Source organism: Pogoniulus pusillus, chromosome 20 (assembly GCF_015220805.1).
Source record: "Pogoniulus pusillus isolate bPogPus1 chromosome 20, bPogPus1.pri, whole genome shotgun sequence".
Lineage (NCBI taxonomy): Eukaryota > Metazoa > Chordata > Aves > Piciformes > Lybiidae > Pogoniulus > Pogoniulus pusillus.
In genome coordinates, this window is record NC_087283.1 from 14,377,614 (window position 1) to 14,665,971 (window position 288,358).

The 288,358-nt window shown below is 37.0% G+C and overlaps 4 protein-coding genes and 3 long non-coding RNA genes across 16 annotated transcripts; 3 read left to right on the plus strand and 4 right to left on the minus strand.

Moving 5' to 3' along the window:
- Nucleotides 1-216: 216 nt before the first annotated feature.
- On the minus strand, nucleotides 217-74,801 carry ITFG1 (integrin alpha FG-GAP repeat containing 1). Of its 2 annotated transcripts, XM_064160328.1 has the most exons (18): nucleotides 74,563-74,800; nucleotides 70,914-70,986; nucleotides 69,463-69,608; nucleotides 67,759-67,816; nucleotides 67,123-67,197; nucleotides 63,749-63,843; nucleotides 51,812-51,882; nucleotides 50,993-51,077; nucleotides 41,145-41,239; nucleotides 33,758-33,930; nucleotides 27,244-27,394; nucleotides 26,671-26,779; nucleotides 23,255-23,298; nucleotides 21,996-22,074; nucleotides 11,503-11,627; nucleotides 10,600-10,682; nucleotides 9,042-9,159; nucleotides 217-5,750 (listed from the first exon to the last, which is right to left on the minus strand). In XM_064160328.1, exons 1-18 carry the CDS (start codon nucleotides 74,774-74,776, stop codon nucleotides 5,691-5,693), a joined length of 1,854 nt encoding a protein of 617 aa, XP_064016398.1. In that variant the 5' UTR covers nucleotides 74,777-74,800; the 3' UTR covers nucleotides 217-5,690. The 2 variants fall into 2 exon arrangements, with proteins under 2 accessions (XP_064016398.1, XP_064016399.1); XM_064160329.1 differs by lacking the exons at nucleotides 21,996-22,074; nucleotides 23,255-23,298 and having other exon boundaries at nucleotides 74,563-74,801.
- Nucleotides 74,802-74,869: 68 nt separating this feature from the next.
- On the plus strand, nucleotides 74,870-139,948 carry PHKB (phosphorylase kinase regulatory subunit beta). 6 transcript variants are annotated; one of them, XM_064160323.1, is made up of 33 exons: nucleotides 75,001-75,088; nucleotides 77,792-77,886; nucleotides 82,412-82,429; nucleotides 83,994-84,083; nucleotides 86,146-86,284; nucleotides 86,759-86,858; nucleotides 88,265-88,372; nucleotides 90,714-90,794; nucleotides 93,179-93,294; nucleotides 99,518-99,581; nucleotides 103,707-103,802; nucleotides 105,266-105,463; nucleotides 106,172-106,229; nucleotides 108,358-108,435; nucleotides 109,871-110,029; nucleotides 113,720-113,814; nucleotides 120,203-120,258; nucleotides 120,433-120,526; nucleotides 120,852-120,935; nucleotides 121,314-121,418; nucleotides 122,250-122,332; nucleotides 122,413-122,503; nucleotides 124,109-124,170; nucleotides 124,258-124,420; nucleotides 125,195-125,276; nucleotides 127,007-127,064; nucleotides 128,758-128,848; nucleotides 129,991-130,193; nucleotides 133,320-133,454; nucleotides 135,128-135,257; nucleotides 135,625-135,732; nucleotides 137,001-137,141; nucleotides 139,011-139,948. In XM_064160323.1, the coding sequence occupies exons 2-33, from the start codon at nucleotides 77,832-77,834 to the stop codon at nucleotides 139,146-139,148; spliced, it is 3,279 nt and encodes a 1,092-aa protein (XP_064016393.1). In that variant the 5' UTR covers nucleotides 75,001-75,088; nucleotides 77,792-77,831; the 3' UTR covers nucleotides 139,149-139,948. The 6 variants fall into 6 exon arrangements, with proteins under 6 accessions (XP_064016390.1, XP_064016389.1, XP_064016393.1 ...); XM_064160322.1 differs by lacking the exon at nucleotides 75,001-75,088 and having other exon boundaries at nucleotides 76,887-77,886; XM_064160320.1 differs by lacking the exons at nucleotides 77,792-77,886; nucleotides 82,412-82,429; nucleotides 128,758-128,848 and adding an exon at nucleotides 127,855-127,945 and having other exon boundaries at nucleotides 74,870-75,088.
- LOC135184497 (uncharacterized) lies at nucleotides 100,397-106,331 on the minus strand. Its single transcript, XR_010306057.1, has 3 exons — nucleotides 106,148-106,331; nucleotides 101,631-101,715; nucleotides 100,397-100,537 (listed from the first exon to the last, which is right to left on the minus strand). It is a non-coding gene; the product is annotated as an uncharacterized LOC135184497 (long non-coding RNA).
- Nucleotides 123,407-134,312, minus strand: LOC135184498 (uncharacterized). The gene is made up of 2 exons (XR_010306058.1): nucleotides 134,220-134,312; nucleotides 123,407-124,157 (listed from the first exon to the last, which is right to left on the minus strand). It is a non-coding gene; the product is annotated as an uncharacterized LOC135184498 (long non-coding RNA).
- Nucleotides 139,949-170,485: 30,537 nt separating the features above from the next.
- Nucleotides 170,486-218,721, plus strand: LOC135184496 (uncharacterized). The gene is made up of 4 exons (XR_010306056.1): nucleotides 170,486-170,641; nucleotides 170,921-171,112; nucleotides 217,392-217,436; nucleotides 218,592-218,721. It is a non-coding gene; the product is annotated as an uncharacterized LOC135184496 (long non-coding RNA).
- Nucleotides 218,722-218,743: 22 nt separating this feature from the next.
- On the plus strand, nucleotides 218,744-262,433 carry LONP2 (lon peptidase 2, peroxisomal). Of its 2 annotated transcripts, none has more exons than XM_064160326.1 (15): nucleotides 218,744-219,402; nucleotides 220,336-220,570; nucleotides 221,288-221,419; nucleotides 222,685-222,807; nucleotides 223,500-223,660; nucleotides 224,026-224,120; nucleotides 224,855-225,113; nucleotides 232,987-233,128; nucleotides 238,839-238,989; nucleotides 239,479-239,605; nucleotides 240,659-240,792; nucleotides 248,856-248,998; nucleotides 257,441-257,648; nucleotides 258,961-259,151; nucleotides 260,846-262,433. In XM_064160326.1, exons 1-15 carry the CDS (start codon nucleotides 219,170-219,172, stop codon nucleotides 261,065-261,067), a joined length of 2,556 nt encoding a protein of 851 aa, XP_064016396.1. In that variant the 5' UTR covers nucleotides 218,744-219,169; the 3' UTR covers nucleotides 261,068-262,433. The 2 variants fall into 2 exon arrangements, with proteins under 2 accessions (XP_064016396.1, XP_064016397.1); XM_064160327.1 differs by having other exon boundaries at nucleotides 219,309-219,663.
- Nucleotides 262,434-263,647: 1,214 nt separating this feature from the next.
- SIAH1 (siah E3 ubiquitin protein ligase 1) lies at nucleotides 263,648-284,011 on the minus strand. 3 transcript variants are annotated; one of them, XM_064160332.1, is made up of 2 exons: nucleotides 283,765-284,011; nucleotides 263,648-267,145 (listed from the first exon to the last, which is right to left on the minus strand). In XM_064160332.1, exon 2 carries the CDS (start codon nucleotides 267,141-267,143, stop codon nucleotides 266,295-266,297), a length of 849 nt encoding a protein of 282 aa, XP_064016402.1. In that variant the 5' UTR covers nucleotides 267,144-267,145; nucleotides 283,765-284,011; the 3' UTR covers nucleotides 263,648-266,294. The 3 variants fall into 3 exon arrangements, with proteins under 3 accessions (XP_064016402.1, XP_064016403.1, XP_064016401.1); XM_064160333.1 differs by lacking the exon at nucleotides 283,765-284,011 and adding an exon at nucleotides 282,769-282,791; XM_064160331.1 differs by lacking the exon at nucleotides 283,765-284,011 and adding an exon at nucleotides 270,211-270,496.
- Between the last annotated feature and the right edge of the window lie 4,347 nt (nucleotides 284,012-288,358).

Below are 288,358 nucleotides of genomic sequence, written 5' to 3' on the forward strand. Positions count from 1 at the left end.
GCGCGCCTTTAGCCAGCGCATCCTGCCGCCGGGGACACGCGTCCTGGACACCTTCGATCTGACGGCGGAGACTTGTAACGGTTGCAGGCGGTGCTGTTCCGGACAGCTGGGGACACGGTTCGAAAGTCTGCCGAACCGACGGGCTACGTGTAAAACTATAGCAACGCATGTAAACCCGTTAGAGATTGTTTTCAAATCACACTTAAACAGCACGGGTTAAAGTATCTCAGAGTATTTAATGTAGGACGTCTTTTCCCTAGAATTGCAGACAAAGCTCAGGATCCCGAAGTACTGAAACAATGTTTAGCCCTGTGCGCGGAGCGCGGTGCAAAGCTTTGCGCAGCGCGTAGGACGGTCCCGGCCCTCCCGTGCTATCCACCGCAAGGACTGAGGGCAGGGCGCAGTTTCCCGTGCCCGACAGCAGGGTGCAGTTCACATTCTCCACCTAACTTGGGTCTTCTTGTCACGGGCGTGCAAAATGATGCGAGTCTGAACCGCCAGGTACACGCTGTCCGAGCTCACGCACTTTCTGGAAGCAGTTTGGAGCCCACTCGACGTGTTCCGTCTGCTTAGGGAGTGGAGCCGCTCACTAGTTTCGAACGTGATTGTGAGAGGTGAAGCTCTGATTACCTTGTTGTTTGATGTTACGGGTTTGAATGTTACATTCTTTCTACAGTGTTCAAAGGTCAGCCTATCCTGTTAGAAAAGGTCATTGTCTTGCTTCAGATGATCAGTTAAATATTTCAGGCTCTTCAAGTGAATACCACTGTCAGTTACGGCGAATTGAGCGGAGAGGGACCGAGAAGCAGCTGGAGGAAGGCGGAGCGCATCCTCGCGGGGCCGCGGGCGGTGGCACCACTCCCGCCCGGCCCTCCTGCTCACTGCGCAGCCATGGGGAGTTGGAGGACCTGGCGAGACCTTACAGAAAAGGCCCTGCGTTTTTCTGGGTATTAAAGATCCATTACAGTGTTCTAAGAAGATTGATTAAGTATTAAGCTTGATGTTCTGGCAAAATCCCAAGTTACGTAATTATATTATTCCGCTTACTCGAATTGTCCTTTCAATTTCAAATGGAGAGGATACAGTACTCCTCAAAGGGTAGTTTTCCCATGAATTGTTAAATAACAGCTGCATCTCTGCAGTAGATAAAGCAATTTCTGTGTTCACCTCTTAACCATTTATAGTGGTGTGATGAAATGTTAAATTCAATAGTGTAAACTCCTATACAAAGATAAGTCCTCATTAGGTGAATCTATTTTGCATGTTCTTCTTTACTAACAAAATTGCTTATTGTAGTAACTCAAGAAAATATCCATCAGACTAATACTTTCTGCTGTATCTGGGTATCATCCACATTTTTTAATCCTCTCTGCAAGTATATAAGCATAAAGTAAAAATCTGACTGTGCTGTGGTGCAGACCACCGGGAGTCATGGGGTTGCCTTTTTAATGCGCAGTGTATCTAATGGCAAAAAAATGTGTTCAGATATTTTTATTACTTGCGATGATGTAAGAAATGAGAGAAATAGCCACATTCTCAAATCTCAAGCTAAATTTGCATTCAAGAAAACTATTTGTGGTCAATTGCCTCACACTGAAGAAATAGGAGAAATGGTAGCATCTTGTGGTCTGTACGAGTTGTTAGGAATTGCAAGGACCTCATCTGCTACAGTCCATTTAACTGAAAAGTTGAACTTCTAGTTTGTCCATTAGAAGGTTGAACAGAGCTATTACACACTTGGGGAACTGCAATAGCTTTTCCATCTCGTTCTTTTCTCAGGGCTTTGTCAAGCTTTTGGTGTGGGTGATGCCAGTAGTAGCATCAGCTCATAGATTTTGGGCACATTCTGCCATCATTTACTGCCGCTTTGGGATAATTTTCTCAGATGGACATCTCTGTTGCTTTGTCTTGCTAGAGTTCTTGTTATAGGTGATGCTTTGAAATCAAGCCTGAAGAAACTTTCATTTCCCATTTTCTGAACTTACAGAGTGTTAGTTTCCAGATAAGAAAATTCTATCCCAGCAGGTTAAGCCAGCAGTAAGCCCAAGTTAATTAAACTAGAGTTTGGGAGTTGAGAAAGGCTGAAGGCAGTTTTTGGATAGCCATTTGTGTGTGGTTCTGCTGCTCTATTGAGTCATCATAATTACTTTTGAATGGGAATAGTTCATGGAAGGCAACAGGACTAGTCAGATTATTTTAGATAAATATCTGCATGAGCAGTTAGAGAGTAAGTCAGTTACAAAAGGTGTTCTGCTGCAATAAAAGCCTTAAATTTCCATTAATAGAACTAGTTTTACTTCCTTCCAACAGTTCATCAAAACTACCTTTGGTTTGCTGTTCTGCTAGCCATTTTAATATTAGTACAACCTAAAGTCTTTGCTGCTCCTGAGTAGCAGAATGTACATTGCAAATAGTCTTGGACCAGCAGGTTTTTTACTATGTTTGAGGCTATTTGGGTATTATTTTTAGACGAAGTTGCAAAAATATAAGTACCAAGAATGAACGATTCTGGAAGGAAGTTAGCAGTAAAATTTTAACTGCTGAAGTACCCAAATTTGTCATCAGGAATTAGGTGCATTCCATAGAATTTACAGTCTCTTAATTAGAAAAATGATAGGATGTGCAAGTGCCTCATAGTGTAGTCATACATAAATATGAATTAGGCGACTTCATTATTCACTTTATTTATTCACCATGAGAGTGGTGAGATCCTGGAATGGGTTGCCCAGGGATGCAGTTGAGGCCCTGTCCGTGGAGATGTTTAAGGCCAGGCTGGATGGGGCTCTGGCCAGCCTGATCTAGGGTAGGGTGTCCCTGCCCCTGGCAGGGCAGTTGGAACTAGATGATCCTTGTGGTCCCTTCCAACCCCGACTGATTCTATGGTTATTTACTACCAAGTTAAGAATACTACTATTTTTTTTAATAGTTATGAAGAATACTGATAGTCCTCCAAAAGCTTACTGCACACTTGCTTGCTAGGTGATATAATTAAATCTGAGTCTTGGCACATACATTCCTGATTTAAGTTGGGAAATGCAGGAATTTCAAAGTAAGGTTAACATATGCTCCACTATTTTTATGGATTTTATTATAGAGAGGATCACATTTTTTTTTGTCAAAGACAGGAATTAATTATAAAATCAGTGCTGTGTGGCTGATTATTTCCAAAGTTACAGCTGAGGCCAATATTACCAGTGCCACAATAAAAAGATCCTGTTGCCAAAATGGAGAAAAACCCAATAGGATGGATAATAGGGCTACTGAAACAGCATAGCAGTATTTCAGATTTAACATCTCTGTTGCTCTTGATTTCTTAACATACTTTTTCATCATTTAATGATCCCTTAAAAAGTCATACTTATTTGCAGGTTTGAGCAGTTTTATTTTCTGGTTTTAAGAAATTGTTTTGGTTAATAATTTTGGATTGACTTCTCTTGTCCTGTTTAGGTGTCATTTATTTGAAAGTAGCTATAAAGGCCCTGGATTGACTTGGTGCTTTTACAGTGATTACTTTTCAATTAACTGTAGCAAATGGTCTTAATACAGCTCTCTGTTAAGAAAAATGGCCTCATCATAGGAGGAATATCATATTATACAGAATATGCCTGTTAATCTGCAGCAGAAAAACTGGTTCTTTTGCTGGTGGATTATAGTGCATTAATGATAAATCTGGTAGGAAGATTCAGTCTTAAAGCTCATGGAAAATGAGAACAAAGAAAGATGGCATTTCAACAGCCATCTGTTAGTTGGCATGTCAACAGTATTTTTATATAGGTGAGATTTCACACTGAAGAAGCTTCCAATAGCATTTCTCACCAGGCCTATGTTCTGGTGCATGCATTCTGAAAATGAATGTAATTAGAACTAGTTCTCACTTCTCAATTACTGTGATGATCACCTGGAACTACACTTTCCAATGTATGGGGCTTTCCTAAACTGACTGGTAGAAGGGCAATAGCCTTACCCAAACACTGTCGATGCTTATAGAATAGAAAACCAAGTATGACATGAAAGCCTTTGACAAGACATTTAACAATATTTAATGCCTTAACTGAAAACAGTATGCATATACTGTTGTGAGCCAAGCTAGGAGTAGTTAGTATCTGTGGTAAACTTTATTATAAGAAAGCTATTAAAGCTCCAATAATGTACTGTATATAATCTGATGCAATGATGCACTACTAAGCATGCAAAATACCTTGAAGCAAAAGATACTGAGTTCATTGTTTCACTAACTTGACAACAGCTTAAATGTCAGCATGAGGTTATTTAATTCCTAATCGTTTTTCCAAAAACCACAAGGAGCCTAATCTATGGTTGTTGTATTGTGATAGAGGGCTACAAACAACTTTGATGCCATAGTGGCATTATGTGTTTAGCCTTGTTCTCCAACCAACTGAAAAGACAGGAAAAAATACTGAATTGTGCTTCCTCTTAATGATGAAATCCTTTCTTACTTTTGCTGTCAGGAATAAATTCTGTCAAAAGGTTTTAGAAAGGTGTGTCTGCCTGTAAGACCAGCACTGATAAAGTGCTCTAGTGTATCAAATAGTATCGATGAGGAATGCAAACAGAGAGATTTATATGCACAATTAATCATGTAAACGCCTATCACTAAGGAATAACAATCAAATAAAAGTGTAATTATTTTTAGACATTCTTCCAGGAACCAAAATACACTGAGCAACTGCAACTTTATTGGCACTTCAAATGTATAAAGTTGAGATTCTTGGCTTCTGTGATTCTTACAGCCCTGTGAAATCTGGGCAGAGTAGTGTATATAGATACTGTATACACTGCTTACTCTCAGTGTCGTATAGTATCTTGAATTGAATCTTTGTATATATCCCTCCCCTTAGTAATCAATTTGACATTTTCCTTCCACTCCTAAATGTTTAACTGCTTAAAATACAAAACCAAACACTCCCCCTATACCTTTCTTATTTAAAGTTATTTTCATAGTGACTGTAGGCCTTTCTAAAATAAATACAGTTAAATTATAAAAGCAGTTTATGTAACGCTGATGCATTTTTAAGATTTTAATTTTTTAATGTGTTGTCTTCTCACTAGAACTAGCACACATAAATACTGCATCTATCCCATGATAAGCTACTGAACTAGCACTAACATTGCAGGTTTCTTTTCTAGAAGTCTCCAACTCCTGAATTCTTTAACTATTGCACATATGGATTTAGACAATTCAAAATACCCTTAAGCACCGTTAGTACAATCAAAATAATTCATCATCAAGTAATCCAAGAAATTACTCAAGCTTAATTTTCAGAAATGCAGGTTATTTTGCAGGAATGTGTAAATGACACCTCCAATTCGAGTGGTACAAAGTATTTTGCTAGCTGAAATGCTAAATTTTATTTACACAGCTTTCTAGCAAATATTACTGAAGAACTGGTAGCACGTAAACAGTACAAGTGGTTTGATCCCTTTACTATGAAAAATAAATTTACAGTTCTGTTAAATAAAGACCAAATGCTATTATATACAGTCTGGTAACTGAAAGGCCCTGTGAGACATTCAGGTCTAATTTTAATACTTTCCAAATAAATACCAAATAATGCAACATTTATAGACAGCACACCAGCAGGACTTCCACGGTAATCATTTTACAAATCAAAATTTAGTATTTCAATTAAGCAAATGAGTAGCAGCTCCTTCATAAATATTAAGGCTTGTCACATAGCATCAAAATGGAACCGATGAGCCTCCTGTCGCTTCTCTCTGTCATCTGCTTTCTGAAAAATAATAATAAAGAACCGTTTTATGGGATCTCAAGCAATACTGTTACAGAAAGGAGTTGTCAAATGTCAGAAAATGGTTGATTTTTTTTTACAAATTCCTCATCTGACAAAAGGAAAAAGCTTAATAAAAGCCTCAATAATTAGCTTTTAGATTATGTCAGTTTGAAACAGGAATAATCTATTCAAAATTGGTTTCTGCTATTAATGCTCAGCTGTTTTGGTATTTATGACCTGATTTTTAAAGGACTGTTTAAAAAAAAATAAATAAAAGAATGTTTCCTAGTCTGCATTTCTTTAATTCCTGTGATAATACAAGATTAAACTATTGTCTACATGACACCTAAAATGAGATTCTTTTGAAAAAAATCTGTTAAATATAAATTTGGAGAAAAGTCTAAGTTCACCAAAAATTAACAGCACCAAGCAGATTAAAAATGGTCTGTGTTTTTTGTTCATATGACAAAAAGTGTCAGGTAGGATGCATTTCCCTGCTTACTTTTGCAGAGTGGTTTGGATAGTGCTGGATCAAAGAAGAATATTTAAATTGTACCTATAGTCCATGTATTATCTGAAAACATGTCCTCTCCCACAAGCCTCCTCTTGTGCTCTAAAGCAGTAAAAGCATGAAAGCACTTAAAGGATTTTTGAACACACAGGGAACTTTTCTAGGAAACAGTGTTTTTATCGTGACAACAGCATGCATAAACCCTAGCATAAGAGAATGCAGCAAACCAAACCAAAATGCTTTTAGCTTGTTTAGATGCAACCTTTTTTTTCATAAACAAAGAAAAGGCATCACAGTATGGTGTTGTGTGAGCAGTCAGATTTGTATCTCAGTTGATAAATATACATGATGATTTTGGTAAAAAATGATGCATGTGTTCTGCCATTAAAGTTTGTCATTTGCTTTGACTTGAGGTCAAAAATTTGCTCATCACACAATATTTATGTATGATAGCAGCTCCATTGGATTAAGTATGGATCTCCATTTTGTGACAGCAGCAGAGCGGTTAGTGAAGTTTAAGATGTATCAGCCTAGCTTTTTGGCAGGGACTTTGTCAATGTTAGTAGTACTTTGAATGTCAAAACTGAGGTGGGAAGAAGGGCGTGCCATACTCTTTCCTACATTGAAATATTTGTCACATTCCACAAAATTTTGTACTCTCACTTAGAAAGCAATTTTCACTCTATTTCTTCTATGCTTCCTGAAAAAATTACTACTTCAAATGTGATAGTAACCGATACCCTGATGAATCCATCAAAACTTCTCTAGCAGCATTATCATCAGTATGTGGTGTTCACATGATTAGCCTCAAGATCACAGAGCAAGTTATAAAGAACCAGAATACAGGAATATCAAGGTCCTCAGCTAATGCAGCAGACTGTATCTGTTGTAAGATGGATAATGGTGTAAATTTCTTAATTTCTCTTTCATTTGATATATAAAAATTGCAAACTAGTACCTGAGATTTAAAGTTTGGGGTTTGTGTTTTTTTTTTTTTCTTTTTAATGACAGACCAACATACTATCCCTAAATCCTATAGTTATTTAATCAATATTTGGCTGGCAGTTGAGTGTATAAGAACTACTACAGACAAAGGGCTGCTCTTACTACGTATCTGCAGAGGTCAAAATACATGGTTTATTTTGACTGCTGAATAAAGCTCTGCAGCTTCATGGCAGATATATCCTCTGGGGAAAAAGAAGAAATTGCAACTGCCAGTACATTTCCTCTTCTTTTCTTTACTATAGGTACTCTAGAGATCTGTAAGGGAAAACAGCATTTAGGCAGAACAGTATTTTTTATGAGAGGATTACTGACAGAGGCAGTAAACCAAGAACAAGCTTAAGAACAAGGAACCTTGGAGTCAAACTCCCAGTCATGTCAATACAGTCTTGGTCAAGATTCTTACATATTCTGGACCTCAAACATTGCTTTGAAAAACTGAGAAGGTAAAAATCAATAGGAAGGCATTGAAAAATTATAGGAATTAATGAATATAGAGTAGTCTGAAAGTACACTTGGTTTAAATATTTGTGGCTATTTTGAGCAAGATGCAATGGATGCAAATGAGTCTAACACAACCAAGGCACCACTTCATTCACATGTGGTACTAGGGTTTAAAATGGCTGAGAAGGCATTTGATTCTGGGCTGAGTGCTTCTTTATGTTGCAATACATTATTATATGGTGAATTATTTTAAATGTTGACATAAAACCTCCACTTCTCTGGATGTAATTATACATAGTCCTTCCTCAACTTGAAGTCCAAGCTTTTTCTGCCCCTCTTGTTGCTTAAGGTGCATTGGAGATGGAGTTAAACCCAGCCAGCACATAGTCGTAACCTACAGTTGACAATGCTTTCCTCATACAGCAGGACATGCTAAGGACAATTACCAAAAATTTGTATTTCTTTGTTTTGGGTGTTTTATTTCCAGCTTTGCTGTTATTTGAAGACTGTATTTAATATTTTTAAGAGTGAAGACTGACAGACTAATAACATTTAGGTTTGCACATGCTTCATATTTATCTGAATGTGTAACAAGGTCATTTTATTCCCACAAGCACAAAAAAAACCAGTTTTCCCATGTCAAAATGTGCAGTAATTTTATTTGACAGCTAAGATTATGGTTTGGGTATGTAGCAGCATTTATTGGCAATCCTGCCTGTTGGGTATGATTGTGAACTAAGCATAGGTAAGAAAAATGGGAACACATTTCTTCTGTGACATGAAAGGCCTCCTTCAAAATGGGTCTTGAAATCAATGGATTTCTATACATTGCATCTGTAATTCAGACACGTGGTGCAAAGCAGCCAGTACGTACAGGACTGACTCCTTATACAGTCCTGAATGCTAATGTCAGTGCAATTAGCAGTCAGACACAGAAAAACAAGAGACATTTCCCTTATTTACAGATTACCAGCAGAACTCAAGACCATTATGTTCCATTTTCCAAAACTGTACTCCTTAAAACTCTTAGGAAAAAAACTCTGTCTCATTTAGTTGGGAATAATAGTGTAATGGTAAAAGCTTAACAAGTTAAATGAAGAGCAATATGGAGAAGTATCTTACAGCTTAAATAAAAACAGTGCCACTTTCTTAAGCATGCAGTAAATACTGAATTAGTAACAAAACACCTTTTATGTCAGAAATTCTACTGTAGTATGATTTTGAGTATACTACTCAGAAAAAAAACCCCAGATGCCAGTGTACAAGACTGTAAAACACTAGGAAATATTAAATAGTATAGAGAACACAGAAGAGAATTAGTTAATTAATCTTACCTTTTCTTGCCAGTGTAATATGCCAATAATTGCCAGGATGAAAACACAGACGCCAATTAAGGCTATAGCTGTTAACAGCACAATGTTACTTGGAGTCAGATACAGCTTGGCACTCCAACTATATAAAGGAAATTCAAGGAAACATTAATACCCTTCATTAGGAACAGAAAAGAGTTTTACCTTATAAAGATGAAAAGAACCTCTTGGTGTAAGACAGGCAACAACCTAGTCTACAGACCAGGCTATACTTAGAGACTGAAGCTCAATGGCATTGACTTAGAATTTTATGGCTTAATATAATTATTTCCAGGTAATGCCATGTCTAAATTCAGTTTGTTTAACTTTCCAGCAACACTGTGGATATCCTCAGGGACTGTCTTTTGTCTCATTAGGAGATTTGTCTTCTGCCTCTTCCCAGGACAAAGAAAATGGTCTAAGATGACCTTCCATAAAACTGTCTGGGGAGATGGAGAAGCAGAGTGAAATAAGACACTCAGATGGTTTCCTCCACATCAGAAGATTCTCTTGGACTAGCTCATGGGGGCCAGTTGCTTAGGCATCTTTCAGTCTGAAGCTTCCCTAGGGATGACTGCAGCTGTAGGCAACTTAGCCAGTTAATTATATCAGGAGAGTGCTGGAGAGCAACAAAATGAAGCACTTTAAGGGCTTCTGGAAGACATAGCTTGAATGTTGTGAGGTCCTGAGGCTCAGTTAACACCCTTTTTGTACTACAGGCTTCTTATCATGGGAAAGCTGTCAGCAGGAGACCCTGTGTTAAGGCAGCACTGAGGCTTCTCAGGAAAAAAACTACTGAAAAAAAATTAAGAAGTGTTTATTTTGAAATCAAATTTCTTCTGGAGATCTATCTTCTGCTGTTCTACAATGCCTATAAACTTACTTTATAGGAAAACAATAATAGACAACAGAACAATTTTTGCATAACACACACCTTTAAATACCTCAAGACTATGACTATGTTTTCTTCTTCTGGCAAATGTTATTCCTGTGGTCGTTAATTAGCAATTCAAGCGGCACATCACTTCTCAACTGTTATTTGTCCTATAGTAAAATTAACTGCTGAAGCTGGTGTCAGAATCATTTCTGCACAATAAATGGAACTGACCTCACTAGTAGATCAAGCGGCAAAAAGCAGCTGGAGTACATGACTAATGTTTTCTCTAACAGCAAAGAGAAACATGCTCACTTTCTGGCATAAACATTTTAATTGCAAGGTGAATTCCATGTTCAAGCTCTTGTGTAATTCACTTTTATTTATAAGAAAACATTTGTACCTGTGGCAACTTTTATATACAACTGGACAGAAATTACAACCCTGGTGAAACAAAACCACTTGCTTTTGATGGTAGGCACTGATTTTCTGTGTAAGTAGTCTGCCTAGTCACAGAGGCAACTGTATCTACAGAACTATGCCTCCCACTATTGTTCTGTTTCCTTTCTGTACACGTGATTATTTTCAAACCTGCACATATGATAATGTGTAATTTCAAGTGTGTATTGATGCAATTTTGTCGAGTGCAAATCAAAATGCTGGCATTACCTTCGAGGAACATTATGAGGATAGGGGATGACTATAAGCTGGGAGTTTGGTATGATAGCTGTCCATTCTTGTTTTCTTACGGACTAAAAGAAAAAACAAAGGCTGTCAGTTCCTAACAAATTATAATATTTAACAACAAATAAAGTTTCTGTTGAAACATAAAAAAAAGGGAAGAAACTCCCCAATCTTTAAAAAAAAAAGTGATTATTCCCTCACGTTTGTATAAGTCTTTTATTCTGAACACTCCAAATTGCTTTTAAAACATCCCAAACAAAGTAAAAAGCAAAATAACTACTGCTGACATGAAACACAGTATCTGCTTAAGAAGTACAAAGCAATGACATAATAGGGAAAGAAGAAAAGAAGCAATTCTACAAAGGAGGCAGGGCAAAGTAATTAGCCAAATCAGAATTTGGCTGCTAGGCTCATTTCAATACTTCATTTTCTAAAGTAGTACCATTGGATCTTTGAAGACTCAAAATGGTCTAGATCCTAATTTTAAGTTTTCATTTGAAGATCAGATAATCATGTTAACCACCACCTCCCACACAGGTCACCCCAACAAACCCTAAGAAATTCTTGCAGCTGAAACCATAGCAATTGGACTGTTATGTCTAATGTTCATTTATTGTATAAACAAGCTCTATATTCCTGTGCTAGGTTTTAAAAACAACTTAGTAATCTTCTGGTCTTAGTGTTAGCTTCATGGCTTATACACACCCCAAAATCTGTAACACGCAAGGTTCTTTTTGACAAACTTTACTGTATTAAATCTTATCTCTTTGACATTGCCACTTCACAGCAGTACTTGAATCCAGCAATACCAGCAGTATTTGAATCCATGCTTTACTAGGAAAAGTAATACTATAAATATTAGCTTGACAATCTTAAATCTCAACTAACCTTTTCTCCTAAAGGACGAGGAATGCCAACATACAAGTGGTCAAGGAAATTAGCACTACGTCCCAAGCCTAGCACGTTGTATGGCAACTGGAGAGCAAAATGTGCTGACTGGCTAAGCTGCCCAGCTGAAATAAAATTAGAAAAGAAGCCCACGTAGGTATTTTGGAAAAAAAACAACAACAAACCAAACAATCTCAAACACACCAATTGTCTATACAAATATGCATCTCTAAGTCAGTAATACAAACGTTTACAAAATTGTAACCAATTACATCATTCTTACAAAATTTTAACCAATCACATCATTCTTAAAGGCACAATCTTTCATCTCCCAATTACTTGTGGGCACTTGAAGAATAGCTTAAATACTTTAGTATTCTAGGTAATAAGATGCTTTTTAGTACTATTTGTGTGTTAAACTGAATCTCTACTACTTGTTATAAATTGAGAAGAATTCAGCTATTTTGATACAAGTAGTGCCAAGTCTTCCATCCCACTGATTAACAAGCTCAGATGCAACATGTGAAGGTTCACTTAAATTCTTGTTAGTACTAATCAGTTACTGGTTTTCTTTGTGCCACAAAATCAGTCCAGTAAATTTTCATGAACAAATATAAAATATTTATTTAATGAAAACAGTTTTACAATTATGGCAACTAAGACCCATGTACTTATGAATAATTAAAAGGAGACTGTAAGGAAAAAATTACATTATTTGTTTCCTGAAGAGGCAGCAGTGACAGAGACAAGTGTTGCAGCTATCAACATTTGTTAGGTTCACTAACATCCCATTTCCCAAGTATCTGATTATGCAATTTAAATTAAAGTGTAATCTTTCCATTTCCACCAAACTGATCCAGATCCTATGAAGAATCTCAGTTCACTCTCTAGAAAACCTCTTAGTAAACAATCTGGTTGTACCTCCTAAGCACCACAGTGAATTCAGCCCTTCATCAAATAATAAAAAAGAGTTAATGAGATACATGACAACCACGAGTATGTTCATGTGATCAACAGAAATATTATTTTCACAAAGGCATGATGTAGTAATTCTTTAATCATCAGATATTTCTCTGCTTTTGACACCTGGCAGATTATGCCTGAAATTGGAAATTGTAAGTTAAATGGCAAAACGTAACAATGCAAATTACAGAACACGAATTCACATTTTGTAATGATTTTACAGCCAATTTCTACCTCTCCACACCTTTTTTCCAAGGCTTGATTTATTTTGCTTCAGACAAGTGCCTGTTGGCCCTACCAATTGCACTGTCTTGCACAGTTGCAATGAAGAGAGGAGGGGAAATCCTAAACAACTACCACCTCAACTTCTCTGACAAAGCCAAACATCCTTTCAAGAAAGAAAGAGAAACAAACTCACATCCTTAGTTACTGAAGATAGCCCACAAAGTGTATTTGCCACCACACAGCAGCATTTATCAAGACATGACAGTACTTTCGGAAGCAGCTCTTGTATCCTCTTCTGGGGGAAGAAGTACTTTTGTATATTAGATGATGATAATTTTGAATCCCTCTTCAATACAATTATTACTTAACGATTCTGTTTTTCTGAACCTCCCTACCTTTCATCAGCTCTTTAAGAAGCTTGCCCTACACTGTCAAGCATATTTTGAAACAGGCCTGTTAATCATATTACTGCACTTTTGGAGTTCTAATAATATTTTTTAAAGGCAAGATATATGTCAACTAAATAAACTTAGAACAGGTCTGAAAACTCAGCTTGATGTGGTTATGTTTTTATTAAGATAAAAGATTATTAGTAAAATAACCAGTAATGTTTTAAAGATTAGGCATATTTTACACTGACTTCTTCCCCACAGAAACATGTAATAAGCAAGCAGACGTGCAAGCATTTAAAAAATATTTGTACTTTCAGTCCTGTCTTGTGAAAGCAAGATGTACTGTGTACATTGACAGGTGAATTCCTAGACTACAGAATCTGTAGAAGGTGGCAGTATCTGAGCAGCTTTTCTTTTTAAGAAAGGGGACTTTTTTTTCCAGTAAGCAGAGATAAGAGTACAGGACTTCAGTTTTAAGCCTGTTCCTGCTTTGTCACTGAATTCATGAATTACACGATCCTGACTAAATTCTCAAATCTCTAGGTCTCAATTTTTAAACCTAAAATTTGAGTAATCCTCAAATTAGCATGATATATCTGAAAGCACTGGTTACCAATATAAAAGTACAAAAGAATAAAGATAGTTTTAATAAATTTGACAGTTCTAAAACCAACAAGCTATGTATTATTTGATCATGCTCTAAGATAATAATATTCTTTAAAATGTTGTTTTGCTAATTCTGAAGGACTTTTCCCAAAAGAACAAGGTACTGTTGTAACATTTAACACTGACAAGTTCTTAGTGTCTCCTGTGTGAAATATTTAGGGCTGCAACTGAGATTTTTTTTTTTTGCTTTCATCATACAAATGAAATGAATGTCAACTAAGTTAAAGGAAATAAAAGGTCATACACTGAATGCAGTCAGCCTTAAAGAGGTCAGAGAGTCAGATCTTGGAGCTAGAATTCTTAAAAGCACTGAAAAAAATCTCATGGCTACTAACACTGGTTCCTATGCCTACTAAGATAAGCATAATGAAATCTTATGCTTCAGGATGCAAATATGTTTTTTTGCAAAGGTCAAAGAAGTGTTTTCTTCTACACAACAGGCAGAAAATGTGCACGTACCTTTTTTGATTTGCCTTTAAAACTGGAAGGTATTAGCGTAGCAGGATGATAGCATATGGAAGGTTCTAGTTTACTTTAAAAGATGATTACAGATATGAGATCTTTGAGACTATTTCTTTCTTTAGTCTCCCTCTATCTATCACAAATTCTGTAAAATTTTGATGGTTGCTCAAATGTTCCATTTTGAATTACAAACAAGTAATTAAAACTGACAGATGTTCATCTGTTAAACAAAAACCCTGAACAAAGATTAGAAGTAAAAAGAGAAATCATAGAGAGTACTGTCAATGATTTACTGTCATATTTGAAGTTCTCAGTCACCGGTAAATAAATTACTTATGAGAAGTCTTTCAAATATTTAATTTCAATAGCAACTCCAGCTTTTTGTCTGGTTGTGTAACTACTGTAAACAGTTTTTTGCTTGTTCCAAGAAGATTAAAAAAAAAAAATTCCCTCTTCAAGGAGCAAAGTAGTATTTATTTCTTGCCCTGATTGTTCTTTAAACTTTCAGAAGTCTTCACAAACAAGATAAAGAGAAAAAAAGGTGGCTGTTGCTTCACAGTTATGTTTCATCAGTAGATCTACTACTATAAATGAGAAATAAAAATCTTTCTCCTGTCCATGTTGTACATTATTACTTTTTATATACTGCTCTTAAGACTGTTTAACAATATGTCTTTTGCTTTATGTTTCTTGTTTCAAAAGGTTATGTGGAAGCGCCCAGGTACCATGGGTTATGGTACTGGTGTTCATACTTTTGTTTGAAATCACAAGTCACTAAATTTATTGCTTCAGAAACCTTGGGCAGAGGGAAAACTAATGTTTGAGACATGGCTTTCAATGTTTTCAGTCTGTCAGAAACCAAATTTTAAAAATATAGCTAACAAAGTTGGGGAGCCAAACCTTATGAAATGTTACAGAGTCTGATATTCAGAAATCATTCCGAGCATCTCTGAATCAATCTTATTTTTGAAGTCTGGCATATAAAATTTGACACAATGCATATAATTAACCTTTTGGAAGTCTTGTTTGAAAACCAGAATGGTCTATCACCGATGACACATACAGTACTTGTTCTTTCATATCTGAATTAAGGCATTTCCCTTCTGTTTCCATTATGCTGATGTAAACTGGGCGAAAGCTTCAGAGTAGTCTACCCTCCCCTAAGTTAAACTGTATTGTCCTTCACAGCTTTTTTGAGGCAGTGTAAGTACATAAAGGAAGCAAATTTAACTCTATGAAGAAGAGAAGGTGATTGCATTCAGATGTAGAAGCAGCACTTTCTATTGTTTCCTTAAGCAGAGCCGATAACAAGTGATAATGGATTTATAAACAGTCTAGCTGCACCTACAAAAATAGATTCACAATACTGATATTTTTCAATCAGTTTAAATAAGCTTATTTTGTGGAATAATAGAGCAGAACACAGACAATCACTAAATGGAGCTGAAAGACTGAGGGAAACTCAGATTTCATACCTGTGGTCTCCTGAAGCACTACTCTTTTATTTTAAAAATTCTTTTCTTGGCAAAATATCATTAGCACTTCATTAGAGCCATTCAGATTAATTCAAAATACAGTAATAATATTTAGGCTTTCAAAACTCCCGCAGATTCAACATATTAGAAGACTGAATGGCTAAATGTGTTTTAAAAACTAAAAATGTTACATTATTTCATCCAGTTACTCTAATTTGCAAAATGATGCATTTATCAGAACCTTTAACAGATTTGCTGAAATAGTAACTGAAGATATTGGTGAAGTACCAATTGATTTGTCAAAAATCTCCCAAATCTAACTTGAGTTAGAAAATACAACATGGAGTTACTCTGGTTTAAACATAAATTCTTTGATTACAAAACAGGCAGTGTTCCTGGTAGCAACCCAGTTTATTGTGTAGTATAGAGTTGTAGCCTGTAACCTCTTAAACCTGCATCTGAATTCTTCTGTCCCATCACCTACCCCAAAACTAAGGTCCAAGCACAAATTACTGTTTTGTTTTTTTTTTCATAGGTACACGTGCATTCTAGAAAAATGGGAAATTATCCAAACAAACAAACGCCCAACAGGCAGAATCTGGATGAATTACTGCATAGCTGTGAACAACATGCATGCAACAGCTGGAATAAGACAAAAGCAGGTCAGGAGTTAGGTAACATGTCAGGGTGAATGTCTGTCACTTAAGCTGCACAGTTGAAGCACCATGCTGATAATTACTTTACAATCACTATCAGTATTCTATGTTCCACACCAAAATGCTTCCCCATCTTTTGAAGCTGGCAGCTCCTTACTTTATTTGAAAATATGCCAGAACCACTTACTGCAAAAGAAAGGGAAAATATAACTGATAGTAATGAAATGCCTGCGTAATATGCATAAGAATTTACAAAGTAGCTTTCGGAAAATAACAAAACCCAAAAAAAATCCTAACATGAAATCTTTTCAGTTGGAGAATTTTATTTTCTTGGATGTAGTTGAAAAATTTTACTTCACTTTCCTTAGTAGCCTTTGGAGTTTTAAGTCACTGGTTGGAAAAAAATGTAGTGGAGGAAAAACTCTTTTTCTACTTAAAATTATGTAGTGGTAACTTCAGTTTTCTAAGAGCTGAGGACATCCTCCTCTTCTGACTTAGCTATTTGCCTCTTTTCATTAGTCCACACAATGGGAGACTCCAGATGAACACAGTACACAACTTCACCTCTCAACCTTTTCTGCAATAATTTCTCTACGAGTTCCAGAAATAACTAGAGAAAGTGGATGGAAAGTGCACACTTGCATCTTCAATATCTATTACTTACAGTGCTGCCAAAACTTATGATACTTCTGAAAGCCCCAACTCCAAATCTGATGTATTTATATGAGAATGTGTTTTTTTATTAGGAGTGACTTTAAACTCTTAAAAAAAAAATCAATCAACAAAATTACCGTATTGCCAATAATCCAACCCTCTGCACAGAGGAAAGTTGACTAAGTTGTATTGCCTATGTATTTGAAGTTTGAGACTATTGCATGCAACACTGCAAGTTCATATACGTTTTCTAAACAAAAAGATAGAAAAACATACTGTCAGGGTATTCCCACCTACAGCACCTAGAAAATCCCTCTTAACAGAATCCAGTTACTCGATTATGAAAATATTCCAGCTTGTTCCATGAACACACTCTTCTTTCTGTGGAGTGGAACTCTGTGTAATGAATCCTGCAATGTCAAATGGCTATGGAAACTGAACTTAATCCAATTCAGTTAAACAGCATGAGAAAATGCCACAGCAGAGAAGAGTAAGCAGATTTAAAAAAAAAAAAAAACCAAACATAAAACACCAAAAGACCAGAAGGGCATAACTCAACAGCATGTGAAAGGTCATTTTGCCTTTATTTTAAAACAAAAAAAGCAAAATCAGCAAAATGAAGAGGCCTGAAAAGAGAACTGTGAAGGCTCTCAGTCTGTACAGCTTCAGTTACACAGCTGCTTAAACAAATTGTGACTTGATCCATATGAGCAATTCAACTAATCTAGTAGTGTGATAATGTAAGGCTTATGTATGCATATTGGTCTTGAAGTAAACATTAAACATTTGTTGTTTTGTTGTTCCTGTCCCACAGAAATAATATTCTTGCTAGACATAAACTGCAACTATGACCTTATTTGTTTCAAATTGTAACAGTGTCTTTTTACATTAACACTGTAGCTCAAGTAGAAATATGGATGATGTCCCATTTTAAGCCGAAGCAAAAATATAAGACAATAATTTTCATCAACCTGAAGCTCCAACCAGGTTGGGCCTGGGATGCACATTAACAAGGGTTAATCTGTAGTACTCTAATTGGTGTCAGCCATTAAGACAGATTCTATTCAAATCCTAAGCAATTTAGTAGAGCTACTATTTCACAATGAACAATGGTTGTTTTTTAGGGTGCTGAAGGTTATAAAAAAACAAATCAAACCCAAACCTCAACAAAAAAAACCCAACAAAGCCCAACAGCTTGCATTTGGACAGCTTTACTAATTAATCTTATGTATCCTCCTCTCACTCCAAGCACAGATTTGATTTACTCTGTGTTCAACTTTGGCTACTGTACCCTAGTTGTTATACTCTAGTTTATGCTATGCATTGCTGCTTACAGGATTCAGCTGAAAAACATTGTGTCAGAATAATATTATCAATTGCTTCAAAGCAAGTAAGAGCCTGGAAAGGCAGATGCAAAGTTGAAAATCCAGGCTGGCACTCATACTTAACTGTGAGCTCTCCTTAAAAATCACAACTCCAGAAGTGAAGAAGACAGATTGCAAGAAACTTATCAGAAAGCATCACTTAAATCTGAGTTAGCATGCTTTTTCCACATTTACATCTGGACCTGATCTCATCTCAAGCATTAAATTCCTTTAATATTTGAAGATGCTGTAGCAACTGAGTTTCCTCTCAGAGAGAAAAGGTCTATGGAGATATTAACTGCAGTTTTAAGACCCAGTACTTCTCAATTCTAATGCTCATTTTTGGAAATTGCTATTCCTTGCAGCTAATTTAACAGTATTTCTTGTTGTAAGATTACAAGTGAATTGAGCAATGTGAAAGTATAAGCACAGAGTATGCACTAATTATTATTCTGTTATCTTTTAACAACATACCACAATGTTAATAGGAGAGAGAATAATTCTAACAATGTTTTTTAAAAACCCCTCGTAATTATGCAAATTTCCTGCAGTTAAGGCTTGGCAGATCAAAGAACCTTAAAATGAATTAGATAAGGACAGCTGTATGTGCCTTTTTATTTTACTCTTCACATGAATATTGCATACATGAAAGATACCTAATTCAGGACTAAAGGCCTGCAGAATGAGGAAAATCAGAACACTGGACATTTATATGATTTCCTTCAGCCCAGGGCTGGAAGAGTAACTTAAGGTGACTGGATAGTTTGGTTTCAGTGGTCCAGCCAATAGCTGGACAAAAGGTATTAGCCACCCTGGGGGAAAAAAACCAAAACCAACAAACCACGAAAACATCAAACCACCACAGAAAGAAAAGGAGTGGTGAGCACTGTTTTTGTTGTTATTCATATTGCTTCTTGGGAAAGAGATTAATTATTTAAAAAATATGATTAAAAACTAATCAGATTTATCTCATTATTGCTTTCACATAATTAAAAGCTTCAGATATGTATTGTTCCATGATGCTACATAAAGAATGCAAATAATTTGATGAAAATTTGTTTTAAAATAGTATATAGGTGCCCTATTTTTAAAAGCTTCATGTGGAAAATATGTTTTGTGGGTGTATATGAGGCCCAAAACCGCCTTCTGAGTTTGGTATTGCCCACCAATACACATTTATATAAGTGCTGCTTGAAGCATTTCTTGGTAGAACAGAATACAGGTCTGCTGCAACAGATTGTTTTTCAAGTTAATAACCTGTAGGCAAATAATCCTAGTCAGAATGTAGACTGAATTTGACAAGTAGAAATTCTTTAAAAGTTTAGCTACAAACTTAATAGTTTCAGAAAATCTGACTTTGAGAAGTTCTTGCAGAAATTATGCAAATCTATTAACATATTACAAGTTGAGAAACCGATCAAAGACAATATTACAGAATTCCCTGAAGCAATACTACTAGGGTCATAAGTGTGCTTGGAATTCATTATTGTTACTTCATAATGCCAAAACAGAAAAGGAAATTTGTCATGATTGGACTCTGTTGGGTTTTTATGACTGTAAATATGGTGACAGGCAAGATAAATGGTACTACAGGGATATTAAATTGTAGTTGATAGCTGTTTCTTAAATGATGTAAAAATTGCATTTGTAGAAGCGCTGCCCTTTGTGAAAAAAGACAAACCCATAAACAACCAAACTCACCAGACCTTTATGACAACATTTATGAAAAATATATTTGGTTTTGTTCTTGGAAGAGAAAACCAGAAAACAAAAATAAAACAATATATTAAGTAACTTAAAATTTGTCCCTAGCTTTGTTCCCCACAGATATAAGGAATTTGTAAGTTGTGTGCATTCTTTCACAAGACAGAGCACTGTAGTTGAAAGAACATCTTTATTTTGACGCTGGGTTATTTCATAAGCTTGCTTAAGCAGCAAGTGCCAAAGGGTCAAATATACACAAAACAAACACTTTGAGGAAATAGAATTTTGATGGAGAGTTTAGAATAGGTTCATATTGCTGTGAATTAACCTTTTAATAGATATTCTGCACTTAAGAACCCAAAAATCCACTATTTTGTCATACTCTGTTCAAAACAATGTCAATTTATATATAAAAAGTTTAAAACCCAGTATGTGATGTATCATTTAAATATGCAAATCTTCAGTCCTTAGCAGTTGCTATTTATGATGTCCCAAACATATTTTTTAAAGACTCTAATAATACAGCTTCTGCCACTGTTAGCCATGGTTTAAGTGCACTGTATGAGTTTACTTAAAACCTCACGTCTGAGATTGTGTTAATTACAAAGTAAGAGTTAAAAACTTGTCTATCTGAACAATGAGCAGTCTATCTACTTGGATAGTCTGTTTAACAAAGTGTAGTGTAACTAAAAATCTTTGAGCACATCATGGGGTTTTAAGTATTTCTAACTAAATATATAAGCTATTTTAAAATTTATCTCACAAAGAAAACCTTCAGAGTGATGTGGCTGCATGTACAACTGAAAGGAGGATTAGTTTGTTAAAATGAAAATAGAAAAAATACTCCACATTTTCATGTTAGCCTTAACTATTAGTTTGATTAAAATGTAGGCTAATGCTTTCAAACCCATGTCTAAGTATGCATGAATACAAGTGCTACGGCATGTCAGGATATGTTTTTGCAGCCATCTTGTTCATATTTCATGGTATCTTCTTTGTCTTTATTTTTTCTAGGGTGCAATTACAAGTCCTGAGCTCAACACTCAAGGTGAGAGTATTATCATTGATATCAGACATTATCATGTTAGCATCTTCCCCCCTCACTTACTGCTATTACTTAAATCAGTGTTACACAGAACACAGTTTTCCCAGTGAAGCATGAGAAACGTTTTTTAAAGAATCGGAGTTTCATTTGAAATAAGACCCGAGTGACAGATGCAGATGATAGCCACAACTGTGTAGGAACTGGAGTGGTGAAACTTGCAAACATGCATACTCTGGCCATGGTTTGGCTCATGAGTTTGAGACTTTTTGCATAAGCAAGAAGTGAGGCCATTACAGTCGTTAGAACAACTGCTCTAAGTTAGACTGACAGACCACCTAGTACAGTCCCCTGTGTCTTCCTAGAGCTGCTGGTACATACCTAGGAAGAAAGCAAAACCCCCAGGACATTTTAACACTAGGGACTGCTTGGACCATGACCTAACATACATACTGCATTTACTGAATATTCTGATGATCCTTTTCATGGGGCTACAAGACTCTATTTAGGTATTCAGAGCCATTGTTGTTTCTTAATATCTAATTGCCAAGGAACTGATAGAAAAAATAAATCACTAGAAGCTTAGGCAGTTTCAGAAACTGATGATATTGTACCCAAACAGATTTTTCAGATTAGGCAAGATACAGCCAACTGTTCAAACCTGATTTGCATGAGACAGAAGAAAGGAAAAAAGACTGCAGTTGCAATGTTTGTAATAAATATGCAATCTGCAAAGAAAGAAGTTAGGTTTTTTGGTGCTGTAAACTGAGCACACTATTCAAAAAACAGTCCCATTTCACTCTGTAAACTTCTTTACAACTCTTCAGATTGCCAAGAAGTATACACAGACAGACCATGTCATGGGTATTCTTATTATGAAGTTATCTTACCTGATCCATTTTTCAGGTATCCATTTGCATCTACAGTATTGTACATGATGTAAGGACCAGGCTGATTTACACCGAAAGGCTACAGGGGACAAATAAAAAAAAAAAAACCAAAACCAAACCCAAAGCAACCAAACAACAAAAAACAAGATAAAATTTTAGAGACAGACAGAGCTATAGTAATAAAAAAATTAACCAAAGAAATTATTTTCAGATTAATTATTTGCTTTTGTTAGGGATAATTTCAAAGTCTTCCACCTGTTTTAGTCATAGTATTACTTGGAAATTATTTCTAACTGAGGCTGACCAGTTGGCTAAATGATTGGTTTCTCAAGAATAAAGCAGTCCTCTGGAAAAGTTGAATGTTTCTTTGCAATAAAAAAAAAAAATCTACAAATTCAAAAGAACAACCACCTGTTCTGAAAAAGCAGAAGTCATTTGATATTGTCTGACAAAATGGGTTTTGTGAATTGAAAAATACTACACAAATTCAAAATGTTTTATTTAATTAATTAAAGTGGTTGAATATTTGTTGAGTATCAATATCTACTTTAAGCAAATTCTCTTGAGGCAGAAAATGTACTTTAACGTGTAAGTGTACTTATGGGGAAAATGTATACAATAGTAAATAAATCAATAATCAAAGGGAGTCATGAATTACTCCAACAAATGCACCCAAGAAGGGGTGGGGAACAATTATCTGCTAGGGTGGGGAGGGGAGAGGAGGGTGGACAGCTGTAAGAACAGATTTTCAAGAAATGTTTTCCTTTTTTTTTTAATGCTCAGTTCAAGCTGATACAGGTAAAGCAAATCCAGTAAAGATCTTTCAAACGAGTTGCAGAAAGAACACTGAAAGAAGAAATGACACATTTTCACACCATGCCTCAAAAAATAGTAAGTTCTAAGCCATATGAGATAATGGTGAATGATGGGATCAAACACTGCAAAATGATGATGGATTAGAATGATGAGTAAGGAGACTACAAAGATCTGTTAGTGAAGATCTATTAAAAAAATGAGTAAATAAGGTGAATTTTTGGATGATGATAATAAGTAACAAAGCTCACTGCACAGACAGTTGATTTAATCTCTAAGCAGGCAGCTGGTGAAAGGTTAAGGTCTCAAATTCACAGAACTTGGCCAGTCATGATCTTATGCATTCTTCCAGTCAATAACTGTGTTAGTATGTGGAGAGGTTTTGCATAGTTAGACTTCATCTTACTTGAGGCTAAATAGTAATGCAAATGCATAGTTCCACTTACTGTTATCTTCCTAGGACAGTCATTAGAACAGAGGCCACTGAGAACTGCAAAAACAAGAAGTGAGCTTGTAGAGTTTGTCTTCTATGTGGCCTAGTGAATTAAAAACTCCTCATGTGTTTGAATCATACTTCTTTGCTAAAATTAATAAGCTAGACACTGTTTTATCATACCTTACTGCTTAACCAGCTTCAAATGGACAGAGTTGCCAGTAAAAGCAATACCAAATGAAAACATTTTTTAAATAGCAATATTTTATTAGTTATTCTTTACTGCTAACTATTTAAGACACTGACAGAGATTCAGCTTTGCTGCTAAAACGTAAGTAAAGACTTTTCCTTCTATACAAGGAATAGTTTTACAACTTGATTTAGAGCAATTCCAAAAGCTGTAACAAACAAAAATCCCATTAGCTATTTATTATGTATAATGCTACCTTAGATATAAAGACTGTCACAATTCTTCCATTACATGCTTAAACCCAGTTTCAAAATAATTTAAATTACAGAAATATCTGTTAAACACTTATTCGTAATAAACTAAATGATGGACAATGACAGCCATTTATCTGATGACCTGGAACATCCTGTGACATTCAGTATTAGAACATCAGTACTAAAGTGCCTTCAATGCAAGCAACAAAACACACACACAAACCCAAGCTTTCATTCTTATGCAAAATTTGTACTTCAAATGACAAGAGTTTGGTTGAGCAGCAGCCCAAAAAAGGCTGTGAGCAGGGAAGAGGGCACAGACCAGGCCATATTGAAGCCAAGTACTACGGTATCCGAGAAACAAGTGTGGAAGATAGCAAAAATTAAGATTTGGATCAGATTTGAGGGCAGGTCATTGTACCAGGAGGTTTTGAAAACATTTTCTATGTACTTTAAGGCTGTGAAGAGTTTGGGGTACAATGTGTTTGGCCACAGTATCATTGTGTAATACTCTGACTGGAGTCAGAAATGGGACTGTTCTAGTGAAGAAACATTTCCGATATTTTGTGTGCAAATACTAACAACTGTCATGAATCACAAGCAAAGAATGATAACCTGAGATTTAACAGTGTTGAAACTTCCAAATACAGAGAAAAACCCAACCCCTAGTATTTTTCTGCAGGCAAAAAAAAATACCTGGATAGGTAAGATGAAGGTGTAACAAAGCAGAATTTGTTTATCTACCAATACAATGTTTTAAGCTGGAAGGTTATTTTATAAGTAGGTGTGTATATACAAGTGGAAATAACTCTTCCCATTTTGATGCAAAAGTAGCTCACTGCAATTTGCTGTTCAGTTTCACTGCTAGAACAAATAATCTGACCAAGCACGTTTATATCAGCTGAAACAAGCAAAACCGTTCTCATTGTCCATATGCCAAATAAACTCAGTGCAGTTACTGACACACTGACTAGAACAAAGCATGTTTTGTTAGAAATACTTAGCCCTGTATGACAGTTAAAATATTTTTAGACTACTCATTAATTCCCCTTTCCTGGAGTTCCTATGCAAAAATACACCCTAAAAAAATGCTAAAAAAAGCTTTGCCCCAATTTTAAAGATAGATTTAAAGAGTGAATAAAAAACCATGCTGCAAATGACTCTTTTTCCCATGAAAGTATCACACAATTGTAATTCTAATACAGCTTTGTGAAGTGTAAGATTTTCTGCACACTTGTGTGAATTACATTATCCATATATATTATTATTTAAAAGAAAGCTTCCATCAATATGACAAATCATTATAGGATATCATGATAAGAATAAAGCTCAGGCTAAGGATGAATTAACAAATGTACCAGCCCCCAGCAGTAGGTATGGTATGCAAAATGTGTGCTTTAGAAGGATTAGATGCATTTAAATAACATGAAGGCAAATACAGTTTTTGAAGGTGAACCTCTAGTTGTTCCTGTTTAGCTTAGTCCTCATAAGCTCATATACAGTCTCGTTTTTCCTCTCATTCTCAAAAATTCAAGGCACAAGCAATGAGCTCAAAGGTCACCTCTGCAGCTGAAGAACAAGCAGGGCATGCAGTCTGAGAACCTAGTAACTCTTGATTACAAATATAATAATGTAACTCTAGGCTTTTAAATCAAATATCTTAATTTCCATGTCCTTGCCATGTGGTGATCCACAGTAAGATGTGGTTTGAGCCATGTGGTGCTTTTAGGTTAAGGACACCAAACTGACTCACACAGGCAAACAAAGTGGCCCTCAGGACAGATCACATAGGGTAAGCAAAACATACATCATACCAGTCATCACTGAAACAAAAAGAGCCCATTCTGCACTAGATTCTGTATCATTTCCAGATGACATAGAAAAGCGCTCCAGTAAAAGAGACTGGATATGACAGAAGTATAGCAAGAAAGACCAAAGTCCCTGCTGAAAAGAAAATCCTGCAATCACTCAAGGCATAGATGAAAATAACTACACTTGCCTTGATTTCTCAAAATAGGCAGGATAAAATGCAGTGATTGTTGACAAAGAAAGCTTGTTCCTTCAAGTCAATATCGCTGCAATTTGTTCTGGTTCCTTTCTGCCTCACTATGGTACGCCTATTTCTATGTGCAAGCAGAATGATATTTTCCCTCAAATTAGTTATTTAAGAGCTAATCTTCCTCCAGATCTTCAATAACATTGCAGATTTAGAAAAAAATAAAATCTGAACTGAAGGATAGATGTGTAGATCTAATGCCATTTTGATATTGACATTAAGTTATGTGAGCAGGTAAGTGAAGGTATTGTACAAAGTATTGACAGAAGTGGCCTCTCAAGTTCAGCTAGTCCAACTCTTCCCTCAAAAACAATTACATATACTACATCATTTCTTCATCTAGTTGTCAGGATCTCTAATGTCGGTAAGTCTGTGACTTCAGAAGCCAGCTAAAAATGAGTTCAAAACCCAGTATCTGTCTTTAGAATTTTACTGGATGCAAAAAGAAAAGTCCGGGATAATAGGAAAGATTTACCCTTCCTCTAGTGAATGACTGAAATAAGACATGCTTTCTTGTAAAAAAAAAAATCATAGAATCAGTCAAGGTTGGAAGGGACCACAAGTATCACCTAGTTGCAACCCCCCTGCCATGGGCAGGGACACCCAACCCTTGATCAGCCTGGCCTTAAACACTTACAAGGACGGGGCCTCAACCACCTCCCTGGGCAAGCCATTCCAGGCTCTCACCACTCTCATGCTGAACAACTTCCTCCTCATGTCCAGCCTTTTAAATGAAACAAACTCAACTTATCCAAGTTCAAACTCCGCAACAAGAGATGTCTGCAATGCCAAGTATCTTCCATGTTCTTTTGTCTTTTCTAGACTTATCACACATAGAGTATGACCATAATTTTATCATATAGAGGGGCTCAAATAGTCATATTCTCCTCAATGTCCTATTTTGAATTGATTAAACAGTGGTAACTTACCAATAACTTTAACAAAATAAGCATCTGCTTCAAAGTTATTTTTTAAAGTATGTATGGCAAAGTCCTTGTTGGTGGAACCTTTGCTTAGCACAATGATATCCAAGATTCCCTACAGGGAGAAAAAAAAATGTTAGAATACTTATTTACTCTAAACTTAGCAACTGAATTCCCTTAGAGGTACAAATGAAAAAAAAAACAAAACCCTTTGTGCACTGAATTTTCACCTTTGCTACTAATTTCAGTATCTTCTATTAATTGATGGTCATTTAGGACGGAGTGCTCCACTCACAGTTAACAGGACAACACATGTGATAAATGGTTCCTTTCTTGCCACTGAAGAGGGCAGGTGGTATAGAGCATACAGAGGGTCAGCAAACTCACAGGCAGTGATAGGCTGCTGCTGACTGCTCACCTTCCAGGGAGCATCTCAAGAACAAACTTCCCAAGCTAAAGGCACTGCCTGCCGTGTACTGTAAAGCCAGCATTGTTACACTGCAGTCTGCTAAGGGCACACCAGCAAATAAAGCAACAGAGAGAGAGAAGCTCTTTCCTACAACAAAGAGTTGAACTTACGTCTTCATAGATGTCAAAGAAGGTTGCTACCACTGCATCCTTGATTTGATTTAGATCTGAGAGCTCCCAAAACACTTTAAACATGCGCCGTACACTCTTGCAGCTTAGGTTATTGCACGGGACGTTTTCTAGTAAAAATGCTTGCTGATTGCTGTAAAACATAGACATAAATACATATACATAAAAAGCCATATACATATGTGTTTGTGTATATAAATAAACCCCAACTTATTTGCCATAAATAGTCTAAATAATAGACATTACAACATGACTGCACTTTAATAACTGAAGTCTGATGAAGTTAAATATAGTAAAAACAAAGCCATTGGATTCTTTAACTCCATAAGCATTTATGTTAACTTTACAGACTGAATTATGATCGTTCTGTCATGCCTGATTTAAACCAAAGACTACACTCAATAAATTAGTCCAAAACAGCAGGAATTATTTCATTAACTGTCCACTCATAAGATGGAGTATGTTCTCACTTAATTCTGAAACAAGTGCACTTATCTGCCATTTTCCTTAATCCCTCCACAGTCCTTCAGTTTAAGCATTAAAGCGTCAGTGCTTTTTCATTATTTTATGACAATTTCTTCCTACTCTAGCTCCATTAATAAAATTTTCTTACACATTGCATGACATTTTAAACAAATTGAAAGATTAAACCAAATCTCTATTGCTGTATTGCTTCAAAGCAATGCAAAAACCACAAAATACAACCCACTAGAACAGTGAAAATAGGACAAGACAGACCAAATTTGGCATTTGCCAACACATAACAAATACGGGCAGGAAGAATGGCTGTGATAGTGAAACAGAGCAAGAGGTCTAGTATAGCAAAATTTGCCTTCTAAAGAATTTATCTAACACATGTCCACTGGTCAGTGGGAGACAGACAGTTCATATGTGCATGTTGATGACTAATGGCATTTTACAGTGTCTCTGATACTGTAACATTACCACTCTCACTGGAACTGAGAGACTTTACCAACTAAGAGTCTGATTCTTTGGCAGGTATGTATCCTGGGAGCCTGCTAGAATCCATCACTGCCTTGGCAATAGAAATAGATGAAGTTTCCTACTCTATTTCTGGGGAAGAGCCAGGAGATAGAGCAGACAATGTTCTGTAAAGCTAGCTAAGCATGTCAGAGCCTAGGGCAATAATCAAAAACCCATTTCTTGACTGCAACCTTGAACAACACTGCTACTTCAGAGGGTGATGCTTCCCTGTATCTTAACAGCATCCAGTGCCTCCAGATGCAGTCACACCCAAGCATTTTTTCTCAGAAGTGTTTTTGAGTTTCTTTGTTTCTATGGGGTATTTCAGACAATTTGCCACTCATAAGAATCATATCCCACAATATCCAAAGATTTGCTCCACCCATTTCAGAACTAAAATGAGATATTAAACACTTTCCTCAAAATCTTCTGCCATATGCCTGCATTTGACTGCAGACTAATATGAATAACCCACTTTTTACTATTTCACAGTTAGAAGCATGTTCAATTTGTGTCTAGCCAATCCAGGTTATCCGCAATGCTTAAGATATTGTATTATCTGTATCTGAGAACCTATAATCATGATCTGAAATTGTTAAGTGCTGATATTCATTTCATGTAATACATTAAGTACCACATCAGATTAAACTTCAAGGTAAGGTGACATAACCTGAGCCAAGGCAATGATTACAGTTTCTCTTTTGCGTCATCCTGGTAAAGACAATGTCTTTCAATTCACATTTTAAATGGCCAGAAATGATTAGATGATAATTATTTAAAAGATGGAAGATTCTGAAGCTTGCATTACAGTCTATGTACAGAGTATTGGTCAAGTCAAATTACAAGCCTAGCAAATAATCAGACAGATGTTACAACAGGAACCTTTTTTTATATCCTTTCCTGGGATAAGAAAGATCATAGAATCACAGAATAGTCTGGGTTAGAAGGACTTCCAAAGGTCTTCTAGTCCAACTCTTGAGTATAATTTCAAGTAGCATCTGTTGTAGTAGAGCTGCAGATCCGATTCTTAACTTTCCTCATGTTTCTGGCCAAAATGAAAAATGATGTATCCTGCCATTACTATCTGAACAGCATAAGCCAACTAAAACAGACTTGTAAAATATTAGTAGTTTCTGCTGAAAATACTCATTTCTGATGTCTTTACTCATGTGTAAACAGTTGCTCCTGTTTTGATTGACATTGAGTGGATATTATTTTCCCTCATACATCTTCAGCCCTTGATCTCTTAAGAAAAGACCGTAAAACCCCACAAAGCCCAACATACTTGCTGCCTTCCTCACATCCATGTAAAGATACAGCCTCAGTGCTTTAAACTTTCATCTACTTCTGCAGCAACAGGGACAGCAGTAGCGCCTTACTGTTTGCAAAGGGAGGAGGAATCAGCTGTTTGCTGCTTCCTTGGCTGTTCAGCTCTTTCCTGGCAGAGCTCCTGAGGTCTATCAAGTTCATTCACAGTTATACAGGGAACATCTAAATGAGTAATATCTTATTCCAGACATTCAGAATAATTGAATTTGCCTTTGGTTTTTGAGATTAGCTCAATGACACAGTGCTCATCAATCCTACATTTAAAAGAAGTATTCTATCCAATCTTATGCCTGACAAGTGACTAATAATAATGACTTGGTCAAACAAGAATCCTTTTTCAAGTATATGCATATCAGGAAAAATGCATAGCCATGAAATTAAACCCAAGGCTCAATACCTGTAAGACTTTTTAAAAGTGTATTACAGAAGTTTTTCATTCAATTATTTGTTAATACCTAGTTGTTTGTTATCTCCAAGTTTCAGTCTTTACTGTTATTTACCACCAATATCAGGGACAGATACTGTAGTCTCAATTTTACCAGCAAAAAACATTCCCTTTAGATAAAAGCATAGCTAAAAAAATCCTTAGATTACATTTGCAATGCAAGATACCAATTAATAGTGTTTAATTTGGAAACAAGCAGTTAAACAAAATTTGTTTCCTGTAATTAGGTGGAGAAAGATGGGTCTTTATAGACTCACATGCAATACTTACACTTGCAGTATTATCAGAATCAGTTTAAAACCAGCATGTGAGAATGAATACATTTAAACAAGAAGTAGAGATGAACCAATTAATAATTACTGATAAAATCTCCTTACCTATCATTATTCTGTATACATACACAATTTCTAATACAGTCATAACTAGAGGGAAGAAAAATTATCTATCTAGCCTGAAGAAAAATCTATGGACTTGAATTCTAATGTACAAGCTCTGACTCGAATCAGCAGTTACAAGAATTCATAATGGACAGATAAATATGTAAAAAGAGACCGAGTTTAGCATCTTTCAGTACTGGAATTTATTTTCTGTGTTCAAACCATCACACTTGCAAACACAAGTGGGATTACTTTTTTTGGGCAGTTGCTGTTAAGGACTGTCTTCATACTGTCAGCACATTACACACTGTTATTTGAAATCAAAAGGATATGGTGGGAAATGAAGCAGTGAAATCTTACAGCAGTTCTAAGAATATTTGAAACTACTATCCATTTTCTTGACTTACCTAGAAGGACAATAACCTAATGTTATTCCTTACTATCATCTCTATTTCAGTGTTTCATAGGTAGTTTTAAGCATTTGACGCTAAAGCACTTAATTGATTTTAATCACATTCTTCCATTATTATGTATCTTTTCAAATGGATAAAATGGTTTCTGTTTCCTTTATTTTCTTTAAGTTACAGACAGCATCTACAAAACAGCTTTCCTAGACTATAGGACAGATGAAGGTCAAGAGTTTACAAAAATGCTTTTATCATTTAATCACAGTAATCAATTATTGAAATTAGATCTGTAGATGTAGGATGAAAGGCTTCAGAGAAACAAACAGCTTGATCCAGAAGTGTTTAAAATCAATTAAGTAAGGTTTTAATTTTAACTTGCTCTAATTTAAGAAAAGCTTTTCATTCCCACACTGTTTTAATTCTCTCCACTCTGTGACCCAGTTACACGTTTTAAAAGAAATGATTTGCTGAAGTGCCTCAGAACCAATGAATCAATACTACTCTGCTAAGGACATTTCATAGTCGGTGCAAAAAATGCAACTTCTGTTCCCATCCCAAAGTACAAGCAGTCTTTTTCCATGACTTTTCTACAAATCCTGGAAATACACAGTTACACACAATGAATTTCTTGATTTTTAGTTTATGCTTTTTTTTTCCTTTTTGGTCTAGTCTTGCCCATCTCCCTGAACTTCCCTTTTAATAACTTGCCAAATCATCTGCTAGTACCTTCAGTCCTTATGTCACACTGTGTCACTTGAATTTGAAGTCCAGTTTCAGAATAATTTTAAAGATGCACTCAACTGAATAAACCATTTCAGAAGCAATGAAAATAAAGAGATAAAAATGTATCACAGGAATTAGTTGCAATATGTATCTGCCAGAGCTTTTACATGAGTAACTATTTACAGTTTTCATTTATTACTCTGCCATAATTGTACACCGGCCAGAGAACAAAGACTCCTAAGAAACTTAGGAGATAAAATAACTTCACATAAACTTCTGAACCCGATAAATCTTCAGGAAGTCCTTCTGAAGCATACTAGCTATCAGGACGCACACTAAAAGATTGCTTATATCACAGGTCAAATGATAAGAGTTGTGGGGCTTACGTAAAAGCAAAGGCAAGAACAACTTTATGGTTTAGATGTCATAGCATTTCCACTGAAAAGGAAAGATTTTGGTTCTAGGCTGTTTGCAGTCTTAATTCAACGACTGCTGAACAGAAGAGGCCAACAACCAACAAAATGTTCAGGGTCCCAGTGCTTTAATTTCGCTTGTGCAAGTTCAGGGAAGTAACTGCATTGCCTCCTTTTCCTCTGCCATCTCTGAATATAAACAGCTGCTGTGCTAGTTGTTTTAAAGCTCAGAGGTACAGAGACAGAGCTCAGATGCTTATTGCCTTGTCTCTGAATCACATCACGTAGGCTGAATACAAGCGCATTAACTCTTCAGACTAGGTCATTTCTAGGTATGTGTCAGTATCCAAAGAGTTGTAACACAAAAATGTCAGTAAGTGACTCATGTTTAGACAACCAGTAGAAGAACTGACTTTTGACTTCAGCATCTAAATTCTGCCTGTATATGGTTTTAAGCACCCAAGTGAGCTCCTCGGTTCTTTTTCTCACTGAGTACTAATTCAAATTATGAACCTGCAGCTGAAGTCATATAAAATACCATCCAGAAGAAGATAACAAATACAGAGAAGATAATAAGTAAGAAATGTCTTTCGTTTTGTAATGCACTAATGCAAGCATTTGTCACAGATCCAGTAAGGAGGATGCTGTGACTTCGTAAGATATTGATTAAAATACTTTTTACAAGTGGTGATATGAAGAAGAAAAAAGGAATAGCACAGATGATCTTACATCTCTTCAGATACTGGAAAACCCAGTCAGGCAGACCTCTAATTGGGCCACAGCATGCTGCACATATACTGTCTGCAGTGATGTTCACTGGTATTATGGTCTCTAGAGCTTTTAATTTTTTTTTCTTAGTAGTAACCAACTCTAGTCAATCATTTCTACTGTCAAACAAAATGATCTTCTCATGAAAATGTGCAGCTTCACTTCAAGGTAAAGACAAGGGCATGCCAGTGGTATCACCACCAGGTGCCAAGTGGGAGTTGCCTACAGGCTTCTCCGTTACAATTAGCTGGCTAAGTTTATCCTGCAGCCAAGAGGTATGTGCAGAACAGCACAGGTATGCTCCTACTCAGGTCAACTATTATGCAGATCACTAACTTCTCAATGTACAAGAGTGTCCCTGTAAGCATCACCACATGCCCTCTCTGACATAAAACCAGATGGCAGCAAAACAAACTATTGAGAAAGCAAGTAAAGATGGAAAAAAAATGCCACTCAACCCAAGGAGAAATACTACACTTGCAAATTTAATGGGAAACTTTAGAAGCTTCTAGTTTTTGAGGGTGAAGGAGTGGATGTTGATTTATTTCAGTTACATTTGGACAATATCAATCGCTGGTAAGGTGTATCTAACAATCTTGCTCCTCCAAAGGGGCAAAACACAACTGCATTTTTTGAGCAGTCACCAGTTCACTCTATGTGACAGTATGGAACAAGTTCATCAACTCTCATCAGGGTGGTGTTACTACCAACACTGAAAGTTGAAGCTTGGAATTTACAGAAAATTATTTGGGAAAGGAAGGGAAGAGATCATCAGCTCCTGCAACCTTGGAGAAACTTAGTACTTCATGCTCCACTCCTCAGTGCAATTCCCTACCAAGAGTCCCATGTGGAGTCTATACAATTCTGAACAGAGCATGCAAATGCATCCTATTTTAAAAGGAACATACTTATTAAGAGAGATTAAAAGTCTTGCCCACTTAATAAAATGAATAAGAGATGCATTAAGATGCATTAAAAATAGTAATTTTTATGACTGATAATTGGACATGCATTTGATAGTCATTATTTTTAGGTTTGCATATACTTCACCTTCCAGATGTGTTCTTTAGTATAGCCAGAGCATCTGGGTAGCCATCCATATTGTAATCTCCAATATGAAGCGTAATTGGAAATGAAACCTCTCTTGAAGATTGGTCATTTTCATATGGTACGAAGCCCCAGAGTGTGTCTTTATTTCTGAAGTCTTGTAAGACTGGAATCCACTGCAGATAAAACAAAAAAGAACAGCTAGGTAAGGAAAGCCATTTTATTTATTTCAACAACATAACTGTATTTAAACCAGATGACATTTCTTCACTGCGCCCAGGTTCTTAACCATTTATAAATTTCCCAAGAGAATATAAGGACTACTTAATTTTGTCATCAAAAAAAGTTTGAAATTATTATTCCTACATTAAATTACTTCACAACAAAACTTCCCCAACAAAAGGTTGTAAGAATGAAGGACCTGTGTCCAGTGCATGGAGATAGTAAAGAAATTTACTAAAATTCAGGCTTGCCTGGAATCTGTGGGTAAACCCAAACCATCAGGGCCTTGAGATCCTGAGTCTCTTTGTTTTAATCAGGATGGGACCTAGGAAAACAAGACTGGGCAACCAGAGCCTTATAACAATCAGCAGACAAAGTCCCACATATGGCAGTAAAGCCTTGCAATAGTGCAGGCTGGAGACTGACCAGCAACATAGCAGCTATCCTTGAAAAACTCTGTGGGTGCTGGTGAACAGTAAGCTAAAGCTGAGTGTGGCACCTGTGAGAGCCAAACAGCATTTCTGCACCAGAACTGCTACCTTACTCCTGCTGATTGAGGAGAGTGACTTTTTTCTATTTATTCAGCACTTGCTAGTTTGCATCTGGATTCTGTGTCCAGTTTTGTGCCCCACAGTTCAAGAAAGACTTGACAATACTGAGTGTATTTAGAGGAGGTTCATCAAGATGGCCAGGTATTCAATATTTACTCAAAAGACAGGCTAAGAGCCTAGGCCTTCATCAGCCTAGAGAATAGAAGTTTTAGGGGGAACTAAGTAGCAGACTCCCAATTCCTGCAAGGACATATCTGAGAAGATGAAGCAAGCTCTTTATTGAGATACATGGCAGAACTACAAGACAGTGGTCACAACTGACAAAAGGGAGGTTCCAACTAGAGATAAACAAACAAATTAGACTAGGAAAGAGGCCCTGAGAATTTGCAGAATCTTTGCAAAGTTTTCAAAGGTTGACCGGACAAAGCTCTAAACAATGCAGTTTGAATTCAGTATCATCCCTGCTTGAAGCAGGAGGCTGCAACTCCTAAGGTTCATTTCAGCTTGAATGATTCTATTACTCATGGATATTTAGAAGTTCAAGAGCTTCAATTCCCCTCCTTTCTCCCCAGCAGCACCAGATACTGAACTGTTTGATAAGATATTAAGATTAGAGTATCAAATGGAAAGTACAAAAGAAATGCAAAGTATAATTTCTCCAGGAAAAGAAATAGAACATATCTGCACTTACTTTCCATAAAGTGCTGCAGAGGTGCTAAATAGGAATTTATCTTAATTAAAATCAAAGTAATTTCAGAAACTGGTATGAAGCTGAAGTACCAGGGTTAATGCCAGTACTACAGAAAAATCCAGTGCCATTTTTAAAGCCAGAAGAAATTCTGTATGTCAACTATCTGACAATACCTTCAAAAGGACAGAAGGGTACCATATTTAAAGACCACTGTCATCAACATAAAAAGCACTTAGCAGCATCTTAAAGGTCTCTCATCTAAGCCTTAATTTAGCTGTTTCAGGAACCAGAATGAGAACCCTGACAGCATCATTTCCTCCTGTGGAGAGACTCCTTTACTAACACAGTTCAGCAGTCAACAACTCTCCTGCAGCAACTGCTCGTGACACATGGGCTGGTCCTTTGAGATGACATACAACCACGTGCATATTTAGAGAAGCCCCTGAAATTACTTATCAAGTGCACTAAGGTCAATCTTGGATATCACAGATGGCCTAGAAGCCTGGAACAGTTCTGCCAGATATTGCACATACTGTATGCCTGCTTGTGTAAGTGCTGACATTTGAACTGAGCCACAACACTCTTGATGAAAACTCAAAAGTTGATCCTCACATCCCCCCAGCCCCACCCTCCCATATGCATGTCTGTTCAGTTACTGATAGCTGCTGAAGTTTTAGAAAAAAAGAGAGACTCAACCTGAGGGAAATTTTTGAAGGGTTAGATTTCTTCCCACTTATTTCTCATGCAAAAGACAGATGAAACAATAATACTGCAAAATAATGAATTTCCAAAAATACTGATTGAAATCAGCACCATGAAATATAATATAGTTCTTGCTTTACATGCTTCACGCTTTACATCATTCACGCAGTCACTGCAATGAAATCCAATTATATCCATCATATACTTTCTAAATGTTCCCATGTATGGCAACACTATTTTAAAGCAGCAAAATTTAAAAAATCATTTTTAGGCTCAAATGCCAATTTGTACTCTGTTTTAACTCTACTCAAAGTGATTGAGTGATTCATATAAAGGAATTTTACTATCATAAGGTCTGCAACTAAATGCAGAGATATAAAGCAATAGGTGAACAAAAGAAAAGCTTCCCCTATTGCTAACAACCAGCCATTATCACTGTGCACAGCAAGGCAAAGTAGATGGATGCACAGTGGGATGATTCATCTGTCCCACTGAACCACTTGTGAGACCAAGGCAACAGCCATTGTAGAACACTTCAAAATCAGTCTTGTTCAACATGTAACCAGGGCACACTCTAGCACCATACATAACTTACTCTGACAGTTTACAATCAGAGTAATCCATGCTTTTGGTGAAATTCATTCTGTGCATTTCTATTATAAAGAGCAGCACTGTGCAACGAAGCACAAGATTGATTGTTCATGTGCCTAAGGACATATATCTCAGTACAGAGAGAAAAATGAAAATATATATGTCAATAATATGAATCTCCTACTACTGCTGTACAATTACTTCAAGCTTCATGCTTGCTGTTAGTAGTTTAATAGGAAATAGATAATTCTTTTGTTTCCACTCTAAGTGGGTATAATGAGGACACACAAAGCTATTTTTTGTGTTTTTCTGATCATACGATTTCTGTTACCTAGCTCAGATGAAAAAGATGGATTGAAAAACAGAATGAGGATATCTAAAAAAAGAAAGTGAACACACAAAATTCAGAGAAATCAAAGGTGTACTTCTTCCCTTTCTGTTAAATTCCATTGCATAGCACCACTAATATCATTAATTAAAACATTTCAATATATATCTCTACTCCTTCAGTTTGAATGATTTTGTGGGCTAAAATAAGAAAACCATCTTTATTTAAATGTTTGAAATATTCCTTTTAAACTCTTCACATAAATTGTTTTTCAACAAGCAGAAAAAAGAACGCTTTTTCATTTAGAAAAAGATCTTGGGCACCTGAGAAAAAAATAAAGCTACTTGCATTCTCTCCACATAACTCACAAAAAAAGCTGATTTCTTTCAGAGTCCACATTCTGAAAGGCACTTCTCTCATTCTATAACCTGCTAACAGGTCTTTAAGATCTAAGTGTGGGCTTAACGCATCTCGATTTTTAAAGTATGGCCAAAAACCCACTGAAATAATACTGTTTGCCTCAGAAAACAAATGAAAAAATACACTTGTACACAGTATTCAGTATAAGAAAATCAGTTATGTCTGAGAATATCCTACTATCTACAGTTTCTATAATAAACAGTGCCTGTGCTTCAAAATATTTTTCAGGCAGAACTCAGTCTAATTTTCAGAATCCAGATGAGAGATCTAAACCAGTGAGCAGATTAGTCTGTAGCTGTTGCAAGTGAACTTAAAGAAGTATGGAGGTATCCTTACACCTGCCACAACCTGAAACTGCGTATGAGATTCTACTTCAGTTCTGACAGCAATTCCTCTGTTGCTATGGAAACATTCACATTCGTTAACAATTTCAGTAGGTCTGCATCTCCTTAAGTCATTCATACGTATTTTGTTGGCTTTTACTTTTGCTCCATCATCCAAAAGAATAAAATCTATGTGAGATACTTCTAACCTTTATAAAGATTAAATACACTAAAAACCATGGTGAAGGATCATCCTTGAACTAATTCTCCTAGATCTGCCTGTCTTTCCAGTTCATATTCAGCTGTGCCAAAGACATAAAGAGAAAGATACTTTAGACTGACAGACACTAAACAAGATCTTACAAGAACAACTCCAAAGCCTGACATGCCATTGCATGCCTCTCCACAGCAGTTTTAGAACCACAGACTTCACAGATGTTTCTTGCTAGCTGTGATGTATTTCATTCCAATGCATCTTATGCTACTATGGACTGCACTCAGTCTTTTTGATTTGCTTTCATCAAATCTCACAACAAGGAAGAAGGACAGAACCAGGTCCAGTTGCCACAGACTTTAAATTAACTTTTTTTAAGACGGTAAATTTTTTGCTATAGTCTTAAATAAAACAAAATCAAAACCCTACAGCAAAAATTTAAGAGAGATAATGGACATATAGCATCTCATTTGTTTTCAACAATAAGACTTGCAATCTCTCAGTTTCCCATAGATCCCCTTAAATTATCTTCTCATCCAGAAAGGACACCATTCCCTTTTTGAAATATGCTCTGCAGCACGAGGGCTCATTATTCTTTCTCTCAAACTGTAAATCAATTAAATAAAAGGAATTATTCCCAGTCTGTTGCCATAATATTCATATTTAGCATGTCTCTTGAAGATTTACTCAATCAAAGCTCAGAAGCTGCATCATCTGATCTTACAATGACCAAGTTCAGTGAAGTTAAAACATTTCACTTCCAAACATGTGAGATAACATGTTTGAATAATTTTCTACCTCAAGGAAACATGCAACGCATGGGAAAGACTGCAGGCACGTGAATGAAAACACTACTGTTCACTGTTTCAGAATGAAAAAGATAAAATACTTGAGAAGGAAAAAACTCTGTCACCTCTAGATGAGTCTAACAGTGCAATGTAAGAATATTCTCGATGTCATTCTTTAAAAGGTTAAGCCAGAACAAGTCACGTTATTGCACACCATTTGATACTGTCATTTCTAATTAAAAAGTCATTCTAAAAATACGCAGGGACATATGCTTTAAAGTTTCTAGGTAACTCAATTTTTAGTATCTTTTCCCTAATAGTGTAAAAATCTGTTGGATTCCTCACTTTCAGAAATAAAGTGCTAATATTTCACTGCTGATTTTTAACCTAAGTATCAATACCTTGCAAATTATTTAAACATTGAAACCATCCAGTGAAATAGCTAAATAAAGTATAAAACCCCAAACATACTGATGGGTATCAAAAGTGGCATGTTAGAAATCTTATGTATCTGTAATTAAATGGTTGACCTCAAAAAAATTCAATGAAGGGAACAGAATGAATGTTCATGTGCAGTATTACTTCAGAGCAGGTTGGACTGGATAATCTTGGAGATTGCTTCCAACCTGGTTGATTCTATGATAATAAAAGACTTTACTTCAGAAAAAATGAGTATTATGCAAACTGATCCACACCTCCTTCTGTCATCATTGCATCACTTCCTTCCAGAAACATACCATGAACAACAGATAAAAGAACTTTTCTTCAGCACACCACCCAGTCCTCCACTACTCTAAAGCAACAGCTCAGTAACTCTCAATAGTACGTACTACTTAAGTATGGTTGATTTTCCACGATAAAGTTACTTGCATTGAGAATAAATTTACTTGAGCAGAAAAACTTAAATGTCTTTTACCTCTTATATCACCAAGAGTAAGGAACTAAATTTAGAACTAAATAGCAATTATCTTTATACATGAAAGCACCCCAGCTACTCAACAGTGAAATGTAAGCAGCCCATTACAGCAATATAACCACTGTAACATGCTTATTGTGCTCTCCCTTTTGACCAGGGAGCAATGCAAGTACCATGAATTGAGCATCCGCTTGCATTACATAAAGGCCGTGACCTGCAAATCAAACTCTGTTTCACTGTTTCCAGCAACACCATAATCCATTGTCTCTTTTCCGCATCCACAGGGGATTAACGTAGCAAGCCACAAAGGCAGCATGCACAGGAAAACGTGCATTTCTGAGAACACAGATGCCACGACTGGAAGCGTGAAAGAGATACATAACCAAATTTAGAGAGTCTTACTCTTTCTAGCACAGATGGTATATTCCGTCCTAGTTATGTTTCCTTAACTGACTGGTAACTGCACACTTTCCTTTCCAGTACAGAGTTATTTTCTCACTAGTAGGAAAGTATGTTATAGCCTGTGTACTAAAAATTCTCATTCTTTGAGAATATATGCACTAAAAACTTGGGCTGCAGACGGTACCAAGAAGCACCTCATCAAAATATGTGCTGTTCCTTCAGCAAACAGTAGGTTCACCTATAAATTCTGAAACACAGACCAGAGAGGGTACCACTTACAGAAAAAAACTGTTGGTTTTAATTTGCCAGTAAAAGAATAATCAATAATTCATAACTTCATCAGAAACACATATAGCCTACATTATAAATTTCTGTGAGCACACTAAAGTGGGTTTTGCTGTCAACTATAACCAAGTAGTATTTTATAGGTCACCCTGGCTTTCAGGTTCACATTGCTAAATATTAATTTAGTAAAAACATTTATGAAGGCATCAAACATTAATTTATTGTTAAGATGTAACTTTTTTAAAAGCAGGGCACTGTTAGCACTTAAAACAATTGATCACACACTTCAAAATGACTCTACAGTGATCTATTACATGAATTATGACCATGTCTCTTAAAACAGATAGTGTCATGAACAAATGAAGCTGAAAGAGTTAATCCCCCCCAATTCTGAAGACACATAGCCTAAACAAGTCCTCGTACAACATTCTAAAATTCATTTGATTACAATCAAGCACTCAATAGAAATAAGATTTAAGAGGTGTGAGATAGTTTGAATTGGTGCATGTGCATGTGTATGCACACATATTTAACTGTACAAGAACACCCTAATTTACCCTGAGGAAGCTTATTTCAATTGATTAGATGTGTTCCCAATTGTCAACACAAACCTTGTTTTTTGTCTTGTGCTAGAGCAGTTAGGTGCTTAGAATACAGTGTTTTGCAATAAAAAACCAGAAGTGATGCATTGGAAACATACATAATTGTCTTGAGCAGAATTATCCATTAGAGAGAATCCTAGCTATGCAACCTCTTTCACCAAACAGCTATCTTTTTTAGACAAGGAATTGTACTGGGTTTGGCTGAGCTGCAGTTAATTCTCCCCAAATCATCTTTTTAGTGCTGTGTTTTGCAGTGCTGCATCTGGGTGTTGGTAACACACCAGTGTTTTGGCTACTGCTGAACCAGGCTCCAAGGCTGTGTTTTTCCAACGATCCCCATGCAAACTCACAATACCTGATCCATTCCTCGCTTAGTTAAGTAGATGGCACTTTTTTGACACGTTGTGTCTTCACAGACAGGTAATAAATGTTCACTTTGTCCATCTCCATCTGTGTCAAGGAGAAGTAAAAGACTGTCAGCTCTTTATTTGCAAAAAACAGAATCCCTGTTTGCGAGAAATAGTCAACTCTTTCACATTTGAAAAAAAAAAAACAAAGTACATGAGATAAACTTGATCTATTCTAAATTCTGAATAATATAATCTAGGTCTTTTATTTGAAGATACTCTGTGTTGATGTATTTTCATCTTGAGCCATAATACAGAGAAAATGTTACACTTTACTTCAGAATATAATATGATATGTTTAGAAGGAAAAGTACTTATATAGTTCACTTAATCCCTGTGTTTAGTTGGGAAGGAAATTACCTTTTCTACAAATCCATCATCACAAAGCCACCATCTAAACATTTAATGTTCCAAACTCCTAATACGCATGAGTGCACAATGTAATACAGTGATCTATTACATAAGACAGAAAACAACACTGGGAAGCTGACAAATACAATGGCTTATAAATTGCTGAGAAACACCGCTTGTGACCAGTTGCCAGCTGGATTTAACTCCACTGACCACCACTCGGTGGGCCTGTTCATCCAGCCAGTGCTCTGTCTGGCAGAGCGTGTGCTCATCTAAGCCATGAGCCCCCAGTTTGTCCATGAGAATTCTGTAGGGGACAGTGTCAAAAGCTTTTTGAATGTCTAGGTACCCAAGATCCACAGCCTTTCCCTCATCCAACAGTCGGGTCATCTTGTCATAGGAGATCTGGTTCACGAGGCAGAACATGCCTTTTGTAAACCCCTGCTGACTGGGCCGGATCACTCAGCTGTCCTCTACATAGTGTGTAATGGTGTTTGGGATATTCAAGGTGAGGCTTGACAGGGCTCTGGGAAACTTGATCTACTTAAGAATGCCACTGCTTACTGCAGAGGGGGCTGGACTAGATGGACCTTTGGAGGGCCCTTCCAACTCAAGACCATTCTATGATTCTATGTTACTTACCAGATTTTTACTTACATAAGAAAATAGATTTTTCTGGACTGAGAATAGGAGAAAAGGTTTTATTAACAAATTATTAACTATGGAAATATTGAAGGGTTTGCTATAACAGAACTGAGTTGCAGGGATGTATTTTCTGAATCTAAAATTTAAATTAAGCCCTAATCTTTTAATCACATTTCTACAGAAGTTTCATTATGAAGTAATTTTAGAAGACTTTCAATAATACATGAGGCCAAAGAACCTTCAAATACTAACTCTTTCCTAACTCTTTGTTATAAAGGGACAAAGACAAAGATATTCTCATTTTAAATTATGCTTACAGAGCAGAGAAGAATATAAAAAGTTTGGTTCTACTTCAATTGTGAACATTCATCTTGTTACACTGATCACTCAGTTTGACAGACCTAGTAATTAATGTTCACTAGTACTGCACCATATTGATAAAAACAACCTACCTAGCTTTGAGGAATAATGAAACTATAAGAAGGCAGTAAGAAAGATGGAACTTTCACATAAGCCACCACTTTACATATGCAAATGTTCAAGAAAAAGTACAAGTTCACTGAATGAAACAAAATTTGATCCATTTTATATGGCTCTATAATATGACAATTTTACTTTGGAGTGGTATAAGCTGTGGGCTTCAATTGAATTACTGCTGACAAACACAATGACCAAGATGAATAGAACTATAGAAAGCTGGAACAATTAAAGCATCTAACCTTCCAACTGATTGGTAACATGTACAGTATATATGATAATGGGCACTTATTTTATAGCTTTATTCCACTCACTGTCATAACTTAGTATATTTCACCTAAAAGAAAGGATTGGGTAAATATTCAGACTATAGAGCAGGCAATGTAAATGTTGAACTGAAAAGCCATCTAATGGGCGCCAACTATGAGAAAATAGCTAGAAATAGGACATCAATGAAAGAAAAGAACATGTAGTGGAGTAGTTTAACAACTGTATTACAGTTAAACACTATTACAGAAAACTAGCAAACAATTGAAGGAAAACCCAACAGTCTTCATCTCTGTCATAATATCGTTTCTTATTTCTGATGGACATGTTGCAATGTACAGATCTATCTTTTACTGTCAAGGTTATTTGATCAAAAGCAATTTTCTGAAGAAAAAACAGAGACTGTCAAAAAAGGTAACAGACTTTATAAATAAACAGCAGCAGTTACTGGTTTTGACAAAAAGAAGAGTAAGAACAAACCCCACCTGACTACTGACTAAAACTGTAGCATAATTTATTGAAGTTAAAATCTTGCATCAACCTTTGTTTAAAAAGCCCAGGACCTAAAAAACCTTCCCCTAAGAGCCTCGGTCTACCTCGGAAATCCATTTCTAGAGATTCTTAGTCTTCACCTAGCTTCTAGGATCTATTAATCTATCTTTCTATTACTGTGCAGATTTTGAACAATCTTAGCCCAAAATTCAGGAAGCCTCAAGGTTATCCTTGCAATTTCAATGTAATTTGTAGCACTAGATATAGCTGAACATACCCCAGGTTCCAAATGTCCTTTGGTAGCACCACTCAACTCACAGCATGTTTGCCTTACAAGTAAAAAACTTAGCTAGCATGTTCTCAACACGATTCTAGCTTGACTGTGAAACTAAAGCACTACACAGTTAATAAAGATCAAGCTCTAAAGGCAATGGAAAAGGCTAAGAAAAGAACAGTCCCACATAGTCATCAGCTGAAAATCTGTACTTATGTCAAAATACATAAAGACAAAATTAGCAGTCTTACACCATCTAGGACTCACGAGAGAATCATTACTTAGAACTGCTTGTTCATTGTATCTCAAAGAAAAGCCATGAATACAAAACCTATACAGCAAGATCAAGCTGTAATTCTGAAAAGCAAAACAGCTTTGGTGAGCATATGATTAAAATATTTTCACCTTGAACAGCTGCGTAGTTCTGCTGCAGAGTAAATGTACTTCTGCTCATTTATAAAGCTGATTTCATTCTTGTTTTTCAATTGATTGTAACTTACTACAGTGCTGTTAAAATAAATTGTTCTCTGGAAAATATAAAGAAGCTAACTATGCAGGCTAAGATCATGAGAACAGTCTAGCTTTCATAAACTGGAATCTGATGCTGCAGAAAAGCAAGACACCTCATACACCACTAACTTCTAATGCCTTGCGAACCTACTGTTCTCTTTTCTGAATTTATAGTCTAAAATTCCTGTAGTCCCTGTGTTACTACAGACCTTCTGTCAGTGCAGTCTTCTCAGAACCCTTCAAAAGGGTGATGAAAAAAAAATGCCCTCAACAATGTAGCCAAGTCAGTTTTCCTTGCTGTTAATTTGAAGTCCAAATAATATAAGGCACATCTTGTTTAATACGCTACATGCTAATGAAGATTTATATGCTTTTTATTTCGCCATACACATAGCTTGCTCACATCTCTCCCTCAGGGCTGTGCAAAGTACTCATTCTCCTTTCTCATGAGCCTTTCATTTGAAATTCTGAAAAGCAGTAAGAAAAGGAGGAAAGCTCTGTTGTGATAGTGCTCAGAATACTACCCTTCTCAGGCAGGCAAGGAAGACTACAATCAGTACAACAGAGCTGATGTTCAAACAAAAGAAAGGTTTGTTTCAAAGCCAATCATCTTAAATTTATCTTCTCAAGTAATAAAATTAATAGAAGTCTTTTGTCACTTTCTGACCTGAGGTGTTCAATGACTGGGACATGACAAAGATAATGAAAATAAATTACTAAAGGAAATTACTTGTTATTAAAAGAATCAGTGTCAGCTGATTTTAGAAAATGTGAATTACAACTTCAAAAAACAGACTGAAAGTGCCTTAAAAGATGATTCAGCGTTCTGTGGACATTAAAGAACAACTTATGATGCTATCCTTTGTGCCAAATCAGCTTTGACTTTTAAGTCTCTCCATAGCCTTGCAAAAAATCCATATTCAAATCTCTACTGCAACCAAGACATTTAAAGACACCATGGCAGCAAACCAGACATAGACTTCTAGGCTGCATCTGATACAATGGTGTGATCTTCTGTCCTAAATGCAGAGACTATTGGATGTACTAACTGGAATCCAAGCAGGAAATAAAATGTTAAACAAGAAATAGCACTGAAATTTACATTCATGCTGAAAAACACTAGTTTCCACTACCTCACTGTTAAGGCAGAAACTACTGCACAGCTTGGAACTATCTAGTGTTGCACATTTAGAAAGCTCATACAACATTAAACTGTCTCATGCTAAGAAATGAAAGGGGTAACACCAATTAAAGAAAGCTACATGTGTGACTAATATAACAAGAACTCTCAACCCAAAATTTAACCATGAACAGTGTCAGAGAAAAATTCAGCCCTGAGGAGATTAAGTTATTCAACAAAGAGTGTGTAAATGGCACACACACTCTAATTTTCTTATTGGAAAGAAACCAATCTAATGCAAAATGTACAAGCCTCTTTGAGAAAAATTAATATGGAGCAACATCAAATTTTCCCTCAGGAGATACTAGCATTTGTCAGCAACATAAAGGACCTGTCAGAATATGGGAAGATAGATTTTCCCCATGGAAGATGACACTGGTTTGGAACTGTTTTGTCCATTTAAAGCGAATGTAGAAACAAAAAATCTCACTGTATCCCAGTCATAATAAAGACCTATAGAGAAAAAAATAGCCGGATTAATGTTTGTATTTGGAAGGGAGTCAAGAATACATCTACAGTTATCATCATCAGCAAGATAACTGAAGGCTGTTGTAAACAAAAGTCTTTCCCAAAAATGCATTTTGCACAGTGCAGTGAATAGCTGTAAAACCCCCAAAGGTTAGACATCCTGTTATCCTGTTTAAACACAATGTCTGGCAATAATGACATAGAATGTCCTACAAGAAAAATGCGAACTTCTACCATATCCCATACAAGTAGTTAACATGCATTAAAAAGTTCAATTACTTGGTAGAAAGAAGAACAAAGAAGATTGGTTTAGGATTATTAGTTAGAATTATGGGTTTTAAATATCAGAAAATTGCGATTTCAGGTCCCTAAAAGACGTGGATGTAGAAATTTAGCAGTCCAAATCCACGCTTTATCAAAAGTAAGTTCGCATAGTAGGAGTAAACACCAACACCTAAAGACTAAGTAGCAGCTAAGAGAATAAATGGTGAGTAAAAAGAGAAAGAACAGATCTAGAGCTGGCTAAATGCTATCTTGAGAAAGTAAGTAGTGTTGTAATTATTGTAAGCATACTAATGAGGACATGATCAATTTAGATTTTGAAAAGCTATTTTTTGTTCTTGACATGCATGCTGCAACAAATTTCTTAGTCTAAACTAAGCAAAATCATGAATTGATTAGTCAAATTTTTGCATTTTCAGATCAGATATCACAAAGGACAATTTATCTATCTCCTTTACCCAACTGAACCAATAGAATGAACTAGCTGAATAGTAGCTATATCATTAATTTCTCATAGAAAATGAATTAATGGACTGTATAAACTGCACAATATTGTACGCTAATTACTTTTGGGTCACTACTCAAAAAACATATTTCATTACTCTTCAAAGCAACAAGGAAATAGTAGGTTTGTGTGTCAAACATACAGTTCACATTCATCTTGTTACTTGAAAAAAATAATTCCACTAAAATCCTTACAATTCTTTAACACAGAATTTCCCCCTATTTGAAGTGACATTTATTAAAACTCTGTATAATTACAATTATTTATCAATATTCCAGCCAGTATCTATTATTTTCTCTAAAGACACTACAAACATATCTTAAAAAAAGGCTCTGCTAGCACACAGATAACAACAACGGAGGATTAATCATTTTTGCTATAGCAACCACTGCACTGCAATTACCATAGTGACATGAGAAGAATAGAAAAAGTAATAATGAAGAGCTTTTACTTATTTGGCTGACACATTGTCCAAACAAGTGCAGAATTCTCTAGTGCCCAGCTCTGCTCACCTTATCAATTGAAATGCCATTTGTAATAAATATGTCACAAAGCATTTCTGATTTATTTTTAAAAAGGGCAGTACATATTTGTCAATTATTCCCCATCCTTTGTTCAGGTTAATGTACAAATCATTGCTCTCATGTAACAGGGTGGAGTGAAGTTTTAGAGGATTTTAGAGGTTCCAATTGGTATATAAAGTCATATGTTACCACAAATGTACTGACATATCAAGTCAGTCATCAGCAAGTTTGCAAATGACACTAAGCTGGGGGCAGATGTGGCTGGGTTGGAGGGCAGAAGGGCTCTGCAGCGGGACCTTGACTGCCTGGACAGATGGGCAGAGTCCAGTGGGATAGCATTCAATAGCTCCAAGTGCAGGGTGCTGCACTTTGGCCACAACAACCCCATGCAGAGATACAGGCTGGGGTCGGAGTGGCTGGAGAGCAGCCAGACAGAGAGGGATCTGGGGGTGCTGATTGATACCTGCCTGAACATGAGCCAGCAGTGTGCCCAGGTGGCCAAGAGAGCCAGTGGCATCCTGGCCTGCATCAGGAATGGTGTGGTCAGCAGGAGCAGGGAGGTCATTCTGCCCCTGTACTCTGCACTGGTTAGACCACACCTTGAGTACTGTGTTCAGTTCTGGGCCCCTGAGTTTAGGAGGGACGTTGAGCTGCTTGAGCGTGTCCAGAGAAGGGCGACAAGGCTGGTGAGAGGCCTCGAGCACAAGCCCTACGAGGAGAGGCTGAGGGAGCTGGGATTGTTTAGCCTGGAGGAGGCTCAGGGGTGACCTTATTGCTGTCTACAACTACCTGAGGGGTGGTTGTGGCCAGGGGGAGGTTGCTCTCTTCTCTCAGGTGGCCAGCACCAGAACGAGAGGACACAGCCTCAAGCTACGTCAAAGGAAATTTAGGCTTGAGGTGAGGAGAAAGTTCTTCACTGAGAGAGTCATTGGACACTGGAATGGGCTGCCCAGGGAGGTGGTGGAGTTGCCGTCCCTGGGGCTGTTCAAGGCAAGATTGGACGTGGCACTTGGTGCTATGGTCTAGCTTTGAGAATTGTGGTAAAGGGTTGGACTTGATGATCTGTGAGGTCTCTTCCAACCTTGTTGATACTGTGATACTGATATATTCCCCGCTGCTTTTGCACATTTACCGTTAAAACATGCACAGAAACATAGCAAGCCTTACAGATACAGATTTATGTATATAAATATGCATTTATATATCTTTTTCAGGGAAAAAACCCCCACACTTTATTATATTTGAGTACTTCGGGAACACTTGGTGCCAAGATTGCACCAACATCTGTGACACCTTCCCCTGAGTCATCTAATTGCTGTGTTTTTCCAAGTCCAGTTAGCTAAATAAATTTCTACTTGATAGCTGTTCTTTAGCATCCTTAGTTTAAGAGACAATCCTTACCCAAAATTAGCTTGCCTTTGGATATTTTCCAGGATCTTATTCAAAGCTCCTTTTTTTTTCAAATGACAGGTAAAATGATTCATGACTGGAAATGGTACTTCAAATAAAATTTAGGAAAGCAGGAACTAATGTTAGGCCATCACCTTTTGAAACAATGGGTGTTTTTTTTAAGTAGTTGTGATCAAGAAATCACCATATTGGACTGCAGAAGTGCAACAGTGCACAAAATAGGAAGGCAGTCTCACAAGTGACATACTCCCAAAGCTGAAGTCTGGACCTGACATCATTTCAGAGTCTAATATACAGGAGGTTAAATGAATGAAAACAGAGAATAATGGAGTCCTTTGAGGTTTAGAGTGCATGAGAAGGCTGGGAGATTAGCTGTGAGGTACACAAAATGTCAAAAAAAGCTCAAGAACATAGAGGCAGGCAATAAAGAAGTAACCATGTAACAGGCTTGTGACTACCTTGAATGTGTTTTCACTCGCAGGAGCTCTGCTGCAGTGCCAACAGTGAAGATGCTTGCAGCATGCATAGAGCAGAGCGGGAGTGCTACGGGATGTTCTGCTTACACATGGGCAGACGCTACTTACGTAGCCATAACTGCAATCTTCCAAGGCATCTCATGTCACATTTTCATTGTGCTATTTTGATTTGTTTTGCAATGAAACCTCTTTCAGGTTCACTTACAGAGAGTCAAATTACTATTTCGAACTGCAAACCATACCATTTTCTCCCATTATATTCCTCCTTACTGGAATGACTGCTTCACTATTGCCTCACTCTAGCATTTTGTCTAGGAACTTGATAATTAGCAGAGCACAGTATCAAACAACCAGTGATGCAACTCCAAAACAGCAGCTCCCTGCAGCTAAACTATGCTGGCCATTGTCTTTCATAACCTTGCCTGTACCACATGCGTCCACATGTTCAAAATTTTAACTGCAGTATTTGAATAGTTCCAACTTCTCTTTGCAAAGACATCCCAGAGTTTATTAAAGTTGCATAAATTACAATTAATTTCTAGAATGATGATGTATCATTTGGGTTCATTAGCTACCTAACAGAGATAAAATTATCCTACATGAAGATTGCTTTCCACATTGCTGTCATTAAAAAAAGGTAAATAAACAAAATCAGATTTCTGCTTCGTAGCTATTAAGACATATTATTCTGAACAACAGCTTGGAAAATGGTTACAAAAACCTCAATACATTTTTTTAACTGCAAACCTCATAGCATTCTACTCTTTTCTTCAGATACTATATACATGTGTTTACAGTTGCAGATGAACACTAAAAGATTTTATGAAATATTTTTACAAAGGTTTTAGAAAATCTGTTTAAACATTTGACAGAAGATCCTAGAGCATTGTTTAGCTTTTACCTTATTTCATTTACCATCTGTAGTTGCTGGCTAAGGATCTAAGGGTAATTAACTACCCAGCAGAGATGCCTTCTACTTATATGCGAGCTAACAGCTTTATTAGCAGTCTTAAGAATACTTTTAAGTGGCAGCATAGAGAATTGGACTCTAACACAGAATTTGACCCAAATGAAAAAAACAACAACTTTCTTTTAAAATTATTTTAAACCAAAATGATGCAACAAGGCTATCATTTGACAACACTTACAAATACACAACTAAGCCTCACAATTAAGAAACCTAATGTACTCTGTTTACAGAACATGTATTTAACAAGTTATTTACATTCCATACTGTCAGCAGAAACTGGCCTGCAGCATTTTCCCTTGGGTTGAGAAATGTTTTTGTACGCAGAAAAAGCCCTATTTTTCAGACTACAACACCAATATTTCCTGTTCTTCAGAACAGGACATACGCATTGAAAAGCTACAGTTAACCAGAAAAGTACATTCTAACAGAAGAATACAGGTCTTCAGTAATCCTTGCAAATTTTCCTTCTGTACAAAAGTCTTTTGGAATTTTCAGTTACAACCAGTAAGTTCTTACCCCATTTCATCATTCTTTATTCAATTCATTAACTCATTTACATTTTCACTATCTTGGTTTGTAAAGGTGAGGAATTTATCACAAGTTATCTCTTATAGTATCTTCTGAACATGATTAGGGACAAAAACAAAATTATGACAAACAAAATACATCTGAAAAAAGTCATTCTGGTATCATACCACACCTAAAAGAAATACTCCTTAAGTGTGGCACTCACAAGTAGATACGGGTGTTGAAGAATACACTGGGATAGCCAAAGGTGAATTTAGTTGAATTAATAATTATTCCCAGATATTTGAAGATTTACAATACCTTAAAGAAAAAAAGTAAAGAACACTCTCCCCACACTTTTCCAGTTAAACATCTTTATTCGTTCTTTGATTTAGAATAACTAACCAAAATATGAAAATAAAGGAACACACAGGGTAGTTTAAAGAAATAAAACTCACCGAAATCTGCAAACACAGATTGTCCAACAACTTCCACACCACTGGGCTTTTTCTTACTCTCTAAATCTTTGGTGAAGTTCCCATCCTATCAAACAGGACAAGGATGATGGAAAAACTGAATTGCAGACCAAGAGATAAAATCTGACTTTTAAACCAAGGAAAATACATGTCAATAAAAAAATTAAGTAGCTAACAAAGAGACATGTCAGCTATGGGGAAAAAAAATGCACTCTGAAAATTGTAACTGAGCTTTTCATTTCTAATCCATCCTGGAATCTTATGGAAATCCACTAACAGAGATATTAAGACAACTGTCTGTACATTTTGCTGTCCTGTCAGGAAGAGACTGAGTTCCTTCAGTAACACAATCCAAATCATAACTGATTATGAATGTGCACTTATACATATTGAGGTGTTATTTTATAGATATTTATAATACATAAAACTACAGCACAGCTACACACCTCTCAAAACCAGCTTGATTTCCCTTCTAATTAGGAAATAACAATTTGCCATTATATCTTGTTTTAATGGTCTATCATTAGAACCTAGACCTGCAGAAAATGGTATTCCAGTATTTCACCAGAAAGACAAAAGAGAAAAGCCAGATCCTTGTTGATAGGAGAACTAGATCACAACTGGAACAAAACCATTTGAAACATTTCCTCTTTCATAGCCAAAAGCCCACTTTTCTAGTTGCTGCAGTCAGGTCAATCTTTAACCTTTAACCATAATTTATTATGACATCTCTTTCACTCATTCATGAAACAAGGAGTATCAGATTTTTAACAGAACAGTTATTTTGATTTTGTCTCTTACTATATTTATCCATGTCTCAAACTGAATGTTTTGTGTCTTTGATGAATCTGGTGATGTAGTAAGGAACAAATCTGCAAGAAAAAATGTACAGAGAAATTAATTATTTAATAATTTAACAAAAACAAATATATGATGACTCAGTAAAGATACATAACCTGTTAAAAATATGTATTACTTATATTTTATTATGTTCTATTCCAGTGATGCTTATATATATATATACACTTCTGTATTAAGCAAGAAATTAGCCCCTCCACTTATATTCACCCCTCATACTCTTTAGTATAAATGCAACTTCCACACTGAAGTGCAATTGTATAGTTTATTTAATATAAATTGTTAGCCTCACATGAGCTACTAAGTACTGATTGTTATATACAAAGAAAAAAGTTTCTTTATAGTGAAGATAAAACCAGATCTTAAGGCTAGAAAAAGTATAACATAGTTATATCCTAGTAAGTAAAAATTAACTAGAGCAGAAATAGAAAAGTACCAACCATCCCATTATTTTGAATACATTGAATTAAGCAACACTGTTGCCCGAAGGAGAGAAAGAGATGGAGAAGTACTTCAGGCTTCCTTTACACTAAAATTCTCTTAAACAGCAAAACAGTGCATAAGCATGCTTCAGGGGATTTACCTGACAATGTCTACCTAGGATCACATTCACTGTCATTTAGGAAAGCAACCAAATTAGGAGCATGAGAAGCAAATGCTTTATATGAAGAGCTTAAAAAAAGAGGGAAGGGAGTTTAAGCTAAAATCCAACCAATTATGAAGTCCAGTATTCAGAATTCCAGATCTTACAAAAACTACTCTCGTAGATTTAAGCACTTGTTTACTTTTTCATTGTCTTCCTTCTCCCACATAATCTAAAATGTACTTTATTTGAGTTAGAATACAATGGCTACTTTGCAGGCAGGAAAAAAAACAAAGTGGTTAATAAAAAAAAGGAATATTAATGCTTTACCCTGAGGGTTTACTGAATAAGCAGGACTGATGTACAGGGAATTGCAAATGGCACTGTAAGGGGTATTGTCATTCAAGGGAAAAAAAACCAACCCAAACAAAAAATAAACCATAAACCAACCCATATCATAAAAGCACAATCCCTATATACACATACAGAAAACCCAATAGCTTTGCTTACAGATTTCTCTTCTTGCACCTCCCCCAAACTGAAAGTTGTACCATTTAATTTTATTCCCCTGAAAACTTGAAATGGCAATTTCCTCTAGAGTGTACATGTGAAAATCACGATAGCATGCCTCATTGCAATGAATTATATTGATACTTAAGTATTTCTTGAAGACAAGAGACAGAAGTAATGACAACAATCCGAGGATATTATAGATGCAACTCAGAAAATAGACATACAGTTTCAAATTTTAACTTGGCATGTAGAGGGAAGTTTGTGCAATATTGTTCCTATCAATCAGAACAACATTAAAAAGTCTTACATATTCACAGGGAAAAAGAGAAATGTGGAATAATGGACAACTTAGCTCACTTCTCTACAGGCAAAAATGCCACTGACTCTTTGAAAAGTTTCTGAAGTTCAAATAAGGATTTTAAGTAGGGTTGTAGTGTATCTATGCTGTAATTTGTACTGCAGTTTGCAACTAGTTATGGGCTATGCTGCAAGCAGATTATGCCACAACAGGCTCTTTAAGTGCAGAGCACACAGCAAGCATTTGATTAGCAAATATACCAAGTTGCCTAACTTGAAGCATTTTTTTGGCACTGTAACTGTTTTCCCACTGCATCTCTGACTCACTTTCATGCACTGCAGAGCTGACCTGTTGCCTTTAATTGCCAAGTCAATCCTCCTTCTGCCCAGTTCTCTATGCAAGGAGCATTAAGTCAGCATTCCCATAGGTATTTCTGTTACAGATGTTTCGTGACTCTGTCTCAGAATTGGACACAGAGCTGCCAATGTACAATATAATTCATCCAGCATTGTGCTAGAAATTCAGCTCTTAACAGTTGATTCTTACTAGGTTAAATAAATGCATTGAGCTTTTATGGTACATTTATGCTTTTAGAGTGGAACAAAACAAATACAAAAGGCAGATAGGAGTTATAACCAAGTCCTTCAATACAAGTAATTTATTTAAGGTTAAAGCAAAGTTCATTAAAAATAAAACCAGCAAAAATAAAACTACTACTTCTTGGCTAATCTGACATGTGATGGAGTTCCATCTATTATTCTTAATTTTAAAACCTAAGTAATGTAGCATGCTATGACAATTTCTCAGCTGACAAAAGAAAATCTTTCCTTCAGTAGGAAAATGCAGTACCACCTATAGTATCCTTGCAAATGAACTTTTTGAATAAAGATAAATTAATGACCTTAACATCTTATTGGGAATTCACATAAGCACCATTACAAACTGAACTACTTTTCTAAGTAGCAATGTGTCTTGTTTTCATTTGAGCTTTACAGAGTAATTTTGTCAGTTATTAGCTCTTCAGAGAACATAATAGCCATGCTTAACTCAAAAAACACACTCTGTTGTTCATCCCAGAATTACAAGATGCCACACAAAGTCAGGCACTCAACATGTCTGGGCAAAAAGGAGAGCAAAGTAAACCGCAAAATACACCAATTTAATTTTGAGAGTGCCATTCTGAATCCACTGAAATATTAGTGAAGTACCTGTAGAGGAACTACATAGGGTTACTCTGTGTTACCCATGTACACATTTTGTAAAAGCATGCAAAAGAATGAGAAATTTGAAATGGGTTTTTCTTATGCACTGATAAATCCATTGTTTCACATTTTAGTCTGAAGCACATTAAATTAGTTGTTTTCCCCTCTTCGATTAATCTGATTTGACAGTAAGTGTACAGAAACATTCAGGAATGGAACTGCACAGGGAATTGAAATATTGGAAGGCAAGAAACAACAGGCATATAAAATCCCAGATGTTAGGACCAGAATCAAAAGTAGCTTTAAAATAAACATTAAAAAAAAAGATGAGAGAACCATGATGGCTGAGATGTAACACAACTTAATAATGATTTTATGAATACATTTAGCTATCTGCAGTGTAGGAGGAATAAATCAGGATATTAAATGCAAATCAAACTACAAAGAGCTAATAGAAAGATGATAATTTAAAACATCTAAAATGTTTACTATGTTAAAAATGTGGAGGTGCTTACAGATTTTGTCTTTGTTCAGATGCTATAGAGATAGCTCAATATGAATATTTGTTCCTCATTTTGAGAGTAAGAAAATAGAGCCATGTTTTCAGAGTAGGCAACCTACCAGACATGTCTTTGATATAAGAGATGAGTGCTGAATATGTCTCTTTACAGTAGCCATATTAAATTCAGCCACATGCCTGTTTTGCACCGAATGCCCTCCCATGACCAAGACAGCTTGAAAGTTACAAATTGTTTTTGTCCTTTCTTCCTTATGTACTCCTCTGCCTCTTTCTTTTCCTAACTTGAGGTTTACAACGTTATATACAAGGAGTGGAACCAACACATGAAGGCAGCTCCAAGGCTGTTGTAATATTGCTGGTAAAATAGAAAGGTAGGCAAAGATGGCAGATTATCTTCCAGAAATAGAATCAGAGGAGTTAGTGCTCCACTGCTCCTAGGTTAATACCACAGGCTGTGATCTCCCATGGGCCAACTTAATACAGGTAGAGCAATACCACCTCCAATTCTGGAGCACACAGAATAAATTCAGTTGGTATGTTACTGCCAATTATCCTCTCTTCAATACTTAAACCTTCTTAGAAACTGCATGTTTCAAATGTTCATGCATGTTTTTGCACTGAAGCCAAACTGAATGCTTCATATTTTCAAGTAATTTTTCATTTTGTTCAAGAATGTCAGATTTCAAAGCAAGCAAAAGATTTCTTTGCAGCAGCATAAAACTACAATGTCATTTAAAAGCTCCAAATGTAGATATTCTTCCAGTGTTTTCTCATCATTTTCTCCATTTAAATTCCCTACCATCAGCCTAGATTTCTTCCCCACCTACTAACTTCTACTCCCTCTTACTCTGTGTCATCTCTAGCTTTTTCTACCTGCCCTCAGTTAAGCATCCCAACACTGGATCCAGAGCCATAATGGCAGGGAAAGCTTCAATCATCCCTGTCTGTGGTATCTTCACTACTGATGGCTGTTTTAGAAAGGCAGTAGTAATAGCAATCAAGCAAAACAACAACAGAACCCTCATTAGTATTTCTAAAACCTGCTTCCAAGTGGCTAAATTTGGGTGGATCTTTCAATTAAAATAGTGAAAGCAAAGAGACCTTGCTATCTTTCATGTTTCAAAAGCAAGTGCTAAGTCACAAACTAAAAATCTGCCTTAAGTTGTCAAATACCAAACCAGCTCCACCACAACTTCAGCCTGTGAGAAAGTGGTTAAGCAAGTGTAACTGAAGACTAGAAAAAGTTGAATGTGGAAGTAGGTAGAGAGCTTAGAAGACTTCAGTCCAGCGAGCAAACTGCAGGCAATCTTATTAAACAAAGCTGGTAGTGTTATGAACCTTACTTTTTCTTACTAGGACTACTAGGAAATTGCAATAAAACCTGACTTTATGAAATCTGTTCCAAGATCACTTCTGATTATCCTTGTTATTTTCCTTCACTTTGAGTGTTATAAAAGACAGTACTATTTATAGATGAAGCATGCATTTCACTAGTGGCTGATCTGACCTTTCTGTTTAATGTCAGGGGGCTTTATTTTAGAAGTAAATCCCTCGGCATCAGTGGCCATCTTTAAAAGCCACTAGGACACGAGCAACATTAAGTTACAGCTTGATTTCACATTTACTTCAAATATTTAAGTTAATCAAGATTATTAAAAAAAAAGCCTCTATTTTCAAACATTGTCAAAATGCACAAGGTATCACTCAATGGTAACATAGATTTGCACACTACAAACCAGCCTAAAATATCTATCGTTTATGTAAGCAGGTGTCTGGGCACATTCTTTAACAGGAAGTTACCTCTGAATATGAACATGCCTGCTTCTCTGTATTGGTTCACGTAAATAATCTGCTGAATTTAAAACCTCTGCTTTGCAGTGTGTTGACAGAATTGGTAAGGGTCTAACTGTATTAAAATTACTAAATGTCATGAAGTAAAACAAAACAAAACAAAAAACAACCCCAAAAAAACTTTCCCCTATTGACATCACAACATTTTCTTCTATTTATGTTACAAGTTGATCCATCAGTAGAGAAAACTATTTTAAAACAAAATTTACCAAGTCATTTACAATTGTTTTAGTTTTGCTCATACAACTCTACTTGTACAATACTTGCAGTATGCACTAATCTAATTTTATACCATGAAGTTGGATACAACTTCTTTAATACATGGAAGTGTAAAACCAAACCTAATGGGTTTTGTGCTTACATTTCTAAGTTTTCCATTTTGGTACAGAAATCCTTTATCATTCATCATTCAGGTTTGTCAGGTTGGCATTAGTACTACATTAGAGGAAACAGAAGACATCTACAGCCTAACTATAGCAATTTAGCTTTTACAATATAGCTATGACAGGTACCAACACTAATGAGTTTGCAATTAACTTCTCACGAGTTTTGGTGCTAGTTACATGAAACAGTAAGTTAAGCAACTACTCCTTCCAGGAACTTCCTTCTCTGAAACACTGAAGCAATGCAATATGACTTCACATGTGCCAAAGAAGCTACTTTGTGTCTGATTTTTTTTAGGATGTGCTATAATGAAAGAGGCAATTATAGTAATAACAACAGACCCATTTTCAAATGCACCTATCAAAATTTAATAAGTGTTCATTGGAACTATTTAGTAAAGCAAAAGAAAACCAGCTATAAACAACATAATTAAGCACTAATATCCTTTTATTATTAAAAATTACTACAGAAAAAAAATCCATCTGTGTTAATTTAAAAGCATCACTTAAATGCAAAACATTTAAATTAGATTTACACTGAATAGGAATGCTTCTGAATATGCAGAACAAGTGGGGCTATTCCTGTTTTTTAACCACTTCAAAAATAAGTTTTCTGACAGAAAATGTTGTTTTCAGAATAAAAGCAAAAACATTGTTCAAGCAATGGAAGATAATTATTCAGTGTTAAGAGTGCTTTCAGAAGTCATTTTCAGATTCATGCTTTCTGAACAACACACTGTGGCAGAAACAATTTACTACTTGCCCATATTAAGTTATTGATTCTCATTAAAATATATTAGTATTCCCAGGTGTATATAATTGTATTAGTATACAATTACATAACTTCCTAACTGTAATTTCAGAATTAAAACTGGTGAGTAGATAGCACAGGTCAGAGGTACTTCTCTCAAAAGATTAGCATCATCCTATGTTAAAATAGCTATTTCTTTTCCCTAAAGATCTCTACTCATTCCTTAACTCTCTGTAAGTTACGCTATGAGTAAGAACAGTGGCAGTGGCCAATCTCAGCACCAGAAGATGCAGCTAATTTGAGCATCTCTAGATTCATTTCATGAGCAGGAACTTATTGTGGCATTGAACGCTGTGCATGAACAAATGGAGGAATAGCAGCAACACGAGGTCATGCCACATGGAAAAATTTTAATCAGAGATAAGATACCAGCAAATACTAAAAATAACAAAAGCTAGACAAAACCTGAGCTAGACATAGACTGAGGTCCTCCAAAAACATATCCTTGTGTATCTTATATGAAACATTTTTTGCCTCCATTATTTGTTGTCAACTCTCAGGTGGGCTCTGTTATTAGAGCTTAGAACAGTTCAGAGGAACGAAACAGTGATATAGCACTACTGAATATTTATATTTGGGGAAAAAACATAAGAGACAGGGCAAAAGCAGAAAACAAGCAGTTTGACTTCAAATACACACATCTCCACTCCTGTAAGTTTTTATATGCCACTCAAGTTCAGTTTTTGAAGGCCAGATAATTTGTTTGCAAACATAATGTGCTTGATTATTTTAATAGAGAATAAATGCAGGTCTATTGCATAAAATAAAGTTTGATGATAATATTATATGCAGAGAGGCTACCAGCTTTCATCAGGAGTAAAATCACAAAAAATATAATCAGAGAGTTTGACAACAAGCACTGCAGTGTCTTCAGAGGCCAGATTTAAATGATTACAACAGCATTACCTGTGATTTTAGTGACTGGTTTAAAGTAAGAAGTGGGAATGAAAAATAAAACAAACACATTGTAAATGTTCTGGTACATTACATTTCTACATTTCCAAAGCAAAACAGCATAAGAAAATTAACCATCAGAAATTAGTCAAGAGAGTAGTAATTAGCTTATAGCAAGCTGTTTCTGACTAGTAATTTTCCCACTTCCCAAATAAAATTTATGTTTTTTCCTTCATATTATATAAGATGTTTCAGAAATATCTGCAATTATACAAACCATGTGCTAGTGTTCAACACAAGACAGGTTGTAAAAGCAGCATTTCCAAACTTGGAAATCACATAACCAAATAAGGCACCGAGTATTTGATACATTAGCTATTTTTCATAGCATTCAAGAGTACATTGACAGATGTACAGTATGAAATTACAGGATGATTCAGAGTCCAAAGCAGTTTGTCTCATACATCTGAACATTTCACAAGTATTTGCAGGACCATGGTCTGATTTGTTGGTAGAAGACTTTTAACTGTATTGTTTATTAATAAACCTTTATTTTTCCCCAGTAAGTACTACAATTTTTACTTAGAATTTTGATTTAGCATTAGTTCTAGACAAACATCTGACACTTTAGGACGTTTAAAATTGGAACAATCAAGTTAACTAATTAGGAAAAAAAAAAGGAGGTTTCAAAATAATTGCTATCCTAAAAATGTCAACTTTATCTAAAGTACTCCTGATACACCTATGAGAACTTATGTTGATACAGTCTAAAAAGAAAAATCACCATGATCCATGCTAAATTTAAACTGCAGCTTGGTCCAAAGTATCTACCTGAAAATGATGACTGCAGTGCAAATCACTGTGACAGCATAAACAAAATACATTTGCCTATTGTCTATCTTTAAACTGATGACCTGTATTGATACTTGTCTCTACATAATTTCTGGGTACTCTTTTCAAGTCCTTTTCATCTCTTGACCAACACATCTGAAACGCATTTCTGAGAAAGACCGAGTTTCTTTTCACTTTGAATGGAGTAGATGAGTGCAAAGAGAAGCTATTTTTTACCTTCTTCACTATAAATCAAGAGTTAAATCCTTACAAATAGTTAAGTCACATAATGCAAACTTTTCTGTTTGAGGATATTACATTTTTAACACAGGCCTCTTACTTGAGAAGCCTGCTGTAGAAATGCTGCCCTGGACTGTCATGCTCCAGGCTGTCTATACAAGCCAATTATTAATAGTTTCAAGATTATTTTTTTAAGCTACCTGCTAAAAAGAATGAGTGAAAAGTGCAACTATGTATTACTAGATGCCCAGTTACCCTCTCCTATCTTTTAGTCTATCTCAATGCACATAAGAACTACACTACTGAAAACAGATAGGTTGACCAGACCATTTCTAGACATCCCTCCCAATCCTGGCTGTTCTGTCAACTTCATACTCCCTCCTGGAGCAAGACATGCCTAATACATAGGCAGAAAACATTTAAAACGTGTTTACCCCTAAAACTCATTTAGACCTTTTGGTAAAAGTTTTCTACTGCAGATTTCTTCATGGATTATGTAAGATTCCTAGCCTAACTCAAAATTTCTTATTGAATTAAACATTCTAAGAAACAAAGATTTTTATATGAGGATGTTTTATCTAAAACCAGCAGCAGCAGCACTATTTGAAACAGCCTAGTTTGTTTCTCACCAAGAAAGATTAGTATTATCTTTGTCTTGGTTAGAGGAGTTTTGGATTATAAAATCCATACGCAGTTAGCCTTTCATGAAACATTGTTAGAGATTAAAAACATCTTTAGAAACATGTTCTTATATAATGAAATCATATAACAATTCAACTTGATTTTACCCAGAGCAGGAGAAGCATGCCAATTAAAAGCTCTGTTTTGAGAGTTTAGTATCAGCAGGTTGAAAAAGAGTTAGGCAATAAACCAGCAAAAAGATTTTGCACAGAGAGGATTTCTTCCTTTTTCATGTCAAGCACACTTTAAGTCTGCTAAGCTGTTTATAATGATAAAAGTTGCCATAAATAGCCCAGCTAAAAACCAGAGAATTGGCTGCATCCGTTACAGAATACAGAGAGCCTCAAAACATTGCAGAATACAAAGGAAAAAACATTATTGCCTCTCCCCTCAAAAAACAAACTACCCACAAACGTCTCCCACACCCCCTCAAACAAACAAAACCAACCAAACAAAAAGGACAACGTGTAAAGATTGCATACTCTGGGGGTTGGGTTTTATTTTTAAACAAAAAGCAGCACAACCATTTTAAGAAACAACTTTACCTTCGTATTCATGAGTAATAGCATTGCCCATAAGTAAATACTTTGAATTTTTCAGTGAAAAAGTACCACATCAACATCATATATCATGATTAAGTTTTTGGGACAATACAATTTCAGCATGCAAGACTATGTCCCTGCTCTCCTAATCCATATGACTCTAATGAGCACAAGGACCTATTCCTAACAAGGCTCTGCTCCAACTCAAGAATTGTAGTACAAGTGAAACTGAATTCTAAGAGCCCTGTCCTCTTCACTATCTCTACCTGTACCAACCAGTATGTAACAGACTCCACTGACTCCATTGAGAAATAACAGTAGGGACTCCATTCCTCTCATCACTGGCGTATTGAGGCTGTGCTACCCCAGATAAAGCTAACAAGGACCAGAACTAAACTGAAGAAGCATTTAGCTGTCTTCTGCAAAGCCTATCTATCAGTACTGTATAGACAGTTGCATGCAGGTTGGGTTTTTTTTTGTTTGCTTCTTTTTTTAACATTTACATCAGCTGCTGCTGCTGCTTTTATGACTACTTCTATGAGTCACTTGACCAATTCTGTGCAGACTAACACAAATGAAAGGAGACATAGTGAGAACACAATGAGACTCAAAGTGCAATTTCATGCTTGGTTAAAGGCAGGATAGAAAACTGCTGCTATTAAAAGAGGAGTCAACCTTCTCTCTGTGCTTACATTGACTCTGACAATCCTGAAGTTGCATGGTGAGTTGGATCAGCTCAGTAACTCAAGTGAAAATGAATTGTGTTCCCCACTAGCCTGTTTTGTGAGGAGTTACTAGAGCTGATGTGAGGGAATTGCCATAAATCTGCAGACAGGACCAGGCAATTGGTGACTTTTCATTCTGGCAGCAGGCAGTCTTGGAGTAATATGCCAGTCATGAAACAATATGTTATCAGTGCATCTGATATGTCTTAGCAACATATGTCTTGTTGACAGTTGGTCCAATTTTCATAGAGACAGAAAAAAAAGCAAAATGGTGCACTGATCCCATCTTAGAGGCTAAAAACTTTTAAATGTTCTCTGGTAATATTTTCTCCAGGTTTCTTCTCAGAAGGAACTACTTTCCTTTACATTTTCCTGAGATTGCTGTAACATAACACATATTTCAGCCAAAGATGAAGCAGCCTTGGTGTAACAGGCAAATTCAAGTCAGGATTCTTCTATGGGGAGTGTTTCATTGAAGCTTCTGTTCACTTCTTGATATATGAATACAGATAAAATCTGTAACAGCTCCCAGCACTTCCCACATAAAGATCCTGGCTCTCTGGACGATATTTAGGCTGTTAGCTGTCATAAAAGCCTTTGTGTACTCTGGCAAAAGTTGGCCAGTCTGTGATTGATGTATGTAAGGAACTTAAGATTTCGAGCTTTTGCCTACTTGTGATCCTGGATTTCAATATATTATCTTAAAATGCTGCCTGGAATGCTCCTTATGCTTCCCATGCCACTGAAACAAAATTTCAAAGGATTTGTAGAACTAAGTGTGCTGCAATTAGTTATTACATGACACTGATTATGGTAAGCAACTGTATATTTAATTTTCCATCTGGAATTTTCACTTGACAGCTTTATGCAGTGATGTGCCAGAACTGAATATTAAAGGATGACTATGTGCTAAGGCAATTAACTTAATCCCCAACATCTATAAGCATTTTAATTAAATTTATGGACTCTTTCCGCTCTCATTCCCATGGTAGAAAACAAGAAAGAAAATAAGGTCTTTTTCCAAAACTGCTATATGTATATGAATTGATGAACATTGCACATCTAGCAGAAAATCAAGCAATTTAGAATTCATTTAGTGTGTGAAGTATGTAAACATGCTCGGAGGTATGACCAGGAAAGTGATAAATAGATTCATCATAGTAATCAAAAGCTAACTTGCACTGCATATTTCACCTAAAACCCACCCAAACAAAACAAAGCCAACACCAAAGAATGTAGTTTATCTACTATAGGAAAAGTTGTCTCCAATAATAATTTGTGAGCACTGAATTACAAATAGGTTATAGGATTATTCATAATGTCTCATATGCTCTCTCAATCAGTGATAAAATTAACTACAACAAAATAGAATCAAGTCATACTGAAATCTTCAAGAAATAAATTTTAAGTCCATCTTTGAAAACATTCTTCTGAATGAACCAGGAAACTATTTTCAGAGTCAAGATGAAGAAAATGCAGCCCTGCTTCAGATTAATTTGCAATTTGAATACTAGAGTACACATAGCGTTGTGAAGAACAGAAAGCAACACTTGATTGGTTACTAGAGTATTAATTTTGGTAGCTATTTTCAAAAACTTCAGAACTTTCAAATAGTAGATACTAAAAAATTTTGAAATAAAAAAATCATTAGTAGCAAAATCATTATTACTGAATAATAACATTCCAAAACCAACTTTTTACATCAATATAATTTTCTAGAACATTAGAAGGAAACTGCAATGCATGAGGTTGTATACTTAAGTGCTAAATATGTTTAGGAATGTATTTCACACTTTTATGACTTACCAGCAGTGAAGTCATTATTTAAATCTATGAATGCATGAGAATGTGGTATATACATTTTACTCTGAGTATCCAATGCAGCATGCCATGATAAGTTCCTACAGACAAGAATAAAAAGCAGTACATTTCGTCAGTGCTTAGGAATTGTTAATCATTATCTACCTCCTAAAAAAGTTAAACTTTCAATAAAACTGAACAGAAGGCATGTACTTCTAATGCTAAGCTAAAATTACTACTTAGCTTGCAATATACTACGTAACTAAAGCAATTGCTTGAAAGGTTCTGTGAAGGATAATTTACTGCACGGAGACTAAAGTTAGATTTTATTAACTTCCTTAAGCAACAGAAAGGTATCATTGCCCACAAAGTGAAAATTAATGCCTAGACTTCAACTGTAAATCTTGAGATGCTGATCACTGTCTGTGCTGGTTTCCTCACACAGTTTTATTGTCAGTACTTCTGAAATCTACTTTAGGACTAATAAAGATGAGCAAAACAGGACATAATCACATGCTGTTAAAGCAGCTCATGCCTGCTGCATGCAAATGGACTTATTTTCAGTCACTTCAAAAAAGACAGAAATCAACACAAGAATTAAACTCTCATGATACACTACAGTCTTAATTATGTCATTTTCAAGCAGGAAATATTAATATAAATGTCCTGCTGCTTTCCGTTCTAAAACTGACTGAACTTCCACCCAACAGGCAGTCTGAATATTACAAATCCTTCAAAACTCATAGCTGCTCACTGAATCAGACATGTTACTTTCAGAACCCTTAGTAAATACACTCAGAAAAATCTCAATATGCATTATAGAACAGCAGCTCAGTGATATTACTACTGTCTAGAATGACTTTGTTTATTCCAGTAACATTAAATAAACAGTATAAGAAAGCTGATGATTACTTCAGAGAGATCATAACTAAGCCTTAGAAATGTTTAAAAGAATCACTTTAGGGAAAAAAATGTAAGGATTTGCTATAGCTTTTACTGTGCATTCACTTTTGAAGATAGCCAAGTTATACAACTGTAGTGTATATTTTGTTTTCCATGTACAAGCCATTACTTATGCTGTTATGTATAGCACTTAGTATTACTTTGAGGTCTAATGAGAAAGTTTATATCCTAATGCTACTGAAAGCATTTTTTTTTTTCAAGAAAATGGAACAAATCTCTCCTGTTTTCCCATAATTTCAAAATTATCTTCATAGTTTTTCAATATATAATCACTTCAAGTTGTTCAGAAAGACTTCCGTCAACTTGAAATCTGTTCCATAAGCAATCAATTTAAATAAATGTAACGGTGATAAAATTCGAGTTGAAATTAATGACCAAAACCACATTGCCAAGAAGAGTATAGTTTCCACGTACACACTTAAATGTTATTTACGCTAGATAATTTCTGAATGATCTCTGAAGAAAATAAAACAGGAATAACAGGTGTAGACTTGGTAAACTCACGGATGGGGTATGTGAGGAAAAGCCTTACTTAAACATTTCTTAAGGGCCATGGAGATAGCTGCACAATAGAAAGCTGATGTATTGTTGCCATAGAGACAAAGTAATCATCTCATTGATTTCGCCAGCGGTAACAGATCTCTTTTGAAACAATGGAAACAAAGAAAGCCACATAGAAATGCAAATACTTCCTAACACACTCTTTCTGTTAAAACAGATTTTAATTGTATGCAAACCTAAAACAGCTCCAATGTCAACACCAAGACTTCTCCTGGAACACACAGAGCTGCAGATGCTACTAAATAATACTCAAGACAGTCTTGTCAAGTTCTACTTAAAAGCTGTGAAATGTCTCTTAAGAAAACGGAAGCCCAGTTCCTAATTTTTCTAATTATTGAATGTAAATGATTCATTATCAGTCAAAAGAAAAAGTGTGAAGAAAATGTCAAAAGAGTGGTTTTCAGATCATCACAAAGCTAAGAATAATGTATTTATTTTGACGTTTATAATCCAGCTTCCATGCCCAAAATAACTTGTTATCTTTTGTGCACTTTATATCAGAAAGAGCTCTAATTTGAGTACCCTTAAATATGAGGATTTTTCTTTTTCAAGGAATGCCCAAACTCACAATACTCTCAATGAAGTTCTTCCTCACATAAGCCAAAGCCTGAATTACCAAACTAATTCAGTTTGGCAAAAAATGCCAGGAAAGATACACAGACCCTTAATTTTAGCTGTTTTTTTTTTTTCAAAAGGTCATTCTGCTCAATAATGAACCTTTCACTAACTCAAGAGTCATACAGTTTGTGTCCCTGAACAAACAAGCCTAATAGCTTTCAAAAGCTCTAGCTTTATTTTTCTTTATCAGATCACAAACTTCAAATTCAGTATCAGGAAAGCTCAACAGAACATGAAACATCCTTCTCTAGGGTCTGGTACACTTTCTAACAAATAATTTTATTTTCAAAAGATAGAATTAGAATTCTTTGGCATCTTACCCAATATAAGACTCGTTGATACTTTTACATTTCATGGTCCTTACTAATCATTTAAATATAACATGACAATAATAATTTTTATTCTAGTATTTCCTAGATAGTCTCATTCTAGACACTCCAAGGCCAGCAGACAATTTAATAATGAAGGTCAGTCCCCTTTGCTGCAATCTAAAAACAGCCTTAGCCACTCCTTCACACTAAAGATACAGAGGAGATCATTTGCATTCATACTTACATTGCTACCTAAAGATACATTTATCTTGTGGCTGTTCATGAATCTCTTCCCACAATGAGTGTACAAAGTACTTTTCTTAACATGTACCCTAATACCTCTACTCTTTACAATTTTCCTGCACTTTTCCATATTGTCTAGTCTTTCCATAACCATTCATTTCCTAGATGGATGCCAGATGATTTTTTTTACCCCAAACTCTTGCACATTTCCCTTTTGCTATCCCATCTAAGATCCAGTACTTCTCATAGCATCAACCTGTCACTTCATCTATTACACTAAATGCAACTTAAATTCTACAAACGCTACTTAAAAGACTTGGTTTGTATTTTTGTAGAGCATCAAATACTATAGTGACAGGACAAAATAATAAATATCAAAGCATAGCAAACAAAGGAGAGTACAACTGTTCTATTTTTCATGTAAAATAACAATTTTTTTTTCTGTTCTCTCACAGAATGCCTATTTGCCCAGTAAAACAATTATTTCCCCTACAAAATAACACTTAAAAGTCAGATGAAAATCATCATAGAATATTTGAAGATACATATGGAAAAGAGAGAAGATCCATTTGTTTTCACAGTCCCAGTTAAAAATGAGTCTTATGTTTTTCTAATAACAACAAAAGCAGATACACAATGGATAAGTTACTGAGATTCATGCTAATAAACAAACCCTTAGCTTACCCGCCTATCAGTATCTGTGGCTTACTTGAATCACTTGTGACACCAAAGACATCAGGAATTAAGTCTCCATTAAAGCTGGAAATGAAAAAGCCCTTTCATTACCACTTTAGTCATTACAGGAGTTGAAATCAAGCGTTCTTAAATATTTTGCTAGCATTTTCACACTAAGCAATGAAGATTTTTCATCTTTGTTGTTGTCTCCTCAATTTTGTCTCTTGTCTGAGCTGCTGGTAGTAGTACACTGATTTCAGTGTTTTACCTATTTTATTGTGCATTTAATTTTCCAAGTATATCCCTCCCCCTTTGTTTTGTTCAGCATTTCACAGAGAGAAGAGGTATTTTCTCCATCTGATAAGCCAAAATACACCAAAAAAATGAACGTCTCTTTTTTTGCACAAAACAGTACTGATACAAAAGAAATTAAAAGCTTATTTAGTTTCTGTTGTCAGGATGACAAAAGATTTGTAAAGATAAGCAATGTGTTTTATCTCCTTTAGATAGACCAGTCGACATTATAGAAACCAACCTGCTCTTAAAAGATAAAGAGTATGTGTTTCTAATTTTAGTGTACAAGTGTTTAAGCTGCTCTTAGCCACCCCTATAAATGTTGTTTTCTAAAAATTAGGTCATACTTACTCCATTACTAGAGGCTCATCATGAAAAGTCTTATTTAACATCATTTTATGGTTAATATCTGAAAATAGAAAATAATAATTTGATTCAGTTACCAATGTGATGGTATTTACAGTTTTTTACTTACACATAATTATTCTTCTATTAATTTGCAGCCATCAACTTTATGATTAAAAAAATAAAAACCAGCCATTACTGAACATAAACAACTAAATGGCTTCCTGAATTTATGCTGAAGCTGCTTCTCTCTCCACTACTCTTTAACTAATTAGTGTAAATAGATCATAAAGAAGTCTATTTCTGTGTATCACTGCCATCAGACAGACACAAGAAATCTGAAATATCGTGTTGAAAACAGTCTAAATAGTAACACTGTACATGTACATAAGACCTATGCTTAATGTTTTGTCACCAGAAAAAAATATTCTTCATCACGCCACATCATCTCCTTTTCTCCATACTGCTTCTCTTCTTTCCAGTTTCCACATTTTATATGGCAGTACCCTCCCACTGACGTGTTTGTCACATTGCCATTACTCAAGCAGGCAACACATACCTCCCTGGCAGCCTCACTACATACCAACCATTGCCTGAATATTTAACCTCCAACTCCTTTTTCTAAGCCCCATAGCTCATTTGTGTCTCTCCCAATTTTATTTAGAAGCAAGACAGTATGAATTAATCCAAATCCTTCATATTCTTCCTACTACCACATACACTTTCTATTCTTTTACTACTTGATCCAGTATGCTTTCCCAGGTGGCTTGTTTTACCATGCATCATCTGTAACTACTTCATAGCACAGTTGTTTAGAACAGTGATTATTCTTCAGTGTTTTTTGTTGATTTAAAAGTATTTTCTTTTGCCTTACTGTTCTTCAAAAACAGAGTGTGATTTGCCATTGGAATGGGCTGCCCAGGGAGGTGGTGGCGTTCCAAAAAAGACTGGATGAGGCACTTAGTGCCATGGTCTAGTTGATTGGACAGGGCTGGGTGATAGATTGTAATGGATGATCTTGGAGGTTTCTTACAACCTGGTTGATTCTATGATTCTCAAACCTCTTTACTAGCAAAGTCAAGAGAAAATGGAAGACACTTCAGGAACTCACACAATCCCTCACACTCTACAGAATCAGCTGTACCTAGAACACGGATACAACTCTTAAAAAGCCCAATACTAAAGCTTTTGAAAACTTCCAGTGAAACAGACACTAGAAATCTCTCTCCCAAAACTTGTTTGTGTGCCGTTGTTTTGCAAAACTTGGTTTAGCAGGAATAAGAATAGTAATTACTGTTGATAAGTCTACATAAGATATTTTGAAAGTTTATGCACTAAACCTTATACCACCTTCTCAATGTGTTTTAAATTCAAGGTATCTTTTGAGATAACATTTGTGAAGCTGGCATAATAGGGAAGCCATAAGAAATAGCCTTCAGTTAGAAGAATACAGATAAACTGTAATATGTTTTGGTTTTGTCTCTTGCATGACATAAAATAAGACTTATACCTTTGTTTGCTTTCACTGATTATTGAATACAGTTTAAACAACATGATAATATATGAATATGAAACTGAATAACTGCTGATCCCTATTGTACTTGTAAAAACAATCACTATACTGTAAAAGGAGTTAGGATTTTCTGACAATACTTCAATTTTTTTTTGAAGTCTAACAAGCCTATTTAACAAGCAGTCTTAGCCACTCACCTAATGTTTGATTGTGCCCCCAGAAAATAAACACTGAAAGTTCATCTCTGCCATAATTTTGTGCCTGGGTAGTCAGAAGCACATCCATTTGTGAATCGCCATCATAATCCCCAGGAACTACACTGGTTATGGTAACACTGAGAGATCTAGAAATAAAAACAAGCAAAAAAATTACATGCAAATAACTGTATAAATATGTGCATGAAAATCAAAAGTACTTGTATATTCAAAGGCTTGCCTTTTAATCTCAATTATTGTTGTTTGGCCAGATGCAATGTTCAACCTGTTTTTTCATTAAGTATTTATATACTACAAAAGTAACTTTAAGCTTCTTTAAAGAAGCAAAATATTTTACTCTAACCTTCAGCTAAGAGGCATTCTTCACCCATATAATTTTTACTAATGCTGTCTAGACGCCCTTAAATCTCTTCACTTGTTGCAGAATCAGGTCTCAAAACTGTGTTTCAGAAAGCAGGACCTTTTGCTTGCATTTCCAGAGAAAGACAACAAAGCAACACAACCACTTTAAGCAGCAGGAATCATGCAGATTAGCTGGATCTTTTTAAAAACAATTTCTTTTCCTCCTATCTTCTGCCACACCTTTCCACTCCTCCCTACATTTGTTTGTTCTTCTTTATTTGAGCGGTTGTTTGTTTTTTACTTGGTTACCTACCCAAAGACTCTTATTTATACACACAAACACAGATCATTCTGTTAAGAATTAAATGCAGCTAACTTCTAAAGCACTAAAAAAATAAGCTTTAACAGCAATTTAACTTTTGACAGACAAAATACTACCAATAAGCATTATTCATAAGCAGTAATATATCCTGTACTGTCACAGTTAAAACTAGACTTATATATATACACAAGCACACATATTTGTTTTACATTTATTAAAAATAGATTCTTTTTTAAAACCACATTTGAACTTTAGAAAAGATTATATCCCTACACAAAATACAGCAACAGTGGGTGGATTCCATTAGTAACTACAATAACTAAAATAATTTCCCTGAAAACAGGCCTTTCAACAGGGACCAACACTACCTGCTAGAAAGACCTAACCAATGACATGGTATGATAGTTTAAGTAGGAAACAAAGTCCTGAAAGTACAAGTCAACTACAAAAACTTAACAAGAGATCAGTATTTTTAATACTAATTAGAGGACAAAACCCCAAAGCATAGAAATTCCATATGGGGAAGTCACACCTATTAGGTAACAGCATGAGCAGCAAAACCCATCTCCACAAATTCTGCTGTCTGACCCACAATATGAGATAAATCAGGAAAGTGGTTGAAGAACTGGAGCTCTAAGGGCCAGCTGAACAACAAAATCAAACAGCTAACAGCACAGGCCATTCCAGTCATGTTCTCACTCACAGCAGAGACACACATCCAAGAAAAATATCCCCTTCCATTGTCTCACCATTCAGTATCAATACTTACTTCATTGGTAACCTAACCCGGGGCTTAAAGTAGGGTTCCTTTTGGTCAGCCAAAAAGATAACCAACTCATTTCCTGTGAAAGTAAACAAGAGGAGAATTTGAAGTGGTTTATATACAAAACTAACATTTAAAAAGGTATGCCACAAATAATTATTCCTCACAGCAACTTTAAAAGACTTTCCATACAACTGCTTCCTCTTCATTCAAAAGGGAACAAAAAGGTGCACTTCTTCAATATTACCTATAAATCTAATTGCATCTCTCAAAAATGATTCTTGATATAATCTTCCTTGCTGCTTAGTGCTACACAGTTTTCCTCTGCTGTCACTTAAAATAAAACTTCCTGTGATAAGTTAAGAAACAGTACATGAGGACAAGTAGTAGGCATCGGTTCCACACATAATTATCACTCACAAGGTAACTAAAATTAATTCTTTTAATACTGCCTCTGACATAGCAGGATCCAAAACTTATCCTTGCTTTAGCTGACAAAATTACTTTAAAGTGAAACTCACTGAAGTGACATGGTTCCCTACAGCATTTCCTCATTCAGAGGCAACCATACAAGCCACTACAATTAAATTATTTCAGAGAGAATTAAATAAAAGCTCATATCTCATGTTACACAAATAATTGAAAGTCAAGAAAGCAAAAAGAAATAACCTGAATTATGAAATGGATTTTCAGTTAGAAAACCCCAATACACACACTTCTGCAAGTAAAGAATTCATAGCTCATCATGATACTTGTTTTCTAAATTCTCCAAGAAACTTGCCTATGGCATCTGAAACTGCAAGAACTAGGTTACCTAATAAAACATAATTGTACAGTTTCAAAGTAGAGCTTGTGGGAACCAAATGTTGTTAGGTAACCAGGATGTGAGACCAAGATGCAGACTCCATATGAGTCTGACTGGCTGGTGCAGCCCCAAGACAATGCCATGTGGGGAAATAATAATTACAGAACTATCAGAGTTGAGAGCACCATTCTGTGACAAAGTTTATAAATGTGAAACAGCAGAATACAAACTTCCTGGCCATCAAAAAAAAAAAAAAAAAAAAAAAGTAACTGCCATAAAGGTATTTGCCAGGGACAATATGGTAACAAAAGAGTAAATGAAAACAAACCCTTTCAAAAGGGAAAGAGGCAATTACTGCAGTCCCATCTGGCAAGCTAATAAAGCCTGAGATGCCCTATACTTTCACAGATGATTGAAAAAGTTGGCACACAGCAAGGTGAAGAAGTCTGCTGGCTGGTTAAGTCTTTGGTAATGAAGTTGTAGGTCGATTGCTAAAACTCATAATTTGCATTTCTCGTTACAGACTTTAACCTGCCTTTTCATCATCTAAGTGGTGAAGTAACAATGAAGCAGCAAATATGTTTTTGCACATAACAGGTTCCAAGTAAATTGCATCGCTCAGAAATAAGATTTTATGATCACTGTAAATAGATTTATGACCATTTTAGCTCAGTGCTCATAAACAATCAACAAAACAAACTACTGGAAATTATTAGATTAACAGAAAACAAAGTCACCATGCCACTACATCAATCCATACCACATATCCTTGATGCTGTTTGCCGTTTTTGTCATGTAATTTCACAAAGAATATAGAAGAAATGAAAAAAAAGTACACAGGAGAGTCTCAAAAAGTTTCCAAACAAACAATTACATTGATAGAGGTCTTCAGTCGGAACATGAAGACCACACTGAAGTTTTCAAATTGAAATGCAGAACGTGAATAGGAGATTGATCACTCACTGTCCTGTGCTACTAGAATGGAGGCACCAAACTAGCAGAAGGTGATAGGTTGAACAAACAGACAGCACGAGCTTCCCCACTTACCCATGTTTTGTGCATATATCACAAAATGGGTAAATGTATGCAAAACTCCATTTCAGATATTTTCAGTTTGCAAAACTGTAAAAAAAAAAAGTTGGCTAGTGGTAACTTTGACTTGTTCTTGCAACAAGATACTTCTGGATCTAGATTATCTCTCATTTTCACCTAGATTACCCTCTCATACAAAGCTCCAAATACAAACTAATTTTTATTTCACACATCTGAGCATATTGAAGATTACTTTTATTCAACTGAAGTAACTCAAGATCACTATAGCAATAGTAATCCAAGCTGTCGTCCCCATCTCGTTAATAAGAATCAGGATTGTTAGGACTCTGCTTATCAGATCACTGTTCCTCAAAGTCCAGTATTATCTCCAACATTCACTTCTTCAACACTGTTTAAAATTAGCTATCATTTATTCTACCACTTTGAATTCTACTGTTTAGAATTGGTTATCAAGTTTTGTTTTGATGGTATTCTGTAAATGCTTTGAGCTACCTTCTGTCAAGACTTAAATGATGAAAAATAATGTTTTCAAGTACTTCAGGATAATTAGAAAGTATCAAGTAGGAAAGCTACAGCAAGAACTGCTGTACAGAAGCTAAGAAGAAACCATGAATCTTGTTTCTAAAACTTTACATTATTTGTATTTTTGTATGCATTTATCTAAAAGATAAGGAAGTAAAAAATAAATGTCTTTTATATTCATTTTATATTTAATCTTTCAGTGCATATTTTCAGTAGATGAGCTCAGTGGAGCTTTCCTAGAAGTCATGAATATAAATACCTCAACTATATGGGAAATTCACTCATGCTTTACTGAAGCTACTGTTAGAAACATTTCTGAGACTGAAAGAGTAAAAATGCTAAGTTTGAGAATAAATTTATTACACGTAGTAAAATGATCTAAGATAAGCATCTGCAAATAACTCTGATAATAAACTCTGGAGTCCTCCCATATATGAAGCCAAAAGATAAACTCATGGCCAACGAGAGACAGCTGAGTGGAACAATTACATCTAGCCTTCCACTTTAACAGTGTTCAAAGTAGGATACTGTGCAATGTAGCCTCTTCACAAAATACTGTGAAAGAAGAAGCAAAAAACCCATTTGTGGCCACTCAATCTATAGGACAGAGTCTTTAGTTTACTGCACAATCATAAATCTAACTTTGAGGAAAAGCATTACTACTTGATGCGTACAAAGCTCTATTTCACTGCAAGCTGCAAGTTCCTTTTTTTTTTTTTGTATAACATCTCAGGAGCAAAGCAAACGCCAGTTTCACTCCTGACAAGAATTGTGCTGCTGGTGGTGCAGGCCCGCAGCGTTAGAAGCCAGCGAAACCCACGCTACCAACATTCACGGGGTCCCGGGTATCTCGAGTAGAAGCCCTCGTAAGGATCACCGAATCCCACTCGCTGCTCCTCGCAGGAAGCTCCCACCAGGAAACGCTTTCCCTAACCACCAAGACGTGCGGAAAAAGCAGGTGTCAACCAACCAACCAACGCACCAACATCTCTCCAAGAGCACGCTCCAAAAAGGGCGGCCGAGCAGAACGGCACCTCGGAGCCCGGCAGGTGTCACACTGGGGCGCGCCGCGGCCATTAGTAGTTGTCCTGCTACCTCCCAAACCTTGACAGAGAACCAACACCGCTACTCAGCGACAGACACTCTCAGTATCGGCACGGAGAATCCCCAGAGTGCTTCTCGAGGGCCCCTGCAACAGCGCCAAACCGGCTGCGTTTCTGTCCTCCGCCAGACCGACACCGGTAATACCGGCAGCCCCGCTCCCGGCGCACTCACCGCCTCGAAGCACAAACAGGTCCGTCTGCTTGTCTGAATTGAAGTCGCCAAAGGCCGCTAGGGTCCCGTAGGCTTCTGCCCCGAACAGCTGGGCTGTGACGTTTTGCAGAGCCCCACCGCGCCCGGCCAAGGCCAACAGCAAGCACAGCCCAAGCCAGCGGCTACAACCCCCCATCCTACCGCAGCGCTCCGCCGCGGCCGCCCCTGGCCGCATCACTTACGGCAGCGGAGGGGTGTGTCCGTCACAACAGCCTGCTCGCTTCCGGGACTGACCCTGCGGCTTTGCGACAGTGGCGTGACGTCCTGCTCGAGTCTCTTTACGGCTGGCGTTGGTAACTAGACGGATATTGCTGTCCGGCCCGTTCGCTGCGGAGCTGCTGAGGTGAGGGTAGCAGTTTTGGCCAGAGCCAACGGGAGCGGCGGGTCTTCGTCGGGATGGCAGCGACAGCAGCGGCTCCTACGGCAGGCCATATGGCTGATGTGAGCTGGAGAATGCTGGAGCTGCGGGCTCGCTCTAAACGTTCAGGTCTGACCTCTTGGCTTGCCCGAGAGGGGCTTCCTCTCCTCGCTAGCGCCCTTCCCTGTGTTCTCTAACTATCCCTTTCCCGCTGTCTTTTCCTTCCCTTTGCTCTGCCACTCTCTCAGTTCTTGTCCGGCGTCGTCCCAGTGGTTGTTTTCGTTCCTCTGCCCCGTAACTCGAGTGTCACTCGCCGCCGGCCTCGCCGCCGGCCTCGCCGCGGCCCGACCCGGCCGCTCCCGCCAAGCACCTGTCGCCGCCGCGCGCAGGGGGCACGCGAGCGCTCCTCACGGCCCCGCCGCAGAGTGGGGAGTGCAGCCCAGACCCCTTCTTGGTGGTTCTGTGGCCTCTTCTTGTGGCTGTGAAGGGTAGTCTGGTGGGTTTTTACCGGTGCAGCACCCTCCTGCGGGGCGCGCTGACACGGGCGTCATTGCTGAGAAAGTTTCAGGTGATTTGCCAGTTTTATTCACCCGCAGGGTTTTGAAGGTAGTAACGGGGGTAGTGTTGTTGCAGTTTTTCAACCTTGTGGGCTAGCTGAAATATTTAAGGCACTTAGGGAAAAAGGCCAGCGCTTGCCAGATTTTTTTCGGATGCAGACTGTTTTTTTAAAACGCGAGAATTTCTTGTTCTGAACTTAGATTGTGTGGCAGTTACATTGCTCTAGGCAACCTGATCTGGTTGAGGATGCCCCTACTTACCGGAGAAGGGGTCAGATTAGATGATTTTTGGAGGTCCTTTCCCCTCAGACCATTCTATGATTCTGATCTAAATCAAACGTCGATGACTTGGCTTTAATTCCCAAAGGTCAAACCTCCAATTTTAATTATTTTAGTTAAAAACTAAAAAAAAAAAAGTTTTTGTGGGCCTTGAACTGTTAATATTCTAATGGAATAGAACTGTGGTGTTTTATGTGTCATATGTGCTTGAAAAAATCATTCTTCCCTTATTTGCACATGTTACTGTTTTTCCTGTGGTAATGACTGAGTGTTCTGAGAACACTAAATCAGGCTTTATCAGGGCTGTCATAAAAGGAATTGATTAAAAACTGGCTTTAAAAAAAATCTACTAATGTGTAGTATTGCTTTGGGAAACACCATGATTTAGATTGTCCAAAAAATGAGTTGTTACTTTGTGACCAATTCTGATTATATAATACGTTATCCCAAAATTGGTTTACAAATGTGGCCTTAGAGCTCTACAAGAGGAACCCAGAACCTACATGTTTGGACTATGTGAATCCTGGGTTCCAAGGCAGCACTTAGGGGATCCCATGCAGATTCGGGCCCTGTGACTTCATAAGACATTTGGATGATTTTGAATGCCTGAGGGTTTTTTAAGTGCTGTTGCCGCCTTCTGCTTTTTTGCCAAATGTGTAAGAAAGTGTTTTCTGTGACAGTGACAGGTCATTATTATACTTAATTTCTTTCTTTTCCTATTCATAGAGATTTTGTCATTTATACAGTAACTGATGAAATTTTATTTACTCAAGAAACAAAGATGACTTTAGTTAAAATGCTTTTCTGATAACAGGGTTGACGTGAAAATGAACTTTTTATCTATAAACTTGCAGGTAGTATTCTTACCTAAAAATTAAAATCATGTTCTTGTTTCTCAAATTTACTTCTACAACTTTTAAAGTACTTTGAAATTTATATAGCTTTGGAGCTTTTGTACTTCCTTTCTGGCACTGTTAGAAAGAGGCATGATTGGTCAGTGGAAGTGGATGAAGCTGTTCTGAATTGGCTGAGGTCTATGCTCAAGAGTCTCAGTTTACAACGACTACGCTTTGTTTTGGTGTTTTTTTTAGTATGGTGTTGCTTGGAATAAGATATAGTAAGCATGGAGTATAGACTTGTGCATGAAATGCCCCAGTGGTTCATATTTTGTAGCTGATGGCAAAGTATCCTTTGAGACCCTATGCTGGAGGAAGTAATCTGTATCTTCATGTGTATTAAATTATGAATTACATTTTTGCCAGTAAGCCCAAATTTTATTGAGGATTTTTCTTTCCCTTCCTTGAACAATAAAATACTGTTTTCATCTGCTGCTACCATGGTAATTACTTGTTATACAGCAGATTATAAAAATATTCAGCATTTGGTTGGATCACAGACTTTGACATTTTGGTTACTTTAAAAAACAAACTTCTTTACAGATCAGAAAAAAAAACTTGTCATCGTTGTTACATACAGTATTTTCTTCTTTTACTTTCTAAACTGGAAGATGCTCTATTTCAAGTAGTTGAAATGTTCAGTACAATCAGCAATAAATATCACTGTGTAAATATCAGCAGTAAATATCCTTGTGTAAATTCCACATGGGATAAAAGTAGTGCTGTGCAGATTCTAGTTCCCCATGTTTGCTATTACTTAACACTTTTATTTGCACTGGTTAAATCAGTATTTTTATTTAATCTTGGAATGTATCAAATGGACTTTTATTCAGCCCCTTTCAATGCTAGTAGCAAACTTCCTACTGAATACAGAATGCTTTGTATAGGCTGTCTTATTTTATTTGGGTAAGTTTTATGGAAGTAAAAGCAGATTAAAACCATTTTTTAGGATAGAAAAGGGAAACATAAAATACAGTGAAACTTTGCTACCCTTTGTGCTGCGCAGTCTGTCTTGTTAATAATTCCACTAATATTGCTTTTACTTAATTTAATGCTGATTGCCTTTAACATTTACTAAACAGTTTTGAAAATTACTGTAGCTTAGCCTGAGACGTTTGTGATTAGCTGCACCAATTTGAAATGGCCAGTTTGGATGATGACAGATCCTCCTCTGCTCATGCTTTTTTAGAATTTGGTAAGTGTGCAGTTCTGTGTTTTCTTTCTGTTTGTGAATATTTAACAAGAAAAAAATGTTTTGTGTTTCGTGCTAGCACTTCTTTAGCACTGTACAGTAGAACTTAAAAATGCAAGCTCTTTCAGTGAAGATTTACAAAAATTGAATCCAGTTAGATTTAAATCTGCTGTTGAGATCTTCCTGTTTTGTGTTCTTGTAAGTCTTTCAACATAATATCTGAACTGGAATTTACCTTTTAAGATGAGCCATACGGAAGGTACACTAAGAATGGTGTTTAGAATTAACCCAACATGACTGTAGTTTTACTTCTAATCTGCAAACCAGAAAGTCTGATGTTGTTCCAAAGCTTGACTTCTGGATATTAAGAGGAAGCAAAACAAAAACCCTCTGGCACAGCTTCTCTTTAGGTATAACAAAAGCTGTTAAGAAGTTACCAAGACTGCTGCTGAATTAGCTCAATATATTTTCAAAAGGGTTTGACTAGAACAGGTATGTTCATACCTGAAGCTAGCTGATGTGTTCAGTCTGTGTTGAAACAGAGCATCAGTACAAGTGATAGTGAGAATAATCACATAAACGGATTTCACATGTCTCTTGCCACAGCTCAGTCTGCCTTGTCTATGGCATTTTTGCATTGCCTCACCTAGTGTCAAAGGACATGTCAAGTGTTGACAGAGGAAAAAGTAATGGTTTTTACTACTAATCGTTATATTGTTACTTGATGTCTCTATTGTTATGATGCAAAACAAACACTTTTTAGTTTTAAGTCTACGGGATCTCAGAAGTGGCAGTGACTTCCTTGAATATCCTAGGTGATTTCCTGCCTTGCTTGCACAAGTGGCAGAATCTTTCATTTTGGCATATTTTGGTCATGTGAAGCTCCTGTGTACTGGCATAACAATCACTGTTTTACTTCTTTTGTTTGGTAGCTTCTGTTAGTTACTGTATATGCTGAAATCAGCAGTTTCTTTTAAGTATAATGTACTGTAGAGAGAAATCACTTCAGATGTGTGATGGTTTGGGTGTTACCCGCCTCCCCCCACACACTTCGGAAATCACCCAAACTAGACTCAGCAGCTCTGGAAATTAAATGAAGCTTTATATTTACAGCTTAGCATGATATACAAACAGATACTTATAATATATACAGTTATATATAGAAATATACAAGTTGAAAGGTAATACAGAAACACAACACCCCTTCCAGAAACCTGAGTCCCCAGGAGGGCTTTCAACCGCCTTCCCACCCCTCTCCCTTATCCCAGATCTTGCCTTATGCCCAAGGAAGATTGGAGGGTCGGCCAGGGGGGTTAGGAAGCAGGTGGATTAATCAGAGAGATGGCAGGTTAGGTTAGAGAGAAAAATATGCAAGCAACTCCCTTATCTATGTTTGTGTTCTTGTTCTTACACATCTCAGCAAGCCTATGAGTAAAGTAGGCATCACCATTGTTTTCTTCTCACAGCCTGTAATCTAGTTCTTCTCACCAAAACGTTCTAGCTAGCTTCAAACTAGCACAAGATGATTATAAAATAAAGGACAAAATGAGCAGGTACACTGTTTTCCTTTTTTCCTTTAAATTCTCTTTGAATTGTTTGCACAGTCTAATGTGTTTTGGTTTTTTTTTTCCTAGATAAATGATAGTTGAAAAGTTTTGGAACTTTAGAGCTATTTAAATAAAAGAATTGCAAAATTTTACTCATTCGTGTTATTATCATCACTCAACCTAGGCAACACATCGTACCTTATGTTTAGTTCTAATGTTTACTAAGATAAAGTAATACCTTAATACCTTTTTCTTCTTCCAGCCCCTCCCCTGGGTTTTCATTACCATATTTTATTAAATTGTATAAGTTTGGAAGAGATCCTAGGAGATCATCTATTTCAAGTCCATTCTTAAATCAAGTTCAGCTATGTGATCATGGTTTCCTACCCTATGTAGTGTTTGAAAATCCTCATGAGCAGCAGTACAGTTTGTACACATTAGGTTTGTAGCACCAGAGTTCAGATATTTACAGAAGTGAATTTTCCTTTTAGTGGATATGCTTCTGAAAGCTGTTTCCTAGTATTAGCTTGCTCAGCTAGATGGGTTTGGATTTAAAAGCAGATGTATTTCATGGCAGACAACTATTAAAACAAGCTATTTTGTATCCAACAGTGTTTATTCTCAGTGCTGTCTGAGCTCAGGAGGAATTGTGGGAGAAAGAGAAAGGAAATGTGATGTTGGGAGGATATGATTGCTTTATGTAATACAATAAACCTTGCTGTGTGAAGAGATTAAATCCTCTTTGGTCCCAGTGACTTCTGTATTGTGAAGATTTTACTGCCCATTCTGATATTGGGTAATGAAACTCACTGTGACCTGAAATCCAGAATTGAGTGTTGAATTACATTCAGAACTACTGTTGCATCAGAGGACTGTGGACAGTTGTTATTTCCATCAGATATAGAAACAAATCTGTTACTTTCAGCTTGTTTGTTTTTTTGTTGTTTTGTTTGTTTGTTTGTTTTTTATCCTGTCTGTGCTTAGTTATGCAAGTGAACATTTTGTTTTGTTCCTCAGGTATGGGAAATGTTGGAAATAAAATTCTTGTCATGTTGCTTCTATTAGTTTCTGATAAAATCTCAAGAAGTTTTATGTTTGCTTGTTTTTTCAAAGCACAGAATATTTTAAAAATTGCATAATTGATCCTTAAGGAATTATGGAAATCTTCATCCATAGAGTGAGTCCAGAATTCCATTCTCATGTGCACTTCAATATCTGTAGTTGCTACCATACTCAAAGATGTGTGGGTGTTCAAAGCTTCAGTATGTATCTATATGGGAGCATACTTTTCATATGTTTACTGTAGTTTTTTGATCTAAATATCTAGATAGTTTATAGCTTTTCCCTGAAGACCAATTATTTTTATTCCAGCTAGACTTGAGATTAAGATTGAAGTGGATGATGAAGTACTTGAACATCAGAATGGCATAATGTTCTCAGTCTCTAGAGGTTGTGTATACATAAGTATTTACACTGCTAATAGCTTACCTCTGAGAACTTACCTTAATTTCCTGCAGTTTTGTATTCCACTTTGAAAAGATAATGAAATTGTAGATTTTTTTTTCCCTGAAATACTTGTACATTTGAGTTTCATTGCTGGGTAGCATTTTCATATGTTCCATGTCTTAGGTAAGTCAGCAATAGTTTGATTTTACTTCAGTTCTATAGTAGTAGTTGATGCTTCAGTTATCAGTTATTGGGCTGATGAAGATTATTTCACTCTTCTTCAATATTTTGAAAGGAACTTATTGTCCTTCTTAGTAATTCCCCAGCTTGAAGAATGGTAAAATCATATTACTCTGGAACCTGCAATTGGTAGGAAATGAAAGGGGATTAATTTTAATTCAAAATATGGATAGAGTGTATCTGGAGATAAATAGGAATTAATTTGACTTGAAGTAAAATTTGACTGTTTTCTTATTAGACATCAAATATATTAGTGCAGGAAGCAACACCTTGATTTCCTCTGTGTGTGAGTTTTTTGTAATTTGAAATAATTACTGACTTGTGGCAGTCTGCTTCTGAGGTAAGAAAATGATGGGCATATTACTATGCACTCTATGTAAATTTTGTATAGGGTTGTGACAACTGTATACAGCTGAAGAGATACTAAATCAACAAAGTATTATTATTTAAAAAAATATTTGTAACATATCTACTTGTTTGCATGGTTACAATGAAATGGGATATTTATGAAAAATAGAACCTGAAGTTAATATCCTCATTCTGTTTCTTTTGAATATTAGCATGTAAACTGATAACTTAAGAGTGCTATTTGCATATATCATTCTTTAGTGTTTCAGTGTTGCAGTCTTGCTGCTGTCATTTATTTTTCAGTTTGAAGACCTGTTTTGACTAAAAATAGGGTGTTTTTGTGGCAGGTTTTTTTCTTACTGAATTCAGCTATTAAGTAGATTCTGGAAAAGACTATAGGTGGGCTTGATATAGTGAGCCTAAAAATAGCTTATACTGGATTATGGTCTCGCTACAAAACCATAGAGAAGGAGAAGTTAGCTTCATGTTTGTCCTCTCTGTTTATTGGTTTTGATTACATTCTGATGCTAGTGAAACATGATTTACCACAGGATTTGTCCAGCAGAATGCTGTAGACACCCAAGTGAAACAGAAACCATATATAGATACTAAGAAGAAATTAATGGAAAACATTGGGTTTTATTGTTTCTTTAAACCAATTCTCCTACTTGGTGTACTTTTAAGGAATACTTTCATGCCATAAAAGTTTACTTTTCATCCGTTTCCTTGACCTTTTAATTAGTTTCACCTTTTTGTCAACAGTCTATTTCTGCTAGTAAAGTATCAAACATCTAAAACGGTTTCAGTAGATGGTGGTGCTTGGACATTGTCATTGCTCTTTATTCTGTTGAGTCATCTTTCTGCAAAAAGTTGAAATCTGAATGCTCTGCCACAGCTGAATATGCCTTTTTGTTCCTAACTTTATTTTGTTTTACTGTTGGCCACAGAGGGTCACAGATTGTCTGGTAAGTATGTGAAGTAGAACAGTTTGTTTTAGAAACCTTTGACTTTTCTGTTTGCCTGTAAAAGAAGTAGAAAACTAAAACTGCTTTGAAAATTTGATTTAAATTGGTTCAGAATGTTAATTTTTAAACAGAGGGTACAAAAGCTATAATGTAGTACAAATTTTATTTTCAATTACAGAACAACTTCATTTCTTTTAGCTTAATTTTTTTCTAGGCAGATCAAATAAATTAGATTCTTTGCTACCCTCTCAGTCCCTTTCCCCACATGCACTTGTTGTTTATAACTTAACCTCTTCCAGTAAGTCAAGGAAAGCTTGTAGGGGAAGCTGAGATGTGTTGGTAGAAGTCACAGCATAGTCTATGCACAGGAAATCCACAGGAATCTGTTCAAGAGGGGGTGGATTTTTTTAACACTGCAAATGCAAAGCCAAAGTATGGGGGGTGAAATTTGAGTTCTTCAGGGGCAAGAAACATTTCCCTTATCCTCACTGAAGGACTTGATTACCAAAGCTTCTGTCACTGCTAGACACATGTTGATTTTGTTTAGATGAGAGTCCTTTGTGTGGACAATCTCTTGTCTACTGTCCAGATATGTGCTGGGAGCAGCTTGAATAGGAGCACTCTGCTGCATGCTGCCAGAGGAGCTTGGCTGACAGGGCTTCCCTGGCAGCTCATTTCTCGGAGCTTTTCAGAAGGGCAGCATGCAGTCCGGAAAGGGGAAATTCTCATTCTTCCTGTTAGCAAATGGCTCTGTGGGAGATCTTGCCATCCAAAAGACTGAATAAAGCCAAAGTGATTTATGGAAGGAGAGCAGTATGTTACTGTTAAATTAGAAGCAGGAAATGGTTCATCCCACTAATTTTCAAAAAATCATGTCTTTCTGATAACTTATTTCAGTTAGTAGGAAAATGGAATTTTTTAAGGTGAAAGTAGGGAAGCAGTTGATATGTAGGACACTGGGAAGGAAAGATGTGGGTTTCATAATACGTTTCTCTGGAATGTAGGTAATTTGGGTCCTGTGTCTGTTGTGTAAGTTATTTAAGCTTGGGTCTTATGTGAGAACAAGCCAACCTTTTTCTTCAAAATATGCAATCAGCCAGACTTACTGTGGTGTGTGAAAATGTGGTTCTGAAAGATAAAACAATCATGTTGTATAGATTTAGGATTTTAGAAGGCAAATAGGGAAGTAATAGTTATGCTTGGACTACTTCTGTTCCTTTTCTGTTTTTTTACAGACAGAATTCCTGAAAATGTGTAGAATACTTTTAAGAAAATGTTCCTAGAAAATTCTTAACATTTTAGTAGGCTGTCTTAAATAATTATATGTTTAGGTAGCATTTGCTGTAGCTGAATAACTATAAGGCATTAGACATCCAGATGAAGGTCTTGTTTGTGTGGTCAGCTACTGTATAAAAAATATGTAGAAAAAATATTCTTGGACATCATAGAAATTGCAACTTTTAATAACTTGAGATTCGATAAATTGTGCTTTTATGTAACATTAAAAAAATTGCAGCAACTTTTGAAACTTAATTCTCATCTTTTTTTTTTTTTCTTTTTTCAGGTTCCATTTATGAGCCACTTAAAAGTATTAACCTTCTAAAACCAGAAGGGCAAAGTCTATGGGATAAATTAGATCATTATTACAGAATTGGTAAGTTAAATGAAAGATAGTGTAACTTACAAAAACTATTTGCAGTTATGGTTGTGACAGTAATTAGCTTTGGTTTGAAGTAATACCATAGTCTTTAATAAGGATTTTTATTTTTGAGAGGTAAAGGGTTCTGTAATTCAATTCATCGTAAGATTCCTGAGTTAATATAATGCATGCATTTACATATTTTATACATTGCATGAAAAATTGTTAGCTGTAACCAGTGTTCCAAAATTATCTTCTGTAGTTGTTAAATGGTAGAAAAGATTGTTGACTTGCAAAGTGAAGGTCCTGGATGGGGTGAGATAAAAGTGATCTCATGACAGGTTTTAGTGTTTGAACTAACTTAGATATAAATTAGAATTGATATTTACATGTTAAATGTCATTGCTTCAGTATTTCTAATTGGGGATGTTTTTGTAAATTTCTGCTGGGAGTTTAAAGGCACAGTGAGTGAGGTGCTGAATTACACTTCTTGTTAAAGGTTAAAATACACATTGGAAATGCACTCTACCCATAAGACTAAGCTTAGACTTATTTTGGATAAAATTTGGAATTATTAGCCAGATACAGCTGAGAAAATATTTAAATGGAAAAAAAAAAGGCTTTCTTGTAGTACTTATAACCATTTTACAGATGAACAATGAGAAGTGAATTGTTTCTAATTAGTGGTGTTGTAATGTATATTTGTGTCAATGCTGGTCTTTTTCAATGAGATCATTTTAAGACAAAACCATCTATGTTAAAGAAGCAGTGATTTACCTTGAGTGGTTTGGGGCATTGTGTTATAATGAAGTCCTGCAATTCCAAGCAATTTTTTTTTTTGCAATGGCTGTGCAATTGCCTGTTTAAAATTTTAGTCAGGGAAGGATATGGAGCAGTGCACAATTTTTCTATCACTCTAAAAATGTGGGATGAGACTTCCTTTATTCAGATGGCTTTTTGAAGTGAAATCTGTGAGTTGTGCCTGGTCTATCCACAGACACGTTACTTTCTGTAAATGCTTTGCTTTCATATTTCTCACTGAAGAGATGATGAGTAAATTTACTTGTAATGCATGGTAGCAGCAAGTCTGTCTTGGTGCTTGCTGTTTATCTCTTGGGCACTTATTTTGCAAGCAGTCTGCTGCCTCAGTGAAAAGTCACAGTTGACATACTACATTTTGGAATAAGCTGCATTGGCTTTTTCAGCTCACATTTTATCAAAGTTCGTATAAAGTATTAGGTCACTGAAGAATGTAATACAAAAAGGCCATAAAACTCAGTAATTTTCACTTAAGATACTTGATTTCTAATACACAGACAAGAAAGAGGCTTCTTTAAATTGATGCTTGATAACACTACAGAAAAAATTGCTTTCTTGTCTTATAAAAGACAAGTTATTGTTAGAAGGGTCATGTTCAAGGATATTAAGCCCAGTTTCAATCCAATAGCATGCTAGTTATTTTACAGTTTTATGAAAGCAATTCATGAAAAGACAAATATTGAAGTACAGACAGAATGAAAATAATATATAATATCTTTTTCTAATTCATGCCTTGTTCTGTTTGTGTGTAAGAAATACTGAGTTAAATAGTTACAGTTACCCTTTCTCCTTAGTTGTTCCTTTTTAGTTTTAAAAATACTGATACAATCATCTGGCCTAAGTTAAAAGTTTTATGAATGTACAGTTCTGGAGAGTTTATTTAAATTACTGGAGGGGTCAGTTGGCATACTGCAGCCCTCTTTACCACCCCCTCCCCCTCCCCACCCTATTTTTGTTTTCACAAAAGGGGAATTACTGACTTGCATTCTAGGGATTGTGTATGGAGTGAGCTGTACTAGAACACAGCTGTATAGTTTTGGATACTGTTGGTTTTTTTGGTTGTTTTGTTTTGTGTGGGTTTTTTTTTAAAGATCTAATTTGACTGAAAATCCAATGTAAAAAAAACCTGTCTTTTACCTTACTGTGCTTTCCTTTCTGTTTTGTGTGGTTCACATCTGGATTTATTCCTGAAAATCTGTGTAGAAACTGGGAGAAGCATAAGTGTTGTTAATATTTTTTACTTTCTCACTTTTTCCAGTGAAATCAACACTGCTGCTTCATCAAAGCCCAACCACAGGTCTATTTCCTACAAAGACCTATGGAGACAACCAGAAGGCAAAAGTGCACGATAACCTTTACTGTGCTGCATGTGCCTGGGCGTTAGCCCTTGCTTACAGGTGAATAACTTCAAAGGTCACATCTCTGGTGTGTTAAGTGCTTTGTGTTACACAGTTACCCAGGCATGTTTTGAAGACAAAGCTTCATCAGAAATAGTTCTGTAAACTCATAGAGATGGTATGTGTTTCCAAATGTCAATAAAACATACAACACAAACATATAAATGTGTTTGTGTGGTGTAGTATGACTTAGTATGTAGGATAAACTATTGTAGAGTTACCTCCTGTAATATTTTATTCACAATTGCATCTCCTTTAGGAGAAATAACTGTGGAAATTGTTTTTTCTGAGATTTGCTATTGCTTGTTTCCAACCTTATTATCCCAGCCATGCAGAAGAATGCATTATCTTCATATGAACGTGGACATGACTATACAACAATCTTAAATACTTCATATTTCAAAGCACAAATGTGTGCTTCCTCCCCCCACAGTGCTTTTCCAATTTGTTTGATGAATTATCTCTCTTTCCCAGGCGTATTGATGATGACAAAGGAAGGACTCATGAACTAGAGCATTCTGCTATAAAGTGTATGAGAGGAATTCTCTACTGCTACATGCGTCAGGCTGATAAGGTAAACACTATAGCATGGACTCAAGCGCTCAATTCTAAGGGTTTAATTAAACTGTGAAAACTAACTTCTAAATATAGATAAATTTCAAAAGGGTAATGGAGTATTATTGCATGGCCCAGCTAAGAACAGCTGCTTCATTATTGTCAGGTTGCAGCATTGTTTTAGGGTATAAAAGATGAGCATTTTGGGAAGTGAACTACAGGGCATACTTGAAACTTCTTGGGGTTCTGTCTGAAATTACTGGTCTAATGTCTAAATAGGATAAATAATAACTGGGTGGAGGGGGAGTTACATTTTTTAGTGCTAAAATGGAAGGATGTAGAATTTCTTAAAACTGGAGAATTTTCTTTGCGTTATAAGCTTGGTTATTGGATTTTCAGTTGTTCACCTTACCTAGATGATTGGTTTGATTATTTTGCTTGGTTTCTTAAGCAGCCACTTTCCAGTATTCTTTGGCCTAATATATATTCAGAAGGGCAGTAACCTAAAGTGAATAAGGGGACAGAACAAATTTCTTATGTTGTGTTATAGTTCAGCCTTCAATGCTTTTGTGATTATGACTTGAATATTCAGGGCTTCTCTTTATAAAAATTTAGGTGTGGTAGAATAATTTTTCTTAGTTGTTAGCAACAATTCTACAGATAGTTCAATACCTGTATCCATGTGATTATTTTAAGTTTCATGTCACTGACTTGTATTATTAAAAATAATTTTTGTATTACTGTGTAGCTTTTATCACTTCTAAGTACTGAAACTGAAATGTGAACTCCACAGGCATGTGATATCAGTAATAAGATGTAAATTAGGTATATTGCCAATTGTATTTCTGCTGACATATTTTTTTGCTCAGTTTTCTTAGCCTATGTCATATTTTTAAATAATCTTGACCTAAATTGTCATGGCATCACAGCTGAAGTGACTTGAAACACTGGTGGATAGCTACAGGCTCTTTAGTACAGGCAAGAAAGGTGAGGAGAGCTGCCCCATATGTGAAAGAGTAGCTGGAATTTATGAGGAAAGGGTGATGAGCCAGCTGCAAGTTTGAGTCAGGATTCTGTGTACATTTCAGATCTGTCGATTCGAGGTAGGTATGATACGCTTCAACATGCTTGCTGCTAAGATTTAAGCTGTAGTAAAAGAAGGTGATCATTGTCCAGAAAATGAAAGTGACTATGCATCTGCAGCTATCTGTTAGAGAGGTTTCTTCGCTATTAAACCTAAAGAGATGACAGAGATGGATTGACTATTTATGTTGTTTAAGTGTATCTTTATGTATGAAACAGGTTCTGGTAAGTTTCAGGTGGTCTTATCAAGATACTTCAAAAATATCTGAGTTGCGTGGTTATGTTATGTAGTGAAATTATAATTGACTTGGATTTTGTATTTTGCCTTTAATTCACCTTAAGGTTCAGCAGTTTAAACAAGACCCCAAACCATCTGCATGCCTTCATTCTGTATTTGGTGCACACACTGGAGATGAGGTCCTTTCACATAAGGAATACGGTCACCTTCAGGTAAAGTACACACATGTGTAAATGAAAGTTGAGATGATTTTGAATAATTTTATTGTAGTCTCTATTCTTTCACCATGCATCTATCTCAGTTTGTTCAGATTTGTGCTAAATGTGTTGTACTTGATAAAGCTGAGATTCCTTCTGCATCTTTTAGTGGACAAGATACTGTTTTGAAATGTAACTCAGTGGTGTGTTTTGGTCAGAAGGTACTGAAATAACTGGCTTTCATGGATGTAGATAGTTTGGTTTCTATAAGGAGTTGCTTCTTTCTGAGACTGTTCTGTTTTTTGTGAGACAAAACCCTAGGCCTGCCAGGGCTGTAGGTCCTGACCAGTTTTGAGTCAGCTGTTGGCTATAGGTGTATCCCAGATGATAAATGTTACACCAGGTATATAGGGGGAAATTTACTGAGGACAGAGGGCTCCTGCTCCTGCTGACGCTGCTCCTATTCCTTCTCCTGCTTCCAAGGATTGCTTTCCTGTTTAGCGTGACTGCTGTACCTTCACTGGGCTGAGTACAACTTTATCTACTTTATATTGGCGTTGGTATGAGTTTTGTTGTTTCATTAAATCCATTTTCATTTCACCCCATGGGTCTTCTTTACCCAATTTTTTTTCTCTCTGTTGGGGAGGGGGTCATTGGGTGATAGGGCAGCTGCTATGGTTCAGCCCAAGCATGGGCTAAACGTAGCCAGAGACTAACAGATGGCTGTCAGTAAATAATCCTGGCAAAAAAATTACTGAAATAGTCAGTCAAGTGAAGGAATTGGTGCACTCTTACATTGAATATGATCTTATTGTTTTAATGTTCTCAGTTGATTTTTCTTCAAGTCTGAACAATCTTCATTCATAGTATAGTTTTAATGTAAAGCTTTGTCTAGTTACAAAATGTGCCTCACTGTTTTGTGCAGTGGTTTTTAGTCAGATTCATTGCATAATCAATCAGTTTATTGTCTTTTATTTTTCGATGTTGACTTACACTTTTTTCCCCTCTGTCTCTTTATCTTCAGCCCCCCTTTTTTTTCCGCCTTTGTCTTTGCCTTCATTTTTTGCATTTTGTGACACTGCAGCTTTGCATATTTTTTTTAAATTCAGAAATGACTAGTGAAGTTATTCAGAACTGTCAGTAGGCTGATAATTCTTTAATTTCCTGGTGACAGCATCACTTAAATAGTTTGTAGAGTGAATGTGTTGGATTCAGGAAATCTGTGTTCTGTGGAGTTATCCTAAGTTAGCATTTTGGACTTTGGTGTGAAGCTTCCTGAATATGCACAACTTCTGTCTGCAGGAGATACTAATTTTGATAGCGCGAAATCTCTACTTTTGTGGCAACTTTGCCCTTCCCATAAAGATAAACGCATAATCCTTTCTGTCATCAACAAATCTCAGAACCCAGAGTTTTCAGCTCTAAATGGACAACAGAAAGCACAACAACTGAGATGTCCATTTGGAAAGAATGGAATATGTTATGTAGCTGGTCTGCTGTTACTGCTGTACTTGGTGTTTTTCAGATTGTATTAAGAAACGAGTCCATGGTCTTTCAACGTTGGAATTTTTAGAATTTGGACCTGATTCTTTATCTGATAAGCTTCACATAGGAATCTAGCTTTTTTTTCTATGAGATAGTTTCTCAAAATTTTATATACTGAGATGATGGGTTTATACCACATTTTTGTGATAAACTTACTTTCTCTGTTGCAACTGTATGAATTCTTAATTCTACTAGAATTCTGTGTAACAAAAGCTGTTTTCTTTGATTCGTTATAAATTGATATGATGCTTATCTGTACAGCTGCTGAAGGTAATTACTGTTAATAATAAATGCTACGTACAGCTACAAAAGAAAAGAATTTTTCACAAATGTAGTTGTATCTGAATATTGCAATTGTATTTCTGTCAGTTGACAATGCTAAAATGCCCATCAAGGATAAAGTTCATTGCATTTTAGATGTGCTGGTTACTCTTCAATGTGATACTTGCCTTCTAGGTGCTCTACTTGCTAATAAGTAGTGGTATGTCACACATGAAGTGACATGTGACTCAAGTGATTGTCTGTGGGTCAAAGCAGTACATCTAAGCAAAAATAGTAAAATATAATAGTTTCAAGTAATAGTAAAAATGATGATACTGCAGCACAAGTTTTAGAGAGCAATGCTTCTGTGTGTTTCTCTTCCTATTAATTGTTTCCACATCGTTATATCTAGGATATTGATAGATTAAAATAATGCTTTTGGAGAACCAAAACTGTAGTGGGACCATCTTTGTTAGTAGTATCACATTTATCTAGTTTGTTTATAACTAACTTTATTAATTGCAATCCATAATTTCCTTTCTGTCTTCAGATAAATGCTGTGTCATTATTCCTCCTGTATTTGGTTGAGATGATCTCTTCAGGCCTGCAGATTATCTACAACACCGATGAGGTAAATTGATTTCCAATCTTACAACATATAATTTATTAAGTTGTTTTTTTTTTTTTTCTTGCTTTGATTTAATCACCAACTGTAAAATAATTGTTCTGGAAATGCACTTCAGGTATTCCCCACTTGTAATGGAAGTCAGAAAAGATAAAAGGAACAAATGGATAGTATAATAAAATAATAGCTAATGAAGTATTTTATATACAAAGACTTAATGTAACTTGTTATTGAAACTTAAATATTTCCCTGCTACATCTGAAAGGTACAAAGTCAAGAATTCAAAGGTCTGTTGGGACAGTTAAATTCTAGTTATATTGTCAATTTTTGCCTTATTGTTAGTCAGCGCATTCTGTTCAGTAGAATTTCAACCTTGATTTTCTGGAAAGCAGAAAGGCATACGAACCTATGGGTATTAAGAAATCTAGCTATTTCTTTAATTGAAAATAAACCAGCTTTATATCACGGTAAGAGATGTTTGTATTCTTGTTAGCTGCTTTGTAAGACAATAATAGCCACTGTGGCCTTGACTTGAGAAGTAGTGGTGTCAGGACTGCGTATTGTGCCAATCTAAAGTGATGCTGCATTGTGAGGCAAGAACGCCGATACCTTTTTTTTCCCTCCACTTTTCTTATTGTGTATTTGTCCATTTACTATATGCTACTGTGTTAAAAAGCTTTGATGCACTTAGAGTTGTACCATTTTTAAAAGGGAATTTTTTTCCAGTAGTAGTATATTTGCATTCTATTTCTAAAATGATTTTTTAAGAGAATGGGAAAAACAAGTCATGCAAATTATCTTCTTTCTCTCTTAGATCATATTATAGGTCTATATTATTTTCTCTAAATTGCCTTTATATCTGAGGAGACAAATTTATATAATTATGTATATATTTAGCCTGATTTAATTTCTATTATCTTGCAGATGTTTGCATTTTATCACAGAATCTGCAGAAAAAGTGCATGTGTTTAGACTTCAGTGGAGTTTCTCAAGTGTCAGAATCTAGTTTTCATAGTAGGTATGCCCTATGAGTCTGTGGGCTGTGGAGATTATAGGTCAGTGGCAAGATAACCTTAGTATAGAAGTCTTTCTGTAGCTTCCACAGCTGCATGTATTCTCAGATCTTATTAATGTCACATAACTGTGGTGTTTCCAAGTTTTCCTGTGTGCATAGTGACATTGGTAGCACTGTGGATTTGACAGTCCTGTACCTAAACATCAAGTTGGGTATTTCCTTCCAATGAGATCATTGCATAGTGTATTTAGTCTATTTCCTTTTGTAGAGAGTTTCAAACCAGTGCTAGCATAGTGGCAGATGGCTGATATTTGGCAAGCTGTCTGCATGAATATGTTTGTACACAGAACTCTTGGCTTGGAAGGCAGTCATTGTATGTTGGGCTGCTTGATGTCAGGCATGGCAGCTGACAGTGAGTTGCCCTGTAATTGCATCTCTTTGCAGTTGGAGAATAATTAAATTGCATCTTTGCATCCATAACAAAGATAACAGTATATGATTGTGCAAGCGTGTGAATTTGAGAACTGTTATCTACATATAAACCTGTCATCCATGCTGTGTGTGAACTCTTCATTACACCTTGCTCTATACATGCGTGACTTCTGGAAAAATAACACACACAGTCCACAACTTCTCTAAGTGCTTCAGCATAGCCTTGGTTATAGCATTTAGCTGTCTGTGATATGAATGATTGCTCTCTGAAGATTTTGGTCTGCAACCAAATCATTAGTGGTACTAAGTTATTGGTAAGGTTGTATATTTCTTTGTGGTGGTCTTTGCTTCTTCGCGTAGATGATGCATCTAAATGACAGCTGAATACAGCTTAAATACCCTAAGATACTACAAAATACCTTAATATTCAGTTGAAATGTGTTGATCCAGAAAGATATTTTAATGTTAATAAATTGATTTGGAATTTTGGTTGTATTTCTTAAGGAGCATGTTTTGGATCTGCGTATGTATGTCTTAGCTAAAGCTAATATAATAAAACATTGGCATATCAGTTTCCTTAAAAATAATGAAGAAATAGCACCCAAGATGTGTGTCCTAATCTCACAAGATTTAAAAAATCAAACCGCCATCTTTATAACTTTTCAAATATGTGTCTTTGGCTATGAAATATTTATCCTTGTTTCTGCATCAGTTGTCATCACCAGATATGAGACAGCTCTTAATATTTTGTCATGAAAAACTGGCTTTAAAGGAAATGTCTGGACTAGGGACTGTCATTCTCTGAGGATGTGTGTGAGGAAGGATGGAAAGAACAATTGTGATGCCTAAGGAAAAACAACTTTGTCTTTTTGAAAAAGAAAGAATATATGTTTTCATTTTCCTTCAGTCACATTTTTTTCTTTCTTTTCTTTGTTTCTTGTAGGTGTCCTTCATTCAAAATCTGGTGTTTTGTGTGGAAAGAGCGTATCGTGTACCAGATTTTGGTATCTGGGAAAGAGGAAGTAAATACAACAATGGCACTACAGAGCTGCATTCAAGGTAGGTGAGAAAATGTAGCTCTCAGTTAAAGCATGTAAATGTGATAGGAATGAAAATATTTCGTGAGGTGAGTTAAAAATAATAATGCATTAAAATACTGTTTGAACTGAATTACAATTCTCTAAAGACTGAGGGGTGTATTTTGGGAAATGTGAAGCATAATTTCATCATCATATGCATGCTGAAATAACCACATAGATGCTTAGCTATTTTAGTATTCAAATTCCAATAATTATCTGCAGCTGCATGCATATAATTCTGCAAATTCTGTTCAGAACTGTTCAGGCTCTTGAGGTATGTGCAAGAGATTGTATTACCAAAATGTTTAAGAATATCCTGATTTAACTGAATCGTGGGTCTAGATTTTTCTCCTCCCCTCTGTGTTTGGAGGAAGAAGGGGGAAACTGTAGAGTGTGAAGCCCAGTGCACAAGTTCTTTTGCAGGTTCCTCTGATCACACAAGTAACTGGCATTCTCACCCTTGCCTGTAACACTGGGACATTTTAACGCTAAGGAGGGCCAATTCACTTCAGTGGAATTGATCTATCCTAGATCACATCTGTTATCTCAAATCTTGCTTTTGCTGGTGTTACTATTGTGTGTTTCACTTTGTGACTTCTGAGTTTTTATTAATTGTGAAGTAGCTGTATTTTGGATATTTTAGGATGTGAAAAAATAACATAGGTCATCCAACTTGCCGTAGGTTTGCAAATAATAGTTTTTTTCCTGACTTTAAGGTTGCCAGTATGAGAACAGAGGACTGCCAAGTTATATAATCTGCTTAATTGCTTTCTTCCTCCTGTATCTGTAAAATTGTTGAATGCTGCACTACATGAGCCTTCACTTAGAAGGCTCCACATCTCACCTTCTACAAATTTGCAGCAGAAACACTTAAATTCTTGTACTTTCTGTTATTTGTGGCATTATGGTTATTCAGTATGTGAATTCCCTCCAGGGAAAACTGAACATCTTGCCTTAATCTAGACAGACATTTATCGGTTGTTTTTATTAAGGATGAAGTTTTAAGAGATGAACTGAGCCAGTCAAGAGATCATTGGCACAAAAGAAAGTATAGAGCATAGTTCAAATTTTAGTAATTTTTGGTCTTTAGAAACAGGCATTGCCCCCCCTGTGTAGGACAAAGGAGGTTAATCTGTCTCTGTACTCTGCACTGGTCAGGCCACACTGAGTACCGTGTCCAGTTCTAGGCTCCTCAGTTCAAGAGAGATGTTGAGGTACTGGAACATGTCCAGAGAAGGGCAACAAAGCTGGTGAGAGGCTATGAGTAGAGGCCAAGGGAGCTGGGGTTGTTTAGCCTGGAGAAGAGGAGGCTCAGGGGTGACCTTATTGCTGCCTACAACTACCTGAAGGGAGGTTGTAGCCAGGTGGGGGTTGGTCTTTTCTCCCAGGCAACCAGCAATAGAATAAGGGGACACAGTGTCAAGTTGTACTGTGGGAGGTATAGGCTGGCTGTTAGGAGGAAGCTCTTCACAGAGAGAGTGACTTGCCATTGGAATGGGCTGCCCAGGGAGATGGTGGAGTCTCCATCCCTGGAGGTGTTCAAGAAAGGACTGGATGGGGCAGTTAGTGCTATGGTCTGGTTGATTGGATAGAGCTAGACTGGATGATCTTGGTTGGATATGTTGGAATGGATGGATAGCTTGGGTTGGATGATCTTGGAGGTCTCTTCCGACATGGTTGATTCTACATTATTGATGAACCTTGAGTAAACTAAAATGCTGTCTATAGTTTGTTATGCCCCTATGGTAGTGTATCTACCTAAGAGAGCTCTAACAACAATTGTTAAAAAAAAATACAAACTCAAAAAAACACAAAGAAATTATTGTAATTAACTGGGGTTAGTCAGGAGTGGTGTATGTCTGTCTGAAGTGACCAGTTTGGAGACCATAATCACTTCAGTTTCAGTCTTGTGTACTGTACTCCTGACCCTTACAACTCAGACTGTAAATCTACACACTGTGTGTTTGCTTTCAGAATTTACAGAAGGTATTATGTAATATGAAGCCCATGAATAAAAACTACAGATTATGGCCTGTGTTAGAAGATGCAGATATTTTATATCTTTACACAGTCTTGGTATTCTGTTTTAGTACAATTCAAACCACTTCTAATAGATGATAAATAATGAAATGCTCTGTGGACCAGGTCTTCTTTGATGTATGCAAAGTGATGCCTTTTACTACTTCAAAGGCAAGATTTGTAACAGCTTTTATTATAGAGTGATCCCCTTCCCATACGTATGAACTTCTGAAAAATTAAATTGTCCTGTAACCATTTGATCAAGCTGTTCTCCAGGCATCTTCTGGGTACCTCTGCAAAATGTTTTTGACATCTCCCACATGTACTGTGAGAATAATGAAGTTGCTGAAGTGCAGTATCTTCATATTCTGAATCTAAGGATGTAGAGCCTCAATCTGGCTCTCCTCTATAGTGTAAGGTATTGCACTGCTATAGTCGCATCCTTCCTTGTTGTTTTGTTTTATATAGATAGAAATTATTATTGTTCTTGTTCTGGGATTGTTTTTTGGTTTGTTGGTTGATAATGGATTGGTTTGTGGGTTGTGATTTTAGCATCTTGTGTTGTGCTCAAGTTGAACTGCACAGTTCTTGTAACAGAGAAAGAAAACTGAATAGAAAGAAGGTTTAAGGATATATATGCTTTATGATGTGTTTTGATTAGCAGTTACTAAGACTATGAAAATTTTAGTGTTTGCCATCAAGTATTTCATTGAGAGGGTAAATCAAACAAAAGTTACTGGGAGTGATGAATGATGCTTAAGTTAATGTACTGATGTTTTTTATCATACTGGAAGTATCATTTTGCTGAATTAGTCTGTTTTCCTGCCCACAAAGTGGGTCAAGGTCAAGTGTATTAGGATTGCAAGACTGCACTTGATAATCTGTACAAATTACAATAATTGGCTGCTATAGTGAAGTCTCCAGTTGGAACCTGAGGATGTTTAGGAATCTTCACTTGAAGCACAGAGAAGCACCAGAGCAGGACACTCAAAAGGCATTATGGAATCTCCATCTTAGCAAACTTTTAAGACTTATCTACATGCGATGATGACTTAGTTGAATTGATCTTGGTTTTTGTACGTGGCTTCAAGTGAGAGTTGGTTTTGCACTAGATGACTGTCATATGAACCTTTCAACCAATTACTTTATGATCCTGTCAGAATTTCAGAGGAATATTGAAAGTGAATTTGGAGTAGTCTTTGTTTTAGGACACTCTCCAAATAAGAATATTTTTCTCTAGGAATAGAGACCATCAGGTTAACACAGCATATTCATTGTGATTTGTCGAGTGGAGAAAGGAACATATTTATTGAAATACAGTTTGCCTTTAATTTATACTGTTAAAACAGTCTGGTTTTATTGTTTTGTTGCTTTTAAATTGCAGAGTATGAAGCATCTATAGAAAGGTATGAGCATAATGTTTATTACAAAGCCTATTTCTAATTTGACCAATGGGAAGGCATTAATCCATGGGAGTGAAATAAGTGTCTAAAGTGTAATCATAGTTCTGAAGTGTGTTTTGTTGTGTGATGTACTCAGTCTTTTGAAAATGTACAAGATAGTGCAGCTGTTTCTTGGGCTTTCAACTTTCTCCTGTCAGTTACCTACGAAACTCACGTGTATGGTGAAGGGAATGCTAGATAGACCTTTGTAATGTGAAGGAATACTACGTGATGGGGGAAAGAAAATGGTATTCTAATGCTCAAACACTTGTATTTAAATTTTCAGATAATGCTTGTGAGTATCTAAAGTCTCCAGGGGCTTTAAATACTAAAGGTCATAAAAATACTGACAGGAAGTATTAGTCTTATTGTAGAATAATGACTATGTAAAATAGAAATTATTTTGAAAGAAGGAATCCATATTTGTATTCAGTATTTTTTTCAAGTACTACCATCCTATTTAATAGGTAGAGTACTTGTACATTATTTGAAGGCCAGCAGTTGTTGCTGTTGAGCAAGTATTACTTCTCTACTGTTTTTGTTTGTTTTTTTTTCCCCACTATGAAAATAACCTGACTGTTTGTGCTAGTTCTGGCTTTGGAAGGGAAAAGAAGAATGGTATTTAATATTCTGAGAACATAGATTGCAGTGAATTTAATTTTCTGTGTCTTCAGCTTGATAATACTTAACTCCCGTGAAAAGTTGAGTCATCATGCCAATTTGTTTGATCAGTTTCTAGGTGATAATTAAAATAGAGCATTTGTTAGACCAATTACATTTTTTTGTTCAGGTAATTGAAACAAGGCCAGAAAAATAATTATACTCACAACATTTCCGAGTTCAGTTTTTCTTCATCACATTCTCCAGTACCAAAAGCTTTCATCTACAGAAGATACAGTACTGAAGAATTTCACCACTGTTTGATGGCAGCTGCTCAGAGCAGAACTTACTTAACCTAATCAGCTTTCTCTTGCTTCACCAATTAGCATTAAATCCCATGAGTACTACTGCTGGCAGTGTTTCAGAGAAAATACGAGGTTTATAAACCTGTCAGCAATAGTTAAAAAGCATAAAAGTCTGAAAGTAGTGCCTGAAGTGTTTCTGTTAGACCCAACCTAGTTAAAATAGTACTTGAAAGAAACAAATTCTATAACTCTGAACTGAGTTTTTCCATTATTTTCTGTGTAATCATAATCAGATCCCATCTTTACAATATGGATTAATTGGTAAATATTTGAAAATTGATATTATACCGTAATAAATAATGCAAATCAGTTTGTTTACAGTAAGGTTAAATGTTTGCTCTGATCCCAGAATGCTGCATGGAGTACTGAAGAATAAATCACAGTCTCTGCCTGCAGTTCTCTGTCAGTTTGGTTGCTACAATTTTTTGGAGCTGTGCAATGCAGTTGTTTGCCAATACTATCACAACACCTCTTACACTGAAAATGGGTATTATTGGTCATTATTTGCTAAATAATTTTGCTAACTCAGTGTTGCTTCATTAATTTTTAAAACAAAATGTCTTAGGTTTCCTTGTTCAGAAAGTACGTATTCCCAACTTAAATCTTTATTAACAAAATTAATACTTTACTATTTTACTGCAACTGGAGTGTGGCCTTCAAGACACTTGAGGATACTTCCATTTTTCTCAGTCATGGCTATCTATGTGCTCCCGTGGTTCTCATGTTATTTGGCACATGGATGCTCTGGCAAACTTTTTTGTTTGTTTTTGGGTTGTTCCCTGTTTGACTGTACTGCATAATTTTAAACCCAAATGAAAGATGTCAAGAAAAAGGAAAGGCTGAATGGATAATTAGTTTAGACAGGAAAAGATACAGACTTTTAACTCCTTTTTTTATTTTTTATTATTTTGAATTATTTTGCTGATGAATAAATTGTTCAATTAATTGTTTTTTTAACTGCAGTTGAATGGACACATGAAGTTGGCCTATCTATAATCATACATTTTTAAAAACAGTATTTGGATTTCTGCTTTTAGTCATAAATCCAATTTCACAAAACATCAAAAATGCCTGTGTGCATTGAGAAGAAATGTTGCTATGCTGCCTTTTGTTGTGTGTTTTGGGCTTTTATATTAATAATCACAAGGGAAAGTATAAGACAGAAAAGGCTTTGTAAAAGTCTCGTGCGTATTTTTATTTGTAGTGTATAATTTTCATAATTGGTAATCAATTAAATTACTGAATTGTGAGCGATGTTAGTGATTTATGTCTTCAAACATAACTTGTTTTCTTTGTGATGGAGTTAGTGCAATGAAAGATGGTTAACTATATGGTTGACATCATTGTTTTATTGAAAGCTAGCAAGAAGTCTTCTAAAATTTATTGCTTTAGAGTTGGGTTAAAAAATTTGTGCTGTGCTAATATGCTGTTAGCAAGACCTTGAAATGCAGAACGCCAGATGTATAGTTGCAGGGTGAGAGCAGAAGTGCTCCTTCCAGATGGTCTCTGACATTTTGAAGACAAATTGCTATAAAGTATTAAAAAAAACAACAACCAAAACCCAAAAAACAAACCAACAACCAACATCCAACCCCAGAGCAACCTGCCACAGAACACCCAAATTTGGTGCATCATCATTTTATTAATATAATGATCAAGCAGAAAACTCAAATCAAGGTAAAATCATAATTCTGAATACTGCAAATGTGTTAAATTTTAATCTGAGCTTGAATTATTTACCTCTGTTATTGTTGGTTTTGTTTTGTTTTCTCCTTAGCTCTGTGGGACTGGCAAAAGCAGCTTTAGAAGCAATTAATGGTTTCAATCTCTTCGGAAATCAGGTAATAAAAATGTTTGGTTTTCTCTTTCTTTCCTTGCATTGTTTTCTTGGAATATTTCATTTTTTTGACTTGTAATCTTGCTCACGTGACCAAGTGTGTGGATTTAATACAAATTAAACATTAATTGATGTTACATATATAAGTTACCATTTGTTTTAAGTAGCTAACATGGAAGTTCAATCTATTAAACAATCTTACCTACTGATGAAAAGTTACTATTGCTAGATTCTTCTTTGTCTTGCAGCATAAACTAGGAGGTCCTCCTAAAGAAAGATTTCTGACTCTGTAGGCTTTGGTATCTTTTCAGTTTTGGGGGATATCTAATCATGATGGTGTTTTTGCTGTGGGTTTGGTTTTGCAGGTTGTTTTTTTTATTTGGTTGGTTTTGTGTTTTTTAAAATCTTTGTATTTGTAGTAGTACAACACAATTGTTCTGTTCAGAACGCACTCATCTGGTAACAGTGATGGCTGATGGCTTACAAGTGTACTAAGAAAGTGTTCTCTGTGCTTGCATAAATTAAACCTTTCCCTCAAAAGTTAGCTTTGCTAGGTAAACCTACATTTTAGAAGCTGATATTCGGTGTTAAGAACAAGGAGCTAGTAAGGGTCTGAAGTAATAAACAGATTCCACATCCATTGTTAGTATTTATTAAAAAATCATTTATCTGTCATCTTATCTTTGCCAGCAGTCTCAAGCACCAGTGTATGTGGCTGCTGGGTTTTTTTTCAGATGATTTTTTTTGCTAAATACTGAAATGGATGAATAAATTGCTGAAGCAAAACCAGTTAAAATGCTTAGAGAGTTTATTTCCAAGATATTTAGCATAAACAGAAACCATTATGACCTTCAGTCTGCAGCAGAGTTTGCCTTTCTGCTTAGCTCCAGCTGTGTTCCAATAGCTTTGAGAAATCCTGCTGAGCCTCTCAAGAGAAAGTTCTTCGCACCTGCGTGTAACCTGCATAAATCATTGTGCAGAGGACAGACTGCTCAGCTTTTCCATGCAGATTTTGTCACTCACACTGGATGCTGGAAGATGCTAATAAATACAACTATGTAGTATCATAGCTGTGTTCGCATGTGCATGCGTATTACATATCTTGGGAGTATATCTTGATAGGGCTGTTCCCTTGTGCAGTCATGAATGAACCCAGAGAATACAAGATAAAGGTCGCTTACGCTTGACACTCACATTACACTGTTTGCTGCCTCCCTCCCTTCCAGAAATTCCAGAAAACAGTAAAAAATAATCTATCTTACAATACTGCTATTTGTTCTGTAACAAAGCACTGCTTAACTCATGTTCAAATATTTTTAATGCATCCTTTGTTACTCTTTCTAGGTGCCAGATAGAGAACAATTATTAACTGAAAAATTATTGGCTTCTTGTTTAATCTGAAGTTTGCTTGCTTTAATGGAAAAAAGAGTTTATTCATGGGTTTTGAATTCTCTTCATTTTGAGCTGACATCATATCAGAAGTATTTCATAGAAAGGGGAGTTACAAGCATAAAAATACAGTCAAACTGTAATCCTCGTGTTCCCTCAGTAAAAAATTTATTTATCCATTGAGAACTTCTAAGAGATAAAATACTGAGACTAAGTAGTTTATTTAATTTGCATTATATATTTCGTACCTTCATTCCCAATCTATTCTGCATCTCTGAAACAATAGTTACAAATCTACGTGAAGGAGTTAATATGTATGATATTGGCATAAGAATTCTACTATAATCCTTTACGGTGTATTTTTCATAGCTAGGTCCTGATTTCATTATATTGTCCTTAGTTGCTGTGGTGGTTTGGCTGTAACCCACCCACCCCCACTTTAGAAATTGCCCCAGCTAACTCAGAAGGGCTCTGGGAATATAAATGAAAGCTACTTATTTAGAGCAGCACAATATACAAGCAGCTATTTACAATATATACAGTTATATACAAAAATACACAAAGGAAAAGTAATACAGAAGCACAACTCCCCTCCCAGAAACCTGAGTCCCCAGGAGGGGTTCTCAACCACCCCAGCACCTCCCCCTGCCCCTCTCAACTTTACCCCAATCCTGAGAAAGAATAGAGGTGCAGCCAAGAGGTTAAGGACCAAGGTTAGTGGCAGCGAGGTTAATGAGCTGTTGCTCAGTCTGAAGCCAAAAGCAAAGAGACAACAAAATGGAGAATGTTATCTAATGTTTACTTCTTGTTCCCATACTTCTCAGGGGGACTGTGAGAGAAGAGACACAACCATGTTTTCCTTTCATAGCCAATTATCTACTTTGTCTCACCAAAACATTCTAGCCTGCTTCAAACTAGCACAGTTGCTCTTAAGTTAGTATGGCAGAACCTTCAAAACAGGCCTAATTTTCCATGTAGGATGCAGTGTGAGCTGGCTGTGTTTCAGTTTATGTTTTTACTTGTTTACTTGAGAAGTGCTGTAGCTTATTTCATCTTTTAGTAGCCTTTGTGTAGTTAATCCAAACCTGGTTTCAGAGTATCACAAGACTGTAAGTGCTTTAGAAGTTTTGTTATTGATGCAAGACTTTCATTTTAACTACAGTGAGTTTCCTACACACACAAAAAAGCTACATAAGAGGCTCTGTGTGAGTTAGTTAATGAAGTACATGGTGTATGTATGTGTGTGCTGAAATGGAAGTGCTAGTGACAAGGTTAGCACTGTTTTGAAGTTTGACCTAGTTATAGTACAATCAGTGATTTATATGTAAGCTACATGCCCTATATTAGTCTGTAGGAAAAAATGTTAATTAAGCCTTTGTATGGTGTCCTTACTACAGAACTTTACAGTCTTTAAGGAAGTGAAAAGTAGCTCATTTGTAAAACAAGTTGATTATGGTTTTATGAGATGCAAATTAGTCTGCTTTTAAATCTCCAAAGTATTATTTACTGAAGCAGAGATTTGGGAACTGCATGTTAACACATGTAGAGAGACTGGGTTCAGAGTTAGTAGATTAATTTAGTGACTTGTGAATAATTAATCTGAATTAAGAAGAAAGTTTAATAAGAAATCATCAGATCAGATGCAATTATTTGTGTACATTGTCCTGTCAGCACTATTCAGTAGATCTTAGTGGAATGATAAAAAGAACTGAAGTTTGGGTTTGGTGTTGTTTGTTTTTTTTATGAGAACAGTGGAAAACATGGTTTGTGTAGCTTAGCAAAGCAAAATCTGTATGATAGCTGTGTATTATTTGTGGCTAAAGGAAGGAAAAACCTATTTAGAAGGCCAAATGTACGTGTTGGTTCTGGCACAAAAAGAAATGTGCGTTCGGTAGTAAAGTAGAATCTTAATTGTAAATTCAAGTTTTTTATATTTAGAAAGGATAGGTGCTGGAACAGTTTACCTACAAGAATAGTATACTTGAAGAGACTGCTTCTTAGGAGAAGTCTGGTGATTTTATGAAAAAATACCATGTGGTATTTATGACAGTAATGGAGTTCAGAGTTAAATACATCTTCCAATGTGATAGTTACATTGATTTTCGTTATCAGTTATGACATATATGAAAATATCCATTCATCAGCAAACTGCTTTGAGTTTCAAAGATGTTGTCTACTGGTAATAATTTTTAAAACTGTTGATTCTGTTTAAGCAGTATTTCAGGGAGCATTAAAAAGCTGTAAATTTCACAATTTTACTGAGGAAGGGATTTTGCTAAGGAGTAGACATTGATAATATAGAGCTTCAGTGGATGAAAAGTAGACCATTTCTATTTGCTGTGGAAGTCTATTTCTAAAGCAGTACCTCAGGTGGATATGCAATAAATTGTATTCTGACTCATGATGAAATTTTCTGGAACATCTTGCAGTCACAGGGAGAGACATCTGCTTTTCTTGTGTTTGTCCTTAATAAAGTAATTTTTAAAGAACTAATGTAATGTTCAAATGAATCATATAATAATCTGTAGTCGATAAACCTGTTGAGTTTTGGCTATGTTTAAATAATTTTGAATATTCAAAATATTTTCAACTTGATGATGTGTTTTATTTTCTGATTGAAATTGCCAGCTACCCAGAGTATTACAACATAACTTAAATAAAATACAGAAGTGGTTAGGTTAGCATATGCTGCTGAAACTTTCTTCCTTTACGCTTAGATAAATTCATGTTCTGTTTACAGGGCTGCTCATGGTCTGTTATATTTGTGGATTTTGATGCCCACAACCGGAACAGGCAGACTCTCTGCTCTTTGCTGCCCCGAGAGTCAAGGTCTCATGTAAGTAATTAAATGAAATTCATCTCAGTGGTATGGAGAAAATGAATGGATATCAGTGTAATTCATAACTCTGTAATGGCTGTTATTTTCTGCATCATAAATGGGAATTTGCTAGTAAGATGTTAAATTTTTGTCTTTATTTTATGGATTTTTGGATTAAAATGGGTAGCCAGTTGGGTGTTCTCTCAAATTTTTAAACTGAAGTGTAAAATAATAATGATTTGCAGTAACTTCAACTGGATTTGCAACCTTGATGTTGGTTTTGTTTTAGCCTAGTTGTCTCTAAATATTCAGTGCCTGCATTCTTGAAACATTTTGTTTGAACTTCAGTTCATTCTTTTGTCTAAAGAAGCCTTTAATGAATGGCTGAATATGGAGGATTTTTTTGTTATTTTAATATTCTGTTTCTACTGTTTCCTCAGTGAGCAAATCTAAGTGACATAAGTATAGATTAATTAAGAAAGTAGATATGTTTCAGTACTAGCATCAAAGATAAATTTGAGGTTTGGAAATTAGTGATTTTAAATGATGGATAATAAAGTTTTACTGCTTTTTTTGTTCATTCTAAATACAACACTGTTCATGAAACAGATTATTCATCTTCAATATTAATAGTTTACTTGTGTAGAAGAATCACAGCACCATCATCATACTGGATAATTAAACAGCACTATGAGCTTCTTTTTTGGTAGTCTAGTGGTCTTATATAACAATTTTGCTGTTTATTTGCTTGAAATAGTCTAACAAGCCGCTTTTGTAAGTTGTACTACAGAAGCAATCTTTGCCTTTTTAATTTTGATGGGTTTATGTCAGGGATCATGTCAATCACACTGGCAAAAATAGGGTATTTTAAATGGTTGAATATCTTAGATTTACCAGCAGAAAGGAATTGTAAAAGACCTAAGAACTGTAACTTTAAACTACTGTTTTGTGTTTGTTTGTGTAAGCTTACGTGTAATGGTGAGGCACAAGTTAATACTTTATTCTTGTGGTTTTAATTCATGATGAACATATCTTTTTTTTTTCCTTTCCCATGAAATTACCTCCTTGTCACCTTAATTGTAAATCATTGTTTGCTACAACACCTGAACAGTGTTTCTATTGAAGTTTTTCAGGAATTATGATCTAATCATAGTTGCTTCTCAGCATAGCACCTGTATGAAACCTAGCAAGTTCTAGAATGTATTCTCCTGTCCCTGTATAACTATAAAGTAGGTCAGATTCTGAGTCAAATGAGTTCTCTTAAATCATATATCTTAACATTTGGTTTTTAGTTTATCCTTATATTTTTAGAAGTCATATTTCATACACTGTTTTACTATTTTAGTACTACGATTTTGATACAGATAATGTTCCAGATGTATATTTCAATTAGGGGGTTAACAGCCTTTCTTTGTGTGTCAAACAATTGTCAGAAATCTAATTACATTCATAATGTGCTATTTCTCCCTGTTCTTGTACAGAATACTGACGCAGCACTTTTGCCCTGTCTAAGTTACCCTGCGTTTGCTTTGGATGATGAGGTTTTGTTCAGTCAAACACTAGATAAAATTGTTAGAAAATTGAAAGGAAAATATGGGTTTAAAAGATTTCTAAGAGATGGCTACAGAACTGCACTGGAGGACAAAACACGACGTTATTATAAACCTGCAGAAATTAAGGTAAAGAAATGTCTGCCTTATATAAGGGTAAATTTTGATTGTCTAAAATGTTTAGGCAGTACTTACAACAAAACAAACAAAGCAACCCCATACACAGGAAAAAAAACCCAAACACCACCGAATCAAAACAAAAACAGGACATAGGCACCACACCTTACACCTGCCCCACATTTGTTTTTTGACTTGCACAATGATTCCAGATTGCTTCAAATGAATGAAATGCATTTTGTAATTCAGGATAGGCAGTTCAGAGAGGTTGCGAAGTCAGCAAGTTACTCTTTGATTCATTTTGTAATGAATGTACTTCCATTTATATTTAGGGTACAGTTGATTTCACATAACAAATAAGGAAGTTATTTATCATTTTATTTAATTTCACAGCTGACTACAGTCTGAGCATATAGAAAACAATTTTGCTTTTGACTACAGAATTGATGAGTAAAGGTTATCTAAATGAAAATGTACTTCTTTTCCACAGTAATTTCTCTGTGGAAAATTTAAACATAGATTGCATATGAACCCCACAGGTCATGTAAAGGCACGGATAAAAGTGCCCATAGAATTAAGGAGCTATAACCTAAATGAAACATGAATGTGCTAAAATGTTTTTTGCATTTCTGTTGCTTCAAAAATTATTCAATAGGATATTCAAATACATTTGCTTAAACCAAAGTAATGACTTACCTGATTGGTTTTCCTTCTTTTCAGCTTTTTGATGGCATTGAGTGTGAATTCCCTCTGTTTTTTATTTACATGATAATTGATGGTAAGTACAGCATTACATTCCTGTTCTTCAGAGGCATTAGGAAGATGAACCTTTAGAGGAAAGACACAAGATTATTTTCCTAAACCATAATGCAGTGAGACTAAATATCTCATTGAGAATTCTGCCTTATGGGTTAAAACCTCAAGCATCCAGCCCTCTGTATTTCAGTTTTCTTACCATGACCTGTTTTTTAGAATATTACTTGATAGTGGCTTTTTAAAAGCTTAAATCCATGACATTTAGACCTGCATTGCCCTTTAAGCCTTAAAAACTTTCACAGTATATTGGGACTTTTTAACAGCACATGACTGAAAAGCAACTGTAACAGAGAACACTTTAGCAAACTGAGTGTTGTGCTAGTTGGATATTTTGTAGAAATTGAAAAAGAATTTAGCAGAGAAGAAAGCTAATAAGAATCAAAACAACCAATCCCCAAAGAAACAAAAAATCCTGCACCAAAAAAAGAAAAAAACAAACAACAAAAACCCACGAACCCCCCAAAAGCCCAACATCGAACACCACAGCAAAAAAACCCAACACAAAACCACTACCAAAAAGCCTAAGCATGGAAAAAAAAAGCCCAAACTACAACCCCAACTAAAAACCCACAAATACCACTACCTAGACTTAGTCTTTAGAATAGGAGGCACCCCAAAAAGGTGCTTGGTGTGATTTTGGGATGAAAGACAAAACTTGCATAGAACAAAAGTCCGAGTAGGAAAACTAGTAAGGGTTACAGCCAGCAAAAAGATGTGAAAATGGATGAAAATCTGACCATCTGAGGGTTTTGCCTTTTAGCGTATGAAGTAGTTGTATAATAAAGATGGCGAGGGGCACATAAGATCTGCTCTCTGCCTGGACTCCTCTGTGACCACCCACAGATTAGAATAGTTTGTTTGAAGCTGTAATAAGGTTTCACAATTGATTTTTCTAAAGCAATGCTTGACATTTTTCAGAGTGATGCCCAAAACTGAGGAAAAAGGCAGTGACATTTAATGCGGCCCCCTTGCAGTTTTGGGAAGAAAAGAAAGATAATCATCTGTAACTGAAGTTAGAATAAAGAAAGCATTTTACTCTTGTGTTACAAAGAAAAAGCTAAAAGTACTGCCACTGTTTTTTTCCCTTGTACCACAATTTTGTCAAAAAGAACAATTCTTTCAGTATATTTTGTGAATGTATCTATAAATCCACAAGCTTCCTTGAATACAAAATTTAAAGTAGATACAGAGTGACTTGAATTGCTGAAAGACAATGAACTAGGAGGAGTAGTTGGCAGTTGAATGTCTGCACAATGGAAACTTTGGGCGGGGAGGGAGAAAATCATGGTGCTACATTGTGAATCGTGGTTCAACTGAAAGCCTACATGTCCATCTGACACACTTAACAGTTTACAAGGCGAGAGTTTTCAGCAAAATGTACTAAGCTACCGAATATCTAGGAGACTCCTGATAGCTGGATTTTCTTACTTAAATAGCAGTGGGATACTGCTCAATTGAAGTGTAGTTCACAATCCCCCGGTTTTGTTCACATCAAGAAGATAATTTAATTTTTAAATAGATTAACTGATCATATCTAACCATATATTGATTTTCATATATGAGAGAAACTAACTAACTTATCTGCTTTTCTGTATTGCCAGTGACAGCTTTTTAAGGGTTTTTAAGATACGAAGAGTTCAAGCATTCCTGTCCAATGCATGCCACTGAGCTAGTTAGGCATATTATAGGAAAATTAAGAACACTGTGTTATTCCTCATAGATGATGATTGTCATTACCCAACTATTATCCTCACTAGATAATTCCTAGTATTAAGACAAGTGTTTTATTAGATAAATGCTTGTTTTATCCTCTACAGCATCTGTCAATAAGACTACAGTACAAATAGTTAGAATAGTATATTGCTGTTATGTCACGACTGCTCAAGTCTTTTGAAACAGATTTGTCTATAGCAGTAAGCAAGGATCTACAGTTTATTCTTTTGCAGTTCATTCTTCTACTTTTTAACAGCTATTTAATATATAGGCACTACCCCACTAGGGTGACAGGGGTTTTGTCATCTTTTATGAATATTAAGCTCACAAAAAAAAAAATTCTTCCGTTAAATCAATTATTTTTTGGTTACTTTTAGGAGTTTTTAGAGGAAATCCTGCACAAGTAAAGGAATATCAGGATCTTTTGGATCCTTTGCTTCAACATACATCTGAAGGTATTGTCTGATAATAATTCTTCTGAAAACACTGTAGCTCTTCATTGTTCTAAAATTATTAAAATAGTGTAATACCTAATAGGAATGTCAGCATCAGAGGAAAAGATAAGTAATAATATCACTGCTTCCTGGTGACAAAATAGGAATATTAACATAATCTCTTTCATGTAGATACATTGCATTATGAAGAGTGCTAATAAAAGTGATGTTACCTGGAGAAATGCTGCTGATACAAATGTACAGTGTACACTGTACTCAGTCATTCCTCCACTTAGGCCTCATTATTTTCAAAATTCACTTTGTGTTTGCTGGAATATCTGAACTCCCTGCAGACAGATTATTTCAGTGTTCCACCTGGATACAGTTGAGAATTACTTGCATCATTTATAGTCACTTAACTTCACAAGATTTTAAAAAGAATTTGATATATGCGCATGAAACTGTTTCTAGCAGTGAAAGTGGCAATATGTTAATTGTATTATAAACATTCTCCTACCTAAATTGTGAGTTCCAGGCTTCTAGTGGAACTGCAGACAAGACTATTGATGTCTTACAGGCACATCCATGCAAAATTCAGTTTTTAAAAAACTAAATTTGAGTGAGAGGAGGAAATAAAAAGCCCTGCGGACAGAACAAGCTTCAATATGCTGACAATCCAGTTTTAAAACTCAGCATCTTCAGTCAACAGTTCTTGACTTCTGTGGTACAGTTACACAACTAGATGAAGAATATTTTAGTATGACTTATTCTTTCAATGTAGAATGCTTGCTGAAATGAACTAGTTTCTGTAAGAAATACAAACTTTTCCATACCAAATTTTCATTACCTAGGAAATTTTCCTTGCTGATACTTGACATCATTCCAGATACAAGTTATGCTGTCTTCTAGTGATGATGTGATGCCATTTTATTTCAAAATTGAAATGCTGGGCTTGAACTTGGTTTAGTGTGCCTGCAAAAGATTATGATTTTCATTAACTGTTTGACTACTTTTGGCCAAGAATTTTGTTTTTAAAAAATGGTCTGATAGTGATCTGCTGTTAAATGTGAGGAAAAAACACCTGTAAGTATTTCACTATGATGCAGCTGCTGTTTGTTTTGGTTATGGTTTGGTATCTGCTAGATTTTTTTGTTTAGGTGAAAATTTTAATTAGTTAGTTATGCACAGTAAAATGCTCCAATGTCAATGTATGTGTTCTGGGGAGAAATTTTGCACAAAATCTTCGTGAAAAATAAAATAGTGTAATATTGTCCTGGGTTTCCTATAGTGACTGTGGTTTTGAGCAATAACAAGGAATGACAGCAGTCTGTCTGTTCAGTTATTTTGTTGCTAGAGTGTAAATCTGAATCTGCCTCAGCATTATTACACTATTAGAATGAAATAGTAAGGAAAGTGGAAGTTATTTACTTATTGTACTTATTTTAAAACTCCATAGGGTGTCCTGTTGTACCCAAGTATTACTATGTGCCACATGATTTTGTTGAACTGGAAAAGAAGAACCCTGGCAGTCAGAGACGTTTTCCTAGTAACAACGGACGTGATGGAAAGTTTTTCTTGTGGGGGCAGGCAGTTTACATCATTGCAAAACTCCTGGGTAAGAGGCTGAGCCAATTGTATCAGGTTTTGACATGTCCAAAGTCAAGAACATTTGTTAATGTTTTTCTTGAATCTGAATTTTATATGAGCTACAGGTGGGCATGTGTATCTCCTGCTTCAATACATATGCGTAGGCAAAACTTGCTTTTCATTCTTTATGTTAAAATTGTATGCTGCATGCAACATACTGTGGAGCTTACCTGAGTGTCTTACAGACTACTGAAAATCTTCAAAACATTATTAGATTCATTTTGGCTGTTTCTGTTCCTGACTTGCCTTCTTATTTCCTTTTCTTCATAGCAAAGTATATGAAGTTGACACTTTCTGGATAAATCTATCAGCTGCACCACGCAATGATGTGATCTGTGGCATTTGACTCAAATTAACTTCTTTAATCATGACGAGTTTAAACTTTATCTGAGACTGCAACTATACAAAGTTAATATTTTCTTCAATATATGTTATTTTTACCTTTTGAAACAGAGGAGAGTAGATGAGAATTGGAAATTCCATTACCAAGTTTGGCCATTGAAGGTTGTTATGGTGAATTTCAGGCACAAATGAGCTCTGGGTCTCACTCAAGATAATTCCCAGGTTAATGCAAAACCAGTTGTTAAGCCTGAAAAGTCTTCACAGTTAAGCTTGATCTCTTTTTCTTTTCTTAATTTTTCTTTTAGGCTCAGCATTTACATGGTAATTAGCAGATTGAATTCTAAAAACTTTTTTTCTGTTAATACTGTAAAGGCAAACAGGCCTTTGGTAGAAAATGAGTAACACTGAAAGGGAGTTTAAAAATGCAAAAAACTTGTCAGGAACAGTGGCTGTGCCTTTAGGTATGAAAGAACAGAGTCTGTCTGGTTAGTGAAATAATCCTTGATTATGTGTGCAAGAATACTGTAGTAATTTTGCTCATATTCATCTACTTATAGTAGTCTGCTGGTTAAAAAAGTCATATTCATTGTTTGCAAAATGCTGTCGGAGTGACTTAATTTCATTTCAGTTCTTCCCCCTCATGGAAGTTCTCAAATGCTTTCTTTTAAGAGTTGTGCTAAATCTCTTTTTGGAATGTTGTCATTAGTAACTGTTTTGTTTATTATTTTAAAGTTTTCTGCTTACTCTACTCACTACTTTTTGTTCATCCTTCCTTTCTTCAATTTTTTTTTCTTTTGGATTTTCTCTTATAATCTTTGCAAATAGGGCCTGGAAATTGTATTGCAAAGGTAGATCTATTCACCAGTAACTATTATATCAGGAACTCAGGTTATTCTTAGTAATTTGTAATTGGTGCATTTAATTTAGCCTCCTCTTAGGCAAAAACTGAGAAGCAGTCTTGGCCTTGGTGAATGTCTTTGTGTGTAACTTTGCTTAGTAGCTGTGCATTAAAGTGAAGCCTTTAATTAAGGTAGTGATTAATTTGTATTTGCTTGGGCTTCTTGCTTCTGCTGTGTAGGCCAGCATGCAATATAACCTCTTCAGATGATAATTCTGTGGGCCCAGTGTCTGCCTGTTGCAGTCCAAATTTTTTCTAAATGCAGCAGCATGAACCTGAGTCAGTTCTTAGACATCTTGCTGCCTCCCACAGGAGCACTAAAGTCAGAATTTGGATCCTACTTATAAAGGCTCTGAACAACAGAGGCAATGAGACAGTGTCTGCCTACAGCTGTTGGAAGTCACCACGTGCCTATGCAACTGCAAAATATATATAAGAAAAGAGCATGCAGTTCACAGATGGTGGTGTGGTTGTTCATGGAATTTGTTTTGCTTTGGTTCGGGAAGTTTGGAAAACCTTTATGATATGGTTCCCATTTTAGAGCAAGGGAAGGGAATGCCAGATATTCAGCTGCTTTATGCAACTGAAAATTGCACAGTTTCGTCTTTCCTTTAGTGTCTCTCTTATCTTTTCTGTCTGTTGCCTTATTTTTCTGGCATGTCCTTTAGATTGACTTCTGCTTAGAACAAAGCTGAGTTTTTAGCAGTATTTTGTAGATTATAGAAAAAAGGATTAACTGTTGTCAGCCATGGCTGGTGTAACTAAAGAAAGCTTGGCTTCTGCGTTCCAGTATGCTTGCATTTGGGATAGTTGTGATGTTTTTTATTTTAAATAAAATTGTAACTATTGAAAGTTAGCTTAAATTTTGTGTTAGTCTGTTGGTATTGTTGCTTTAAATATGAACCTGTTCCAAATACATTGCTCAGTATTTAAATATAGGAATCAGTGTAAAAAACAGTGGAATTGGAACATATTATAGAAACTGCTCTTGCTTTTGAAAACTGAGGCAGGGTCCATTGATCATGAAATAATTCAGTTAATCAATTTTAAATCATCTGTAGTACTGCTGATGCTCTAAGTAACTCTGTGCCTTTAACCAGCACAGAAGTCTGACTCTGTACTGGGCTTAGGTTACTGTTTTCCGTAACGTGCATTTTAGCGTTAGTATTTTAATTGTCCTTGGTGTTTTTTCATAATCTAGCTTTGGTTTGGTTTGGTTTTAATATAACCTGTATATGGATGGTGACTCTGCAGGAATACTGCAGAGCAGAGGGACAGGGCCCTTCCCTGGTAAGTTTCAAGCTGCTTTTTCTCAACAGAAGGCTGAGGGCAGAACGTGATCACTGTATCTCAGAGCTGACAGTTGCTGGCGTCACTCCCAGCAGCAGCAGGCTCCTTCATGGCTTACTCAGTGAACTGCCCAGCCAGTGTCCTTCATTGTGTGCCCACGCAGCTCCTTTACTCTGCACTGTCTATTCTGCTCTCCATTCTTACATTGTTAAGAGTGAGACAGGACAAAGTTTTGAGTTTCTAAATTGTTCAATTTTCTACATGGTGTAGTATTTGGAAATACTTATCAAGGCGTTGGTTTCTTCTTGTAGCTGAATTAAGCTAATAGAGTCCTGAGTTTTCTCTTGTAGATGAATAGCTGATTTCCTGGTGCAGAGCATTCTAAGAATGTGTGCAAAATCATTAGAGTGAAATATAGGAGAAATGAAAATGCACTGTGACCTCCTTTGCAGCAGAAATTCATGTCAAAATGAGATTTTTTTTGGTAGGAGAATCCTTATTGGAAGGGCATAATAAACCTTGATTCAAGGCATTTGCTGAGACTTTTTTATAGTAAGTCTTTATTGGAGTACTGAAAAAAACTTGTAGGAAAAGGCTGAAAATAAAGGAATCTTAGGGATTTTTTTCCACATGGAAATTGCTACAGTTAAAATAAATCTAATGGTGTTGGTTGTTGTGGGTTTTTTTCCCCACACTTTCTTCTTGAGATACTGTATTGAGAGATATCTTTGATACCTCTTGTCCTGTTCAAGATTATAGGTGTGTGATTACCTTGAGATAGAGGCTGGCTGCTTTTCTTCAAAGCTGAACAGTTTTTGATGGTAACAGTTTCTAGTTAAAGCTCTGGAATAATTCTGTGATTGAGGGCTTTTTAATGTGACTTGTGTATTGCATAGTCCTTTTAACACACCTCTGTGAAAAAATAAACTCTTGTTTTCATATACAGCAGTATTACAATGACGCTCGAGTCATTAATTTCAACATTAACACAGAATGCTTTGCAAACCACTGATCTAAAACAAAAATTACAGCAGCAGAACTGATGACAAAATGTCCGTTTGCATGCCTCCACAAAAGCTGCAGAAAGTACTCATATCATTCTGTGTTTTTATTACTGTTTACTTCCAGCTGACAAGTTAGTAAGTCCTAAAGACCTTGACCCTGTCGGACGTTATGTGCCTCCCCAAGACCAGCGGAATGTTAGCATGAGATTTTCAAATCAGGTAAGCTGAAGCTTATGTATTAAAATACTTTCCCTGAAAATTCATCATCTTTGTGTTATCTGACAGTGTTTTCTTGAAACATCAGTGGTTTGAATGCTTCAGCTTTAGCAGCTAAAATCTGAAGCTGGTACTGGGCGTACAAAAATCAAGATGTTAGGCCAGGCTGAGTGAGGCCTTGAGCAGCCCACTTGAGAGGCATTCCCACCCATGGCAGAAAGGTTGGAGTAGATGATCTCTAAGGTCACTTCCAACCTAAGGCCATGATATACAGTCTTCCAATATTGCATCTAAAGTGCCAATTACATATTTAGTGTACATACACTTTATCTTAGTTAATGGAGGGTCATAAAATGTGCTGTTTGGAAAACAATGCATGTTTGCCTTCAGATTAAGTTGTGAAATCAAAATGATACGTAAAATGTCAGTTTAAATAGCTGCTTATATGTTTCTTTGAGTTATAGGATATGTCAGGAAGGCAAGAATGAGCCTGGTTGGTGTTTTGGTCCTGTTGTCTTTTGCAGTTTCTGTTTTGGTTTGGATTTTTGTCCTTTTAATGACTACTCCAGTGTATTAATATTTTTTGTGTTTAGAGGTCCTAAGTGCTACAAGAATGAGATTCAGTATTGTTGTGTATGGTTATATACACGTGCTCTTCTATTTGGCTTAAATGCATAGCAGGAATGAGTGCCTAGGGATAAGGAATGGTTGAAATGTGATTGAAACTTGCAGTAGAGAGGATAACAAGACAGAAACATGGTCTATATGTAGGGGACTTCTTTTCTTTAAAGAGGCAAGAACTCTTTGTAGCTAAGGGTGTATTTTTCAGCCCTTTTGTTTCTTGATATATGGTATATCTGCGTGGAAAATTCCTTGTTCAGTATTGGGAATTTGGTAATGAAGCATTAAATACGAAGCATTTATCTGAAGATTCATTCCAAGATTACAAGTAGACGTTTTTCTAGTTCTGTCCAAATGCTGCTGAAACATGTTTCCTACTATTTCTTGTTGCCAAGGTAATCCCAGTGCCTTGAGTTTTGTCTCGTTTATAATGAGCCAGTGCAGCGCTGGCTGCACTGAGATCCAGTGATGACTCTGTTCCCAGTTTCTTTGTTCTTACATGAAGGGATTATGAGTGCTACAGAAATTGAGCTGCTGGATATCACATGCCCTTTAAGTGCCATTAGAAGCAGCCTATATTGAGGCAGTGGTGCATGCAGCCCATCATTTTTTTCTTTATTTGGTTCTTGAAACCAATAACTTTTAATATGCCACGGATGAACACTTTGAAGGAGATAAAGGTTTGTTTTGAAGATGCTGTATGACTCAACAGGAAATGTTTCAGTAGAAAATATTTTTTGCTCTTTGGGGTGACTTGTTGGATGATAGGGAATTTCCACATCTTCAGAGAGAAATAGCCTTTGCCCTGAGAGCAAAGATGCCCTGAGACTGCAAAGATGATAAATAGTGCAATAATAATCTGTTTCCTCATACCTTACTCCTTGGTGGTCACTTTGTGTGTCAGTAAGGAACTTAAATACTAAAATGCTGTTACTTAGTAAAATTCAGCTTAAAATGTACATTTCGATATCTTGCTTCATCTGCAAATGATGTGGGGGGAAAAATGAAATAACCATCACTGTTAAAAGTGAAAACTAGTTTCTTCTCTTAAATGATGTCTTATTTTTTCCATATAGCTAAAAACTATTCCATTAAACTGAATAGAAAACTATTTACAGTTTTATTAGATTTCATTCCTGTAGGGAATAAACAAGGGCACATAAATACTTCAGATACCTGTGTATGTAAATGCTGTTGAGGTACAATGTTTTGGAAGGTGATGTACCCAAATGAAAACTATTTTAACTTGCATTTGAAGCTTTTATTAGAAAACTTCATTTTCCGTACAGACACGTTTTCATATTTTGATTGCATTGACCATAATCTCTATAGACAATTGGCATTAGAAAATGATATTACTTTAGTTTATCTGTGGCTTTGTTGCAGCTACAAAAAATAAGCCAGATGCCCATGTAACTGTGTAGATTTAAGCAAGCAATGAAAAGTATTTTAGCAGTCCAACATCAGTTGTATAGTTTTGAAACAGTGGTGAAGAACACTCTAGAATTATCTAATTATCTAAAGGAAGACAGTGAGACTTAAAGGCAAAATTGCAATGGAAACCAAATCTGTAACTACAGCTGTGAATGCATCCTAGAAAATCTGCTAAAAAAAGACAGTCTCCTTTGTTGTAGAAAACTGTGGAATCAAATGAGCATTATCATAAAACCTTAATGGTCACTAAAACTAACATATTCATTTTATCATAGTTGGCAGGAAATGTTTTCTCTCCCAACCTAATACCCAGAAAAACTGTATTTTTCATTTTCAAGAAGAGGTCTCCATATGTTCCCTCCTGGGGAAATGCCAGGGTGGAGCTGGATTTAGGTTTTGTTCCAAAACACAAGGAAGTGCAACAGCAATCAGAGAGGTTTGTCTTTACACTCTAAATGATCAGCAGTGTTTCAGGTTAAATCTTATTATTGAATTAAAAAGAAAATGTAATCAGCAATGCTCTGCTCTATTGAAAGGAAGTACTGCAGGGCATTTTGTTTCCATAGGGATAGCTCTTTAGAACTGGATTTCCTAGAAGAGCTTATAACTCCTCTTTTCTGTGTCCAGATCAGAAGAGATTATAGTGTAACACCATTTAGGTGGCTGCATTCTGGTGTGGGGGCATTTAATGTGTAAGATAGCTGTGTAGTAATAATGGCATTGGAGAAATGAGACGGGATAGGGATTTTTTGTTTTGTTGGGTATTTTACTGGAGCATATAAAGCCAATTTATTGTAGCCTTATGTTTCATTTCATAGTTAAGAAAAAATTATCATCTTACTAAATGATGAAGCAAGATTAATTTATTTTCTGGGTTAACTTGAAATGTATGTACAGGATTTCAATGAATTAAATTATCTGAACACATTTAATGACTGCAGTCTTGTAATATTTGCTCTGTAGACTAAGTAACCATTTGTGAGGACTTCATTTAAGTTACTGGAAATTGAAGTTCACACCTATTGATGATGTTGCAAAGAGAAGAGTCAAAATGATAGTCTGCTTACATTTTTGGGCGCTAGATAACTCGAAGAAGGAACTAAAATTAGTAAGTGTAGATTGAGAGAATATATTTTTTTCAGCTACCTAAATCGTTTTTAGGGTTATCTCATGTCAAATTTAGAGGGTTTAGACAGTTGTATGACATTACAAGCATATACTTTTAATTTTTCCTATCATCTCTCAGTTGTCTAGCACAGTTGACCCAATTCTGAAATGGTTAAATGTTATTTTAGAATTTGAAGTACACACATCTGTGTACATGTTGTAAAAAGTACAACTGATCATTCAGCAGTGTTAGATGCTTCCAGAAGCAGATGTGTGTTGTAACAATTCTGTTGTAGTTTTGTAGCAGCAAGGTGGATTATTTGGGGTAGATAGTTTCTTCTATTGCATACTATTTCCGTTTTCCTCGTCCTGCTCCATATGCTCAGAGAGCCCAGTAGGTACCATTTTAATCAGTGTTCTTGAATATATTCCTCATTTTCTCACATTCAAAATGAATGGATTTTCTTCCAAGTTCTGATATTTCCTGGGAATATGTGCAGGAAGGCATATAGTGATAGCATCTGTCCGGTCAGAATGCAGCAAAAGACTAATACTGAGCTCCTTTCTCTGCTCATGCCAGGAATGGATTCAAGGGCTTTTTCCTTTTATCCTACATCCAGTGGTTTATAACCTTGTTAAAACTGTTGATTTATGTTTTGGGCTTCTTGTGAGGAAGAACAACTAATATGTCCTTTATCTTGGCCTTCTGAAAACATGAGAGTATATTTATCATTTGCACAGCATGCAGAATGTAGTTGAAACAGATCCTTCTGCCAGCTATCAGTGTGAAAATACCAGGCAGAAGGGTGAAACTGGGAGAGGGTCAGGAGAGGGGGTGTCTGTTGTGGTGTGGAGGAGACAGTGATTGATGTTGCATGAACAACACCTTAACTTGTGGTGTTAGACAAATGTCAAAACACACACGTTCACGTGGAACTTGTTACAGGAAGATCTATTTAGGAGCTTAATGCTTTCCCACTTTTTTTTTTAAACATGCAGCATATATTATTTATCACTATTGTTATTGTAAAGGGTGATAAACCTGTTTTCATAAGTATTGTATGTCACTTGGATCTGTTTCTCTAAACCACTACTTGTCATGCTCTAGGCCTTGATAGGTTAAATGACAATGGAAGTAGCTTTCCTTTGAATGCTACAGCAATCCTGCACTTGTGCAGCAATATATATATTTTTCCACAATACATTAAAAAATGTGGCTGTTGTTCACACAGATTTTTTTGTCTTGTTTCAGTTGTGCTGCAGATGCTTTTGCTTAGTTAATAGCCCATATTAGGGCCACAAGCTACTGGCTGCTATAATGGAGTTACTGAGTGCATCTGCATATGAGAGGCATTAGTAACTAGTATTGAGGCAGGATGTACCTGTAGGAGATGGAGAATACACAGACCTATGTACAGTGCTACTCAGTTCAGCATTAACACAGTAATAATTAAGCTGACCTTTAGCTTGAAGACCATTGCCCAAGTTAGATCCCAGACTGTCTATAAATCAATACATACTCAGAGCGGACTCTCTCATTTTCTGAATCACAGAAACATCCAGGTTGGAAAAGACCCTCAGGATCACCAAGTTAAAACTATAACCCTACTCTACAAGATTCACCTTAAACCATATCCTTAAGCACTGCATCCAAACGACCCTTAAACACATCCAGGGTCAGTGACTCAACCTTATCTCCCTGGGCAGCTCATTCCAGTGCCTGACCACTCTCTCTGTGGAAAACCTTTTTCCTAATATCTAATCTAAACTTATCCAGTCTCAGCTTGAGGCTGTTCTTCCTTGTTCTGTCTCAAATGACCTGTGAGAAGAGACCAGCACCTGCCTCTTCACAATGTCCCTTCAGGTAGTTGTAGACAGCAGTGAGGTCTTACCTCAGCCTCCTCTTTTTCGAGCTAAAGAGCCCCAGCTCCCTCAGTCACTTCTCAGAAGATTTATTCTCTAGGCCTTGAAGGCTCTTTGCTTTTCATCTTGTAAACATAGTGCTCTGATTACAGAAGAGAATAAGGTTGCTTTTTCTTACTGTTTGTGTAAATGCAATTGATAGCATGATCACTTTATTCTGAGGAGAAAAACCTCTTAATCTCAACTGAACTTCTGACTCCATGATCCATTCTCTTTGTGCATGTATTTTCCTCATAAAATTCTTTCATGTAGCAAAAGCTCCAAAATTTTTAGCAGAAATGTAGTGTAGTTTTGGGAAGACCAGAGACTCAGATGCCTGAACAAGCAAGTGTTTACTCAGCTTTTTGTTCTAAATTGACATTTCTCTATCTGCACAGAAAATGCTGTGTTTTTACACAATCCGTTCACAGAAGATGTAATTGTTGTCACTCTTGTTAGTTTCTCGACAGAAGTAGGCAAGAAGTAGGCATGACAATGTGTGCTGCTCTTAGGTCTGTTGACTTTACAGTCAATGAATGCCAGGGAAGAAATGAACAAGGAATAAATCACACGTGTTGTTTCTTGGCTATGCATGTATGCTGCTAGTGGAAAGAAAGGTGAATTGTCATTTCAAGTCCTAGGGAGTCTACCCAACATGGTGAATTCACTCCTATTTGCATGACTCCCTAATGTAAAATACTGGTATTTATTTCAAAGATGAACTATCTGTGTTATACACAATGTGAGGAAATGCTGTTACCTCCTGTAAAATGTAATATAACTTTGATATATCCATATAGAGTAGCTTCCTGCTGAAAGTCTTTCAGAGTAAAGGGTTGAAATGATCAGTTCATTGTTTTTAATGTATTATTGGATATTCAAATAGCTGAGTTATTTCACTCTTTACAGAAATGTGTATCAGTACATCATGTCACATGAGGCATAAAGGGAATACAATGATTGTGTAGATTGTTAATTTTTATATGAAACAAAATGTGTTCCATATGTATCTTTTCTTCAATTCAAGAAGAGGAAAAAAAAAAGCCAACACTAAACCAAGCAGTAGAAATGATTGCTAGAAACTTATTTAATTCTCCGAAATGTGTCTTGTGCAGTTTTACTGATGGGACACTGCCCATAGTTTTTAAGATGTACATGCTTCAGTCCTGTGTTATTCTTACTGTGTGAACAGACTGAAAGAAAAAGCAATGTCAACAGTCATGTCTCTCATACTTGTGAATTGTTTAAGTAGATATTGTCCCTATTTGTGCTACAGCTAACACAATACTTAGGTATCAGTACTAATAAATACTGTTTCGTTTTCTAGGGTCCTTTAGAAAATGATCTGGTAGTACATGTGGCTCTGATAGCAGAAAGTCAACGGTATGTATTTTGCTAAGAATGTATGTAGCAGGAGCATTGAATAGCAGACGCCTCTTAAATTTGCTGAGCCCAGTCAAGAAATGTACAATACAGTACTGTTAACTTGTGTATCTGCTGTCAAAGTAATTGTTAAAATTAAGGGCAATCTGTGATCTGTCATAATTTCATTTGCAGCCTACAAGTTTTTCTGAACACATATGGAATCTTAACTCAGACTCCCCAGCAGGTGGAACCAATTCAGATATGGGCTCAAAAAGAACTTGTCAAAGTAAGGAATTCTGCATATAATACTGTTTACTTCTATATAAATTCCTTTTCTAGCAATAGGAATTCATATCAAGCTATTAGACTTGCATCTCCTGTAGCTGGTTGTTTACCTCTTTGCGTTATTTGAATTAATTTGTAAGATAACACTGCCACTGCTCACTTATGCCTAGTTAGAACTTGCTGCGAAACACTGAAGCCCACATGTTGTCCATGACTGCAATTAAAACCGAGTGCCCTCATCTTTCTGTTTGAGACCTGCAGGAGCACAGAGAAGGCACCTTTTTTTTTTCCTTTTCAAACTCTGTTTTCACCATTCTTTGTAACAGGCTTACTTCCATTTGGGAGTCAATGACAAATTGGGATTATCTGGAAGACCAGACAGGCCTATAGGATGCCTTGGAACATCAAAGGTTGCTACAAGAGATGTTTATCTTATTGATGTGTATTTCAGATAAACATGGAATTAGTGTCTAAATTATTTTGAACAGTATCAAATCTTAATCTTTCATTTATGCATGTGTCTTATTTAAAAGTCCTTGTATTTCACTATTACAGATGTGCATGCTTGCTTCTCACTATTAAAATGTCATGTCTCCTAGACATCCAGTTAGTGACATTTGCTGAGTAGTGATGTAATGAACTGCTTCAGCTGAAGTAGAATGTAGATCTGCATACCTAAGGAAAGAGTACCTATAATTGCATATGTAGCTTTTATCTTAAATACCTTTTTTCCATTTTTAGTGAGTTGAGTGCTTTCTATATTTTAAAGAAGCTTTCTCTCTGAACAGATTTATCGAATACTAGGAAAGACTGTAGTCTGCTACTCCATCATTTTTGACCTAAGTGATTTCTACATGTCTCAGGATGTTATGATGTTGATCGATGACATTAAGGTATTTATCTGTAAGTTTTCCTTAGAGAAATTGACAAAAAGTGTCTGTAGAAGAATAAACTGTGAAGTCTGATTAAAATACAAGACTGCAAAGGGAACTCTATGGGGATGTATTCTTCTAATATAAACTTGCAGTTTGTGCTGCAAAGTGTATCAAGATGAATAACCTGTCAGCCCAGTACAAGTTCTTGTGAGTGCCTGATGTAGGCACCCAAAAGAGAATTGGGCATACTGCAGTACAGCAAGCAAGTTAACATTTGTTTCTTTGGCAAGACAAATGTTCTTGGCTAAAAAGAGGAACAAGACAGGTCTGTGTAAAGGAAATATGAAAGCCTCACCTGGAAGAAAAATATGACTTGACTTTGCACAACTATGAAAAATTCCACCCCTTCCTTACCTTTAAGGCAGGCATTAGTGTAAAGCTTGCTGTCAGGTGCCCTCTACTTCAACAGTGCACTACCAGTGCACAGGTGGCAGCACTGGTTATTCCATGCTGGTGGCTGTGACTCAAGGCCTGGACTGCCATGCACCCTCAAGTGGGACATTACACCTAGCTGGGTACACTGCACTCTCTAATAGTTTACAGTCTGTGATCAGTAGATATGCTGGGAGCATTTTTAGAGAACTTGGGAAATAGCAAAGCTAGAAAGCAGCTGATGTAACTGGAAGAAATCTGTTTGTAGTTTAATGGCTATGGGTTTTTCTTCATCTGTTGGCTTTTTGAGTGCTGTTATTTTAAGACAGCTCTTCTAATATTTCATACTGTGTATTCTGATACGTTGTGCTTGTGTATTTACGTTTTGTGTGAGTAAGGTTATTCTTTCTTACCTAGAATGCACTGCAGTTCATCAAGCAGTACTGGAAAATGCATGGTCGTCCACTCTTTGTTGTACTTATCCGTGAAGACAATATAAGGTAGAGAGAGCTAAAAATATCATTTGCAGTGTGGTATTTTCTTAAGTACAGGACTAATGGAGCTCTGTTTCACATTGCAGAGGGAGCAGATTCAATCCAATATTAGATATGTTGGCAGCCTTTAGAAAGGGAAATGTTGGAGGAGTAAAAGTTCATGTTGACAGAGTACAGGTATGATGTTTTTCCTGAATGTTGTATTCTGGCATCCTAGCACTGGTACATGTGTCCTTACTACTTCTATTTTTTATGTGACTTCTGAGTGGTTTATGTCATATCATAAAACTAAGGAGCTAAGAATCAAGACTTTTGGTAGAGTTTTGGTTTATCTCAAAAGAAACGTAGGCTTACTTAAATTCTTTTCCACAAGTCTTTTGAAAATTACAGTCTTAGAAGATTTTCAGAAAGGGGGAGAGCCTTTTTTACATGTGGCAGTCTTGTGAAATGACCTCCAAAGGATGAATCTCTGACATCAAAGAATTAAAGGATTTCTTTTGATTAGACAATTGATGAGGAGGAAAAAATGGTACTGCACAAATATTAAAATTCTTATGAGAACTAAGCTCTAGTTTTAACATCTTTGCTGTTTGAATTAATCCTAAAGCAGGAACAGTGCTTCAATAAACATGAAAAATCTTAAGTTTTAGATACTTAGAGGTGGTGTTTGTTCTTACTTTACACCTAAGGAGGAACCCTTCTTTTTGTAAGAGAGGGGACTGAAGACATCTCTCATTTCTTGTTCCCAAGAAAATAATGTGTTTGTAGAAGAGATGTGTCAGCTGTAAGTTAAATACTTTTAGCTCTTAGCAAGGCGTGGTCTTGTATTAAATAATTCAGCTGTTCCAACACAATATATATTGAAGCTTTGTGAATTGTATCCAGCTGCTTCATTTAGATACACATGTATAAGCATTTCTGGAAGCAGGATGTGTGGCTAACTGGGTGAATGCTCTTCTTGTAAAATATCCTAGATGTCATTTCACTTCAGAATGTGTATACTTTGAGCTCTGTTTCAATTTTCACCTTCACTGTAGTCATGGTCAGAGAGATGTGCAAGTCAAACAATGCCACTAGCCATAAAAGCAAAGCATTTTTTTAATTCATTCTTCTCACAGTTGTAACAGTGCAGTATTTTTCTGCAACTTGTGTACAATGAAAAAGGAATTTAACATACAAACTCTTATCAAAAAGTCTCAGTAATACTGTAGTACAGTAAGTTCCCTCTAGCAATGTATAAATAGGTGGTTCATGTAAATTTGGAGTCAGTGAATTGTACTGACTACATCAGATAAAAGCAACATGGAATTTTAGGTGTCATAGTCTGAAACAGAAGTATTTGGCAGCTGCGTTTGATGTGCAGACTTAGGCAGGCATGCTTGGAGTATGGCATGACTACGGAGTAGGAAATGCTACTGTGTCTTTCCTGTAATGTGAGACTGACTACTCCATCCCTCAGTTATTATGATCCAGACCATAGGTATCGTGCAGGACTCTGAGGAACACAAATCCTTGATCTCCAGTGTTTGGGGGAGGAGGCTGGATATTGCTGGCAAAAGAACAGCAGAATGCTAGCAGAGACAGCAGCTGAGAGACTTCTGCTGTCTTAAGTGAGACTTTAAGAAAGAGGAAAAATAACTCTGAAAGTGTAAAGTTTTTTCAGAACTGTACATAAAGAAACTACTTTCTCAGTGGAAACTACTAGAAACATAGATCAAAAGAAAACTATACAGTCATGTGCATTTTTGCATCTTCTTCAACTTCTTCAATTTTTCATTTCAGACATTAATATCTGGAGCAGTTGTTGAACAACTTGACTTCCTAAGAATTGCTGAAACAGAAGAGTAAGACTATGTGTAAATAAATAATGATGAAGTATTGGATAATGAATGTTTTCTGAACTATGAAGAAATTATATACTACTTTTCCAGGGCTCCTGTATTTAGGAGTTTGGAGGAGCTTGATCTACCAAAACATTCAAAAGTCAAGAGACAGTCTAGTACTCCAAATGCATCTGAACTGGAGCAGCAACCGGATTTAAATATTAACGACTGGAAAAACAAGTCAACATATGAGATCCTGCAGAAACTTACTGTAAGTGTAACTTCATTCTCATTTTACAACAGCAGCCTACTTAGATCAACATGATTATTATATCATTAACTTGGAACCATGACACTGAAGTGTCTGATAGTCCTTTACCCTAACATCACAGAACTTTTTGGCCCTTCATGCCATTACTGTTGGTTTTCCATTTCTGCCAGATACCCAAATAGTCTTCTGGTAATAAACCACCATTTAGAAGGGGATCCATTTTTCATCTGTCATATAAGTAGCTATTTTATTGCTGGACTAAAATTCAAAAGAGAGACTTCACCAGTTGTTACTCACTCCAACTGGAAATTTCTTAACAATGCCATGAGACAGTTCCAATCTGGCAACTTTCTTGCATATCAAAGAAAAGCTACCACTGATGGTTTCTAGATCCAGTGTTCACTAGGAACATACAAAGCATTCCACTTGGTTTCCCATGTCACTACAGGCATTTCTGCTGTAAATGACAAGACCCAACACCAGGACATATAGAAACATTTCCAAGGCCAAATCATTACAACTTAATTTAAGCCATGGAGGAGCCTCTGCAAACAATAGTGACAAGGATACAGCATACAGAGCACATGAAAAATTGGTGAAAACCTGCAAAAAAACAGAACTTGTAGACTCCTTCAGTTACATAAAAGAAGCCCTTTGCCTTCACTTGAAATTTTAATTGGCTCTTTGGGTTTTGCTTCACTGAAAATTTAGAGGCTATTGAGGTTATGTTGTTTCTGTTTTGGTTTTGTTGGGTTTGTGCCTTCTTTTTTAAAGGATTGCAATTGCCTAGCAAGTCAGGCATTACTCGCAAGTATATTGCTTAAGAGGGAAGGCCCCAATTTCATCACCAAGGAAGGTAAGTAGGTCTTAATTCATGATTTTGATACAAGAGAGATGGTTCTTGTGTTGAGTTGTCATTTTAACATAAATATACATTATCTTCACATTGCTATATTAAAAATGTCATGGCTAGAATCTGAGCATCAGGCACAAGTAGCTTCTGAAGCAGCTTTTTTGTTGCTATTCCCTGTACCCTTGTCAAGTTTTGAGAGCCTTAGTAGGTTTCTTTAGTCCTTCTGAGGCTACATCATTTTGCTCTGGAATCAACCTGAGGCAGACTTACCTCTGTAAGCAACCAGCATAACCACGTTAGACCATTAGATCTCATGAAACCCTTTAGGTGAAAACCATATTATTATGCCTCAGCTAGCCTGTATAGACCTTGTGGTATCCTATATGAATCGGTAACTGATTATAACCTTTTTAATATGCTCTTTGTATCAAAGAGTCTGAGTTACAAACTACCAGTTCCTGTCCTCCTACAACTGGAGATTACTGAGACTGACAGAAAATAATCCCACAAGCAATAAAATATAAATCTAAAAATAAAAGCTGAAGAACCTTGAGTGTTCCAGCTGACAGACACAGGCTATGATTTTGTGAATTAGCTTCTGTTGCTATGGACAAACTGTTTGTCAGTAAGGATCTGGCGTGCAGAATCCTGCTCTTCCATTTGAGAATTTAAAATGTAGATACTAAAGGAAGTCTAAATCAAGAAATGCTTGCTACCACTCAACCCCTGCACAGCTAAAGAGAGATGTCAGTATAGCAAGTTGATGCACTGTGATCAACTATGAGGCTGGCACAATAATGGTATCCCCTGTTCTGATTATGGTAATTCCTGTGCTTTGTGCCTCCTTTGAATCCTGGACTACCTACTTTGACCTAGAAGCAGTGCTCTTCTGTTGTCCTGCCCTATCTTTCTTAGATTACTTCACAAAATGTTCTTTGGCACACAAAATCAGCTTGGAGAAGTAGCAATAAATCAGTAATATGTCTTGTAGATCTGTCCAGCATCCCCTGCTGTTGCAACATACAACAATAATTACCTTGACAAGAGCAGTGCTGTAATGCAGCTGATGACCAAAGCCACGCAGTCACTTGGCTGTCTTTGTGGGCACCTGATTGCAGCTCTGCACTGAATAACCACAAAGCAATAGAAGGTCTTCTCTTTCACACTGTCCCCACTTGCTGTAAAATCGGTCTCGTGTCCCACATGATTAACTAGTCATTTATTGTCCATATACAAAGCTGAAAACAACGAATGCCTTGGATATCAGCTATCACAAGCATGTGGTATGTCCAAACGTAACACACTTGCATGAACTGTACCACCAAGCACTAGACTTCCTTGTTATTTCCTGTCGGCTTTATCTCAACAAAGAAGCAAGACAGTGGAGAGAGTATCAAAAACACAATGTGCAGTCTGAGGATGTACCTTCTATGGGCCAAATCTGTACACAGACTCATTTCCCCTAGCATATTACAAAAATAGGTGATTATCAGAGGTCTCTGTATATAGCACAAAGAGCAAATTAACCGAAATCTGGTTTGGCTTCTTGTGTACAACTGGAGGAGAGGAGACTTAATTGCATCAACATATCTAGATTTGTAAAGCACTTAATTCTGAATTAGCATTAGTGCAGTAGTTAAGTGATCTCATCACATTTATTACTATTAAATGAAAACTTATGCATCTTTTTTGCATGTGTTTTGTTTTTGTGGGTCTCTCTTAAATGCATTTAGGTACTGTTGCTGAGCATATTGAAAGAATCTATAGACGAGCTGGCAGCAAAAAGCTCTGGTTTGTATATCTCGATCTATAAATATCTATATAATGTATCCTTTGTTTTGCTCCAATTCCTAATATGTTTATATAGAGATTAAATCTCGGGAAGGGGGAAGGACAGCTATACTGACAAAATTGTATTGGTTCATTGCAGTTGAAGATCTGCTCTATCATGCTTTCTACCAAAAAAAAGACATTTTCTTACTTAGATCTTTTAAAATATAGAAGCTTATTATAAGCTGGTTTAGCTGTGAGTGTTACTCAAAATATACAGTTCTGATTAAATTCAAATAACAATAAAGGAATGCTAATATTTCTTAGAGAGTTATATTATCAGTAGCTTTCTGTAGCAAGGCTGATGACACAACAGAAATCAATTAAGTTGATACACTTACACAGTTTATTGCCCCAAAGTCATTTACCTTGGGCTTGACTTTGTCACAATAACTTTAAAAGGTTTCAGCAAGTAGGTTAGTATTTACACACCATTTATTAATTTCCTTGCCCTGAAGCTTAGTTGAAATGTCATTTTTTATTTTTTTTTAACTGAAGAGATTAGTTAAGCCTGTCCTCAATTCTGGTCTCTCAATCTGACTCTTCCTAACAGATGAGTCCGTAAATACCAAACCTGTTTTTCATTTTACTGCTGATACAGTAAATTGGGCCTTTGCCAATAAGAAGGTAGAGCCAAAATACCTTAGTGGTATTTCTTGTAATGAATAAACATCAGAAATATTTTTTAGAAGCAAAATATGTAAACTACTTCTCATTTCTCTTCCATGATGGCCATGTGACATACATATAGGTTGGTGGTGCGCTACAGTGCTGCATTTGCACAGAAATTTTCCTCTTCTATAGTCCCACATATTACTACTTTACTGGTACATGGGAAACAGGTAAAGTGCCCACAAGTCTGAACTAGAGCTCCTCATGAGCTTTTTTCTTATTTGCATTTTTAAAATGCTTGGCTGAAGTTCTTACTAGTTTTTACAGGAACCAACGTCGTCTGTTTGAATTTTTTACTAACACTGTAGAATATTACAGCCCTGTCATTATCTCTGTGGATAAATTCTTCTGAGCAGCCTCAAAGCCTCTGCTAGTGAAGCTCAAATATAGGTCTGTTAGGTTTGTATTTTGGAAGGAAATTATTGTTCAGAAGAATTTATATCTGTAACCATCAACTGGATAAATGAAAAAGTTTGTTAGAAGCTACTGCTAGGTTAAACACTAGCAGTTTACACAAGTGTCTTCTTTTAATGCTGCACATGTGAAACTACCTCAGCCTGGAAACAGAACAGGCTTGGTGTTATGAATTGTACTTATTCCTGCAATTTTTTTCTTGCCTAAGTAGACGAAAACTTACTGAAGTGATTGCAAAACTATGAATATGCCACAGAAGAGAAGCAGGCATCTTTTAGCTGTCTGTTTTAAAGAGGAGTCTGAGAAAAGACCAACAAGCTTTTTATGGAGCTGGTAGTTTAATGAGTTCTAACTACATTTATTCTCAATCCATTAATGTTTACTTAGATTAAAAATGAAAAGCCATAGAATATTACATCAAATCTGGTCCAAATTCTGCTCTATAAATACTGTATATATTTGGTGAGCTAGTTTTGAGATCACTGCTGTGGCAGACTTCAAATCTCTTTACAAATTCATTAAGCTACCTCTTGATATGTAGTAGGATTGCTCTGTTTTCTGCCCTCAGGTCTGTTGTGCGCTTCGCAGCAAGTCTTTTAGGTAAACTAGTGGACAGCCTTGCACCATCTATTACTAATGTTTTAGTTCAGGGCAAGCAGGTAAGTCTTGACTCCTGAGAAATGTTACAGAATAACAGAGAAATGGAATAAATTGGCTTTCTAATTTTGAAGACTTCTGATGCTTCTTGTAAAAGTACTAAATGACTTAAAAATCCTTAAAATAAAAAAAAAATCCTTAAAAACAATATGTCTGGTCTTTGCATATCCTCTGGGCTAGTAAATTTACTTAAGGCAGAACAATACTGAAAAGGCAGCTCAGAATCTAGATAAGGGCAAAGGTATTACTTGCATAAGTCTTTTGGTTTTATATATATGCCCCCATTTCATAGAAGGAGATGAAGTAATAAAGCTGCTTTTTAAGATTCAGTTAATGAATATGCAGCTACACTCTCAGCTTTTTCTCAGCACAGTAATTTTAATTAAGTTCATGGATAGCTGTTTCCAAATAATGGCATACTGTGTATTTTTGTACCAAAGTATGTGTAGGTGTATAGCTAACAACGTGCAATGCGATCAAGGCAGATGTATCTCACTCCAGACTCGGGTCTGGGCCTGTTCTTCTGGCGCCACACAGCTATAATGGAAGCTGCACCTGCATGAGGCATGATTTGTAACTGTGTTTTCAACTTTTTAACTGGACTTGCCTTTACTGATTCCTTTAGAAAAAAGATCTTTATATAAAGTTTAGTGTCGTGGTGTTTTACTGACAAATAAAATAAAGGCAAGTCAGAATTTTAACAGAATTCCCTGTTTGTGGTTAATCAGTCTGGTACCAGCAGTATTTTCTTAAGGCTGCATGTTTTAGGATGCTATTGGAAATAAGAAAACAGGACTATTAATGGATTGCTGAATTTTAATTGAGTTTCACAGCTGACATGTTAGAAATGAAAGACTGTCTCAGCCTCATGTACAGTTGTGACTGTACTGAATGCAAAACAGTGGCCTTCAATTTTAGTTTTGATTTGGAAAGCTGTACTCAATACATACTATGACCTTTAGTGCATTTTGTTATTTCCATAGCATCCAACTAACAGTATTAACAAAGCATTTCTCATTGGTGTAACATTACTTTTGCATTGTGAAATTTTAACAAGAAAAGCCAAGTTCATGAAGTTTAATTTCTGAATTCTTCTATGGTACTTCTGTTCTGTAACTTCTGAGTTGTTTTCAATATGCCATAGGTGACACTTGGAGCTTTTGGCCAAGAGGAAGTAGTTATTTCTAATCCCTTATCCCCGGGAGAGATTAAGAATATCATCTATGAAAAGTGTCATTTACAAGATGAAAGAGAAGCTGTAGTTCAGCAGGAACTTGTCATACACATTGGCTGGATCATCTCAAATTCACCTGAACTTTTCAGTGGTATGCTGAAGATACGGATTGGGTAAGTAAAGTATCTCATGTTCTTCCTACTACTGTTATGGAGGAATCTAACGTACTGCAGCAGAGATGGTTGCTACATTGCAAAAATCGTTCACATATGACGATGCAGAAAAACTTGTATTCCTCAGCTTTATAGTTCTTGGAAACATGCTTTAAACTAGGAGGCTGAAAATGGCTGCACAACTAATCTGAAATCTGTCAGTCATGAGCATTAAGTGGAGGAGGGGCAATCCTTCTAACACCCAGACGCAGACTTCACTATTTGCTCTCTGTGCAAGGGCAGCAAGTCAGCCTCTACAGATATCGTTTTTTATGTATTAGGTACACATTTGCTGTGCATGCTGAAGGCTGGCAACTGGCACTGATTTAATTACTGGTAAACATCTGATGTGGACAGTCTTAATGGATGGTAACTACCCCAGTCTCGAGCACACCTATCAGATTGGTTAGAGGAACATGACTGGAGGCAAGGGAAGTTAAAAATCAAGAGGTAGAGAGAACACCAAGAGTTTTTATTGTCCAACTTTCTTGACCTGCAGAAGAAGGGAAAATTGTAGTCTAGAATTAAGGCTCCTGGGTAAGGCACTCATCTTTTTGCTCACTTGAGCAGTCATCTATGTGGTGGAGCTTTGGAGCAAATGCAATAATCTAGGAAAGATGCAGCACGAATTTGATTCCCTTCTGAAATCACAATTCCCCTCCAGGTCAACATAGGCTTCTAGTTGTGTTCCCTAGTTTATGGTAAGTGCTCAGGTCATGATTATAGCCCTACCTAAATCAGTTTTACAAGTCTGGCATACATGAGCAACAAATCCCTTGGAAACAGTGTTTCAAGGTACTTAAACTATCTTATTCTAGAGTTTCAGCACAATAATCTGTCTGAAAAGATAGCTTGTTCTTTTAGAGCATTGTCTGTAACGAGGATTTCAGGTAATCAAAGCCTTCTGTAATTCAAATGTATATCCTATTACTGCTTTTCTTAAAACGTTTTGAGGCACCAAGGCATACTTCTGATACTCGGTGAATATGAATATCCTATCTGGCATAGGAAAGACATTGTTCAGAAGCAGTTCTGCACGCAAAAGTACTTAACTGCTGTGGTAAAGATCTGTCCTAACCCATTGCTAAAAACGTATTTTTTAATTCATTTAAAAAAACCCAAAACACACCCCCACAACTGAATGGTATCCCTGTTACAGACACACACAACACTGCCTGACTGTTATCAGCTACATCATTCTGCAATTTTATACTAAATAGGTTAGGCTAAACTATACACATATGGGGAACCACAAATCTGAATCAAGTTTAAAACATGATTTACCTGCTAGATTGTTCTCTTTAGTGCTTTCATAAGCTGACCTTATCAGAAAGACTACAAATAGTCTGGTGCTAGAGTGTTCTACCCTACAGTACCTGCATTTACAGAAATCAATTACTTCACATAGGAAAAGACAGGTGCATTCGACTAAGCACTTCTTTGAAGAGGCCAGGTGCCAAACTGAGGTTTACAGAATTGGTGAGCATGCTTTAAAATTAGAATTTAAAAGTTCCATCTGCCATGTTCGTTTTCTTATAGAGAAACAGTGTTTCAGCACTGGAGGTAAGGACCAGCAGGTGCTCTTCTAGCACACAAGATTCAGGCTTCCACTTTAGCAGAACATTCCAATCATCACAAAACAAAACCACTTAAAATCAGCAGTATTTAACTGCGAGTACATCTGTCTTTTTGCACTGAAATGCTTTTTGCGTGTCCTCTACAGATCATGTTATGCCTTTTGCCTCCCCTTCCTCATTCTCTAACCAATCCTTTCTGGAATTTTTTTTCTTTCTTCCAAGGGTAATGCAAGAGATTCCAATTTTTTTTTTTAGTGTTATCACCCACTCCAGTGAGCAAAATTAACCTACTCCCAGAAACCCCATTCCAGTTTAATAATCATTTGATTTAGTGCTTTGTTATTGATTTGTTTTCTGGGTTTCAAATTGAAATAGATCAAGTTCCTGACAGCCCTATTACTGTAAAAACCTCCAACCAATTGACTCCTACCAACACCTTAGCAGTGGAGAGTGTGATAAGAGGTCCACCCTTGACTTTGCTAGGCCACTGCAAAGAGAAAACACTGGACAACTTCCACACAAACATATTAGAGTCAGCAGTGAACACAAGAACCAATTCCTAAGCCAGCTGTGTTTGTCAGGCTTAACAACAGAAGGACACTGTTCACCCACGAAATTCATTATGCTCTGGATAACATATTCTGTTTATATTGCCTTGTGTTCTCCTGTGTCTTGCGTCTTCAGTGCATGGTCCTAGAAAACCTCAATGCTGAAGCAATGTTGAATCAGTTTGCCTGACATGTCAGAAATCTTCTCTATAGATAGTAAGAATCATTGAGAAAACACTGACTCAAGTTACATAAACCTTCTGTACTTTCTAGCCTAAAGAGTTAAATGCCTGCGCACTGTGGTTATTCTGATGACAAAGTGCCTCCCTTGGGGATATTCTGCACCTGCTGATGAATAGACTAGTGCTCCTGGATGTAACTCAGACTTGGTCAGGTGTAATATGTTGGACTGTGTGAAGAAAAGCTAGAAAAGATTCTTTTTTCCTTTTGACAGTAATACTTGAACTGTAGCAGTGTAGATGAGAGTTAGCTTGCTTGAGATGTTTCTATACTTAATTTCAAAGGCTAAATATAAATAAGCCATATGGTATTTTTACATTTGAAATTGTTATTTGATGTTTTCTTACAACTCATCATCAAAATGAATATACTGTCAGAGTATAATTTTGAGTACAAATTTTAACATCAAAAGGCAGCTAAATGTTTGTCTTAATGATCATGGGATGTAAGGGAATATGTGATCAAATGTATCTTCCCTAGAAAAAGCATGCTTCACAACCCAGTTCTTAACATCTGCACCTAATCTTTTCCGATTTATAGCATATTGCAAACAGACATACAACTTAAGTAAATCCCACAATACAGCAAGAAGAGTGGAGTATTTGACACTGAGAGCCAAATAGCAGGATCATGGGAAATTCCTATGGGCTATTTTATCAGACTAATTTTGCATCTTTGGAAACTTTGCACTGAATTAATAAATGTATTACTCTTCCCTTCAGATGGATTATCCATGCTATGAAGCACGAGTTGAAAATCCGTGCGGGGGATATGCCACCCAGGGACTTGTACCAGATGTCCCCTAGTGAAGTGAAACAGCTTCTGCTGGATATTCTTCAACCACAGCAGCAGGGGAGGTAATGAGATGCGAGACTTTGTGGCACCTGTTTTCATTCATAATAGGCTGTTCAAGTAATTTTCATTTCTAAACTACTCTGTATACATTTTACATCACCAGACATACTCAGTAGTATCCTTATGTAAGGAAAGGTACAAGGCAAAAAAGCACTTCTATATTCCTTTACCTGTGTGCAGGTTCTACATTTGTTTCTTTTATGTTGCATCTTTCTTTTTCAGCTTTGTCTTTGTGGAAGACTTACTTTACAGTAGTAAACTCTATATTTTGTCAGTAATGTGAAGCATTATATTCTTCAATGACAGAAATTACTCAATGCCATCTACTGAAAGAACTAGTAAGAACAGTTTGCTCTTCAGTGCCCTCTTTCTTCTAGCTTATTATATGAATTAAGAACAGATGGCTCTCTAGAATTCTGAAGAGACTGGTGTAATCTTTTCTCCACGCTGTAGATAAGCTGTTAGAAAGAGCATTCATTGTGATCCCAAGTGAGCAAGACAAAAGTTTAAATAACAACATTTCCATGTAACTACATAGATAAGATGAAGTCAAAAGTCCTGCAGGTTTTACTTGCGATGCAGTTAAACTGTGGCACATAATGCTGCTGATAATTCCACAGTCCTTTACTGAATTCATGATGGCCTTTTCACTCAACAAAGGGAAATCTGGCATACAGCATAATATTTATGTTCCTGCTTAATTAAAATAGGTTGGGTTTTTTTCCAAAGCTTGAGAAAGCTCCTTCAACAGGTGTCTGCTCTCTTACCTGATTTGCGTGTTGTCAAATCTCTTGGTCCAGCTGCCTGTGTGCTCTCTATCTCCCACATGGTTTTCAATTTCTTGATTGAGGTTATTAAGGCTTGCTGTTTAGTTGCTGTCTCTATTCATGTTGATGTTGACATTATTCCTGTAAAACCTGAGCAGAATTACCCTAGGGTTTCTCTTCACAGCAGTTTCCATCCAATACTATGTTATTTAGGAAAGAATTTGGTCAATCACAGTAAGAAATTTAAGCACCATCCTTCAGTAGAGATCTTAGCCAAATTGTCACAGTGCTTTCTGCATTGCATTCCTTTAATGTGTAATAGCAGGGTCAGTGAAGCCCTGTGGTTGATTTCTCCAAGGATGAAGATTGTTTTTCAGAGGTTATCTGAGTATAAAAGCTAGACAGCATATCCTTCAAAACTTCCTATCCTTACCTTCTTCCTGTAGAACATTACTAGATCCTCTGCCCACCCATCCAGCCTGTCAAGGTCCTTCTCTGCAGAGCTCTCTTACCCTCAAACAGATCAACTCCTAGCTTGGTGTCATCTGCAAACATACTGATGCTGGACTCAATCCCCTGGTCCACATATCATAAAGAGACTGAACAGGACTGGGCCCAGCACTGATCCCTGGGGGACACCACTAGTGACTGGCTGCCAACTGGACATTAATTCTTTTCTTTTTGTTACATAAAGCAGACACACATCTAACATTCTAACCTCCACATGCTGAGCATCTTGGATTTATTTGCTTTAGAGAGTAACTTACCAAAAAGCTCACATACACTGTGTACATGTCATGAATATGGATGTGATATCATTGCTTATCTTCCTGGCTTACATCACAGAACATGGCTTGTTTCTGCATCTGTAATGTTTTTTTCAAGTTGTCAATTTTCTTTCTCCACAGAAGCTGGCTAAACAGAAGACAGCTAGATGGTTCTCTCAATCGAACTCCTGCTGGATTCTATGATAGAGTGTGGCAGATCTTGGAGAGAACCCCCAACGGTTTAATTGTGGCAGGGAAGCTTTTACCACAGGTAAAACTGGCAGACATGCTCTGTTATTTCTTCTCTGCCCAACTATTAAGGAGGAATTATTTTATCATTAATGTATGTTCTATGTTATTATTTATTACTAAGGGTAATTTGTTCCTATTTTCATGGTGAAGTACAATTTTAATAGAACGGAATTCAGTTTTTTCTATTAAAATACATTTATAAAAGCTTAAATCCAGAAGACCCCTTCCAAGTCATGCACTCCAAAATTTGTTCCTGTTTTTTTTTTGATCCTACAGTAAGAGTACTTCTTGTTTTGAGTGTTGCTTATTCAAGCAAATAAGCTCACTTGGAGGTGGTTTAGATTTCATGTAAATAGTCTTGAGTAAAAGTATTACTTGTTTTTCAGCAACCAACCTTATCGGATATGACAATGTATGAAAGGAATTTTTCCCTTCTGGTTGAAGATATGCTGCAAAACATCGACCAGCCAGAATACAGGCAAATTATTGTAGAGGTCTGTGCCTTACAGTGAATGAAATGTTATACTGTTTATGACTGTGGTACAGCTTAGAAGAACACCATAACTGAGGCTCAAATATTTGCAGAAATAGCATTTTAAATATAAACACTTGCTTCAGTGGTTTCTCCATAGGTTTTGTATAATTGAACAGGTTCCTGTTAACATATTCAGAATACATTAAGTTCTTGATGTTCTTTGCCCTTTAGAAAATAGATAAATATTAATGACAGTGCCAATACATTTAGGTCACAGGAGGTGAAAAGGAGTAAGGAGAACAGCATAGTGTTCCTTTGAGTGCCTAGCCTTCGCCATTTCCTAACACTTTCTGTGTCTAGGGAAAGTCTCTAAATAGCAGTTAGCCCTGCAATGAATTCCTCTTTCCTATTTTGCTGATGCTGTCTAGGGAATTGCTTCATGCTATTGAGTCAACTGACTTCAAGCTTATGTTCCCCTAAGTTACAGCAAGAGGCTGTTGAAACTCTTCCCCACCCCTGCACATAATGTATACATTGTGAACATACCAGGAGCTTGCTGTGCTGTCAGCAGCATTCATTGTTAGTTCCCAAGTATATGCCAGTGGTGCATGTGAGTATACCTTCACAGTAAAATCCAATTCTTGGTTCTGGCTGACAGCTAATAGTCGTGCTGACTGCTGGAATATCCCTAGTTTTTGCTGAAAGTTAACACAAATACCAAAATCCAAGATGACCAATATAGACTCCGCTTTGCACTTGTAGTTGTTATGACAGGTCATAACAACTCATGTTTGCCTTCCCAGTTTAAACCTCTTTCAGATAAAGGAAATGCCAATTCTCTGAAGCAGATAAACTTAACTAAAAACTCCAGACACCAATAAAAATTATCATAGTACTATTATACCCTCTGTGATTATGCCTCAAAATAAGGTGCACTGTTTTTCAGATCTTCCATTGGCTGGACACTAGCATTTGTGTAGCCACATACTGAACTGAATAAACTGGACAATAACTTCACTGGTTTCCAGTGAGGTTAGATGTTCACTGCAATCATTTACATGATGTCTTTAGGTAGCCACCAGAAACTGTAACCTTTTTCACAAAAGCCTGCCTTTCCTGCAATTCTTTTATCTAAGCTGGAATTCTATTATCTGTGAACTATTACCTGTGCCATTATTACATAGCTGCCTGCTTCAGAGAGGCATATGCAGTTATTAAAAATGCTTTTATGTACACCTGAATTTAAAAAAATTCCAAGTCTTACAGTCTTTTTTTCCTACATTCTAGTTGCTGATGGTTATATCTGTCATTTTGGAGAGAAATCCTGAGCTAGAGTTCCAGGACAAAGTGGACCTAGACAAAGTGGTGCAAGAAGCATTTCATGACTTTCAGAAAGATCACAGCGGTCCAAAGGGAACTGAAAAACAAGTGAGTAAAATATTGCTATCTTAGAAAACTTCCCATTCTTATTGAAGTTAGTTATAAATGTTAGCTCTGTGTAGTTCAGAACAAAAAGTAATTGGTACAAATTCAGAGTGGAACACATAGAAACCCAAAATGAAAAACTATTCATAGCTACTGATTTTTATGCTAGAATTGCATTCGTCACCTAAGAAGCTTTTAATCTCTAAGGCTTAAAGGTCAAATAAATGAAACTTGATCATTAAAACCTATTTAAGGTTTACTTCACTGGGATTTTAGGTTTTATGCTTCAAAGACATCTAAAGATACTCACTACGAGTTTTAGTGCTTCAAAGCTCTAAAATGCTGTAAAAGCAGGCAGGTTCATTGAACTTGCTGAAAGAGGAAATAAGAGTAAAACAGTGAGACAAGTCCCAGCTACTGAGCACAATCTTCTTCACTCTGTCTGGTGTTTTATTGTATTGTACACAAGACAGTCAGAGATACCTATATGCCAGCTAATCTGCTGATTCATAGGATATTGATATGCAACAACACTTCTTGTGGATTAATTTAGTTCCTTGGAAGGATGAGGAAGGACGTGCTCCTTAAAAATCCAAAAGTTTCAAGGTTCACTTTTGCAATAGATTTTGAGAGCAAGCCACCTGGATATCCAGCCTTAGCAATACCTAGCCTTGCACAATACCTCTGCTTCAAAAGTATACAGTTTCCTTGCAATTATGATTCTTTCAGGATGCCCATTTTGGAGGGTAAGGAGTCTGTAGTTACAGCCAAAGCAAAAATCAGACTATTTGCCACACAGATGGCTACTAAATGCTACCTTGTCTGAGTATCTGGAATATGCTGCTGACTTCTTTGGCAAGTTGGAAATCCTTAATGGCTATAAACACAAAGAAAAATCCTATCCAAACCCCAGGTTTTGCTGGTGCTGCTTTAGCCTCTATTAAAGTGTTGGTTTGTTTTTCTGGTTTGTTTTTTTTCCAAGCCCAGGTCTATTTAAAATGATGCCTTTTTTCTCTTAAGAAGAAATCACAATTTATAGTTCTGAGTAGTAATTCCAACCCCTTACGTGAAAATTTTCTGCAACCTGGTCTCCCATGTTCTCAGGTATCTGCCCAGCGACAGTTACCTGTAGCCTGTTTAGGCTTGTTCAAATGATAGACTGTCTCAAGCTTTCCTAACAGGCAAAGCTGAAAGACCTCACAAGTTGTCTGAATTAGGCCTTTCCAGTCAACTGACTTGCAAATATTCTCTGCCCTTTATTTTAAAAAAGTAACCTATTTTTTGAAATGAGCATTTATTACTGTAGCCAGCACAAAATTTGTCAGTAAGCAAATGTTTTAACATCATTCACTGTACAAACCAGGTGTTGTGTGAAGGAAACCTGCTTCATCGATCTGATTAATGAATTAGTTCATGGGCTACCTGTGATTCCTTCTTAGAATTAAATTATTTTTTCTTCTAAACAAAACTTTAGTAGGTCTCTCTTCGTGTGCAGCACTGCCCTCCATATTTTCAATCACACTGTGGTAGCACAATGAGTTACTGCACAGTCATGATCTGTCTGCATGTTTTAAGACAGCATGTTCTCTGACACTTACTACATGAAAAAAATGTATTAAGAAGGCACTACCTGCACAGGTCTGGAAAATTCAGTAAAGAAATAAACGCGTTGCATTTCAGTCATCTGTTTTCCACATGGTCAGGTAAGTATATGTGGAAGACTTCTGAATACTGAGTGGAATAACACTATAACTTTGGAGTCCAGAAAACACATTCACATTTATAACGTATTTGTGATGTTCCTCTTCTTTGTTTGTGTTTGGATGCTTGACTAAGCAACACTAACAGAAACATCTTCTCCTTCCCCTGCAGCACAACATGACTGCATTCTACAACACTCATCCAACTGGGAAAAAGGGAACATGTAGCTTTTTAAGTAAGGCTGTGATCACTTTATTGCTGGAAGGGGAAATGAAATCAAGCAATGACGATCCTTGTACCATTAGCTAAAGCTTGAAACATACAGGATTTTTTGCTTTATTTAGTGTTCCAGGTATTCTTCATGCATATATTAAAAAAGCATTCTGAAGAGTAACCCGGGCTGGTAATACAAATCCTTTGCTGATGGAAATGCCATTAAAGATACTAAGTGCCACCTAATTTTTTTCCTTTCTAAACTATGCAGAATGAGAGAGGAAGTGGTTAGATTAAGCAGAATGGAATTATATTTATGATCTCACATTATGCATTTCACCTAGTTGGTAACTTCAAAAGAAATGAGATTTTGTCTTTATACCTCTATTTATGATTGCAAACAAGTTTATTGTATATTCTAAATGAAATTGAGAAAACACCACAATAAACATGCATGCCAATCACTGGAAGCATGAAAATTGCTTTTTATGTGGAGGTGAAGGTCAAACAGTTATGCTGTAATGTGAACTGTTTAAAAAAAGTTTAGGTATGTTTCAAAAATTACTAGTTGATAGAATGAAGCCTGCATATCAAGTTATCTAAATGAGCCACTTTATCTCTAGCAATAAATATCGCTGCATTTTCCAACTGTTTAAACATCTCTAAGTTAATAAAGGAAGCATGATAACAAGATATATTTGTTTATAAAAAAGGAATCCAAGCTGTATTTAAAATCAGCATTAATGAAGATGAAATATTATATCATATAAGCATTAAAAAATTCATGTTACACTTATGTCCTAAATGTGTGGAAAGACTGTGTGCTATATTTTTGGCAAAAATGATGAAAAGCAAATGCTTGTTAAAAACTCTGTCAATAAAAATACTTTAAGCTATGTGCAGACTCCATTGTTTGGTTTATTTGTTGACTTTGTGCGACACTAACCCTTTAACAAATCTCTTTGTGGAGAATGAGCAAGGTTGGAAAAGCTAATTTTGGGCTAAGAGAGCAGTGGTCCTATTGATTTTCCTTGTTGTAACATATCCAAGGAATTGTGGAGGGGGTGAGGAAGGAACATTGCAGAAGAAACATGCTAAGGCACTACAATAATTGTAGAATGTTTTCTGAGTGACCGCAGTATTGCTCTGCTCCAACAAGGTAGCTACAATTGAACAGCACACTGCTGGCTCTGAATGAGCTACTCATTTAAACAGCAATCCAATATATCTTTTGGGTTTTTTAACATCATTACTGCTTTAGCACTTATCAACTGTAATAACTTCCACTTGCCTTCTGGGGTTAAGTGTTGCCTGTAGATCTACAGCTAGCCATGGACCTGTGATTACAGAGGTAGCAAGCATGTCCATTTCTAGTGGGTTTTTTTCCTAGTGTTTTGTTTTTTTTTTTTTTCACTTATCTCTAGCCATACACAGAGCATAGCTCCAAACTAAATCCTGTTGAAAGGAAACAATCCTTTCAATACAAAGACATTGGTACTTCTGTGGACAGTAGCAATTCTTGTAACTTAAGATGTTAAATGCACATTAATTCTTCAAACAGCAGAATAGCAATTTTGCATTTTTTACATCACTTACCCCTTCATACCGCTTCTCTTCTGCTCTATGCTCTCAAACTACTGATGGGCAGGCCATTTCTCTGAGTACTGTTTTGTCACCAACGTTTCTCAGCAGGCACTGTATTAACCAACAGTAAACTTAGCATTAGCATGATGACACCCATAGCTACCATTGTGCTTTTGCAATTTAGGTTTCATATACCTTGATTTGTTTTCACTGCTATTTAAAACAGGTTTTAGAATGAGTCCATGCCATGAAAATTCATCAAGAAATCAGTGTTCATGATCAGAGTAATTTTATATTCAGGTTTCTCCTGCAGTTCTCCAGAAAGTCTGCTTGCTTGACCAACCGCAATTTCAAGATCAAGTTACCCTTCTGTAAAAATGTTTTTCAGCTACATTGGGCATCATAGCACTAAAATCACTGGAACACATTTATTCAATAGCAACAAAAAAAAAATACAGGCAGAGCATATACGTAGAAGAGTCTTTGTGTGCTAGTTTGTAAAAGGAAAACAAATGAACCAAAAGAAGAGGTAGTGGTGGGGCAGTCAGATGCTTGTAATAGAAACTGAGAATACAGAGCTGCAATTAATCCCACTGAAGTCTGTATATCTCATCTCAAAATCCATCAGTAAGAGAGCTTGATTGGAATTTTAGCTAATAGTGATCCACAAATCCCTTGCCAATCAGTCTCCAGAAGTGTGACAGTCTTTTGAACTAATGAGCTAATCCTTGCAGCATGGGAAGAAAAGATGAAATAAGCAAGAAAGCCAGTCTGTGCTCTGCCATAAACATAAAACGCAGCAGTGTTGTGAAGCTGGTGTATGAAGTCTAACACGTTTCCTTGAGCTCCCAGCAGTGTTTAACAACACTGCTGGGAGCTCAGGGAAATCTGCTGGATTCCATACACTTACGACTTCTGCTCCTTTCACACCCAACAGGAGAGAATTCTTGGGTTGTGGGTGGGAATATGGGAAGAAGATAAGAAGGAAACACAGCTGGGGTCTTAACACTAAGGGGAAATCCTTAATCTTCTCTCTAGTTGTGAGGTTTGGAATAAGGAGATGGTATTCTCTTGTTTTACTTATGGACCACACTCACATTAGGAACCATAAATGATAGGTGAATTATATTTTTTTCCCATCTGAGCACTTTTTCCTTTTGTACAATAGTAAGAGCTGCAACAAAAGCAACATAGAAATACCAGATAAGGAATGTAAAAATCTACTTGTGGTGGGTCTTTCCTCAATTGGCCAGACTCTCAAAAAATGCGTGCAGGACTGCCTTATGTATGCATTCTCTAACAGGACATGCTTGTTAAAAAGGACAGGGAAGAGAGACCAAAAGAAGTCCTGTGTATTGACCCAAATACATATAGGATGATTTTGTACCTGATCTGAAAACAAGTAGCAAAGAAGTCATCTTACTTCATAAAATAACAACCAAAGCAGACAAAAGAGATGCTAGTTGGAATACTTCCTGCCAGTGCCAGACAGTAAGGACTGAGCTCCTCCGAGCCTGTTCGCTGGGGGCAAGTGGCATGGAACTAAGCTACCCTTTTAGAATGCCACTACCAAGCGTTTCTAGTGATGAAGTTGAGGCCAAACAGGAGAAAAAGTGTGACATAAAGAGCAATTCTTCCTTACTCAACTTTCACATTAGTGCAACAATGAAAATGAAGATGCCTGGAGGCCCTATGTCTAGGCACAGCAAGAAATCCACAGGTGGAAGCACAAATCAGAAGAGAGGACAGCATATTGTTTCTATCTGTACATGACCACCACAGACCTCAGAGCTGCATAGCACTCCATACAGATGAGAAACAAAACTTGATACAAAGCAACTCCCAAGAAAAGTATTGATCAAGGTACTTCCAAAACCCACTGTCTACCACCTCACTGTAGAGTGATAAATAATGCATGTTTGTCCACTCTGGGTTAGATTTCAGAAACTAAAATATATAATTTCACACTACTGTGGAATGAGACTATATATTGACCTTTACCTTTTTGACTGTGTTGTCTAAGGTGACATAGGCATTTCAGGCTCCTGGTTTGCTTACTGAGAGCTCCTATATCACTAAGCAGGCTCTGCAAAAGAGCTGTTAGTTAGCCATGCCAACAGAACCTGAAATTATGCTGTTGCTTGACTCATCTGGCTGCACTTTAGACTCTCTTAGGAGATGACTAACCTGACTCACAGGCAAGCAAACCCAACAATTGTCTCGGTTCCAATGACAGTATGGATTCAGTTAAGTATGCTACACATCTGAACCTGCATTTCCTGAAGAGAAATTATACAGCAAATTCTATAAAGGAAATATTAATGTGTTGAGAGAAGATTTCAGCACATTTTCTTAACCTACAGTGTCTACATACATCTGTTCTGTGATCTGTGAGAAGTAATAAAAACTAAAGAAAATATTAAGAGGTTCTCATACACTTGGAAGGTATCTATGTAACATTTCTGGCTAGCACTGCCTCCAGAGTGAACTAGCTTGCTACATTCAAAATGCTTTTCTTTGTGAACAAACGTCTTTCCCCATTACATTGTTTTCAGCAGAAGGACCTCTGGGGTTTAAACACAAGCGAAATGATTAAGTACTTGCTGTGCTTTACTCTTACTTTGTGCAATTTCCCCTTCTCAAAGGGCATACAATATCAGAGTGTGTAAGAGAAAAGAGACAGAGCCAGGGAAAGGAACACGGGAGAGGTGTGTTGTCATGAGTGTGACTGCTGTTAACACATGCAAAAACCAGGCGCAGGAAATCCAATTTAGAAAAAAACCCCTAACCCTAGCCTACTTAGTCCTTCAGAGCACATCCAAAAGATATGATGGTAAAAATATCTATGAGAAGTCTCATCATCATTTGTGCTCCCACCACTTACCAGCTAGAACTGCACTGGAGATCTTTGGCTGACAAAAACCTAAATGGGTAGCAGCAACATGTCAAACATAACATAAAAGTACACCTTCCAGGCTCCACTGCTAGAAAAGGTAAAAAGTCAGGTCTCTATTAATACTATTGTGACAAAAGGCTAGTGTCCTTCTGGAAAAAAACTGTCTCTTATCTCCACAGTCTTGTCTTTTTTTTTAAATCTTAAAGAGTTTTAGTTTATAACAAGACTTCAGCCTTTTGCTACCAATACTACCAATTACAACACGGTACAAGTTTTGTGGGATTTACTCAGATTCCCAGAGCCACACTCAAGAACAGCATTAAACTTAACAAACCTAATGAGAGCTACAGAAAATATCAGTAATGAGGATTCACACTGGGCAGACAGAATGAAAGTCTCCTGGCAAAAAGTCAATGAATCACTAACAGAACAATTGGCTCCTTCTATTCCAGAGACAGACAAAATAGAGGATCTACTAAAACTAGCTATTTTCATCTCAAAGGTCTCATCACAGAACTACTTGAACCACAGCTGTTAAAAAACTGTCCTAAAAATGAACGTTTCAAGAGGATGAGATAAACCTTCAATTCTAGCTGTAAGTGCACTACAGTAAACGTCTGAGTTTGGACTCAAATTCTTATTCTTGACATCACAGTCATTCAGAAAGAAGAGTTAAAATTATTAGTTTAGGAGATGTTAAAAACATAAATAGCTGCTGAAGTTTCTCTTAGATCACACTCAGCTCTCCTTGTAAAACTTCAAGTTGCCACATCAAAGCGTTGATTATCTAGACTTTCCCCAAGGTAAGTCCTCATCTTTTCTGTGACTTAATCACTTCCATAGTGCTTTCTTACCTCTAGGTCATGCTGTATTAATATATAAGTAAAGATGCATGATGTCATTTGACTGCAGAAGCAGTATATATCCACAATACAGTAAAGATTCGAATTTTATTTGCCAAATTCAGGTTTTGTTTGATGGTGTTCACAAGTCTGTTCAATGTTCTACTCCAGATCTGCTTTGGCATCCCCAGAACTAGTAATGTGATCACGGCTGATGTTGTTGCTTGTCCCTATGCTCCATAACCTCTTTTAGAACACATACACTCAATATCAGTAGTAAGTGAAGAAAACACTGAAACATAGAAGTAAAATTAGTAGCAAATATGTTAATTTTGCTTTTTTTAGTGACTCTCTTTCAAGAGAAGGCAGGTATTAAATAATCAGAATAATTTTCTACTTAGAATTGGAATTACTGGTTTTAATTTCTACATACAAAGTAAGAGTATTTCTAGGAATATATCCAGTGTCACTTTCCAGGGAAATTACATGTTTCACATGAGCCCAATGCCCTTCGTGGGAAACAAATTGTATAGCTTTTATACAAGGCACTGAAGTAAGAGTCAGAACCAGATGCTATTTTCTAGGAACCAACTTAGTTACAGAGAACTTTGCTATGATGATGTAGCAAAGTTAGTTTTGCAGCAAAATTTCAGCTGCAACTACACTTAGCTGGAATTTTGGCTATAGAAAACTAAAGAACATCAAAATGTAAAACATGCCTTTAGCTAGATTCAGTGTAATAATTCCTAAATAAATACAGTTTTGCTTACACAAAAGTTTCCTGACTTGATTTGGCATTTAAGTGAGGAGTGAATAAGCACAGAGAAATAACAGGAGTATCTTGGCACACGAGTAAGTGGAAACTTACAAGCATCTATAGCAACGTGTGGTAATCAATGACTACTACTGCTGCTACCCAAGTAAATTTTTTTGCTATTATTCAGAAGCAGATGTATTTAAAAAAAAAACAAACTGTATTTAGATGTTCACTCCAGACAGAATCAGATCTCAACACAAAGAATTCTAGCTTCACATACTAAGAGATTTGAACTATGTGATATCGTTGCACTACAAAGTAGAAAAAAAAAAGAAATCATTTACTTAGGGGGCTGCAATCTCCCATTACCTCTCAGATGACTACACTGAAATTTTGGGATCCTCTAACTGTTAAATACCATCTAGCATACAATACACAAGAGTTCCATAATATATTTTCCTTCTTTATTTGGACGCAGAGGGACTGTAGTGGGAAATTCTATTCCTTGACAGAATTTTAAATCCATGTCAAAGCAGTGAATTGTATAGACTTCAGACATGAAAACCATGCAATAGCCAAACACATGATAAAATGAATAGAAAAATAATCTACAGAGTAGGATCACTCTTTGATAAACTAAAATCCTCTTCCTCATTTCTGGCCTCAATATTCCAGATTTTACTATTCCATGTTATCTGCTTACACAATCCAGGACACCATATCGATAAACTCCTGGATTAACCACCAGTAAATTAAGTACTTAGCAAGTTTGCCACCATGAAGTTTAATTAAGGTCGAACATATGTATACAACCACATTTCTGTATTAGGGGTCTTTGAAATTGTTTCTGAAAGCTTCTCATTTTCATATTGCCCTTCCTGTCTTTTGATGGTATTGTCTAAGACAAAGAGAGAAAGCATGCTAACTCTTGCAAAATTAAGCTTTCCTCACAGTACAGGTTTTCAGATTCAGTCCTGTCAGCCTCTGTATCACTTTAATTCTGACACTTGAGGCTTGGCCCAAAGCTCATATGAACCATGAATTTACTGCCTCTGGATAGCATTTATTCTTTCTTACCACTGTGTGTCATTCCCAGTGCAGGTGAATAGCATGCTTGTGAGATCACATTTTATATCTTGAAACTCTTATATTATACATTCCGTTCCCTAAATCGGCTAAAAAATATTTACCTGATCGCAATTTGAAGACTTGAGCATTTAAAGCAAATTCAAGTCAGCTCCATTTCCGATTGTTATATTTGTCACAGAAAAATACATCGTGCATTGCTGAATATAAATAATAGAGGTTAAGAGACAGCTGGAGTAAGTGTGATGTGGTAAATCAACATGTCCCCTCTCAAAGTGCAGTGCCACTCCCCTAACTACAGTGCAATTTGCGTGTAGAAATGGATAAACCTTAAAAGACAGCAGTAGTTTATTAATTTTAATGTAACCTACTTAAAGGTGGACATTTATTTATGGGATGTCAGCTGTCTCTTTTAGACCATCATGATAATTATTTGCCTTGTACCTAAATGACCTGTCAGACTGGAATACAGTTCTTCAGTAATAGAAATTACAGCTTTAAACAAGTATTTTGCAGTTCCTTGCAATTCAAGGATGCAGAATGCCAGTACATTACACAAGAGATAAGAAGGAGGACAAGGACAAATGAAGAATTAGTTACCTAATTTCACTACTGTACAGACAATAATGGTTCTTCCTTTCAAATAATTTTAAAGTTTTTGTTGTTGTCATTGCTTTGAAATAAAATCAGCTGTCTTAACTGACAAATAATCACTAAGGGGTTGAAATCAACATCAAAAGTCTGAACAGAATCTTCAAAAGACTTCAAACTTGATTAAATCAAAGAGAGGAAAACACCTGATCTGCACTACTGTGTGCTCTTAAAGCTGATTTTTACATATCTCAGATTTACACTGGTTTTGACCTGAAAAATTCACTACATGTGTTTTTTACTTGCAAGTACTTAAGACAAATATCAAAACTTAGAGTTTCTTACAGAGGCAGGCACAGACACGAGCTAAATGCCTGCATCTCATATTAGTGGCAACCCTGTTACATGACCAAAGTCCTTGCCTGTGCTGGAATGAGCCTTTGTCCAAGGCTGTGTCTTTATTAAATTCTATTATTTCACCAAATCGCCACAGCACACATACAAAATCCCATGTAGTCAGCATTAGACTTGCTCACTGATCCCTGGAATGGGTTGCCCAGGGACGTGGTTGAGGCCCTGTCCCTGGAGGTGTTTAACGCCAGGCTGTATGGGGCTCTGGCCAGCCTGATCTAGGGTAGGGTGTCCCCGCTCATGGTGGGAAGGTTTCAACTAGATGACCCTTGTGATCCCTTCCAACTCTGACTGATTCTATGATCCCATTTCTACACTTAATAACCATGCACCTTACATATTTGTATTGCAGTAGAGCAGGACATGCAAGATGTAGCAATCCTGAGCAAGGCATCACGATTACCATTTGTCTAGGGAACACTATTTTTATCTACTGGCTGAAAAGAATGCCTAAGGCAGAAGTTATAGCAACGGCTAGCTGTTATGTAGCATAGGCCATGCTAACTTGTGCCTTCAACTTGCAAGGCTTCTCTGCTATCTTAAGACATATGGAATGCCCATGCTAGTTTCAGACAGTATTTCAATATCAAGCCTATAAATTTAGTTAAATAATGCAAAAGAAAAAAACACATCACAAAGGCAGGACACGCAGCTCACACTTGACTATTCCAGAAATAAAGTACAAATGCAAAAGCCCCATAACTGTGGCTATACTAATAGTTGTATCATCAAATAAGTTGGGAAAGATTTTAGAGAACTTCGTCTAGTGCCAAGGGGTGTCCATTTTTATTTCTAAGCTCACACAAGCCATATGGACTGCAATTTTATGTTCATTCAGAAGATATTTTTAGTCTATGTGAAGTACAGTATGTTCAATGCATATTTATTTTGGAGCCACTGGTTTCAACATTAATAATTTACAAGAATTGACAATGCTTTCACAGAAGGCGAGATGCCATTTCCATGAAGAAAAAACTCCACTTCTGCAATCATATGAGAAAAACTTCCTTCCTCACTCAACTCATAATGATGTTATACTGCAGAAAAAAAAAACCAAACTGAGACTTAGGGTGTATGCTGCAATCCCTGCTGTAGACTTCAACCGAAAGCCAGAACTCCATCCCCAGCCTTAAAATGGCTTTTGCAAAGGATATCACTACCAGTGTGAAGGGCTCCACTGAAGACAGATTCAATAGACAGGAAAGAAAAACAAACAAAACCAACAAACAAAATGCAACCCACAAAGAAAAATCACTGCAATCAAGAGTAGTTTTGATTAAAGAGTTGAAACAAACCTTACATAGCTTGACCCTCAAAATCTACATACTTCTAGGACAGAAAAATGGTTATTAATACAGTAGAGACAGTGCTGGTTTAGATCCTTCCTTTATGGGACCCTTATGCATGCAATTCACATAAAACTGGTAACACAACCAAGATTACAACTGCTCAAGAGTAACACCATGCCTGTATTAAAGTACTAGCAGGATCCAGGTCTTCCTAGAACCTTCCTAGATTTTGTGCAGGAATCCACTACAGACTCATATTTCAGAATGTCCTGATTTCCATATTTGTGTTAAGTATCTGGCATGAAGTTACCACCAAGGAGTTTTACTACAGCAGTTTTATTAGAAAAGTACACTAGAACCATGTCAATAGGTGATGACATTTTTTTTCCCAGGATTTTCAAACATATTCACTTGAGCTGTTTGATGCTGGTGTCTGCTACACCAGTGGTAAAATTTTTATCAGCTTTTGTATGAATAAAAGGAAACAACTCCCTGAGCGCCATCTGCATTTTCTTCCTGGGACTGCCCCTAACTTCTCCTGTGATGCAATCCACTTCCTTGTACTTTGTTCTATCCAGTTCTAAGTCTTAAACCCTTTTAACATGTGGCTGCTGGCTCAAACATGCAATTTGTTAAATAACAGTCTACTGGGACATATGAAAGAACTACTTGAGAAGATTTGCCATATCTTTTACATAATCTTAACAAAAATCTCAAATACCCAAGCCTGCAGACTGGGAAATGGCCTGTGAAGTTTTGTATTGACAAACCCAGGTAAAATTATAGAACAGAAAACCCTAACAACTCTGCAGCTATCTAGCATTATCCCTCCAGTTTCCATGGATACAACCATTAGATTAGCACAAATGAATCAGCTCAGATTTTAAAATAAGTATTATTTTAAATCACCATCTCTCACAAAAATCCTGGTGACAACAGATATATTTGAAATACAGAAATTCTCTGGCTGAAAGCCCATTCACAGTCGCAACATGGCTAAGACCAAGGTTATAAAAGAGAAGATCTGACATTCTGCCTTTTCATTTTAGATAAGGAAGATAAAAAGCAGGAGAAAAAGCTGGGAAAAAATGTTTTACAGTTACACAGGTGGTTTTGTGACACCAAGGAAATTCTGGAAGAAGCTAGCCTTCTCTGTGGGGGGAAAAAAGATAACAAACAGTCTCCAACAAAACAAAACCTACAAAACCAACAGAGAAGGCTCATTTATTTTCAAGACACCTACAAAAGTGCCTTAGAAAGATATCCAACCTTGCTTGCTTGTATAATTCTCCCAGACACAAATTCTGAATCAAGCTAAACCATTTTATTAATGAAAGAATATTGGAGAAAAAAAGAAGAAGAAAAAAAAAGAAAAAGGCAGTGTGGAGGCAAGACATTGCCTTTAGCAGAAGCATAGGGGTAGCCTTTCTGACTCATATGACAACATGAATTACTGGAAGCACCTAATACACTGAAGCAAGCAATAGGAATGAACAAGAATGACTGCAAGGAGGTAACTTTTAAAAGCAGAAACCTGAATAAGAATCTCAAAAGATTAGTACTCTTGGGTAATCAAGACTATATTGCAAGCTCTATGAGCTTTTATTTATTCTGATGTGTACTAGCAAGTCTTTTAAACACATCATTACGCTTTCTGCATCATAGTGTAAGCATATCTAATGCTTTCTATTTCTGATGAGGAAACACGCTATGTAGTTCAACCTTTTCAAAGATAGAGAAGAATGTGACTAAATGCAAGGAAGCAAAAATTGGATTCCCTTCTCATCAGACATTATTTTCACAGAGATTAAATAAGCGCTGCAAGGTTTACCCAGAGAGATTTCTGTACTAATTTCTTTCATAATTTATTTTGAACTACAAACAACTCCCTCTTACAGATTTCATATTAATTATTCACTTCTCTAAGAAAAGCCAATATTCTAAGTTACTTTATAAGTGTTAGTAATTCTTTCAAGGTTTAAAAAGTTTGTAACTCAGAAACCAAAGTTCCAATTAACTGTTTACATGAAAAATGTTACATATTGTGAATCTTAAAACCTTAATTTGATTCTTACATTAAATGACTAACTTTTTCTACTAAATGTTTCAGCTTCTCTGATCTCAACTGAAAGGTTAAGAACAGTTACACTAGTGATTAGTGCCTGTTCCATAAATTCTTTCTCTTGATGCTTTAATGGGCAAACAACCAGCATACACTAAAGAGTACACAGTAGACTGACTGAGGTTTAAGTGACCGGCACAGCATGCTTATTTAAAGATGAAATGCCATTTATTTAATTAAGAGGCATGCTGAATTTACAAGTTACACTAGATTTGTATATCACAGGAAGGTAACTGAATATTAATGTAAAATAAGCTTTTCTAATTGTTAGCTTGAGTCAAAATGGCTGGCACAGGACTGGTACACTTCATCTCCTGTCCCATAACCTCCCTTCCTCTGCAAATAAACATCTCCAGAGCACACAAACCACGATGGAAATAGTAGGAAGAGAGAACTGCTAAACAGGTTCTTTCCTCTGGAGTCTTTGCACTAAGAAGGTAGCTAGACATGGCAGATACAGCTCAAAATATTTTTTTGTTTTTTTTTCCTCAAACTCAAGGTACAATCAGTTTCTTTTGATATTTACCTTTGCAAATTTCATCATTGGGCATACTAGTCTGTTCCATACAGGTTCCTGTCCAAAATCTGGGCTGTCCAACTGCACCAATCAGTCTAATAACAGAACTACTTAATTTCCAAGGCTTTCCTTACGGCTTACTGCTAGTTTTTCTAGTCTTTAACTACATAGCCAGAGCGATACATTTACATATCCATTAGGAGCATACATGGTAAGGTTTAAAAAAAACCAAGACAGACATTAATGTGAAGAGCATCACCAATTCAAGACCGTAACCATCTAATTAAATGATTTAAAGACTGAAATAGCATAAAGCTGTTCTGTGGAATGACAATTTATTTCTGTAACCGAGATACCTTTCCCTGTGTAATCCTGCTACACACTACGTTACTTGCTGTCACTATAAAGCTTACTATTATAGATTGCCAGAGATACCTAGAAGCACATAAGGATAATTTATCTATCATGGCATACTCTATCACTAAATATCCAGGCTACATCAGTTAGATAAATGGGGGATTCAAAGCTTCAGTCATGAAAAATTTACTTGCTTACTACTTCCAGAGAGGTTTTCTGAATATTGCATAACATTAAAAAAGTTACAGGAAGAAAAGGAAAGCTGGCAGCAATTGCATGTCTTTATATATGAGCACAGACATGGTGCTTCTCCAAGACAGTGTAAGCCAGACATGAAATGGATTTCTACTACTCAATAGTATGCATTACATCTGTTACTTTTTCAGTGCCTACATGGACAAAAATCGTATTCATACCTCACAGTAGCTGGGTCAATTTTTCCCTATAAAACTTTTTGAAGATTAAAAATTAAGTCATATTGAAAAGAGGCCATGTTTAACCTCCATTATGAAATCATATATGCTACAGAAAAGAAGACCTAACCTGTATTTCATATTCATCAAAATTATCCCTTTCTTGTGTAATTATTTATAAAACAGCAAAATAAATGCCTTTCAAATTAAAAACACATATATATATATATCTTCAGCTTGACATAGACATCTCATAGTCCTTCCTCAATTCCCAGCTCTCCTTTAAACACAAGATCCAAGTCAGTGCACGATTTCTAAACATTGTCTGCAGAAGCAGAAAAATTCTAACAGCCAAAATCATTAGCATTCTAAATTACAAAAGCACATCCTTCTCCTCAGGGTTATACTAATATATATTTGTATGTATATATATATATATATATATTAGCATACGTATTAGGGTTATACTAGTATAACCTCATTAGTTATATTTGATGCTTTGAAAAAAGAAGCATAGCTCAGTATCCAATAGAAGGGTTTAGAAAAATCTTCCAGGAATATCTAGATCTGTGCAGTTCAGAAGCAAAATTAAAAGCATTTTTGCAAAGAAAGAGCATTTAAATTTTTTTTCCCCTGTATAAAAGGTATCTGGCAACAAAGAGATAAAGTGTATATATGAACCAAACTTGTAACTTTCACTATTGATAAAGACCGTATACAGAGCCAAGAGGTCACCTGCTTTACTAATGCCATCTAACAAGAGAAATATTAAGTAGCTTCCAAAAGCTGTTTGGTTATCTATTGCCTCTATTGTGTGGGACAACGAATTAATGAAAATTAAGAGATATAAAACAGACATCAGGTTTGGCATCATTACAGAGGAGGTAATAATGGAGAATAAAAAAAGTATTATCACAAAATATGGAAGCATAAGTATTTTTCACTAGTAACTGGGAATAACTGGAGAAAGGTGGACGCCACAGAGAAATACGTGAGGAAAAAAACCTGCCACATTGAACCAAACAAATTTAAGAGCCTAACCCTCATAAAGAAGGAGTAATTTTCACTCAGTGAAGTTACTTTTAGCTCTAACAACATCATAAATATCCTTCTGTTACTAAACTTACGTTTTCAATGTGTTATTTGTCATAAAATTGCTATATAAAAAGCTGATAAAAATAAGTGAAGACTGGAGACCTGAGTAACAGGTTAATAATTCTCCACAGGGGAATAAAATATGGGAGAAAGAATGAACAATAGCTGGGGCGGGGGGGGGAGGGGAATGGCACGCATGATGCACTGCATGGGGACAGCACGCTTGAATCTTTGTTACATAGTCAATACTCTATTCCGATTTAAACAGACATCTTTAATACCTTGGTAGGGAAACAGAAAAGTTCCCAAAGGCTGACAGAGGCAATAACAATGTCAAAACCAGACAAAATAAAAAGATAGCGATGATCCAAATCTATAAATATGTGGATTTGATCTCTCAAAATCCAAACAAACAATTTCAAAAACCTCTTAAGCGGGCAGTGGAAGAATAGCTGGAAACTACAGTTTAAGAATAGCAACATGGATTAAAGCAAAATACATCACATTTAATTAATATGCTGCAGCAATGAACCATGTCTCAACCTCCAAATCTACCCACGCATGATGGCAGAAATTGAAAATGGCCCAATCTGTGCACCTGTTATGCTGCATATTAAATCACAACTGTCAAGTTATGATCCTTAACATAAAAAGAACACATTCTCAGAAGCAACCTATTTTTGTGATCTGCAATCTACAGTATCCACTACTACCAACACAGTTTGTTACTCACTGAAAAGAGACTTACTTGGTTTACACTGAGATGCCTTGACAAAAAGGCATTGTTATTGTGACAAAATGTACAATCCAAGCCCCACAGCCAAAGCGTTCAACACTTGAGGAAACAGAAAAGGGAAATGCCACGACTGCCCCTCAAAGGCATATACACATCCCTGCTGACTCTAAAAACTACAAGTGCCATATTCAAGATATGGCCAAAGATTTCAAATTAATGCAGAGCTTAAAGCACAATGAAGACTGGGAACACCTTTCCTTGCAGTTGCACTTCTGCCTTCCTTCTGAGACCAATTATGACACCATCAGAGCTGCTTCATGCCCCAAACTGGTCTGCCTCTCTCACTATATCTAGAATTAGCTTTGAAAGGAGGCTGAGGTCATACTTCCAGGAAAGAATTCCACATAAAGGAGAATCAGAGGGATCAATTAAATGTTCAAAGAAGAGAAAGAAACAGAAGGAAGAAAAAATAGTTGCCTTGGATTTACACTCACCCTCCGGCCTAAAGCAAACTCTTGAAAATGTAACCCAAAAGCACAGGAAGGCTGCACAATTTTCTTTGTGGGATATATCAAGGCAGAAAACTCACATAAAAGGACTCAGCATTGATAAGAAAACTAGCTGCATAAATGCCTTCTCAGGTTGACAAGGAATTAGTTTAGGGTTTAGTATACTGTATGGCAGTTTTAGGACAATCTGAGTTCATGCCTAAGTGCCTGTTTTCTAAACTACATGCAATACCTACAGGAGTGGCTCTGTAAAAATAAATAAATAAATTTCAAGCATCTCAATAGATTTAGAATTGAGAACACAGGGAACAACACAGTAAGATTCAGAAGTTTTCTGTTACATGAGAATATTAATGATTCAAAAATCTATAGAACAGATACTAGGGAATGTAGTATTTGACATGCTGTAGACTTTGAATGGTTAATGGGACACATGCAGAAATTTTTTTTAAAAATGAGATTTTGAAGGATAGAGAACAAACTGAGCAATGACGTTCTTATGGCTTCATTTGTTCATGCAAAACCACTTTGTAATGAAAATGAAATCGCAGCATAAGACAATAAAAGCTGGTTAAGAGAATTATCTAAATGCACAGTAGAGACACTTGAGTTTCTTTTTTTAAATTAGCTACTAACTTGTTTTTTAAATTTTAAACTACCAAGAGGTACAAGGTCAAATATTAATATGACAGAAAAAAGTAATTATGACAGCAAAATTTGAGAAGTGACTTGCTGGTAGACATGGTACAGCTGACATCATCCTCAGATATACCACCTGAAGAAGCTGTTCCTCATGGGAGGATGTACTATTGTGTAATATGAATAACAGAACCATAGAACTTTGTTCTGGTTTTAAATATATTCCTAATAAAAATATGTTTATTGGAGCACCTCTACTATGAGGACGGACTGAAAGTGTTGGGGCTGCTCAGTCTGGAGAAGAGAAGGCTCCCAGGTGACCTTACTGTGGCCTTCCAGTATCTGAAGGGAGCCTACAAAAACACTGGAATGGGACTTCTTAGGATATCAGGTAGTGACAGGAGGAATGGAGCAAAGCTGGAGGTGGGTAGGTTCAGACTGGACGTGAGGATGTTCTTCAGCATGAGAGTGGTGAGAGCCTGTAATGGGTTGCCCAGGGAGGTGGTTGAGGCCCCATCCCCAGAGGTGTTTAAGGCCAGGCTGGATGAGGCTCTGGCCAGCCTGATCTAGGGTAGGGTGTCTCTGCCCATGGCAGGGGGTTTGGAACTAGATGATCCTTGTGGTCCCTTCCAGCCCTGACTGATTCTATGATTCTAAAATAATACCTTAAAAAAAAAAAACATGAGGCAAAAAGAAAACTCTCCACAACTGGAGCAAAATTATTTGCATTGAACAGTACTAGATGTATGGAGCAGAATACCAGTTTCAAGGACATCAGCAGAGTTATTTCTGTTTAAGAGTCTTCTCCTCATCAAGAAAACTATCAAAATGCTTCATGAGGATTTGCATTCATTCTGTTCCAGGTTTGAGGAGCTTTAGATTTTATTTCCCATCTGCAGTGCACTGTCAGTTTTTATTGCTCATGTCCTATTATGTAATAGAGTGGGACTGACATAATCCAACTGCATTGACAGAACCTGACCTGTCATCTATGAAATCTTAAGTGGTACTTTTCCAATGCTGCAGTGACATGCAACTGTTTTCTTTTTTTAAACATCAGCTTATTTTTTAATACTGAAGGCAGAACCCCATTCAAATAAAATACTTTCCTGACACCTGAATTCTCTCAAGAGTGCAACTGTTTCACCATCATGTGATTCTCATGCATGGGGTTACACAAATTTTGTATCAGTGTAGCCAATATTTTTGTTTCATATGTTAGTTTATGCATTATCCAGAACTCAGGATCCACGAATACACATCACCAACGGCAATCACAGACATAAAGGCTAGTTAAGAACTGATTTCCATTCTTTTTGTTCTATTGTGACTATTAGACACCAGTCACACTAAACAGTATAAAAGCTTACTAAAGCAAAGCAATCTAGTATTTACTCTCAAGACTTCTATATTTGCAATTGTAGGTAATATGACTATAGTCATAAAATGCATACATATGAAACTAAAACCTCACTCCAGATACAAAGCACACATGCAACATTTTGGTCTCTGCATGTTGTCAGAATGCCCCTAACCTGTAATGAGCTACTTCTGGTGATGGCGAAGCTGATAATGTCAGTGAATTGATATGAACCACTGCTGGTACTGAAAATGAAGTATCATATGTTTTCATTTAAAAAGTAAGAAGATTCAGCAAGATATTTCTTTGTAATTACTTAATTTCTTTAAGATTCTGATGGGTAACACTAATGAAGTAAATTAGCTCCTGATGACAATTGCTAAAGCAAATCCAGGTCAAAAGTGGTGCTATTCCTACTCTATCAGTCTAGACAATTTTTACACCTCACCCAAGAGCATCAGTTTCCAGATGATTCTGTAAGCAATACAATAGCTTGTAAGATCCGAAAAGAGTAAATTCTACTCTGCTCTACTGTCTTGTTAATTATTTTTTGTATTTTCTTAGGTAACAGCACTTTCAAGTTTCCATACATCAATTTCATACAACAGTCCAGCAAAACAAAACCTGTAGCTATTGACTCTGGGAAGGCTCCAACATCCTCTGCCAGCTGTGACCTAGTATACAGCATGCAACTGCATGATGGCAATGAAGAGAAGCACACAATCCCCTCACCTCTAACCCAGTCTAGGTGGGTCAGCCATCTGTGAACTGCCACCTTAGCTGTAATTTCAATCTAATTCATTGCCTTACTGTGCATGCATTTATGCAACACAACTGACAGAATGTAGCAGTGAAAATGAGGGGAAGAGAAAGATGTCTCTGAATGGCAACATTGCCTTATGCTGTGGGTTTTAAACCACAGCCTTAAAAAGTAGATCAGTATGAAATTCAATCATGCAGGATAATCTTCCTTAAGAATAATTATGAAAAAAACACCAAAGAGAGTAAAACAGCATTAAATAGAAAACAACTGGTAGAAAATAAATTAAGTAGCGACAAGTACATATCACAAATTAAAAGAGAGGGGGAAACTGGAGCAGAAAGTAACATTTCAGAACTAAAGTTATTTGCGGACATACTATATTTTAAAATTGCAAGGGTTTTTTTTAATTGCACCCTTCTCTGCAGTTCTCACACTGGCAGAAATTCCTATTATTGAAAAGTATGTTTCACATTCTGAACATGCCCCCTGAAGTGCATTTTGTAGGACTCAAAACAAAACAATACTTCTAACTTCACACACATGATAAAACTTGAGTGATCCTGCTGTCCATCTCTCCTTTTACAATACAGCTCACTGATGCATGTCAGTATGATTACAATGAGACCACAGAAATCAGCTTTTCATGTTTAGTTCCTTCCATGTTTTCCTTATTCTTGACATGAACCACAAAACCCTGTCCAACTTGCTGTATCAAAAAGGTATCTTTAATCTTATGGAACCTTATCGTTACTGAAACATTTGATGCACATGTATTTTTTTCCATTACAATGTTCTCCAAAAATCCCCTTGAACACTTACATGACATGAACCAAACTGATTGTTTTGGTAGAATACATTAGCAGAAGACTTGAACCAACTGTCAAATTGTTAAATAAACTGAGATCTGCTGAACACAAGTGTTAGAATATTTACAAAGATGCTCTGATATACAAATCCCTAAAATCCAATAAACTAGATATCTATTGCCAGGTCACTACTTACACACCTTTGCATTCTAGTATTTTCTGAGTTACCATATTTTCAGACTAAAATAACAATCACACAGCTTGACATGCTCAAGACTTCCAGCAGCATCAACTATTGACCAGAATTTTTAGTTCTTAATTTGTACTCATTGCAGCAATTATGTAAGAATGTACATGTCACATAAGTAACTTCAATACATTCTTTTGGCATCAGGAAAAAAAAAAGGTTTTTTTTAAAACGTCTGGCAATTATTGCTTTGGTGTCATTTTGAGAAACAGCACAAGTACTCAGCACTATGTTTTCAAAGAGGAATACTCAAAACAATTAGCACTCCCCACCACAGTGCCTACCCTCTCCCTTCAACTTGTTGTCTCAGTTTAACACATAATTCTAATTTGACAAGTCAAACTCCTGGAGGTGCTAAGGGACAATATACTGCCATGGTATTACTTATGGATAGAATTTAAGTGCATAACAAAGATCAGAAAAGCCAAAGCTCAAAAACACAATACAGATTATCATGCAAAAAAAGTTGTAAATATCTTAAGGTTACTTCTCAGAACAGGATTATTTTCCTCACAATTTTATTCTTATATTCCTAATATTGATAGTCCAAATAAAGAAATCAGATCCTTAGCTTGTGTGGCAAACAAGCAAATCTAAAATAACAGTATTGGAAATTATCATATGGTTAAATTTTATACTACACATTAGGATAACTTGATATATCACTTCAGGTTCTCTACTACTAGCATTAGCATGAAATCCAATTATTTCTATATACACAGTAGGTCTATCACTAAACTTTGGAGTTAGTGGTAAAGCTTTTCCTGACCAAAACGGGCTTTGAGTTACATCTATGATTTCTTCACAGATGTAGATTTATCATATCTGAATGTAGAGAACTTGGAGAGGCTTGCTACAAATGATGTTTCTCTTGTAAATATGTCACAACGTGAAAACTTTTAAAGATGCTGCTTTATTTTTTCCACTATTTTTGCAACTTTGAAAGTTAAACAAAGCAGTAAAATAACCTAGTAGATGAATGGAAATACCCTAGCTGGAATCAAAACAGTATCAAGAACATACTTTAGGTTGAAAGAAGAAAATAAATTAAGTTAATCTTTCATTTACTGTACCTCAGTGATCCTTCACTTTGCAAAGCTATTCAGTCAAGATATTAATCACCAAGCAATATCCTTTTGTTAAGACAACTACTTTCCCTCCCTGTGCACATGTGTGTGCAAAGGAAATGTGGATTATGCATATGAAGAGGAGCTCGAATGCTCACTATGTAGCTACTGAAGGCTTTAGTTAGAACATAAAGGGGTCAAAAGCCTTTAACTAATAAGGGGGAAATGGTACCACTGAGATTTACACATAGTTCTCATTATCGAAAGGCAACTCGTTATTCACCATTCTTCTGTAAGTTCCTGTCATTCTGGTATTACATAGACAGAGGAAAGTGAAGTTTAGAAATTGTTTCTTATGCAGTACTCTGGTTAGCAATTGTTCCAAATACAACAGGACAACAGTATTATTTGTATTTCTGGGGCAGAAAAAAATATAGGTTACATCAGTATTAGAAGGGCAGCTACAGCCTGAAGGCATTATAAATAAGAGAATATAGAGTTTGGACTTGAATCACTTGTATCTCAACTTTGAGTACATGCAAGAGAAACAAGGCTTAAAAATGCACTACTCAATTACAATCACTAAAGTAATTTCAGAAAGCTGCATTTTGCTATATAATTGGAATGGGTAAACTGAAAGAGAAGAGGAAGCTATCCTGTTAGAAATCACTTCAACTTCAATCACTTCAAAATCATTTCCCAACAGCAAAGATACTGTAAAACTAGGTACTGACATTTACAAGTCACACAAGATTAATTAAAGCATCAGGAAATAAACCTCCAAAATTACTCCTGGAAAAGCTGCAGGTGCAAAACTTATTTACAGACTGGGAGGACGTAATATTTTAAAATTAAAGACTGTAATGTATCATCTACAAGGAAAGAAGAGAAATATAGAGCTAACAACAAAAACACTTCAACACTCAAACATCACTGAAGAGATAACTACCCCCTAGATCACTATAGTTTTGTTAACCTTTCATTGCATTTGAACAAATATAACATCACCAACAGAAACCACCAAATCTAGGAACCTAAAAACTTTTCTCATGTTATTATCTCCTCTCGCATATTTTATTTCCTTAATTTTGTCTACTTCTGAGTGTTTAAAATCTATGCATTACTTGAGAACCGTATCTCCACCTCTACCAGTTAAAAGGCTAGAAAATACATCAAATAAACACCTGGTTTGCACTTGCTTTGTTTCTTAACCCTCTCTGTACTTGCCTGCACCACTGATCACAACCCTCTCTGCTCTATCATTCATCTCATTCTCAATCCACCTCACTGTCCACACATCTAACCCACACTTCCTAAGCTTCCCTATCAGGATATTATGGGACACAGTGTCAAAAGCCTTGCCAAAAGGAAGACAATATCTCTTACTCTCTCCTCATCTACTCAGCTGGTCACACCATTGTAGAAGGCTAAAGCATTGGTCAAGCATGACATGTTGGCTATTCCTGATGATCTTCTTTTCCTCCACATGCTTAGAGATGACCCCCAGAATGAGCTGTTGCATCACCTTGCCAGGTTTGTAGGTGAGGATGACTGGCCTGTAGTTTTCTTGAACTTTCTGAAAACTGGAGTGACACTGGCTTTCCTCAAATCCTCAGGCACCTCCCCTGTTCTCCATGACCTTTCAAAAATAATGGAGAGCAGCTTGGCAATAACCTTAGCCAGCTTCTTCACCACTCGTGGGTGCATCCCACAGGGGTCTGTAACAGTTTAAACTCTGAGAATGGGTTCATCTGCCTGACAGTTGCACAAGCTAGTTCTCTGGTGCAGCTGCTGGTATATCTATCTGCACAGAGACCTTATCTTGCTCCTGAGCACACTAAACACTGATGAGAAGGGTTTGATAGGCCACACCACAATGATTTCTCTCAGAAACTCCCAGGCTGACAACAGACGTTTTCCAAACATTCCACCAGCTTGTCACGATTTTGCACTTCTCAGGGGTAAAATTCTAAGACACTGGAGGGCTTCATTGCCCTAAGAATTTACTCACACATTCCCATATACTCTACCACTCACAATTATCAAGCATTGGAGCAGATCTCAGTGCTATTCTTGAGAAAGTCCTGTGTTGCTCTGGAAAAATCCTGACCTGCTGCAGAAGAACTGAAAGCCATTCCCCTGAGATAACACTCATCACCAGAAGGAATACGTGCAGAACACCAGCACACTGGCACCAGCTGCCCACAGAAAGCACACGTTCTCGTAACGTCTCTAACCTGGGCCCCAAAGAGGCAGCAAACTTCCCTGTGGAAGATTTGCTGAAGGGTTTCCACAGAATCATTTTGCTCAAGTATTATTCATGAGAACATTTTCCTCATCCATTTTTCCTATGTTCTAAAGCATGCTCATGTTTTTTCTTCAAAGGTTTCAATTACAACTATTATATTATTCATTTGTATATCATCTGACTACCAAACACAAAATATCTGTGACAGTTAAAAAAGCCTAAACATTTCAGTCAGTTTCTTCAAAATACCATTTCAGAATTCTGTACATATGAGTTCTTCCTGGGCTATTTGTCGAGCACTGTCAAATAGTTACTTTTGCTATAACTGTGCAGAAATACTTGATGTGAGAATTGCATAAACTTTATAGCCTGAAATAACATTCACAATTTTGAATTGCTAATTATTTAAATGGAATTTGTGCAGAACAGGTTGGTTTCATTATCTTAAGTTGGGACATGCATCACAGGCTGCGAGTGGTAGGTCTTGAATTTAAAACCTCTAAATTGAAGAGTTCCTCCACTGCAATCTAAAGCACAGCAGGCATACTTTTTATCTAAATGACTTGAATCACCATGGGAAAATGTAATGAGAGTTTCCTCACATGAATTAGAAATTCAAAGTTTAGCAAATTCAGAACAAGCACTTCTCAATTTTCCAGCCTTGAGAGCCAGTAGCAATCTCTACTACTACAACTGCTTGCCTAAGCAAAAAAAAACAGATTCCACAAACCACTCTTTCAAACCCATTCAATTCCTCTCAGTGTAAAAAGCATTCATCCAAGAATTGACAGAAAGATACATTATGCCTTTTTAAAGTACAAGATTTCACAAAATAAGGACAGCATAGAAGATAACGAGTCCAGAACAGCAACTTGGTAACAATAAATCAAATTGCAAGGAAAAGGTAAGGACCTGCAAATGTAAGCGAGAAGATACTCAGGATTTTTTTTCCCTGCAAGTATGCTGGACAGAGAAATAAATTACTAATATTGAAGAAGATGCTATTTATTTTGAAAAATGTTCTTTTTCAAGCTTTACATCTTATCAGGAATTAATCAAGACACATACTTAAAGCATTGCCATAGCCCACATTCATTTTTACTTAAAGAGACTAGCTGAATCAAAAATAGTACTGGCAAAGAAAGGAATTAGATTTTCTCCCTGTATTTATGGGAGAGTAAGTAGATTCAACTGTTTCAGATTCTGAACTTCTGCACATATATATATATTCAAGGCCAGGTTAAATGAGGCCTTGAGCAACCTGTTCTAGTAGGAGGTGTCCCTGCCTATAGTGGAAGGTTGGAAATAGACGATCATTGAGGTCACTTCCAACCTAAACCGTTCTATGCTTCTATAATGTTTACATCACATTCTTAGTAGTAATTGGGATCTCCAAACACTCTGTTAGAAGGATTTAAGAATGAAAGCTGGAACATTCTGTGTATTTTTCTCTACTGTACGAATAAAACATAGTTTTCCATAGTGGCAGTTCTATACTGGATTTGCTAACACTTCTTGTGATGGGAAAGAAACAAAAAAAAAAATCAACAAGGAATTATTCACTTTAAAAAGCCATCACCTTCTAATACAGCGGGGACTCACACAAACTCCCTTGAAAAGTCCTTGGATATTGCACTACCTGGGTTATATGAATTGTTTAAAAACAACTGTGATGTATCTTTCCATGACTTTAGCAGTTTTCTGTCCTATGACTACTAGTCATGGTATTTTTCAATTAAGGTTCAGCCATCCTACAAAACCTGGTGATTTGGGAGGAAAAGGGTTGCATAATCTGGCTTTTTCCTTTCACTCTTCAAAGACAGCTATATTTCTCATCCTCCCCTTTCTGTAGGCAAGAAATGCAATGCACATCCTGACCATAAACTCTCTCTCTCAATCTTATATATATAATGCTGCAGAAACCAGTAACTTGAAATGGCATGACTACACTTGTTTACTGATACCTGGAAAATAGCTTATTCTTTCAGAGCTCGTTTTTTAAAAAAGTATTTTGCTACATGGGGAATATTTTAGTATCAAGAAATGAGACACAAACTAATGTTAATTTTACGTTCATTTGTATTTTAGCAGAAACTTTCATAAATCTGTTCCAATTTACAAAGCAATAGAACAGTCTGAGAAAAGTCTATGCATTGAATATTTTCACAAAACTGTAATAGAGCTACGCATATTCTGCATCACTTCTGATCCAGGCTACTGATAGTGTTTATCTTTGAATAAGCAACTATCTTAATGGAATCTCATGACACCAATATTAGCATTGTTTTTCAGGAATGAGTTGAAAGGGGCATTTATGTAACCACTAAATTCTAGCCTCACCTGTTGTATCACTGGGCATGCATGCCTCGAGCATAATTTTTTGTAACATTTAAATATGTTATTTTATTACCTAGTAACATTAAAGTATTACTGACTAGCTCCATTATGTTTGAGAAAATAAGTATAAGAGAAGAAGATGCAACTATCCTTTATTCATGGAGGAATTGGCTGTGTAATTTTCATTAATATTTTGATACTCTTTCCTAGATAAAACTTCTTTCCTCAGGATGAAATTTCATATGCACAAATGCCATTGGAATACTCAATAACTGGGAAAATGCTACTATAATTTATGCTCCCTATTCTAATTTAGCCACAAGTTTTTCCACAATTCTACAATAGATGCATTGAGAAAATGTGTAACATAATGAAAAAGTACAAAATCACTGGGTTTTTTAACTTCTGAAAAAATAAATAAAATGCTTTTTATTTTTTTAAGGCAGACTTTATGTGCACAGTGGAAGTCTGGATAAATATAATGTTTGTCATTTTGAAAGCAAATGAAAAATTGAGTAAATTTTTAAAACATCTGATGCATCTGCTATGCTTAATGATGGATTTTTACTGTAGGATACAGCTGCGTTAACTTGCACTTTTTAATGACTCAATCTTGTTAAGATTCTGCTGGCATTAATCTCTGAGCTGCAGTTTTTTATTTCTGCTCATTTTCCTTCAAGCAGAATTAGTCTTCTGGTGGACATCTGAGGAAATTACTTTTTACAGAAAAGCAGATCTGGGTTTCCTTGGTCAAAGAGACCACCGAGATGAAATTCTTAGCATCCTGTGAGTTATATAACACTCCAAACCCCTCCATTAGATGTCAGCTTCCCTGGATGGAAAAACAGTTTTGATGGGGAAGCTCTTGCTCATGGTACTGTTCTTTGCCATGTTACTGTTGATTCTACGAATAAAAGCTGCGTCTGTTACTCACGAGGTGTCAGGTTTAAATAAGAAAAATTAGGACAAACACAAAACAAGGGATGAAACACACATTCCTCTCTTCGTTTTCAAACCAGATGTCTTTTAAACAGATACTTCAATACTGTTGTCTTTTCCTGTAGCTGCCAGCTTAGATCAATTATCTAGCAGTTGTTGCATAGGCATAAATCAGATCATCATAATATCAGCTTTTTCATGTGTTTTAACAAGCTAATTTCCATTCCTGCTTAGTCTTGAAAGAAACAGAATACACTTCTCAGGTTATTCTAAGAAAGATACTTTTATAATTTAATTCAGTGTACGAGTGTAGGCATTCTTTCTTATTTATTATCTGTGCATCTTCAACTTGGTATTTTCTACATACTTTGTCAGCAGTATACTTAATGGCCTTTAAGCTACACTAAAGTGCTAGTCTAAATGGATGTCATCTGTTATCCACCATTTAGAATGTTCAGGTGCTGGAATTGATTATTTCACTTCTGAGTATTGATGGCTTTTCCCCCTACACTTGGGATAGATAAGAGCTCTTTCACTCTGCTAAAGATTTTTATTCAAATTATTTATCTCACTGGTAAATATGAGAGAGCTTTGATCTTCTCTATAAATTCTTCATATTTTCTATAAATTAAATTTAAATATACAATCTATCACCTCTTGAAATCTCACTGTGAATAATAATCAATTTTACACTTGAACTCAAATCTGTTGTGATTACAGATAGCACATGCTCCAGTTTATGGGATTATTATACTTTAGCTTATGGGGCAGGAGTTCACCTGAAGTGAACTCCAGGGGCAGTTGCACCAGGAGTTCATTTTAGATTAATTTACTCAAAATATTTTGTTGTTTCCTTGCCATGTGGCTTACATAGCTTTTCAGTTTTCACTGAAGATCTCTTAGTTTTTATGTATGTGTCTAAAACCGAATCAATATTTGTGTTAGCTATTTTAGAAGTTGCTGCTGGGATGAAATAAAGTAGTGATTGTTACATCTTTTGTAATTGTTACTCTGTTCTGATACATTTTTTTGAGGGGTTGTGGTATTCATTTTAATGGAAGTCCTGCTTTGTCCTCTTGTTTAAGAAATTTATAAGAGGTAAGAAAGAAAAAAGATTTTTCTTTAGACATTTGCACTGGTATCTCTACTAGTAGCAGCACCCATGTTTTGTGCCTACCTAATCTATTGCTCAAGAGTGACCCAGTGCATTAATCTTGCTATTGAACTCAGCCCGTTTCAAAATCTTCAGAGTTTCCTTTCTGAAAAACATTTTGTTTCACCACTACATTCAGTATATATGGGAAAACGAAACCAAAAACCATTTAGTAACTTGGCATATTATTTTGTACAGGTAAGACACAGCAATATCATCTGCAGAAAATGACTTATTTTGCTCATCTCTTGGTAAAGAAGAGCATTACTCTTCTCTGAGGCAGCACACACTGAAACAATGTAATACAGTCTGTATCAAGGAGTTTTCTGGTTGAAGTTCCCTAATACAAAGAAAGTACACAGTGTTTAGGATGTGCAGTGACACCTATTAAAAAAAAAAATCAGACATACCTAGATTTTAGGTAATCTATTTCCCAGAGGACCTGTGTGGCTACATAATACAGTGCAATGGTTTTGCTTGCATAAATACACATTCATACCATGTTATACTTTAATCTCACATGATGTCAGATTTCCTCAAATTTGATTTTTTTTATCTAATAGTCACAGTATGGACATACTGCATCACTATACATGTATTACACTAATTATCTCTCACATTGGGAAAAATATTTCTATGGAAAGAAGAAAATGTTTTGAGTACTTGTACTACTTTGTTTTGGTTTTAGAATGAGCTTTAACTTGTATGATTGGTTTACATCCATTATACAATAAAGATTAAGGCCTAGGACTTTTGAATTCTCTTGCAGCAGTTGTTTTCCTTAGCTTAACAACAATATTGGGAAACCACCACTAAAGAAGGTGGTTTTAGACAGTAATCTTAAACTACATTAAGATGGTAACCTGTTGGCTCCAGGAAAGCTTTATTTACAGCAAGTTTGTGAAAGGAGATTTTTATTTTGCAAAATAAAAGTCAGATGTGAGAATCCTGATTTGCCATGGGATTTGGGAATAGTTACTCAAAGAATTATACCGTTGATAAACAATTTTGTATCTAATGGCTGAGCTGTCTTTAGGTAATCTGGACTGTGGGATTCCATTCTTTCAGGCTCCCAGTTGAAGATTAGCAAAATCCAAAGATGCTGGCTTGTGTGGGGTTTTTTTGTTTGTTTTTTGTTTGGTTTTTTTTCATTAATATTTTATAAAGTAGTGAATAAAAGCCCTGACTCTACTTCTCTGAAGTAGCCATTTTGCGTTTCAAACATATCACTGCTTATGCCAGTCTCATATTTAGCCATTTAATCAATAAACTCATGCAGCACTTTCCTATAAACAAGATGAACTCATTATTCAATAGCTTTTCCCCCTCCATATTTTGACAAATGAAAGGCATATTTATACCGATTTCCTGTTTACACAGGCATAGTCTTTCCTACTGTTTTTTCCAGCTTCCAGCGTTTAACAGCCAAAATAGACATTTAGAACTGTAAAACCAAGGTCTGGGCATACAGTTTCTAGCCTCACCTCATTTTTGCCTTCTTTATTCTTCTCAGTTTGCTGCAAGCAACCCTGTCAAATTACTTTGGTCTTCATCCACGTTTTGTTTACCTTTAATCAATATAATGAAGCAATGCTAACATAACAGGGAAACTCTGAGGATATCTTCAGAGTTCTTTATTAAATGTCAAAATACTTTTTTCTGCCTATATATTTAATAGCATTATGTAGACTTGAGAATATTCTAGTTCATAAAATCAGAGTTGGAAGGGACCACAAGGATCAACTAGTTCCAAACCCCTTGCCGTGGGCAGGGACACCCTACCCTAGATCAGGCTGGCCAGAGCCTCACCCAGCCTGAGCCTGGCCTTAAACACCCCTGGAGATGGGGCCTCAACCATCTTCCTGGGCAACCCATTCCAGGGTCTCACCACTCTCATTTATTGCTTTCTATTTATCCTCCAAAGAAGAGTACAACTAATGTTTCACAAATAGCCAAATACAGTGCAATACTGTATACTGGCCACAAGTTATTGCTTGCTTCAGTGTTTTTATATCAGAGCATAATCAAGAAGCATGTAAAATGTCCATTCTTCATCGAAAAAAAAAGTAAAGATGATTGCAATCAGACTTCCTAAAACTGTTTTAACTCAGAATAACAATATTTACAGTATTTACCAGGCAGAATTCTAAGGACACTTGTCAGTTCTCAACAGTGAGAGGAGTACCCAATACTTCTGGTACCAGCTAACAAAGTGGAGTAAGTGTACGAGAGGTACAGTAGACACAGAGTCATACCTAACATCTACATAAAATCAGAATTAAAAACATATTTGCACAGAAGGCTATTTTGAACACTGTGAAAGGATAAACACATCACTGAAAAACAAATCTTAATATCAGATGAGCAAAATACATGGTTGATAACAAAACAGTTCATGGAGCAAGGACTTCAAACAGATTGTTCTCAGTGTCTACTGATTCCTGTGATGGAGCTTGAGTTCTCAGACAGTGGGTATTTTGACAAGCTCTGAAAATGGTAGTATCTAAAGTAGATAGAATGAATTGAAAGCTTCAACATTAGTTATTAATTTTCTTGCCTTTGTGAATGTAATTTTTGCAGTTTAATGTGATCACTGCTGCTCTTACATCTGTAATAACCACACAGATTAGATAGAGATATAAGTACCGAGGAAAAGGGCATTTATCACAATCTATAATCGTCTTATTCAGGTTCTTTTTTTGAAGGCATTCTGCGAGAATGGCTAGAAAGATGAACAAAGAATGTGACTGAGCTGAACTGATGTAATGTGCACACTGATTACACTGTAGAAAACTTCATGGCTAGCATATATTAATTGGAACTTCAGCAGAAAGTCATGGAATCACAGACGCTCTTTGAATCTAGCTTAGAGTTCAGTGAATGAGCCCTGCTAAAATTCTTGTCATAGGACCTTTTCATCTCTGCAAGCCTTTCATAGAATCACAGAATTGTTTAGGTTGGAAGGGACCTCAAAGATCATCTAGTTCAAACTCCCTGGCATAGGCAGGGACACCTCCCACTAGAACAGGTTGCTCAAGGCCTCATCCAACCTGGCCTTGAGGACCTCCAAGGAGGGAGCATCCACAACCTCCCTGGGCAACCTGTGCCAGTGTCTCACCACCCTCACTGGAAAGAACCCTTTCCTAACATCTAGTTTCAATCTCCCCTCTGCCAGTTTAAACCCATTACTCCTTGTCCTGTCATTACAAGCCCTTGTCAATAGTCCTTCCCCAGCCTTCTTCTAGGTCCCCTTCATATACTGAAATGCTACTACAAGATCTCTTCAAAGCCATCTCTTCTCCAAGCTGAAGAGCCCCAGCTCTTGTAGCCTGTCCTCATAGCAGAGGTGCTCCAGCCCTCTGATCATCTTCATGGCCCTCCTCTGAACTTGCTCTAACAGCTCAATGTCATTCTTGTGTTTGGGGCTCCAGAACTGCACACAGTAGTCCAGGTGGGGTCTGACAAGAGCAGAGTAAAGGAGAAGAATCACCTCCCTTGCCCTGTTGGCCACACTTCTTTTGATGCAGCCCAGGACATGGTTTCTGTCTGGGCTGCACGTGCACACTGCCAGCTCATGTTGAGCTTATCATCAACCCAGACCTCCAGGGCCTTTTCCTCAGGGCTACTATCCAGCCATTCGCCACCCAGCCTGTATTTGTGCTTCGGATTGTGCCATTCCCACTTATTATCTATCAGATCTGGTGTTTTATAAAACCAGCCATGATCAAAAAGCCCAAACCCTTGCCTATAGCACCAGTCTTGGAGCTGGGTATTTACAGACTGGATCCTTTTATGCCATCCCATGTCATCATTTGCAACTGGAAGGAGGGAAGAGAAAATAACTTGCACTCCAGACTTTCCAGCAACTGTCCCTAGACCTTCTCGTCTCTCTTCATTTCCCTCAGCCTAAGAAACACAGCTTCCTCCCCATCTGGAAGATCAGTAGTGGTTACTAGTCTGCCAACCACAGCAGGCTGGGGAGTCTCCCAGCAATATCCCTCATTTGGGCTCCAGAAAGACTACAGAGTTCTCCATGATGAGGGTCAGCCTGGCATATTGAACCTTCTGTTCCCTTCCTAGGGAAGTTCCAAACAACTACAACTCCTTTCTTCTTCCCAACGCACCTGAGGACTGGAGATGGGCAAGGAAAGCACTCACTATCTGCCACAACCATTAACTTGTCTCCATTGATACCTTTCATTTGGGCCTCAAACACCCATTTGACCAGGGCAGGACACAGGGGCCCCTTTGGCCCTGGGTGCTGCATGTCAGCCACTTCCATTTCTGTTACTGGGAGATCAGAACCTGACTGCGTCACATTCCCTTACAATTCTCTGCCTTTCGACCTCCTCTCAGCTCCGCCACCAGGCCGAAAAGACGTTTTATCAGCTCACAACAAGCACAGGTGTTTGTCTCCACAGTCCGCCACTGCAAGTGAAAGGTTTTACCACTCCCCGCAGCCAGAAACGTGGACACCTACCTGTTTCTCACATGGTGCCACTGTCTGCGTTCCATCCATCGGAGCTCCTGCCCGTGTGTCTGGCTCCGCAAACGGCCGCGGCCCGCGCAGATGGCCTCTGCACGTCCCCGCCTCGCTCGGCGCACGGAGCTCTGGAACCCCGCGCGCCTGAGGCGCTTAAAGAGGCCGCGGCTGAGGGCCGCCGTTCCCGCCTTTCTCTGCCGCGAGGCCGGCTCGGCCAGGGCGGGCTCTCCTCACTCGCCTCTGTGTGCCGCCCTCAGGGGACGAGAAAAGCCTGACCTCGGCCCAGCTGCCAGGGAACGGTTGGCTTCGGTTCCGGGGCTGGTCTCTGTGATCCGAACTGAGGTGGAGTGTTTCTGATACCAATAGTGTGCTTGAATTCTTCTGAGCTGCTTCCTTCGTGTACAAAGATACTGTAGCAGCTGTGTTGAGAGCATTTTACTGAGAGGGTGAAGTAGTTTCAGTATGTCTGTTCTGTGCGCTTGAGTTTTTTGCTTGTTTGTTCGGGTTGGCTTTTTTTTTATTATTTTTTTTGAGGGGTGGTGATTGGTTTTTTGATGTTGTTTGGTTTTGGGAAGCAGACCTTCTCATCACTTTCTTGCGACTATTTTTTTTCATTTACAGACTTCATTGTTGGAGAATTCTCACAGGGAGTTAATGGAATAGTGTATTTAATGCTTGGCAGTATAGCTGAAGTCTGAATTGTCAAAGATGAAACTTTTAATGTCAGAGTGACTACCAAAACAGGACTGCTGAGCAGTTGAACAGTCTGGCTTGTCCAAAACCGGCTTCCTCAACACAACCATGGCATCTGAGGTATCATTTATGCCTAGCATAACTGTGCTGACAAGCTACTTGCTGTACTCTTTTACTGCCAAAAATAGAGTTGTGGTGATGTTGCTAATTACAGCTCTCTTATGTCTCTGATAAATGACTGTTGTACAGATCAACATAAATACTACAACCTAAGCAAGGCCCAGGAATTTGAATACTGGAAACAGTATTCTCAACTATGTTACGTTAATAGCTTTCAAAAATATTCTTGGCTTCTTCGGTACTGAGGTGTATGTGGTTTAGGTATTCCTACTATTCTATGTTTAGTAATTCTGCAGTAATAAAAAGGGAACAAGAAAAAAAGACAGTAGATGGAAGTAGATTGGCTCTGTTTTGGCTTGATACTGATCATTGATAGTGTTGCAAGTTCTTGTGATGCTCTGTGTAAAGACAGATTTAGATGATGTTACAGTTAACCATTCTACCTTCAGCTGTCATAATAATTCTTTTTTAAAGATAATATCATATAATTTTAAGTACATTAATTTAGGAACTTGGTAATCGAAGAAAATTCTACCATTCTAACCCAGAAACAGTCAGATTAGAATCTGGGCTACATAAATAGCAGATGTAGTAGTATTCTAGATTGTTAGATGTGCAATATTAGAGAACAGAAGACCTTGGTTCTTATCTTAAATGTAATGCCTCAGGGTTCCCATATCATGGAAGAGATGTGTGTAGTATATTGGTTTTTATTTACATCCTCTCAATTCCATGACACTGATATAGTAAGGGTGATCGAATAACTTGAGAGTGGTCTGTTTTTTCGGAACAGAGTTCTTGCCTCCTCTTTGCTGCTGTGCTTACTAAGCATACTTCAAGTAGGTCTAAGGTGTTTTCAGATTATGCCTCTAAAGTGGGTGTTTTTATTTTCCCATGGTATCTCTGCTAAAGTCCACTCAGGTAATGCCTTATTAAAATTATTCAGGACCTTGGAGTTTGTCTGCATGGATAAATTTGAGTACACTGAGGTAGAATATTAAACACGATGTCCTAGTTATTCTGCTAGCTATCTTTGCCACACACTTTGAGTCTGTAGCAAGGAGTCCTGCAGGTGGGCATTCTTGGGCATACTAGAATCAACATGGGGTTGGTACACAGTGGCTTGTGTGCTGTCAAGGCTTGCATTAGTTCACAACACTCACTGTTTCAAGTTAGAAAAATTCTTAGCAAATAACAATGACATTATCAGTACAAAGTCTTGACTTACTGAATTAGCATGTTTCAAAATTGACATTAAGCTTACTAAAGTGTTATATTTTACAGAAAAATACACTGTCCTTTAAAAAGAAAAAAAGAAGGGAGAAAAATGAAACATAAGCCTTTTAGTGATTTTAGTAGTCATGAAGTTTTTGGTTTCCATTCCATTAGATAATGTGATTAGAAATGCAGTTGGAAAAAAAAATGCTTTGAATTGTATTGAAGCCTGAAATTCAGAGTTTGTATTTAAACACAAGCAGCATACAAAACAGGATGAAAGAAGAATTCAAGCCTTACTTAAAATGTTCCAGTAAAAGTATCAAAACATGCCCAGTCTTTTAAGAGATTTATAAAATAATTTGCTTCTAATACATAGAATTATTAACAAAGAGTAAATAACCTTTAAATCCTTGAGAAATATTTTTCCAACAATTATTCCAGGAAAACATTTTAGTATGAAAATGGTTGAGCATGCTATATGGGTTTGAGTTAGTTTCCTCTTTCAGTCTTGTTATAGCTCTCATGTTTTTCCAAGTGTGATTTTTGGTCCATTAGATATTCTAACCACATTTTCTTTGTAACATATTCCTTAGCCTACAACTTCTTCTAATTTCAGCATCACTAACGTTGTAAATAAGTGAAAGGCCAATAGTGTTGTGGTTTTGAAGAAGATGCTTGAAAACTACCTCTGAAATGATGGCACTGCTTTTTGCATGAACAGATATAGCATGGGAGAAGAGAAATTTTTAAAAAGTGTTTATTTTCTGAAATACAGAAATATTAGAAACTGGAAGATTAGACTGTTTCTATATAACATCCATTTATAATATATTCTGAGATGCACTGTTGTCTTTAAGTGCCAGATCTTGTTTCTGCTGAGCTTGACAGGTGAATCTACCACAGGCCTTAGGTGATTTTTTTTAATTTTTTTTAATTCTACTATTTACAAGTAGGTTAAAATGAAGGAAATTTGAGAACCTGATGAGCGCTCTGAAAAGTGTAAACTAATGGTAGACTAAGCAGAATTCTGGAAATAATACATACCTTTTTAAGAAAAAAACACAGTCAAAATGCCTTGAGTCATATCAGGCTATATCAACATATCCATTTAATCTGCTTTAGAGTGGAATTGAGTCACAGAGTGCATTGACAACCTGGAAACCTAGAGAACTATTTGGATTGATGTGTCCAAGTGATAGCGCATAACACATCAAAAAAATCAGGAAAAAGATCTTAGTCTTGAGATTATGAAAGACTGGCAGTAGTGAGGAGATAAATTTTGTATGGAATAACTAGACTGATTTGACACCTACTGCAAATACAAAATTGAACAATGACTGAAAAGCAGTTTTTCAGAATAAGATAATTTGACAGAACAGTCAAGAAAAGTGGATATGTTAGATGTTTATATATAAACTGAGTAGCAGGCCACCCTCAGTGTAAAACACTATACTTCTGAAGTGCCTTTGTTGAAGGTGAGCAAACCTAGAGATTATGTGCTGTTAAATTGCCATATCACTTTACTGAAACATTTTAAATTTTATCCCAGGTGAAACAGCACTTCTGTTTGAATTATCAGCGTTTTTACTGAACTGAGTTGTCTTTGAAAATCTTACTGTCTTCTTACAATCATACTTTACAAGTCTATGCACTGCGACATAGTTTGATGGGAATAAACTTAGCATCGGTTCTTTTTGTCATTTGAAACTTTACTAAGCTTGCTGGTGAAGAGACTATATTGTTCAGCTCATGAAGCATCCTCAGGTTGTTAGCAGACCTCATAAAAGAATCAGCCTGCAGATTGCTCTGAATGTGCAGAAGAAAAGATTGACAATACAAGTAAGGATCAGGGAGATAATATTGAAGCCTGGATAAACCTTATGTAGAAGGGATGTACCACAAAAGAAGTTAGAATGGCTAGAAAACAAAATAACAGAGGAGAATAAAGCTTTTAGAGTTATTTAGTGAGATTATAATAGAAAAAAGTTGTATCGGTAGCAGTATTCTAAACCCATAATTACATGTCTTAGCTGGGGAGGGAAGGAAATGAACCAAATTCATTGTCTTAATGATAAACTTAGCAGATGGGCAAAATGACTACATGATAAATTGTGCTTAATTTTTTAGAGACAGCAGTTTCATGAAATATAACTGTGTTCTGCATTTTCTCCATCTGTTTCTACAGAAATAAATTTATTTCTTCCATTTTACGCACTCCTTCAAAATATTTGCTTTTGATATCATCTAAACATGCTATAAAAACCATAAATAATGTAAGATGTTTGGGTTTGGATAGTTTGCGCTTCATCCAGGAAGGTAAGCTGTGGTGTCATAGGTGACTGTTCTCAAATAACATATTTTCTAAAGCACACATAGCAGGATGTGTATCTTTACTTGCACAACTATATTTTTAATGTAATTGATGAGTCAGATGTACGAACACACCTGGTGTTTGATAAATGTTCATGGAAATGGAGCTTTCTTTTGTGCTGTATTTACGTATTGAGGTATAGCAGTACAATTTATTTGCAAGCGTTTTGTTGTGGTTTTGTTTGAGGTTTTTTGTTTTAAAAAGTTATATAATTTATCTTGAAATCACACTTGATTTCCTTTCATATCTGTCACTTTATAGAACTCTATTTGGCCCATCCTTTCACACTAACTTGGTATCAAAAAATCCCACCTGGTTCAGACCTTCAGTGTGTTGGTAGTATAACTGATAGTATAAGGTATGTGTAATTAGTATTCTACTGCTACACTTTTGTTCTAGTTACAACCATACCTGGAGGCATGTTCATTCCTTGATTACTCCAGGTAGGCTTCAGATTTCACTGCAAGTCACTGGAAATGTCCAGAACATCTTTTGTAAGCAGCTCACAATGAAGACAAGCTAGGTGAAATTCATGCAAACAGTACATAGTAGACTTCTGAGGTGGTTCTTCTCAGGCTAATGCAGTCTAATAAAACTTCTGGGCTGCCCATGTTTTTGTGTAGGCTTTACAGCAGGTATCTTGCAAGCAGGCAGGTGGCTTGATGTATGACTGAACAAGTTTCCTCTTATGGTTTCACTACTACATACCATTTAATATCATGCTTCAGATATTATTTGTTAGGTAGAAGTCTAAATGTTGTGAGGAAGGAAGAAAAATATAAGAATAGCAAGAAGCACAGCAGTAACATATTTTGTGCTTGTAGAAAGAAGCAAAGTTTAAACAGGAAAAATACAGTTTAGGGAGGTAGGTTTTACATCACAGGTGGATGTTCAAAGATTTTAAGTGCAGTGACCCTAAATGGATTAGAATTCTCATGTGCTTGTCACTGATTGGTTATTTCTCCAAAAGAAGTGCAACATGTATGGAGAGATATGGTGATCAGATTCATGCATGCTGTACCTGCCTCCTGCAAGTATATACAGCTGTTCATCTCCCCCTTCAGATTCCCTTTACTGAGTACTGATGATTGCAAAAGAAAAAATGAACCGAGTCACATCACAACATATATAATGTTTTACTTCTGTCACAGATTCAATTGTCCTTCTACTGCAAGTTTAATTTATATGGGTTTAATATATAGATAGGAATCTAGTAAAAAAAAAAACCTTCCTTTTGAAAAGAAAAAAGCCTTAAAATATCACTTGACAAAGATTTTCTGTTATTAACATGGCAGATTAAAAGTATTTAAACTTGGGAATAAGTGGAGGTATTTTATAATGGAAAAGCATAAATATATTTATTTTTCCCAAATTAAATGCAGATTTGCCTATCGTCTTTCTTCAGTTCTTCTCTTGAATTTGCTTCAGTGAACTTATAATGAGGTCAGACGTTTGGCTGGTGCTTTATTAAGCACAGCACATGATCCTGCCTTGTGGAATTCAAGAATTGTAAAATTTTCATATACTAAGTCTATTTCATGTTTTAGTTCTATTTTAATAATAAGGCTATAAAGAATCCCGAAGTAAAATCAGACCTCACATTTTGATTAATTGTGTGGTAAATCAAAGGAGAAGGTGAAAAATTACCTTCACTGAGTGTGTTTTGCTTCCCCTGTGGGAAAGAGAGGAATCATATGATGATTTATTTTATCCTCTCCCTCTAAGTAGAAAGAACAATCATGCGGAGAATTTCGTTGTTGTTTCTAAGAAGTGTTTATGCATTGCTGTAGAAGTACACTTTAAATTAGAATGTTTTATACTAGAAAAGAGGCTTTTTGTTCCAGGTGAGCAGTTTTATAGAGAAGATGAGGATTACCTAACAACTCAAACAAAGACAATACAGGAGTGAAAAATTTGACACTAGATATTTAAAGGGTCCAGCTAAATGTTTCCGATTGGCTGTGCTGGTGAATGAATGTCTTGTCTGCTGATCTGAGGTTTCTTAAATCAAGCTTTCAACATTCCTGTCTACTAAAGCTCTGTATTTTAGATTTCAAAGATGAGAAGATTTGTATTTTTTTTTTTCATCCTATGTTTTATTTTCTTCCACCGTTTTTAGAAAGTGCAGTTTAGTTCTGGTGTAAGGAAAATGCAAAATATTATGTACTTTTCTGACTTTCAAACAAGATCTTTGTATAAAGTGGAAATTCCTTCATTCATTCCACCTGGGTCATCATTTTTGTTCCCAGAAGTACTAGACAACTTATTAGAAAAATGTGAGTAGAGATAAACTCCTAAGTACTTGCCACTTCTAGAGAAGCTAATAAAAATCAAATTAGCTTCTCAAAGGGAAAAAAAATCATTTTATTTGAATTGAAATACTGCAATACGTGTGTGTACGTTCAGTGTAAGAGTAATACTATACAGTGATTTTTCAGAGATAACCAGTTGTGAATATTTTTTCATTCCTATGCAGAAAGAAGCATGGTTGAGTATCCCAGAAAGCTGCTGAGCTTTTGTTGGGAAGGTGTTTATTTATTTTGCTTTGTAGGCTGTATTTGAAGGTATGGGTAGATGATCTGCATGTAAATGCTACACCTGTGATTACTCTGTAAATGAAACAGATAATTTAAAAAAATACTTTTCATTAGTCAGAAAGGAAAATGTTTTAATATTCACCAAATTAATCTTACCACGCATAAACTAGATCTCATTTACCAACTTGAAGATATTTTTTGTTCTTGTAGAAAATGAGCATTCTCATTGTTGGTGCATAATGCTCTCAGAAATGACAATATCTTTCAGTGAGTACTTGTTCTTTCAAACTTGTTTTCACATGGCCTTTATAGTCTATTATTTCAAGTGAAAATTCAAGATGCAATGGCAGAAGTATCACATAGGCAGCTGATTCCAGATGTTAGAAGTAAATGAAACAAATTGATTTGAACCATGTTGTAGCTCACCTGTCTCTCCACCTCAAAAAAAGCAAAGTGTACTGTAAGAGTCAGGTTTTGTTGTTTCAGTCTCTCTTGATAATGATTCCAATTAGTGTTGTGATAATTAGATACAGATGGCATGCAGATGGGGAATGCCAGGCTTCGTTTTTTCTAAATTGCTTAATATGTCACCTGTTTCACAAAGTGAAGAAGCTCTTTAGGGCCCTGACCAAAAGCCCATTAATATAAATGAAAGAGTCCAGAGTAACTTGTGTTAGAGTGGATAAAAAAAGAAATGCTGTTCTAGGTGGAAATCATCTTCAGCATAGTTTTCCTTGGAAATATTTGTGTATACTGTGTATCTTTTAGATACAGAAATCTGTGACTTTATTTTACTAACTGGGCTATTTTATGACAGAATTGCAACAAATATCTCCATTGTCTTTGAAGTGGGGGGAAGATCAAGCTGTTGTATGTAAACCTTGTCTCATTTCCTAAGACAAACCACCTTGCAGTCTAGTTGTCTTTTGTACAATGAAGGTGTGTTTAGATACATTCATGAGATGAACAATAAAAAAAGCTATGTGGAAGTGCAAGAAAGGACTACTGTCCCAGAGCAGCTGTCCTTGTTTGTGGTTTTATATGGGAGAGAATAATTCTACCTTTATTTACACTCTGGAACTGGCAAAATATTTTTGTCCCTGGGTGGTGAGATCCAAAGAGGGTCTTGCCCCAAGACATTCTTTCTGCCAAAAGGCAGTATCTTAGTAGGTGGACTTCTCATTAGATATTCATGTCACATCCACCAGGACTGTCACCTTTGGATAGAGAATGAAATTCAATTCTGGCTGCAGGTAATTACTTCCTCACCAGGCAGAACTCTGAGATCAAAGATCAAAAGTCAAAACTTGTCAGTTACTTTTCTTTCTCCCCTCTTGTCTGTTGCAAATACCAATAAATTGTACAAATTCAGTTGCATTTATGCAATTTTATATAAATCAAGCATAAACATTTTCAGAAGCTTATATATATCTGAATAACAGGGGGAAATGTCAGCTGTAGGAAACCTTTTTCTTGTTCCTCTCTTTACCAAGATCTTTGTTTCACTTTTATAAGACTTTATCTTTTTTTCATCCTGATAAAATACTTTTTTTTTTTCATTCCTGGCCTCTCTTACACACCTATGATAGAGACATTACTGTGACCACTATATAATGTAGCTCTGTGTAGGCTATCTAGCTTGTGGGTATATATATCATCTGTTTGTCCATCTGTCTGTCTCACCATAAATTTTACAGCCAGAAACTCACTGTGACATGTTTCAGTATTTATTCAACTTCCTTATGATTTTGCAGCTTGCATTGAGTTGGCTGATCATGTAGCTAGTTTGCCACTAGTGTCTAGGCAACTAAATTTAAAGCTAACTCAGGTAAACTGGTCCTGCAGAGTAGTGCAGATAATAGACTTGTAGCCTCTCAATTAAACATTTCATTTAGCAAAGCTCTAAGCAATGTGTGAAGTCCAGGTCTTTTTTATTGTTATGTACTCAATACATAGGAGTGCTACCCTGGGATTAGGTGGATTGAAGGTCTGTGCCTTTATTAAAAATTCAGTAGTCCATCTTGTAGAGCAAATGTCAAGTCAAAGTTGTGGATTTCTTTCAACAGCCACAAAACCACAATTTCAGTCCCTGATATGGACAAAGCTAATATAAGCCCCAAATTTGGAGTGTGTTTATTATTTGAAATCCAAATACTGGTTGCTCTTCTGTAAATTTTATCAATAGTTTTTGTTCATGATTTTGTTGGGTTTTTTTTTCTTATTCCTCCTCTATTTATGTTCAGTCATTCTTTTCCAGTTTTTACCCCCCTCCAATGCAGAGGGTATGTCATTCACTAAGCATAGATATTTTTCTAGGTTTTAAAAAACCCTGTGTTTTAAAGTAACTATCCTTAAAGCATTCTACACTGTGTTGCAAGGTGGTCCAGAGAGACATTATTACCTGTGAGAAATGCAGAAGCTTAAAAATAAATGTTAATTTGGCAAGAGTTATAACTTAATTTATTGTATCTTGTGCTAAATTTCATTGTGCAGCTGGGTGATCAGCTGTGGCCTGATCATATGTGAGAGGCACAGTGCTGTGCTATGTACTATATTTCCTTGACTGTCCTCATTCTCTTTTTGAGTGCTTTTTCTCCTGAGGGACTGTAAAAGGGCAGTTCTTTTGTGTTGGAGTAAATGTGCCTCTCTTTGGACTCCCACACACAAGAGCTAGATGTTGGAGGATCTAACACAGTGATGTCAAGAAATTTGTAAACCTTCTAATTAGACATGTCCCACGTGTGAAACAATCAAACTTGGGGTTCTGCCCACCTCTGGGGAGCAGGCAGATAGGGAAGCTGCTGTTTCGACACTTCATTATCACCCTGTGCACTGAATAGGAAAACTCTAATGTCACCCAGTTGCTATAGCAACACCATCTTTGCTTATCTCTGTTTCTTTGGCAACAATCCCTTACTTTCAGCTATATTCACACCCTCTTTGTTACTACAAAATTCCTTTATTGTGGTTTATATATTCACAGCTCATGTCAGGTCATTCCTTATATTCTAACTTGATGTTTTCTTTATAAAGACGGTTACTGGACTTCTAACATTTTATGTTAATTTTGGTAGGCTTTGAAACTGGGGAAGAAAACCAAGCCTTTTAGGAAACTATAGAGATGTCTGGTAATAGAGTTGTTAGAAATTAAATGTGTAGGGTGCAGGATTCACTTAAGTCTGTAGGGTCTGGGTTTCATTTGGGATTTGCCCTGGTTTGAAGATGGAGACCTGGGAGTCCTTGGAAGAATTTAATGCCTGGGTTCCATTTGGCTGCTGTCCCTCTGAAGTGGATAAATCTAATTGTCTGAAATCACAAGGTACTTACGGAAAGCAGCCAGATGTGATACTTGTAAAGAGTTCCAATCTGTGTAGAATCAAGTAGAAGTCAGGAATATTTATACAGAATTTTACATTTGCAACATATTTTCAGTTGGAAAGACCTCCAGATGTCCCTATCTGTTCTAACCTCTTCCTTAAAGCAGATTTGATCAGATCATATTGCTCACAATTTTTTTTTCACTTCAGTTTTGAGTATCTTTAAGGATGATTCCATTCCACTGTTACAGTTTGTGCCTGTTGCTTTTCGTCTCTTGTTCTGTTGTTTGTTATACATCTCCAGGAAGAGTTCATCTGTTTCTTTACATCTTCCTACCAGGTAGTTGTTTTCTTTACCATCATAGTAGCCCTCCACTGAACTCAGTCTAGTGTGTCATGTACTCTGCAAAGCCCAAAACTGGACACAGTTCTCCCCAGATGTGGTCTTACAGGTGCCAAATTGGGGATGAATGGATACACCTTTCCTGGGCCTGCTAGCTACAATCCTACTAACAGCCTGGGGTATGTAGCTGGCTTTCTTTGCCACAAGGATGTTTTTTCTTACCCATGTTCACTTTAGCATATAACAGGATCTCCACCTTCTTTTCTGCAGAGTTTTCTTCCAGTCAGTTGGCAGCTATATGGTTGCATGGATTTTTCTACATTGTAGATTAAAAAATTGCCATTTGCTTTTGTCAAACCTTAAGGTTCTTGTTATTGCATTTTTTTGAGCCTCCCTGTGCTCCTCTTGTATTGCTTCTGCCCTCCAATGTACTGATCACTTTGCTTAAGTTATGGTCACACACTATCTGAGAATGTTCTCTCTATATACAGTCATCCAGCTTGTTAATGATGACATTAAAGATCAAGACAGTTGTTCCTGGTTGCCAGCTGGACTTTGTGCATATCACTTTGAGCATGGCAGTCTAGACAGTTTTCAACATACCTTGTTTTACTTACCCTAGCTAGCATGTCACCTGTTTGGTGATAGGAAGGCTATGTCAAAGACTTTGATGTTTAGGTATACAGCATCCTCTGCCCTTGCTACATTCCAGTACTCATCACCTCATCATACTAAGCAATGAATTTGAATAAGCATGGTTAACATTACTAAAGGCCTTAGATACTAGGGACAAGCAATAGATCTTGGAATCGGAAGAGAACAAAGCTAAGATCATTATACTTATTTCTTTCCCCTTCTAGCGTATCAAGTAGAATTTTCAGAATAAGTTAAGATTTTTCTTGCTGTGACTAAGTTGATAACAGTATTTCATAACTGAATAGTCATCATGAACCATTGATAATAATTAACTGATCTGGTAACTGAAGAGAAGGTGAAATAAGAAGTGCTTTGGTTATCCCTTCCCAAAGATGTTTGATCCCAAAGTTGTAGAAGAATAGCCCTTGCTGACATTCGTGTGAGTCTTTCATGTAAGTATTTCTGTTCATTTCAGTGAAAAATTATCACTTGTTATTCTACAAGTACAATTGCAGTCTGCTTTGCATTGTGCATCTGCAGAGACAGACATGTTTATGTTCTGGTAGTACAGCACAGTATTAATCTTTGGAGAAATAACAGTGCTATTCCTAAAACTCTCTTCAGAGCTTTTACATTATGCTTTTTTTTTTTTTTTTTTTTTTTTTTTTAAGATTTATGGATTGGTGCAGACTGCATATTTATGTACTGTGTCAACACTGAAGCAGTTTATCATTTAACACTTATCTCACTGAAGAGAAATATGCTCTTTCTGTATTAGGTAATTTTTGAAGCCATTGTATATAATAAAAAGTGTACACTGTAAATTTGTAAAGACAAATTTGAATGAGCTTCAAAATGGATTGCTTCCTTTTAGGAATGGAACTACTTTGTTCTTATTGCTGTCTGATGCTTCAATATTTTATCATTGTCTGTACAATTGTTGCAGTCTTTTATAAAGAAGGTACAGAATCAGGTTGGAAAAGACCTTTAAGATCATCGAGTCTAACTGTGAGCCTAACACTACCAAGTCTACTGCTAAACTATGTCCCTAAGTGCCACATATACATGTCTTTTAAATACTCCCAGAGATGGTGAGTCTATCACTTGCCTGGGCAGCCTGTCTCACCTTTTTGGTGAAGATTTTTTTCCTAATGTCCAACTTAGTGTGACTTGAGGCCGTTTCCTCTTGTCTTCCCACTTGTTACTTGTTTCTGACCCATACCTAGCTTGTAACCTTCTTTCAGGTAGTTGTAGAGTGATAAACTTTCACCCAAGCCTTTTTCTCCAGGCTAAACAACCTCAGTTCCCTTAGCTGTTCCTCACCAGATTCATTCTCTGCATTATTCATCAGCTTTGTTGCCTGTCACTTTTATCATGAAATCCAAGAAAGTAATTAAGTGCAAGCTGGATATTTTTTACTAATAAACTAATGTGTTTTTTTTTTTTTTAAGATATTCCTATGTTTGTGCCTATTTCTGTCTTACTGGTTTGTCATCTCTAATACTGAATAAGATGTTAAGTATATGTTTGTATTCAATTGCAAGAGCTATTCCATGTAACATTTCAAGGTGTAGTCTAGAGCCTGTCTCAATGCAACTTCTTGTATTGTGCTTCAAGTGTTGTTCTATTCAGCTAAGACACCATTTCACTGAAGGTCAACTAGTGAGAAAATATTACAGTTTCTGTCATACTGTTTTCCTACACATCTTTTCCCAGTGATCTTCTGTCATATGCAAGCCACCTCCCATCCCCCCAAGGATTTAAGAATGGAGGCAGGGTGGCTGAAGCCTGTTGAGTGTGTACCAAAGAAAACAGGCTATCAACTTTGTGACAAGGAGCATTGTGAGGAACAGAGGAAATACTGCCCAGTCTAAAATATTGACTGAGGCTTTGGTGGTGGTTTGTTTTGTTTGTTGTGTTTTTTTTTCTGTTTGGTTGGTTGGTTTTGTTTGTTTGGGTTTCTTGGTTTTGTTTTTGTTTTTTCTTTTAAAGTGAGATTAGGCCAGAGAGAATGGTCTCTGACATCCAGGGTTTGTCTTTTAAAAATATAATTAAAAATAAGTAATAAATCTGGCACATTCTTAGAGCTTTTTATGACCTTTGAGTGTTAGTCATTGTTCTTGAGATGGGAACAGAAATAATAGCTGAGAAGCAATCATGGTTTATAGTTCTAAATAGCAGCCTTGACAGTTTCTCAATAAAAAGTAGTTAAACAAATTGCCAATGCTTTTTCTGATCAAAGTGCTATTCATAATGCCAACAGATAAGTGACATCAGGCTCTGCAGGCTAGTAATCAGCATCCAATATATAATGATCTTTGTAATTTGGTATGTATCTGCTCCATCATACTGGCAATTGGTAGTCATCCCATGTCTGTTTGGTTCCTTGCCTGCGTCAAGACTTGAATGTAAAGACCATCTTGCAGGGAGGCTAAATGAACCAATCACTATGTCTTCATTCTTGCCACGTGGCACTAAAAGTTGTAGTTGAAAATGTGAATTATAGCTGAAAAACATTCATAATTCTATATTTTAGTGAAACACAATTGTTATCTACAAGGCGACTTGTCCTTCCTCACTTGGTTTTCCCCACTCATTTTCTCATACAGGATAAAAGATTTCCTATCAATATAGCACTGATTTTACTTTGTGGTATTTTTTGTTTGGTTGTTTTGTGTTTTTTCTTGGGGGGAGGAGGGCAGTTAAAATGGCAGCATATTCTTTTTCATGATGGAGGATCATTTACCAGAGACTGTGGCATCAGGACTGAATCTGCTGATTTTGGTAGATTAACACAAAGGACATTATTTCAGTTAGTACAGTTGGGGTTGTGGCAGTGTTATGCTGGGTTTAATGCTCATCTGCCTCCTAGTTTATCAGGACATCAAATACAAGCAAATTCATCATTGTGGATATATTATATATCATCTAAGTTCTTTTGTTTTCCATATTCCTACTGTGTTTTGCGTGGTGTCTGAGCACATCTATATGCGCCATCTTTCTTTGTCAAATGCTATCACTCTTTATATTGATTGCTCTTGCTCCTTCTGTAGAAAATCTTGGACGGACATTTTGGAAAGTACTATTCCTGTGTAGCTGTTTCCTTTTAAGTTAGACAGGTAATTTTCACAGACTTGATTTATAACTGACATAGAAAAAAGAGGATCTGAATGGTGATTAAGAAATTCATTCAGGCTTTTTCTGTAGATGATCCTCTGTTTCTGTGAACACTGCTGACTAGCCAGATCAAGTGCCTGAATACTCTAATGGGTGTAGTTTCCTCATATACTGCATGTAAGGCCTGAAAGCATCGTAAAACTACTTTGGCTCTAGAGACATTCTCAGAGCTGCTGATCAGCTCCCTCTGGTGAAACGAAACAGAGATGTGAAATATGATGTCTGGCTGGGGATATAGCTGGTGGTGAATGATTTAAGTGACTCTTATTTTCCCTGACATAATAATTATAATTGTTCTTCTTAATGCTTATTGGAGTTGTCTAGACTGTGTTCATCAGTGGTCAGGAGTTTCATTCCACAGTTTCTTACTCATTTATCTTTTTTTTTTTTTTTTTTTTAGTTAGTATTTGTATAAATAGATCTAAATAACAATATCTGAAAATGGTGTAGTAAGTCATCAAGAAAGCATTTTTTAGCTAGTGTATTTTAGACCCCATCACACTATTCCTGTACTTCAGTCTGTAGTTAAAAATGCAAAATAAAAACATACCCTGTTGAGAGAAAACAAGTTGTGTAATGCCACTTTTGTGGCACTACTGGAAGCCAAGACAGTTCAGTTCCAGTATGTCCTCTACCAGGGAGTTGTAAATACTTTAAAACATAACAGGACTAGGTTGTGAACACTTTGAAATGAGCAGAAGATAATGGTTAAAATGTGTAAACATGAGCATGTATTATTTTCAGCAGTATGATAATTCTAAAAAAAAGAGTGCTTCCTAGCAATATGAGACCTTAAAACTACATCATCTTTAGTCTTATTTACATTGCATTTCTACAATAGTCAGAATGAATACAAATACTATGGCATCATACATTTAGAGAATGGAAGAAAGGAAGCATAAGAAGTAGAAAATTCTCTTGCTGATTTAGTACAAGACACTCAGATGTGACAAGTTCACTGTGAATTTTTACTTTCTAGGTCAGACTGAATCACTTGGCTGGGTTTTGTTTGCACATCTTTTTGGTGACCTGCTGCTTCCATTTAGCACATACTCTAGAACATAAAATCATATCAGTTTTCCATCTGCTGTTCTTGCAACAGACTTGATAGCCCTGTCATCTACTTGCATGGAGAGAAAAGTAGCTGTCCTTTTCTACTGTGGTGTCAGCTATCTTCTTGGGTTTCTTCTGTCCCATAATAAATGGGCAGTGCAAGCATTGTAAAATCACCTGCTGTCTTGTGGCTGTTGCTATTTTAAGGTCTGTTTACCAATCAAGGAAATGTAATGTTAAATGCTTTCTATTACCAAATGGATCCTGATAGTAATCCCTATAGTGGAAAATTAATCTCCACCTTTAAATATAGAATATTTTTATAAGGAAACAGGTGACCACAGTTTGCCAGTATATAAAATATATGAATGTCTTAGCATGCTGACTTTGCTCCTTTGAGTCTATGTGATGTTGACTCACAACACTCATTTTGTATTACAGCAGTATTTTTCTCAGTTTCTACATAATTTTTAGATGGCATTGGTTTATTAAAGATGTGGATCACACATTATTTGTAGCACAACAAATGTTAAATTGATTCAATTTCAACTCCTTTCTAGGCTCTTTGCCTTTCTAAGGAATTATTACAACCTACTTGTTTAGAAAATAAATTTTTATTTTAAGTAGCTTGACAAACTTGGTAGTAATCTCTGGTGGTTTAGTGTAACAGCAGCCATATGGAACTATAATTTCTAGTCCCACACATCTCATTTAGTTTTATGCTGTGTTGGATTACATGTCAAAATTGTCTTCATGCCATCTGTAGGAGTTCTTACATTCAGAACTGTTTTGTTATAGTTTTACTGTGGTGCTTTCTATCTAGAGATTCATTCTTTACACCAGTTATCATTAGATTTAAAGGTTCTGTACAGGTTATTTTTTCCATGTGTTGTGTCTTATAGGTTACACTTTAGGAATTTCCTGGAAAAAAAAAATCAAAGTGACTCTAAAGATAAGATAACATGCATGCAAAGAAATACGTAAAAAGTAGGAATTTATTTGGTTTAACTTCAGCAGCTGAGAGTGATAATTTGCTTGCTTACCATTCTGTCTTGCTGTAGTAAGCCAAGATCCATTCTCTTTCACATGTAATTGCTTGCCCTTTCCCAGTGAAAATGTCTCCTGAGGATACTTACACATACTGTTACGATGGTAATGCTAAAAGGGAAAAGAAGAAAAGAAAAAAGTGAATAGTCATTAAAAGAAATAAAAAGTTAACAGCATAACTATTTTTGGCTACCAAAAGAGAAAACTTTTCAGAGCCAAATTAAGTGGCAGCTTTTGCTTTCAAAGTCTTAGTTTTCCTTATTGCCGCAGTCCCTTATTCTTTATGCATTAAAGATTTGACACATGAAGGTACCTGAGGTTCCATAGTGGCCTTAAGGATACATGCCAATTCTGAGATCAACCTCTGTCTCAGGGTCTTCCGGAACTGAAACTTTGTTCCGGGAGTGGATGAGGAAGACGTTGACATGAAAATCTGGTCCTATGCATGAAATCTCCTATTGGTTAAACGAGTTTTGTGTCAAAGTGATTCAACATTAAATTATGATGTACTGTGGTGGAGTCTAGTATCCACTGTATCTTTAGCATGACTTTTCTGAGAACTTTAATCTTGTGGTAGCTTGCTGTGTTTTGGAGATCTTAGATCAGCAAGACAAACTGTGAGAAGCATCTGTGGAACCAAATAGTGCACATCTGTGTGCAATGAGAGATCTGGCAGATGTCATTGTGAGGTTGTACTTTGTTAGATTTGCCAGGTTTGGAAATCTCTCCCTTGCGAATTTTTCTGACTGTGATAGTTTGGGTGTTACCTGCCCCCCCACTCTCCCCCCCCCCCCCTTGGAAAATCACCCAGACTAGACTCAGTAGCTCTGGAAAATTGAATGAAGCTTTATATTTACAGCTTAGCATAATATACATGCAAATATTTAAAATATACACAGAAATATACAAGTTAAAAAGTAATACAGAAACACAACACCCCTCCCAGAAACCAGAGTCCCCAGGAGGGGCTCTCAACCACCCTTCTACCTACTCAAGACTTTGCCTTACACCCAAGGTAGTTTGAAGGGTGAGCCGGGGGGTTAGGAAGCAGATGGATTAGTCACACAGATGGCAGGTTAGGTTAGAGAGAAGTTCATGCAGCCTCAGACAGAGAGGAATTCTGTTATCTGTGTTTGTATTCTTGTTCCTATACATCTTAGCAAGCCTGGGGGTGAAGTAGACATCACCATTATTTCCTTTTCACGGCCTATAATCTAGTTCTTCTCACCAAAATATTCTAGCTGACTTCCAACTAGCACACTGACTCAGCTACACACAGATCTGAGCAACCTTGTCCAAATTTAATGCTTATCCTGCTTCAAGGAAGATGTTTCATTTAGATCTCATACTAAGGTTCCCTCTAACATGAAAGATAAGAGATCTGATTTTTATATATTTGAAATGTCTGTGAGAAGATGTTAGGATTTTTTTTTCCTTGTCCTTGAGGTAATGTTTTGTTTTGTAATTTTACTGTACCAATATGCTAAAATTTAAGTAGAACATCCACAGAATTACTAAATGTGTTAATGACTAGGCACTCAGTGCCATGGTTTAGTTAATTAGAAGGGTTAGGTGATAGACTGGACTCAATGATCCTAGACTTCTCTTCCAACGTGGTTAATTCTGTGATTCTGTGACTCAAATCTGTTTGTCTTCTAGAGGATCTTTTTTTTGGCGGGGGGGGGGGGGGTGGTGTTGTTATGTGTCATGCTGCATTCCACTCCCACCCCTTGGTTTATTCAGGCAAAGGAAGGTGTTAGTGCTGTCTTAGATTTCATAGATTCTTTTTTTTTCTCTTAAGGTCATATGTATACAGGGATATCTAAATGCAGATTAGGTACAATACAGGCTTGAAAGAATAAAAGAAGAGAAAGAGTACATAACTGTGTATTTGATAAAGCACTTTAATGTTCTAAAGACAGAGCTGAGAGATAATCTATCATCAATATTCTGTTAAGAAAATTATGAATCATAGCATTGTTCCAGTTGGAAAAGACCTCTAACACCATTGAGTCCAATTGTCAGCCTAAGTCTTGGTAGTTTTGATGTTACACCATGCTGTAGGATATGCTACCATATTCACTGACTTTTAGAATGAAAGAAAAGATATTTTGGGTTGCAAAACACAGACACTAGCTAAGGATTTAGCAAGTTCCTACCACATGCATGTTAAAAGTGGAATAAATCTATGCATTCTACAGTTCTTGATGACTGATAATCAATAGAAATTTGCCCAGTCCAATGTATGAGCTATCAAGATTTCAGTTATAACTTACTGAAAGGAGGAAACAAGTCTTGGAGGGCAGGAAAGTAAAGAAACCCTCTGTTTCACCCTCTGTAAATTTTAGGATATTTACTTAGTAACATGCCTGCTGCTAATTTTAAGAACTGTGTTAATGTTTGCCTTTCACTGGCCTTGGATCATAGAGCTATTTCTAAGATATCCAAACTATTGACTGAAAATGCCTGCATCATCCTGGTGGCTAAATACATTACACATTCATAGCTGTCATCACTGTTTGCTTTAACTTCCTCCTGTGATACAGAGAGTTCCCATGGCTGTGTTATAATGCATGACCTGGGGGTTCCCTGCCTTTATGCATTTTATACGGTTTCATTCCATGTGTGTGGGTATTTTCTTTGCTCTAAAAACTTATATTCACAATATCTTTGAATGTTATTTTGCTTCCTTTTAAATGATTATTATTGGTGTTGCTGTCTAAAATCTTACCTGAAGCTGTATTTTGATATCTGTTTACTAAGCTCTTGTAGTACTTCATATTTTTATTCTCTGAACAAATACTTTTTGCTCATTGCAGAACCAAGGAACTAACCTGTACATTGATCAATTTGGAAAAAAGTGCCTGAGGCAGTGCAAAAAATATTTCATGAGGTTAAAAGTCAGCTCTGCAAAGGAGTTGGATGTTATAGTTCGGTGTATAATGTTTCTGCACCATGACACAAAGCAAAGGGCATTAAATGACAGAAGATAAATATTCCTAAGTGAACCTACAATATATTTCATATCATATTAGGAGATGGAAGAAATTCTGTTATGAGTATGCATATCAGAGCAGAGAAAATACAGCTGCCTTTTTTCCTTTTTAATTAAATGCTCAGTTTAAGCTTTATATTAATCTTATCAGCTGCCTAAATATTGAATATTTTATTACTGTAGTATGGGAAACTCAATGAAATTACTGAAAGTTCACTGTATTGTAGGGTGATTTTAAAGTAATAATCTGAAAAGTTTTTGAGGAAGTGAATATTCATTACACTGTCATGGTGTTGGCATTTGTAGTGGAGCACTGAGATAGTACAGTGTGAATATATACTTTTGCATTGTGTATCCCTGGATATCTATATTTGGGCTACTTGCACCTTCCCTACAGTAAGTTTGTTTGTGTGTGTCTTGACTGTTTGTCTTGTCCATCCATCCATCTTGTCCATCTGTCTTTTTCATTTCTCTCATGATGCCTTAGCCGCATGTCCATGGGTCTATGCAGATATCTGAACAGTTGGAACAGAAATGCAAACCTGGGAAATATGAACCATATATACCTTTACTTATCTTGATTATTTTGTCAACATTTCTACTTTCTTTAGTTCCTGCTGCCAGAATCCTCCTGAGTATTTGTGAAAACATAATGAACAAGGAATTTTCTGCAGTAAATTTTGAAGAATGAAACTTTAATATTTTAGATGTAGAAAGGCAAATATTAATGCACTGATAGTAATTTCATTCATCATACATAAGAAGTGCAGACTTAGTTCCTTTCACAGAGCTCCAAAACCATAGCTCCATTTATGAAGTATATCTCTGAGTTTCCTGATGGCTTGAAGTAGAGGTATGCTTTGATCAAATGCTGTCCCCAGTGCTGTGCAGCAAAGTAGTTAAAGCAATACTTTGTTTGTGAAGAGAGAGTTTATAAGGGCAGCCAGCACCAACTTAGAGTTACCAAGAAATGTTGTGTGCCAGTTTCCTGAGGAATTCTTTTAAGTATGCACAGTTTACTGGTTTAGAGAAAATAAATGCGTGATTGATATCCTTTGGTATTGGTATCCTTTTAACCAGACCTTCAAGAATGATTTCTGACAGTCCACATGGTGTTACAGCAGCTGTACCAGATGAATTCTAAGAGAATGCCCTCCCTAGAACCAGTTTCATGTCTGATATTATTACTGCCTATCTGCAAGCAGTTTAATAATAGCTTTCTGACAACTGTGGCAACAGCTGTCATGATACAGGGTTTCTATGAGTTCTGTGTATTCTTACTAGTCAATCCAGTCATGTAGTGCTCTATTCATTTTTATTAATAGAGAACTTGACATGAAAGACTTTGAATGTTTGCATTTGGAGCATCAGCTTGGATCACAGGTAGTTGAACGAGTATTAAACCAGTTCTGGTCTATGTAATAGAACCTGAAAGATCTTAGGATTTTGTTGTTTGCTGTTTCAAATCAAGTTACTAACATTACTTATAAGTAAGGTGTAGTTTTCATGCTATGTATCCTATATCATAGGAAGTAATTTTCAGTTTCTACTACAAAGTAGAAACTGAAAATTAAAAGCTTTATGTGAATTCAAAAGCTTGAATTCAGTTCTAAAGTAAATAACTGCATTAGACTTTTATATCAACATATTGATAAAAATGTCTTAAATGCAAAAATGGTGGAATGAAAACAGGTACTATTGGCTTCTCTAAATTTTACCTTACAGGTTTACTATTGTGTATATATATATAAAGAAACTACATGTTTAATCTTTTATTACTTATATGTGTATGTAGTTTCATATTCTGTTTAGATATGTGACAGTCCCAATGAACATGACTCATAAAAAAGAGATAAGCAAGGATCCAGATGAGCAATGCAGTAAAAAATGAAGTACTGTTTTTTCTTACAGATTACTTCGTGTGTTGTTTCCAGACCACCACATATTATAGACTAGCATTCATATCATGTGATACACAGAAGGTGTCTAATAGTCAGAAAAGATACAGATGTAATTGGATATGATTTTTAATAAAGGAATTTCCCCATACTTACCTTAATTACCTTATAAGTTAATTTAAAAAAACCCTCTATGTACTGCTCTAGAGAGGAGTTTCCTGTGATGCTTCAGACAGTGATTCTGCTCATGGTCCAGAAGAGTAGGCTTGAAAACTGTTTGATTAGTTTTAATAATCATCATCATCGTCATCATCATCAGAGCTGCTCTAGTGATGTTTCGGGTGGTTAGTGAATGTGATAGCCTAGTTTCACTGAATGTCAATAACATGTAAATAGTCATATTATCTTGGGCATACTTGCTTAATTGATTGCACGAGATTTTAGAAGCTCTGTGCCTGGGGACAAACATTTTGTTTGTGAAGGTGGATCATACATTTTTGCAAACACTCTAATGCCTGGGCAAAGTTGGTAGCTCTGTCAGAAATCTGTTATATTGAAGTTTTACAGAAGTTAAGCTACACCAAGTGAACCTGCTATGTTCTCAGTGTGGCAAAATTTTTAAGCAAAGCTGCTTTGCTGAAACCTATTGAGGGGTTCCACCTGAGTATCTTCAGCTATGTGTGATAGATATAGAGTACAAAGATCCTTCAGATAGATACATAATGATGTCAGTTCTATACAACATAGTGTTATGATGAAAGCAAGGAAGAACTCTGTGATTCTGTGGATAGAAAAATAGTATACATGCCACTCAAAATACTTCCAAATATAAATGTTTGCTGTAGTACTGAACTGATGTTTTGTGGGCTTCAGAGATTTTCTGAGGCACTTGAACTAATGCAAGGTAATTATTGGTACTGCTGGAATTCATTTAAGTTAGTACTGTCTCATGCAGAGTGTTTTTGCTAGTCAAAACCAAATATACATTGAGTGACTGAATTCATGAAAGTTCTTAAAACTGGTGAAGTGCCACATCTCCTGGATTTCAGTGGAGGCTCCCATGCAAGAAATAAAGATTTAGGTTGCCATTTGCCTATAGTACAAATGCCCTCTCCTGCCAAACCATTGTACTTCGTTATATGAAAAACATTGTTACTGCTGTGGTTTTTTTTTAATGCCAAATGTTCCCAGTGGTTCAGCATACAGGCTCTAAGTACATTCTCACAATTGCATTGGAGCAAATGAGCTGTGACACTGCTCGCCTGTTTTTAAATAAGCTCAATATTGCCCATCTAATGAAACACTAAAACATGCTCTGCCTATGGGAAATAGAGTCTTTGCATGGAAGAATAGTTAGGAAGACAGTTTGTGTGGTTTATATTTTAAAAGCCAAAACAAACCACAAAAAAGCCCAGAAGATAAACCCCAAACTGACCAAGTATTTGTTCTGAATGTCACAAGAAATAACACTTTTTAACTTAAGTAAATCCTGATGGTGGTTTTCAGTTAGAACACATGGCATCAATAATCTTAAAGACTGTTGTATTGACTGTGATAAATGTGTTAAACATATTTAGGGGGTGCTTCTGGAATTGTAAGCCTGGAAGTTCTTGTTGAACATGGACGTACAACAAGAGTGTGTGGCTGTGCTGTGGATGGTAGATTAATGAATATATGAAGATTGGAAAATCGTCACTGTTGTTATGTAAATTTAGTTTGCCTGATTGACATGGTGTCTCATTTAAATGAATAATGAAATTTAATCAAGAGGAGCCCTGCCTTCTATTGGGTCCCACAGTCCTGATGTTTTTGCTTTCTACACTGAAGTCTAGGTTTTGGCTGCTTGAGATAGTCTTCTTAATCCTCTGGAGACTTGGCACTGCTTGTTCTGGTTTTACTTTCTTCTCCCCCTTCTTCTCTCTCCCTCCCCCTCCCTCCTCCTACTTATTTTATGTGAAAATCTACTAATAACCTGTTATAGAATATGCACTCATTTCTCTCCCTGAGCTCAGAACTGCACTAACTGATTAAAGAACTACTATTTCGCTGTAACTAGTGCAGCTGATTGGCATACATGGGATCAGTTTGAAATAGCATCATAGGGTTTTGAGAGCACTCCGCAGAAGGTGATGCAATCATCATAGTTATGTTCACATTACATTTATGCTAGTTCTATATCATGGATTAGAATAGTGCCTTAATTGGTTGCCATTTGTATTTGGGAGAATGCACATCTCCCAAAAAGTTGTTAGACCTGGGAATAGAAAGTTTCTCCCATATACTCAGGGTGAATAAAATTTTGTCGAAGACTGATTTTGCATAATTACATAAATGAAGAAAAGAGTGAGTTCTCTACATTTGCTTTCACATATCAGTCTTTTTCTGGGCCAGCACAGGCTAAAATTACTTCATGACAAAGAATTACTAGAAGACTAGTATCATAAAGAAATTCAGTATTATAGGCCCATTGAATGACTGGCATTAGAACTCAAGAGTCAATTGCTAAAAGTGTTTATAATAATCTAAAATAATCTTGCTATGGGTGGGTCCAAGTTGAATGCAGATAGGAAAGCACTGCATTCCAGACAATGTGTCTTGGAAGTTGACCGTGGCAAGGATATCACAAGAAAAGGTAGAAATGATTCCTTAGAACAATTAAGTCAACAGTAGCCACCCGTTGTCATTGATCACTTGATGTTTAAAGAACTTTTTCCAGATGGCTTTAGATTTTGAGATGGGTAGATTAATGTTGCTATAGTAATTAAAGCTGTGATGTGACTGCTATAAAGTCTTAAGATGGGAAGTTTTTTATATATTCTATATACGGTACCTGATTTTTACAAGTGTTGCTTGACTGACTTGTATTCTTGTCTACCTCATTTACATGCGTTATTTAAGCAGCTTTACGAAGTAGTTCATGGGAAAGTAGACATACATTTTAAAATTCAGACACTTGATATGCAGTGTCCTTCTTTAGATGTCCTACCACTCTATTACTGCTGTTACAGCTAGATACAAAGTTTACTTCATAAAACTTTGTGTAATCAGGTGTAAAGCAGATGCCAGTATGAACAGTGAAAATGCCCAGTCAGGCCTGAGATGATAATCACATTCCTCATCTCATTATCACCTTTAATCCAGGAGGCACAGGGCATTTATAATTTTTGTAATATCAATGGGAGCTGTGAGTGCATTATATTTCTGGATTTTTAAGGAAAAAAAAAAAAAAGAATAAGAATGAAAAGGGTAACAATGTAACCTAGGAAGCTACTGACCAAGCCAGAAAAAATTGCTAGCCAATAGCTCTCAGCACATGTTTGGAGACCATAGAAGAAAGCAGTGCTGGTGCTCTGTCTTAAAAGAGGCTGTGACTAACAAGCAAGAAAACAAAGCATAAAATCATAGAATGATCTGGGTCAGAAGATACCTCCAAAGGTCATGTAGTCCAGCCCCTCTCTGCAGTCAGCAGGAGCATTTAAAATGATAGTGACTGGAAAACTGGCATAATATTGTTCTGTAATTCCAACATTTCATTTAAATAGGTGCTATTTCTGGTTGGCTTTTAGAATGGCACAACTAATTTTGAAAAATGTTCACCCCAAAATTTATCTGGAGTCTAAATTGCAGTAAATTATTGTGCCATAAAATTAATTATTGTGGGTGTTACATAAACTTCCATTATTGCCTACAGTTAAAATACTGCCAGTGTCTGATTAAAGCATTTTCTAGTTTTCTGTATTTTTGTTGCTAGTGTAATGTACAGTTTTCTCTCAGTCTATTATGCTTTATTGCAAAGTAGTTTATGCACATTAAGAGATTTTATTTGGTCTTGGCTACTCTTATGGGAAAATCGCAGCTTTTGAGAGACTTGAACATTTTGTGTGTTTGCTATTCAGTAGCACTCTCTTCACCCTGACAACAGCTTCAAAGGCAACAGAAAGATTCACTAGGAGTAGGATTTCCACTAGATATTAAAATTTCACTTAGTAGCTTACTATCTCACTTATCATTCTTGGTGTCTTACTTGTTGCAGTATCTTACTTGGGATGTCTACTATCATACTAAATATTAGTATTGCTCTTAAACTGTTTGATATACCCCACTATGTCCTATTAATCAAATATTCTTGTTTAATTTACTTAGTCATAGAGTGGAACTATAGATGGTTAGAAGGAGCCTTTAAAGATCCTCTAGTTCCAACCCCCTCACTGTGACCAAGAACATATTCAGTTCCATCATGAAGGAAAGAATAATATCAAAGCTTCTAATAAAAGCCATTGTTAAGAATATCTAAAAATGAAAGAAATGTGCATGTGAAACTGTTGGGTTTTTTTTTGTAAGAGTCTCTGAATTTACAATTTTTTCTGATGCATTCCCTTTCACTTCCATAAAGGCAACTAAGAATGTGGCTTTAAAAGGAAGAAATCTCAAGGGATAGTAAAAATCTTTAAAAGATAAAAGTTTAATTCACAGAATTCATGTTTTAAACATGTCTAACAGTGGAACCCAAAAGTTTTACAATAAAATCCCTCTTAAAAAGATGCATGAATGTACTTTGTACTTTCAGAAAGTGGAGTTGTTAAGGTCTACAAGGGATTAAATTATCCTCAGTTTATCTTGCTTAGAATGTAAAACATGTTCTTCTTTCCTACTGTAAAAAAAAAAAATCCACATTTCAGCTGTCTATGTTAAAGCATATGCACAGCATTTTTTATTCATCTGATGAAAGAGATGTGTATATTATAAATTTAGGCCAAAAGGTGTTATGGGCAGCAGTCATAAGACAAATGAGGAGCGAGTGGAGAATTTAAAGAATAAGCAATAGATGCAGAAAACAGGATGTGCAAAGAAAAATAAAAATAAAGAGCATCGTAGGCAAAAATACAAGTAATGAAACAAACTTTGAGTTAAGATCTTTAATCCTTGATGTTTGGTGTCACTCAAATAAAATATTTGTGTGTGAAATATTTATTGTTTACTTATCTCAGAAGGGTATAGAATGGATCTTTTTTCATTATATTGCGATGCCTACTTTTAAACTTAAAGCATTATGTAGTTCAAGGTATCACAAACTAGATTCTGCTATACATAAGCAGACTTCTAATGTAATATGACTTGGCCTGCAGACTAAGGACAAGAGATTCAGAAGCAAATTGTAAAGCTTGAGATCTAGTTTTACTATTCCTATATCAAAGCACATGATTTTTAAACAGAATTCTCCAGTAGTATTTATGATAATTTCAACAGCACATGGAATTAAATATTTTTATATGTATATATTGTAGTTATAGCTCATTACATTTTCTGGATATATGTTAGGTAAATTATTTTTCTTTGGTTAGGGCTGACTAGTGAGGAAAGTCTGGGGGCACTTGAATTTTCCTAACATGATTAACAACAGTAACTAAACAATTCTATTGGCACAGTGGTGTGGTACACATCACTTGAAACTAACCTCAGGCTATTACTTATTGGATCTTTTCAACAGAAAATGGAAGATTAGGAGAAACATCTCCTTTAAATTGCTTGCCTTTTTACATTTCCCAAACGATTCTCTTGCTACTGCCTCCAGCTAAGCAGCTTCCTGAGATGTGCACGGTTTTTGTGGAGGTCAAAATAGTGTAAAAGGAAGAAAGAATTTTAACAAGAGAGCTGGCTCTGGGTATGTAATTTAACTTGAACTAAAAAGAGCATTCTGGAGTGCAGAAAAAACTGGCCCTTCTTATCTGAAAGGAAGAGCATTGGGGTTGACAGAACACTTTTTGAGTTATAGTGTCATTAATTCATTCATTGTCACTGTGCTTCACTGACACATCAGTGGTCATATTAAATTAATCTGGCAACAGTTTGCAGGGCATAGATATTCTCATTTCCTGCCCCCTTACCTCCACCTCACCACCCCAAATGTAGGCTGACTGTAGAGGTACTAGCTGCTAAAACAAAGTTCAGCTGCCGACTATCTGCATTTTATATATGTTCTTTCTCCTAAGGGTAATAAACATAATTTCTCTTTCTGTTTGTGTACTTGCCTTCTGTGCAGGTAAGAAGTGTAAAACACCTTTCTCTGTCTTTACTTGACCTTTTCGTTTGTCAGTGGAGTGCAAGAAAAGCACCTTTTTACCTTTCATGGAGTTACAGGCAATGTCACAAAAGGACTAACAGTGCATTTAATGGATTTAAACTGAATGCCTGAAAATGTTGATCAAAAAAGAGAGTAAAATATTAATTCACTTAGAATGTTAAATAAGAAATCATTATATTAATATGTAACTTTGAATTCGAAAATCTGAGCCATCTAGAATTGGATTAAGTGATTTGCATCGTGTCTATGAATGGTGTAACTCTTTAAAAAGTTGTCTTCTGTGTTTCTGCTATCTGTTCTCTTCATCACTGTGGCTGCTGACTGACAGTCAGCAGGACATGAGCCAGCAGTGTGCTCAGGTGGCCAAGAAGGCAAACAGCATCCTGACCTGTAGGAGGAAGAGTGTGGCCAGCAGGAATTGGGAGTTACTGTGTCCCTGTACTCAGCACTAGTCAGGCTGTACGTTGAATGCTGTATTCGGTTTTGGACCCTGCACTACAAGAAAGATACAGAGGTGCTGCAGTTGCTGCAGTGTATTCAGAGAAGGGCACCAAATCTGGTGAAAGATCTAGAGAGAACGTCTTATAAGGAGCCAGCTGAGGAACTGTGATTGTTTCATGTGGAAAGCAGGAGACCGAGGGGAGACCTTACTGCTCTCAACAACGACCTGAAAGGAGGTTGTATTGAGGTGGATGTTGGTTTCTTCTCCCTCGTATCAAATCATAGAACAAGAGGAAACAGCTTCAAGTTGCATCAGGAGATAGATAGATTGGATATTAGGAAATAATTCATTACTAAAGTAATTGTCAAGCATTAAAACAGGCTGCCCAGGGAGATCGCGGAGGATTTTGATACATTCATTTTATTTTATAACTGTGCTTTGAAACATATTTAATATTGTATGGATATGAGAACAGGAAAAATCCTTCTGAGCAGTCTTTTGCAGAGTAGAATATAGAGGCTAGGAAAGGAAACACTTCAAGGGGTCTCAAGCAGTTCTTCCACATTTTCTTGTCCAAATGGGGTGGAGCTGACACTTCAACAGGAACAGGGATAAATAAAGTGGTAAAGCTGCCTGAATACACATGATTCCCATTCCCATAGGCTCAGCAACATCAGTCAAAAGTGAATTGGAGAGACCCATTATATTTCTGTTGCAGATCAGATAACTGTTCAGGTGTTGCCCAACATACGTTTGATTTAGAAGCTTGAAATAAGGCAAAACCCTGGCAACAGTGTATCTGAAAATCTTTTCTGTGTCCTGGATTAAATGCGTAACATATGTGCCACAGCTCTTCTTGCAGTAGAAGCCAGTGAGTCAAGGGGTGCTTCAGGGGTGATTTAAAGACAAGTATTGATAGTCAAATTATTTGAGAACTGCTTAAAAAAGTCCCATGCAAAGCCACAATGATTGAGGGATTGGAACATGTCCCTTATGAGGAAAGGCTGGGGGAGCTGCATCTCTTTAGTTTGGAGGAGGCTGAGGAGTGGCCTCATTAATGTTTATAAATATGTAAATGGCAAGTGTCAGAGGGCAAGGACAACGCCAGGTTCTTCTCAGTAAAGTCCAATGATAGGAGAAGGGGCAGTAGGTGCAAGCTGGAGCACAGGGGATTGTGTTAACATAAGCCAAAGCTTTTTCACTGTGAGAGTGACAGAACACTGGAACAGGCTGTCCAGGTTGTGGAGTATCCTTCTCTGGAGACATTCAAGACCCACGTAGAGTGTGACCTACTCTAGGTGATCCTGCTCTGGTAGGGGGGTTGGACTAGTTGATCTGAGTCCCTCGCAACCCTTAGTATTCTGTGATTCTGTGAGAAGTTATTCAGTCTTCCTATCTTATGCATCTCTTGTGGACAAAGCTATCTTTGCAGTTATATATTTATGTGATCATCAGATAATTTTCCTTCGGATGGTTGCACAGACACAGCCTGGGTGTCTGTGCTGCTGCTTCCAGTTTACTCAAGAGTGGTGGTAGCCTGAAGTGTGTGAAGATTTTTCTTCACTAGAGAGAATTAATTTGTTTTGACTGTATCAAGAAGATAAGAGATAATTTGTCTGCCCCTTTTCTAATTGTTTTGTGGATTTGTCCCAGAACAAAATGTTCCAGTACCTATGCTTTTGCCAATTATTAGCTCTGTCATTTTTCTGTAGATTCTTTAAGCCTTCTGATTAAGCAAGGAAATTACTCCTTTTATGTAAATTAAATTCTAACAGGGAAGATTTCGTGATGAGAAAATGAAAAAGACAGAATGACATTACAGGTCTTCCAGTGAATTTACCTAAAAATTGAAACTGCCAAAGGATAAGAAAGTACTTAAGACTATTTTTTTTAATTGATATAATCTCTGAAAATGTTTATCAGGTAATGTTTTTGCTTAAAAGCTTAGTGCATACAAAATTTCTAAGTTCTTTTACAATGTGGGGATTCAATATGAAAATAAAGGTTTGCAATTCAGGTTTGCATGTTGCAGTACAAGCAAGCATTAGAGCACCATCAGGTTTCATGTCATCGTTCTTAAACATGTTGTGAAAGATCCATCACAGCCCAGGCTAAACGAAACCAGTGGAAACAATCTTCATGCTAAACTTGGGATAAAGTTTTAAAAGAAGCTGTTTTATAATGGAAATAGAGTAGATAGTGAATACTAGAAATAGAGTTAATGAGATGGGCACCGAGTTTTCTTTTTATGGTTCTGAGCATTTGGTTTCTGCTAACGAGAGCAGCACCTAGTGGCGTAAAAACACCCAGTTCTACAAATAGAGCAGGGTCCTAGAGTTTGATAAGCAGAAGAGAGACTTCCTGACCATGCTTGGAATAATTCCATAGCTATGACGGTATGGCTGCTGTGGCTCAGTTAGATGCAACAGTAATTTACACAGTATTTTTTGCTGAAGTACCTGAAATGTTTTTGGTTGCAAACACCAAAATAAGTCTTGTAGAATCTTCAACTCAGTATAATACATCTTGGGACAAATGTGATACTGCTGCTAAACAGTTTCAAGTCAGTGATATTAAAATATGTATTTTTAAAAATGAAGATGGTCGAGACGTTTCCTTTTTTTTTTTTTTTTAATTAGGTTTGAAAAGTGATGTTTAAATATTATTTCATGTTTAATGTTGCCTCCAACCTTGGTGAAAAATACACAACAGCTCTGCTTGTAGTCTGAAACCGGTATTAACTTTGATCTTAGAATACCTTCCTTCTGTCTTTCAGTTAAGAAGATGTTAAAATTTAGGTGCTTATCAGTTTATTTGTTTCTATTAAAGAGAAACAGTCTGTAAACTCTTGTGGTGGGATTGTTTCTGCACTGGAATGCAATCACAGTGTCTCTCCCACAAACTCAGGATGATTTAGGTGATTATACTAGTGGAAGCATTATAAAATGTCATTTGTGTTCTATTCTTTTATTTGCTGCTTTTAATCTGATGTGATGGAGCTTTATCTGCAAGAGATTTTAGAGAATCCTGCAAATTTCAATGTAACAAATTACAAAAGCAAAAAGCAAGACTGTTTCAGTCGTGGAAGCTTCTAGTACTTTAGCATGACACAGGACTAAGTATATTTAATTTATTTATTGGAGATTTCATTCTTTTTTAGAACAATTCAGATAAAGCATATTCTGAACTCTTTAAAAACTTGGCATTGGCTATCAAAATGGTAGTTGATGAGTTACTTGTGAAAGTTTAACTTTGTTTAAATGTTTGTTTTGGAACTTGAGGGATTTTCCTCTCAATTTATTCCAGTTCTATTTACACAAACACAAGTGTCAATGATATTGAAAATCTGGCTACATGTGAAAAACTAGAACAAGGACAAGATTTTGGAGCTGTATTAGATTCCTAAAACTAATTTGTGAGTGAAATGTAGTCATGGAATCATAGAATCAACCAGATTGGAAGAGACCACCAAGATCAGCCAGCTTGACCTATCACCCAGCACTGTCCAGTTAACTAGACCATGACACTAAGTGCTTCATTCAGTCTTCTCTTGAACACCTCCAGGGACAGTGACTCCACCATCTCCCTGGGCAGCCCATTCCAATGGTAAATCACTCTCTCTGTGAAGAACTTCCTTCTAACAGCCAGCCTATACCTCCTCCAGCATAACTTGAGACTGTGTCCCTTTGTTCTGTTGCTGATTGTCTGGGAGAAAAGACCAACCTCCACCTGGCTACAGCCTCCCTTCAGGTAGTTGTTGACAGCAATGAGGTCACTCCTGAGCCTCCTCTTCTCCAGGCTGCACACCCCCAGCTCCCTCAGCCTCTCCTCAGAGGCCTTGTGTTCCAGGCCCCTCAACAGCTTTGTTGCCCTTCTCTGGACATGTTCCAGTATCTCAACATCTCTCTTGAATTGAGGAGCCCAGAACTGGACACAGTACTCATGTTGTGGCCTGACCAGTGTTGAGTACAGGGGAAGAACAACCTCCCTTGTCCTATTGGCCACATTGTTCCTGATACAGGACAGAATGCCACTGTCTCTCTTGGCCACCTGGACACACTTCTGGCTCATGTTCAGCCTACTATCTACTAGTACACACCCCCACACCCCCCACACCCCCCAGTCCTTTTGTTCCTGGCTGTTCTCCAGCCACTCTGTCCCCAGTGCATAGCACTGCTTGGGCCTGTTGTGGCTGCTCTATTGTTGTTGTGGTCTACTCTATTGACTATTAATAAGCAAAGAAAATAAGCTTATCTGTATATATTTCCTTCTTCACCCCAACTGTGACTTGTTAAAGGCTCTTTGACATTGGCTTTTTGAGTCTGCAGGCTTGCCCAATTACAGTTCTGTGCTGTGTAAAGCAGTAACCACTTACAATTATTTTGGAGGAAAATTTACTTTTTTAAGTAGTGGAATGATAGCTCTTGATCTACACTTAATTAATACTGACTTTGTTCACATTCATTCAAATAGAGCTCAGTTAAATAGTATTTCATTAGATAACCTCACTTCAATAGACTAATTGGCATAAAAATTACATCTCTTTGTTGAGCTCTGAAGGGGCATTGTAGCCAGGTGGGGGTGGCCTCTTCTCCCAAGCAACCAGCAATAGAACAAGGGGACACAGTCTCAAGTTGTGCCAGGGTAGGTATAGGCTGGATGTTAGGAAGAAGTTCTTCACAGAGAGAGTGATTGGCATTGGAATGGGCTGCCCAGGGAGGTGGTGGAGTCACCGTCCCTGGGGGTCTTCAAGAAAAGACTGGATGAGGCACTTAGTGCCATGGTCTAGTTGATTGGTTAGGGCTGGGTGATAGGTTGGACTAGATGATCTTGGAGGTCTCTTCCAACCTGGTTGATTCTATGATTCTATGATGAAGGACTTTGGTTGGTTTTTTTAGTTTCACACTCTTCCATACCTACAAATCGTTGTAGAACATATGGTACTGATTACAAACATAGGCAGATGTTAAAAAGTAGTGAAGTTTTATGTATCTGCAGTCTTGGAGGAACAGTGATAAGACAACAGTCCTGTCTATGAATTAAAGGGAACACGTCTCTTCAATGGCTAGTGGCTAGCCAGCTTTGTTCTAGCTGAAGAGAGGTCTGGTAATCTTTGTAAAAAACTGAAAATGTGGAATAAGTGTAGTTGCCAATTTTGACTGTAAGCAGAGGAAAAACGCAGAGCAGTGTCTGCTTGCTAGAACAGTGGGGAAGAGGCTTAGATGTTCAAAGTGGCTATATAGTGTTTTGTTGCAAGACATTGCCTAAACTGAGATTTTGAGGATCTCTGTGAAGATGAATTGCTTAGACAAACTGAAATGGGGAGAAGGATCATCCATAGGAAAGCAAAAGACTCAGTATTGTAGATATTTGGGGATGAAGTTAAGTAAATTTGATCTGTGCTATTTCTCAAGTTCTAGATATAAAGAAATTGATGAAAAGAAGCATTGTAATGGAGGAGTAATTAATTGATTGTGAGAGGGTATTTTCAAAATTAGTATTGCTTATTAATGTTGGTATTGTGCTGATTTGAGGCTAATTTTTACTGAGAGAAATTAAATCCTTATCTGTGAGAAGAAAGAAAGAAACAACAGTAACCTATATTACAATTCTGCTAAGAAACACCAAGTAGTTCACACACACACTGCCCAGCTCTCATTTTGGGCTGTGCCTTCTTACAGGCAGTCTGGTCTCTGGATGATTCTGCTTTTAACTCTCTAATCCACCTAACCCCTTTTCCCTCTAACTTTCTTGCTGTCTTTTTTTTTTTTTGACATCTCACCTCAGATCTCCAGATTTAGTATGTGAGATATATGTGGGTTGATCTGGTTATTTGTGAAGAGGGGGAAAGAGGAAGGCAGAAGACGGGGCAGCCCTCCTGGGGACTCTGATTGTTTCTGGGAGGGGTATTGAGTTTCTGTTTTACTTTTAATTTTTTTATAACTGCATATAGTTGTATATATATGCTTGTATATTGTGCTAAGCTGTAAATATAGCTTCATTCCATAATTTCCAGCCATCTGAATCTAGTCTGGGTGATTTTCTTAAGTGTGAGGGGGCAGGTAACTCCCAAACTATCACAGGTGTTTTGGAGTCTTGCCCCCCAGTCACAAATTTAAATAATAATCAGTTCTTTGCATGGTCATGAAAACATTATACAGATAATAACACAGGATCTAGAACGTTTAAGAAGTAACTAGCAATAATAGAATATTAACTCAATTGAATTGGAAGAGAAGGTTCTTGTAGTTAATTATACTGCTTGTTCAGTACATGGACTCAGGAAACTCTGCTTATGGCAGAAGGCATTTTTAACTATGTGGTATAAACAGTGGCTAGAATAAAATTATGTGCAGCATAATATAATGACAAGGACAAATGTGAATAATATGTTTTACCTGTTGTATTTGTCTTATTGGTTGGTGGAGTAATCTTTTCTGTCTTGAACATGAATGACCTTGCACAGAGAAGCCTACATGAGACAACAGCTGCTGATTTTTCATTCTTTTTAGTTAATTCAGTTTCATTATTTACTTATTAAAAAACAAAACCAAATAACTCCCCCAACAAAACAAACAAAACCCCAACAACTTGCAACACTATAGAAACACAGTGTGCTCACTCTATGTGCCACTAAAAACCTAGGTGTAATTTGCAGATGATAATTTGGCAATGATACTGCCTCATGCAGGTGATTTGAACTGAAAGTTTGCAATATCTTTATACAGTGACAGCTCTTGGATGACTTGTGCTGTATGACTTTGCCTGAATGTCCAGGAATATAGAACTCTAATTTGCTTTTCTTATCAGCTGAGCTCTGCTTTCAGTTTAGAGAAAATTCAGACTATAGGCTTATCTCTCATTTTTAAACTTTAAAATATTTTATACAATTATAAGCCTACAAATAACTAGTCCTTATATTTCCTGAGCAGAGTGACAATTTTATCTAGATTTGGTGTAATAGTAGAAAACTAAGACAGCCTTCTGGCTTGCAGTTTCAACAAATACCTCATTTGAGAGTCTTTTTTTTTTTTTTTTTTTTTTTTTGAGTAGCTCCCAGTATTTGAATTGGTTCCCTTCATGTTATCTCCGGTCACTAGTCAGCTGGAATGTCTGGTCACAGCTATTTCTGTACCTACTTTCTCCTCAGGTCCTCCCTGAATGTTTTAGCATAGAAAAATGTTACAGAATCACAGAATCGTCAGGGTTGGAAAGGATCTCAAGGATCATCTAGTTCCAACACCCCTGCCGTGGGCAGGGACACCCTCCACTTCATCAGGTTGCCCAGAGCCACACCCAGCTTCACCTTAAAATATCCAGGGATGTGACTTCCACCACCTTCCTGGGAAAACTGTTCCAGTGTCTCACCACCCTTATGATGACAAACTTTTTAACATCTAATCTAAATCTATCCTCCTCTAATTTAGATCCCTTTCCCCTTGTCCTGTCACTACCTGACACCCTAAGAAGTCCCTCACAAGCTTTCTTACAAGCCCCCTTCAGATACTAATACATTTTTTGTATTCAGAATCTCCTGTGATGTTTCAGAATTCATAATGTAACAAAATAATGCAAGATCCTCATCCTTGCAAAATATCTCTTACATTATTTTGTGTCCTTTAATTAGTGATGTATTACAAATAGCAAAGTATGATTAAACATACATGGAAAACAATGGAAATACTTTAATTCATATGGTTAGACGGGCATGTACTTGAAGAGGAAAATATCTGATTGAGGATATGCACTTCAAAACAATCTGGGTTCTCTGGAGTAGTGGTTGAATGTGACAAAGTGTCTTTGAATTTTCTAAACTCTTGCAATGCTGGATGCTGTCTATCATGTTCTGCAGCAGTGAATTTCAAGCAGTTTCAATTTGCCACTCCTGATAACCTGCCCTATTTCTGGATCTTTGTTGCTAGCTGTAGGACTCTGGGTGAGCCAGCAGTAGTGGCTGATGTGTACCTCTGTAATCACACTCTGCACAGATGAAGAGATTTGGCTACATTGAGAAAAAATGGCTTAACCAAAGCTTGAATCCAGCCCTTTATACAAAAAGCAGAGAAAAATTGTCAGGTTGCCATGCTGGATGTGCATGCTATTTAAGGTACTTATTTCTATGGTTCTTATATTCTTATGAGCCTTTACAGAAAACAATCTGCAAAATTGAAGTTTAAGAATAAAATATAAAAGGATACACTATAAATTCCTGTAGGCCACACAAAAAGGTTAATTCAAATCACTTTAAATAATTTGAAGGAATATTATGTCAACTTATTTAAATTAAAAAGACTGTCAAGAATAGCTGTGAGAAGAATTGCAATTAGCAGGAAAAGAAAAATGAGCTATTTTGACTAGAATAAAGAAGACTTGAAACTACTAGGAAAAAAATAGTCTCAGCATGAAATGAAATACTCACATCCAATTCATCCATACTGGTTCATTAGCCTGCCAGTAGGAGTTGTATCAAAGAAACTACTTGGATTCTAATATCTGTAGATAAAGGGAAAGAATCACATGATGGTCTTTGTCTTTTACTGTAGTTAGTTTACCTAGTAATAGCTGTAATCTTGGCCAAGATTAAAGTTATAGGAGAGGCAAAGAATTACATCACAGCTTTTACAATATCAACATTTATAAAGTGGCTTTCGAAAATAAATTCCTTCAAGTATTTCTAATGTTTTCATGAGTAATAAAAAAAAAAAACCACCCCAAACCAAACAAACAAAAAGCCCCAAACAAACTACACAACAACAATCAACAAAGAAATGAAACCCCCACAAAACTCAAAACAAAAAAAAACCACAACAAAAAAGCACAAAAGAAATACATAAATGAGGATATCAAGAATGTAATGATTTCATAGCAAAACCTGCTACCTGTTCTCAGCTCTGTTATTTATACATGAACAGTAGCAACTTTAAATGGATTAGAGTTGCTGCTACAGTTAGGTTACACAGAATGATAGTTTTTACTTAGAGACTTTGTCAGAGGGATTTAGGCATTTTATGAAGATTTAAGAGTTTTTAATAGGTTGTGCTTTTTGTAATATAGTACAAAGTCTAATGCAAGAGACTGAGATTCATATAACCTGCTTTGTGTACTTTTAATATAAATGCCTGCATCCAAACCTGTTATCTAAGCTCTCTTTACTATCAGTGGAAACCCAAATATGCTTTTAGAGGACTGTTCATCTGATATGTTTCAGGCATTTTATCTCGGGATGGGGTGAATCTCACTTAAGTTGCTGGTTTTCTACTTCAATTGCTAATGAAGTCTAGGAAAATATTAAATAATTATTGTCTACTAACTATAAAGAGTAAAGTAGTTGCTTTACCTTATAAATTACTAGGTAATACAGAAGGAACCTTTAATTTGCCTTTTTTAAAAATAAGTCCTTTAATGATGCCTAGTATGAACTTGGTCTCCATTCTTATTTCACAGACTAATAGATAAAATTATGTTCTAGGGTAGTCTGAGATACTTTCCAGCCTAACAGTTATTGTTTTGTTATCTAAAATGTATTTCTCATTTTAAAAAATACAAAAGCAGAACCATAGAATGATAGATACAAATGCACAAAGATAGGGCAGCAGCAATACAAGGCACCTCCCCACCATATCTAACTGCTGATTTCTTATGGCAATTAACAAAGACCAAGATGGTCAAGATTTTGTTTATTTTAAAATCCTAGTGAGATCCAAGTGTTAGCCATTTTATCTTCACTCTGATGATATACTTTTTTTTTTAATTATTTGTTTCAATTATTTTATCTACTCCAATACTTCTTTTTGAAGGGGAAAAGAAAGAAGCAACCTTCACTTACATCCTTCAAACATTTATTAAGTTTTAATTTTTGAAAAATAAAGTGTTAATGAAATGTGGCAAATGCACTACAATAAAATTGAAGCAGGGATATTGAGCTGAAACAAAGTGTAGCTCATTTTTTTACTGTGGTTTATAGGAGCTACACTATAATTTTTTTGCATGACTGCATGTGGTCATTTTTGTGCTAGTGTCAGCCAATATTAAGCATGCTTTAGCACAATAGCCAGACAAAAGAATCTTTGTGTTAGTTATTTTGTAGAAATGTTTTGTCAAATGTACTTATTCATACATAGACTTGATTTTGCTAAATGCTGTATGTGTGGCAAGGACCTCTTTCCAGTTCTATTTCTGTAGCAGTTACTAAGTGACTAACACATTGGGATAAATTATGTATATTTACTAAGAATGAAGAATGGCTTTTAGGTCTGCATAGAAAACTGTATTGATATTCTATTGTTCCCTTCTCAACCTTATCAAAATAAAAAGTCAATAGGAAGAAATTCAACCCTCAAATTTTGTTCAATGAAAAAGTAGTTACAAACCAGCCCATTCCAGAGCCCTCTCAGACAATACAACTAGTGTTTGCTTTCATTTAGAGTCCTTATTTTACCCGGTTGATTTACCTTTCAAAACAGTTGGGCACATAGACATTTATATGTCAGCTGATTTGGTTTTATGGTCACTTCTTTTATTTCCTGAGAGGTACTTGTTGCAAACAAGCATGAGGTTTTCAGTCCTTAACATCACAGAGAAAACTTAAAATCAAAAGAAACAAATGTTAAGCCATGCAGAGTTTTTGTTTGCTGGAGGGAGTGTTTGGTTTTTATTTGTTTGGGTTTTTTTTTTGTTTTTGAGAGGAGATGACAGAACTCAAGGTCTGTTCCTTTCAATAGCTACAAAATGTGAAGTTCAAAAATTACTTTTTAGTATCAATACTATCTTGTTACTGATCTTCATTGTGGATTTGGCATTAAAAAAGTCTCTTCAATATGTAATCACTTTTTGTGCTTTCCTATTATTCCTTCTCTTCCACATTCAGTAGTTTTCAGATGTACTGCTAATTTTCTATTCCATTTCTAAAAAGGAAGTGATGTCTCTTGAGTACTTATTTGTGTATATTGTTTGAAGATTTTTTACTATTTTGTAAAAAATATGTACATATTTTATACCACAATATTTGTAAGTGAAAGAAACATCCCTCTATCTGCCTCCTGTAGTCAATGCATTACCAACAGTGCCTTTTTGGTTTTTTTTCTTTTAAGGCCTCTTTCAAAAATATGTTTTCCAACATGTGCATTAACAGCTGGTAGGGGAACATCCAACAGATAAATAATGTCTGTGCACAAAAATGATCCTTTGTTTCCAATTACCAGGAAGGTGGAGATCCTTTTAATCTAAAAAGAAAAGAGAACTACATAAATTAGGGTATAGAAACTAAACAAAACACAGTATTATAGAAGATTGTTCTGCATTCTTAATTAAGATTGGTCTGTGATTTACATTGATTAGAAGGCTGTGTTCTTAGTCAGATAGGAATTTACTTACCTAATATAGTTTCAGCGTTCTATGGAGTGAAACCACCAAACTACACACAAGTTTTGTGAGGCTTAATTCTGTGACTTGGTTTTTTTTATTCTGTGTTAGCATAGCAATTGTTGACTTTCATGCATTCATAAAATAGCACTGTCACCTGTCTCCTGTTCTTTGATAATTTTGTTAATATTATCATTAAGAGAAAGTATTCCCTCACAGATAGACATAATCTGAATCTTAAGTGAATTCATAGCAAATTTAGACCTCAATTTAATATCTTCCATTACTTCAGCTATCTCATCTTTTATGTCTGTAAGTCACTGAAATATTATTTTTTTTAAAGAATAAGACATATCTTTTCACCACAGTGAATTCTGAAAAAAAAGGAGTGTCACTGTCTAGAGCGTTCAAAGGACTATCTTAGCGGGAGGAAAACAAAGGTAGTAAGGGTTCTTCTGTACAGTACTAACTTGCATTTCAAATTACTTCGAAACATTCTGCAAAATAGCAATTGCTCAGGCAATCAGCTGCCTATTAACTAAAATTCCACATATTGTTACTGATCTATTTCAGCTGAATCACATGAATTTTCTTGTCATTTTCAAAATGGGTAAGTCAATTGGTACTTTCCAGAGATGATCACAGGTTGGTAACAGGGGCAGAAACAAATTGAATTGGAAGGTTCTTCACGGTTTCAGCTATCCCCCCAAATTTAACATTTTTCCGACTACAGTGCAGCATGTGATCCCAAATCTTTCTGAATAACCCTGTCTCTCCTAAATCTGAAATAAGATTGCAGCTATCAGTTCTTTAAACACCTGAAGAAATTAGTATATAGATTTTAATAAGGAGTTAAGAAGGGTATAGGTTTGTAAAGATTCTCTTTAAATACATCCTTCCAAAAGCTACTTCTCTAGCCAAGGAAGAGACAAAGATGTTTTTTTACAACAGATGAGTTCAGTGAATAACTGATCTAAGCTGGCACAGAGATATCTTCACATCTGACATTTGGAAATGGGTCATTCTCATTCCAAGAGTTTTGGAAGAGGAGGATGAAATCTTAAGGGAAACAATGTGGCTATGTAACAGGGTGCTCTGACTTCATCACTTTTGTGACTGATCCTATTAACATTTGCTCTGATTATTACAAATGACTATGTAATTTGAAATGCATGCTCTGGAGTAGCTGAATTACCTTAATCAATTTTAGTATAATTTTCCACTGTAACATTTTGAATCTCTAAATGCAGATCAGGGATTAGTCATTTAAAAAAAAATCACTAACTTCAAAACATTGCTTTTACATGCATGATTGGGGGAAAAAAAGGACAAAATTTAGTAGATAATTATAACTGACTTAAACTTTTGGTAACAGATGCTGAGCAGTTATAGTACAGTTTTCCCTTGCTGAGACACTGACCCTTGTTAATGGACTACAAATGACTCACAGACAGAAATCATACTGAAATGGCAGAAGAGAATGCTATCATTCTCCTGAGTCTGCTAATGAGAGCTTCTTTTATAAAGGTGCTCAGTAAGCCTCTCTATGTCATTGTTATACCATCTTATTTTCTTAATCTGATAGGATGTGATGTAATATTACTGACAAGAGTATAAGAAAAGTAATAAAATATGGTAAAACTTATAACTCTATATGCACTATTACCTTGGAAATGCATAGATGCTGAGGTTTATTTGAGTTTCTTAGGAGCAAGCCCCCTGGCATAAGGAAATTGCATCACAAAGATGATGCACAATTAGGAGAATCTGTGTGTACACATGAAAGGCTTGTTGAATCCTAAAGCCTTCTGACAAGGTAGAGTCAGTTAGGTCTGAAATACACTTCAGGACAATTGAATGCGCTGTGCAGTATTTTTGAGAAACAAGTCTACTGTTCTCACAATACAGTTTAGGTTTTTGTCACCTAAAAAATTATAAACAAATCTTGATTCTTTCTTCCTTTTTCTTAAATGGCAATATAATTGTTTACATTTTAGTGTAAATTGTAATGTTGACTCCAGTCATATCTCCATGAGGTAGAATTTCCATACTTGACTCCAGGCAGCATACATCAACTGCATAATTGTATCTGAAAGTAAGAGTTAAGCATTTCTTATTTTTCATCATCTAAATAAAATTTCACGAGGAGTTATTTATTGTATTGTCTGTGTGCTAAAACAGGGCTTGGAACCATAGAGATAGGACTAAAATTCGATTATTTATCTAGCTCTCATGTTTTCTCTCTGTAAAACTGAAGCTGTTTCATGATGGTATTCTTGGTGGTATCCTCTTTAGTTGTTACATGGTGGAGATTTTTATGAGAAGAGATAAATTGTTGCACTTTCTGGCTCACATTTTAGAAAGAAGCACTGGATCTTTTAGAAATTTTGAGCACTACAAACCAACAAGTTATGGACTAGACATGAGGTTTTATTGAAGATATACAGTGTGCAAGATTTTCTCCTGTAATAAGGTCTGTTTGCCTTAACAGTCAGGGTGTGGATTTACCAGGTTGATTATTTGCCTGTTTCATCACATTTTCATGGATGTCTTTGCTAGTAATCTTAAGCCAGTTATGGATATGGTAACCCATTCTACAAATTCCCTTTATTTTGATGCATATTGCATGCTCAATTTTTATTCCAAGGTGAATTGCTGTCTGCTACATGATGTATTTAACATTCTAGCTATATGTATATGAATATTCCGTTCTTTCTGTCTCTATACTATTTTTTCTTTATGAAGGAATAACTTAAATTTGAGAAGAGTGTTAATAGTATCCATTCCTGCATATTCCCCATTATATCGTTCTTTATGGCTCCACTGAGAATTTCACACTCCATCCCATTTCAATGTAAGTGTTCACATTCACAGTGAATACAAATTAATACAGTCTGATCTTATGGCTGAAAGTCTGAGGCATTATATTTACTCCTTAAAAACCCGACATTCAATATTTGCTATCTTCCCATTGTTTACCATAAATCAGTTTGGACAAGACTCCTTATCTATCAGCATTCCAAGATTGATGCTTATTAGGGAAATTGGAGTGAGATTAGAAAGCTTCATTAAAAGTCATTGTAGAGGAAAAAGTTCTAGTTTCTTACTTGGTTCCTAGAGTTCCCCAGTCACTATAATTTCTGTTGTATCAAGTGCTATATCTTTATACTCTACAAAGTTTTAGATCACCTGCACATTTGATGAGGGCACAATACAGCTCTTCTTAATCATCATAAACATTAATTATGCTAATTAAATATTAAACAAAATATTAATAATTAAAATATTAAATATTTATTGTCAGAGATCTAGTGTTGGTGACTCTGAGAGCAGATATCCATAAATTATCTCCTAGTTAGTGTTGTGTCATGTATAGTTATTACGAAAATGGTGCAGCAGCCCATTATGTATTTCAACCTGCTATATTCATGATCAAATCACATCATTCTTTCTTCTTCAGGTAGATCTGTTGAGCTATATCGGAACCACAGGTAACATATTAGTAGTAAATTTCCACTTTGGGTATGTTGATTATGTTATAGTACGAGACCTGAGAAGTATGCTGATTTGAGTTGACCCTTGGTCCCCAATTCAAAGTCTGATGGCCTTGTAATTTGGTCTTAGAGTAGTTGGGAACATAGTGAAGGAATGCCATATTTTAAACCTGATTATCACCAGAAGGAGGAGGAAAAATGTACTTTGTCTCTACACTTTCCTGATTGGAATTCTCACAATGGAAAAAACAGTTTGTGCTGCACATTTGGCATTTTATTTGACTAGTGGATATTATGGTTCTAGCCTATCTGAGCTTACAGCTCTTACTCTAACCTGTATTCAATGGTGTAAAAAGGACTATCGATCTTTTTCTGTTTTCTGATGAAAAAGTCCTGAAGACGTATTGCCTGCTCTTGTATGTTCAGTTGAATTGCCAGTGTCTTGATAGTGCTGTTATATTACTAAACCATCATTAAAGATAAACTTCTAGTATATATTAATATGAGTTTAAATATGACTTAACAACTTAAAGAGCAGTGATATGCTGCAGCTAAGTTCCCCGCATTTGCTGCGTGTTTTCTGTAGCAGTCTTTTCTGAATCTATTCCAAAAAAGGTTGACTACTGGGGGGAATTAGAGCTGTAAACCAGATGGGGCAGAGGAAATTCCATGTTCCAGCCTCCCACTCTGTTATAACTGTCAATCTGTGGGTTTTTTTTGTTGTTTTTTTTTTCCTGTGGCATTCTCTCCATCATTTCAGTAAGGAAGAATAGCTGCTAACTATTGAAGGTAGACTATTCAATACTTCAGAGACATTAATGTTCATCACCTTGATTAGGTTGCATTAAGAAGACTGGGCTCCAATACAAAGAGATTTGCTTAGCAGATTGAGAGAGGTGATCCACGCCCTCTGCTTGGCATGGGTGTTCTGTGTCCTAGTTCTGGGCTCACTAGTACAAAACAAACAGACACACTGAATTGTGTCTGGCCAATGGGCACAAAGGTCGTTAAAGTTTTGTAACATCTGACATGAGAGGTGCTGACCTTGCCTGGTGAAGAGAAGGCTCTGGAGGGAAAAGGCAGTTTGAGAGGAAACAACAGCATTTGAAAGAAATACATAAAAAACTCATGAAGTTCCTGGAAGTATAAGTAACATGGTACTTGACAAAAAATTCTGCTTTGTATCTTTTTCTTCCACATATGAAGTGATAAAGTGTACCTGGAGCTTAGAAATCCAGCGCATCTAAACACCTTTATTTTTCATGGAATAGACTAAATTTCGCAGGCAAATTTGAACAAAGCACTTGATAAAAAAGGCCAAATACTGAATATGGAATGAATCAATGTGAGGTCTCTTTTTGGTGAACCAGGTCTGAGACTTTTGAATATCAAAAGATTTTTTTAATATCCTGTCATAAGTCCTCAATATCCATAAAGAAGTATGTTTTAAAAGAAATAGGGAAAGTCTGTCTTTTTCTGGTTTAGTGTTCATAGGACCTGTGTTTTATTTCTGGCCACATTTTTGTTCCCTTAAGTAAATTTTATTTGGACACTGAAGTAATAATCATCAGCCTAGCACAGATACCTGTTTGAAACACCTGATGTAACAAAAAAAAAAATGAGGCTAAACAGAATATGTAAATTTCTGTTAATTTTGAAATTGTGTTTTTTAATTCATCTGCTGCCACTATTTTCATCAGCTAATTTCCTATAGTCTAATATTTCCTGAAAAGCTAGTATGCTTTATTATCTTATTTTGAAAAGTAGGAATTAAGAATTATGAATAATTAGCCCTTTAAATTATGTCAAGATACTTGGTTTTCAACAGTTGTACCGTGACTAATTATAAATAAAATGATGGAATTAAATCAGGAAGAAAGATGGTGAAATACTGTAAATAATATGTGCACCATCTACTGTTCGACATTTTGATTGATATTAAAACTATATTAAAGGTTGAGCCTATACAAAGTAATTTATTAATCTAGTGTAGGTATTATTTATGAGTATTTATGTTGAAACAGATGGGAGGAAAAAAGAATCCTTCCTGCATTTGAAGTAAAGCAGTCAGGCTTTCCATCTGTGATTGGATTATAGATAGAAGTATCTTTGGTACTCTCTTTTCTTATTTACAGCATTTTTGTGGTAAGAGACCTGGGAATTTCTGAACACTGATAACCATTTTTTATTTTTATAATCTGTACTGAAGTTTGTACTCAAAGAGGCAATAGATTAAAATGAATGTACCCACAGCTGCCATATTCTATGTGTAGTCTGTCATAACATTCTACTAGAAGGTCAACTGTAAAAATGTTGATGCTGTTGTGCTTAGCTAATACAATCATTTATCTGAACAATAAGATGGTTTTAACTCCATTTATGTGCATTAGAGCAATCAGATGGAAGTAGCAGTGTTGTTGCCATGTACATGTTTCTGCTGTGGAGACTTCAGAATTGCAGATGAGGTCAGTGGCTATCTGACCTGAATTTAGACAGTCACGTTGTAGCAGAATTTGGTCCTAGTATATAATTTCTGGAAACATCCTTAGGGAAGTATATTTGTGGTTATTTAATGGCTTAAAATCAATGCAGCTAGAAAAATATTTGTGGTATTTGGCAACTTAAAAGTGTCTTTAAACATGAAATTATGGATAACATTTTTGCTAATGACTTCATTCAGTTTGTATTGAGATCAAAACCAGAAATGAATAGCTGCATGTTTATGTAGCACAGATTTTGCCACACGGCAGTGTGCAGATACAATAACAAAGAATGACCAGTGTGCAAAGGATTGTTTCTCTAATTCAGAGATGGGTAACTGTTTGACTTTATTTTTGAAGAATTTTGCTTCTGAAAAATTGAGTAATTGAGAAAAATTTGGTGGAATAACTGAGAGCAGAGTAGGTCATGCTTCGTGTAGGGAATCATTATCCTGCAGATTTGAAAATGATCAGGTAGGGAAACATTGTTCAGTTGATGGACCTACAGTGTGCAGCTAATGTGCTGTCATACAGAGAAGAGTGAATCCAGAGAAGGCAGTTACTCAAAATTCCTGTCTGAATGGATATGTATGAACAAAAGTACATCGTGCTGCAAAATGAGAAGCAAATAGAGAGAAAGGAGTAGTAAAAAACAGGGCAAGCCAGAGAGAAAAGAAAATAATCAACACAAAGTACAAGGAAGCACTGAAGTCTTAAATAAAGATTAATACACTTCTTCCCTGGAAGTTTTAGGTCTTCAGCAGTACCTCAGCAACCAGATGAGTAGGGAAAAGAAAATCGAGACAATGAGTAGAACTAGAGTAATATTTGAAATTTGAATTTTATTTTTTCTGTGTACTCTTTAGATTTGGGTGGGTTTTTTTGTTTGTGGTTTTATTTGGTTTTGGTTTTCTCCTCCCTTTCCTTGGATCTGTTTCATACTTTTGAATAAAAGATTAGGTCTTTTAAGTTCAGTTCTTCTTGTAAGGTCTGTTAGCATTTATTCCTAAACTGCATTTTACAATTGCTATGGAAGAATTCTACCCACAGCTTTAGAAATTTCTGAAAGGTCTCACACTCTTTTAGTCAGTAATGTGCTGCCAGCAATTCTTGGCCTGTGTTCCATGTGCTGTACTTACATACCTAACTTGTAGCTTTTTACTCAAGCTGGATGTGAAATAATAGGGATCCTTTTGTGTGAAGAAGGAAGGAATTACTGAGGATATGTAATACAAAGCATACATTAAAAAACATCTTTAAAGTTCCACTGCAGCCTTACAGCGAGTACAAAAAGTACATATTAAAATAAGTGAGCTTTAAAATGCAGTACAGTTACATTATGACACTTTTTAAATATCTTTACATAAACTTTCTTCCTATTTATGGTATTTTTAACATTGTTGATGTGTTCATGACGCATGCCAAAATGATAGGAAGCAGCAGAATACATTCAAAGCTTAAGAAAGTGGAAATACTACTGAGGAAAATAATATAATGATCAGACAATTTAGTCTGTCTTGGGCACAGGTGACTGACCGTGTCTGCATATAATTTGTCACTTTAAAAGACTGCATCACGTATATTGTGAAATCCTAACAGTAAGTACTTTATGTTGCATGTCTTTGTTGGATGCCTTGTATTAACTGATGCATAAAAATATACCTTGAATCAATGCAAGCCATCTTTTCATAGCACCTTCAAACATAAGTGTTTTGTTGGGTTCTGACCCACACGATGTGTTCAAGAGAGGCTCTTCTTAAATTTTCACATGATAGGGAGATAGTTTGAAAAGAAAACATGCAAATTTATTTTTCTCTTTCATTTACAGACATAGGCTGGAGAGAAATAGTTCCTAAAGAAGACCAAGCAATCTGTGAGTATAAAATAGAACCAGTACTGACAAAAGAGAACTATGATGACAGATTGAAGATGGAGAGGGCTTGAAAACTTGGGAATGCCAGTGAGGGGGCAGAAGAGAAGTGTATGCACATGTCAGAAGAGAATTGAGTTTTGAGAGGCAGATGAGTTTTTAATCAGATGGAAACTTATAAGAATTATCTTGGTTTAGAACAGTGCTTTTAGTATTCCAAATATTCTCCTCTGTACGCACTATGAAGCTCTCCTGGTTTACATCTTGATTTTGTGAACAAGTTCAAATGGGTGCTGGAATTAACATCTAAAGTTCTTACAGGCTTGAAATTTACACCACAACCCCCCAAGAAATAAAAGTATCTTGAGTATGTGTAGATTAGTTGCAAAAATTTATTTTAACCATTTTTACCAAGTTTAAAAAAGAGAGGATCACTTCACTCTCAGATCACAAGCCTCTGGGAAATGCTATTTTCATTTAAGTAAAGCCTTCATTCCAGCTTATTTCTTAGGTACCTGAAGTGACTGTATCAGAAGATATTTTTTTCTCAGTTTTGATAACTTTGTACAGTTAAAGACGCTTTTATTTCTATAGATCCTATTGCTTTTTCCAGTAGACTAACAGATTAAACTGTTGAGCAGTTGCATGATTAGGCAAGTTGTTTACTGTAACTATACTTGTGCATTTCAAGTTGTTTGTTTGTTGCTATCGAGATTTTCCCTCTGTACAGGATTACTTTCGTTCACAAGGTATTACACAACAAGAGATTGGCTAATTATATTGTGTAATTTTGACACTGCACCTATTTTTCCACTGGTGAGGAGAAAAAAAATGTTTCAAAAACCTCCTTTGTCCAAACTCTCCATAGGCCCTAGTGCTCAGATTCCTTTTACTTGGGCAGGCTTTTGCAGGACTAGGTGAAGAAATGTTACGGATCACAGTGAGCTGTGACCTGAAAATAACCCTATTGCAGTGAAATTGCCACAGCACTTGCGAGCTCCCAGGTTTCATCTCCACAGGTGGCCTGCCTGGCTTGAAATGGGAAACAGGGAGCACCAATAGGTGCTCCTCACTGCTCCCTAATCGTTGGGGAATGCTTAGATTCTGGCTTCCCACACTGCAGGAGAGACGTTGTGTTCTTTCCTGCTTTTGATTTAGGACTACCTGGAGAACTTCAAAGAGTGCGTTAACCTATGCTTGAAGAAACACGGCTCCGAACAGTTTGGCTCTGACTACAGACGCGGAAAAGTAAATTATTGCAAAACCTACCACCCAAAAAAAAAAAAAATTTTGAGTAACAATAAAACCTAAGTTTGTTGCTCCCTTTCCTTCTCACGCCAGGCGCTACAGCACCTTTACTGCCAGCCTGACCCCTGCTGGCTGAGCCAGCCGCGGTGGTTTTCAGGGAGCCTCGCAGGAGCCTTTGTCTCTTGCAAGAGAGAAACCGTGGAAGGACCTGCAAAGTGAGCTGTCAGTGACTTTTCTGTGCGGGGAGCATAAACCTGCCCGGCCAAGCACTCTAAGGTCTTTGGCACGACAAACGACTCAAGTGTGCCCGCCCCGGCGGAAGTCGGGCCGGGACAGCGCATCTCCGGTGGCCGGTGCGGGCCCCTCCCGTCTCTCCGCACGGGCTGTCCCTTCCGGGCGCCCGTAGTGGGGCGGTGCCGCATGCTGAGGCCGCCTTGCGAAGTCGGTGTGTGGGCGGGGCGCGTCGCACCGGGGCGAAGCCAGCGGCCATGGCGGCGGGCAGCGCCATCCAGATCCCTAGTCGCCTCCCGCTACTGCTCACCCATGAGGGCGTTCTGCTGCCCGGCTCGACCATGCGGACCAGTGTAGACTCGCCGCGCAATATGCAGCTGGTGCGCAGCCGGCTCCTGAAAGGCACGTCGCTGAGAAGCACTATCATCGGCGTCATTCCCAACACCAGCGACCCCACCTCTGACTGCGACGACCTGCCCTCCCTGCACAGGTGCCACCCAGCCGGCCTGGCCAAGCTGTTCCGCGTGGCCTTGGGCCCTTGTCCGAGCTGCCGCCGTACCGTAGTGCGGTGACCCTGCAGACCCGGCGAGATGGTGCTGCCGTAAGGCGAGCTCGCTGTGTAGTCGATTCCGCGGGGCCGTGGGCCCGGCCGCAGCGGCAAGGCTTTTCTACTCCGCTGTGTAGAAAACGGTTTTCCTTCTGGAGAAACTTACACGGGTGCACCGGACAAGGTTCCAATGGGAAGACCAAGGTGGAAAAGGGAAATACAATCAAAGAAGGCAGGCCAGGAGCATTAAGGCTGTCCTAGCTGTCAAGAGAACTGTTTTTTAAAACCTAATAAGTAGCATATATTTATGTTAATCTGGTTGACAGAAAATGAGAACAAACTATATTTTGGTGGGATAAAGCATAAATAAAACTAACGTACTGTAATCCTTATTCTGAAAACTTGAGCACGTCAGTGGACGTTCTAAAACTACAAGAAAATAACTTAGGTTTTCAGCCTGCTTGAGTGGGCGCCTGCGATCTGACGCGTCTGTTCAGTCTGAGGCTGTCAGTTTCACTGAATAACTAAATTACAAGCCTTCAATACTCTAATACATACAGCAAAAGCAAAAATATCATTGTTCTTCGCAGCAAGATCCAATAAATTATGTATGAAAAAGTTATACAAGTTTTTAAATGGGATAACTATTGTACTATATTAATTTTTCAGTTGGGTCCTTTATTTTCAGATTTTAGGGTTTAGGTTTGTAATCTCTGTTACAAAGGAGGTTGTATAGTTCAGTTGCCTTTCACAGTTTAGAATTATGACTCAGAATGTTCTTGCAACCTGTAACTTAGTTGCTTGATAAGAGGCAAGAGGCACAGAAAATGTTCTGTGGAAGGCGATAAATAACATGAAGGTTTGATCTGTTTTTAGGATTGGCACTGCTGCCTTGGCAGTTCAAGTGGTGGGTAGCAACTGGCCCAAGCCACATTATACGTTATTGGTTACGGGCCTCTGCCGATTCCAGATCCTGCAGTTGCTGAAAGAGAAGCCGTATCCTGTTGCTGAGGTTGAACAGTTAGATCGACTTGAGCAGTTTACTAATCAGCATAAATCTGAGGAGGAACTTGGAGAGTTGTCAGAACAGTTCTACAAGTATGCAGTGCAGGTAATTTACTGTCTGTCACATGTCCATGTGTTTATGCATGTATTTGGAAGGGTTGTTACTTTCTTCAATGTCTGTAGTTCTTATGTATGTCAGTAACTAGTTAAAGATTTCTTTGTTAGGTTTCAGAGTCTCTATACAGCTAACTGCAGGATGGGTCCACCTGCGTATATTAGTGCTGTGATTAGTTGGCATTGTTTCATATGTAGCAATACTGTAAATATGCTCTAGTGAAGAGTACTTCTTGGATATTTTTTCCCCCAGGTTTACATATATATAAAACGTATACAATGTGTAGGGTTTTATGAATTGTTGGGTTGTTGGGTTTTTTAATTATTAAAAGGAAAAAAGACAAACCTCTAGAGCCTCTAAACTGTAAGCAGGTATGCCTGGGTATAATAAAGTTGAGTTTAAGGGATGTGTAGAAAGAGAGTCATCACAGTCTTGAGATAAGTTTTCAGACAGGGTGTATGAAGGAAGTAGGAGATGTGGGCATTGGAAAAAACAGTGCAAACAATCATATTTTTTAATCTCTTGAAGAAGCAGAAAGCCCAAAGCCTTGTTAGCCCTATGCTGAGTTAGTGCCAGTTTTGTGAATTTTTTTTGACAAAGTATGAAGATATGTTTCATACTGAAAAATTGCAATCCTTTGTGGGTCAGATACTTAAATAATTTGAAGTGTAGCAGCCATGAATATTGTTTATTGTGTGTTCCTGACAGTTGGTCGAGATGCTGGACATGTCTGTTCCTGCAGTTGCAAAGCTGAGACGTCTCTTGGACAATCTACCTAGAGAAGCTTTGCCAGATATACTGACTTCTATCATCCGTACGTCCAACCAAGAGAAGCTTCAGGTATTATGTTCTTGCAGTTCTTTAAGAGGAATTAGATATTTGCATTTGTTTTTAATTTTTTTTCACAGTTAATAAATTCCACATAACTTTGAAATTGCTGAAGCTTGAGACTGTACAGTGCTAATGTCATACCAGAAGTCTTGGTGTTGTAGTTGAGCATGAATACTTGTAGCACTATTTTTGTGAAGTGTTTATATATCTGTATGTCAGAACTCACCTACTAGGTAAATAAATACAGTCGATATTGGAAGCCATTCACTTTATTAAAAAATAAACAGAACTTCCCCTGGTAAAGATGATAATTTGAAGTGTGTTAAAATCTTGCTTACTTAACACAATTGACAGATGTTTATAGATCTCTTAATATCAACATCTTCAGAATAATTTGTTTTAAAAAAATGGTTTTTTAACTGTCTTGAAACATGGAGTTTTTCAGATACTGAGACACCAGTTAAATTTAATTTATCTATCAGAGTAACTTTATGTAAAAATTATGCTAATGTCTTGATTCCTACTAGTCTGATTTCTATATTTGCTTACTGTATTCAGAAGTTTTGTTGTTCCTTTTGTCACTGCCAGTGTTGCACATTTAATTCTGAATTCAAAATGCAAGTTAGGTTCTGTCAAAGCACAGCAAATAGAAATTAATGCACTAATTTTGAAGTGAAGGTGTGCACTGTAGCTGGATGTCCTGATGAGGACACACGTTAGTCATTAAACTTAGCATTTATTATTATTATTATTATTTTAAAATTAGAAGTGATAAAGAGTAGCCAGTAGAAGTTTTGGAAATCCAGAACAGCCAAATTCTACTTATTTCCATGTAACAACTTCATTAAACACAAGAACAGCATACTGTATAAACTCTCTTAAAGACAACAAAAATTAAAGAATCAACCAACCGAAAAACTTAAGGCATGAGGTGGCTTTTTTCTGAGATAACCAAGGAAATTATGCTGTAACTTTCTTAGAGGGATAGTTCTTTCCTGAGGCTCAGCAATGGAAAAATAGACTGCTGATAGACTGCTACAGAAAATGCAACTGAAATACTACAACACTTTGAAAAAAAGGCAGAATAAACACCTTTTTTCTGTTCTGGAGTACTTTGTAGTTTGTTTGTTTGGTTGTTCTTTTTTTCTGTCTGCCTTTTTTCTAAAACCTTGAACTATGATCAGAAGACAGTGACATGTACTTTCTATGTTTCCCTCCTTGAAACTGCTGATCCATTATTGTGAACTTGGCTAATTGTAACTCCTTGCTTTTAGATTTTAGATGCTGTCAGGCTGGAAGAACGGTTCAAGATGACAATCCCATTGCTTGTTAGACAGATTGAAGGCCTGAAACTGCTTCAGAAAACAAGAAAACCCAAACAGGATGATGATAAAAGGGTACGGACCTTTAAATATGGGATACTTAAACATTGTAAATAAGTGTAAAGATACACTTTTAAGTAGACTAATCAACATGTGTGATTTGAATCTTTAATACTTCATGGTCAGTTGGGATCTGCAGAGAACACTTGACTTTAGGGCTGTGCAGTGAAATGTGTGCCTTTTACTGATGGCATTGCAGATGATTGATAGCTTTTGAAATACACATCAAGAATGTTGATTGCAGCATGTACCTTGCTAAACCAGAGCAGCAAAGAGTTTTGCTACATCTAACTATACTTGCGTATCTTAGTAGACTAAGTGACAAGCATGAAAAAAGGTAAGAGAAGAGGTTTTCCTGGTTTGCAAAGATAAGGCTTATTCCACTTAATAATAAGTGTAATTTTTATTAAGGCAGCAATGCCAAAACCATTGTGAATAATGCTTTTTGTTTTTGTTCTTGTCTTCTCTTGTCCGCTAGTTTAGATGATAAATGCACTTTGGAATATGTACAGACATAAAAAACTAACTTTTTAAAGTAGTATCAATAGCTCATATTTGCTGGATTAAAGTCTTCTGAATTTTTTTCTATGAAGGAGCCATTCTCAGCACCTTGAATGTTTTTGTCATGTTTTCCATTCAAAGCTAAAGTACCTTATTTTAGAAAGAAAATCTGATGCTATTCTCCGTTTCTGTTTTCCATGTCATAGATTGTAGCTATTCGTCCTAATAGAAGAATCAATCACATTCCAAGCACTACAGAAGATGAGGAGGAAGAAGATCACGATGATGTTGTAATGCTGGAAAAAAAGATTAGATCATCAAGCATGTCTGAACAAGCTCTTAAACTTTGTCTTAAGGAAATAAAGAGGTAAGAAACTTCCAAATGGTGGATTTTAAAATAGGATTTTTTTTTAAACAAATCTTACATTAACCTTATTTTATTCCATGATATATTAGTATTACTTTTCAGTGAGGAAGAATATTAGTGATGCATGTGTTGTGTATGCACAGGGAACTGACACTTTTTTAGAATTTGTGTCTTGCACCTCACCTGTTGTTATGCAATGACAGTCTCCTGAGTGATGGAGTAGTGACTTTTTTATTATGGTTGTTAGAAAGTAAGAGGGTGCTGATGCCTTCAAGTTTGTTACATATGTGTCTTGTGGTGCAGGAGAGTCTTATCTCACGCTTAATTCTTGGTTAGCTTTATGAATTCTGAGCACATATTTGCAGGTTAAAGAAGATGCCTCAGTCAATGCCAGAATATGCTTTGACGAGAAATTACTTGGAGCTGATGGTAGAATTGCCATGGAACAAGAGTACAAAAGGTGAATCCTTCTATTACATTTGTTTCTTGCACAGACGTTTTAGGACAATTAATCATTGTGTAAAAACTATGTACTTAGTTCTGTCTTGCAAACATTTGTCTCACTGATTGATAGAATGTCATTAATATGTTACTGAAGTCTTATGGTCTGCCTGGCTTGAAGTAAGGTCTTTATATTGACTAGCCTGAATAGCTCAGCTGGACGTCATAATAATGTGATTTAATGTTAGAAATACCTACACAGAAAAATGAAGATGTTATTACTTGCATACTCTCTACTGGTGTGTATCCTAAGTAATGAAGAAAGGGGCATCTAATTAATTCTAACATGTCTCAAAAAAGTTTTTGTATGTTTCTGTAGCATTAATTTTCATGAAGAAGGTTCTGCTATGTCTTAATCCATTTCAGCAAGGAGCAGGAGGACAGAAAAGCACAATTTTAGTTCATTTAAGTAATTACAACTTTGTTGCAGTAATTAAAACTGAGTATCATGTCAACTTTGTACTATAGTTTAAAAACAATCATTATCACTACTGTGATATCTTTAGCTTATGTCCAATTTCCTTACTAATGGTGATATACAATATCTTTGTTTCAGGAAAACACTGTCTGAAATAATGTGCTGGGATTTCACTGATGAATGTGTTTGCAAATGTGTTTGCTTCTATTTTAGAATTAATTGTTTCCATTTTTAAAGATAAAAATGCTGACTTCTCTCTTTCCAATGACCGATAGATCGTCTTGAAATTCGTGCAGCTCGAATTCTTTTGGATAATGATCATTATGCCATGGAGAAGCTGAAGAAGAGAGTTTTGGAGTACTTAGCTGTCCGACAACTTAAAAACAACCTCAAGGGACCCATTCTTTGCTTTGTGGGGCCCCCAGGTGTTGGTAAAACTAGTGTTGGAAGATCAATTGCAAAGACTTTGGGTCGAGAATTCCACAGAATTGCTTTAGGAGGAGTCTGTGATCAGTCTGATATTCGAGGCCACAGGTAACTACTTCTTTTCCTAATTGCAATTTTTTTTCTTCTGTTTGTTACAGAATTTATTGTTTTCATTGTTCAGCTAACACAGACAAGTTTTGCTGTTTCAAACAACGATATAATACAGGAGAGATTTTTAGTAATGGGAATGGATGTTTAGTGTTGAGATAAGCCTTTATTCTTTCTTCCTGTTTGTTTTAATAATACTAGATAATGGTTTTATAAACCTTCAGTTCAGTATGCATGACAAAATGAGCTGTATGAGCATCTTCCCGTGCACATTCTGCTATAGCAAATTAGCAGGAGATTTGTTTTCCACAGTGTTTGACTCTTACCCAGAATTTCTAGCTTATAAGAATTACCTGTAATTTTTTACTTGGTGTACATTTGGTCAACATAACCAACAGCAACTCGGAGTTTGTAGATACATCTGTTTTAAGGTGTTGGATTTTACTGCTTAGCAGCAATTTGTGCATGTAAGAATTCTGATGTTTTTTCAATTACTTAAGGCATGGATCCTAAAAAAGAGTGTGAAACGATCCAACAGTATATTGCTGTTCGATCTGAAACCACTAGAGGCTGTTGAACACCAAGCATTACAGGCATAAGTAACTTTTTTAGGGTAGAGCAGGGCTGAAGCTCTGTAAGAAGGAAATCAAGTCGGTGAAATTGACCTTACAAATAACATTAGAACTGTCATCAGCTTTTACTCAATTCCCAGTAATTTCTTAGTGTTTTCCTGTTTGTTTTATTTTTTTGGCTTTCTACCTTGTGCATAAGCCTGACAGAGACTGAAGACTCTAATCATGTGCTAATAAGGCTTTTAAAAGCTTTTACATTCAGGTGTTTGTGACTATTGCTGTAGTATTTTTGAGGGCATTATTGAATTATTAATTTGCATTAAAAGCTAGCCATTACAAATTTCATGTTTAAAAAAAAAAACCTTGAAATGAGCCCATGGGAACTATTTGATAAGACAGTTCCTTTTTCATCAGTAAAGGAAAATGCCATCTAGAGCTAGCACGAGTAACCACATGGTAGTCTTTAAGAAACAGGTGTATAGTTTAAAAACAAATTTGAGAGCAACTTTAGAGCTAACTTTAGAGAGTTAGTACAAGGAGGCACCTATAACTGAAAGCTTTTGCAGGTTTTTTTATAGGTTAAAACACACCCAAGTGTTTTTAATAATGCCTCTTTTTCCCCCTTTTTTTCCTGAGTTCTGCTTCTTAGAAGATTTAGTCGAAACTGTAGCTTGTCCCTAGACCTCTCTATATAATGTCTTCTTGCATGAATAAATCCTTCACACTACTCCCAGTGAGGTGAATCTGTATTGTGCATCTGATTGCAATCGCTGGCAGAGAGGAATTACAGAGGTGGTCTAAAAGTGGAGGAGAAAGAGGCTTCTGTTCTGAGTTTTACTGTTAAGTGTGTTGGCTTAATACTATTGCATTTTAGGAACCATTCCTTTTCTCCTAAAAGCTCCTTATTAGGCTTTAAATCTTAAGAATTCCATTAACATTGCAGACGGATGATATGATATGCACCTACAAATGTAGTAAACATTTGAAATGTACTAAATGTACTAGAACATCAAAAAAGAAACTGTGGTTCGGTTTCACACAGGCAAATATTGCCTGAAATAGCATTCACTTTGGTTTCTTATTACTGTTTTAGGTGAAAGATGCAGACTGATAAATTCAGCAAGCAAACTAAACTATATTTGAGGGCAGCAGTTGGGGGGAGTGGTGTTTCAGTAAGTGTACTGTTTCATGTGATGTACTAGGGCAGTCAGAAATTCCCAGTTTCACTGTGTGCCAGCAGCTGGGGTTCATGGCTGGTTTGTGATTGGGTAGAGACCAGCAGCTACTGTTCTGCATTCCCAGAATGAAGTCATCATCTCGGTACAACAACAGAACTGCATTATCAGACATCCCCCAGCTGTTTGCATTTACCACTCATCTGTACCATATGTTGAAGTTTGCTTGTTTACATTTGTCCTTAACATGTATTAAAAACACAACACTCAACCAAAACCCACCAAAAACCCCAACCCAAACAAGTGCAAACCACCCTGAAGGGCAGCTTAGAAAACTTTTTTACAAGAAGCTCACTGCATGTAAGTTGTCCTCAGTACTGATACTTTGTTTATACAGGAACTATATGGTCTTCTCTATTGTACGTATATGTGCCTTTCTATTTTTAAAAAGGAAAATGTAACTTTTATTTACAGTGGTGCTGATTAGATCACTGTGAAGCTCTCTTCCACCTCTATGTGAAGTGTTCTTTCTTATGTTAGCATTGCTTTTTAGTTTTTAGAGGTTTGGATAGTTTGCCTATGCTGAAGACTTGTTCAGATATGTCTGTGAGAGGAAAGGGATTCCTCATCAGTATGGGTTTGCTAGCACAGGCCTTATTGCAGCAGGTAAGAACAAACCAGCCAGTTAGGTCTAGAAAAGGAATATCTTTCTTATACGAGTAGGAAGCATAGATGTATTTGTAAAGCACTTGAGTGGACCCAACCCCTTTCCCTGCTGAAAAAACTGACATTTTGCAACTCCTTCCAGAAACAGTTTCTTTGATGGCATTTACTTTATCTTTTCCTACCTCTGCAGTTTGAAAACAACTGTAGTTAAGAGTTTCAAACTTTTTCTCTTTAGAATGGTATGGAGTCCTGTTTTTGTCAATGTACTAGTATAGCTCTAAAGGCGCCAATTCCTGCACATTCCCGGTTTACCTTGAAAGAGTTGATGAGGTTAGATTTCCCAGCCGTCTTTCTTGCACTTCCTAATGACATGCTGTACAACTCCAGTGTTTTTTTAATGCTACTTTTTCACTGACTTAAAAAATAAATAAAAAGATGACTAAATTTTAGACCTTCTATGGCATGAGCTCTTAAAGAGCTGTGGTTTTTGTTCTTACTATGCAATTGAGATAACCAGGAAACTCAATTTATACTTCCTATTTTTAGTGGTAGGCAGCTAACTCTAGCATTATTGGATGGATAGAAAAAGTGCATCAAAAAATTACTAAAGGCACACATTATGTCATCAAAATCTTAATGTAGGATGTTGGTTTGCCTTCTTTCATCCCTAGCTAAAGTAACATCGCATTCAGTGGCTGTTGTTAACAAACAGCAGTATTCAGTTTCACAAATTACAAGACAGAGGTTAATGTTCAGACAGATAGATGTCTACATCTGTTTGTAGTTTTAATATATTCTGGTGAGTTCACACATAAATATCTGCAGGGTCTGCCTTATCATGGACTCTTGTATTGAAATGTGTTCCATATTGACTATTGGGAAATGAAAACAGGCTACCTATGTTTGTATTTTTAAGGTGAAATAGTAAGTTATTATTAATTTTGTCATCTGTTTATATTAGAGTTCATTATTTAGACTTACCATGTCTTGAGATGATTGAAAGTGCAAATGAAAAGACAGCAAAAGAGAGGAAGAGTGAGAATAGTCAATTTTCAGGTAGTAAAAAGAAGAGTAAAATATTTGTAGTTCATGCACTTTTCTCATCTTTTGATGCTAATTCTCTGGAGATTAAGTGTTTTGAAAAACTGCTGCATATTTCCAACATTAGTTCCTCTAACTTTGGTCCTTGAATTTCTTGAAGAACTCTTGGTTGTGTAGGGAACTGTGCCATCTTTTTCATAACAAGAATCCATTTCAGTTGGACCATGGTTTCAGTTTATACAGGGTAGCTCATGACCAAGGCTTTATTTTGCTAGCTTACATTAAAAAACAAGCAAAGATTTTTTTTTTCTGTCATTATTAGAAAGTTTTCCTTATTCCTTGATTTAGAAGCCATTTAATTTTATTACTCCTAAGATTGTATCACTCCAAGATACAGATCTCAGTTATCATGAGTATATTTGCTTTTTTTCTGCCTTTTCTTTATCACAATTCTTGACTGACTGTGCTTCAGCTTAGTGTACAGCATATATTAAAATGTTGAGAAACTTAATTTTGTACAAAATTAAGGCTTACTGAAAGATGCTGTATCGGTGGGAAAATTTTACAAATGCATCATTAAATCCCCAAATCTACTTAAAACTGAAATGTCTGTGTCTTGAAGTCTGTTTTCAGGGTTGCTGGTGGGGGGGGAATCAGTCTATTAGTGATAACAGCTTTTTTGCATCTCAAGGTAGAAAAATCCTCCTGTTCTGTTTTGGTTCTTGTTTGCTTGTTTTTTTTGAAGTGCTTCTATTTGGAAAACCTGCAAAAATGTTTTTTGAAGTGGTGTATATATGTATCCATGGGTATAAATCTTCTGGTAGGTTTTGATAGCTAAGACTTACGATGTTTTGACCTGCATTGTTGCAGCTGGGTAGTGCAGGGAAAGAAAGTGATTATTCAATGATGCTTTCCTTTGTCTAGAGAAACCTAATTTACTTCCATTTAGTTTATAAAACAAGGCTATTTTTCTTAAAACTAGATGAAATACATGTACATGTAGTTATCAATTTCATATAATTTGAAAGGATCAGTTCAAACTTTATATAAAAGCACAAGCATGCATTAAAAAACTGTAATGTCTTTAAGCATGCAATTGATAATAACATGGAAGAAGAGGAATGTTTAATATTTACTTAATTGTGTTGTCCTATTACTCACATAAATGTTAAAACTGGTTAGGCTGCATTGTCCCTGAAACATTTAAAAAAATCTTTACTAGTAGAGTACCTTTTAAAAAAAAATCCCCTAAAGCAACAGCAAAACCACCACTTCAACTAAGCAACCAACCAAACCCTCAAACCACATATAAAGCCAAACAAAATCACCAAAAATCAACCAGACAAAAAAACCCGAAACAAAACTAAAGGAAAAGCCAAAGAACCCCCAGATTGCTGCAGTGATTAATTAGGTTGCACTGCTAAAAGATTCACTTCTGTCAACTCCAATTCTGCTTCGGTCTTGTAAATTTTCTGATGGCATTTTATAGAATGCAGTTCATCCATTTGGCAAGGCTGACTGTGTGCAGATGGAGAATGAAGTGTCACAGCAGTATAATGGCTTCCCCATGCAGATTTTTGATCAGTAATAAATGTTATAAACTGCAGTCCTCAGTCGAGGGGAATCAATCTACTTGCTACCATGTAAGATTTTACATAAAAGCAGTGAGGTGATAAACTACTGCATGCTGGCTGCTCCAGTCTCTAGCAGCTGTCTCACAAAGTTGGTAGTAGGCAATCAAATTCTGTTGCATCTCTGGCTATTGAGAGGATTTTAAAAACTTTTGTTTTCTCTCAGATCTAGAATTGGGTACAGCAACTGCTGTTTGTTCTCTCAGTGGTTAAATGTTACATTTCTGTGTGGTTTAAGTTGTGGGTTTTTTATATTTAAGTGTTCTCCTGTATCTTTCAAAATTACTCCCATGAGATGTGATAGTTTGGGTGTTACCCACCCCACACACACACTTTGGAATTCACCCAGACTAGATTCAGCTGGCTCTGGAAATTGAGTGAAGCTTATAGTTACAGCTGTAACTTGCTTGCCAGAACAAGATTGAGGTGAAGTGATGTAGTCAATCTGCCAGGCTTTGCCATACTTGTACTTTAACTGTCGCTTGCTATACCACAAGGGCTTGATTCACTTAGTCTGCTTAATAGCAGCACAGATGTCACAGTCATGTATGACTTGGGTGATAGTGTCTATGGATAAGTCAATTGACCTGTCGTGTGCCCATCAATATGTTACATCTCTGCCTTGATGTCCAGATGAATCATGTACTCACCAAGCTAAGAACAGTTCACCTCGGTGTTTCTAGTCAAGGTCAGGATCAGAGTTTGTATCAGATTGAGAAATTTCAGCAGCTTGGTCTGCCTGCTGGTTGTGGTGGTGTTCCTCAGTGGCTCTGCTCCTGGGCATGTGTGCATCTACGTGCTGCATCTTAACTGGAATTCTCTCCAGTTGTGCAGCAGTGTCCTCCCATAGATCAGCACACCAAATAGGCTTTCCTTTCCTCTGCCAACCATTATTTTTCCAGTCTTTTAGCCAACCCTATAGAGCACTGGCAACCATCCATGAGTCAGTGCAGAGGTAAAGGATAGGCCAATTTTCACGTTCAGCCACATCAAAATTACAAGACCTGAGATCACACACGACAGAAATGCCACAATCTCGTGAATAAAATTCAGAACAAGGGTTAGGTACCTGGGTCTTAGGCAAAATTACTCATTAAAGCTGTGGACAAAGTATAATTTCCTGTAATGTTACTGGTGAAAGACCCTGTAATATTAAATCCAACATGTTCAAGGATATAGTTCCCAAAATTCCAAAAACTTGATGTAATCTTTGATTTAATCTTCTTCAAAATTAAGTTAAACAAAAGGTAACCAGTTTGGGCTTTAATCCAATTATAGTCAAGAAAGCAGAAAATAGGCCACACAATAGCCCCCATTAAGTAAAATAGCTTCATTAGCTTCGTTCTGATTCCCAGAGTTAATTAACAGTCACTCAAAATGAATTTGCCCCACGTTGAGTGCCAAAATAAAAGATATGATGGTTTGGGTGTTCCCCACCCCCCCAGACACTTTGGAAATCACCCAGACTAGACTCAACTGGCTGTGGAAATTGAATGAAGCTTATATTTACAGCTTAGCACAATATTAAAGCAGATATTTACAGTATATACAGTTATAGACAGAAATAGACAAGGTGCAAGGTAATACAGAAACACAACAGCCCTCCCAGAAATCTGAGTCCCCAGGAGGGGCTCCCAACTGCCCTTCCACCTTCTCCCACTCCTGTCTCTACCTTACCCCAGATGTTGCTTTGTGCCCAAGGAATAATTGAGGGTTGGCTGGGGGGTTTAGGAAGCAGGTGGATTAATCAGGTTAATTTAGAGAGAAAAATGCAGCCCACAGCCTGGACAGAAAGTGACTACCTTATCTATGTTTGGATTCTTGCTCTCATACCTCTCAGCAAGCCTATGAGTGAAGTAGACATCACCATTGTTTCCCTTTCACAGCCTGTAATCTAGTTCTTCTCACCACATCATTCTAGCTAGCTTCAAACTAGCACACGGTACTTTTGGTTTAGTCCTTCAAACTGTCATCATGTTTATTTTGGACAGTGGTAGAATAGACCATAAGGCAAGGCAGACCTGTTTTGCCTGTCTGCTTTGTGAGCATCACGAGATGAGTACTACAGCACTTCATGTATCTCTTTCTTCTTGAGTGACCAGCATTTTGTAATCTGGTATTCAGTTCAGTTATGGCACAGGAAAGAAGGGCTGTGATAAATGCAGCAAAGAAGGGGTGTAGATTGTAGTTGCTATATTTGCTATATTACTACAGAAAGACTTTTAAACTCATAACTTTCACTCATAACTTTTTTGTACTGTTATACTCTTCAACAGGCTGTGATTCTAGAGTTGTTTTTTTCTTGTTGAAGTGACATAGTAATTGGAGTTTTTTTTTTTAGTATTAAAGCATGCTGTCTATACAGGGAATATCAACAGTTCATCATATTTGGAATTTGTAGCATCTGTGGTGATTAACAAAATCCAGTAATACCATTATTAAAATGCTAATATTAATGAGGTTTCCAAGTCTGCTTCTGCTTGTTCATACAGTAAGGGATGCTTCCACTCAATCACGTGCAATGCCTGCAAGCCATAAAGTTTGGATATATTTTAGTGTAGACCCAACTAGTAAACCAGAGAAGTGGAATTTTTGCATTCTGATAGAGTTGATTATACTACCTTAATACCTTTCATGTTTTTATGAACTAGTTCTGAAAAGATTTGTAGAAAAGCTAGAGTTATTATAATACTGCATATTCTTAATGTTTTCCTTTGAGTTTTTGGATTTCTACTCCTGTTATACCTGCCTGGTTCCTCTTTCCTCATATGTGCTTTATTTCTCATAGGCGCACGTATGTTGGCAGTATGCCTGGCAGAATAATCAATGGACTGAAGACTGTTGGGGTTAACAATCCAGTATTCCTGTTAGATGAGGTTGATAAACTGGGAAAGAGCTTGCAGGGAGATCCTGCAGCAGCCTTGCTTGAGGTAAGAGATGGTAAATTACAAAAGACTAGACTCAGAAAGGAAGATTCCTTGGACAAAAGATAGCATGTCACTGTCAACTTTTTTGTTCTCATACCCAACTACTTTGTTTTGACACTGTTGGATTTCCCTCAGTTAGTTGTGCACAGTGCAAATGGTGTTACATAGCATATGTAATAATCTCAGTGATCTGTACTTAAAACAGAAGGATGTGTTTTGTGCTGTTTTGTAGATTTAAAGATTGTTCAAGCCTTAAGCATTACTTCAGGGACTTGAGGACACTGATTTTTAATGGTTGAATGCTCTTAGCTGTAAGAAAGCGCTGTAGAACAGCCAGATGGTAGCTGGATTTTTTCAAGCTTTTCCTTTTTTTCTTGGAATAAATTTAATAACTTTTTTGAAGCTTCTGATGGTACAAGCTTATACTGGAGCAAAACATTTTGCCTTGCATGTAATATGGACTAGTTAAAAGTTCTTTTAGCAGCATTTCTTTAATTAGCATTGTCATTAACTTTCTGAATTGAAGTTTCTCATTTAAGTCACAAATTCCCATTCCTTGACTGATTGTGTGATGAGTGTTTGCTTTCCATTAGACTCAGCTATGAAATGTGTTCATTTTTTTTCCTGAAATTCTGGCACTAGCACCAGGATAGAAATTAATCTATTTTTGAAGTATATGGCATAGTTATTTCATCACAAAAAGTTTATAGAGAAGTTAAACTCGACCTGCTAAAGACACATTAAAGTTTAGAAGATACAAGTTAAGGACTTTAGTGAACAAGATACTGTTGGAATATTTTCTAAATCCATCAGCTGTTGAGGTCTTACTAATTAGATTAGTTGTAAAACTTAGTGATTAAGAGGAAAGTGAAATGAGACCTGTGTCATCTTGTCTTCCTGAGTTGGAATAGTCTGTAGCAGAGAGCAGTGATGAGTTGCCCGAATGTTCTCTCTGCCCTTTTTCCCTGGAGTATGATGCATAATGATATCCAAGTACAATTCTTTCTTTCACTGACTTTGCGGGTTCAGCTGTTTTATTTTAGCACTTTATTTAGCTGAGGAGAGGAAGGAGTATCTCCTCAGGTTTAGAGAAGAGACACAGAGCATTGCACTTCCCCACCATCTTTGTGCAGAAGGCTGTGCACATTATCCTGTGCTAGCACTGGTGATGGGGAAAGGTAATGACACAGCCAGGCTGGGCTGGGCTGAAAGACTTGAGGCTCTTCAGAGCAGGTGATCACCACTACACTTCATGGGTTAGTTTAGTAAAAGATATTTATCCAGATTTATTTTTAGATATGCTGGCTCACTGTCATTGAAATGATTTAGGGCATAATCCTTAGAAACACCTCAGTTGTCAGACTTAAGGTGTAGTAACTTCTACAGCTGAATGCTTGTAGATGGAGTTGAAAGTGATTCTGGCAATATTGCTTACAGAATCCTTCTAATGACTATTTTTGACTGACAGAGCTTAATACAGCGATTTGAATTTGAGAAATGCTGCTTAAATTAAGGTGTCATGAGCTCATCTGTATGCTATATGACTTTCTGCAAATGAAATGTCAATTGACATTCTACAAATGTTGTTATTTTATTCCGGCTAGATAGTGTAAAATTACTGTTTTGACAAGGCTAACTAGTTCTTTGAAAATCCGTGCATGAGCAGGCTGTGGTTTGAGAGCTGTGTTTTGATCTTTGCATGTTAATATGAGTAATAATTTATATGTGCTAGAGAATTGAAAATGTTAAGCACATTTTAAAAATGACAGTTGTGATCCTTCACCTATGTATCTCTTAAGTGCGTAGTACATGTTTCTAGAGTACATGACAAGCCTCTTAAGAAAAAAGAAAAGCGGGAAGTGTAACAAATACTCAAATGCACATTCTTTGAATTTTTCACATGTAGGATTTTACTTACTCTATGCTGTTAATGGCTCTGAGATTTGTTTCCTGAATTGGCTGATACTTCTTCTGTTATTTCTTCATTAGACACTGAACTAAGCTGGCCTAAATCTAGTTAATGAATGGAGAAAAAAAAAAACAGAAAATCAGATGTGTTAGCAGACAGAAATTTGTAGGTATTTTGTTGGCTAAGCAGTTAACATTTTGCAATGAAGTAATCATTTCACATTTTTTTCGAATTTCAGTTAGTTTTTGGAAAGTGTTCCATAATTAATCCAGATCTGTACATGAATTTTGTTCAGCCTTTGCTGTTTCTTAATTTTTCATTCCTGGTCTGCAGTAGGGAATTAGCATTTCTGTTGTTTGTCTATCATGTCAAGTGTGTGAAGGCAAATTAAATGAATTTATTTTTTAATTATTTGTGTTTGAATTTTTGATGCTTAGCTGCTGCTTAGGGATGCTTCTGTTTTCTGTATTTTAAAACCCATATTCTCAGTGATACTCAACTCAGCTCCTGCATTGGATTGTTCCAGCGGAGGCTGTCAGGTTAGCTTCCAGCTGACTGCTTGGGCTGCAGTCTTTCTGTTAGTCACTGCTAATTGACCATTAGTTGTATCTGGAGAAGTAATCGCTCTATTAACCATGTCTGGACTGCTCCCAGGTGAGATCGATAAATTCCTCTTTTGCTGTCTAAACATCCTCAAGCATGTGCTTTTCCTCTTCTGATGGAGAGATGCCTGGACGCAGCAGCCTGGTTTTTATCTGCTTTTTGTGGCTTACATTATTGCAAAGTCCATCTGGGATTAGGGAAGGAGGCTATCATGTAGGAGGACAAACAAGTGATCACCTAACCATCACATTTACTTTTCTGCTCCTTGTTTTTAAGTGCCATCATTAAGCATAAAAAGCACAACTTTTTTTTCTTAATGTGTAGGCCCTTAAATTTCTACTGACTGTCTACAGTGGGATACATTCAAGAAGATAAATGGCCATACCCTGTAAAATTTGAGGCAAAGCTTGAATGTTTTTTAAGCAGTGGGTATGTGTTTAGTTCTAGTGCTTCTGCAGAGTTGTTGCTTAAGCAGAACAGAAAGTCTTCCTATTTTCGGTTACTGTTCATCAACAAGGGAATGTTTTAGTCTAAATTTAGATGACCTCTGTTTAAAACAGAAGAACACAGAAATGGATCCAAGTGCCTGACAGTCAGTATTTGTATGCAGAGAAATTAGATCAGGAGCATAACCAGGCAACTAAATGTTCATGGAAATTTTCTGGATTTTGTGGTAATAAAAAGCTGGAAGAGAAAACGCTTTGTATACATGTGAGCTGTGGGCTGTAAGTTAACCAAGATGTTTTGTTCACTGAATGCTCCTTTTGTACTTAATATTTTTGTATAAGTTGGATATATTTGAAAACTTTTTGAACTTCAACACAGATATGTAGCGAAAAAGCAGTTCTTCTTGCTTTGGAAAATCTATTTTCAGAGAATTACTAGTCCAGAGAAACTCTAGCCCTTGTAGAGAATCTCAAATAATTCAACTTCTTAGATATAGTTTAAGTTGGTTTTGATTACAGTTCCCTTTACATTAATTGGATTGCATTGTTTACACATGAGTACAGTACCAGTATTATGTGTAGCTTTGTTAGTGGTATTGGAGTCACCAGCTTATCACTGTATTAGGGTTTATAAAGATACCTACTTGCAGAATAGGAGGAGTGAAAGACATGCATGTAGATAGACTTTTATGAAAAACTAGCTTGATCTGTCACGATACATTGGTTTTTAGCATGTGTGGAAGTGTTTGCCAGTGCTTCAGATAATAGGCCGGAGTTTTCCGATACACTGTTATCCTTATAGGAAAAATAAACGTAAGCTGACTTAACATTTGCTGTTTAAATCAGTTCTGAAAACCTGCAGCTATAGACTTTGAATGAGAGACCAATATTTGGCATAGATCTACTTTCTTTGGAGTCAGTCTGTAGATGCTGTGTCTGAATACACTGCCTGTTGTTGTGTCTCCATGCATTTTAGGGCTAGATTGTAGCACCAGTTGACATCTTACATAATGATGATGAAATGATTGTGTACTTGGCTAGTCAGGATACTTCAAGGCCTTTGCCTTCATCAGTAAAGAATGGTGTAAGTGATTGCTGCTGCTTGCTGAAGAGGGTAAGAAAAGAAGCTTTTAAATAGCTTATGGCCAGTGAACAATAGCATTCACTGCATTCTGACCTCAGTTTTAGAATTTAGGCATGTGCTTCAGTATATTTTAAGGTTTCACTATTAAGGACAATGTATAGCATGTGTTGTATTACAGTCGTGATACAGTTCCAAATCAGTCTTAAATCTATGTAGCACTTCAAAATAAAATCAAGACATATGTTTTTAAAAGTGTCTTACTATATTTCTAGCATTCTGTAAAAAGTATTCTGCTGTTTTGTTGTGATCATAAACCATATCTGTTCTAAGTCTTTTCAAAGACTGAATACAATTCAAGAGTAATGAAAATTTAGAATTGTTTCTTTCATAATCACTTAATAACAAAACAAATTCAGTTTTTTAGAATTACCAGCACTGGTTTTGGCTGTAGTTCAAGTTGCCAAGACAAGGAGTGCATTCATTTGCATATAGGCAGATAAATTACTTTGACAGTGGTGTGCTGTTTCTCAGGAGATGCATGGGCCCCATTATTTGTTACATGAGAATTATTCATGTCGGTGTAGCATTGAAAATTCATCCTGTGCAAAGGAAAAGTGTCACTCCTTTAAGGGGGACTGAAATGAAGCTGGTTCATGGGTGGTGATATAGAAGCCAAGTGTAGATTAGTGCATACAGTGAACTTGCAGTCCTGCTAAAAGACTATAACCTAGCACCTTAGTGAGCTTGTGATCGACGTATCTAGAATCTTTATCACCTAATGTAAAAAAAACAGCTTGAGTAATAGCTTGAAGGTATTCAAGTGTTGCATTGGCACATAGTGGTAGTACTAAAAGCAATAAAACAATGCTTCTTTCAGCCATAGTTCTACTTACGTGGTGAATTGTTGAGGTTGGTCAAATTGTGTGTTATCATTCTTCTGTGCTTGTTTAATTTTCTTTCTTTTTAATCGCAGAATTTGGGGGAAAAAAGACCCAAACAAACCAAAATACAGTGCAAAGATGGTGTTCAGAAAGCCAGGGCTCACCTAGAATGAAGACTTGTGTGGGATGTCATGGGCAAGAAGAGGGTTTTCTTTATCTGCAGTATTAGTAAAAGGATAGACAAAGGCGAATGAGTGGGGTAGGTGACTTATTCACAGCAGATATGGCTAAGATAATCAGCGTTCTTCACTTTGGTCTTCACAGTGAGATTGCTCAGGTTGGTGTGCATAAAGAAAGAACAGTTACCAGCAGTAGATAAGGATTGGGGTCAGGGATCACTTGAGATATTTCTACTTGTACAGCTGCATGGGACTGCATGGGCTGCTTTTCCAAGAGTGCTGAGAGTCCTTGAGGCTGCTCTATACCATCTGTGAAGGCTCATGGAGATAGGTTACAGGAGGTACTGTATGACTGGAGAAATGCTGCAGCCGTCTTTATGAAAGGGTAAAAAGAGCTAATGGGGAAACAACTTTTTCTTAGGTGTAGTGTGTAATATTGTTATAGAGTAACCAAAGTGAGGCCGAGTACCGAGGCTCAGATTTTAGTAGTATTCATAACATTTTATGAATGTAAAGTCCAAACTGACAGATCCTAATAGAATATAATAAAAATGTGCATAATTTATTCTAATTGAATAACTGCATCAATTTTTGTGTTCGCTCTTGTTAAGGTCTTGGATCCAGAACAAAATCACAGTTTCACCGATCACTACTTAAATGTAGCTTTTGATCTGTCCCAAGTCCTTTTTATAGCTACGGCCAACACTACAGCTACTATCCCACCTGCTCTGCTGGACAGAATGGAAATTATTCAAGTTCCAGGTAATGATGCAGTGTTTCCATTAAAGCAGCTATTGCAAATCTTTAAACAATTTTGGGGTGTTTCTCTTAAAATGAAAACAGTTCCTTAAGGTAAGCCTGCCAGGAATCAGACTGAGTGGCTGGAATTGTTCAAGGAGTCTGTTGGGATGCCTGTATTAGGGCCTGTGTCATGAGAATGAAATTCAGCATTGCGCTAAGGAAAATTTATTTTCGAGTGCATGGAGATATGTTGGTACATCCTGTAACAATATTTTCACTAATGAAAGTTTGTGTTCTAACTGGTTGTTGGCTGATGCATCTCTCCTAGAGTCTAGTGAAGAAAGGGATCTTTGAAACAGTAAAATTCTATTCTTGTTGCATGAAGTTCTGAATGAATAATAGTGGGGAGGGTAAGTGTTGAGTCAGGTACAATTATAAATGGTAAGAAATGTTACTGTATTATAGTGTATAAGTAGAAAGATTAGTAAGCATGTGCTTTTTCTTTTTAAGGATACACACAGGAAGAAAAGATTGAAATTGCACATAGACACCTCATTCCTAAACAACTTGAACAGCATGGCCTGACTCCACAGCAAATACAGATTCCACAGGTAACCACTTTGGACATAATTACCAGGTAAATCCATTATTCATTGCTTTAAGTTTAAATAACCTTTTTTTTTCTAGTAACAGAGAATATTTCTTAAGATTTATTGTTCTTAACAGTTTCAGTTGTACTGTTAGTAAGTTAGGGAGTTGCTCATTCCTGAGTTCAGCTGTCTATAAACCAAATAATCCTTCGTTCGCCGGAAGACTCATTGCTCTGACTCTTGAGTGTGGCTTACAAGCAGTTGTGTCAACACAACTGGCAAGGCACTATGAGTAAACAGAAACACATGAAGCTAATTTTGCTGTGGTGTGCAGCAGGTTACACCATGGTCTTGGTAGCAGACAGCTTTTATTTTAAACAATGAAGTTTTATTTCTGTCATTTCCATAGGAAGAAAATGGAAATTACCATGTGATTCGATGGCCACAGTTGTCTTAAAAAATTAATTGAGTTAAAAGCATTAAAATGGGGGGTGGGGGTAGGGTGTGTGGAGGGGTGGGTTTGGTAGCTTGTGTTAATTAGAAGTATTTTTTTTAATTGGACATGAGGGCAAACATGTTGACCACATCCTTCGGCTTGAAACTAGATAATTTCCAGTGGGAAAATTGGGGGTTTATTCAATGAATTGAAATATTCTAAGACCATAGACAACATTCTGGCATTTAGTGAGTGTTACTGCCTGGTGTCTGTTTTTAATTCATAGACTAAAAGAAAATACTCTTACAGTCAGTTCCTCAACTTCAAATGAACTATATTGAGTTTAAAAAAATAGCTTTTCCTTTAATTTTTATCTGAGAAGAGCTCAATGGTATTGAAACATTGTTTAGCATTTCACTGAGGTTTAACAGTGGGTGTTAGACCGCTCCTCTTCCCACTCAGTTGTGTCTTCCTTTACAGTCTTAGCAGCAAACCACAGCTATTTTGTGACATTTGTCTGCAGTTGATTTGAGTAGCCCAAGGCCTCGCTACCTTTCACATCTCATTCTCTTCGGCTATATTTTTAAAAAGAATGTGTGTTTATATCGAAAGAAAATTCTCCTATGAAGAATTTCCCCCAGTAAAACGATTGTCTCTGTGCTAGATACACTAGAGAGGCAGGAGTGCGCTCTCTGGATCGGAAGCTGGGAGCTATTTGCAGAGCAGTGGCAGTGAAAGTGGCAGAAGGACAGCACAAAGAAACAAAGCCAGATCGTGCTGAAGCGGGTGATGGAGAAGGTGTGTATATTTTGCCTGTTGTATTAAAAAGGAACATAGTCACTAGGAAGCTGACTTACCAGCCTTCCCTCCTTTTTTATACTTCTTTTGAGAGCTCTGGTTTTGTAAGTTTTGCAGGTAGGGTGACATTCCTACTGCGTATGTTTCAAGTAGTGCATGAATTAGAATAATTTCAACCGGGCATGTCAGTAAATGAGAAATAAAATGGATCTAGTTTATATCTTATATGCGGTTATTATTTGTGTATGGTTTTTATGGTTTTTTAGGTTTTTCTACATAAATATTTCACTTTTTTATTTCTTTAGTAAAATGCTAAGCAAGTCTTTGCTTATTGTATTTAAAGAGGTTCTTCATCTGTGCTGTGTGTGCTCTACCACCTCAGAATCAATCTGGTTATTTTGTCGTACTCTAAAATAAATGTCTGCTTGAAGAACTTTGAAGTTCGAAAGGTTTAGGGGTGGTTTTTCAGTGTCCTGTAAGACTGCTTATTATTCTAAGACTCTTGGAGCTTTGGTAACTCGTCAACTCCAGGAAGTCTGTTCTTATTCTCATGTGTACAGGCTAGTGATTTATCATTCCTATTCATCCAGCAGACAAAACATAAAATTCTGAAACAGCAAAAAATACTTGGATAATTGCTTCACCAGTAAAAATACCCTTCTTTCTAGCTGTGAAATAGGAGAAGGAAGAAGTCAGGCCGATAATCCAGTTCATGTGCAACATGAAACTGGTCACTGCTCCCTTTCTCATTCCCAAATTAGTGTACTCTTTTATAAAAATGATCATCCATGCTGTGTTTGATTAAGCATACAATGCAGACCATAGACGGTTGTGCTTCTATCCAGCCAGCTGCTGATGGAAGATCTGACTGTATTCAGCAGTTGAAGTTGAATGCAGCACCAGATGTCTGCAAGAGCCCTCTGTTCAAGGTGGATGGGAAATGTGAAAGGACAGAATCTGAACCTGAAGTGGATAGTTCTTAGTCTTAATAAGATTTAGCGAGCAAGGTGTCAGAGGTTTAGTTTGTTTTTTAAAGACTGCAGTGAGTCCAGCTGACACTCCCAGACTGCCAGTCTGTCAGACAAAACTGTGTGCCAGAGGACACTGGGAAACGAAAATTGCAGAATGGCTGCTTACTTTTGCTCCAGAATATTCACAAACTTAAAATACTAAACAGACTCCTGTTGGTTTGATGCTATGAAAAATTCCACAACTAGACCAATGTGGAAAAAAAAGTTTTAACATCTGTACAGCTGGAATAGTTCTGGACTGGCTTAGAGGAGGACAAATAAGGAGGCTCTGTTCCTTCCAAAAGAAGGCAGTTTGTTAGCCTGATGGATGTCCCCTGCCCTTTCGGAGAGCAAATCCTGGGGGAGGAAATATAACTGATGTTTGTACAAACAGGGGTATTAATTAAAAGAGTATATGAAGAAGAATTTTACTCATAGCAAGACTTCTGTTACTTGTGTCTGGAAATGTGTTTATTTGTGGTCTTTCTGTTTTATCTGGCTTTTTTCCCTTAACTCATTATTTCTTTTCTGAAAATTAAATTTTTTACCTTGTCGAGTTTTCCAAGGTGATCTTAATGTCTGCAGAAACTGCTATCAGGAGATTTCATTTGGTCTACAAATCAGTGTTGGCTTAAATGAATTTTGTTCAGTTTACTCTAGATGTTTGGCTTAAAGTGAACTCTCAAAGTGCATGTGTGAATGACTGTGCAGTTTAAATGGTCCCATCTACCTTAAAAGTAAGGGTTTTGAGATATTCACTAATGCTTTTCATTTATGTTATGTGGACCTCGTCTGCCTTCTCTTCTCTGTGCTGGACCTTCTGAAGTCAAACACTGAGTTTGTTGATATTTTCTGTTGTGATACCTGAACTTGCCCTGGAACCAAGATGCCAAGCCCAAGCGTTGTGATGGCCAGGCCTGCTGGCATGAAGCAATACCAGGTGTCTTTGTTGCTCTCACTTTGATTGTAATTTTAGTAAGCTTTTTTAAAGTATTGTTTTGCATTGAATGGTAGCTCTGTCTGAACTGTGCTTAGAAAGCTGAATGTCATTGCTGAATAAAATAAATGAAAACTGATAAAATAATGAAAAGCAGGTTCAGAGCACGGCTCCTAATCTTTTGAGAAGAAACATTTTACTGTTAAAGCAAGAATATTGTGTTAGACATCTCAATCCAGTGAGAGAGGTGTTTAAAATGTTAAGATTAGCACTGGTCTTGGAACTTCGATATTTACAGTGTTAAAATTATACACTGGCAAAATTGGTACTGGACTTGAGACTAACCAAAGCTAAGTGAAAACAGCACAGTGCTAGCATTTTTGGTTGACCCAAAATTTGGAGTAAGCCTAGAAGAAATGGGCTGTGAAGGGTTGCCTTTGTACTTCTGGAATTGAAACTGTCTATAAAAAAATGTGCATTAATAAAAGAGAGTCCAAGGAACAGGTGGTTCTATAGTTACAGTTTGATATTGCAAGGACATGTAGAATGCTGCAGTTTGCAAGATCTCTTTATACCCTGCTGTATTTTTAGCAGAATACAGCACTTGTTGGGAGCGTATAAAAGCAGGACACTTCTTTAAAATATTTTTGTATAGTTTTCATTCAGTCTTTTGGATGCAACCAAGTATTTAAAACAAAACTCAGAAAGCTCTCAAATAGTTCCAAATTTATGCAAATAATGGGATTTGTAGCCTAAATTTATTTCTCTGGGATTTTATGTTCAGTAGATATTCATGGATAGGGATGACTTAGTTTTGATTTCATGTAAATGGATCACTGTGGAAGAAGAGCTAATCAAGTCATTGTCTCCTAATAGTCTCATACAGTTATTTATAGCTTTTTTTTTCTTCCCTCTGTTGATGTAAAAAGACATCTAATTAATTTTTACTTGACATATTTGATAGTTACTGCTGGGGGACTGAGTTTTTACAGTCAGTGCATTCATATATCATGAAAGTGACCACGAGAGAGCAAGCTATGAGCTTGCCTTGTAGATTCAAACTTGTTAAAGCATAATTTACATATGATTCTGTAAAGGTTTAAAGCAAAACTAATGGGTTAACCTGCCTACTCCCCCAACACAGAATTGAGGGAAAAGCAACACACAAAACCTCATAATTATCTTAGCCTACCTGCAGAAAAAGATAACACGTAACATCACAATTACTTTAGGTTAGCCTCCGTGCAGAAGAGCACAGTAAAATGCTGGAAAGAAAAATTTTTAAAACTGCATGAGACTGAAAGCAAACAAAAAAAGCCCTAGTGTGCTACCTGACCCCCACCCATCTCACTGCTGTGCCTGCAGAAAAGAGCTCACACCCAGAAACAGCAACCAGAACAGGAAGGCTCTGATGTTACAATCTGAACTTCAGGCCACCTAATACTTTGCTCCAGCCAGCACTTTGATTTTGAAGCTAGCACGAGGTCGGCTGGTACAAATAGCAGCAGACTAAAACTCAATCTGTGACAGATTCATAGCATAGCATAGCAGAATAGCTAAGATTATGTCTATTGTGTGTTTATTCACCTGAGTGCTTTCTGGCTTGTGGGTTTGTAATAAAATTGAGAGATAATTCAGTGGTAAACCCACAAAATTTTCATCATTACATTGATTAAAGCATATTATTAACTCAAAGTAGAGCATCTGTTTACAAGGCTTTGTGAACATGGGGGTTTTGACACTTTGATGGGAAGCTCTAAAGATGGTAGATAGCTGCCATGGAAGAACTGAAGCTAAACTGTTAAGATGCATTTAGCACTTTCCAGAAATGCATGACTGAAATACACTTGCAGCTTTGTATTGACTTCGACTTCTGAGCTCTGTGATGAAGTTGGCAAATGGAGGAGTGTTAGTTTGTGTCAGTCATGGAATTTTTACAGTGAACTTCAGCAAAAGCAAGAACAGAAAAAATTGCAGACCTCTCCAGGGAGTCATTCTTAGGCACAGTAACACTATCTGGTATTTTACTGAAACACACTTGTCTACTCTTCAACACTAGAAGAAATTTTATGAGTCACAAAAATATGTAAAACTCTCCTGCCTATTTTAGTGCAGCTGCCTTGAGAGTGCAATGCAGCAGCTCTGCATTAAGGCCATGTATCTTGATACAGTGGTTGAAATCCATAATAAAAAAAATAATTCAGACTTTGAAAGGGGGTTTGGGACAGGTAATATTCAATAACTGACAGTGAATTTTATCTGTGTTGAAACCCAGTCTTTGAAAATACTTAAATATTTTCATAACCCATCAAATACAATACAGTTTCTTCTGCTCCTTGTGGTTGAAACAACACTTGGTTTTGAGTATGAATGCGAATTTGGCTGAAGTGGTCAATATGTAACCTTTCTCTCCCTTCTTCATCTGGAGTGTAATGTAGTTTATTCGCAAAGTGTATGACTGTGTGGGACTTCGCTTATTTTCTACAGTTGGGCTAACATGAATGTTCTTGCAAAAACTGACCTACCTTTTCTGTGATCCACCCAAAACTTAACACTTCAAGCAGCACAGATCTCCCATGGCACTGGGAAATGAGTTTATGAAATCTGATCAGCATAAATCCCACAGTGGTGTGATTGCAGGCACTCAAGCTTGAGCTCAGCTGTGCTGGTATTAGTATACTTATCTTTCTGTGTGAGTCTTTCTAAAAATTGCTTGGAATGTCTTTTCTGTTTGAGGGCCAAGAGACGTAACTGTTAAGAAAAAGTTAGGTTTATATACAGAGTATTTTTTACCATGATAATTTAAGTATTCCTGCATGAAAATTTGAAGTGCTTCAAGTACACGTTGTTATTCTAGATCAGAATTGTTGGAATGTAATTAATTTGTGAAAGGATAAATTCTCTGATCCTGTGGGGGAAAATGCAGATAGCGTTAGATTTAACTGTGCAAGTGAATGTTAGTAGGATTGAGGTCCCCAGAAGGAGCTCTTTCCCAGAAATTTTTTTGAAATAGTACTTCCCAAGAATGTGGTGCATAAGATTTAAGTTGGACAATGGAAGGTTGCTTTTAAGATGTTGTTTCACATTATCCCTGGCGTTGAATGTGGACTTGTCAACAAGGCCAATCCCACTCTTTCTTATCTAAATGTAGTTTTGTGAGGTATGTTAGTTATTAGTTAGCGTGGAGAGGCTGAAAGAGTTCTGGGTCTGTCTGTGGTGTCCTGAAACATCTGCTAGTAAATAGCTGAGAAAGAAGAACATCCTGTTTTGCCTTTAATTGCCCACAAACTTGAAACTTTCTTTCACGGTGATGTTCTTTCTTACACCTCTTTGTAGCAGTTTAGCAAACCAGAATATATGATGTTAAAATATGTTCAAATATTTTAGTTTTCTTTTATATTCTTTTATCTTGGCCAATAAGTATGGACAGAAAGCTTTGGGTTTCAGACTTATGTATTGCTAGTGCTTTATTTGAATGTGTTTTACGAAAAGCTGTTAAATTGCTACACGACAAGCAAGCTGTAGGCTCTTCTATTCACTTATTTCCTTTATAACTATAAGAAAGTAGCAGTCTTAAATCTTCATTTTTATGCCATGGAATTCCTTCTATTTATAGTTGTTTATTGTTTGTATGTTTGTAAGTAGTTATATTTTGGAACAGCATGAGAGCCATCTGACTAAGGTAGTGTTTAGAGTAAAGGAGTGGGATTTGTGTGTGGAGCAATGAGTTGTACAATGGAAAGATTACTGGCTGTCAAATGATGGCAATTAGTTTTGAGTTCTGAATGAAAACTGAGTTGGAATTATTATGGTGATGGTGATGTAGAGTGTTTTCCTTGACACTGTGCAAATGCATCAGTGAGAATTGCACTGCAGTGAAATTAACTGCAAAAGGGCCTTTATATATCAGGATTAATCAAAGGAGAGTTCATATCTTGTGAAAAGAGACTCTCCATTCTGAGAGTTACTTTTGCAGCACAGAATACCTCTTAATGTTATATTTAAGTAGATTCAATTAGTGATTTGTGTTTGTCTCCAGTTATTGAAATTCATGGATCTTGAATTATTGTGCATGCAGTAAAATGCAAATGAAGATAGCTTCTTCATTGGCAGTAGAAAAGAATTCAGAGAAAGGAGGCAGCAGTGAGTATTTCCTGAAATCTGGTGCAGAAGACTTGAAGCTCAGTATATGTTCCTGTGTAACACAGACTATCACTTCAAATGCATTTTAGGCTTGTATTTTTGGAGTGAGAAGAAATATCTTCACTATATGTGTGTACAATGCATTTCGTAATGGCAGCCTTAGGTCAGGGAAGCTTTGCCATAAAGCTGCCACAGAACTGTAGAAACATCTGGATCATTCAGGTATTTTCCATTTCTCTGATATGTTTCACTAAAATATTGCTTAGGGCTCTTGACAGAATGGTAATAAGTCATGCATCTGGATCAAGTTCTCTGGGGAAATGACTCCCTGTTTATATTGTCCTTCTGCACACTGTATATTGTCCCAGCTTATATTGTCCTTAAACAGCATAGGCCTAGTACAAATGATGTGTAATTTCCTCACTTACTCATGCAAACAACAGACTGCGTAGTCTGGTTTACAACTGTTGTGAGTCCGTGATATTTATATGGTCCCCATTACAGTTCACGTTTGTATAGCTAATACCTTTGTACAGAAAAGAGAACTTTTAAGGGCATTCTGCAAAGGAACCAGTTATATAGGTAAGAAATACAGCCATACTATAAATGGAGGAAGGAAAGAGCACCTTTTTGAGTCCATAACTATTGCTTTAAATATGTGGTCCCTTCCTGATGATGCTTGAATATATCACATTTGAAAGTGTTGGGCTAATTGGGGTTTCTAGCCCTTCCTGAAGAGTGCATCACACCTGTGGGCATTTCTGAAAGTGCCTAGTAATTTGATCTTTGAGGAATTCTTTGCTGCTAGTGGTCTTGGTCAAGATACAGTAGAAATACCACCTCCAGCAAAGAAGAGAGCAAAGCCCCATGTAAGTGTATTTCAAGACAAAAACCATAGACGGACTCGTACTGAAGTTGAGGTTTTTCCACAGAGCAAGGACTGTATGTGCTGTTGAACAACCAAGGGATGTCAATTTTGTGAGTTAAGCGTTTAGTGCAAGGTGTCCCTGCCCTTGGCAAGGAGTTGGACCAGTCCATCTTTAGAGGGCCCTTCCAACCCAAACCTTCCAATGATTCTTTGATTAAGAGACAAAAGTCAAGAAAAGTGTGTAATGTCAGATGTGTGTGCTGCAATAGGCTGCCACAAAGGTGGACTGTTGCAGTGTTGGAGCAGTGGTGCCATCTGACAGCCTGGAAGGAGGCGACACACCAAGGCTGAATGAGTTAGGCTTCCAGGGTAGCTGGTTTCTGTGTGATCTACATGTAACATCTCCTGCGTCTAGTCAGCTGGTGTTCAGAGTATGTGTGTGAGGACTGGGGTGTGAAGAAAGGAAGGCAGAATTACAGAGCAGGAAGTTATGCTGTCCTCTGGATACTGTGAACTGAGGTGTAATTGTGTGTAATGCAGGCTAGCTGTAGGTAGTGCAGCCATGTGCCAAAGCAGTGTATTTAAGTGTGGCCAACAAGCACCTCTTTCATTTGGCAGAGCTTAACTCTTAGTCGGAAGTTAAGCATTTAAAATCTTTACAGAAAGAGACTGTGGAGAGCACAGTTGTAAATACATGCAAAAAAGAACAGCAGTTGCTGCAGTTTGTGTTTACACATTCAGCTCCGTGTCGCTACGTTAGACATGATCATCTCCTACAAATACTGCATTTGTGTTCAAGCATGATGAAAAGTGCAAAGTCCTAAAGGAACTTAACATACTTTGCTATTTGACCTAGTTTAAAATGCATATAAGACAAGTTGTGTCTCTGTCAGTGCTCTAGGTTAATACTATCCTCAATAGTGAGAACATGTTTAGTCTTAATAACTGAATTTGCTGCTATGTTTTCTTTAATTTTACAAGATTTTGGTACATTTTCGTGAGCTTTCTGAGCTTTTCTCCGAGTATTTTTTCTTCTGTCATTTTTTAAAAATTCCTGTGTCAAGAAAGACTGCTAAAACTCCTAAATCAGATTTTCTTCTCATAGATTGTAAAGAGCATGTCACAGAAGATGCAAAACCAGAATCCATCAGTGATGCAGCTGACTTAGCTCTGCCACCTGAGATGCCAATTTTAATTGATTTCCATGCCTTGAAAGATATCTTGGGGCCACCCATGTATGAAACAGAGGTAAGATACCCATTGCCTTCCTTTCATCTGCTGTTTCTCTCTGATTTGCCTACTTGTCTATTTTATTGCTATTGACTGAGTTTATGCAATATTAGTGTTTTTTTAAAAGTGTATTAGTAACGGAACAGAACTATGTTTCTTTGTGTTCCACCAGGTGTTTTTTCACCTAAAGATGTTATTGATTACCTTTGGTTTCATTCAGGATGTATAAATAACATAATGACATGACTTTCTGTTAGCAAAGATGCCTGCAGCAGCACTTAGGAATGTGGTGGAGTTGTCTTTTGGTTTATAACAAATTCATCTTTGGGGGATGTTTGGTGGTCTTGTGAAAGAATCACATGTCTGAGGCAGCCGTGTTAAGGACTGTGCCACGTACCTCCTTAAAGCCAGTCAGCATTTCTGAGTATTAAGACCACTTCAGTTTACACCAGAAGTTCTCAGACATTCTTTAGATTAATGTGACTCTTAACAATGATTTATGATCAGTCAGGCACCTCCAGCTTTGTAGTAGCAACTCTGTTCTTTGGTAGCTATATTGCAGAATTTTTAGTTTCTGCCATCTGTATTTGCTACATCCTATGCACAGGCCATCCACCAAAGAGTTTCTTAGTTTGGGATTCTCTTTTCACCGCTCACGTTGCCATTATTCTCTGCTTAACTTCAAGTCAGTGAGCTGATCAAGTGTAAGTAGTACGTGTAACACTATGACAGGAAACCAGCTGCTGAGGGAGTGCTCAGTTTTTCTGTCTTTATCCTGGAGAAGAGATCAGTAAACCAGGCAGTTATGGAGAAAATGGAAATGAAGGAAAAACTTCCAGAAGAGATAATGTGAAAACTTTGAGAAACTTTCCTGTGATAATTCTTCTCTCCTAGATGAGATAACCAAACTCCAGAGATTATTAATGATGAGACAGAAATGAGGAAACAAGCACTATTGATCATGATGGTAGCAGTGGAAGCTGGGAGGCATGGGAGGCAAGGAAGATCCAGGTGATCAGTAGACCTTATAAACTCATCTGTTGGATGAGTTTCTTCACATTGGTCATTTTGGTCAAATTTATTTAGTTTTACTTTCAGAAATTAGAAGGGATTACTCTTTAGGCAAATTAATTTTATTGTAAACAGCCTACATTCTTTCTTTTCTTCCCTCAGAAGCTGCTATAGCCAGTAAAAGAAATACACAGGACAGTGCAAGGGTCATTTCAATTATGAAGGTAGTGTAGATATGCTCTAGCTAGATTTAGAATGACTGCAGGCATCAGACCATTTGTCATATGCCTGTGGAAATTTTTACTTGTCTGTCTTTTTCACACTACCTGACTTTTAGAAGTAATTACTGGGAACAGCACATGGTTTTTTTTCCGAGGAATAACAATCTATCTGAATTTCCCTTTTGAAGTATGTTATATACTTCAGAAGTCTGGTCTTTGGAGCTGAAGCTCTGCAGGATCATCTGGCTTTTTAGTGTTTGAATTGCAGATGCACATAAAGCCATTGCAGTAAACTGAACTAAATACTCAAGCCAGTATGCTGATTTTTACAAATGGTGTTTATTAGTTTCATAATGATGTAAAAAAAAAAAATTGAATTTTGTAAATTGGGACAGAAGTTCTGGTCACAACTGTGCTTGCAGTTCTTAACAGTTCCCAGTCAATAATAGAATAAAATAAGATCTCATCACACTTGTTAAAAAAAATATATTGTACACCAAAACATATGCTAGTATATGTATGTTCTACCTGGTTTTGAACCTTTTCTGGACTTGCTAATTCATTTACGTTTGGAAGTGTGGTTGTGTTGACAAATAATTTCTGCTATTTTATATTTTTTCTACAGGAATAAGTAGTGCAAGTAAGATTTTTTTTTTCTTTTAAATGTGATTTATAATCCAAATATACAAATACATGGGTGCTAGTTTGGGTGGGGTCTCTTTCATTAATAGTTGCCATGAATATAAGCGTTTCATGGATCTGGTGGGCTGTATAACCTGAAATAAGATTGACTGAAGATTTCAACCTGTTTATTAAGTGGTTTTTAAGTATTTCCATGTTTAGCAGGAAAATTAAGTAGTTCCTAAATAGCAGTAGAGAGGAATCCACACAAGATCAATTCCCTGAGCAGCTCAGCATTTATTTTCATGCCCCACTTGCTGCATTTAGTAATGAGTAAATATTTTGTAGTACACGTTTTAAGATTTTTTTTTCAGCATAAAGTAGAATCATAGAATTGTAGATTCATTAGGGCTGGAAAAGACCTTTAAGATCATCAAATCCAACACAACTATGATAACCACTAAACTATATCCTGAAGCACCACATCTACAGCTTCTTGAACAGCTCCAGGCATGGCAACCGCTCCACCTTTTTGGATGGCTTATTCCAATGCCTCACCACTCTCTCAGTAAAGTTTTTCCTAATGTGCAGTCTAAACCACAGTGTTCAGTGCAGTCTTTACTGCCACTGAAGATATTGAAGAAAACACTCCCTGTGCTCTCGGTCCTTCAACCAATCACACCAGTGCCTTGAACTACTTTTTGGTCACTTCTGCACTTCTGTGCTTAATCTCATCACTTCCAACCTGTATGACTAGTAATAGATAATAATCAGAGTCAGACCAGACTAGGGAGTTTCCTCTGACCTGAAACCCAGGGAAGCATCAGACTTTGCAGTGGGATGGATCCTGTCAACATATGGGGCTCTTTGTTCCTCTCAGAAGGGAATCACCAGCAACAATTGCTCTTCTTTCTTTCTTAGAAACACAAGTATTGCTTGGCCATAACTTCTGTTAAATAAATTCTTCCAACTAACCTATTGCTCCTTTGAATTTTCTCAAGTTATCCCAATTTTTTTTCAGACGAAGAGTGTAGCTTCTGTCTCAGTGACAGACATTTCAGATTAGCTACTGGTGTGTTTTCAGGTTTTGTAGTCTGCGGTGCGTCTCTCTCCTTTCCTTATCTAGCCATCAAAGCTTTATCTCTGTCTTGCATTTTGACATTTATGATTAGTTGAAGTAAAAGATACATGGAGGCAGCCACTGTGTCAGTACTTGAATGAGGCTGAGCAAATAGACTGGAAAACATGACATGACTTAATTGATCTGCTGTCCTTCAGGGAATACCTTTGAAGAAGTGATTCATCTTTCACCTTTCCACTGCATTGCTTATGAGTTTTCTGTAGAGGTCTCCCAGCAGAAAGGCATGACAGAATGCTCAGTTTATGCTTGTAGAATTAACTCATTTATCACAGATAAATAATCTTATGTGTCACCCTACAGACAAATGTTGGAATAAATAACACAGGCTTCGGAAGAATAATCTTGACAGCAGCTTGCAGCATAAAGGTTTAATGAAATGTTTCAGCACAGCATGCTTTGGGGAAGGGGCTCATAACATATCCAGAGTGTTTTTCTTATGACTTGGATTATAGCTGGGTGTTTGTTTGGGGTTTTTTTCTCCTTTCTTTCAGATCTTAATTCTGCAGTTAGCAAAACACTAAGCAGTACAGAAAGGCCCTTCAGACTTAGTCTGCATCCTCATAATGTGGGTGAAGTTGAAGTGACAGAAGCTCTAGGTCAGTGAAATCACCTGTTCTAGGAAATGCAAGTGTAGATGCCATACAAGAATAGCTCTATTTAATGGGTCAGACAATTCTAATTAAGGAAAAAAATCAGGTTGTCTTTTAGAAGCAAAGCTTGTACAAAGCATAGGTTCAAATAGGTATTTCCATCTAAGAAATACCAGTCTGGTGGTAATATTTCTGGGAAATCCTCCTCCCTTAAAGGGAAGCTGTTGTTACATATTTTGTCTGCAGTGGTTTGTTAAAGAACGAATCAGAGGAGCAGACTAGAAGAATGAATGGCACAGTCAGGCTGGAGAACCTGTGGAAGAATAACAGATGCTGAAGGCCAGTGTTTTGGAAATTAATAGTTGTTGTGAATTATTAATAATACTTTATTAATATTAGTTTTTAATAATTATATTTTAAAATCTGGGAAAATTCCCTGAGATTCTTTGGATTTTCAGTTGACAGGAAGTAGCTGCACAGAGGGTATTTATAAACACAGAATTAAACATTTTAATCAATCAGAAAAATAGGAATGCGGAAAGAGCAAAAATTCTAACTATGCTTCTGGAGCCTTGGCATTAACTCCAGCATTCGGACTCATGACACTTTGGTCACTGAGTAAGTTTGCTGTACAGAGATACTTCCAACACTTGCAATAATGATCCCAGGGCAAAATACAAAATATTCCAGGCAGAGGGAAGGAGAGAAGAACTGAGCTGCTGCTGCTGAGCTAGTGCAAGCTGCAAACGTGGGCACCCAGTTAATGAGCTGCAAATGAGGTGCTGCTCCTGGTGGAGGGTCAGTGCAGAAAGGCAGGTTTCTAGATCACCTCCTATTAAATACACCATTTTGAAAATGAAACTGGTCAATAGACACTAGCATCATTGTTCTGACTAATAAATTCAAAGTTTAGTGCCTCCTGTGACCAGGCAGGCACATTAAAGGCAAGCACAGACACCTGACACATGGTGCTAAGCCCCTAGCCCTAAAGGCTTTTCTGGGGTCAAACCCTTATTGTTTGCTCATCTGCTCAACTTCCCAGACCTGCAACAGGAAGAGAGCAAGGGTTAAACTGGCCTGGCAGGATTTATGCCCTACCAGGACAGCTAGCAAGTAACTTAGGGCTGGTTCTCATCTTCCCATTATGAAAGTCACTAACTTGTGAAGTGACTCCAAAACTGCAGATTCGCAGATGAGATCCCTTTTCCTTTATCTTGGAATAGCTTTAAGTGTTCTGGGTTGTGTTTTTTAACAGTTGCACTAAATATTAAGGCATCAGTTTTGCAGTGTCTGAGCAGCTAAAATGTGTCTGACGGTATGCTCAGTAACTCAGACTACAGCTGAATGGTAGCTGGGTTCATCTCATCTACAAAAATGATGGAGTTTGAATACTTGTGAAATACTTACTTAGGGAAAGTGACCCAGAGTTGTGCCAGGATGACTTTTGCATGAATTTGGAATAGAAGAGGTACAAGTGGCCCACCTGGTGAGTCACTGAGTTTTCAGAATGGACCCCCTTGCTCTCTAAGCTCCTTCTCAGAGAGGAGTCCAGGTGCGGCTGGATCCAATCTTAAACCCAGTCAACAGTTCATGACTAAGACTTTAGAAGAAACTGGGAGTGAAAGGGATAAAGGAGAGCTTCCCATTGAGTTGGAGAGTTCAGAATGAACCCTCTTGCTCTCTGAACTTCAGAGTGATGTTAGATGCACCCCTAGTCCCAGATTTGGTCAATGGTTTATGACTAAGAAGATTTGGGTGTTGGGACTTTGCTGTAGTGCTTTAACATAACATTGTGTCCTATGTAACTTTGAGATGCTAACAATTACAAGTATCCTAACGGTACTTTTCCCCTGTGACCGTTAATCTTGTCAGGCAAACTTGGTACTTCTCAAAGAGGCTTTTGTGTTTTTTTTTCTTGTCGTATTTCCAAGATACTCAGGAGTGGCAGGTGCCTAGTTGTTCTAGCTCACTGAACCAGTGCCCAAGAGGTGCAGGAGTCAAATTGTTTCAGGTAAGCAGGGTCAGAAGGTACCAAGTTGTCCTAGCCACCTACGTTTTGCAATTACCAAAACCACATCTGCTAGTGCTGATTTCATAGGCAGCCCAGGGAGGGGAGGGGTCTGCACCACCACACTCCTGATGGCTGGAGTCTTGTTTGTGCCAGGAACTCCTGTATTGGCACAGCTTTTCTATGGTCAGAGCTGGCACTACTGTACCGTGCTAATTCCCTAACACCAAGAAACAGTAATGCTGAGCAAGGGTCACATTTGAAGTCTTAGTCAAATTTAGAAGTGACAGTGCTTGATAGCTCAGTATAGCATCTGACAAAGCATGCCATACAAAACCCAAAAATTGTAAGAAGCATTTATGTTTAAGTTAATTCTGTAGCACTTTAAATGCTGGCTCTTTTTTTCTTTACCAGTTCTCTTGCATGAAAAATTTGTTCCTGTCCTATCTAGTTGTCTACAGGTACAACTTGTATGTTTGTAGGGGAGTTTACTTGTTTAACAAGTGCATTTCTTTTTGTACCAGCTGCAGAGTGAGTAACTGTTCACTCTTCCTGCATAGATAGTTGTTTTCTATTTGTGAAACAGGGAAGAGAAATGGAGCAATTGAGAATTGCGTGGTCTTGATTTTGATTCTCTTTTTTTATATGATAGGAATGGATTTCAGCCTGATAACTCAAATGTTGACATTTGGATGCCATTTAGAATTCTTGTTCTGATAATCTCATGGAAGGGTATATTATTCTGTTTGGGTAATCCACTGCTGCTGTTTGACTTAGAAAACTTCAAGCCCATGTACTACTTGGGGGACTTGCAGCAGCGTTTCTAGGGAACTTACAGAGAGGATGCCAGTAGTACTTCATAACTCGCAAATGTCCTGAACAAGTGTTCCCACTTCTAGGGCCAAGGTACACGGCTGACATGCTTCTGTACAGGCTGCTCTGATCTTGCAGCTGGGCTGATGGTTAAAAGCAAGTCAGCTTTTGTGTATACAGAGTTTTGTTTTTTTCAGTGTCTGTACAAAGTCTGTTTAGTTTACTTCTCTGCGAACTCTTGGAAGGAAGTAAAGGTTATTTTAAGTTGTGTGGAATGAGTTGATGCTTGAGGAAAGAAATTCAGCCTATTGCTCTGGGTTTGAAAGTATAAAGTGGAATGTTAAATATGCTCAGAAGGGACAAAACACTAATAATGTTTAATGTAATTAGAAATACAGATTTTAGATCTGGAATTTACTATGGTTCTGTTGTTAGGCTTCTTCAACTTGCTTTCTATCTAAGAAATTAAACATTACTTTAAATTCTCTAAACAGTTTAGCGAAGAATTTCTTTCAGAAATGACTCAAATTTTCAATTTTGCATTTCAGCAAGAGGCAATTATTTTTAAATGAGCATATTGCTTTATTTTACAAAGTATGTGTCCTTTGCTCTGTTTGCTGCCTGACAGAGTAAAAACTCATGTATTTATTACAAGGCAGAAAGGAATCTGGATAACTCTAGTAGTTCAGGACATGCTGAATAGCTGTATGATCTTGTATCAAGATTTCTTCATCTCCTTAAAACTCAGGAAAGCAAAAGGATTTTCTGTATACTTTAAAATAATCTCTCAGACAAAGGAAAAAGAATCAAAACCTTTCCAGGTTTCCTTTCATGGAAAACATCCTGATTCTCTTTCCTTCCCTTAATACAGGAGACTGGAATTCAGAGACTTCCATTACTCTCAGAAACTGGGCATAGACAGGCTTTTAGATAAGAAGATCATAGCCTCAAGCAGAACACTTTTAACTCCTGGTAACTGCTGATGTGCATCAGTCGGATTTCCCATCCTCTTTGATAGTCAGTCTGCTAATAGACTCATGTTTGCATCACTGACAATTACTTATAAATGTCTGCAGTGAACAGAATCGGGGTGTCCAACAGTAGTTCACCTCTGTGGTAGTTTGGGAATTTCCCACCCGCCATGAATTCACCAGACTAACTCAGCCAGCTGGAAGTTAAAGAATGAAGCTATATTTACAGCATGGCAAAAACATACAAGCATATATACACTCTCTCTATATATGTACACACAGAGAGATACTTACAGTTATATACAATTTAAAGTAATACAGAACTACAAAATGTCTCCCAAACAGCAGAACTGCCCAAGAGGGCTTTGAAACTAACTCCCCTCCTTTCCACACCCACCCTTATATCAGAAGCTTTGCATGCAGGGGTGAGATTTTCAGATAAGGAGTTAGAAGCAGAATGATTAATCTGAGTTATACAGGTCCAGGCAGAGGAAATAGTGAAGCAAGCGGCAACCAGACAGAAACTGACTGACTGTGTTTATGTTTCTCGTTGTTGTATCTCTCAGCCGAACAAATGAGTGACACAGACATCACTATAATTTTCTTTTCACAGCCAACAATCATAATTTCTCTCATTAAAATATTCCAATTAGCCTCAAACCAGCACAACCTCTGAAAAGTCCATCAATTAACATTTGGGAGCAAACCTGACATTTTCATATATTAACAAACAGGGCAAATACATCTCTAGCAGATGGATTAGTAAGTGTCCAGCCAGCATTGACTAAATACTTAAAAGTCATTGGAGGAAAAATGTTCTCATTGAACTTCTGAGAGTGGGGAAGGTTTTAAGAATGATATACCCAGTTGTTTGCCATTGCTTTAAACTGAGCAGCCACATACAGCTCCTAGTCTGTAATTAAGGTGTATGGGTAAGGCAGAATTACTGCTACTTTCCAATAGTAAGTAAATAGAAAGAGAGGCATTTGGGCTTCAATGCTGGTTTGAAGGCAACTATCAAAGTTTTCACAGGGGTTTTGTCACAAACGTTTCCTGAACTGTTTCCTCTGTTGTTTTCCTTCAGGTATCTGAACGCTTAAGTCAGCCAGGAGTAGCCATAGGTCTGGCCTGGACTCCCTTAGGGGGAGAGATCATGTTTGTAGAAGCCAGTCGCATGGATGGAGAAGGCCAGCTCACATTGACTGGTCAGCTTGGAGATGTTATGAAGGAGTCAGCACACCTTGCAATTAGCTGGTTGCGCAGCAACGCAAAGCGATACCAGCTGACCAACGGTAGGTTGTGACAGTGACAAACAATGCCAAGCTCTATTGCATCTTAGAGGCTGAATGCATCCATTGGCCTGTTACTGCAGGGACACAGACAGGGAAGCACTAATAGTGCATGGAAATCATATGTCCTAAACTTTGTGATTTTTCAGTAATTGAGCAAATGGTTAACATTTCTGAGTAATGGTGGGAGTTACTCCTACTCGTTGTGGCAATGTATTGTGTTGCCTAGACAGGGTTTTATAGCAAGTGGTGTTACACTGAAGATGAGATCAGCTCTAGAATTCCTTTTTGTAGTTCTTTTCTCATTTCTGCCAAGCTGAAATGTTAGTGGCCTAGCAAACAGATCAGTGTAGGCAGAGCATGAGTTGCCACTGCAGATTCTCCCACTCCGGTCAGTCTCTTCCTGCAAGCAACCTGGAAGGCTGTGGGCAGCCTGTGTGAAGATGCTTCTTGACTTGTAGCAGATGCTACCTCTTACTCATTTTTACACTCAGGCTTTCCAGCAGTACTTTGTGAAATAGAAATAAAATACTGGTTTTATTATTAATAAAATACTGTTTCTATTAATACTTAAGTTTTCTTTTCAGATGAAGAGTTTCTGTTAAAAGTAGGGTTTGTAGTCTAAGTTTTAATATTAGTTGGTTTGGTATAGCAGCTGTTGAACTGCACTGCAATGAAACTTCATCCAAGAAACTTCTAACTGGGTTTTTGCTTGGATCTTCTAAGCGTCCTGGAAATGTGCTTCCTAGTTTGAGCATCTTCTGAATAGTCAGATAATATTCCAGTATCTATGTCACTATTTATGGAACTTTAGCCAGGTTAAAAAAATAGGTTGAATTTATGTATGGAGTCCTGATGACATTAACTGTACATGTTTAACTCATTTACACTGTTACAGGTTAAGTAACAAATGTCCAAATGAGAGGTTTTCCTTATACTGTTGGTTAAAGCTGAGTTTCTGTGGAGTTCTGTTTTTCTGATGTGTTCTATGAAAACAGACATAAAACCTCTTTAAAATTCTACATAGGAATTCCTTGGGTTTTACATTAATCCCTACTCTGCATTTCCCATAGCATACAGCTGCCAGGCTTCTTGGTTAACTGTTGGTTTGTGTAGGAATCAGGGTGCAGGAAAGCTTGAGGGGTTTGTGTTTGTTTTTTTTTTCTAGGTCCTCTGCAATACAGTGTTGTTTTTTTCAGCTTGCTGTTTAAAAAATAATGCTAAGACTTAATTCTCTGGTGGGCTTTTAGAATAAAGATTAGGAACAAAATGGGTTTAGATTTTTCACATTAAAACCATTCTTTTTTTCCTTAAGCTTCTGGAAGTTTTGATCTCCTTGACAACACTGACATCCATCTGCACTTCCCAGCTGGAGCTGTCACAAAAGATGGACCATCTGCTGGTGTTACCATAGTAACCTGTCTTGCTTCACTCTTCAGTGGGCGGCTGGTGTGTTCAGATGTAGCCATGACAGGAGAAATTACACTACGCGGCCTTGTTCTTCCCGTAAGCATTGTCTGAGAAAAGAGCTAAGTTGTATTGATCCTCCCTGTTCTGCATATAAAATCTGTTTACAGCCTTTTGGAGAGGGAGAGCCTTGCTGGATCCTTCCTTAGCAAGCAATCCAGGTCTCTTCTGGTGCAGTTGTAAGAGGTTGCTGGAAGCCAGGCTACTGTAGCACTGTACCACTGCCGTTTGCCTTGCACTTCACACTCTAGCTAGCCTTGGCGCTGCGTTCAGGGAGAGCACTGTCAAGTGTCTAGTTGTGAAGGAAACTTAGATGGCTACAAAATACTTTGCAAATTCTAAACATGCTTCCTTGAACTATCAGTATGGAAGTATCTTTGGTTTCTTTGAAAAGTTGCTTCTTAAAGTTCCTACATTAATTGCACACAGATTGCTTTTGCAGCTGTGTCTGTATGAATTTTTACATTCTTCCATTTTGTGCCTTTTGTATAGTTCAGCTGGATGGTGCCCCCATAAAGCTTTCTCAAAGCACAAGGGCAAGGGAAAATTTTCAGTCTGGAGCAACTGAGCCAGTACAGGAGGATACCATCTTGTACTGAATGATGGTCACAGGAAGGAGCTGGAAAACTATTCTGTTTAATGCAATGTAGTAAATAGGAGATGACACAGTAAGGTGGTGTACACAGAAGGATCTCTGAAATAACTTTCAGGTGGTTAAGAGTGACAAGACTGTGCAATGTGAAAAAGAAGCACTGCATTAAGACTGATCTGGTTTGAGCTTGCTTAGCTTTTCAGTTGACTTGTATTTATTGCACCAGTGACCAAATTTTGCTTAGTTTAAGGTGGGTGCAAAAACCATGTATCTGCACATGTTAAACCAGGTTTATCATCTTCTTCAGTCTTGTCTAGAATCTTAGTAACTTCATTCAGAAGCATGTCAATTAACTGCAGCTGCTGCCTGAAAGCAAGCCATGTGCCAAGTGTGTAGCTTTGTCCAGATAAGAGTAAGCATCACAAGGACTTGGGGTTCACTGCTATATTGTGTGATAGCAGCCTCAATTTTTCCCTTTGGACTACAATACAAAGCTGTCTTTGGCTCTAAAAACATAATTTTACAAGTTTCTTCTATGATATAATCTTTAAATACCATTAGAAAAGTGTTTACAGGGAAGAAGCTACATCTGTGACTAAAAAAAACCAACTAATTTAATCCTTCTTCTGCATTTCATTACAAACTCAGGTGGCTTATTGAAATGATGCCTGTTTAGCACAAAGGTTTCTGCAGCTTTGGGAGCACAGGTTTACTCTTTGGTGTTTTACTGTTGTACAACTTGTTTGTTTAGTGGGGCACTGCAGCCTTTGAACCTAATATACCTTGAACTTGAAAATGTCCTGTCGTAGTGTAGGTGCAGGATTTCAGCAGGCCATCTGAACCCATCAAGGCCATTCTTTCTTCAAAAAGAAAAATTCCTGAAAATACTCTTGTACTTTCATGCCTAGATTTTCTGTTGTTGTGACCTGTTTATCAAAGTGTACTGTAGCATATTAACATACTTCCTTCATTAAGCATATGAGCTAAAACCACAGCTGCATTTTTAGCTGCTTTCCTAAATGACATGGGGAGGGAGAACTTTCTATTGAAATTTAACTCCTGATGTGTTTTGTTACAGTAATTACTTCATTAAATGACTGCAGTGGATTTTTTAAAAACTGATATTTCTTCTCCTTATTAGGTTGGTGGAATTAAAGACAAAGTCCTGGCAGCACACCGAGCTGGGCTGAAGAGAGTTATCATTCCTCAAAGAAATGAAAAAGATCTTGAAGAAATCGCAGTGAACATACGGCAAGATTTGACTTTTGTCATGGCAAGCTGTCTAGATGAAGTTCTTAATGCAGCTTTTGATGGAGGATTTGCAGTTAAGCCTAGAGTTGAGCATTTGAACAGCAAACTTTAAGCAGGCAGGCTGAGACCAGTTCTGTATCAAATTTAACAAAGCTCAGTAACAATCAGCTCTGTATGAATCAAGTGTAACTATGAGCTAAACTTGGCTGTTTAAATGCAATCAAATGAGAAAGATTACTTCAAGAGTTAACAACCTGAAAGCATCTTTTACTGGAATTTGCTGCAGTTTACTACCATCAGCAAAGAATCTTGAGAAAAACAACCCTAATTTCCTAATAGATTTAAGCTTGAAAGAGCTTTTGAGAAGGAATTCCTTAGCTTATCTGGCACATATGTATGTTCATGCCAGCAAATGATTCCATCTTTGAAGAGGACACCTCTCCCAAAGAGGGACTAACCTGCAACCAAGCTATATTCAGAGAGCAGAGACTGCAGCCAAATGCAGCACAGCAAGAATCTAATAGATGGGCTGGTTGCTGGAAAAAAAAACTGATTTGGTGCAAGAGTTGATTTCAGTAGGAAGCAACATTCAGTATGCTAAGAGCATCACAGAAGAAATTTTGAAATCTAAAAAAATACGCTTCAGGGAATTAAAGAGAAGCAATATAGTCTAAATTAAATTAGTAAGTCCTTTCAGCACTCACTTGCAGTTTGTAGCAAGGTCAACACAGGCATAATTTTCCAAACCTAACTACAGGCAGCAATTCCAGCTCCAGAAGAACCAAAATGCACCAATTCTTGTGCAGGGAGGAAGACCATGCACTAAAGTTGACATATGCACAGTTGTACCTACAACACCAGAAGGAGGTGGAGCCCATTTTATGCAAAAGCCTGGTACTGCTTTGGAGGGACAAAGCACATGTCCTTTTCTTACCTGACACAAATCAACTTGATTCTGGAATGCCTACATGTGGAGTTTAGGCTATAAAAATGAAATCCATTCAAACAATGTCAAGAAACTACTGGATCATTAAACTGCAATAGGTACTGCATACTGCAGGTAATTTATGATATCCCATCTCAGTTGATAGCTTTGTCTCATCTTCCCTTGAATGCTGGTGAAGATTGAAATTTAAACTTTCATAATGTCAGGTCCTTGAGTTTTTTTTCAGTGTTCTATGCCAAGGTCAACCACAATAGAAAACAGTATGTGACATTCTCTCCTTGCTTATTCAGAAACAAACTCAAGTGTGCTTATGAAATGCAAGTTGTATTGGTGACAAGAGCCTATTATAGTAGCAGCTTATAAACCAAATGTAGTAGTTTGGTTTGCTGTCATTTCTGTAGCTAAAAAGCTGATTTACCTGAAACATAATAGCACTGATAGTAGTAAATTCAGTGGGTATTTCTGCACTTGATTTACAAAAGATTTTACAACTTTGGCAGAAGACTTAATCTAATAAAATTATAAAAAGACACTTCTCCTTTTGTTTCACTATTTTTAGAATTCTGCTTAGTCATTCAGTAGCCCAATTCAACAACAGTGGAGTCTCAGAACACTCAGAATGCTGGAACACAAAACCCACGAAGAAAATAGATGATAAAACACCAGAAAGGTACTGGTAATGTGACTGATGTGCTGATTCGTTTTTACTCAAAACAGAGGTGGGGGAACTCTTCACCAAACAATGCAGATCGAGTGAAGATTCTGCATTACTTTGCACTAGTGAGAAGACAGCCATGCACAGAATTCTGGTGGAACATAATAAAAAACCTGCATGTGTGTGCAAGATAGCAAGGACTACAGAAGGAAAATTTCCACAGGCAGTCTCCCTGCACAGCAGGGAGTTAGCCCAAGAAAAGCCAAGCAATGAGTTCTGCCTGCCACACCAGTCCACTGCACAAGTCTAGCCCACATGGACTCCTATCTGGAAGGCAATGGGTTTAATGCCACTCTGAAAATACTAATAGATGTTTATTTACAGCTTGTCATGTTTCCTGCTTGTGGAGCTCACTTGTTCGTGTTAACTTTGTTGAGGTCATTTAACTAAAACTTCAGGACTACCCATAATACCAGATAATACAGACACATTTCACTGCCTTTTCTTTTGCTTTCAGTGAACAGTCAAGAAGAGTAACGATCTGCAGCAGCAAGCCCAAACAGTAAGGAATTTTAACATTCATTTCAATACACTAGGGATTAGTCTCCTTTGCAACAGACAATTCAATGGAGTCGATATTAAACATGTGTCCCCCAGAATATATTATACCCTAAGACAGCTAAAGCTTATCAAAGACAAGCAGTAATAGCTCCCTTCCTCTATCCACACTACAAATTGCTACAGATAATTCTAACTATCCCACTAGTGCAATTCATGCTTTAATCATAGCAGCTCTGAAAACACAACAGTTCAGGGGCAGCAACATGAACCAGTTCACCTGCTTCAGTTTTTAAAGCAATACTGCAAAAAAGAAATAGGAAAACTGAAGCCAAATATTAACACTCACCTTTGTCACACGTTTTCCATTTAAGGCTCTTTTTAAACAAAACAGTGAAAACAAAGCAAGGTAGTGCTAGCAGGCAAGAGCAAGATCTGTATTTAATCTACTAAAAGAGAAAACTGAAACTCTTTCCCAGTAGAGCAATGTAAAATAGTATTGTCTAAAATAAACAGCTGATATTAAGACAATGGCAGGCTTCAATACACCATTTATTTTAGATAAGGTAGTAAACTGTACAGATTGCCATTATGCTTTCTTTTTTCATATGTAACAGAGTGTAGTTGACTTACCAGACCCTCAAATTCTTTAGAGAAGATCCACTGAATTAAGCTTCTAATAATTCTGGAAATCTGGGGCTAAGTGTAGTTTGTTTAATCATTCCATTTGAATGATTCAAAGTAAAATGTTTTACACAGATTTTTTTTTGTAACACCAAATGGAGTTAATAACAGTTCACATTACAGTAAGTCAGCATACATTAGTTATGCTATAGCATTTGGCAACAGGAAAAAGAAAAGCACCTGTCTGATCATACCAGTTAGCTTCTAAAACTCATCACAAATGCAATTTTTGAAGTTCCTTTCAAAAGTACATTCTTTGTCTTCAGCTCATTCTGGCCTAAATAAAAACACTGCAATCAGTGCTATGAGGTTTTAAGATTCACAGGTCTTTTGGGGACACAACACCAGCTGAACCATTCCAAGCAAAAGCAGCAGAGAATAGTCTTACACAACTTGTGTGCTTATGCAGGCCTGTCACTCTATAATTGTGAATTTCAGACTGCAAGGCATTCAACAGGTTCTTAGCTAGATTTTTGTAACAAAACTGGAGAGATCAAAAATCAGCTAACCTTGGCAGGCAGTTCAAGCCAGCCACTCGCAAGTGAACTAGTGACATGGCAAGTCATTGTAGTCCTCTAAAAATAGGTGGAAGTGTTTAGCTAAGATTCTGTCAAAGATCAGAAGACAAACCTAAGGTAAATATAGACAAGCTTCATTAGGTGAGAATAATTACTGAATTTTAGAAGACTGCAAACAAAGAATTAGTTGTGTATTCCTAAATAAAATGCTGGACTGCAGAATTTTTGAAGTGTTTATCTACTGTCACAAGGTACTGGACAAGAACATCTTTTAATGAAATCTGAGCAGTTCCAACAGCCTAAATATAATCAAGTTTTAAATGGAACTTCTATATGAAGGCAACTATTGCTGTAGCATTTTTTTAATCCAACTTAGTGAATATTTTATTCCTTACCTGTAGAACTACTTACCTCATCATGCATCAAAATAGTAAGTTGTCTTAATAGCTCAACTTCTGACAAGAAAGTTAAGATTGTGCACAGTAGATAAACTATTTTAACGTTACAAATGTAGTTAATAGCCAGACTACCTCCACAAACATGTCCACTACTACTATGTTTGACAGAGATTTCTTTTAAATAGCCTGAGATAAACCGCTTCTCACTTTACTCTTTTTCTGTCTTTATGTCTAGGTTTTGTAACACAAATACCAGAGACATTCATAGTTAACGTTTTCACATACAGGCAGTCTGTAGAAAGCCCAGTATCCTTCTGCAGCTGCTGTGGCTGGTGAGTCGCACCTCTAAGAGGTTATTTGCATTTTATCATGTCATAAAGATGAGATACAAAAATCTGTTCGCGACAGTTACTTTAGTAGCAACCAAAAGACATAAAGACAAAAAACTGAGCAAGAGTGTCAACACATCAAACTTTGAGCTAAAGCAAAAAGCAAAAGTTGTGGGTTTTGTTTAATTTGCCACATATTCTTTTAATGACAGATATAAAAAGACTGAAAACATCTCATTCTGACTGCCTTCTTAAAAAGGAAAAAAAAAAAAGTCTGCTTTTAGAATTACAAACAGTGTGTAAGACAACAGCTTCTTTGTACTGCAAAACCAACAAATACAAGGATGCAATCAAGTTTCTAAGCATCTCCAAATTTGAAACGTGAAGTATTTTTTTAATCTCAGAAAATTCTTAGTAGTTGCTCATTTTTGTTCAAAGGTAACTCAAAGTACAACAACATTTAGACCTGTTTTTAAAGGAGCTTTCTTTCCCAATAGATGTTTGAACACAAGCACTCCTTTTGAGTTCAGTACATTCACAAAATAGCTAAATTAAGAACAGTATCACCAATGAATTGACTACTGGAAAGAGACAAAATTTACCAAACATACAGAAATAGAAGATTTACCATAGCAATTATGCATATCAAAAGATGACACCTGTAATTAATTTAAAAAAGATACAAAAAAGAGGAAAACCTGAATTACAGAAAAGAAAGTCATATTTATTTAATGAAAAACTAGAAGTTAATAAAAATTAGCAAATACACAAAAAATATACACAAACAGCAGCAATACTATGTAGTGACTTACAAAGAGGGGGTGGGGGGAGAGGAGGGGAAGCAGCGGCCAGAGACCAGACCGCTCAACATGGCTTGTCAGTCAAAAGGGGAAGGAAAAAAAACACAAACAAAAACACGAAACAGTATCCTTTTCAACAGTACAATCAATCTACAAACAAGATTTTAGAATTATTTTACAACGTTTCCTGTAGAATCAATTCTTAATACAAAAGATGCCCAGTTTGGGTGTATATATATTTTCAGTGGTTTACTGTTGACTTTTTAAATATATTAGTGTTACTACATGCAACTGCTTCCTGCAATTTAACAGCCTTTCCTTTTATTTACCTTCATATGTCTACTCTCCGTCTACCAAATAATTTGTCTGACAGTCAAAGATGGTTACCCTAGGTTCTGCTAAATTAAATGCAAGGGTTTCAACACTGGCCTGAAGAGGTTTGATTGCCATTTCAACACATGGATATAGTTACGTTGATGCCTAGATTGCCATTTTCTGCAAATAGCTGTGCGATGCTGGTGTCAAAGACTAGACAGTCACTATTCATAATGGCTGTTGCAATTCCCTCATGTATAGATCGAGGAGTTGCTTCCCAAGTCAATCGCCGCCTATGACCATTTAGCTCAAGTCGATAAGCAAAGTTTTCAGCTTGCTTGCGTGTTCCTATCAGCTGTACAATTGCAAAGAACTGCTGGTGACCATCATATTTTTCCTGTTTCTCCAATACTAACATGAAATGAAAGCCAAAACAAGACTGCATCATAACCCAGTCAACAGCACCAGGAAGATTAATGTCTGTAGCAAGGAACACTATATCTTCTCCCTGAAGTGTTGTAATTGACTTATGTTGATGCATCAGATGTGGCATTACAGCATCCAGAGAACCTTGCCATTTACATGAAGCACCAGGACACGGACAGGAATAAGGCCTAAACTCACATAGCTCCTCATGGTCTGCTTTTTCGGTGTGTGGCAAAGTTATCTCACATCCGGAAGAGGCATATTTACATGGGAATAGTACAGAATTGGCAACTTTCTCCATAGCCAGGTTACGAATGGAGCCAAGCGGGCCTCGGCAAGTTGGACAGCACGTAAGTTTGGGGCGACAGTTGCTGCAAACGAGATGCCCACTCTGACACTGAAGAATTGGTGGCAGCACATAGTCAAAACACACAGGGCACTCAAAGAGACTAGCCAAGTCATTATTGGAAGCTGTAGTGCCAGTCAGTGCGGGCACCCTCTGTGATGGTGTACACTTTGAAGTACCTGTAGGTAGTGCTGTGGCAGTCTGACGGCTCATTTCTGTAACACAAGAGAGAAAAAAGAATGAGTATCTACACATTTTCCTCTGATTTACAAAGAAACTTCAAAAGGAAACAAAAGCAAAGGCCCCATGTAATGCAAACTACAGAGACCTCACAAGTAGTTATCAGCTGTGCTGCATGCAGTACAGACACTTGTGTAACGTACAAGTTTAACAAGTAAGTTCTGCCAGTTATTCTGAAGACCCATTTCCCTACTGAAAGCTGCAAGGAACGAGAGGTGAGCAGAGAGCAAAGACATGCTAAAATCCTAACCGAAATCCTCACAAGTTTGTTGCTAGGTTGATTTTTTTTTTTTTTTATTGCATCTACAAAAGACTCCACCCATATCACTTGTGTGTAGCAACTCAGCATTACAGAGCAATTCTAAAGCTGAATTCCAGTCAGCCATGTGTTTAGCGAGACGAGAAACTAGCTATTTTAAATGAAAAAAACAACTTCTGCATATAACCTTCTCAGTAATCGTGTTTACTGTATAATTTCTTTTAAAAGTTGAGAAATAATAGCAAGTGAATATATAGCTAAGGCAGTTAACTACTACACTGCTTTTTACCTTGGACAGGAAAGTAACTCTTCTTTGTCATTACTGTTACTAAGACCTAGTGCTTCTAATCACTTGGAGGGGGGGGGGGGGGGAAGGAGAGGCAGCAGTTATTTCCTTGAATTCCCAAAAAATAAATTCAAGAGACTGAATTTGAGAATTTTAAGACAAGTACTCAAACATCTCCAGTGACATGAAAATGCAGTGTCGATGAAGTTCTGCATTCAGTGGAGTTTGCACTGTCCTCAGATAAAACGTAACAGCTGCCTAACCAAACAGCTTGCTCAAGTGTTCCACAGATGCTGTAAAAGCACTGTATTTCATAACATGTTATGAGTGCTACACTTTTACCTGCACCTTCTAACTCTCCTCCTTCTTGGGCCACAGGACTTATTAGCACTACCAGAAAAAATAGGCACTTTTTCTTTTTTTTGAGGTGGGGTGGTGTAGGGAAAAGAACTGTACCTTCACATGTTAAGGAAAGTAAAATGCTGTCCAAAATTGGTTTCTGTTACACAGTGAAACTGTCAACCACCTTGAGTGCTTCTCTGCAAGTACACCAGCTCTGTATCCATCATGTACATAGAAAGCTCTCAAAATAAACCTCATCTTTAATCTCTTCGCTATTTGACATGGGAATATTAGGCAATAGGCAAGCTTCTCATATTTAGCATCATCTCACCCACAAACTTGGACTAGCTGTCTCAAAGCAGCATACTGTGCATGCTTTTGCAAGACATACACTGTTCAGGGCACAAAATGAAGGAACTAAGAGATTCCAACATACAAAATAACTCATCCCTTGACATTCAGAGAGCAGTTGTAGACAGCCAGGTTCAACACTGTAAAGGGAAGTACCTCTCACCAGCCTAGTGCTAAAACAACACTAGTGTCTAAGATTCAGTATCCAGTCTCTAATTTTGAGTCTTGCATGCCCAGTAGGAGCATCATCTCACTCCTCTGAAGTATCTGTGTATCTCAGGCTTGTTGGACTAGAAATACCCACTTCCATCTTTGGAAAAACAAAACAACCCAGACAGCAGTTTTCAATGCTAGGCCTTAAATGATATTGCAGAGACATGATGGGAATGTTAGTATCTTTTGTGATCATTTTCATACTGTAAGGCATCCTACATAAGATGAAAAGAAAACTCCTACTTATCAGATACACTAATGTTCTTGGGAAGTGATGCTACACCAGCTTGTCATGAGGACATCCAAACGATAGAGCCTCTGTGACAACTGAGCACTGCTGCTTTTCTTTCTCAGCTCCTATAGGTGGGAGGCTTATGATGGCACACCACAGTTCTGTGCCCTAGAACAAATGATACATAAATCATGTGCAGTGGAGAGCACATTCTAGTCATGCTGACTGCTTGGAATGAACTTAGAAAACACACATAAAATATATTTATATAAAACTATCTTCATATACTGTAAATGCACACAATTCAAGAAGGTTTGTGTGTGCTTCATCTTACCTGAGCCTACGCATCCTGATCCAGGGATCCCCTGTAACCCACAGATAACTCAGCTGAAATCACTGTGTTACATCAGTTTCCTAGGCAGTCTGACGAGCTGAGTGAGCTCTGGCTTCATTAATGACACCCCTCAGAGCCTATTCAACAGCTAAGTGAAGCAACCTACAAACTTTGCAGAAGACATTATGCACAGATATATTTCCCACCTAAGCTTTTTAAGCTATGAAGTACTAGAGACCAGAACTCTGCAGCCCTGTTTTATCTCCATTTCTGCATGTACCAGCCTTACACACACATTTCACAACTGAGGACCATCCAAATAAACACGGAATGAAAACAAGCTTGAATCTGTGAACCATACCGTGGAGATGAGCACATAAGGAAGAAACTGGATAAAGCTATAAACTGTAATCTACCAAGTCTAAACTTGCCCAAAGCCTAAGTTTTCATCACTCTTGTTAGCATGGAGGTGTACATGAATCCTGACAGAAAAGTCACGGAAAATATTTATTTATAGTTATTTTAAAAACTAATAGGTAATTACAAGTAAAAGTGTTATCAGTGTGATAAGAGTGTCAAGTAATGTCATGCAATGCACTACAAAACAACTACAGAACTGGAAACAAAGTTTAAAGCTATTTTTAGGTACAGAAACTCCATTTCATGGAATGTTTGTTATCGTATCTGTTCACTGAATAAGTCTCTAAGCAACAGTGACAAACTATGGTACTGTACTCCGTGTGTCACCTTCAGAGGCACTGTGCAATCTTCGAATAGCTTGTAGGACCCAAATTTGAAAAAGCATAACCAACACAAGGAGTAAAGAGGGAAAAAACTTTTCCTATTTCTGAATCAAGAAAACCTCTGTCCTTGATGGGCAGGCACCGACCTGTTAATGAAACTACTCTCAACAACTTTCTGGGCAAGTGTGAAATGCACATGCTTATCTACATCTCCCGAGGGATGCAATTCACAGCTCCTACAAAAGCAGCTTAGAGCACCTTGCATAACGCAATTCACTACCTTTCCCCTTGCAGGTTTCACTTCCCGGCAAGCACGAACACAAGACTCCCTTCCACGCATACAGAAAGCTGGAGGCAGATCTCCCCGTCATGGGGAGTGAAGCAGCTCATGGCGTTTCCGCGCAGCAGAGCTGTGCTCAGGGCAGCAGCTCCTCCCGGCTGAGGGCAGCCCGCAGAACACGGGGCGGCTGAGGGGCGCCGCCCCCGGTGAATGCCCCAGCGATCTCCGGAGGGACCCTGCGCCGCACGTTGCCGTCACTGCTTCCGGCCCAACCTCCTCGCATCCCATTTACGGTCGTGCCCCCTCCACATCCACCAGCCACATCCGTGCTCGGGCCCGGCGCCCCAAAATGGTTCCTCAACTTCCCCCGTCGCGCTGCCCCGCGGCCGGCGGCGCGGCCCGAGCCATTGGCTGCTCGCAGTGGACCCCGCCCTGCCGCTGCCCGGGGCCGCGCAGGGGAAGGCGCGACAGCCCCGCTTGGGCGCAGCGCGGGCGGCCCCAGGCGGCCAGCCGCACTGAGGCCGGCCGCGGCCCCGGACAACTGGATCCTTTTCCTCTGACTGAGAGAGCCCCGATCCCCGGACAGCCACCCCGAAGAGCGCCTTCCGCCCTTCAAACAGCACGTCGCCTCCATTTCCCGCAGGCTCAGAGGGAAGCTTGCCTGCGTACACAGCTCTCTTCACGTGTCAGCCCAGCGTCATGTGCAACAGCAGCAGTACGTGCTCCACACGTGTCACAGCCCCTTCTCGTTCGGATGCTCGCAGACTGACAGACTTGATCATCTTTCCCAAGTATCTAGTTTTAAAAGCTATACATTATACTGAGAACTTTTCCAATACACGAACCATGAATTTCACTTCCTGCTCCTGCTTTTTCAAGCATATTGTTCAAATTGGCATTTTCCACTGCGAATCTCTAACGTACCTGTGCTACAGGATTTTTTTCCCTTCCATATAAAGTTTATTGTTAAACAAAAGTGTAATATTATCAAGGAAAAGAGCAACGGAACAGATGTGAAATGATGTGACATATTTGAATACCCACATGGACAAATAAGAAATTAGAACCATTTAAGGATAAAGGAATTGGAAGTCAACATGCTTGCATGACGCAGGTGCCATACTCAAAACAGCTTAGATATTACAGAATACAGATGCAATGATCATAGTATCATGGAAATACAAATGTCAATACAGACAACAGAAGAATATACTGCAACAAACTGTTCTGGTTGCATGAAAAGTAAGGCTACAGTATCTGAGTGAAAAAAAAAATCTTCAAAAATGCTCTCCCATGATTTGAAATTCAAGTCCTGTTCAAGGAAGACTCTGGAAGCTTGTATCAGGTATTCCAATGTGCTAGTAACACCCAACTACCATTAACATTACTACTAACTCGATACAAGGTGTGCTTCAGCTTCATCCCAAAATGTGCAATATACAACATCCTCATTAGTTAAAAGGTCAATGAAGTTTGCCAACAAAACAAGAGCTGAAGAAAACCAGCACAGAAACGTCTTTTGAGAAACTGTTGGGTGCTCTGAAGTGCCGGAAACACACCCTATGCTCTTCTCCTCTGCAGCTAAGCAGCTGTCCCCTAAAGCAAGTCAGGAGCCTCTGGACAGGTAAGGCAATGCTGAACATGCTCTTTGCTATGCTGTGATACAACTTACAATGCCTTTGAAACAAATAGTGAGAACCAGAGACACAGTGAATTCACTGCTTAGAACAGTTCAGCTGAGGTGTAGACACAAGGAAAGCAGTTTCAAAATACATTCAAAAAGCTGATGTACCTCAGATGCCACTGAATAAATAACAGCAGATAGAAATAGACTGAAAAACCCTTTTAGCTTCTCATCTTTCAGAGGTGTTAGCTTCAGATATCATTCCTGAAATCACATCTCCTACGTTTTACTGAAATACGGGGCACCTCTGACAAATTCAAGTTAACACCATCCACTTTCCAAAATCTTCTATCAAACAGATTAAACTTTTTTTTCCCCCCAAGGGGGAGGAAAAAGCCCCAAAACTCCTATATACTCATTTAACAGCTTGTAGGGGAAAAAAAGTCTCATTATGTAGTGTGAGTGACACAAGGCCAGGGAAAAAAACAAAACCTTATCACAAATGTCTATATGTAATGTAATAAAACCTAAATGAACTGTTGGAAATCCTCATTTAACAGGGCAAATAAGAACTTAAAATACAGAAAGATTAGCCAATATCATCAGATGTTTGTACAATTCAGTACTGATAACTTCTGTAAAATATTATAAACTACAAAATGTAATGAAAGTGAAGATTCTAGTGAGTCATCAGTATTTCTTAAGGAAGGTTTCATGAATGCAGCAAAAAGAAACCCCAAAGTATACATTTAGAAAGGAGAAGGGGGTTGGGAGTGGTGTTTGCACATGCTCATATATAAAGTACACAATATTTTGGCCAAAAAAGTGGAACTGTCGCCAATACGGAAGTGAAAGTAATTAAAAAGCACACTTTGTCCCAATTAAAAAGGAGCACCAGTGTACTTTAAGTAGGGAATCTTCTCCCAATTTTTCAAGTAGTTTTATAGTACAAACTCTTAGAATACCTTATTTTTGTACCACAGCTGCTCAATTTATCAGAAATCTTAAACTGCTGAGAACAGCAGCACCATAGAAAAGCCGCATTTTCAGCAACATCTACTTACTACTTCCAAAATTAATTTTCCAAGGTATCTACCTCTCCTCCATCCTGTCTTGCACTCAATCATCAACGTACAGCAAAACAGATGGGAAAAAGGTTTTAGCAGGCTCTAATGAATGTATGTTGCCCTCACCACCACCAAACTCACACTTCAGCAAACACATGTAACATTTAATGTATTATGCACAAGTGGCTCACAGAACAGCTTGTGAATTATTGCTATTTCAAATAGTTTTCTTCATTTATTTTAAATTGTAAAAGACATTTCAGGACTTGATGTTTTCCTAACATCTCCCAAGAGCTCTGAGATCACAAAGACCTGGCATATTTAATACCAGCTGCATGTCTGCTTCTGCGAATTCAACAACGTTTGACACAGAAATGTACATCCCTGCTTACCTGCAGCCTCTGTACCTACTGGCTTACTTCAGAACTCTTAGATGACACTTCATGATATAAATTATTGATGGTATAATGCAATTTAGTCTCTATACACTGTTTTCTATTAATGAATTATGAGCTTTCTTCAACCTTTCCAGACCCTGTTTTCATAAGATCCTATTCTGTTTGTTATTTCAGATATCTCAGGGCTTCTCTTTTCCTGCATACTAGGCAAAAGCCAGAGCAATCTAATGTCAGAGTAATGTAACACAAGACAAAGAAAGTTACAACACTGAGGGAAATCTCTTATTTCCTTTCCCAAGACATCATTTGTCCAGTTCATCTTGTTTTCACACAAAATCACAAATTTCCACTACCCTGTAGTGACCCAGCCTTCTTAAAATTGCAGGTAATATTTTTTCTTACCAGCTCAGGACATGCCCTGCCAGCCCCTCTTTCCAACCATCAGCACAGGAAATTCCAATGGATTTGTATAATCTTGGAATCAGACATCCTTTTTATGGCTACCACTGCAGCAAACTGTCAGACCATAACATTCGTTGTTTCTGCTGCTACCATACATGTACTCTTTTACACAGTATGATCACCACTGATACTGGGCAGTCCAGATCTTCTTTGAACTCCACACATGCCATGTGGCAGACATAGATACAAACAGCACTGTGTATACACAAACAGTATTATTATGCCCATCAAATTATGGTGACCTGTTTCTAATTCAATACAAGAGACTGAGCCTTGCCTAGTGCTGTCATCTATACTATTAACTACTTCTGCCCAGGAGCTCTTTTATTTTCTAGATATCAAAGATTTTCTTTCCAACAACTCTGTAACATAAAATTAAGAAAGAATAGTCCTACAGAAAATACAAACCAGCCACATTAAAAGGCCATACTGGCAAGCAACTACTCCTGTGACAGTAGAATTTGTATTTAAATGAAACAAAGAACAATGTCAATTTTAAAAAGTGAGTAACCCATTCTCTAGCCAACCAGAATTTTCTATATTCTAAAGAATCAAGATGGAGTATTGGAATATGCTGCTACAATACTCAAGCCTTGCAAACTAAAACAAGCTGAGGAAAAATGTTCAAAGAAAAACACCTTACTCATGAACCTGCAAATTTCATTCTAGAATGAAAATCATACATTTCTGATCACCAGCAAAAATCATAGTTTGGACCAATCTGTATTATATAAGCAGAGAGCATCCCAGCTTTTATATGTCTTAATAATTATTCATAGCATTCAGTAAAAAAACAGGTTTCTTTGTAAATTCAGATCAGAATAGAATGTTTATCTCCCTCATCTCTTGAGCTTGGAAGGAGAGGAAGTAGCACAGAAAGCAAAGCTAGGGAAACTATAAAGCGCATTCCTGAAAACTAAAGCTACACTAAAAGCAATTTCTCAAAAGTCACCACTAGAAAGAGAAACTACAGCAATACATTCAATAAACTGGCATTACCAACAACAGCAAAAATCGGTATTTTATAATCTACTGTAATAAAAAGAAAGTTAAGCTCAAACTAGCTAGTGAAATGACCTTTTTCCATTATACATAATTAAACAAAAATATGGAGAAAAAGAATCACTCTTCACACACAAATCAAAACCAAACACTTGCATTAAAAAGACCATGAACAACTTCCAAAGTGGACTTCACCATATTTCTCCTTTTTAAAAGCAAGCAATTAACCTGTGTCACTGACACTGTCAAATCTTGCTGTGCTTGAAGTAGTCTATGATAAAAGCCTTCTCTTTACCCTGTTCAGTAACTCTGAGTGCTCAGTGCCAGTATCGGTAGTCAGTCAACAGCCAGAGCCTTCCTTGGCATAGGACACCTGAACCTCCAGCATGCCTACAAATGGAACCTGTAGCATGATAATCTATGGTATGAAGAGCAGCTGTCCCACACTAACCTTCTCAAATACCAAACTAAACATGCCTTTCTGCAGCCTTCCATAGTTTGAGCCCAGTAAAGCCGAGATACATTAGTACAAGTTTCAAAATAAAGATGGCAAAACCCACAGAATCTAACAAAAATAAAAACTTCATATGAAAATATAGACAACTTTATGCAATTTTATTTTTTAGTAATATCTATTTCCACTGTACACAAAACACACTCAACTGAGTTGTACCAGGATCATCTTCCATCACTAATTCAGCCCAGTAATTTCTGTAAACACAGGTAGAAAGTTACCTCTTAAGAAGTTCCAGACATAGAATTCTGCAATAAAAAGCAAGACAGGCATAAAGGAAGATCGGCTAACAGACAGAAATGCAAGTCATTTTTTCATGCTATAATAAATACTACCACTCAGAAGTATCTGAAGCAGGAAGCACTTAATTCTGTTCTAGAATATATCATAGATGAGGTCTGTATACAATCACAAACTATTAGCAAAAATGAAATAATTAAAAAACTCCTCCCTGTAAATGTCAACAGCACATCCTCTGAATGTGACAATTTAGGGACTATGTTTCTCTCCTCAGTCTGATTTTGCAAAAACGTCTTCCCTGCATACTGTAACTGCTATGCAATATTGCATCACCATTTCTGTGTCTGTGGCAGACATGGGGAAGAGGGTGTGGCATGGAAATACCTACCTTAATTCAACAAGCCTAAACTACAAGAGGTACCTGCACTTTGATGTGTCTGCACATCTTTCTATGATAAGTATTCCAATTCAAATTCAGGATCTGTTTTATATTCAGTTTTTCCTGCCTTACTAAATAGAACCAGGGAGCAGACCACCAAAATAACCAGACCTGATCAAGGAGGACCTGGCCTATAAAACTGATTGATCAGGACACAGAAAGCCACTTTTTAGGTGTCAGGACAGAATTACATATGTTAATTATTTTTATAAAGATCTCTCCACCTTGTGCATTGCTTAAGATCTTACTAATTCCCATCTTAAATAATAATTTATTACTGTAATCCTTAATTTGTTCTGCATTCCTGTATACAATCCTGATGACTGCAGAACCCTGTGAAGAATGGCAATCTGACCTGTGAAGAGCCAACAGGCAGGGGATGGCTTGGAGCACTGAGATAATGACTCTGGAGTACAGATCCTGGTGCCCCAAGGTGTATCAAACATAACATCAACATATAAATACATCACAAAGCACTGATACTGGAAGATTAACTTCTACCTCATCTGAAGTTACTCTTTTTTCATCATTTCAGCAAAGAATTTTTACAAGTTAGGGTTATTTTTAGGGTTTGCAGATTTTTTGCTTTTTGGTTCTGTGGTTGAGTTTTTTGTGGCTTTGTGTTTTCTTTGTGTTTTTTATTTGTTTGTTTTCATATCCAGATACTTAATTTTCAAAAGCATTAACATCTAGAAGAATGTCAGATGAAGATAATGTCTTTATTTTATTGCATATACAAAACAGACCACCCTGTTACATGAAATGATTGAATATTCCTTGCAACCTTAAATGAAACAAGAAAAAGATAACTGCAGTACAGTATTAGTGGTACTAGAGCAGTTGTCTGTGGCATGGCAGACCTGGGCTTAGCTCTGTCACAAGTTTCTGAGTCACCACAGGCAAGTACTTCCCTGCTTTTTTACAGATTTTGAAATATCTTAAGCAGCTATGAGTCTTGGACATTAATGCAGAAGGGAGTGAATTAACTTGGTTAGTATACTAAATGAACTCCAGAAACCCTATTCAAATTTACTTCAGGTTAGTAATAACTAAATTTCATTACACACTAAAGGACGCTATGTTAAATTATTTAACATTTCAGTCTTTACAGTCAGCCACAGTCAAACTTCAATCACTGTTTACTTTCCAGCTCCTGCTCACATATAGATAACTGCCCTCTGTTCACTCCTATAGCTTGTACATCAATGAAGCAGATTAAGGCAGACACTGGCAACTCTCTTCTCACTAATTCTACTGTATCTAATCTGAAGGCCTCCTTCTAAGAAATCGATTCCACATTGACATTTTATGTAAAGCAAATGATGTAACCTTTCTTTAAGCAAACCCTAGTATTTAAAAAAAAAAAACCACTAAAAAAACAAACCTCAGCTTTCTTTGTGAAGGTCCAACTACACAGCTTTTAAAGCGACTCAAATTCAGCAGAAAAAATAAGTCTCAGGAAAGAGAATTATATGCTCCTTTTTTGCCATTAACCTCTGAGCAGGTGTATCTCAAATGCTAAGTAAAATGCACTCATTATTCCACTAATTTCTATTGCTTGGGAAATGCTTCATGGCATACAAAATTAAAAAGCAGTCATAATCACTCTCAAGTCAGGCTTGTCTCTGCATCGTAAAATAAAACACAAGATAGCATAAATGGTTTGGAAATTACAAGGATAGAGGTATTATCTTCTGTTACTTCATGATCACTTTCTAAATTCAACACCTATCACTGCTGTCTTCCTCTGCAAAATACTGTCCCCTCTTCTGTTATGTAGTTAAATTAAGATTTGGACCTATGTCAAAGTACTGAATCTCAAACATCAAATCCTAAGAATGACTCACTACCTGCAGCGTAAGTGTAAAGTGCAGTACTTTTTAAGCCTTTTTCTTTTACAGGAGTGTTGCAGTTCTTCTAAAGGACCCTTACAGTGGAAGAGTGACCATTCAAAAAATGCAGAGTTTCAGACGCAACCCCCTACGTCTAATGCATATTAAGGAACAGTCTTAACAATGTACTTTTTTTCCACACACCCAGCTCCTTTAATAGGTAAGCACCTGTATGTCCATAGAAGAATTATGATTGTACAAGGAACAGCAACTATTCCTCACATAGAACACTTGATGTTAAAAATAAAGTTGTTCAGCACAACAGCAGCTTTTAATGCACGTAGAAGTGCTCTTTCAATTACTGCTTTACAGGTGCTGCTGTTTTAGAAGAATGTTTGTCACTACTCCTATTATGGAATACATACTTTCTTATTTTCAACATTTCCTTTGATTACATTTTACCTAGCACAAAATTTTTGTAGTGCACCATCAATATCTGCCCATCAAATTATTCCCCAGTCACACCTGTGCATCCAGTCTTCAAACTACATCCTTAATGTACATGCATAATCACACAGATTTCAGCCATGCAACTTCATGCATAAGAGAGAAAAGAATTCCTGTGAATGAAAAGTAATTTTGTGATGCCAATAATTTTTTTATATGTAATTACACATATGCATGTATTTCAAAATAAGCATTCAGAGACTGAAAGATCAGTTGAGCAGAGCACTTTCACAGTTTTTTCAAGAGGACAACTGCAAATAAGAAGATGGGCAAAAGTTTACATTAATTTAAAAACTAACTAGTGAAACAGAAGAGGCTTATCTTGCACAATTTAAAGTGGGGCTATGTATGTGCAAACACAAGAACAAAGAAGTATGTTTCAAAATATGACTTCCATCAGTTAAAGAAGCTTAAAATATCTGATCATAAGACTGCAGCAAATTTGAAGTTCTATGTCTTGTCAAAAAATTAAAAGAAAGAGTAAAATAAAATCCATTTCAGAGATCTCTTGGTTCTAGGCTGATGCACAGTTACAGTCACCTTTCAAAGAGAAAGTAGCAAAGTTACATGTTTCAAAGGTTCTTGTATATTTTAATAGAGCTTTTAAGAACTGCTCAGCTGCAGGATTGCTTGTAAGTTCTGGCATACCATGACAAAAAAACGAAGAAAATGGGTCATCTAATAGCACAAAGAATGATCCACTTAATAAAGGCTTCACAACTCAAGACACACACACACTTTGAGTGCACCTTCACCCTTCCTACAACAAATAAAAGCAACCCACCACCAAAATGGATGGTTGTGCTGCCTGCCCTTTACCTATTAGTTTTGTTTCTCTTTAAAATAATGCATTCAGCCAGATCAGTCTTGCACAACTACACGAGTCCTTACACAAGCACACCAGAAAGACACCAAAACCAAACTTGCAGTGAGGGTGATACCATTCCTTCTTAGCTTTAAACTTTCACTTACACTGATGCCAAGCACACCTACAATGACAGAAGACATCTCTTGCATCAACACTGGCTTTTACATTATCATGCAAGCTGCTTTGAGAAGTGAACCAGGTAATACCTACCCACTCCTCACAGGCCATTAGTTTTCAACTCGTGAAACTATGATTGGCCCATTTCACATTGGTGACAACACTGCAAGTTATCACAGGCAGTATGAATAGAAACCATCTTTAGCTACTGCAGAACTGTACCCTGGATGTGCTACAGCTTATGCAGTGCTAATTCTATTTTTTCTTCTTTCCTAACACTAATGTGCGAACAGCAACTAACCATATTTTAGAAATAATGGTAACCAACTTAAGAACATGACACAGGAAAAACTAATTTTCCAAGCCCATTTCAAACTAGTACCTACATCACATTTCAGCATAAAGCAATGTGTATTAAACAGAACAAAACAGAACATAGAAAACTAGTATTTCAGTTGTCATCCCCTGGCATAACACAGAAGATATAAAACATTCACTCAAGAAAGATCTTTAATACAGAATAAACAAGCAACAAATAAGCCTTGTAATATACCTACACTTCTAAGCTAGACACTAGCTCTAGCAATTTTTATGTAAAGGAATTTGTTTTCAAGTTTTCACTCCTCTAATTTCACACTAGATGGTTTGAAAATTTCACACTACATTGTTTAAAATACTTACTCCAGTTAAAACCTTTCCGCTTTTTGACAGTCTGTATGTTAGCAAAATTTAGCATACATTTTTCCTTCGAGTTTTCCTTAGACATATTTCATGTGAACACAAATTGGAAAGTAACTTTAAAAGTGTATCATTCTGAACACTCCTCCCTGACAGCACTCAGAAAACCCCAAGCACAAACACTGAAAAGCCACTGTGGTTTTCTGTCAAAGACTAATTTTTGCTCTCTTTAATACTATAGCCAAGAACTGTAGGAAAGACTTTATACCACACAAACCAAACTTCGAAGAATTGCCATTTCACTTTAAAGCAGCCAATGGCTAATTCTTTAAGCAGCAAAAGTTATTACTACACTCTCCTTGTTTTTCTTCATGTCTCAGCAAGGCCATTAATTGTTACAAGAGAAGACAAAAATCTGTTTCTAGATAAGGCAAACAAAAAAGAAAATGGTCAACAACTGTCTGCAAATTAATTTGCTGCTCTTTTTACACCAATTTCCCTGTAGGAACATAGTCACAGTGAGTTTTTCAAATGTGTTTCCAGATGCAAAAGAACAAATACAGTCCTCAGCATCCACGTATTTTACTTCCCCACTAACACAAGAAGCCTCAGCTTCCATATTCACTTTCTACAAGCAAAACAAGTCAAAATCAGAAGTGCACCATTTGGTTAACTGTAATTATCTAGCACTTCATCCGATTAAAATACAGTGGAATTAGTAACCAAATCTCCCATTATTCCTATGATAACACAAAGAATCACCATTCTATAGATTAGCTCAAACAGGTATATCTTTATATCAGTTGTCCAGGGCAATATGGAAACATAATACACACAGAGTCTGGACTAGAACTACAAAAATGTACACTTATATGAAGATTGGCACAATGTATAAAACTATTAATGAGGAGTTAATGCAATTATACTAGGCAGAGAAAGAAGACAAAATTTTAACAGCTAAATACTATATAGCATGGCATAAAAATAATCCCGTGTTGGTGACTTGGGCAGATTTTTGCTACATACAATTAAGCACTAATAGAAAAAACTTTAAAAAAGCTGCAGTAACATCTTACATTGACAGCAGTATTTACACCTATCGCTCCACTGCTAGCCCATGATGGCCATCTTTACCATGACATGGTACATTTAAGACATGAATGATATGTACACTTTGAAAAAGAGCAAATTGCTTATGACAAATTTTCTAATCAATGAAACAAAGCATTTTAAGCTACAGACACTTCTATCTGTTGTGTATTTCTGCTAGAGTCAATATGAGTATTTCTTACTATTCTTTTTAAATTACAACTGTTTTTCACTTTTCTTAATGCTGATTTTCCTTCAAAAAACAATGCAGTGAGAAAGAAAAAAAATCCACTAAAACTGTTTTCCTTATTTGCAGTGTTCATGGTTTAAGACTGTAAGCTTCAGAGAAGTGATCTTAAGCTTTAGGCCCTCAGTTATGGTTAAGACAAACTAGATCTTGCCAGCATCCTTACTTCACAGCTACTGTTCTCTGCAACAGCCAGCACTTGGAAGTACCAACCAGGGAACTACAGTTTCCACAGCTGGAAACACCATTTTTACCTTGGTTTTCGGCGGACTGGGTATATCCATCACAAATGCAGTAAAATTCCCCATATGTGTTTACAATTTCAGATACCACTGATTGACTATTCTGGTTCATCTCCACTCTTGAAAATGAGGCAACCATTAAAGCAGAACCCATACTGATACTCAAGGTGACTAAACTCAGTCTAGCTTTCAAAGCTAACAGTTACAAAACTACAAACGCTCTTACAAGCAGAAAACCAAAGTGAAGTGGTTCTAACTTTAAGAACACCACATAGGCATTGTGTGTATAATACTCCAGAACGTTTCATGTGAAAACTTAAGTTCATAAAATTGTTTGACTTTTCAGACCAAAACCAGGTGTTGCTTAGATGAACATGGCCATGCTCCACCCTCTTCTGCATTACAAGCAGGTGTCTCTAGTATCTGTGCAGTACTCACACTAAGCAGAAGGCAGCAATGATGCTCAAATGTAAGTATGGAAAGTACACATGTTGTTTAAAATATCTACCTTCCTCAGTTCACATCCACTTAACTGGAGTCACTGAACTTCTGTGCTAGCTCCTCTAATACAATCTAATTAGACTATAGCATTAAAACCTTACCAACAGGAAAGATGGATTCATGTACAGGATACTCTGTCATGACATGTATTTTCAGTATCAAAATGCCCATTAGTTTCACAATTCTTGGATCACAGAAGATTCCTAAAACCATACCACTAAAGAATTTTACACTTAAGCTTTCCTGTAGAATTCTCCAATGCTATGAAAAGTGCTAAAGCTATTTGAAAACACCAGTTTCCACTTAATGCAATTATAATTTCTGGCACTTACTTTTACATCAATATTGCAGAAAATGGTAAAGTAGAACTAACTGATTTATTCCTTAGTTGGATCTCTGGACTAATCACCTGTTGCAGAAACTAAGTTTTATCCAAAAAGCCTCTGTATTACTGAATCTATACTGAATACCTAAAATCTTAAAGACCCGGTTGACTAACTCAGGGCTGAGAAGTCCCTCGCTGGAATGCACCTTGCTAGCCTCAGTTTAGAAAGGGAATAAAAAGACAACTGAAACTATTTCCCATGTGTAGAATATCCAATATCTTTCATAGCCCAGTTCACAACCCAGCTATGAGCTTTCTAAGATCCACTCAACTCCCACGTGAAAGAAATTAAGTCACTTCATTTAGCGTATGAATACACTTATTACGGAAGAAAGGTAGGACTCACCCAGATTATCTGAAACAGAGACTGAAGAGAGCACTGGAGAAATATCTTATGTTCACAATTACAAATGAAACGTGAGTTTATAATAAAAGCGCCACCACTCCATCACCGGAAGAGAAACTTGGTTCTTTTCAGAAACACTCAGGATGTTTTGCCTTTTACTACAAAAGCTATTGTTTCCTGCCCTTTTAAAACCGTGGAGAAAAGAACTGAGACCCTCAGCCTTTTAATTTCGTAAGGGAAGCCGTGGAATGAGCAAGAATCTTCCCCCTCTCCTTTGCTCCCACATTAGGGACGAGCGAGACAACAGCCTTCCCAGGAAATGTCACAGTGGAAGACCCAATGACCCACCTACTCTGGCAACCTGTTTCCCGCGGCGGCTGGGCCCGTTGGGACGGCGGCAGAGAGGGACGCCGCTGCGGGCCAGGAGCGTAGGCCGCCCCCGCCTCCCTCCACCGCCGCGGCCCTGCTGACCTTCGCCGCGCCGGCAGCCGGCGCCGGGCCCCGCTCCGCTCCCGCGAGCACAAAGCGCACGGCGCGGCACGGCCGAGCCCACAAAGGGACAGCCCCATGGCCCAGGCCCGCGCCGGGCCCTCTGCAGCAGGCGGGTCGCGCCGCCGCCTCAGCCTGGCGCACAATAGCCCAGTAGAAGGGCTCAGAGCCGCCTGCTACCGCGGGGCCGCTCCCCTCATCTCCTCGGGACCTGCAGGCCGGGTCGGAGAAAGGCCCGTCGCGCCTCGCTCCCTCGGGCGGGTTCCCTCAGCACCCCGTCGCGGGCGGCGGCGCAAGACCCGGCCATCAACAGGAAACCGGACGCCCGGGCTGCGATTAGGCCGCGCCGGGGCCTTACTCTGACTCTCCTCTGCGGCCGCTGCGCCGGCCCCGCCACCTTGCCGGGGCCTCTTCTGCGGGTAGCAGCCCCGGGCAGGGCCGGGGCCGTCGGGCGAGCTGTTCTCGGCCCTTCGAGGCCACTCAGCCTCACCTCCGCGGCGCGCTCACCTGTGGGCGCTGAGCTGGGCAGGACCCCGCTGAGGCGGCCTGGCTCCCCCGGTCGTGCGGGCTGCAGGGCGACGAGCTGCGCCGCTGTCGCCGAGACGTTCGGTGCCCGGCCCGACCGCCTGAACCGACCGCGCGCTCCCTCGCTCTAGCTGCCGGCCGAAGAGACACCGCCACGGGGGCGCGCCGGCTGCGGTGGAGTCCTCCTGCCTGCTAGGCGCGCTCCCGCGGCGAGCGGGCACCAGCGCCTCCGCGCACGCGCAGCCGGCACAGGCGCGCGGGCTCCGCTGCCCCGCTCTCGGCGCGGGCCTGTGGCGCTGAGGAACAAAGGCCGCTCCGTTCCGTTCTTCTCCATGAGGCGCTTGTCAGTGGCTTTCCGCCTTCTCCCTGCTGTCATCCGTTTGCCGCGTCCTGGAAGATGCTGCCTCTTACCTGTGCAGGCGCCGAGCCCTTCCAGTGTCGCCCGGCTTCACCGCAGCCCCGAGAACGAGCGAGGGCGCGGCGGCGCCCCGTTCTGGGGTAGTGAGGAGGCCTCAGGCCCGGCGCTTACTCTCCTGCGCCTCAGTAGGTTGTGGTAGCGGCCTCTTCGCGGGCAGCGACAGCCCTCCTGCGCTGAAAGCCAGTTTTTGGCACACGAACACATCAAGGCCTCAAAGGCCCAGCTGGAGTCTGTTACAAAAGCTGTTATTCCTGGTTTCGAAAATGAAAAGCCCTCTAAAGTGGCCTTTTCCTACAGAGGCCGGTAATATCCTGCACAAGAGTATTCGGGCAAACTTAAGAACTAACAAGAAACCCTTCATCCGCTCTCTTCCTCCTCAAAGACTTGGCATAACTCAGGTTAGGCCCCCATCTCTCAAGCCTAAATACATACTTAACTTCCAGCAGATGAACTAGATGAAGTCGATGTAAGTGCTAGTGTGCTTACATATGTTGTGTTGGATTAGGATCTTGTTCATCAATAGAAGCTGGTTTAGAGGTTTCCCAGCAAAGAGCCACTAACAGTTTTCAGTAAAATATTTTAAATTATGTATTTGTTATTTCAATAGTTGAATGGCTGAAGCATTTTCTTGGCTAGTTTAATTGTTTATCCAGATGGTTCCTAATGCCCTCCTCATTCATTCTGATGACCAGAAAGCACTTTTTTGGGGGTATGACGTTGTTACGTTAAATCTGCCAAGTCTACTCTTACTCAGAGATTTTTGGGATTAGTTTTAAGGCAGCTTCTCAAAAATAAGGTCACTGTAGTGACGCAGCATAATATGTATCAAACTTCCTAAGTACAGCTAATACCAATTATTTATTGTCAAAGGATGTCAACTATATAGGACTGTAACTTCTGTGCAAGTAATTTTTCCCGTGTGCTTTCTAGCTATGCAGTGGTATTATTTAATATTCATGAGGAGTGATATACATGGCAACTACTGCCCAGCCACAGAGTTAACTTAGCGAATAAATCAGGAAATATGTTATGATCTAGTAAAGTATTATGCCTAGGAGGGACACATTCATGAAGCAACATGTTAGCAGTATTTTTTTCCACTTTTGATTTTAGGTGGAAATTAAATATGGCAAATTACTGGATGTATATTTAAACGTATAGAAGTCTATTCAGTACTGGAAACTTAAAAAAAATAGTATCCTATAGAAATCAAGGAAAGAAGTTTTTATAGTAATAGCAGTATTTTTAAATATGTGAACAAGAATACCTATCAGTTTCAGTAGTCTGTCTGGTTGTGTGGAAAATATCTCTCTGCTTAAGGCTCTGATTCTGTAATCACAAACTTTTTGCTAAAAATAAAGCAAGACGACAGAGCCTCACAGTCCTAGGTAGTGCATTGCTAGTTGGTTGGTATTGCTCGCCTTTTACCTTTAACTGAATAGAAATTAGTTCCTGGAGCAGAGAAAGTAATTATATCTATTTTCTGATGAACTTTTCATATCTCTTTCCTCACTATGGGAACCTCCTGCTTCACTCCCATATTCCTGTTAACTTCATCTCTGAAATCCCTCCAGCTCAGTCACATGTCTTAACGATTTATAGCACCCCAACACACCTGTAACTGACAGCTGCCACAGAGGTACCACCGAACCCAGCTGCTCCCTAATGGTGTGACTCCATCACCTGTTTCACACCCAGCTGGCAGACCAAATAGTTGTTTGCCTCCTTTACACAACAGGACCACACATTTCAGTTCTGTTCCACTATCCATCATTATGCTTTTCAAGAAAGTTACAGAAACTTAAGTGTTTTTGAGACTCATTACTCCCTCAAACTGGGGTGGGGTGGCACTAACCCACAGGTTCAGAAGTTAACAAAGTGGGCTGACTGGAATAGACCCCCTAGCAAGTTTGCACCAGCTTCATTACTTCAGGAAATGTCAGTTAAATGTTCTCAAAGACCCCTTGAAAGGTCATCTCATCTATCTTCCTGCTCCAAGGTGGAATCAGCTATGCCTTTGTTATTCCTGACAGATGTTTGTCTAAATGGTCCCGTTAGACATAGTAGCACTCTGGGTGGATTACTAATGATTTTTGCTGTCCACAGTTCCCCAGAATCACAGAAAAGAGGATGACAGACTTCCTAAGATTGTCTCAAACGTCCAAGAGGGCTCTCAAAGATGAGAATATCGATGAAGATGAAAGATCATCCACTGATCTCCACTGATTTCTTCATGAGGTAGGGTGAGTTTGTTTCTTTACTAAGTTTCACTGTTCACTGCCTAGCCTGCAAAACATCTCTATTCCAAATCAGTTTATTTAGGGACTTTCTGACCTCAAGAAAGTAAAAGAACAGCACAGCCACTTAAAGCAGTTAGTTAAAAAATAATCTTACTTTTCCAAGTAAACATAGATAGCTGTTTCATATGCTTAAGACACACATAGCCAAAGTTTGAGCTAAGAGGAACTCTAAATAAAGCAACTTTGGGATACACTGAAGACATTCTCTCCTAAAACTGTTGAACTATTCCTGCTTTGTAGGAAAGAAATGAGTTTCTCTGAAATACATATGATATCCCACTCTTAATCTGCAAAGCCTCATGCATACACAAGGTTGATGACAGAAGTAATGTGACAAAAGGCTTGGCGATGTTTTCCTGCAATGCCTCCTCTGATGTGTGCAACATTCAAGCGATTCCCTCACGCTTGTTTCCGCTAAAAAAGTGAACAAAGCCATCAAAAATAAAAGCAAAAGTTTCTGAGGGCAAACAAATAGAATTCCAGATTTATTATATAATATAATAAATATTTAATTTTGAACCTAATGTTACATTAGACATTAGAAGACAGGCTATATAGAAAGATTAGGAAGGCAGAAGGATTTTTTAGTTTAGCAATGCACACAGTGTTGGAGAGAAAAAATAGACTTTTTAAAGTGAAAAGGATACTATAATATTTTTAAATTGTTATTCTAGGCAGGAAAATGTGCCTTTTTTACCTTTTAAATCATATAAATGTATTTTAGTATATTACAGAAGCATTTTCAGAACAAGAACTCTTCAAAACCACTTAAAAGTTAATATAAAACTTGCCTCTTTCTCCAGCTTCATCTCCTCTGGTAACAGCTAGCATCTCGCCATTTTGTAGATATCGTAGCATACAGGAATAATAGGATTAGGTTGCACATACTTTCTATTTGTGTAGCAATTATTTAGAAAATACTGTATTTCAATAATCAGCCAGTTGCAGCCTATCTAGAAAATCTGTTAGGTCATGCAGCTCCACAGAAATATTTATGGATGGCATATTTCTAGACAACTAATACTTTGCAGCTTTAGGAGGGAAGTAAGTGACTGCTGGTGTGGAGTAATTAATCTAAGTTCTGGTTTAGAATTCTGATTTTGTTTAATTTTCATTAAAGTGCTACACATGGTTCAGGAAAATAACCAGTATTTTGAGTCTTCAAAAAATGTTTCCATCAAGAGGAGACCTGTGCAGAATTTAGTTATGCCTTTGGCATAAGTCTGTTTATTTATGAAGGAGTTGCCATGAACATACTGGAGGGAAAAGAAGAATGGCATCATTTTCCTTGCTTACAGGTCTTTGCTTTTGTGAAATGCCTCTGACAGAGGCTCATGGCTGCTCTTCAAGTTTTGTGATGAGAAAACACACACTAATCCCCATTTCTATGCTTGCAGCCAATCTCCTGAGACACATGATTAACACCTTGCTCCAATCCTGCCATGTCTACCAGCTCCTACTGTTCTAGCTCTCTCAGTACATATGAATGTTTCATTGTTCCCCTGTTCAGTCTTTGCTTATTGACTGCACTCAGGCCCATGACTGAGCAGTCACAAACCTTTGCTAGAAAAAGAGCGTTTTGGGAATACCTCCAAAGAAAGTGGTCATGCTTTCACCCTTTTTCTCCCTTCTGTTCTTCCTCTATCCATACAAGCAGGGATAAAGCGTCTCCTGGTTTTCATTTTCTGCATGATTCAGTAAGAATGTGAACGCTACTGTGGGGAAGCTTGAACAAAGCAGCAATGTTTGCATTCATCTTTAAATGAAGAGTGATTGAAGAGTCTAGATTTTTCCTCTTATTAGTAATTTTTCAGCAGAGGTCTGGTGATCACCAAGACATAACTAGAGCAGGTCATAC

Bases quoted from the DNA above. Each gene is read 5' to 3' on its own strand.
- ITFG1 (XM_064160328.1), bottom strand. From the start codon at position 74,776: ATGCGGCCAGGGGCGGCCGCGGCGGAGCGCTGCGGTAGGATGGGGGGT. The intron at 51,078-51,811 runs GTAAGAGACAAA...CCTGTTTGATAG, and splicing joins TTGAGACATGGATAAATATA to GATGGGAACTTCACCAAAGA. The intron at 5,751-9,041 runs GTAAGATTAATT...ATTATTTTTCAG, and splicing joins TATTACACTGGCAAGAAAAG to AAAGCAGATGACAGAGAGAA.
- PHKB (XM_064160320.1), top strand. From the start codon at position 74,998: ATGGCAGCGACAGCAGCGGCTCCTACGGCAGGCCATATGGCTGATGTG. The intron at 125,277-127,006 runs GTAAGTAGGTCT...AAATGCATTTAG, and splicing joins CAATTTCATCACCAAGGAAG to GTACTGTTGCTGAGCATATT. The intron at 135,258-135,624 runs GTAAAACTGGCA...CTTGTTTTTCAG, and splicing joins CAGGGAAGCTTTTACCACAG to CAACCAACCTTATCGGATAT.
- LONP2 (XM_064160326.1), top strand. From the start codon at position 219,170: ATGGCGGCGGGCAGCGCCATCCAGATCCCTAGTCGCCTCCCGCTACTG. The intron at 240,793-248,855 runs GTGTGTATATTT...TTCTTCTCATAG, and splicing joins TGAAGCGGGTGATGGAGAAG to ATTGTAAAGAGCATGTCACA. The intron at 248,999-257,440 runs GTAAGATACCCA...GTTTTCCTTCAG, and splicing joins CACCCATGTATGAAACAGAG to GTATCTGAACGCTTAAGTCA.
- SIAH1 (XM_064160331.1), bottom strand. From the start codon at position 270,301: ATGACGGGGAGATCTGCCTCCAGCTTTCTGTATGCGTGGAAGGGAGTC. The intron at 267,146-270,210 runs GTAGTGAATTGC...CTTGTGTTACAG, and splicing joins TGAAACCTGCAAGGGGAAAG to AAATGAGCCGTCAGACTGCC.